Source organism: Homo sapiens, chromosome 10 (genome assembly GCF_000001405.40).
Source record: "Homo sapiens chromosome 10, GRCh38.p14 Primary Assembly".
NCBI classification, from domain to species: Eukaryota; Metazoa; Chordata; class Mammalia; order Primates; family Hominidae; genus Homo; species Homo sapiens.
Genome location: NC_000010.11, coordinates 2,398,543 through 2,686,900, shown reverse-complemented (window position 1 = coordinate 2,686,900; position 288,358 = coordinate 2,398,543). Strand labels below are relative to the sequence as shown.

Here is a 288,358-nt window from a genome sequence, read left to right as displayed (position 1 = left end):
GTCAAAGCAGCCAGAGAGCTGGATTTGGGCCACAGGAATTCATTTGCCAACCCTGTTCAAAACATCTGTTGGTATCATCAGAGATCGTGGTGGTGTCACAGATTTTTAATATTATTTCTAAAGGAATGATCCGATATATGGGATATTTTGAAATATGAATTAGTATCAAGATATTACAATAGAACGTATTGGGGTATAGAAAGGTGGAAGTGAATTTAGAATATTAGAAATTAAAACAGAGTCTGACAGAGGATAACAGAAGTGAGAAGGAAGAAAAGAGATCCTGTTATTCTAAACCTCTTAGTTTACAGAAGAGGAAATTAACCACCCCCTTCGGAATTCAGTGACAGAAACGTGATCAGACCTCTGACCGAAATTCCTGATTGGGATTTTTTCCATAACTTCATATGATTTCTATTTCCCATGTTGCATCTAGACACACAGAGTTGTGTCTGCTGTGGGGTCTTGGCATTAAGAAATGTGGGACGTGGAACTGAGAAAAATGTGTAAATCTTTGTAGTATTATTACTTCTTGTATTGTCCTCTTCCAAACTTTCTTTGACTAAGAGCTCATTGTGATCTACAGAACTTAGTAGGAGATGCGCTGGGGCGAGGTGCGGGGCTCACACCTGTCATCCCAGCACATTGGGAGGCAGAGGCAGATGGACTGTTTGAATTCAAGGCCAGCCTCAGCAACATGGCAAGACCTTGTCTCTACAAAAAAACACAAAAAAAATGGCTGGGCATGGTGGCTCATGCCTGTAATTCTAGCACTTTGGGAGGCCAAGGCAGGTGGATCACCTTAGGTCAGGAGTTCGAGACCAGCCTGGCCAACATGGTGAAACCCCGTCTCTACTAAAAATACAAAAATTAGCTGCGCATGGTGATGCAATCCTGTAGTCCCAGCTACTCGGGAGGCTGAGGCAGGAGAATCGCTTGAACCCAAGAGGTGGAGCTGCAGTGAGCCAAGATCATGCCATTGCACTCCAGCCTGGGCATGACAGAGTGAGATTCCATTTGAAAAAAAAAAAGAAAGAAATGAAAAAGAAAAAAACACACAAAAAATTAGCCAAGCATGGTAGCACACACCTGTACTCCCAGCTACTCAGGGAGGCTGAGGTGGCAGGATCACCTGAGCCTGGCAGGTGGAGGCTGCAGTGAGCCGTGATTGCGCCATTGCACTCCAGCCTGGGTGACACAGCAAGACCCTGTCTCAAGAAAAACAAACAAACAAACAACAACAACAACACCAAAAAGAACATGCATTGGTAGCTGCTCTATTTCTTCACTCATTCCATGATGCCAAAGCGGAAGACTCTGGGTGAGACACGGAGCTTTTGGAACGAGCATCCAGCTGGAGGATCTTGACAGAGTCCTGTGACTGAGTGACAGCTGGTGAGACAGTATTGATCCCTATCATCCACAAGGGTTTTGCCTCCTGTGGGCAGCTTGCTTGGGTGGTTGTCCTCATAGAGAGAGGGGCTTCTGAGACCAACTGACCACAGGGAACAGAAGGATGGGGAGGACCCGTCAATCTGCTCATTCACTGCTCACTTCTTCAGTAATTTTTTTTATCATATCTGCCTGTGTGAATAAAAGCTTCAATCTCAGTAATAAAAATCAAAGAGAAAGAGCTCAGCAGGGATTCCTACTAACTTCTCAGCAAGAAATCCAGAAACTGAAGACAACACGCGAGGACCCCCCAAGTTAAAGACACTGTAGGCTTTGTAGCTTCTCGGGTTTTCTATTTCTGTGCCATATTTATGTCCCGCATTCACTAATGCTAAAGTCTCGAAGTAGAAAGTGTCACATGTATTGTCTGTTTTCCAGAGTTAGATCAGGGAGCTAGGTCAGGGTAACATTGTTGCTGTTGCAGATGACACACCCTTATCTTTTGCAAATACATAATTATTTACACTTTAAAAGTGTTTTCTATCTATTGCACATTATTTATATTTGATTAAGAAATAATACTATCAGGTAAGCAAGGAATGGCTGCCCATGTAAAAAACAAATATATTGAGATTTAGAAAAGAATTCAGGTATGTGAATTGGTGGCTCATGGTCTGAATTAAACTCATGGATGTGATTGACTCAGACTGAAGACAGATGAGTGGCTGTTTTTTTCCTGTAGGCTTTCCTTTTATTTTTTAAGTTAATTAATATACTGAAAAAAGTCATAATATCCAGCATTTATAAGGGACTTAAACAAATTTAAAAGAGAAAAACAAGCAACCCCATTAAAAAAGTGGGCAAAGGACATGAAAAAACATTTTTCAAAACAAGACATACATGCAGCCAACAAACATATTAAGTAAAAAAGCTCAATATCACTGATCATTGGAGAAATGCAAATCAAAACCACAATGAGATACCATCTCACACTAGTCAGACTGGCTATTAATAAAAGGTCATAAAATAACAGATAGTGGCAAGGTTACAGAGAAAAGGGAACATTTTATACATTATTGGTGGGGGTGTAAATTAATTGAATCATTGTGGAAAACAGTATGGTGATTCCTCAAAGAGCTAAAAGGTGAACTACCATTGGACCCAGCAATCCAATTACTGGCTATATATCCAGAGAAATATAAATCATTCTATTATAAATACACATGCACATGAATGTTCATTGTAGTACCATTCACAAGAGCAAAGACATGAAATCAACCTAAATGCCCATTAATGACAGATTGGATAAAAAAAATGCGGTACATACACACCATGGAATACTATGCAGCCATAAAAAGAATGAGATCCTGTCTTTTGTGGGAACACGGATGGAGCTAGAGGCCATCATCCTTAGCAGACTAATTCAGAAACAGAAAACCAATTACCACATGCTTTCACTTATAAGTGGGAGCTAAATCATGAGAACTCATGAACACAAAAAGGAAACAGCAGACATTGGGTTCTACTTGAGGGTGGAAGAAGGGAGAGGAGCAGAAAAGATAACTTTTTCACTTTTTAACTGTTCTTCCAATTCCTACTTATGGGTGACCAGCATTATAAGGATTTACCATAGACTACATTCAGACAAATGTGTATGGGCTAAATCTACGTGGATATGTATGTTTCCTGATTCGCAATATATCTTGTAAATCATTTCTATGAGTGCATATGGCACTATCACATTTTTTTCATATGAAGTTACTATGATATTTTGTTTAACCAACAACTTGTTTCTCTTCCTCTCTTAAAGCAGAGTAAGGTGGCTCTGGGTAAGTCTACTTAGGTAAGTTAACTTAGGTAAGTTAAAACCTAAACATCACTTTGTAGTCTTGGATTTGCAGTCTTTAAGTCTGAGCTGTATTTTCATACTTTAAATTTGAATTCCCGTGTCTTCCACACGTGGTTCCCCAGTGCCTGCCACTCTCCAGTGGATTACACCAGAACGGCATCTTCTCTAACCTCATCTCAAAGGAATGTGCAACCTCTGGTTGAGTTTCACACCAACAGTAAATAGTGCAGAAGTTATTCCAAACTCGATCTTTAACTCTAAATTGCTCTTTTTCTAATGAATGCTACCATTGATTCTATCCCCCAAGGGGGAAAAGAAACCAAGTCTATGTTTTCATGTGGCTAAGTGAAGACTACCCTTAATTCCAAATTGAAATCATTGGTTCCTGATGTAAAAACTGTGTATCCTTCCTACATAACTGTCCGTCCTAAATTTTGTATGTATTCACTCATTACGATCTTAGATACACATTTTTTACCTTTGATCAGGTGATCAACATTATTGTCATACACAGTACTAGCAGTTTGTAAAAGGCAGACTCGCAATCGCCTAATGTTTCTTCTCTGCAGCAGATATTCATAAAGAACTTCTACATGGTTAATTACTGACACTGAGGGAAAAGAGTTTTATGATTTTCACCATAAGTAAGATCTCAAGTTGGAGGGGGTGTGTACAGTTCATTACAGAAGCTAGCTAGGTATGTCTAGATTAAAGTATAATGTTGCATACGTATTTCATATCATATCCGTTAGCAGAGTGACCTCACGTCAATGATATGTAATACAATTTGAAAATATTACTTGTGTTTATATCTGTTCACAGTTAAAATGCTGAATGTTTTAAAAATTTCCAAGAATTTTATTGCCTTTGTGTGGCAATAAAATTACAAATTGATGCTATGAATCTTTGAACCACCAATCAAAATCTGAGCGTCTCAAATCAGTTACAGCTGGAATGGATGAGAAAAGTTGGCAACGTTTTTGTGATTCCTAGAAAACTCCTTTTGAAGAGAAACAGCATGCCGTTAGAAAATACTTGTCTTTTAACTGTGTCTACATTTCTCCTGTGTGTAAACTGAATAATTTATCAATTCTTTGGTGTTTTTCACATGTTTATTGAGATCCTCTCACATGGCCATTCCCGAGGGCCTTTTTACCTTGAATTCAACAATCAAATGCATTTAAAAATATACATACTGCATTTATATCCATACGATGTCATGTGCATTAGTTTTTAAATGTAAAATGCATAAAAGTAGAGAAGAACCTAAAAAATCTGTAATTCTACCCCTCAGAGATAACTATCAGCAATAAATTTTTATACATATATTTATATACTCTCCATATAAAGAGGGACTGGATTGTGTGATGGGGATAAATTCTCCTTGAAATCTCAGTGACTTCACACTGTGCTGGGTCAGTGCTTCTCCCTCCCAGAGTGTCCTGTGATTCCCGACAGTGCTGCTCTGCCGGAGGCAACCTGGGGACCCAGGCTGCTTCCTTCCTGACCTTCTGCCACCTCCACCTGCAGCCTCTGACAGCAGCAGTGGAATGGAAGAAGCAATGAGATTCTCGCTGTGTTCCTTCAGTTCCCAGCTTGCTGGCTGGCACTATCCCAGCTCTGTCTTTGTGCAAAAGGACTAGGGCCTGCTGGTGGGTACGTGGCTATTGAGTGAGCGCTCAATCTGCCACATACCAGAAATAATTGGTTTTTAACAAAACTGGCTTTGTGACCTACGTGGTTTTGATACATAAATGCACACATGTATTAACCCATTTGAAAACAGCATCCTATTCTAAGGTACAATTCCCTATTTCACTATTTGACTTACTCAGTTCCCCATTTCATTCTCCTGTTTTAATATAATAAAAAGTATTTTTTGATCTACTTAATAATTGTACATATTTATGGGGTGCATGTGACATTTTGATGAATGTACTCAATGTGTAATTATTAAATCAGGGTGTCTAGACATCCGTCACCTCAAATATTTATCTTTTCTTTGTGTTGTGAACATTTCAAGTCTTCTAGCTATTTTGAAATATGCAATAAGTTATTATTAGCTATTGTCACCTTACAGTGCTCTCAAACACTAGAACTTACTCCTTCTATCTGACTGCATGAATAAACAGCTTTTTGACGAACTTTTCTTTGTGTAAGCTGCTTTGCACACTTTTGAATGTTTTTCTTTGGAACATTTCCTAGAAGTGTAACTACTAGGTGAGTCAAACCTCATTGGATTCTCAACGAAAGCCTCTTGGTGGCATTTGGGGCATTTCCACCCATTGTCCTGAGGGCGTGGCTTATTCAAGTCCACTTGGACACTGTTCTCTGACAACTCTTCTGGGATTTTGGCATCATTTGGTTGAATCACTAACATTCCCTCAATTGCCAAGTTACATACATCTACATAAGATAATTGAGAAATTTATTGTTAGAGAAAGATGTTTTCTTTCTTTCATGGTTTCCATGGGGAGGAATTCCCTTAAACATCTCCCCTAGGAGTAAGAAAATTCTCTCTATTTGAACTTATCCTGCTGGCAAATTTGGAAAGAATCACTGCTTTGTTTTGTTTTGGTTCCTGGCTCAGTGACGCTGTTTCGCCTCTTGGACCTGGGCCTTCTTGGCTGCAAATCTCACCTCGAGCTGGGTTGGGAATGTCTCTGCAACTCTTCCTGCCCTGCCTTGCAGCTGCCTGTGTGGACGACACCAAACGGACATGCTTATCTGAGGGAGCACCAGAGAATCGGAGCACCTCCACCTCTCCTTGATGATCCTGTCTTGTCAGTTTCCCCAAGAAAGAGCATTCCTGTATCCACGCTGTGTGACGAGGGTGACTCGGCATGGAAAGGGGATGGAATGGAGGATTAGGAGTTAACACAGCAGTAAGATCACAGACTGGTCTCGCTGATCCCATAGGTTTGTAAGTACTGGGTCTGTGTGGATGAGGATTTTAAGGCAGGGTCTGAATTAGTGGGAAACTTTGACGATGAGTTATCACCTCCGAGTGATGGCTTGGGAAAGTGTGGCTGGTGTGTGAGGACTGCACCGGCTCTGGCCAGAGCTGCTCAAACCTTCACACCCCAAGTCAGGGTGGGGCTGCAGACCAACCCAAGAGCCGTGTCCCTGGTTCTCACCCTCACTGGATATTACAATCATCAGACAAATGGAAGTAGAGTCTCAGGGCACGGGCAGGGGCATCAGTGTTTTCACTGAATATTGCAATCATCAGACAAATGAAAGCGGAGTCTCAGGGTGGGGCCGGGGCATCAGTGTTTCCTGCACACCCCATTTACCTCCAGTGTGTGTCCAGCTCAAGATCTCAGGTTTGACTTGAAGGGGATCCAACAGGGAGGGGTGAGCCGGTGGGGCTGACCTTCCTGCTTCACTCCCCAGAGCTGTCCCCCCCTTGCTTCTCACCCTCTCTTTCCAACCAGCCTTCTTCACTGATTTGTGCAAGCCTGTGAAGACAGCTCCACTCTGCCCCATAATATCGTGATATGCCCTTGGGAGGCAAACTGCAGGCAAAATGCATCCCCAGCTCCCGGGTCTGAAGTCACGTCCCTGCCCCTCTCCAGCCTCAGAGCTGGGTGTAGGCTCCTGAACTGCACTTGGTTTTCGGCTCTGTGCCCAGTTCCTTAAGCCAGCGGCCTCTGCCTGGTATCGCAGACCCTGTGTTGGTGGATCCATCTGTCCAGTGAGCGGCCCGCCCAGCTCCCACCTCAAGGGATGACGGAGGACCCAAGGTGCGATGCGGGCCCCTTGCACCCCCTGGGCTCATGGCCCACCCTTCTCCCCTGGCTCTGTGCCCTGGGAGCCTATCTCTGTGGATGGGCCTCTGGCTCAAGGTGGGCCACGAGGGGGCTGCGGGACAGCAGAGGTCAGCAGGGTCAGGCCAGCGCCCTCCCACTAAGACTGTGGCTGTGCCAGTGCCCCCCAGCTGCATGTCTCCTTCCCTCAGGTCCTGGTAGCTGCCTTCTTCCCCTCCTCTCGTGGGCCTTGGGTCCTCATGGCCTTGGATATTTACTAGTCCTGGTTTTCTGCATCATCCATGTTTTCCTAAACTTGTCCAATCTTGGTAAATTTTCATTTTATTAACTATCCTTTGCTATTCAGTTCGAATGCTCTGTCTTTTCCTGCCAGGACCTCATCTGCTACACATGTGTAAAATCAATCCGTAAACTCAAAGTGGGAAGGGAAGACGAGGAGGTAGCGCGAATATGACCCAGTGCCCTGAAATCAACATGCACCTGATTAACTATGTGCTTGGACTGGAAGCTTCCAGCAGAAGAAAACATCTACACTTGGCTTTCTGTCTTTGATGTTTCAAAATTGCTTCTTGTCACTTGGAGGAAAAGTGGCAAGTGCTTTTCCTCCTACTGTAAGATGGGGCCCATTAAACATTTTTCATATAACAAAGTTATATAAAGTATATAAAGTAATTCAGAGAGAATATTAATATAGCTATACGTGGGAACTCTGTTTTACACTTATCTGGTATTTTGTTCTTTCATTGAAAAAGTTTATTGTGCACTCAAATTGTTAAGAATAATAAAACCTAAAACCTAAAAACTATTTATTTGGCCTGCTAGGTTCTTAGATGTGGGTAGAAGCCTCACTAGTCAGTGTTCCTCAACCCGTGTTAATATGAAAGAAAATCAAATGTATCTGAATTGTTTAAATATATAATGTGTATTGAAATATTTCCCTAGTATTTTTACATAATAGTTAAGAAAACTGCATCCAATTTAGAAAATAAAATAGTATTGCTATAATGGTATGATGGCATTTTTGGAAAACATGAAGAGAAAGTTGTGTTATTTTCAATCACTTATGTAACCTTTATGATCAAATTGAACTCAGGAATAATGGTCAGGCAGTATAATTGTTCTATGTTTTGAGTGTAGGTACCTATAATAGAAAAATAAATATAATCATCTCTCTAAGATTGTTGCAAAGACATAGGAGACACACTTTGTAAACTTCTGTAAGTGCTAGATCTTTTTATGTCTACTAATTTGAGTGGGCTTATGCAGTAAGCATTCAAGTAAGGACCAAAATAGCTTGGTAACAACAGACACAGTTTTAAACTCTCTGAATTATGAATTAGAGATCTATGGCAGAAGACACTATGAAATAAACTCAAGTAGCATACTCCCTTCAAAATCTGGAAGATGGTGGTCCTGAAATACATATGGTAGGAAGATTTTCTTTTGAGAAAATCCGCATATTATCAGGCAAATAGAATTGGATAACAGAATATATCAGTAAGCTCATTAAATCCTTTAGAAGTAGTTTATTATTTACGTCCTTAAACTAATAAAATATAACACAAAATACTATGAACACAGTGAGTAATAATTGGCAGAATTTAATTAGCTTCAGCTTACCTCCCACCATCCTCACCGTTCATGACACTGGACTATGTCTGTCTTGTCCCCACTGTGCACCTGATGCTCAGCAGGGCTCGTGACTCATTGCAAGTGGTTAATAAATGTGCATTTGGGCCAGGTGCCATGGTTCACGCCTCTAATCCCAGCACTTTGGGTGGCTGAGGGGAGTGGATCTCCTGAGGTCAGGAGTTCGAGACCAGCCTGGCCAACATGGCGAAACCCCATCTGTATTAAAAACAGAAAAAGTTAGCCCAGCGTGGTGGCAGGAACCTGTAATCCCAGTTACTCGGGAGGCTGAGGCCAGAGAATCACTTGAGCCAAGGAGGCGAAGGTTGCAGTGAGCTGAGATCATGCCACTGCATTGTAGCCTGAGGACAGAGAGAGACTCTGTCTCAAAAAAAAAAAAAGTGCATTGGATGGGTGGACCTGTGTATACATTTTCTTCCTCCAGGGAGGGAGACAGTACTCCATGAGGCTCTTGTGTTTCTGCATGTTTTGCAAAGGCACTGACTTCCCTTTGGTCTGGACTATCTTTTCGAGGATGACTGTTTAGTAAACAGCTTTGGAAAATGGTGATAGTGTCCACTTCTGGAGTAAAGCGAAGCTTACATACTGTGCAGCCAAATAAAGTTTCCATCTGGAGCAAAGGCCAGCCATGCTTACTGTTCATTTTAAAAGGTTGAGGGTCCCTAAACTTGGGGCTTCTCTACAGTGAGACAATCTGATGTGGGTACAAGTGTCCTTTGGTCCCCTTCTACTCTCCTTGTGGGAACCAGGCTCAGGGAACTAACATTAAAACCAACACTGATGCTCTGCCACGGTCTACTGTTGTGAACAACAAATTGTCCTTTATCTCTGACCCAGGACTCTCATTCCTGTCTTTTTGCCAGCATCCACGAAACTGTAGCAAGCTAATTTATTATCTTTCAAGTAGGGTACAATCTCAGACTCTTCTCAGTTCTTGTCATATCACAGTTGATGAAGGATGCTAGAAATTCTATTTTATGGCACGAAAAATATGCAAAATAGTGTGTCCTGTTCAAATATTCACTGTCTTCTAATTTTGTGATTACTGCTAGTCCTTGCTTCTCAAACCTTCTTAAGTTTCTGCCGTGGGAGCCTCAGCTCTCTCTTTCATGACAACTCGGGCTGAGGTCTACCATCTTGGTGTCATCTCTAGCCTATGACATCATTGCTTTCCTTTTTTCTTTTCTTCTTCTTCTTTTTTTTTTTTTTCAAAGACAGAGTCTCACTCTGTTGCCCAAGCTGGAGTGCAGGGATGTAGTCATAGCTCACTGCAGCCTTGAATTGGGCTCAAGTGGCTCTCCTGCCTCAGCCTTCCGAGTAGCCCACAGGCATGTGCCACCATGCCCAGCTAATTTTTAAATTGTTTGTAGAGTCTGGGTCTTCTTATGTTGCCCAGGCTAGTATCAAACTCCTGGGCTCAAGCGATCCTCATGCCTTGCTTGGCCTTATAAAGTGCTGGAATTACAGATGTAAGCCACCACACTCAGCTAGGTGAAGAACTTTAGCATTTATTTATAATATTTAAGAAAAAAAATTCAATGTCCTAATAAATGCACAAGTTCAGTGGACAGCTGACTCAGCAACTCTGTCATTTCAGAGTTCAGTTGGAGCATTGGTGTGGTCTATAGTATTTCACATTATTTTGGTTTAGGCTATGTGGCTAAGTGTAAGATTCAGAGAAATTTAAACTCATGAAGAATTTAGGATGGGATAAAGGTCAAGGGTCAAGCCTTTCCAGATACTCCAGCTTTAAATTAGATGCAGAATCAATGAGATTCTAACAAAAATCCCCTGAACACAATTACAAGTCAGATCTTACATTTTCCCCCCTTTAAAAAAAAATCTGGAAATTGCCTTTCTAGACAATTCAGTGAAGGAAATAGAGTGAAGTTATAGGGTCCTCTTGTTTCCATCATTCCCAGAAAACCAAGTCCTGATCTTATCAGACTGGGAGCTCCTCCAGGTGAGCAGAGAGAAATAGCAGCAGGCAAGGATCGGGAAGGATTTGGAATCTTCTCCAGACCTTGCCCCTGTGCGTTCAGGTGAAGGGAAGGCAGGAAATCTTAGGTGGCTGTAGTAGGCCATTCTTGTGTTGCTGTAAAGGAATATCTAAGACTGGGTAATTCATGAAGAAAAGAAGTTTAATTGCCTCATTTTTGCAGGTTGTACAGGAAGCATGGAGGCAGCATCTGCTCAGCTTCTGGGGATGCCACAGAGAGCATAAAATCATGACTGAAGGTGAAGTGGGAGCTGACATCCCACAAAGGGAGAGCCAGGAGTGGGAGACAGAGGGGGAGGTGCCACACACTTTCGAAGGACCAGATCTCACGAGAACTCACTGCTGTGAGGACAGCACCAAGCCAGGGGGATCCACCCCTATGACCAGAAGGCCACACACCAGGCCCCACCTCCAGCACTGAGGATGACAATTCAACATGAGATTTAGAAGAGACAATATACAAACTTTCTCAGTGGCTTTTAAAAATTAACAAAATTAAAATTTAAAATCCCGTGGAGTCTTTCCTTGTTTTTCTTGAATTTCTATATTCCCAGCTCTGATGCATGGAGTGCAAGAGAGTACACATTACAAAAAAGGCTTCTCTCTAAGATATCTTTATAAAAGTTTTAAGAGAGAAAAAGATAAGGATACACAGGACCCTCTGGTTACAGAAACAAGCACACACCAATCTTACACTGATTTGTACAAAGCTCACTCAGGTTGGAAGGTGAGATAAAAGGCACTCTTCACTTTTCGTCAGGGGAACTGAGGCCTGGTTCAAGCCCAGGACTTGGTTCCTTTCCTCCTGGTCACAGAAGAGGAGGTCTCAGGAGAAGGCAGTGGGTACCCTCCCATCTTTGGAGCTGTGGAGTGCAGACGCGTGGGCTGCGGAGACTTTAGCTTACATTTGTTGGCAAAGACTCGGGTCAAGACACAGAAATGCGCTTTGCCTCGTCTAATGCTTAGAAGGCTCTTCCACACGCTGCTGAGATTACACAGGGATTTCACACAAAACCTCTGGGGCTGCCTTGTCATTCACATTTTTTCTCTATAGCGTTTGTACCCAAAGTAACAGTTTCTTAAAAAAAGAGTATTAAGTGAAATAAAAATCTCCAAATCATACATACTAGAATTTTATGTAATTAGTCCTTGGGTGGAGAAATTAGGACTACACCTGGATCCAAGTAACATTTTATTTTTCTGTGTTACAGTGCTTTTGTGATAATTTCTATATTATATTTTCTAAAATTTTGTGTTTAATGGGAAACGGAATGACTAATACAATTGCTTGATTTACTTAAAATTATCTTCAACTAAAGTGCATATACCTGTAAGGCCTAGGTTCTTAGAAAACTCAATTACATCACTCATGATATAGTTACATATTTGAGAATGGGTCCAAATGTTATTTCCAATTTGCTGCTGAAAATATGAACAAAAGAAAATAAAGTAATATGTTTTCCCTAATGATATGAATACAAGTTATTGAAACAGAAAATTCATTTTAAGAAAGAATAAGAATCATTTTTCCCTTTTCTGCTAGATGCCACATATTTGGCTGAGGGCTATGTTGTGTAGTTTCACAAAGTTGCTGAAATCAGCAAAATAAAAAATTCTAATAATTAATTTTACATGCATGATTAAGGAAATTGAGTTCTACAAACCTATAGATTCTAAAAATTAATGAACTGCAGTAAAGGCATGCTTTGCAAGAATGAATCACTTAAAATGTAGAAAGGGTAAAACATAAACAGGCTTTTTGTAACAGGGTTGTTCTCTGAGAATTCCTAGAGGATTTTATGATGCTATTCAAAAATTCTATGGAAAAATAAGTGATACTTTTTAATCAAGATTTTCAATTATAATCTCTCATTTACATGTTAGCAGAAAACTTCTTATAATTGATTTTCATTATTCTTACCACAATTATTGAAAATAAAATAAATGTCTTATTTTCAAAATATTTACCTAATTTAAGTATAATCATATATAAACATGCACACGTTGACAATATATATCTTCATAGAAAATGTAATTTTTCTCTTCTTAATGATAAATTTTTAACCAAAGGTTAATTTACATATCTTCTTCTGTTGTTTTACCCTTGTATGTCTCTGGAGCAATAAAGGCAAATAAAGCACAAGTGGCTATCAGGATGTGAATACTTAATACAAAAAGTTTTGGATCCTACTGCTGATTTCAGAACTGAGTAAGAGCAACAAAACAAGTAATTTCCACCGGTTGCACGCATTTGCCATGTTCTTTGTTTTTACGCTTCCTTGATCCCTATCTCACGTGTGAAGCTCAGAATTGATTGCTGTGTCTTTGTCTTTGTGCCCTATGTTTTGTTGTAAATAACCAAAACCAACTCTAAATACTTTAGGCATAAAACGAAAGTATTGTCAAGGCCAGCTGGGGTCTTGCTACCGCTCATGGCTGAGCTGTTTTCATGCTCTTCTGGGCGCTCATCACCATGGATTTCAACTCCTCAGAAGGCATAGCAAGTCAGCCCTATGCCTTTATAACCCCTCACACTCGAGGTAACAGAACACACGTCTTAGCAGCTTATTCAGGCTATGAGCCCATGTTGTTACGCCAAGGTATAGGGAGAAGAAAGGCCCTCGCTATGGCGCCCTAGTAGGTGGACCATACTCCTCATCTACCTTAAGAGGTCTCCTCGACAGGAAGGAATGTGCACACTCGTGTGCTTGATGGTCAGTGCTACACAGATTCCACTTCTGCTTAACATTCAGCCATTCTTTTTTCCAAAGTTAAAGTTCAAAACAGCTGCTTACACCAGAACTAATACTGTCCTCTCTTATCCACTGAACACTCCTTTTTCCTGTCTACAAGGAGAGACAACTCAATGTGTTGTAAGTTGATGTGCACAGTATCAGGTCTCTAGGGACTAGCTATCTATCCTTGAGTACTGTCAGAATCTTTTTTTTAATATTATGAAACTCACAGACTAGATTATAAATGTAATTATCTCCCACATATGCTATATAAAATGGCAGGAAAGACGCAGAAATAAGTATGGCAAACTAGTTTAAGCACACGTGCACACACATGCACACACACACAATGATGCATGAAAGTAAATGAATTGAAATCTCAATTTTTATGACTCATCCTCAGATCATGAGAGTCTTTATAATATTTCTTTCCCAGTAAGAGTCAGTGTTCTCTTTGTTCTCAAGTAGCTATTTAGATTGTCAGGTTTCTTGATCCATCGAGGTGACACAAATTTATATTTCCAGGGGCTCTGAGAGTTGGGTGTTGCTCCTTGTACAAAGCCCTTGTGGGGTCTGTTAACTGTCCACACACTGGACATGGCCATCTAGGAGTACTTCCAGGGTGTTTCTTTGTCTCCAGTTTCCTTCTCCTGTCTTTCCTGTGCCATGGAACAAACACACTTACATTTGCCTTGAGCTGGCCACAAGTGCTCTGTGGTCCAGGCACAGGATGGGGCCACAGCCCTCCCGTCCCGTGTGTGTGCCTGACCACATGTGATGTTGCTGCTCCTCCCGTCAACAGGCAGAGTCTGTCTCTTCACCTTCACAGGTCTGGGCTGGCCTTAGGACTTGCTTTGATGGTTTGAGACTTTGGACTGTAAGCTTTAGGAGGCTCTGAACTTCTAGGCTTCCTCTCTTGCTGCCATGAAATAGCCGAGTGAACATGTCTGAGCTGGCTTTCGGCAGATGCCTGATCGAGCAGGACCCACGTGACCCAGCTGACAGCCAGCATCCCCATCAGACACCACAGTGAGGCTCTATGTGTCCACCCAGCTGTGGCGAACCACTGGACAACCATTGGCATGAGTTACTCCAGGCAAGTTGAGCAGAAGAACCACCCAGCTGACCCAACCTCAATTTCTGAGCTACTAAATTGTGAACAATTAAATCACCTGTTGTCCTGGGCCAGTTTTCATATGGCTACTTTACACAGGAGTGGGTAGATGGGACACCTCCTCCCCACTCTGGGCTACTTCAGGTGACAAGCTCACCCTTAGCATGCAAGCCTTCCTCCTTGCCTTGGCTTACGTTTAGCATTGAGAAGGGGTTGAGATGTCTCTAGTAGAAGATGCAGAAGAAAGCCTAGGGCTGTTCATCTCAGCTCTGCTGTGGATCCTCTTGGGAGTGCCTTCAAAGGACGAAGGATTTCCCTAGCGGCTCTATGCTGCCAGCTGCATTGGTAGTGTCCACATGTGCCTGCCTTGGTGGCCATCTCTGTGATGGGTGAATAGGTCAGCCAAAGTCTGAAGCTGCAGCTCAGCTAAGTCCTGAGGCTCTCACAGCAAGCTGCTGCCACCCTGGCCTGTATCGACAGGGAAGGGGACATCTTGGTCTGTACCTTTTCCCTCCTCTTATTTTACAAATTGTTCAGAACCCAGAGGAAGCCTGGTTTCACATATCGACTCTGCCCCAAGCTAGCCGCAGTGTGACAAGGGGTAGGAGTGATGCCACCAGCCTAGCCTCCACACTCTGTGGGCTTTTGGCACAAAGCTGTGGCCTCCTGCAGAGACTGCACCTGCACATGTCAAGGATGTGGCCCTGGGCAAACCACGGTCACTGCTGCAGCTTGGAGTACACAGGGGTGACCAAGAGTCTGCAGGTCGTCTCTATGCAGAGAAGATGATGGACATTCTTAGTATAAATCATTCTTGTGGCAGAAAACTAGGTGGGGAGGGATTTCCCTGGGACTTGGAAATAAGACGGGTGGGTTGGGAGGCTATGAGACTCGCATAGTTATTGCAAGCAGACAGCCCAGGTTCCTCCACAGGGGGTCCAGGGGGCAGGAGAGTTGTGAGCTGCTAGTTTGTTCACTCCCCACATCTGTAGTGTCTGCAGTAGCAGTGCTCCTAGAGCACAAATTCACAGAGCCTCTCGGAGATGACACAGGGAAAGAGGTGACCCCACTCACAGTCCTAGGAGAGGATTCATTCTAGCTGCAGCAAGCAGGCCATAGGCATGACATGGGGAGTGTTGTCTGTGTGCGGTTGTGAGCACTTGTGTGTAAAAAGAAATGCAAGTATTTTTTTAAAAAAGTATATCTTGGGGAGCCAGGCCTATAGACCATGGGTGAGGGAAAGGCGATCTCCTGTTCTCTCCTCTGTGACAATTGCTTGGTCCCCACAGCAGACAGAGATAGTGTGTGTGCAGGCAGAGGCGGGGCAGGGACGTGACGGCCAGATGTCAGGGCACATATGGTGGAGAACGCTGGACTTTTACAACCTGCCCATCTTATTTCCAAGTTCTTGGAAATACACACTCCCAGATTCTAGGCACGCTCAGGTTAACAATCCCCATGGGAAAAAGTGACTCTCTTGCAATAGGCAAGTGGGCATTAGGAGCTCTTTAACTTAATACCAAATTTTATCTGACCTCATTTTAAACATTTCAAATTTGTAAAATAGGAAATGTCAAGTATTCTTCTCTACCAACCAGGAAAGACTGACAGTGATGTGAGATCTGGAGTCCAGGAATATATAGGAACAGATGTGGGGAAAGTCTGTAATTACAGTGCTTAATCATCAAGAAAAAGGAACTTACCCTACGTCTGAAGAGGGCAAGCGGAGATTCTTCACAGCTTCTCCTTCTCGTGTGTGAAAAATTGAAAAGACAAAGTTAATAACAGCCTTCCTCAACCCACTGTGCGGTCCTTGTTCTGGATACTAAAATTGAAATTTCAGCAATTTCCCTTAGGTCTTTTTGAGAATTACCATCAATTGCATTCATATGCATTTCTACTCTGCAATGCTAATGCATTTATTTCCTTATTTGTTTTTAAACTGTGAAGAACGCATAATTTAAGCCTTGCAAAGTGCTTGACATGCATATATATTTTGTTCAGACCTTTATCCTATTTGTGACTGTGATTATATGGCTATCAAAGGTAAAAGAAACAGGCAGTGAGAATATAATTGAAGGCCTTAGAACGCTTCCATCAGCAAGTCAACAAGCGTTATTGAACAAGCAGAGTTATTCTGAATGCATTAAAGTGTAAGTGGATCAAAGTTGGAAATATTTTAGATAGGTTTGGTTTCTTTTTCTCTTATCTGAAGAGCTGAGATGTTTTCCCCCCCAAAAAAACGCCATTATGTCCTCACCCTGAAAATCACCTCATTTCCACTGGCTGCAAATCACAGGCTGGCTCAGTTTGCACTGCTGAGAGTGTGTTGCTTTCTTTCTTGAGTCCTGGACTAGTGACCATGGATGCCTTAATAGCAGCACTATTTTGCGCTGCAAGACAAACAGCTAATTGTGTCATAAGAGACCAGTTCCTGAATTGCAGCCTACTACATTTTTATAGGGAAGAAAATTGATGAAGTGACGATGGAAATTCTGAAAGATAACCAGATGTTACCTTTTTGCTATTGTGTTTCCTTCCTTCCTTCCTTCCTTCCTTCCCTTCTTCTTCTTCTTCTTCCTTGCTTCCTTCCTTCCCTTCTTCTTCTTCCTTGCTTCCTTCCTTCCTTCTCTTCCTCTTCCTCTTCTTCTTCTTCTCCTTCCTTCCTTCCTTCCTCTTTCTCTCTTGCTTGCTTGCTTTCTGCAGTAAAAACTTTTCCATGATTGACTTGACCATTATTTACCCTCTTAGTTGAAGAAAGAAAAGATTTTTGGATTTGTGGCAGTGAAGAGAAGGGGCAGCAAAAGATGAAAGTATTGGGGTGAATATCAACAAGATGAATTCTGCTTTTCTCAACCTCTTTTTCAGGTACATTTTCTCTCTGGACTTACCAAAATATGAGTAAAAGAACACGTAAACGTGAATGCAAGGGTCCTTGACCTTCTATGGATTAAGACTGATTCTCAAGTTTATTTTCTTATAGTTTATAAGGAGGTTCCATGGGTAGATATAACATTTTATTTCATTTGCTCTCTGTATAAAGCTCTGAGAAATATTAAGTATTTTCCTATAGAATTGATTCATTCTGTGACCCCTTTTAGTATCTTAGCATGTTCTTGAGTGGAAAATGGAGCCAGAAATGTGTGCAGTGTGGTCCTGTGTGGTAGAATGCTGAATGCTTTCAGAGACAAAAGGATAGACATTTCCTGGGCCTTGTCATTTACTGGCCTATCTAGCAGGCCATGGTGAGTAAAAAAATAACTCTCCTTGCCTGCTACTTATTAAGTAAGTGAAGGTTTCTGGGGCAGTCAATTTTTGGAGTGAAGAGAAAGTTTGAGAAAAAAAAGATTTAAATATATAAATACAAATAAATATGTATGTATATATACACACATATTTTTATATATCTGTGTGCATGTATATACATAGATTTAAATTTAGATTTAAATTTGTGATTAATTTTGAGCTTAAATATATATATATACACACACACACACACACTTATGTGTGTATTAAAAGGCTGCAGACTGTATAAATCTCTCTGTCTTTAAATGAGTTGTTCTTACATTATCCTTCATAAATGCTACACGTACTAAGTGCTAAGCACTAAGGGAATGGGAACTAAACAGACATGGTGCCTCCTTTCAGTGAATTTGCGATCTCACTGGGATTAGGAAAGGCGTTACGGGGAGACTCTCCGTAACAGAGGGAGAGCATTCTCACCAATGTCCCCGCCGAGTCTGTGCGAGGTGCTCTGTCTCGAGTACCATGTCCTCATTATATCCCTTACTGGAAAGGAGGAGCATTATCTCATGTTATGCACCACAGTTTCTTTAAAAACTTAACTGATGAAGGATTTCTGGGTCATTTTCAGTTTATGACTATATTAATAAAGCTACTATAAATGCACACGCTTTTGTCTGAAATAAAAGTTTTACTTCTCTGGCATAAATACCTAGGTTATATGACAGTTGCATATTTAGTTTTTAAGAATCTGCCAAATTGCTTTTCCAACTAGTTGTACTATCTTACATTTCCATCAGCAATGTGCAATTGATCCAGTTTCTCTGCAACCTCATTAGCATTTAGTGTTGTTGCTTTTTAAACATTTTACGTATTTTGATAAGATGTTTACATTTTCCCACTGGTTAATAATATCAAACAATTTCTCTTGTGCTTATTTGCAATTTGTATATTCCCTTCAGGAGTAAAATCTCTTTTTATATGTTTTTCCATTTTCTATTAGGGCTGTTCAGCTTTAATTCTTGAGTTTTGAGAGTTATTTAAATATCCTAGTTACTAGTCCTTTGTTGCAGACGGAGTTTGCAAACATTTATTTCCCACCGCGTAGATTTTCTTCTAATCTTATTAAGCGGGGACTTTGCAGAGCAAAGTTTTTAATCTTGGTGAACTCCAATTTAACATTATTTCCTTTTGTGCATCATGCTTCTGGTGTCAGGTCAAAAACTTCTTTGATTTCTCTCACCAGTTGTATGCAATTTTCAGCATATAAGTCCTGTACATGTTTTGTTAGGTTTACAGAGGTTGTTGCTTTTTTGAGTAATTTAAAAGGTATTATATTTTTAATTTTATTGTTTACATATTTATTGCTAATATATAGAAAGCTAACTGATTTTAGTGTGCCTGTGTTGTACTTTGCAGCCTTACTTAACTCACCTCTTAGTTCTAGGAATTTTGTTTTGTACATTCTTTGGGATTTTATATGTAGACAATTATGTCATCTCCAAATATAAACAGTTTCATTTCTTCTTTTTCAATTTATATACTGCTTATTTCTTTACTTGGCAGGCTTGACTTACTGCACTGTCTAGAACCTCTAATACTATGTAGAGTAAGAATATTGACATATGATCATCTTGTTCCAGATCTTGGGGGAAAGCATTCAGTCTTTCATTTTTAAGCAGTAGATTTTCTTATAGCTTCTCTATTATTGAGTTGAGAAAGTTACCATTTTTTTCACCTTTTGAGTTTTTAATCATAAAAAGTTGTCAAAATTTGTCAAATACTTTTTCTGCATTGATTAATATGATCATGTCATTTTCTTTTTTAGTGTGTTAATAGGGTGGATTACATTGATTTTTCAATATTGAGCCAGACCTACATCCCTGGAATCTGGACTATCACTATATACTATATACAGAGAGTACAGCCTGATCAAGTGAGTGATATGTGTATACATACACACACACACACACACACACACATATACACTATATAGAGAGAGTACACCCTGACCAAGTGAGTAATATGTATATACATACATACATACACACACACACATATATATACTATATATATAGAATACACCCTGGCCAAGTGAGTGATATGTATATACATATACACACACACACACACATATACTGTCAAATTCTATTTGCCAATATTTTGTTAAGAATTTTTGTTTTCCATGTTCATGGGAACTGTTAGCCTTTGGTTTTCTTTTCTACACTGTTTTTTTCTGGTTTTGTAATCAGAGCAATGCTTGCTTCCTAAAATGAATTGGGATGTGCTCCTGCTTGCATTTTCTGGAGGACTTTATATACAATTGGTGTTAATACTTTAAACATTTAGTATGTCTCCAGTGAAATTAACTGGGTCTGAAGATTTATTGTTTGGATTTTTTAAACTTTCCATTTCAATTTCTTTAGTAGTCATGTGCTATTCAAACGATCTATTTTAAACTGGTTGAGCTGTGGTAGTTCGTGTTTCAGGTAGTTCAGTACTGTGGGTAATTAGGTAGTTGTGGTAGTTTGAAAAATTTGTCCATTTAATATAATTTGTTACATCAACGTGTGTGGAATTGGTTATAGTGTTTCTAAAGTACAGTATCTTCGTAATGTCTACAGGGTCTGTGGCAATATTTTATTTATTTCCTGATATTAATAATTTGTGTCTTTTCTCTTTATTGTCAGTCTTGCTAGAGTTTGTCAGTTTTCTTAAACTTTTTAAAGAAATATGTCTTTGTTTATTTGATTTTCTGTACTGTTTTTCTCTTTTCAATTTTATTGGTTTCTGCTCTTATTATTTCTTTCTTCCTCCTTGCTTTGTGTTTATTTTGTGCTCCTTTTTCTAGGTTGAGTCGAGAGCTGAAAATATTAATTTGAGACTTTTCTTTTTTTCTAATACATGCATTTATCAATACAAATTACCCTCAGTATTGCATATCAAAATTTTTGATAGGTTTTAAATTCATTTTTTGTTCAATGCAATCTATATTTTGCTTTCTCTTTAGCTATGAGTTATTTAGAAATGTATCTTTTAATATAGAGAAGAATACACTTTTATCTACTTATATCATTATAGTTGAGATTACATTCTTGTAGACAATATATAATTGGATCATAGATCTAATTAACCCTGTCAATTTCTGTCTTTTACTTGATGTATTTAGGCCATTTATATTTAGTGTAAGTACTGACATAGTGGAACTTGAGTCTGTCATTTTGTGTGTTGTTTTATATTTGGTATTTTTTTTTCTCTGTTTTGTCACTTTTCTGTGAGTAATGAGAATTTTGTATAATTCCATTTTGATTTATCTATACCACTTTTAAGTGTCTCAATGTGTACAACTTTTTTAAGTGTTTGCTTTGTATATAGTGTATATTACATTACTTATTGCAGTATATTAATGTCATCATTTTGCCAGTCTGGAGGAAGTAAAACAGCCTTTTACTTTTCTTTACCCTCCTTCATTTATAATATAGTTGTCTTAAACATATTCTCTACATATTTAGGACTACATCAGACAGTACTGTAATTTTTTCTTCAATCATAAAACGTAATTTAGAAATCAAAAAAGTGAATGAAGGAAATCCTATTTTATTTATCTGCATTTTTGTTTGTCTTATTTTTTTCTCGATGGTTAAAGTTTCCTTGTTTGATTGTTTCCTTCCTGTTTACATAAGTTCGTTTAGTCATTCTTTTGGAGTAGGTCTGCTGGCAACTAATTTTCTTGGTTTGTATACATTGAAGAGTGCCCTGATTTCCACTTAATTTTTGAAGGTTATATTTTTAGTGGGATTCTAGATTGATATTTCTTTGCTCATCTGAAAAATATGGTGCTATTTCCTGCTGGCCTGCACAGTTTCTGTCACGGATACTTTGTAATTTTTGCCAGGTGATTCTAACATACCAAAGTATGCTCGTGCTTGTCTTTTTCATTCAGCTTAAATTCATCCTAGTTCTTGGCATGGAAAGTAATTTTTTATTGAAGGCTGAACATTTTTATTTGATGTCATGAGATTCTAGACGTATTTAATGCTTCTGACTTGACAGCTGCTTTTGGACACTATGCTGGCAAAGGAAGGGGAAGCACCGCTCATTACAGCCACGTGTAGTTGGATGTCTAGGTTCCCTACTCAGTGTCCATTGATACTGAGGCGGACGTCTTGTTACTGGGGGCAGGTGGGCACTCTAGCTCCCCATGTGATCTCACTGTCATCACAGTGGAAGTGACCTCATTATCCCTACACAGTGGTTAAAGTTCTGATTCTCCTCTGACATCACCCTAATGGATACTAGGCAGGAAATCCTATCACTGTCGGATGGAGGCAGAAAACTAGGTCCCCTGCTGTGGTGCTGGGGCTGATTAACAGCCAGCAGGAATGAAAGTCCTAGCTTCCACCTGATCTTCTCTGACATCACTCTAGCGGGGGTCTTGGGACACCTCATTACAGCCTTGTTCTTCTCTCAGTCTTTGCTGGTGGGGTGGTGACGGGACCACACATTTCTCCGTGGTGTTTGTCAGGAGTAGAACAATCATAGTCTAAAATGTTTCTGTCCTTGTAGGCTTCCCTTTTCCATATTTTTAGCGGCGGTGGGGGTGAGGTTTGTTCCACACCTATTGGTGTTTCTGAGTTGCCGGATTCTTCAATAAGTCTCAAATATATAAGATAAAAGAAAATCCCAGGAAATATGCCATTGTGTTTTGTCTTGGATCCTAATGTCCCTAGGTCAACTGTCTTCTTCTCTTCCCCTTTTAGAACCTTCTTATGCTCATTTTATATGCTCATTTTATATAGAATACTTGGGAGTTTTATTTGTACTTTGTGCAGGGAATATGCAAAAGTATGTCTTGTCTTATTGTGGACTGTTTTTTGCATTTCCCTGTTGTATTAGTCCACTTAGGCTGCCAAAAATAAAGACCATAGACTGGGTAGTTTAAAATATAAATTTATTTCTCTCAGTTCTGTGGTCTGGAAGTCCAAGAACAAGGCGTCAGCCCATTCCCTTCTTGGTGAGGGCCCTTTTCCTGGTGTGCAGATGGCCACCTTCTCCTTCTGTTCCTCACATGGCCTTTTTTCAATGTATATGTAGAGAAGGCTAGCTCTGGTGTCTCTCCCTCTTCTTATGTGGCCACTAATCCCATCATAATTCATAATTTTAAAAATTATAAGTTAAAAAATTAGCAGTATTTCATCTTTTCTCAAAGTTGCATAACCACATACATCAAATTCCAAAACAGCACCTTAAAGGAGAACCCAAATATAATAATTGAATGGTCCAATTTCAGGCTGACATACTGTACTGTGGGGAATGAGTACTGCAGACACCACGAACCTGCCTTGCAGTTGTCCATGTGTCTGCACAGGACAAGATATGGCCATTTTTCCCCCAAACTATTTATTTTCTCACTTCTTTATACATTCTTAATGTAATAAATGACTATTTCCCTGAAGGGCAAAAATGGATAATAGCTTCATTATTTGAACTTGGGACAGAGATATTTTCTTCAGTTGTATCTTGGAAGGGGTTGAAGAAGATAGGTGTACCATCTTTGTGACTTTGATATAATTTGAGTTTTTTGGAAATGCCTGTTCCATTGCATTTGCATACATTTAAAGCTGAGCACTTAATTAGAAGATTTAGACATCAAATCTATGACCAAATGAAAGCATTCTTGGAGGAAAGATACATGGTTACAATTTTAGGCCCTGAGAGTGCTTGTGTGCCAACTTACCTAGCTCAGAAATTCTGATGTATTTCTTCACTTGAATTTCATATACAATAAAAAAACACTTCTAGGTTATTTATCCACAAAATACCAAGTAAATTGTTAACTTTTCTCTTCAATTAGTATTATTAAAATACAAGTTGACTGTTTCATTAGACTCGATTCTGCCACTCCTTTTTAAATGGAAATTTCCACCAAAACCTCAATTGCAAATTGCATTTTTGAACTGTGTCTTAGTCTATTTATTCAGCAAATGTTTCTGTAAAGCTTTTATTCTTTGTTTCTTTGTCTTCTTTTTCCCCTTTTTTATTTCTTCCTTTTAAAAAATATTTCAGGAATATCCATTATTATAAAGGTAAAGTTTGTGTCAAATCTTTCTTCCAGGAGTTTAAAGGTTATTGTGGTATTAAATAAAAACACTAATAATTATAATAGAATATAAAAGGGAGAGAGACATCCTCTAGTTGGAGGCCCAGAATAGGTACAGCTGAATTAATGTTTCATGGATTATGTCATTCTGGTTGGTTAGGGTGCCTGTTTTGACTGGTGGTTACCTAACCATCATCTCCTGTTAAATATTTCAAACGTCAACTCAGGGAGGAGGAGACTTTTTAGTGTATAAGTAGAAAAGGTGCTTCAATTTTTCTTTAACTTTGTGAAAGGAAATTAAAAATGGAAATAAGATCAGAATAGTAGGTAGGGTCACGGTGTGTCTGTCAGTTGAAAAATGACAATGGGAAACTTGGACAATAATCTACAGGAAAAGACAAACTGTGAAAGTATTTGAATGAGAAAGTGACATAACCACAGCTATCACTCAAGATAGAGCTAAAATAAACTTTTTTAAAAAATGGAAAATTTAAACTAGAAAACACTGGTAAAATTCCTATGTTAATATATAAACACAAATGCATACGAGTGCTTCTTGAGGCTTTGGAAAATAGACAACTAAGGATTTTGTTTTCCTCTTCAGGTTTTCATGGGAATATTTATACTTAGTGTTCAACATGTTTCAATGTTAGCAAAGTAGATAAAGATTATTTAGGGTTCTTTTTCCCAGCTTTATTTTGGCATTATTGATAAATAAAAGTTGTATGTATTCAAGGAATGCAACATTTTGATTTGATATAAGTACATAGTATTCTTAATATCATATTATAATTAATGGGTAAACTGACTTAGAAATCCAACATGAGCATGAAACACTCCTAGACTGCAAAATATTAAAAAAGACTTCTAGGTTTATTACTATTGTTTTGCAAATTAGTCAACATCTCATGCAGGTTAAATAAAGAAGTAAGGCAAATTGAAGGAAGAGAGATACTATTTTTGTTTTGTTCCTTGAGTTGGTAATAGAAATGAATCTATGTGTTCACTAATATGATGACTTATAACCTGTCTTCTGTTGAACAATGTAATGTAGTTCTATTTTTCATAGGATTCTTGGTTTTCTAAATAAAGATCGTACTTAAAAATTTTGGATGATGTTTTATATGGTCATCTTATTTTTCTATTTCACTATACTGACAAAACATGAGGCATTAAAAAACAACCCACTTTAAAAATACAATGAAAAGCTGATTATATATGTAGGAAAGAAAAATCTTCTATATTAGCATGAACAAATATTTCTGGCAATAAAGTCACAAAAATTAAATCTTAAATATAATAATCTTCAATATAATAATATGATGTGTTCCGTCCACAGCAGGTTTTGTTTTGCTAAACTATTTCCTAATTGTTTGCTCCCAGGAATATATGACAGTTGACAAAGGAAGGATGAGAATTAAAAGTACATGCACAATCATAGTTGATCATTTTAAACCAAGCCTAAGAAAAACATTTCTTATATATATTCTGGATAAGTAAATGATAAAATCTAATGATACTGTGTTGATAAATAGAAAAGTTAATCTTTAAGTTAGCAATATAATAAAATCTTTTTCTATTTTTCTGTATCATATGTTTAATATTTGCCAGTCTTTTAGTTCTATTTCTTGTATAGAATAGTCTCCAGATATTTATCTATTACACCATGAGTACAGAGGACTAGTATCTTATTCACATGTTCACCAAGCCTATGATTGTCATTTTATAATATTCTGCAGAATTTACTTTGCTATGTAACATAATTACTATGCTTTGATGAAATGTAACTGACATCAGTAGAAATGATACACATCAGATGAAATGAACACCTGCTGGAGGCCATCTAGTAACATAATACTGAAGGTGACCCAATGCAATTACTCTGCCCACACGAAGATTTTTATTAGCTCCCATATTATTAGCAAAGGTGTAAATAATTATATGGTAAATATTGGCTCATCAGGGATAACAATGCACTAATAAAGTGCTTCAATGATTCATATTTCTTTTCAAAGTGCCCATATTATGGAAACAACTTCAGAAATTCTGAATTACAGTCCTCAATATGCCACTTAACAAGTTTGGAGAAATTTATATAATTTTTCAAAAGACTATTTTTTTCTTAAGAATAAAACTTTAAAAAAATCTGACTATCTCAGAGTGGATTCTTAATAAAACAGAGCTAGGAGTGAAAATTTACCATACTAATGCTCTAATGGGGAGTGCAAACCCAGAAAGCCAGAGGAGGGAACAAAGGAAGAGGGAGCAGAAAGTGGGGAGAGCAGATATAAGGGTGCATTCTCTGGCTGGCCAGGGCTTTGTGACAAGCACAGCTCAGTCTGAGCGGGGCATCTGCACAGGGTCGTATGAACTGTGGACTTCAGGAAGTCCATCTGGGGAGGTGAAGGGAAGTAATTTATTCGTGAGCCTCTTCTCTCCCCCATGCTCAAGTTGTTCTCTGCCCAGAGGGTTAATTTTCTCGCAAGTTCAAGCTGCACCACCCAGACTCTGCAGGCAGTCCCTAGGAAGCATGCAGCTCAGGTGTCCACACATACCAGTCCCCGGGAGCAGCAGGAGTCCCTGGCCCTCAGCACTAAGTGTGCGGGTCCCTTGGTCTGTGGAGTCACCTGTCCTTTTCTGCCTCCGACAGTGACTGTCGAGGTCGCAGGGTGCTGCAGGAGAGGAGTCTTAACCACGCAGTCTATCTCGGAGCATAACAGAGTCCGCTATCATCACTTTGCTATTCTCCCAAATCCTGCCTACATGTAGCATTTCTTCTTCTCTTCCAATGAATACTCTATTTAATTTTTAAAAAGCCCAAAATGTTGTTCTTGAAATTTTAGGAAATCTTATTAATTTTAAAATATGCCCCATCAGTTAATCTTCAGGACCTTCCAGGAGGGGTTTCGATGGCCGTTCCCTTCAGGGAAAGCCACTGCGAATGAATGGCTAGGGAGGACATTGTCAGTGCTAATGTCCATTAATAATGACATGCCTCAGGGAGAATTCTTTACAACAACCTGCAGTAGGCCCAGATGTCCACGTGTGGAGGGTGGAGAGCTTATGAGTGAAGGTCTCCAAGGGGCAGTGTGGGAGGGGTCGTTGTTTCCACACTTGCAGGAATATCTCCTTTCATTTCACTCTTCCGTGCAAAATACATGAATTTTATGTATTTCTCAGTGACTGTGCGAGTTTATTCCAAGGGTTGGTACTTAGTATTCATTGCTATTTCTGGGATGCCGCTGCTGTTAAAAGTATTTCTTCAACAGGAAGGAGAAGTCAAAGTGCATATGGGCACTTTTATTTTTTTCCACAAAAAAGATCTCCAATATCCAGGACACTGATTTGATATTAGGAAGTAAGATATTTTCAAGTATGAGTACAGGTAGTGTGGAAGGAAAAGAAACTCACCAGTGTGCCCAGAAATGCATAATACTCCTTAAGACTAAAGCATAATTTTTGTAGGACTAAATGTATGCATCATGGCAATCATTTTATCTTTGCTTTTTGTGAATTTTTATTTGTTAATTTTGCATGAGTTTTGTTTCGAGTTGGAGAGCTTTTTTCATATAAAATAATGAAAACAGAAAAAAGAGATGATTTTGCATATAATTAGTGAAGAGAGATTCAAAATGTGAAGAACTGGAAAGGCAGGAAAATTTCCTGGAAATATCTGAAAGGCTTTGCTCACTTCTCACATGAGATAATCATTTTATTTTAACAAGGGAGGCAGTTATTTTACAATAAAACACCTCTACGGCTGGAATTAAATTTGAAAAAGAGATTTTGAATATGCATCCCTAATGCATGTGGTGTCAGTTGTATAATCTCGAACACTTAGCATGTTCTTACTCAAATCAGTTTGGAACAAACTGAAAAAGACCAAAGAGAGGCAGGTGCAGAGCAGGCCATCACCCACGCCACAGGGGACGCGGGGGTGGAGGAAGTGACACCACCTGTCTCCTCTGTGGTTTGCTCCACACCTGAGAAAGAGGACAATGTGTCCACCCAGTCTTAGGTAGCACTAGAAATCTGTAGGTCTCCCCTGGTAAGGCTGTGCCTCCAACTTCACTAAAAGTGAAACAGAACAAAATACTCCCTGTCATTGTGGGGGGCAGAAAGCACAGAGCTAGGCTGTGCTTACTTCCTCCTCTCAAATCATGAATGGGTGAGTCCACCTTCCCTGTCCAGGAAGAAGTCAAAACAGAGAGGATCTGAGACATCATGCCAGACAATCTCCCTGTGTGTGTGGAATTCAGGTACGGGCTGCTCTGGTTGGAAACACAGGGTTGGGCAATGTTGATGTGTGTGTTTAGAGATTGAACAAAGAACCCCTAAATTCTTTGTTATTCATGCTTACCTAAATTAAATTAAGCATTTTATACCAGTAAGTCAAGTCACAAAACAAGCAATTTGTTTTATCAGCCTCGGAGTTCAATCTTTGGTCTCTTCTTTCCTCTAGCTGGATGTGGGTGTCAGACACATTCAGAAGATGCTGCCTCAGTTGGACTTAATCATAAAACAACGTTCTCCAAACTGCTTAATGTGAAAGCATTTATTGGACTTTGTGAGTCTTTTCAGATAACTAATTTAATCAATTCCCAATTAATCCAGAATAACAGGCTGAATATTCATTCACCTCTGTGGCCAAGGTCCTACTCTCCAGCAGTGATCATTGTTTAGATATTTAGAAGCCATGGCCAGTCACACCTTGCTCAGGCTGCTAAAGAAAGACAACCCCCAGAAGGCTGAGGCAGGTGGATCACCTGAGGTCAGGAGTTCGAGACCAGCCTAGCCAACATGGTGAAACCCCATCTCCAATAAAAATACAAAAATTAGCTGAGTGTGGTACCGCACGCCTGTAATGCCAGCTACTCAAGAGGCTGAGGCAGGAGGATTGCCTGATCCCAGGAGGCAGAGGTTGCGGTGAGCCGAGATTGTGCCACTGCAGTCCAACCTGGGCGACAGAGTGAGACTCTGTCTCAAAAAAGATGAAAGAAAGAAAGAAAGAAAGAAAGAAAGAAAGAAAGAAAGAAAGAAAGAAAGAAAGAAAGAGAGAAAGAAAGAGAGAGAAAGAGAAAGAAGAAAGAAAAAGAAAAAGGAAGAAAGATAGGAAGAAAGGAAGAAAGGAAGGAAGGAAGAAAGGAAGGAAGGAAGAAAGAAAGAAAGAAAGAAAGGAAAGAAAGAAAGAAAGAAAGAAAGAAAGAAAGAAAGAAAGAAAGAAAGAAAGAAAAGAAAGAAAGGAAAGAAAGAAAATAAGACAACCCCCTCTAGCGACACGTGAAAAAGGGCTTATTCCAAAACAGCAAATAAAGTTTAGTTTTCAGGATCCTCTGTGATTCACTTCTGTAATGTAAGAAGTAAAGCATGTTGTGTAGGGATCAGAAACAAGATTTTGTTTGTTGTTCGTTTGTTTTTTCTGCGTATTTGCAAATAATCTTTTTCCCTACCCCTCCATGGACTTGAAAGGTTGCATATATATATATATATATATATATATATATATACTTTTTTTTCCCTGATAATAGTTTTCTTTGAGAGTTTGACATTCAAGCATTGTTGTGCTCTTCCTCTTCCTAAGAAACACAGTTGCTATGGAAATGTTCCTTATGCCTGTTTATTTATGTACCACATGAATCTGCAGAAGAGACTCACTGAACCTCCATGAGGTCCTTGCACGCCATTCCCTCCACTGCCATTTGGGATCCAGGTCAAGTCCTCCTATCCTATGGCGAATCTGTTGCACAGGTTCTTACTGTTCAAATATTTTCGAACTAGACTTAGGTATTTCTTTCTGCTGCTGGGTGTGTCGTTTGGAATGATGAATGGAGACGTGTCAGATGGAGTTGACGTTGTTCTTTTTGTTGCAGCCTGGGTCCCTGCGGCAGGTGCTGTGCCCTGGAAGCCTTGCAAGCTGCTTCTCATCGCGGGAGCTCGGTATCACCCTTCGTATCTCGGTTCGTGTTTTTCTTTTCCACGTTTCTCAACCTTCCATCTGCAGTGGGATCCAGTGACTAAGAAAGCATGACTTGTATGTTTAGAAAGTGATGATTTGCTTTGTCTCGCATTATACAGGGCAGCTGTCCCGTTACATACAAGTGTTTTGACAAGAATAAAGTTGCAGTCACCATGAAAATCATCTCTTCAGACAGAAAGGGGAGGGGCCTCCTCACTATCTATGTGCAGTTTAAGAAAGAATCTGGCCGTTGGATTTATAACTATATAGAAATTGTTGAGGGACTTTGAAAGCACAGGAAATAGCCTATAATATAATCAGATAAATATGAAGTAAGTAGAAAATAATGCATACATACAAATTTAATCAGATAAATATGAGGTAAGTATGAAACGATACATGCATACAAATTTAATCACATAAATATGAAGTATGAAACAATGCATACATACAAATTTAATCAGGTAAATATGAGGTAAGTATGAAACGATGCATGCATACAAATTTAATCACATAAATATGAAGTATGAAACGATGTATACATACAAATTTAATCAGGTAAATATGAGGTAAGTATGAAACGATGCATACATACAAATTTAATCAGATAAATATGAAGTAAGTATGAAACGATGCATACATACAAATTTAATCAGGTAAATATGAAGTAAGTCTGAAATGATGCATACATACAAATTTGGGTACAACTTTCAGTGGAGTCATTCAAGAGTTCACATTATTCATTGCTATTATTTTAAAATTATCTTTTGCAATTTTTTTAGTTGCCTTCCAAAAACTCCGTTTTGAAAGAAGTCCATGCTTGCATGTGTATACAAAGTAGATGAGATATTCATGCCCACATTTGGCAAAGAAAGCATATTGACCTCAAATTCGTCAATGCCATTTTGATAGCAATGAAGATTCACATTTATCAGAAGCTGCACATGTGCCAGGCACCGCTCTAAGCAACCTGAGGGCATTAACATGTTTAGTTCTCACCACAGTCCCAGCCTCACGTTGCTTTTATTCCCATGTTACAGGTGAGGAAACTGAGGCTTGAGGAGTTTAGAGAACTTGACCAAGGAGATGTAGCCTGTCCTTGGACCCAAGGAGTGTAGTTTTTGAGTCTGTGATCATAAGCAATACAACATACTACCTCTCTCAACAATCAGGACACATGACATCGATCAACTGAGTTGAATTTTTTCATATTGTCCATAAATTTGTTCATAAACTGGGAAAGAAAGACAATATCAAAAGACGATATTTACAAGAATAAACTGTCTTACTCTATGCCCATAAGCAAATTTCTGTAAAATGTATGCTTCTTTATAGGAAACCTACAAATGGTGAACTTATCTCAAAATGTAATAGATCTGAAAAATTATAAACCATGGACTAATTTTTAAAATTTCAATAATTACTTCTATTTATGGCTTTGTACTTGAATTACTTTTTGTGTTAATAAAACAAATTATATTTTCCAATTTTTCTAAGGAATTGTACTTTTAATAGGATACAAACTGCAACTGATGATTGATAAAAGTATGGATTTCAAATTGTTTTGTGCAACTGGGTTAATACTGATGTTAGAATCTCTCAAAATATTACACAGAAAAATACAGCACGATTTAATTACACAAATAGATAAGAAATCACTAAGTAAGGTAAAAACTAACCAAATTCTGCAGTATATTCAAGATTATGTTTGCAAGCATGCTCCACGAAGTGTTATTTATAAAATAAAAATGCATAGTTAGAAAAAAAAGCAGGACTTTTGAAAAAGTGTGAATGTATCAAATAGTCCCATAAAAGAGGATATGATATCAGCTATCAAAATACTTCTGAACAATAGTTCTAAATTTCAGCAGCAAAGCTTTTTTTTCTCCAAAGTTATTCTAATATTCAATCTAACATGCAAAGTAAATAAGTGAGTTTTCTTCCGCCCTGTTCCTCCCCACAAGAGCCTCAGAGCACTAAAGAAGCAAAATGAGGAAACAAATGAATACTTCATAACATGGAAAACCATTATGTAACATTGCTAAATGGTTGAAGAAGGCTCCAAAAATATTAGCAGATGATGGTCTTATTTTGTGAAACAGAACATTTATTTATCCCGCTAATACTAAGTTTCAATTATATGCAGGAAATACACTTGCGATAATAATTTTTGTTTTCTTTTTCCCTTCTGTGCTTCCCATAACAATTTGTAACGAGTGTAGATACTTTTTCAACCAGAGGAATTGTGTTTTTAAAGAAGCATTTCAGAGCAAGACATTCAGATCCACATGTTACCTAGTGTGTCTCTCACTCCCTAAATCCCACTCTCACTCCACATTTCTTCTTTCAAGGCCATAATCCCAGGCTCACGTTGTTATCATCCCCATGTTCTGGTTGCTAAACGCAACACATACCCTTTCATGCTAGTTGTTACTGACCTAAGTGTGGCACTTGTGGAATTCTCTGCCTGTTCTTACTCTTTAAACATTGTTGACTAAGTCTACCCTTGGTCGTCTTCTCTTCCCATTCTTCCCAGAAACCCTTTCCATGCCTGTAACTTCACTTGCTGTTTCTGTAAATATTATTTCCAAATTAGCATCTTCAGCCCAAAGCTCTCCAGGGAGCCTAAGACACTTATACAGTAGGCTTGATCTATGTTCTTGAGTGTCCCACAGTCTCTTTAGATTAAGCGACTTCCACAATACAACATGTCTTCTCCATACAACTTGCTCTGTGCTTGTGTTTTCTCATACTTTTAAAAGAAACCACTATTCGCCTATTTTCTAAATCAGAACTTACCCAAAGCTAATGATGCTCTAAGCTGCATCCACTCTAACTTACATATCTTTTGAAGTCTTTGTTTTTCCATTTCTGTTAAAACTTAGTGAATAAAGGAGAAATGAGTGTAACCACAGAGAAAAAAATAAAAATAAAAGTACTATTGCTCAGAAAGTAAAATTCTAAAATGTTTGTTTACTATCATTTTCAAAACATAGTTTGTCCTTTTAACTTAATGCCTTTGTTGTATTTATTCGTACTCACGTCCTACAAAGTTGCCTTTGTCCTCCTTACTACCAAGAATGCTTCAGTTAAGGTAGGAACTTAACAAAAATGATGGACGTATGAGGCCATCTTGCACTGTTATAAATAAATGCCAGAGACTAGGTAATTTATACAGGAAATAGTTTTAAGTGGCTCACTGTTCTGCAGGCTTTACAGGAAGTGTGGCATTTGGCATCTGCTGGGCTTTGGGAGGCCCCAGAAAGCTTCCAATCATGGCAGAAGGTGAAGGGGGAACAGGTAGGTCACATGGACAGAGAAGGACCATGGGAGGTAGGGGAGAGGCACCACACACTTTTAAACAACCAGATCTTGAGAGAACTCACTCACTATTGCAAGGATAGTGCCACGCCATGACGGAAACTCCCTCATGACCCAAACACCCTCCACCAGGCCCCACTTCCAGCACTGGGGATTACAACTCAGCATGAGATTTTGATAGGGACAAATATCCAAACTATGTCAGATGTTTAGTGGATGAATAGATAAAGAAGAGATAGATGGAGAGAGATACTGGATTGCAGAACGTGATGATGCAACAAGATAAACATGAAATCAGAAAAGAAAAAAAAAGGCAATCACAAAAAAAAGAAAGGGCAGTGATTTCTCTAGAAATCACATTTCAAATGTACAGACAGTACTCCTGACTCTACTAACTGGTACCAAATATCTGTTCACTCTAATTTTTGGTGCAAGTGAATAAAGTGAAAAGAATATTCTCCCAGAAGTGTACTCATTATAAACAAAAGTCAGAGGAAATAATTGATTTATTTCACAGTCTAACACTTGTGCTGAATGAATCTTGTCAACTGCATTGTATTGCTGTGATTTTTAATCATGTTCCTATAGTTAATTTTATGGGCCATGTCTATAGAGCAAACTTTTTGACCTAGCTCATTGCTTTTTGGACGTGTGACCTCATCCATCTGGCTGAACTAGTCCACCAGCTGGGAGATGGCAGCCAAGACTCTATCCAGAGGCAGCGCAACTTTAAAAAGTTCTGAACAGTAGCACCATGGCAGCTGGGTTCCTAGGTGTCCCAGACTGGCTTGATGCTCTTCACTCATTAAGTAAATTTGAGTTCTTTAATCTAGACCTTCTGATCTTAGCAATGATGTTTGTATAAATGGGACATAGGTTTAGGGAGTGTATTTGTCTCCTTTTGTGTCTGTTGAAATTTCATTTAATTATTTCCACCTATGAAATACTAAAACAGCATCAACAGAACTGTGTTTTAGAAATACCAGAAAGAATGAGACGTGGCATCCATCCATCTCCTTGGTCAAGGTCTTCAGGCTGGGTACCATAATTTCTCTGTATCATGTGGCTTTTTAGAAACTGCTATGTCAGTTCACCAAGCCAAGCATTCTACCATCATTTCCTGTTCTTATTACTTATGGTGGTAACTCATAGAAATGCACCTTCTCTTCTTTACCATGGTGGCCGCAAACAGCCTCTTTGGCATAGCCGCCAAGCTCTCAAATGCTTTGCTCATTTAAATGAATGAGGTCAACGTGAAATCTCTGTTAAAAGAAGGGGAGGAGGCTTATTTAAAATATGATCTTAAAAATTACTTCTTTTATTCTTATCATTTTAAAAAAAATCATAGCTGACCTGGAAGAAACTAACAGACAGTGAAGAGAATGACTTATTATGGTTGAGTGTCTTTTTTCCCTGTATTTTGTGGCATTTATTTATTTTTCTCATCACATGGAGTAAGAGGTTCAAGTAATTATTTTGTTCACTTTCTTTGGAAAAGTTAAACTCAGGCAGGTTTCAGGCATAGACTGTGAAATACGGAGGAAAGGCAAACCTTCACTTTATGTCGTCCTGTGGTAAATGCTCAGGGGCCTGTTGGGGTTACTGTGCTGGGCATTTTCCTGTTACCTCCTGGCAAGTCTGCCATCAAAGTCATCTGGACAGCCAGACGAGAGGGCGGCCAGCAGTATGTGAAAAACCATGCTATTGAGAAAAGCACATTAAAACCACAATGTGATACCACCTTACTCCTGCAAGAATGGCCATAATAAAAAAATCAAACAGTAATAGATGTTGGTGTGGATGTGGTGAAGAGGGCACACTTCTACACTGCTGGTGGGAATGTAAACTCATACAACCACTATGGAAAACAGTGTGGAGATTTCTTAAAGAACTAAAAGTGGAACTACCATTTGATCCAGCAATCTCACTCCTGGGTATCTACTCAGAGGAAAAGAAGTCATTATACAAAAAAGATACCGGCATATGCATGTTTATGGCTGCATGATTCGCAGTTGCAAAAATGCAAAAATGTGGAACCAGCCCAAATGCCCATCGATCAACGAGTGGATAAAGAAACGGTGATATATATGATGGAATACTACTCAGCCATAAAAAGGAATGAATTAATGGCATTTGCAGCAACCTAGATAAGATTGGAGACTACTATTCTAGGTGAAGTAACTCAGGAATGGAAAACCAAACATTGTATGTTCTCACTCATAAGTGGGAGCTAAGCTGTAAGGATGCAAAGGCATAAGAATGACACAATGGACTTTGGGGACTCAGGGGGAAAGGGTGGGAAGGGGGTGAGGGATAAATGACTACAAATTGGATTCAGTCTATACTGCTCAGGAGATGAGTACACCAAAATTTTACAAATCTTCACTAAAGAATTTATGCATGTAACCAAACACCACCTGTTCCCCAAAAGCCAATGAAAATAAAAAATTTTAAAAACCCCTAATATTGTCAAAAAGACTGTTCTTCTTGGGAGACTTGGGGGACCCAAGCAGCTAACCCTCCCCTCCAAGAGCATGGTGGGTGTCTGCTGCTGTGTGCGGCCATCCTCATAAAGTCCCATATTTGTTGACCTTAAAGAAACTTTGAATCTTCTTACGATGGCGCTTTGTGCCTTTCTTTCAATCACACTGCTTTAAGATCTTGGGTGAAAAGTTAGGCCTTAAGGGACAAGAAACGGTTTATACAGATTTATTTTAAAATAATGTCTGCTATTGTTAAAACTGAACTGCACTTGGAAGTAAATTATTGTATCAAGAAGTGAATGGCTTAAATAAATGTTTTTACTGGAGTGACATGCGATTGAGAATGTTGTCATTTATAGGATATAGCTTCATAATTTGCTGCTTCATAGAAGAATGTCACTGTCTTGGAAAAAATCAAGATGGCAGGAAAGGGAAGTAAACAAATTTATGGAAAACAAAGATGATGTCAGGTTTGCAGAGGTTTCTAACTACAAGTAAATGTTGATGACTAACTGCAAATTTGATCATTGGGGGTTAAGATGGTTGTATTCCTGTCAATTTTTTAAACTGTCCTCTTTCATATTTTTTCCCTTCAAATACCTTGTGAGATTTTGCCCAACAATTGTGCTTATTTCAGAGCCAACGGCAGGTAATGAGATGCTGATTGGGGATTCTAGAATTCACTTGCCGATGATTATGTGTTATTTTAACAGGAGAATGACAATAATTTCCTGTAATGCCACTTGTTAAGGTAATTATGCTATAATTGCCTTATCAAGGTGTCATAGAGGAGAAGGGAGAAATTCCGGGATTTCACAGCTGCTGTCATGCTCCTTAAGTGTTAGCTTGAAGCTGCATTGTCAGTCATTGGGATAAATCCCTTTAATTGTTTAAAACCTGAATATTGTTGTCTTGGGTAGTTATGTGACCTCAAAACGAGATTTTTTCAAGAGTTGGTTTTTCTCATCTTCATATTACAGCTACATGGTAAATTAAATGCACAAATATAAACATATACTTAAACATGTTTCAATTGCAATAAAATCTAAAGAATTCATTTGCAGAAGATGTGGACTTAAGAATAAATATTAACAAATAGCATATAATATATGGCATGCATATCTAAAATGTGAGTCAAGAATGTATTTTCCATTTAACATCTCATTGAAGAGATGTCTTTCACGGAGAAGACAAACTAGCATTATTTTTGATTGACTTTATAGTGCTATAGTGAAGCTTATTTATTCATTTAAATAAGACTTTTATCTTTATTAAAATGATCAATAATGCAAACATTATTTCAGTGAATATGGGACCTTGTTCTAAAATATTCTAAATTCAGGAGATTGAAATATGCTTTCCCTGAACACATTACGCTTGCATTGTCTGAAGAGGTAGATGGTAAGGAAGGGAAACCCATGAAAAGGATGGTGGGTGAGGCAGCGGGAAGTGACAGGGATGAGGGCTCAGGCAGGGAAAACGCCCGAACCTGAATGCTGGGCGATGGAGGTTGGCATGTTCCATAGGGTGGCAGGTAAGTAAGGCAACTTTAGAGTTCAGACAGCAGTCGCCAAAGGAGTCAGCTCGGCTATGGCCTGGTGGAAAGGCTTAACTATGGCCTCGTGGAATGCCTTAACTTTTCACTGGTGCAGCGCACAGGAGGCAAAAGTGAGGGGCAACAAGAGGGAAATCGTGTCTGAGTGCTGAGAACAGAGACCGGAGCAGTAGTGGATGATTGCATAGAGGAGATGGGGCTCAGATACCTGTGGGTGTTGTGGGTCCTGGTGGGGGGAGTTGGCCTGTACTTTGAGTGGGATGGAAGCCCATCGGGAAGTCTGTGCAGACAGGATCAAGCCTAGGGTTTTATAGGATTCTTCTGACTGCGGCTTTGAGAGCAGACTCCAGCAGGGAGCAAAAGCAGCCGGCGGGAGGCCAGCTGGTTAGCGGAGAAAGCAAGGCATGGACTGCTGGGTTCATGATGGTGGCTTGGAGCAAGGAAGTGGCACAAGAAGAAGTGAGAAGTGATCCCATGAGATGTCCTGATACACTGAATATCCGGAAGGCTAGGGAAAGAAGGGGACAAGGTGAAGGCTCTTAGCGTATCTGCCTAGAAAAATAGAACTGCTGGTGTCTGAGAGGAGAGGAGAGATTGCAGTGATGTGTGTACTTCTGTGTTTTTGAAGTTTTGGAAAGAGATATTTTCAAGCTTGTGCGTACGAATAGAACTGATTTAACAAAGAGAAGAACAGTACAGGAAATGGAATCACTCAGAACAAAGTCCTTGAAGGCTGGAGGAAAGTGGCTGGATCTAGGACACTACCTCGTAATCTTAGAGAAGAAGGGAGTTTCTACCCCTTTTAGTACAAGTGAGTGAGGTGGTGGGCACAGAAGCAGGTGTGGGAGCACGGGACGTTTCCCTCCTTGTGCATTTTTGTGGGATAGTGTTTTGGAAACACACCGTACATATGTTTATTTTTAAATATATTTTAAATCCTGCATCCTCTTCTATCTTCCATCTACAGTAGAAAGGTAAACTTCATTGCCTTAAAGAGAACACAGAGGAACCTAATAAATATTAACCTCTTGATTTTTGAGCTCTAATTAGACATTTAAAAATACTAACGCTGAACAATCATTTGTAAGTCAAAGCGCTTTCAGTTTCTAGGGCTGGTCTTTGTTGAGAAGGAATTTTATGTCTTCAATTTTAAAGTAGCTTAGCTAAGAATATGAATAGTAATACCCAGGGAGAATGCTGAGTGTAGATGTAGCTATCCTCCACTGAGCTGAGGACACTCCAGGAAGAAGGAAGGTGTGTCCCCTCCCAAAGCATGAGGAGTCCAACAACAGGCAGGAGGGAGACGCAGGAGTGCAACGTGAATTCAGGTGATGTCTGAGCATCTGAGAAGGGCTCCAGCATCACAGCACCTTGGGGTGAAGCCATGTGGGAGAGGGTGGTAGGGAAGATTGGCGCAAAAGTAACTGCAGTTCCACAATTACTTTTGCACCAACCTGTAGAAAGGCCTGGCAGTTTCAAGGTCAGTGAATAGAGACTCCTCTTGCCTCTTGTCTTAGCTTTAGCTTAAGGGAAAGCAGATTAGAAAAACCCAGACTCATTCCTGCCTCCTGGGAAGTAGAGGATGGATGAATATCCAGAACGTCTGGAAGACTGCACTGGGGTTTGGGCCCACAGAAATCCTCCCATCCCTGTGTAGCTTAGGAAGAATGGCCAACTGTGGCAAGTGAGAATGTCTGAAACCCAGTAGAAATCCAGCGGCTGCAACAGGAAGGTTTGAGTTTATGAACCAAGCACAAAAATGGGGTGGGTGAGAGTCACCCTCACCTTTGCAGAGGTGAATGAGGACAGAAGGGGACATGGGACACATGAATTCCTCCCTGGTAAAGTATAATTTTCTAAAAGATAAACTCATTGCTCTCATGCAAACAAACAATGAACACATTTCAAAAGTTTTGTTCAAATCCCTAATTAATAAGGGATGAATAAGGTTAACATAGGTTTAAAAGAGAATTTGAGAGATGGAAAGATAGATGAATAGATGGATGGAGGGATAGAGAGCAGATAGATAAATAGATGAACATATGCATGGATAGATGGTTGAGTGGCTGGATAGACATGGGGAACAGACAGATAGACAGATGAGCAGATGCATGGATGGATGGTTGAATGGATGGATGGATAGATGAATGGATGGATAGATGGATACATGGATACATGGATGGATGAACAGAAACAGATAGATAGACAGATAGATGATAGATGAACAGATTCATAGATGAGCAGACGGATGATGGACAGACAGCCAGATACATAGATGAACAGATGCATGGCTGAATGGATGGATATATATGTAGATGATAGATAAATGAGAGGTAGACGTATGGACAGATGAAAGGATGACAGATGGGTGGATGGATAAAGAGATGATAGATCACTGACAGATGGACAGATGGATGAATGGTTGAATAAGCAGATGGATGGATAGATTATAGACAGATGAATGCATACATGCACACATACATACACTTTGAATCCATACTAACAATGCTGACAATGAATGAGAATTGCACTCATTGAAGTTTCTAAGACTTCATTTGAGAATTAAAAACAATTTTACAAACATTGCAGTTTTTGTTTTCTTTCCACATCTCTTTTGTTTTAAAAACAATGTTAAAACAGCAGTTTCGTATCAGAAATGAAGACTGATGAGTTTTTTCTCAGTTTCCATCCACAAAAACATTTGCCAGCCTCCTGCAAGGTGAATTCTAACTGCAGCCCAGGTGGTGCTCAAGCCACTCTAACTACCAGTGAGGACCAGTGAGTGAAACTGACAAGGTCAGGAGAAGGAAAAGATACACAGACTATACTTTTGCAAGACACTTTCTTCCTTGTTTTCACTAAATTGTTTGAACACTGTCAAGACTCAATATCTCCTTCTAAATGGAAACAGTAACATGTCTCTCAATTCCAGCAGCTCTTCTCCGAGATCAATCCCCAAATCTTCTCATTGCCCCAAGTTTTTGAGACTTCTCTCTTTTTCTTTTCTCTTCTTCTTGACTTGGGGGTCCTCCTGAGACGCTCCTCTCAGACTCTGGCTTCTACCTGACATTTAGAAACAGTCCTGCTCAAGTGAGGGTTTTCTAAACCAGGGGCGACCAGCACCCCCACCCCCATCTTCTGTGATAGCTGTACAGCCTGACGAGCACAAAGCCACTGGGAGAGACTCACCGTAGGTTTTGGAGTCTTAGCCAGGAACTGCGTGTCTGTAGTGCCAGCTACTTGGGAGGCCAAGTGGCAGGATTTCTTAAGCCAAATTTGAGACTAGGCAACTCCATATCTTAAAAAAAAAAAAAAAGTCTGGACACCAGAGCCACCATCTGAGCTGAAGTTCCACTCCGTCACCTGACAACCGCGTGACCTATTGCCTATGGCTTAATAACTCTCCACCTTAGTTTGCTTACCTGTAAAGGTGGGAAAAGTAGTGTTTTCCTCCTAGGTTGATGGAGATGAAAATCTGTGACCACCCTCTGTGAAATACACATAATAATGCCAGAATAAGGAGTGTGAAGGAGTCTGGATGCTGCTTCCTGTGGCTCAGAGAAACCTTAAGGAAAGAGAGGGGAGGGAGTGAAGGGGAGAGGAAAAGGGGAAACAGAGCAGGAGGGGAAGACAGCTCCTAACCTCTTCAGTCACAGACTTCTTTGCTCCCCACCAATAGGGAAAAGATGCTAGTTTTAAGAGGGACATTCTTGCTCTTAATAACATCTTATTGTCCCTTTCATCTTATCTTTTGCTAAATTTCAAGCTACATATCAGAAGGAATTAGAGTGAAATGGTTAATGAATTTCACTTCATTCTTGAAGCAGAATCAATTGATGGTTCTATTTATTTCTATTTAACAATCTAGTACAGTCTGGTTTTATAGAGTGAAAAATTATAGAGATAACTCATTTATCTTGAAAATTAATATTCTGATACTCTCTTTTTGGTTTAATTTATGCTTTATATGTTATATATGAGTTCAATAAAAAACAAAGGAAAAATATATTTGACTTTAAAATATCCTGACTTAAATATATTAAGGAATATGCTAGTAATGGAATCTACAGTTCCTACAGATCAAATAGTAATGATGCCATGGTGGGAAGATCTAATTAAAAGAAGCTGCTAGTCAAACTGACCATTTTCTCTTTTTTCTTAACTCCTGTGCTAAATTTATGTCTTGTTTTCCCTTACTGATATATAGTTTGCTTCTTCTTGACTTTTTCTTTAAAAATATAAAATGCTTAAACATTTAGGATCCTGTGGACCTTATAAAAGCAAATAATAGGAGCTAAGATATCACTAAAACTAAAATCAAGTAGAGTAGCTGTCAATAAGCATAAAAGCGAGCCATAATCTTTGTTCCCCTGAGATAACCGAAATGCAACACATTATGATAAAATCTCCCTAGGATATAAAATTTTTTGATGGCAGCTGTAAAAAGTTAGACTTTTGCCATAGAGTGGAATAGGGCCAGAACGTTTTCTTGCCATTCCTCTGGCTTTGGTTAGGAATTTTGTTTTTTAAAAGTAGTTTTCTGTCTATATATGAAATTGATGCTTAACTGTAAAGAATGAATCAGGAAGGAGTAACACAAATCAGGTGTCATTATGCCTTTTTTTTTTTTTTCCTGGTTAATCTTGCTTTAAATTATCCACTGAACCTGTCTCTTCGTACTCAGGCTGCTTTAGTTGGAAATGAATACTTCAGTTTCTTTCACCAAATGAGCAAAATACTCTCTTTAGTTCATTTTATTTTGAGGTGTTATGATGTCAAACAACAGAAATGAAGAGAAGAGAAACAAGGTACTGAAAAAGGTGTTTTATAATTCATTTGGATATTTTCAGTAGTTCTATATACAATTAGAGATTGCTGATGCAATGGTTATTAAGAAACAAAGTGCCTGGTTGTCACACAATTTCCCAATGAATGAGGGAAAATTAATTTGTCAGCACTATGTTGAGTTACAAAAGTTTAGCGGAATATCCACATTTAATTCACATCATTTTAAAAGGTGTTTCTTTGTCATTTACATATAGCATTAACAATGTTTTAGGTATCACCTTCTAGAGCCGGAGATCATTTTTCCTTGCTAAGATTTGACTGAGTAGGGATATTTATTTCGACACTAACACCTATGCTTTAGATTTAGTGAGTTTGAATGTTTCATCATTTTATTTTGATTTTTTGTTTAATTATTAGACGCAATACAATTGAAATAATAGGGAGAAAATTATAAAATATCTGTTTTAAAACCTAGCATCTTATTACCTGATTCTGAAAAGCATTTTTAGTGTATTTTTTGTCCTTTAAAACAATGTATAAATGTATGATATCTTACAGCTGTATCTTGGGGAAAGTTCATCTTTTTTCATGGGAAAGGGAACGATTACATGAGTAGATTAAGCGACTTTTCCCAAATGCAAATATCTTAGAAATAATAATTTGTGATGGGATTCTCATTTATATTATCTGGATTTGTTTGGTGGGCACTTTATAACTACATAGTAACGTTCCTAGTAACTGTTAATGGGACAATGGTTTCCAAATGTGCATATTTTGTTGACTCAGTGATGCCCTTGATCAAATGACATATCATCATTTTATATCACATTTAAAAAGAGAAAATACTGGTAGTTAAACTATCACCTAGAATTTCTAATGTAACCGACCAGAAAAAAAGCTTTTAGGTATTTACTTAAAAAAATAATTGGGTAATTTTTGGATTCACCTTTATCAATTGGTTGAGAATGCACAATATTTTACTGTTTGTCCTTAAGGCTAACAATTTTAGTTACTAAAAAATTGTCCAGAAATATTGCATTATATCCTAGGTATTAATAATGCATTATAGAAACTGTTAGATCTGCTCTTATCCTCTGATGACTATTAATTTTTCTTTTATTTTAGTAGGCAGTGTGATTTACTAGTCTCCAAGTGTATACTTTAAAATCTCAACTCATTTTAGCCACAGCTGGGCTACTTGACTTAAACTTTAGATATGAATATTCCAGGATAGCTAGTGATTTGTACAGTTTGGTACATAGATATATGTACCCTTTGTACGTAGATATATGTGTGTGTGTGTGTGTGTGTGTGTGAGCACATATATATTACTGTAATAAATGCATTTATATATTCCTGTTATATAAAAGAATAGGTAAACTTTACATTGGGAAAACCTATTTGAATTGTGAACATGTGACAAAACACTTTTATCTAGAATGTTTAAAAAGATCCGGCCGGGCACGGTGGCTGACACCTGTAATCCCAGCACTTTGGGAGGCCGAGGCGGGCGGATCACGAGGTCAGGAGATCGAGACCATCCTGGCTAACATGGTGAAACCCCATCTCTACTAAAAATACAGAAAGTCAGCTGGGCTTGGTGGGGGGCGCCCGTAGTCCCAGCTACTCGGGAGGCTGAGGCAGAAGAATATTGTGAACCCGGGAGGCGGAGCTTGCAGTGAGCAGAGATTGCTCCACTGTACTCCAGCCTGGGAGACAGAGCCAGACTCTGTCTCAAAAAAAAATATATATATATATATATATCCTACCACTCAAACATAAAAAAGACAAATAGCCTATGAAAAGAATGGGCAAACATTGAACAGAGTCTCCACAAATTAAGAAGTACCAATGAACAATGAGCAGTACTTCATAAAAAGGATGCTCAACATAATTTATTACTAAGAAAATAAAAACTTCCACAATTACTTGTCTGTAGGAATGGCTAAAATTTAAAGACAAATGGATAAACATTCAAGTGGCTAAAATAAAAATGTTGGCAAAAGTTTAGAGCAACCACATTCTTGATTCTTGGCAAAAAGTAAAATGAATATCTGCCATCTTCCTGTTGCCTTTATGCCTTATGCCTTTTTTTTTTAACCTCTATTCCTTTATTCTTGCCTTATTTTGTGTTAAACACTTTTTTTTGGTATAACATTTTAATTCTCTTGTGGGTTTTTTTCGCTTTTTTTGTTTTTATTCTAGTAGTTTCCCTGAACATTACAATTAACATCTTGATTTCTAATATTCTGAACTATCTGATTTTTACTTAATTTCAGTAATCAACAAAAACTTTACTTCTAACAGCTCCATTCTATTCTCCCCTTATTTTTCTATTATTGTCATGCAAATCATGTTGTTATACATTAAGTGTCCAACAACACAGGTGCACAATTTTTATTTTTACACGTTTCTTTTTAAATAAGATAGAAAAAATAGTTACAAACAAATCTACATTTATACCGTCTTTGATATTAACCTATGTGGTTACTTTACCAGTGCTTTTAATTTATTCATGTAGATTTGAGTTATTGCTGAATGTCCTTTCCTTTTAGTATGAAGGACCCTAGTTAATGTAAGAAATAACTTAATTTTCCTTATTGTTATTATTTGGGAATGTCTTAATTTCTTTTCTTTCATGGAGAAACAGTATTCTAGATAAAATTTTTGTTTAGCAGTCTTTTTGTTTTAGCAGCTTGCGTATGTCATCCCACCACCTTCTGACTGTCATAATTTCCAATGAAAAATAAGCTATTAACTTTATTGAGACTCCTTTGTGTGTAATAATTCACTTCTCTTTTTCTTCCTTCTAGATTATGTCTTATCATTGGCTTTCAACAGTTTCTCTATGGTGTGTGTTCAGGTGGGTATCACACTGAGTTTATCTTACTCAGTTGTTGAGCTGCTTGTACATGTAGATACTGTTTTGTTTTGTTTTTTTTTCTCTAATCAAATTTGGGGTTTGTGGCTATTGTTTCTTCAAGTATTTCTTTATCCTCCTCTTTTTCCTCTCATTCCGGAACTCTCATTATTCATAAGTTGTTTCATCTGATGGAGTTTCATGGGTGGATGAAGCTCTGCTTATTTTTCTTTATTATTTTTTCTTTCTGTTTTTCAGACTGAATAATCTCAACAGACTTGTCTGAAGTTCACTAATTTTTTTTTTTTTTTTTTTTTCTGAGACAGAGTTTCACTCTTGTTGTTCAGCCTGGAGTGCAATGGCATGATCTCAGCTCACTGCAACCTCTATCTCCCAAGTTCAGGTGATTCTCCTGCCTCAGCCTCCCAAGTAGCTGGGATTACAGGCAGGTACCACCACGCCCAGCTAATTTTTGCATTTTTAGTAGAGACAGGGTTTCACCATGTTCGTCAGGCTGGTCTCAAACTCCTGACCTCAGGTGATCCACCCGCCCCGTCCTCCCAAAGTGCTGGGATTACAGGCATGAGCCACCTCGCCTGGCTGAAGTTTACTAATTTTTTTGTAACCTCAAATTTTCTGTTGAGCTCCTCTAGACAATTGTTTATTTCACGTATTGTCTCCAGCATTTCTATCTGGTTCTTTTTGTGTGACTTCTATGTCTTTGCTGATGTTCTCTGTTTGGTGAGATTGTTCATATACTTTTCTGTAGTTATTTAAATGTGGTTTCATTTAGTTCTCTAAGCATATTTAAAACAGCTCATTTAAATTATTTGCTTAGTGAGTCTAATGTCTCGGGTTTCTCACGGAGAATTTCAACTGACTGCTTCTTTCCTGGTGTGTGAGCTGTACTGTCTTGTTTTTTTTCACATGCATCATCATTTTGTTGTTGCTGCTGTTGAAAACATATATATTAAATAATGTAGTGCGGCAACTCTAGAAACAAGTTCCCTCTTAGGGTGTCTTGTTGCTGTTTGCTCAGTGACTATCCTCAGCCAACTCGGTAGCATCTGGTCTCTTTGTTGTCTGTTGTTAATAATGTCTCTGCTCAGTTGGCTTAGGGAGAAGTCCATGATTTAATAAAGATTTCCTTAAATTTCCAAGAACGATACATCTCCCAGGATTCTCTGACTGTGTGTGTCTCATCACCCCATCCAGACTCAACATGTGTGGTTTTGACTCTGTCTTTGCCTTTACTTTCTGCTTGCACAGATCCTTAAATTCAACCAGAGCTGAGAGTTTAGGCCTTCCACAGGTCTTCGCTGGGCATGTATACAGCATTAAGTATGCATGTGGACTTCTAGATTCTCAGAAATGTATTGGAACTTTTGAAACCTCCCTGTGAACCTCTCACTCCACAGCTTTTCTTTTTAAGCTTTTTGGTCAGCTTTTTTTCTGTTTTCCCAAAGGTTTCTGTTTTCCTGTGGTTTACCACCTCAGGAAGATGCTACGTTCAACAATTGCTAAAAATGTCCAACAAACATCCCATATCTATGTGCACTGAGTAAGGTCTGAGTCGGGTCAAATAAAGATAAGTCCTGCAAACAGGGGTGTATCAGTCTGTTCTCATGCTGCTATAAAGAATTGTCTGAGACTGGGGAGTTTATAAATAAAAGAGGTTTAATTGACTCACAGTTTTGCAGGGCTGGGAGGCCTCAAGAAACTTACAATCATGGCAGAAGAGGAAGAAAACATGTCATTTTTCACTAGGGTGGCAGAAAGGCGGAGTGCTGAGCAAAAGGGGAAAAGCCCCGATAAAACCACCAGATCTCGTTGAGAACTCACTCACTATCATGAGAACAGCATGGAGGCAACTCCTCCATGATTCCATTACCTCCCACTGGCTCCTTCTCACGACTTGTGGGTATTATGAGAACTACAGTTCGAGATGAGATTTGGGTGGGGACACAGCCACACCATATCAAGGGGTTTTCAAGAAACTGTGAGAACAAGTCAAATTAAAACAACTTCCTGAGAATTTGATGGAAAGCGACAAACACATTATGCTTTCTCCAGGGGCCACTAGCCTGCTGGCTTTTATGTGGATTGTGAGGCTGTTGGTTTTCAAGGCTACTGCAAAGCTGGGGGAGAGGAGGATGGTTTAAGAAAAATTAAAATGCCACAACTCTCACTGTTCTTACTGACATTCTGCCATTTTGTTTTTGTTTTTGAATCAATACTCCACAGATTAAACTCTATAGTGAATCTTGAAAGTTCTAAAGCAGTTGATTTTGATGGTGTTCTCATTCTTTTGTTGAGGAGTGGCTTTCTGATGTCCTTACTCTGCATTCCCACTGACATCACACTTACATACTTATTTTGTTAAATAAAAATGTATCTCTGCCAAAATAATGCTACCGTAATGTCCACATCAGCTTTGTTCAGGATAGTCAAAATCTAGAAAGAGTATTTGAACAGGACAATTGATGCACTTCCTGTGGAATGGTCATGCAGTAAACCAGTGTCCATCCATAGGATGGACAACATGGTTAAATCTCAAAAAGAATTGTTTTCAATTTAGTATCAACACATGGCTGTTGCCTGGTTGCCTGATGAATGCTTCTATTTTCTCTTTTGTTTGCCGTATATTTGTTGAAAGAATTACTGACAGAATAAAAGAATTAGAGCTCTGTGTATTGAACTACTATTGAGCTTCCCAAGTGTATAAACCAGAGATTCCTTCAAATCTATTCTTGATTCTATCAGCACCTCCAACCTGTCCTTTTGAATAGTAGACTTGAATGATGAATGGCAGGGGCATGTTTTAGCATACATGTTTTTAAAAATTAAGAAAGATATATAGTCATTGGTTAAAGTTAAGAACTAAAGTTAAAAAATACTTTTAACAACTTTTGATTAAAATTGGCAGCAAAGAGGATGAGGATGCCTAGTGGAAGAGTGAATCTGGGAAGACTGAATCCAGACTGCACATACTGAGAACTTTTATACATAGGAGCCTGTAATCAGTACCCTGAGCACTAATAATTTTCAAAAACCCTTGGAATATCATGTAAGGTATCTATTTCATCTCACTTGTTCAAGTGAATATAATTTAAAAATATAATTTTACATGATAATTTTTCTTTCTGAATAAGCAGCAATTATAAGGCTTACTGAAGTAATGACAGCTAGCAAATTTTGTGACTGTGGAAAACAGACCAGATATTCAAGTTTTTTCAACCATATTTTATGTATATTTAGTTTCTTAATACAATATTTTTAGATGAAAAATTCACCTTTTATGCTTGGCAAATCAGACAGCTTAACCAAATTATTCTTAGACACGTTATTTCAGATGTTGTCTAAGGATGACCATGGCAGCATGATAGAAATAACAGTATGATAATTTGCAGTTTGAATATGCTCAACTTCTGCATGGATCCTGCAGTTTGAGGGGACTTACCATGAGCTCTGTTCATCAAAGAAGCCACTGGAGGTGGATACTTCACAGTTGGGGACTCTAGTCTGCCTGCCCTATTTTCTGTTTTTCAAGCAAATTAATATAATATTATACCAGAAAAGGTGTTTACTACAGCCTTAGTCTGAGCTTCTATAACAAATTACCATAAACTGGGTGGCTTACACAACAAACAGTTATTTCTCATAGTTCTAGAGGCTGAGAAATCCAAGTTCAAGGAGCGGGCAGGTCTGGCGTCTGGGGAGGGCACTCGACCTGGATACCTGGAGTGAAGCATAGGCATCTTCTTGCTTGTGTCCTCACACAGTGGAGAGAGAAAGAGGAATAGCCCATCTTTTTATCTCTTCTTAGAAGTGCACTAATCCATCTTATGAGCTCCAACCTCATGATTTAACTGCCTCCCAAAGACTGCATCTGCTGGTACCCTTCCGTTGGAGGTTAGGATTTCAACATGGATTTTGGGAAGATGCAAACATTCAGTCCATAACAGCTACTTAATCATTTGCCTTCAGTGTCCTATAGCAGAAGTAATGGGTTTCATTTTCATGTTCATAAATGCAGAATCAACTAGTGTGTCTCTATGCTCTGTTTGCTCACCATCTCCACATAAACAGGTGCAATATTTCAAACCACCTGCACTCCCTTCAAACCTTTTCCTGCATCACTTTTTACAGATGATCTTACTTCCTATTTTATATAAAATGGACATGCAAAGCATCACATCTACAAGCCATCCACCTTGCCCATGCTTATTGTTCATCTTATCTTATCCAGTCTGCCTCCCCTCTGACTGTCCTTTTCCTCTCCTTCTGAAGGAACTCACCCTAAGAGTTCCACTCTATTCGAGAGCTCCACCCAGGTTACTCACCTCAGTGAACTCCCAGAACCATGCACCATCTTTGGTGTCTCCTCCTCCCTGAATCACTGATCCCTTCCAGCTGACTCACATAGACACTCGACTCTCTTCACTTCCCTCATCTTCCCACCGTCACTGTTGCTCCCTGCGGCTGCTGTAAGAGCCTCCTGGCTGGGATCTTCACACGGTCTATGGCTGTCCTGCCTATTCCCCCATGGAAATCCACAAGGATAATTGTAAAATGCAAATCCAATCATGTAACCTGCTCTTTGCCTATTGTGTCCCATCCTTAAAACACTTTTTTTTTTCGAGACAGAGATTTACTCTGCAGCCCAGGCTTGAGTGTAGTGGTGTAATATAGGCTCACTGGAGCCTCAACCTCCCTGGCTTAGCCTGTCCTCCCATATCAGCCTCCTGAGTGGCTGGAACTACAGGTGCTCATCACCAAACCAAGCTAACTTTTGTATTTTGTGTACAGATGGGGTTTTGCCATGTTTCCCAGGCTGGTCTCAAATGCTTGGGCTCAAGCAATCCTCCTATCTCAGCCTCCCAAAGTGTTGGAATTACAGATATGAGCCACCGTAAAACACCTTAATGGCTTCTTGTCTGCAGGGTGGTTGCAAAATTCTAAGTAGAACCTAAAGCCTTAGATTGTCCCATAGCTACCCACACCTCCATTCTCACCTAAGCAGCCTCCTTATCAGCCGTTCAGAATGCGGGTCTCTTCCCTGACTCCAACCTAGCACCTCCTTTTGCCAGAGCACATTTGCTCTCAAGACCAGGCTCTTTCCCCACTCATCTTCTGGCTCACAGTTCAAGTCTTCTGTGGCCATCCTCATGAATCATTCTCTCTTCACCCAGCCATGTGTGCTCAATGCACGAAGTGTCTATCTTAGTCTGTTTTCTGCTGCCGTAATAGAGTAGCACAGACAGGGTAATTTAAAAAAGAAAATTGATTTATTTGTCTCACAGTTGTGGAAGCTAGAAAGTCCAAGATCAAGGGACTCTACCTGGTGAGGGACTTCTTACGCATCTTCTCATGGCAGGAGGCATCACATGGTGAGGGTGCAACCTAGATAAGGAAAGGGAGTCTGGACTGCCCTTTCCTAATACGCATTCATCCCAGAGATTAGACATTCACTTAATCACCTCTTAAAGGTCCCACCTCTCAATACCATCACAATGGCAATTACATTTCAATATGAGTTTTGGAGGGGACATTTAAACCATATCATCATCCTTCCAACTCACAACAATTGAAATTTTACTTATTTTTGCATGAAAATATAATACATATCCGTCTCAGATGTTAGGTGGTTAAGCTACCTAAGGAGAGAGGAGAGATCTTCTCTTTCTGTTTACCTTTATGTCCCCAGAACCTGGTATGCTGTCTAGCATAATTGACACTCAAATAAATCAATACATTGTGCAATGCTTAGTAAAGTTTATCTCTGGGGATATGTATATGTCTCCAAAATATGTATGTATATGTCTCTAAAATAATATTTATGTATTCAATCAACAAATATTTATTATCTGTTATATGCCAGGTCCTATTCTTGGTGGTAGGTAAATAGCAAGAGGAAAAATTCTTTTAAAAATCTCTTGTTATAGGGGGAGAGATAGTTATTTAACAGAAAATTATTTAGTTTTCCAAAAAATAATGTGTACATTGAGAAGCATGATTCTGGTTAGAGGTGTGGAGAGAGGGTGCAGGTGAAAGTGAAATTTTACACAAGTGGTCAGAGGAGGGCTCTGTGAAAAGGTGACCTTTAAATAAAAACTTGTGAGAGACAAGAGAATGAGCTGCAGGGAAGACCATCCTTGCTGAGAGAATGGTGCCCTGCACAAGCCCTGAGGCTGGGGGAGTGGGAGGACCCAGGAACTGAGCCCTAGAAGAGCCAGGGCATACAAAGTCCTGCAGGTGCCAAGCAGGAGGACCTAGTCAGCCACGTTGGAGCATGAGAGCCAGCGAGGGGGAACCTTCAGGAGTATTTTGCACTATTCCTCAACTGCCCCCTTACTGGAGTCTCTTCTGCTATTCCTAGCGTCTACATAGAGCCTACTATGCAGGCTACGTAAATGCTTTTTTACAGATAGACAATCAGTGATGTTCAATCATTGGTTATGACTTTGATAGCAATACCTCTCTGATCAGAAAGCATCAACCTGTCTTTTAAAAAATTAAACTTTTATGATGACATCTCATCTGATGAGAAGAACTTACATATATAAATATGCATAGATATATGCATATACTTACATATATATTCATATATATATACCTTTCTTTTTCTCTGTAGCTGGCTCCTATTCCTAGAAAGTTTGTGATACTTTCCCTCCAAAGATACTCAGAGGTAGTCTCTTAATTAAATTTTTCTTTGCCTGAATTCTACCCCAGTAGGAGGTGATTTTTTGCAAGTGAATGTCCTTGAGCAAAACATCATATAATAACTCTGTGTGCATTTCTGTATGGATTTAAAGGATAATCAACTTGTATGATAATTTTTAGTTAGTGAGACCATTTTCTACCCATGCAAGACTAGGTTTAGCTCCACCACCCTAAGATGGCCTCAAACTGAAAGTTTTCTTTATATTGACCATTTCTCTGAGGAAGATGATGTAGAAGTGGACAGATGAGGCCTGAAATTCACTCATTACTTAGATGTTTTCAGATGAAGAATTTATCCAATGTGGAACCTGTGATAGGGATTGCTATTAAATGGGACAATATTACTTTTGTTTAAAATATAAATGAGCTGAACCATACATGTCTCATATACATCTGCACATTTTTCTAGTCCTTGGACATTATGAAGAACAACTTGTAATATTTGTGTATTCAATGAAAAAGCGTAATTTGAAAAGGTCAGGGCAGCATCAGGAGAGACCAAGGAGATTTCTGTCTTGGATCTGCCTTTCATTAATCGTGTGATCTTATGAAAATTATTTAATCTTCCTACGCCTCCATTTTATGTTTTATAAATAAAAGACTGGTGAATATTAGAAGATACTGCTAAAAATGCTGCCATTCTTCCACTTTTAGCACTTTAGCCCAGATGATGTAGCTAGTTTGGGCCATTTTATCTGCCATGTGGAAACATCATTATTCGAGAATAAAGTGCCCCAGCCCACATAGAAGTGGCAGTCACTTCCGGGTTTGGAACTGTCTGGAGACTCCGTGGCTCTCAGCAGCCTTTCTGTAGGATGTGCCTTCTAAGGCAAACAAGTTGCGTATACCCAGGGTCTACTATAACACTCTCATAAGCAGGGGAGAAGGTTATTATTAGTGCAGCGTCTCCCGTTACCTTCCAAGTTAATCCCATGAATTTCTCTGAGGCTAAAGGGCAGCAGCTTAGACACTGGAAAGAAGAATCTGTGTGACTTCGGGATCGAAACTCAGCATTTCTTTGGGACTCAGGGCTTGTAGAGTTGGTGTGCTTTGCATGCAGGGCATCAAGGAGGATTTTTGGTTGGGTGGCTTCAGCTCCCTTTGGTCACAGTGTCATGACATCTTGTCAACCTCGGTGGCTTTACTGGTTGCTAAGAGCTTATGCGCAGCGTGTGGATGCTGTTGCTGTCTCTGCCTTCATGCGGCTTTGAGAAGTGGAGCCACGGCAGTCAGAGCGCGGCTCCGTCGAGCCAACTTGAGGACCTTCTGGAATTGTGTGTGTGTGTGTGTGTGTGCGTGCAAAACACCACCCAGCGACTCCACACTAAATGAGAGGGAGCTGACTGGAAATGGACCTGCGGCTGGGAATGAGAACCCGAGGAATACTGCTGAGTATTGTTTGTGTGACTTTGTTTCATCTGGAGTCAAGGGTAACATGGGAAACACGAATTATCTAGCATTAAGCAGCGCTGAGCTCAGAAACAGAGACTCAGAAACAGACGCAGTGCATAGTGGGTGGTTGATAGTAAGAGTGGGTAAGAGATAGTAAGAGTGCAAACACTGCTGCTTGCACTTGGCAAGTGATAAGGTTGTCAGAGCAAGCATGTGGTTAACAAGATTGCTGCTAAAGAAAGCTGGAGGGACCCTTCCACCATTGAGGTGCTCATGGTTATTTCCCAGAGTAAGGACTTCTACAGAGCCATATGACTGCACTACGCTATATTACACCCCTAAAGACAACTCGTGAATGTAGGATCCAGCCATTGAAGGATGTCTTCTACTAAAGTGTCATTTTATTTATTGTTCTCCCTTTTCTCCTATATATTTACTCATTTTAATTGCATCTATGTATCCAGCGATTTATGAAACATCTAAGGTTTATTAAGCATTTTTTTTTGCATAGGGGAAAATAATATTAAAATAGCAGACTGCGGATGAAAATTTCCTTCACAAGAACTTGTATTTTTTAAGTAAAAAACTATATAGCAATTTATATTTCCCTTTTCTCTTGATTGCTAAGAACGTGATGCCAATTGAATATTGTGCAGAAACAATTTTATTACAAATTCCAGGTGCAGTTAATTTTTACTTCCTTCTCTTATTTCTGATTTTCCTTAACTTTTAATTTCAGGTTTTTTAAATGCAAGACTATATTTCAGAGTGGAGGATTTTTTGAAGGCAGGGAAGGTATGGATTTCAAATAAGTAAATCCCTTCCAATCATACCTAATAATTTTCCTGGAAGGAAATCAGTGACTTTGAACAATTTTGATCTGGTGCAAGTAACAATTTCACAAAGCCGGGAGAATGTCTTGGAAAATAGCTCTGATTCAAACAGGCAGTGTCAGAGACAATCAAACATGAAACCTGTTCTCTTGAAAGAATTGCTAAGTGTATTCTTTTGCTGTATTTGCGATTTCACCCAAATGCTGTCATCTCCATAAAACTTTATGACTTTGCTATGCCGTGATTGGTTGTACTCAATTTTGATTGCTAGAAATATGCTCTTCTGTGAAACAGCAGATAGTTTTAATTGCTTGGATTTTAATATCTTTTGAAGTGCATACTAGCACTTATGTTCAAAGGTTTCTATCAAATAAATGCATTCGAAAGATTTTACTGGGTGTGTATTTACCCACCAATCTAAAACTCAGTGACAACTATTTAGTGTACAAAGCTTAAAAATTGAAGTACACAGTAGCAATCTGGTTGTTCAGATTTGCTACCATGAGGAATAGCTTTTATTGTTATCATTCCACTTTCAATTTTTTTATTATTTTAATTACTATCCAAATAACTGATGGAGCCAAGACAGGGAGTGGCATACAGAAAAGGGAAATGAATGTAATCTCACTCTTCTATTGTCTTTTTAGTATTACTTGCATTTTGCTCTAAAAACCATAAATAGCTTTATTTCTGCTTAATGGAGTAATTTATATAGTACCTAGTATCTTCATTGACAGCACATTTTATCCAGTAGCAAATGTGCGGCATTTACTGAATCAATTACTTGACTTATGAAGAGGAGCATGGGGCTTCAATGCGCTCCATTCTTCTCAATAACAAAGGAGAAAACACATTAAAAACTAGCATTGATGGGTTGTTGTGAGATTCGGTCAATGTGCTCTCCCAGAGTTGAAATTAAAAGGCAGTTAGGAGAAAATTGTTTTCTCTGGTCATCAGTCACAATGTGAAAGGCCTTTTTCACAATGATTAATTAAAAGCCAAAAAGAGTGAACGAGAGGAGTGAACTTTAATAAAGTATCTGGCTGGTTCCCAGTACCATCTTGAGTTAATAGACGGTGGTTTGCCTTGACTAAGTGTTATGGCTCCAGTCCATAATTTCATCTTGAAAATGGGCAAGGGAGTGAATCTTCCTCTTCGTAATTGAGTATTGATTTGAAAATAAATGGCAGTGAAACTCCCACTGAACTGTCAGGATATATTCTGGACAGCACTGACAATAAATGATTTCTGGTTCTTGTGAAAGTTATGGATCAGCTTGATACTTAAACACACAGAGGACCAGGGCAATCTGTCTTCCGTTTTATCAGGCGTCTGAGGGTCAATAGATGCTGCAACAGGGAATATGGCATTCACGTCCCCGGGGCCCGGCTCAGACTCCATTATGAACCTCTTTTGTAAAACGTTTCCTTGAATTTGGAAAGCAATTTTAAAACAGCAGGTTCAGACATTTGCCTCCTCTTCCAAATAATAGCTTCCTTCTAAATACTGCACTTACGGAATACTTTTCAATGCATTTTCAATGGAAGGGAGTTAAAATGTCATTATAAATGTTTCAACGGGTTTGATAGATTTCCTTTACAAGTGGTAAGTAGCAAAAATTGAGTGTGATCTAACCAGGCACAAAAATTACAAAGGACACTTTTCAACCTGTAGTTTAGGCTCATTCAGAGTGTTTATGGATTGCCCAACCTCATCAATGGGAGACTATAGTCAGTAGAAAAAAATATCCAAGGAGATTTAGGAGGTGTAATGTGGATTTAAAACAACAGTGTTCTTTTACAAAATGTTGTTTTCCTGGTAAACCCCTGGGATAATAGATCAGTGTTCATTAGACATTTAAAAAGTCATTATCTTTGTTTTTCAAGAGAGTTAAAGCTTTTTAAATAAAAACCTCACATTTTTATTCATTTATCTGAGATTCGTGAATTGATATTTGACATGTTCACATTAGCAATTTTGTATTATGCTAAAATATGTACCAAACGCTATCATGGGAAACGATATCTTTCTATCTTCCTTTCTAACTCATCCCTGAGCTGCGCATATCTGAGAGTGTTCTGTTAACCACACAGGAAATCTGTCCAAGATATTTTGATCGTTTTCAAAAAATAAAATGCATTATTAGGTTATTTTTCTTATTTAAATGAAAAAGTTCTTATATTTGTTTGACTTTCGAAAATTTTTCTTGAGGAGTGATCATCTCTTGGGCCTTCTATAAAGGAGCAGTTGAGACTCATGGAAATGCAGCGTGCTGAGGCCCCTTATGCAAAGTATGTGGCTTCCATCCTCTTTCTTTCCATCAGTATATAGAATTTATCAGACAATAACGTTTTCTGGTTGGTACCGAAAAAACAGTCAAACAAATTTTATAAATTATATTGAAATCATGTGGGCAAGTTGTGCCTGGCCATTAAAGAGTTTCAATTTAGTTTCTTTACCTCTATACTCACAGCTGGAATTACGCAGAGCAAGTGAGAATAGCAGCAGTGCTCTCCACGGGCACATCACCTGATATGTTCCTACTGCACAGAGCTAGATTCTTCTAGAAAGTAGCAGAAGCTGCTAATAATTCTGAAATCTTTTCCTGTTGTATGAAGTACGTCGATTTTGAATGAAGCATTAAATCAAAAGGTTAGGGAGCAACTTTATATACCAGATGCACATCTGCAAAGCTATAGTTAGTCCATAAATTAAAAAATGACACTTTTATTATAAAAATGGAGTTCAATGTTTACAGGAGTGTTATGAGGAATATATGCCATGAGAAATAGTAATCCTATAGTTTACTGATTGCATTTTTGGATTGTCATGTTTACTTTTTTAATATTTCTGAAATATATACATATAATACAAGCCTCTTGGATGTGTATAAGAGAAAGTACTGAAAATGGTATGCTCTTTTATGGAGATTCACTATGAACTCTTTCTGTCTTTTCAGTTACAGCAGTAGTTAATGTCAAGCAGATGTAACTAGGACCACAAAAAATCAACAGTGTTGAACACTCAGAATGTGTGTGGAGACACACTAAGCTCTTTACTTACCTTTCATCTTCACAAAATATTGTCAGGTCCGTATTATTAGTCTCCACTCCGTCGAGGAGAAAGCCAGGGCGCTGTGTTAGGCTGCCAATATGCAGCGGACAAAAGATCCAAACCCAGACTGAAAGCCACAACCCAACTCTGGAGCCCGGGGCGGGCGGCCACGAGGTCAGGAGATTGAGACCATCCTGGCTAACATGGTGAAACCCCATCTCTACTGAAAATACAAAAAATTAGCCGGGCGTGGTGGCGGGCGCCTGTAGTCCCAGCTACTAGGGAGGCTGAGGCAGGAGAATGGAGTGAACCCAGGAGGCGGAGCTTGCAGTGAGCCGAGATCGCGTCACTGCACTCCAGCCTGGGCGACAGAGCGAGATTCTGTCTCAAAAAAAAAAAAAAAAAAAAAAATTCTACCCTGCAATTAGAAATGGTGTATTCCTAAGTTGTGAATAGGACATCATGGTTCTGTGCTCCATGATAAGGTGAGGACTTCTTGATAGTCCCACGTGAAATTCAGCTCCAATGAGAACAGCAGTAGCTGCATTCAAGAGATGCATGCCCTTAATGTCATCCTACTGTGAGACGCAGGTGTCTCTCAGGCTGTAAGTTTAGAAAACAAGTTTAGGTGAGCTTCTCCACTTCTCAGTGCGCTGATCATTTATTTGCTCTATGTAGAGACTCACGTGGGTGGGAAATTCACATATAAAGGATAAAATATCTCTTGGTCTACCCTCACGTGTTACATCTCCATATCTATCTTAGATTAGGGGAGATTGGCATTTACATTTCTTTAAATATATAGCTAAGGAAATTGCATCAGTATTCAACGTTCCATTAACCAAAATGACACATTTAAAATAAGTGAATAAAAGGATATGTAAGCAGGTAAAATGCATATCATAGTTAGGAACCTACTTATAACTTTGACATTTTATAACACAAAACATCATATAAACTAAAAAAAGTAGAAAAAATAAGTTATATTTTAAAATAGCTTATGATTGCTGAGCTAAACAAATTTTTTTTGAGCTGAGATCTTCATTTTTTGAGTACTACAGTGAAGCCCATGGAATAGCCGTCAACTCTGCCGGTTGCTAGCTCTCGTTTCCAAGTTGTCTGGTGGAAATTCTCTGTTGACGGCAGCAACTATCTTTCTGCACAGCACCTCTGATTGATGGGTGCTGGCTGCCTGGACATTGGTGGAGAGGCCTCTGAGATCACTTCTTTGCTTTGGAGGAAACTGCTATGTGAGATTAATAGTGTCTGCAAGTGGCATCGGAGAAAATAAACCTTGGCACCCTCGTCTTCTCCAGTTCTCAGGACCTTGGTTGTGATGGAGTCCACTTGAAGTGGGAGTCCAAACAGGGACCCCTGCTGTCCGCTCTCAGCCACCCCAGTTCATGCTGCTCTTTCTCAGCGCATCAGCCCAGGTTCAACTGAATGAACCATTAAGCTCGTCAGGGAGAAATCGGAGGTTTCCGTTTAGGTCTTCCACTCCCTTGATGTTTGTTACACGAAGCTCAGATACAGTAGAAGCGGAATGCCGAATCTATCTAGTACTTAATTAGAGTCTTTTAAATATTTGACTTTAAGCTCTCATAGTTTCAGACACGCAAGTCTTCAAAGTCAAGGCCCATGTTTTAATTCAAAATTTCTTCTATTTCTGGTTCCCTGCTTTTCTCATGTTGTTAGTTTTTAAAAGGCAAGAGTAGAAAGAGCGAAAAACCTCTCTAGTTTTCTATTTGCTTTTGGAAAAATAATGTGTTTACCAGGAAATAGGAGTGCCCACTAAGATCAGATCCTTCTCCCCTTCACAGTAAATGGACAGCTAGTTAGCTGCTAGTAGACAGGCATGCATCTAGTTAGCACCTAATAGAGAGGTATGCAGCTAGTTTGCTGCAAGTAGATAGGTATGCAGCTAGTTAGCTGCTAGTAGAAAGGTATGCAGCTTGTTAGCTGCTAGTTAGACAGTTATGCAGCTAGTTAGCTGCTAATAGGCATGTAGCTAGTTAGCTGCCAGTAGATAGGTATGCACATAACAATCAAGAGAGTCATTTCAAATGGGAGAATAGTATCTATTAATTTTTGTAAAACTCCAGCTAGTAAATGATTTCTAATATGTAGTCATCTTTACTAGTCATTAGTATTTTTAATAAGTGCATTTGATTGCACAGTTTTTGTGACTATAAGTGCGAAAAACGGTTCATCTGCTTAAAAATAATCAATCATTGACTGAATATCTTAGTAATATTCTCCAAATTCCTAAAATCAGGAAGTATATTTTTAGAGCTAATTTAAACTATTCTTCTGTCAAACTCAACACTTATCGTTTAATATTCACCACAGGAAAGCATCTCGTTCTGAAAACCTGTATAGGTTTTAAGAGCATTTAAGTTTTGTTTTTCCCCTTCTCAAGATAAATTGATCCATTAAAAACAAACTCAAAAAAAAAACACCCTCTGGTAGTTCTATTTTTAGACTAAAAATGTTTCAGGCAAAAGGGGTCTCATATTTAGACAAGGAAGATGGAGAAAGGAAGAGAGAAAAAGAGAGTGCAAGCATGCCACACTATGCATTTGAGATTTAACAACAAAATTCCAATGATACAAGGGACTAGTTTTACTTATTTTTTCTAACAGATATTCACTTCATATTTTTGTATTTTAATACAAGTTCTCTAAGGAAAAATACGCATGAAGTGTTGATTTCATAGGAAGCTGAGGAGGGTAAGGAAAACGGTGTTTTTATTTTTAACTAGACACTGATTCTGGTGTTTACACATGTACTCTGATAATGCATGAAGATGATGTGAGAAATACTCTCTTGAAACCCACTGACTGGTTCAACCCCATGTGGCATGCTCACATGGTTGAGGCTGGGGCCTTGGTGGCTGCTTGCTCGCTGAGTATGTGCACACTCCTCCAGAAGCCAACTTGCAATCTAGGCAAGTGTCTTTGACCAGAATAGTAACTTGCAAATTACTCAATCCTGCTGTGCTCACAGGAGGAAACTGAGGCCTTGGCTCACAAATTCCAAGAATTTTTTCTAGGCATCCTACCTCCAACTGGCCACTTCCTTACTGGGACTTTTCCACACTCATGCGTTTGCCCAGTCATGCATTTGAGGCTCTGGTTTTGATGCTGTTTATCCACAGGCTTCTTGGCAGGATGGTGGGACTCGGGCAGGGAGGCTGGGATCCTAGGTGCTGGGCTGAAGTCAGCAGGTGGCAGACAGTGTATAGGTCACCTGCAGGAAGCAGTTGCTGAGAAAAATAACGATGGTCAAAAATGATGATTGGAATTCATTATTAGGCTCTCACATTTGCATAGGCCTAAAAATTACCTGGGACGGTTTTCTAAAGGCCAATTTGTGGATTTAATTGTGTCGATGGGGGATAAAACTCAGAACTTTTTGTTTTAAACAACAATTCATTGGACTCTTGGTAGGAGGTGGGAGAAGAGAGCAACAGGGCTGCACATGCTAGGTCCTGGGGAGTCTTGGGAAATCCTCTCTGGCCAACAGCACACAGCAGCAGCCACCCCAGAGGGGAAACAAATGTGGGTCTCTCACCGGCAACAACCCTCCCAAACGTTCACATTTCAGGTGTGCACAGCACTTTGGGAACCTTATTTTTTCATCTTCCAAGATAATTTTATGGTCTATTTTAATAAACTTTCCAAGAATAGAAATGGTAAGGAGTGGAGACACTGAAGATCAAAACTTCCTGGCCCAAATCCTTCCAGCAGGGATGGCTCCGTGGAAGTCACAGTGGAACCTGCTTCCAGCAGGGTTGGCCCCATGGATAGCTCAGTGGAACCTGCTTCCAGGAGGGTTGGCCCCGTGGAAGTCGCAGCGGAACCTGCAGAAGGAGCAGGAAATGTAGCAGTTGGCATGAAGGTGACCTCAATGACGTTTCCTAGGAGCATGCACTTTTTAGTTATTGTAATCTTTGTTGCGAAGGGGATTGTCATTTTTACCCTCTTTACCATTCCTGTGCTTCTTACCGAGAGGAACTGTCACACTGTCGAAAAGAGAATTCCACCCAGGACTTACCCATTTGCTGTTGGACATTCCATGAATGAACAGAAGAGTGAATAGAAATTTTCTATTTATAGTTTTGGAAACTTTCTTAGATTTCAAAACTGCATTTAGAATAAGGATTGAAGTTTATTCCATTTATATATTTTGTTACTCTCCTGCTTTTATCAGCACTATACTAAATCCATAGGATACAACAGTGACTTAGCTAAAGTTTTACTTAAGAAAATCACCATCCAACTAGCTAGTTTAATAAATGTACAATTTTTAATACAATGTGGTAAATGCATTCATGGAATCTGGAGCGCAGCCATCACAATGGTCCAAGTCTTTCTCTGTGCATGGTTTTCCATGCTTCTTATAGAACCTGCGTGCATTAGGAAGCCTCCGTGTTTTCAATCCTATTTTAACTGAGAAAAGACTGAAAGTCAAAGTCGAAATTACCCCCCTTGGGAAATGCACAAATAAGTGATGAGTCTGGGATTCTCTCTGGCCTTCTGCCTCCAAATGCAATGTGCATCCCACTGGTAGTTAAGGAATTTGAAAGCGTCTGTTGCTTCATAGCAGTTTGGGGTCTGACCTTCTCTCTACCGGGGTGGAGTTTCTGGTTGGCAGCCTTTATTCAGACTATCTCTTTCCAAGCTGGCAGGACTATTTAGGGCATTAGTATTTATGCAAAGATAGAACAGAACTGCAATTACCTGTTCATCTCTTCCCCAGCATGATTGTCAGTCACAGCGAAGCCATGCTTTAAAAGCCTTGTCAATCAGGGTCCATCGCACGTGAAGCTCTGCCTTCCTGTCTCGTCAAGCGCTGAGCTTCACGCGTGTCTCTTAAACAAAATGCCTCATCCTGGACATTTCATTGCTCTGTCTCGACCTGCACTCTCAAACTATCTTTATTCCCTGTTTTAAAAGGAGGAAACGGTGTGATTTATCCATTTATTAGGCACATAGTCCTAATAGCTAGACACAGAACAGCGTTACTGAAATGGGGGTGGTGTCCATAATCATGTGCCCGTCCAGCAAGTCTAACTCGGACGAAAACAAGTACATTTTATTCCTCACCAGGTTTCTCAAAGAAGCTAAATTCCCTCCACCTCCACGTACGCCGGATTTCTCCTCTTGTGCAGCTGGTCTCAATGCCTCTGCCTCTTACGCTACCTTCTGCTTAGGAAAACGAAGCTTGTTCATTGCAGCCAGGGCTTCAGGTCAACGACTAAATTGTTCTTGCTTCGGCAGACACATGTTCATGTGCTGAATCGCATCAGTGAGATTAGCCCCATTTGTCCCTGTAATAGAGATACAGGTGGGACCAGGGAAAGGAGCCAGGAAAACGTGCTCAAATTCTCCATTTTCTGTCTAGAATGCACTGCAGTAAATTATCGAATTTTCATTTATTTGGCGACTTTTATGAGCAGAAGTGAGTTAACTTTTTTGCTTTGTTCCTGTTGGAGGGCATAAAGGAAGTCTGCAAAGCGGCTCGAGCAGCGGCCACTGCACCAGCCTGGAGTTCGGAGGGGACCCTGGAAGGCAGGGCCTGGGCCTTGACCGCGTGCAGCTCCAGGGACTGAGACCCCGCCTTTGTGAAATGAACACACACGGTACCCTCCTGTGCGCCCTGCAGGTCCAAATTTGGCGATCTCCCTCTCCAATACATACGGTAGAACTGAAAGGGTGTAAGCCTTGTGATAAAATAACCATGTTCAGAGAACTCTAAGGTTCTTACAGGAGCAGAACTATCATTATTGGTGACTCAACCCCTGTCACAGAAAAACAGCTATGGAGAAATGTTGAAGGGAAAAGATGAAACCCCAAAATTAAAGAAAATAGAAAGAAAATGGGGAGATACCCTGAGGCGAGAGACCCGCAGGGAGAGAGAGGATGCTGCTTGGCCGATGGGCAGCCCAGCAGGGCTGAGGAGCTTGGCCCCCACCCGGTCTGGGCCTGGGGAAACACGATTGCCCTCATCTCTGCAGACAGAGCCCTGCCCCGGTGCCCACAGGAGCCAAGTCAGCAATGCTTATGTGGAGCTCTCAAGACAGCAGGTAGCCACTGACCCCAGACAGCTGTTTCCCTCCCATTCCCCAGCAACCATGCTGGCCCTGTGGGGCCCCCGTCGGCTGGTTCCCAAGTGTAACAAGCCCCAGAGAGAACCTTCATCCCCACCCAGTCCAGAACCCACTGGGCTTCCCCACCGCAGGTGGTCAACGTGGCAGCAGTGGATGGGGCGGCCACCGCCCAGGTGCCCAGCCCAGATGCTGTGGAGTCCCTGCTTCCCTCTCCCTGTCATGTCCAGGGACATGTCCCATGGGGTCTGTCCTTGTCTGCATCCAACCCCTGCTGGCTCTCCCTTCACCCCAGAATCTCAGTCCCAGTCATTCTCCTGATCCCCATCCTTTTCTGGGTCACTCGACCCTTTTCCTGGACACCTGCACTTGCCTTCTGATGCCTGCCTGGCTCTTCTCGTCCCAAATATCAGCACCCCAAAGGTTCCCCTTTGTATCTTGCTTTATTTACCCTAGTGACATTTATGACTTCTTGTCCTTACTCTACATATGCATACAATTACCTCAAAATGTCTTTTCCACAATAAATGACAACAGGGCTGGAACTTGGTTAGTGTGGTTGCTGTGGGGGGCCTGGCTCAGGTATCCTTTGTAGAACCCAGCTGCAGGGAGGGGCTGCCTGACAGTCCAGCTCTGGGGAGGGGTTTACCTGACAGCCCAGGTGTGGGGAGAGTGTTATCTGACAACTTCAGTCTCTACCTTTCTGGACTTATCTCTGTATTCACATCAGGGCTCCGTTTCCATCAGACAGCCCCCAGTCCATGACTCAGCACCATGGGGTGCTTGTGCCTCCCATTCCCGCAGTCACCAGATCCCTCTTGGATGATTTAGCTGAAGGCCTCCTCTCAGAGGAGTCTTAGAGTGTGTCTTTGAGTCTCTTCCTACCTTGCACCACTTCTTCCTGCCCCTCCCTTTTCAGGTGGTGAGGCTTGACCCATGGTGGAAGGTGCTCCCTGACAGCCCATGTTACCCTAGTTCATCCCTTACAGGCATATTCCCCAATAGACTTCTTACACGTTGGTTTCACTCCTGTTTCTTAAAGGACCTGAGCTAACCCAGGAGTTACCAGGATTGGTCTGGGAAACATGCACTGTGATGAGACTTGGCTGGACCACTGACCACAGGCTGTGAAGCAGGTGCCATCATGGGCACACCCTCACAGCCAGCCTGGTTCATCTTTGCATGCCCCGTACCTGGAACAAACCAGGGCACAGTGACCACTCACAGCACGTTTATACAAAGAATGAAATAATGAACCAGCCTCAGTGAATTAAACCAAACCAAACTAGTTTAAAAGCCCCTCGAAGCCTAGGGAGCAAGAGGCAAAATCTCCAGGTGGTCTCTGTGTGTCCCCTCTGTCTTCAGAGTCGACATTTAAGGTCCACAAACGTGACAACCATGGATGTGAAAGTCATCTGAAACCTTTGCTATTTTTCATCCGAAAGATATTCTGACTGCATATGAATAAACATACTGATTTCTACCCACTATGCGCTAAACTTTCTAAGAAGGCTTGTAAAGTGAAAATGAGAAGTAGATTGCGTGGTTCACGCTTTGGGCATGATGACAGTCCTGGGAAGCACCACAGACTCCCAAACAGCTTCCAATATGAGACAGCCCACTATTAAACAATTTTGGAGTGATATGGTTATTTACTGCCTTAAGAAAGGAAATGGTTGTTACTCACAGGGAAGGCATTAGACAGGACGGATCTCAAAGTGGGGGTGTGAAGTGCAGGAGCAGTTTCTTCTCTGCATGGAAATGTGTAAATATATACACACACACACACACACACACACACACATAATTTTAGTCTATGCACAAAGTAAAAAAATAAAGGCTTACACTGAAAAGTAAAATGTAATTTGCCATAAATTCCTTACTCCATTCACTCTCCTCTAAGTAGCAATTGACTTGATTCTTAGTGTTCCTTCTGAAAGGATTTTTGAGTACGAGTCAACAGGATAGCTTTCGTTTTAACACAAATAGAATCAAATGGCATATGTACCTTTGTACATATTCTAACGAAACATTAGAACATTTCCTATCAGTACCTAGAGAACCATCTCATCCTGTTTGAAGGTTGATTGCATTTCATTGTATTGAAATTCATAATTTCATAATTTATGAAATACATATTTATTTTAATCAGTTTTAATCATAATATATTTTAATGGGTTTTATATTAATTGCCTATTTATGTAGGTATTTTAGAAGGTTTTTTCTGTTACCCAAAATTCTGGGATTTTCTCTCCTCTCTCTCTCTGAGTACGTGTGAGTGTGTGTGTTTGGGGGTGTATGTGTATCTATGTGCATTTGTGTGTGTGTGACTGTATGATGAGTGTGTGGGGGTGTTTGTGCGTGTGTGTGCAATTTTGAACCTTTATTTTGCTAGTGCCTGTGAAACTTGGAATTTCTTCTTGGAATTCAACCATACTATGATTGCTTGGATATTAATAAAGGAACATTTTAGGATACCAAGAGACAAAGACTGGTCCTTCCTGACAGTGCCGTTAATTAATTCCTAGATCTCTCTGTGGTGTAATCCACTCAGTGCCTGAGGATGAAGTTTTATTCATCACCCTGACTGTCTTGGGCCCGCAGCTACTGAGTGGCTGGTGAAACACATCCTAGTACACAGGGGTGGTTTATTTCGCAATGCCTCCACACTTTTTGTTTTCCTCAGGGTAGAAGTTGAGTACCCAAAAATATATACAATTGTGACCCTTTTGACTCAGGACAGAAGAGTATTACATGGCTGTCAAATGAGGGAATACATAAATTAGTTCCAGACACCACAAGATGGGCTTACCCTGAAATTATTTTACAAACCTAAAAGTAAATAGAGTTTCAATCAGAGAATGAGGTTTAACAGAATGTGCAGATACCAGCCAGCTCTGCAGAGGCCCCCCAGCCCTTTGTGTGGCCTGCCGAATACCAAAGGAACACAGCAGGATTTCATTATTCACTTTTAGTTCAAGAGGAAGGGGTGGTCAGGGGTTGATATTTAAGGAGCTTTTGTTGTTGTTGTTGTTTTGGCCTTCCTTCCTTCCTTCCTTCCTTCTTTTTTTTTTTTTTTGACAGAGTCTCACTCTGTCACCCAAGCTGGAGTGCAGTGGCGCTCACTGCAACCTCTCAGCTCACTGCAACCTCCACTTCTCGGGTTCAAGGGATTCTCCTGCCTCAGCCTCCTGAGTAGCTCGGATTATAGGCATGAGCCTCCATGCCCAGCTAATTTTTGTATTTTTAGTAGAGATGGGGTTTCACCATGTTGGCCAGGCTGGCCTCAAACTCCTGACCTCAGGTGATCCACCTGCCTCGACTTCCCAAAATGCTGGGATTACAGGCATGAGCTACCACACCCCGGCCCTGGTCTTTCTTAAACATATCGATAAAGTTAAATTATTAGCAATGGAATTGACGTGTCAAAGAAAATGTGTTTTAGATTTTGAAAGATATTTGCAAATTAACTTCCAAACAGTGGTAAGCAATTTGGGTACATTAAGCTTCTGGAAATAACAAGGAAGTATTGTTGAGAACAGGTCTCAGGGACAACGGTCCAGCCACTGCTGAGACCATGGCTCCCCTACTGCTCTTTAATGCTGAGCCAATGGTGGGCCTTAGAAGAGAGCTGTCCTACATATCCACGGTTTTGCTTTCTGTGGTTTTAGTTGCCTGCAATCAACTGGAATCCAAGAATATTAAACGAAAAATTTCAGAAACAAGCAATGCATAAGTTTTAAATTGAGCTCCATTCTGAGTAGTGTGATATAATCTGCTCCCATCCTGCTCTGTCCCACCCAGAACGTGAATCATTGCTTTTTGCAGCATATCATACTGCAGACACTCCCCGCCCATTAATCACTTAGCAGCTGCCATGATGATTAGATTGACTGTGCTGATATCGCAGCTGGTGTTCAAGTGACCCTTCTTTTACTTAATAGTGGCCCCATGTGCAAGAGTAGTGAGGCTGACAATTTGGAGATGCCAAAGAGGAGTTATTAAATGCTTCCTTTAAGTGAAAATGCAGAAGTTCTTAACTTGAGGAAAGAAAAGATATATATATGTATATACTGAGGTTGCTAGGATTTCCTGTAAGAACGAATCTTCTGTCCATGAAATTGTGTAGAAGGAAAAAGAAATTCAAGCCAGTTTTGTTGTTACACCTCAAAATGCACAATGTACAGGCACAGTGTGTGATAAATGCTTAGTTAATATAGAAAGGGCATTACATTTGTGGGTGGAAGACATGAACAGCAATGTATTTCAATTGATGGCAATCTGGGGTTTCAGGCGTCCCCTAGTGGTCCTGGAACATATTCCTGTGGATAAGGGGAGGGAGTGACTGTAGTTACCGGTGCAGACCTCAAATTTGTAATTACTGGATTCACTGAGGAGCTTTCCCCACACTCCTCTGAAGAGTGGCTGCTCATTGGTGCTTTCGGGGACCATGATCCTATGATCTTAGCAGTCACCCAAAACTTCCATTTTATGCCCGTGGAAATTGAAATTCCAATGAAAACTGAAATAACCAGAAAATATTATTTAGCATACCCCGTGATGATTGGTAACAATTAAAGTTTAAATAGAATGTCTCTTCCCCGTTTGATTATAAAATATTGTATCGGGACACATTAATTAAATATCATTCTGGACTATAATCTCTGCTTATTTCATCAGGGGGCTTATACAACATTGAAGAGAAAAATTATAAGATTATCCTTTACTATATTTCTTAAAAAGACAGTTTTTTAAAAAACTAAAAACAATTTTAAACGGAAACATTGTCGATGTGTTTCCTGACTCATGACAAACATTGTTATAAAACATCATCCTAGAGCCTCTGCCAAATTCTAGCACCTGAATTGAGACACTGTTTTTGACAAATGCATTGCTAATTACTTTTGGCACCACTCAGCTCTTAGAATGAATAGCTGCTATAGACAGTATTACCCTGAAACAGAGTGACACCAAACAGTTATTGTAAGAAGGGGCAGGTGGAACACCCAGCCGTCGCCTCCATTAGTCAGGACAACGATATGTGATTGCACCTCCTTGTCCTGTAGCTGCAATCCCATCACAGTTCAGTAGTTCAGTCCACATGCTCCACAATTATGCCACCATTCCCAAGCGTGCACACACACATACACCACACACACACATACACCACACACACACACACACACACATGCACTCAACCAATAGCAAATTACCACTACCTGGGTGGCTTAGGTGGCTTAAAACAACAGAAATTTATTCTCTCCCAGAGCTGCGGATGAGAAGTCCAAAATCACACCTTCTGGAAGCTCAGAGAGAGGGTCTGTTCCATATCTCTGTCCCAGCTCTCTCCGCTTCCTGGAATTCCTTAGCTTCATGGATTTGATCTCTGCGTCCATCTTCACATCACCCTCCTCTCTTCGTCTCTTTGTCTCTCTGTGTCTCCTTCTTTGTCTCTGCAAAGACTCTTATTTCAAGCACAGTCACATTCTGAGGTTTTTGGGGGCACCATTTGACCCACCACACTTACTGAGGACGGACCCCTTGCCTCCGCTCCAGGTTGCAGGAGCTGACTCTTCCGTAGCACACTTGAGTTTGTCACTGGCAAAGTCAAAAGCTGTTTATGAGGTCCTACGCAATTCTCTTCCTTTGCACGTATAAACATTTTCTCAGCATGGCCTCCCCATTCTCTCCCTGACACTGCCATCCAGTGAATTTTGTCATAATTTAAATTATCACTGCTTCCCAAATTGGAATGTATAAAAATTTAATTAAAGTTGTGTTTAAAGTGTTGTCTATTTCATATGGGAAAGACACATTGGACGATAATTTCAAAGAGTGTCATATTTTTATCACATTTTGCCAGCAAGGCACTAACCACCCTTTGTTCTGGACTATCTTTTCAAGGATGTCTGTGCAGTTAACACTGTTGGAAGATACAGATGTTGTCTTCCCGGGGAGCCAAGGGCAGCAATGCTCACTGCTCACAATAACATATTTGGGTTCCTAAGTCTCTGAGATTTTCTCCTGTCATGCAACCCACTGTGTACACGTTTCATCGAGGGCGTTCCACACCATTTTTCTGGGCAAGGAGAATAAACACACATGTGGGATGCCCAGGCACTGCCATCGTTGATACGGTCCTTTGGCTCTGACCCAGGAATCTTGTGTCTTCCGACAGCATCCTTGAAGTTGTGACAGGCTAGTTTGTTAGCTCCACATGGAGTAAAATATCATACCATTTACAGCTCTCAACAAGGTATGGTGTTTCTTCCTTACTTTCTTTCTTCTTCTTACTAGCAATTTGCAATGAGGTGAAGGGGGCAATGAAAAAAACATGTTAGAATCACTTAGACAAAATTATTAAAAAACCTATTTTCATCTCTGCTTGGAGGGCATACTTGTATCTGCTTGGTTAGAGTGAGCAGACTGGCCAGGATTATTCAATCAATCACTGATTCATACTTCTTTCCTTATAATACCTCTATACTCTCAGAACCTCTAACATTGTTTCTAGGCATAACTATATTTCAAGAAATGACATCTCCTTAGCACTAGAACTTCTACCTACCCAAACGTCCATCACAAGCTATATATCTTTTGAGCTCTGTGAACCAAACATGTGATCATCATGGCTTTTACCTCTTTTATTTTCCCCCCAAACAATGTATTTTGTGTTTCTCATTTGTTTAACTGGCATCATTGTTCTTTTGGTTATGGATAGAACTCTTACATTTATTAATATTTTGGGTCTAGCCATAAATTGAGTGAATGGAATTTATAATTATAATTTATATTCACACTCATAAATTGAGTGTGAATCCCACACTCCCATATCTAGGTGAAGAATTAAGGGATAGAGATGAAGTTGCTTATGTAAAGTTACATGAAAACTGCCAGGAGTATGTTACTTTCACTCAGTACTTTGACTCTTATTTTAATATTTTCTGCATTGCAACCCATTTATTTTTGCCATCAGATCCCAAAAGATGACAGATTGATTCTATATTAATGAATCCCCCTAAATTTGTCTCTTTCTCTTTGTTCACATATATATTCATGTATGTGTGTGTGTATATATATATATATATGTTTTACTAAGGAATGTCATTCATTATTTATAGTTTGCCTTTTATACTTTTATTATTAGAGTTTTTTGCAAGAAATTTTGAATACCAATTTTTGAGAAAATATTTGATTTGTGAAAGAGAGATCCCATTAACTCTGGCACAGTTCTATTTTCTGGCATAAAATGGAACTCCAGAAATTTCAGACTTGTTTTGCAATCCTCTGTCTGATTATGCTGATCTTTCTCCTTATGGATCTTACCTTTGTGGGCTCTGGGCTCACACAGCTTCTTTGAGAATGGATCATGGGGAGGTCTGGGCTCTGCACACACTTAGGCTTGAGATTGCCATAGCTCGGTGGAATGTCTGGGTGATCTCTGCAGATGCTTTCTGTACAAGACCTGCAGTCCACCTTGTTGCATGAAGAACAGGGCTGTCCAGGTGTCCCATAGCCACCCCTGCCCCACCAGCAGTGGTGGCCTCCAGGTGGCCCTAGAGGGATGCTCACTTGCGGTTCCTCACATGTGGACTGCAGATGTATTATTCACTTGACTAGGCAGCTTCCAAAGCATGTGCTTGGTCGTTTAATGACTACTTGTTTTATGAATTTTTATTAGCACTAGCTGCATTGTGATGGTGTCAATTGCCATACCTCTGTCTTGATCTTTCTTTCTATCTCCCTCTATATTTCTGTCTCCTACCTGGGATTTACTGCAGTGGCCTCTCTGGACTACATTGTAGATCAAGAACAGCTGCCAATATCTGTCTCTAACAGTGGGACCTAACTTAGAGAACCTAAACCAATATAACTTACAGTCCTTGTGTTAAGCAGTTCCAGTCTAACCATACATTCATGCTCTTGTAATAAACAACTCTGGGATGAAGGATTCTCCCGGACTTTGGGCTAAACACTTCGGTGATGAGGCAAATATACCTGGGTTATGGCTTCCAGGAAGTACTACTTCTAGAAGACAAGGCTGAGAAGCAACTAAAATAGCATCAGCACCTTAGTTACCAGAACTGACATCTTCCTCATCACCACTCACCCACAGTCCCTGCTTTGTTCTGCTCACCAACCCAGAGTTATTGTCATAAACTCTCTGAAACCTGAACCAGTTCTTGACCTTGGATAATCTACTTTTAAATCATCCAGCCTAGGCCTTAAATACCTATAAATATCTTGGTATTATTTTCCCTTTTCGAGATACTACTAAGACTCTGTTAAGACGTTCGTTTCCCTTATAGCAGTAAGTCTCATTCTTACTTTACATGATCCATGGTCTTTCGTGGTGTTCTTTCTGAGGGAGTCAACAGCAAGTGCCTTTCTGGGCTTTCTTACTTGGGGTCATCTTTCTTATCTTCACCACTGTGATTAATACTCTTGGCTTCAGCTTCTCCTTGAGGTCAGCATTTGTGTTTCCCCTGCCATGAAGATATTTTTGAATTATTCAACAGGCAAAAGGCCAAGCACAGAGATCTGTGCTGCACTGATGTAGTTCTATTCCTGTTGCCATATGCTATGGTCTGAAATGTGTGTGTCCCTCTAAATTTCTATGTTGACATCCTAACCCCAAAGTAGTGGTTTTCCAAGGTGGGGCCTTTGAGAGGTGAGAAGGTCCTGAGGGTGGAGCTTTCATGAATAAGATTAATACTGTAATAAAAGGGGCTCCAGAGAGTTGCCTCACCTCTTTCCCCACGTAAGGGTGAAGTGAGAACTTCCATCTGTGAACCAGGAAGTGAACCCTCACCTTACGCCAAATCTGCAGGCATCTTGATCTTGGACTTCCAGCCTCCAGAACCATAAGCTATAAATGTCTGTTGTTTAAGCCACCCAGTCCATGGTGTTTTGTTATGGCAACCCGGACAGACTGAGATACCCAGCACCAGCACCCCAGTAGACAGTTGCCGATGTATATAAATATATTCTAACTCTAATTTAGTTCTATAAACTATGAAGTATGCTTTGAAAACTTCTCGGATGCCACAGTTCCTTGGCATTGGTTTTAAGTGCTAATGTAAACTGAATATGATGTAATCTTTTCCATTTTAAAAATGAACCAAAAGCCCCAGAACAACACTCTCCTATGGAAACTTCTGCACCCATGGGAACGTTCTGTACCTGTGACCTTCAGAACAGCCTCCCATAGCTGCATGTGGTTAATGCACAATTGAAATGCAGCGAGCACAACTGAGGAGACACATTTTCACCTTTTATCCAATATCAATTCAATAAAATTTAAATTTAAACATCCACAGGTAGCTACTGGCTACTCTACTGGACAGTTCAGATCCTAAATGTTTATGAGAATGCATTGTCTTCTTCATTATTATTTAGAATATTACCCAATATAAGTCAGGCACTGTGGCTCATGCCTGTAATTCTAGCACTTTGGAAGGCTGAGGCGGGCAGATCACCAGAGTTCAGGAGTTTGAGACCAGCCTGGCCAACATGGTGAAACCCTGTCTCTACTAAAAATACTGTGAAAATGAAGGTGAGCAAATATATATTAATAGAATTTATTACATTAACCTTCTTATTTTCTCTTTCTGGTTCTTGGCATTTGTTTTAGTGGACTATGGATATCATCTGGTGTCATTTCCTTCTATTAGAAGACATCTGTGCTCCCACACACTATCTTTATGCTGTTAGTGTCAAATACATTGCATTTCTCTTTGTGATAGGCTCAGCAATACAATTATATGCATATTGTTTTATATAACTGATTTTCTATCAGTTAAGAGACAAAATGTGCTTATACAGTCTTTGAAATTACATAGCTACTTATACCAGTTCTCTTAGTTTTATTTTAAATGTGAATTCAAATGCCTATTTTGAATCACTTATTTTTAACCTAAAAAATTTTAAAATATTTATTGTAAGAATGGTCAACGAGCAACAAATTCTTTCAGTTTTTGCTTATCTTGGAATGCATTTATTTTACCTTATTTTTTAAATGGTAGTTTTGCTGGATATAGATTCTAGTTTTTTGTTTATTTGATTGTTTTTGTTTTTTGTTTCCACCACAGTGAATGCGTCATCCTACTGCCTTCTGGCCTTCATTGTTTCTAATGAGAAGACAATTCCTAATCTCCTTGGAGGTTTCTTGTTGTTTTATTTTCTTGCTGCTTTCAAATTTTTCTCTTTGTCTTTGCCTTTCAGCAGTTTTTAAATATTGTGGCTGGTTGTGATTTCTTTCATTTATTATACTTGGAGTTCACTGATCTTCTTGGATGTATAGATTAATGCTTTTCATCAGATTTGGGAAGTTTTCTAACATTACTTTTTCAAATAATCTCTCTGTCCTCCTTGCAGGAGCCCCATAATGTGTATATTGAACCACTTGGTCATGCCCCAAAAGTCCCTTAGGCTTCATTTCTTTCTCTTCATTCTTTTTTGTTTTTGCTTCTCTGACTTGCTAGTTGTAAGTGGCCTACCTTCAAGTGTGTTGGCTCTTTATTCTGCCTGTTCAAATCTGCTATGGATCCCTTCTAATAAATATTTCATTGCAATTATTCCATTTTGTAGCTCCAGTATTTTTGTTTCATACCTTTAAAAAATAATTTATGTCTCTTATTTGATATCCTCATTGTGTCTATTTATTGTCTTTCTGATATCTTTGATTTTTTTTTGTCTGTATTTTTCTTTAGCTCTTTGGTTATATTTAAGAGTTTTATTTTAAGTACTTTTTGAGTAAGACTGATATTTGAGTTTCCTGAGGGATGATTTCTGTCAACTTACTTTTTTTCTCTGAAAGCTGATTGTTTTTCCTGTTTTTTCTCTACGCTTTGGAATTTAGTGGTTGTTATTGTTGTTGGAGAATGGGCACGTGAAAAACAAAAGCCCTTTCTACATTTTGCACACTAACTTTGTCATTGGCCGGCACTTCTCCAATTAGCTGGATTTGCTCTGATCCTGGGGATCTGCTGAAGGAAAAAGCTTGAAGTCTTTTCAGGACTTTTTTGGAACATGTATCTTTCCTTGGCCTGTGTGTGTGGCTTTCTCAATTCTCCCGTACATGTGGCTGCTTTTGAATGTCTTTTTTTTCGTTAAAGAGTTTCACCCAGTGTTTCCTTAAGCCTTGAGTGTTCTGCTGTTTATATCCAGCAGTTATCTCTTGCCCCAGAAATGTTAATCTCATGGCAGCTTCCACAGTAGCACTCACTACTTTTCCTAACTAGGATTTGAGTTAGGCTATACCAAGATCCATTCTTCAGGTAGCCCCTAGACAGCTTAGACTGTGGGAAATAAGACTATTTTTCCACATCCCATAGACCAAGATGACTCTGCACCAGGTAGAGGGTGAGGCAAGAATAAGTAAAATGCTCCGACATTCTTCCTAGAATTTTGATGATGGCTTTTTCTTGATTAGGATTCACCTGGCTGCTCTAAACCCTAGGCTGCTTTCCAGAGCTCCTGTGTATTAGTTTGGTCATTCTCTTGTTGCTGTATTTTGATGTTTTCAAAGGGGAATAAGAGCTGGGACTTCACATCTACTACACTGTTGATGTTACTGTCAGGCAAAGGTAGTTTTGAGGACAGTATTTTTTTTTTACTAGTTCTTAATAGTTATATTAGTTATCTCTGATAAACTAGGCATCATATGCATACTTTATTGCTTTTATTTGCTGTAGTTATCCACTTAATTGTTTTACACCAAAATATTCTTTGTTTTTAAGACTACCCTTAGGCTGGAACTTCCCCAGATTTTTTCAAATCAAGTCAGTTGCTGTAGGGAGAACACTAGTGCTTCCTGTTCTTATGGATTGCCTCCCCTCTTCTGAGCCACTTTTGTGGGAGACGGGGAGCAGACTCTGGTTCCGTGGAGGGGAGTGGATTCTGGCTCTCTTCCCTTGTTTTCCTGGCATAGAAAATCTTTCCTGCAAGTGCTGGATCAAGGGCTATCAGGACCCCAGATTTTTGCCTGCTGTGCCTGGAGTACAGCCTCCACCCTCTACTGGGGGCTAGGTAGAGGAAGGGAACTGCCAGCCTCTCAGCCATGAGCACCAGTAATTTAGACTCTGAAACTCAGGGGTTGAGTAGGTGAGACATGCTGGTGGCATGCCCTTTTTGGTGGGATACTGTAGCCCTTAACTGGGATCTGAGCAAAAGAAGATCCTTATCTCATTGGTCCCAGCCACTGCGAGTGAAGCACTGCCCAGCTGAGTGAGGGAGGGACGGCTGGGGAGCAATCATGGCCCAAGTAGAATAGACTCCTGCTGTTCTTACTGAGTCTTCGTATATTTTCTCGAATAAATGCTTCCTCATTTACTACAATTCAAAAAACTTTATTTTTACTATTTTTAAAATAATTTTCACTAGTGATAATTGTTTCGCTGGAAACAGGTCCACAGGCTCCTCATGCCACCCTCCTATAAGCCAGAGTTCCTTTTATTCTAATAACACAAGTAAACCCTAAGTCTACGCAGTTTTCAGTGAGATCTTATAGAAATTATGATATAAGCAATCCTTTCTCTCAGATGGAAGGGTTACTATTTTCAGTGAAGAAGAGTCCTCAACACAATATGAAGCTCAGGGAAATGAGCTGAACTTATTTTTGCAGTTGGGAGAAATAAAAATGCATTAGTGTTGTGTTGCTGGCAACCACCATAAAGTGCCTATCTTAATATATCAGTGTTAACAATGACATAATGCACCCAAGGGAGGTACAGCAGCAAAGAAACAATTAACTTACCACTTAGTGCCTTCATTTTGCCTGCAGTGAAAGACTAATGAAATCAGAAGTGGCAGCCCTGCGCAGGCCTTGTTCTGCTCTCCCGGCTCATTATCAGCTCACAATGGCTGAGGATAACGGCAGAGCAGATTACTTCTGTAAAACAGGTATTAGAACAGCTCCGAGTACTCTGGAGCCATCTGCCAGCATTAACGTCTTTTCATTAGTTTGTATCAGATTTTCTCCAGTCTCTAAAATAGCTAGACTAGAGCCAGATCAGGTAGACTACAGCAAAACTTTGTCTGGGAGGAGCCACGTGTCTGTGCTCAGGACACAGTCCAGGGATTCCTCATCTTCAGCTCAGAGAAAGGTGAGGAATTCGGTTTAAGGTTCCTTCAAGGTTATTCCATTTTAGAGACGAGGGGACCATAACAAAAAGGGGCTGACATAAGTGTTTTCTTGTTGTTTTACTTACAATTGTCTTTTGTTAATTTCTTTGGTTAATTTCTTTTGTTGTCTGGGCCATTCCAGGAGCAATGTTATTTTTCCTTTCTGGTTTTATGAGAATTTATTTTAGTAAATAGTTCACAAACCCTATCATGACAGGTGAGTTCACTTTGTGTTGGGTTTGCTCTGATAACTAGTATTCCAAACTCATTGTTGTGTTTTGATATTCTATTCTTGTTTTTGTTTGGAGTGCTTGTTTTCCTTTGAATGCTTAAATCCTTCCCTTGCTGAAAGTTCTTTTTTTTTTTTAATCTAGCAAAACTATTTTTTTCTGATTCCTTTTTCTGTCAATTGCTCCTCTTTTATCTTGCATATTTTGTATCCGTGCCACCCAAGGTATCAGTGTGGAAAATTCACTCATGTCCTTTCTTTATCTGTGGGTTATATAGCGCATGCTGCCGCACGACTCTCTTTTTTCTGCTTAATCCTTTTGTTTCCAATTTTGTTTGTTCATGATTAAGTGGAAAGAAATATTTTTCCTTCTTTTGTTCTTTCATCTTTTTTTTTACTTCATTCACATAATACAGTTAGTGTTCATCACATTAGTCTAATTTGTCAACTTTGTCCTTGCTTTCAATGTGCCATATTGAGATAGCATAGAGTTTGGTTTTGTTTGTTGAGTTAATCTCTAATTTTTCTTCTGTTGGAAGCATTTATATCATTTAAGGTTTTTTGGTGTTTTCTTGCTGTTTGTATTGTTTTCCATTTGCTGCTAATGAGACAGATTGTGTTTGCTTTTCTTTCCTTTAGTGAATTTAAGGCATACAGGTAATTTTTTATATCATTTATTGATTTTTAAAATTATACGCTATATATTCTACTTTGAAGTGCAAGGAAACAGAGAAATTGAATCACAGAATTCTCTTCCCTTCTCTTCATCCCAACCAATCCCTAAGGGAATGAACGTGACATAAATTTTAGAACCAATAGAATCAAAGAATGGAGCACTGAGGGTTCAATGCCATTCATCTCCAAATTTCAAAACACAGGCAACAATCAAATAAGAGTGTGGAGCTGGCAGACATGGCTCACGACCTGCTGTGAGCTCACAGAGCCGAGGTCCTTAACCAAACAGGTTCCAACAATTACTGTGGTTCTCCTCATCGTATTCCTGTTTCTATTGGTCTAGTAGGAGGAGCTGCTGAGGAAAAGCAGGCAAAATTGATTTTAAAACACAAGTTGCTGACTAGGGACATACTCCTGAGTAGCGGCATGGGCCGTGGCTGTAGACATGTAACAGAACTTCAAAAGTCAGAAATATACTATTTTTAATTCGTCAAGTTCTGTAACATGGTTTTCTTTCTATGGGTATAATTTTGCCCTTTTTCACCTTAGAACTTGATTTAAATGTGTTGAATGCTCACACAGGGGAATACCTTTTTTGTTCGCCACAACTTCTTCACTCCTGACTGCTTTTATTCTTCACTTCGTTTGTCAGTGTGTCTTAAGTTTTTTGCTGGTCAAAGGAGCCTTGTTTATTGCTTTAATACTAAAATACATGGATGGGTTTAACTGCTCTACCTTTTAAGTATGTGTAGCTATTGGTTTAGTTTAGCAACAATTGCTGCTGTAGAGAACAGGGAGTCTCCCTGAAGTGTCTCTAGAAACGGGTTTTTGGCCGGGCTTGGTGGCTCACGCCTGTAATCCCAGGACTTTGTGAGGCCAAGGCGGGTTGATCACGAGGTCAGGAGATCGAGACCATCCTGGCTAACAGAATGAAACCCCGTCTCTACTAAAAATACAAAAAAATTAACCCAGCGTGGTGGTGGGCGCCTGTAGTCCCAGCTATTCGGGAGGCTGAGGTAGGAGAATGGCGTGAACCTGGGAGGCGGAGCTTGCACTGAGCTGAGATCGCGCCACTGCACTCCAGCCTGGGCGACAGAGCGAGACTCCATCTCAAAAAAAAAAAAAAAAAAAAAAAAAAGAAAGAAATGGGGTTAGAATGGACAACAGAATGTTATTCCTTGTAGGTGAGTATTTTTTTTCTTTACTTCCAGGAATTCTACATAAATCCATGTTTATTTATAAGTTCAGCTCATTCTGCCCCTCCCAGCTGAAGCTTGGGAATGGGAAGTTGACATCTGAGTGTGCAGCCTTGGGCTGTGTGGGGCTGATGCTACACGTGGCAGGGGGTAAGCTGTGGCTATGACATGTCACCACCTTCCCACTGGAAGGTTAGTTACAAATATCTGGATTTCCATTGGCATTGGATCTGCAAGTGCAAGAAACTCTTCAACCTCTGTAATTTGGTTTCTTGCAATTTCTATCTCATTATGAAAAACTAAAATAATACCATGGTATGATGTAGTCCAATGAAAATAAGAATTTCTGAGTTTGTCACATCCTACAGTAACCAGCTAATTCTCCTCTACTGTCTTTTCTAGTAATTATACAGGCATCTCAATTTTGACTAGATTGTAACCATATGAAGATTAAAACACACTTCTTATTTTCTTTCAGGCTGTCCCTGACAGCCTAATACCTGTCAGGGACTCAGAAAATATTTGTTTGAAAATGACAGGATAGTCCTGTTTTATAATTCTGAAAGTTTAAGTGACACGTTTTAGTACATCGTATGTTATCGTACAGTCATTATTGATCACTCACTATTTGGAGTAATTTGTCAATTAAGGTCAGTGGATAATCTTAATGTTTACAGTAAAAAGCATCTCCACATTTTCAGAGGTGAATCAGTGGAGGCTAAATCGGCTTCTAAGCAGATTTTCACCTTTGTGATGTCTCCATTAATAGGATCAGAAGAACGGAACTCAGAAACAAGCTGACCACCGAATTTACTGCTAGGAGCAAGGAGCTAGTGAGTGCCCTTTGCGGAGTTGATTAGGATCTTGATTACAGCAAATGCATGGTCTTTCAAGCATGAAGAGTAACTACACTATCTCATTATAAGTAGATGCTCCCCGAAGGCAGGGGAATCTCACATTTCTTTATGCTTTGCACTCATAGAATTTGAATTAGTGGTAGGCATTTGGTAAACATAATTTTTTTTTTGAGACGGAATCTCGCTCTATTGTCCAGGCTGGAGCAACTCTCGGCTCACTGTAACCTCCGTCTCCCATGTTCAAGTGATTCTCCTGCCTCAGCCTCCTGAGTAGCTGGGATTACAGGTGCATGCCACCATGCCAGGTTAATTTTTGTATTTTTAGTAGAGATGGGGTTTTGCCATGTTGACCAGGCTGGTCTTGACCTCCTGACCTCAGGTGATAAAAAAGTGTTTGGACTAACCTTCAAATAATAATTGAGAGTGTGATAAGTCTTTATAATAATTAGATTACTGTGTTGCTTATTTGAAATATTATTTTGTGTTTTGGAAGTTTGCCACTATACTTTTTGAATTTCTTGAAATTGACCCACTGCTGGGAAGTACCCGTTGAAGAAAAAGCATAAAAAAAAAGGTGTGCTGATTATCTCCTACCTTCTCTGGGATCTACGTTTTTAAATGTGTAAATAATTTTTAATCTCAATGTGCATTTCTCATCTGTTACTAATGTGTTAGTTCTGACTGAATAATAATATATTTACTTAATAACATTAAATTTCCTAAATATATTTTTCTTTGAAATAGATACATTATTTCAAATTTAATCATGACTCAAGTTTTAAAGTTTTGTCTTAAAGGAAACAATCAATATTCAATATTTTCTATTCAGTCCTTTAAATAAAATATCACCCTATATATATTAACTCCAACCTTTTCACTCTGCAGGCATGCATAACACCTCATTGTTTGTGGGGTCTCTGTAACACGTAGACCTATATGGATGTGTCTCCAGGAATTTATCTGCATAAAGAATGGAAGGCTCTTCTAGGAAAACACTCTTCAGAAAGCATGAGAAAGAGATTGCAATGTAGAATGGTTTGAAGATCATGAGCCAGTCTTCTGAGAGAATGGGCACTGGATTTGTGCGCATTGTGTCTTCCCTCAGATTCATCCTCAAACCCAGCTCTTGACAAATACTGGATCCTACATAGAGACAGGCTGTCTTCACAACATGAAAGGATGGCTTCATTAAAGGTCCTAGAGAGCCCTGTAAATGCAGAACAGTGGTGCTTTGAGACCCACTTGGCACCGTACAAAGTAGCTATGAGGGCAGAATTCTCCAGGCATTAGTGGGAAATGAGTGTAATTTTGTTTTGTATTGCTTTAAAGGAATACCTGAGGCTGGGTAATTTATAAAGAAAAGAGGTTTATTTGGCTCACAGTTCTGCAGGCTGTACAGGAAGCATGGCGCCAGCATCTGCTTCTGGTGAGGGCCTCAGGAAGCTTCCAACCATGGTGGAAGGAAGAGGGGAGCTGCATGTACAGAGATCATGTGGCCAGAGAGGAGCTGAGATGGTGGGGAAGGCACCAGGCTCTTTTTAATCAATGAGCTCTCAGGGGAACCAATAGAGCAAGAACTCTCTCATCACGGCCAGGATGGCACCAAGCCATTCAAGAGGGATCCACCCCCATAACCTGAACATCTCCCACTAGGCCCCAACTTCAACCTTGGGGACACAATTTCAACATGAGGTTTAGGGGACAAACATCCAAACTATAGCAGGTTCCAAAGCTTTTAAAGCTTCAGTGATCCCAGCAAGCCTTGGGTGGCTGAAGGCTTCAGTTCATGAGTGGCAGCCCTTCTGTGTTCTTGAGAAGAGGGCAGGCTCTGGTGTGGTCTCAGGGGCTGATAGAGGAAACTCACCTGGTTTCAAGGGGGTGGAGGCCTCAGGTGTAGACAACACATTGTGGGGCAGAGCCAGAGAGAAGTCACCTGCAGGGTGCTGCTTTGTTGGTGAGATGTCATGCTTGTAAGCATGAAGATAACACCTCCCACCTCCATAAAACCCAGATATTTTGGGGGAGAGCTTTGCCCCCAAATGGAAGTTGATTTTTGATTATTTTAATTTTAAAACTATACTGAATAATATGGTTTGGCTGTGTCCCCACCCAAATCTCATCTGGAATTGTAGTTCCTATAATCCCCACATGTTATGGGAGGGACTCAGTGGAAGGTAATTGAATCAGGGTGCAGTTATTTCCATGCTGTTCTGGTGGTAGTGAGTGAGTTCTCATGAGATTTGATGGTTTTATAAGGGGCCTCCCCCTCTTCAATCTGCACGTCTCCTTGCTGCTGCCATGTGAAGAAGGACATGTTTGCTTCCACTTCTACCATGACTGTAAGTTTCCAGAGGCCTCTCCAGTCCTCTGGAACTGTGAGTCAATTAAACCTCTTTCCATTATAAATTACCCAGTCTCAGGTATTTCTTTATTAGCAGCGTGAGAACAGACTAATACACTGAGAGATCTGTATGTTAATATTGTCACCTGTGCTGTCTATCAAATGTTCTAAAATTGCAGACCTTGTAGTCTATTCCAAGCCATGCCATCAGTCAGTGAGATATTTCAAGACAATTTTTCTTTGATGTAATACTTTGGAAGAAATTATTTAGTGCTCCCTCAATAAACAAACAAAAATAAATAAATAAATAAATAAATAAAAATCAGTAGAAACTATGAAAACACCAGGAAAATGAAGCCCCTGGATGACAGTTGTGCCTCTGACATGTGATGGACCAGAGGAGTGAGCCAGGTACCTACGGAGAAGCCGATGGAATTGACTCAATAAAACAGAAGTGGAAAAATATTGGTGATGTCATCAATCAAACAGTCCCTTTTCCAAGTTCAACAAATGCTACAGAAACTTTATGATTACAATATAAAGGAAAAAACATCTCAAGAGAAATTTAGTTTATGTGAACAGGGACTAAGTGGGCACGGTTTTGAGAAAATGATGGATTTTCAAATGCTGGGAACATTTACCCTGGAGTTTGCAGGGTTCTTGACAAAGAATTCATGGACAAAGGAGTAATGGTCCCAGCATGGAACTAGACCCTGCGCTGAACGATACTCATGTAATTACCATACTGTCATGCACTCTTACATTTTTAATCGTTTAGACTTAAAAGATAAAACTAAAATGTATTATATTTGTTATCAATAAAACAATGCAAAATTAATATGAAAATGTATATAAATAATGTGTTTGACAATATGGGGACAAAATCATAATTGGCAGAAAAAAAGGTAATCAAAAAAAACCAACTAAGCCAAATCAAATTGAGGAAAAAGGGCTCAAAAATAACATAACTGAATTTAATTCTTATATTTTATAGCAAGATATCTATCTATCTATTTATTATCTATCTATCTATCTATAGTGGTATGTGTTCATTATTTACTGTTGGGAGAAAATTCTGGAGAAACAGAGTCAGAAACACTTGAAGTGTTTGCCCCAGCACAACAGCAAAGGGAATGAGGTGCTGTTCTGTTGCCTTCATAGCATTTTTTCTATATTATTATATTTTTTAGCACGATAACAAAAATAAAACATGACAACCTGTTGGTACAATCTGTTCCATGTTTTTTTTTTTTTTTTTAATGATCTTGGCTGTCCAGAAACAACAATAAGGAGACAGTTCCTTCATCACCCCGACTTTCCAGGCAATGAGTGTAGACGTGGAACCATGAAGAGAAACCTCCCAGCACCTGGACTTGGGGTGCCCGCACCAAGATGGGGACCATGCACCCTGTCTGACTGACTCTGCTCCGAGTAGGTCAGGGCCTGGGGCACCTCACTTCACTTTTCTGAGCCTGATTTATTCTTATTATGAATAAAACTCAGAGTTTAATGAGATTTGTGGTTTCCAAAATATTTTTGCATGCAGAAACATTTCTTTAAAAGGAATTATGAAGCCTACAGGCTGTTTTTCACTGATGCTGCTACCCACCACAGTGATGAGCGCAAGCCTTACAATAAAAGTAATTGTTAAATTTAATTTAGCTCATGGTTTATGTAAATATTACATCTTTTTTTATGTACAGGTCATTTTCTTATTGAACATTATAATAAATAGTAAACAAAAGGTTTTACAGAAATTGCTAGTGTACCTGGGAAGCTTTGTTCAGATAGAGGGTTTTTTTTCCTTCCTATAAGTGATTCAACTGCTGAAAAAACTAGCTGCAAATTTATTGAAGACATGTTTTAAATAGCATCACATAAAAGGCATGATGGACATCAGACTTGGTAACTGTCATTAAAATTGTTGTTCATATATTTATTTTCTAAAGTGTGTATATTTTTATTAAAATGTAGATTATTAATTTCACCTGTGTAGGTCATATTCATCTGAATTATTAAGCTATATATAGTTTAATTCAGCTATGGACTGTTATACTGGATCTTACTAATAGCCAGTTAATAGGAGAACGTGAAAATTCCATTACAAAGAAGTTAATGAGAAAGTGAGAATTCTGCTACAGAGATAGCTCTGAATGTTTGGAAGCACTGAATAGCTGTAATGACTTTACTTTATTCTTCAAGTGTAGGAAATTATCTCTCATGCATTCCTTCTTTTTTCTTTAAACAACAAATAAAACCAGTTACTCTTCAAACATCTTCGTATTCCAGGAACCCTCTATTTACCGTACATAAAGAACTGCTTTAGGTGATTATCCTGTTACTGTGACTGTATGTTTTCAAATCAAGCTACATATAATTAATAATAAATTACACACCTACAGTAGGTATGTTTTCTCACATGATGCACAACTGGTTTAAAGCTATTTTAAATTCTATGTTATATATATAATATGTATATATAATATATATATATTACTATCTTCAAAACTAAGTTGATAATGTACCACTTTAATTTCCTTAATTTCTGGCCTGTCATCATTTTGGTTTGTCTACCATTATCCCAGGAGTTTGCCTCTGTCTTTCCTTCTTGGTTTTGCACAGACTTTTTTCCTTTGTTTGAGTCATGTCTAATTTCTACCTCTGGATGACCTATCTAAATGGCAATGACATTCCTTACATAGCTGGATAAGCCTTCTTCCTGTACAATGTCAATTCTTCAAATAATCAACAGTAATTCCAAGTTGTAGAAAGCTGGTAGCTTTACCAAAGTTTGTTACCTTATGGAAGGGCAACCTCTGAAACATGTGGGCAGCAGAGAGATGGAAATTGATCTTCACTGTCGTCTTGGGTGTGAGATAAGTGAGTGGGAGGGTAGGAGCTCCTGGTTCAGCAGATGATGGTTTCTTAATCACCGATTTTGAAAGGTTGGAGCTCTTTATAATTTCACACCCTTGTCTCACCTCCCAACACATATGCCATTTACTACTTTCTCTGCTACCATAGGTTCAATTTTTTTCACTCATATCTGAATACTGATTACTTTTCTTCTAATGAGTGGGAATATTTAAGCAAGAATATGATATTATGCCAATTAAATTTTACTTTATTCTGTTGAAACCACTCTCACATAGAAAGAAAGAAGGAAGAAAGAAAGAAAGAAAGAAAGAAAGAAAGAAAGAAAGAAAGAAAGAAAGAAAGAAAGAAAGGAAAGAAAGAGAAAGAGAGAGGGAGGGAGGGAAGGAAGGAAGGAGGGAAGGAAGGAAGGAAGGAGGAAGGGAAGGAGGAAAGGAAGGAAGGAAGGAAGCAGGGAAGGAAGGAAGGAGGGAAGGAAGGAAGGAAGGAGGGAAGGAAGGAAGGAGGGAAGGAAGGAAGGAGGGAAGGAAGGAAGGAAGGAGGGAAGGAAGGAAGGAAGGAAGGAAGGAAACACAATAGCAAAAAGGTAACATCTGGTTACCTAACTTTCAGAATTTCCATCGTCACCTCATCAATTTTCTTCCCTAACTGAAGTTAAATAATTCAAAATTTCCCTCACTTTTATATTTTAAAACATTTCGCTACTCTCTTTATTACTCTGTCATCTTTGAAGGCATCATGAAATAAATAATACTTCCCCCTGGCTTTTGAACCAACCAGCATGAACCTGTGATGGAGAGAAAGCTTTACCATGTTCTAAATGTATTCAAAAGGGTTTATCAAATACCTTCTGGATGGACCACACTTCATGTGACTGGCACAAGAGTTAAATATGTATTCTGAACTGGTGCTGCCTGGAATTTTAGTATTTTACTCTCCTTAAGTGTATTCTTGTGAAATTCTAAAAATTATCCAGGGTAGTCTATACACATTTTCAATCTTTAACATAATCTCGTAAATAGAAGATGCACATATAAGTAACAATAAATGCTAATGCTGGGCGCCGTGGCTCACGCCTGTAATCCCAGCACTTTGGGAGGCTGAGGCAGGTGGATTACCTGAGGTCAGGAGTTTGAAACCAGCCTGGCCAACATAGTGAAACCCCATCACTACGAAAAATACAAAAAAATTAGCTGGGCATGGTGGCGTGCATCTGTAACCCCAGCTACTCAGGAGGCTGAGGCAGGAGAATCGCTTGAACTCGGCAGGTGGAGGTTGCAGTGAGCCGAGATTGCACCATTGCACTCCAGTCTGGGTGACAGGGAAAGACTCTGTCTCTCAAAAATAAATAAATAACAATAAATAAATAAAATAAAATAAAATAAATGCTAATAAAAAGAGTAAATGATTTTCTTAGCCGAAGACAATGTCATCTTTTGGAAAAATGGCAAACTCTGAAAAGCAAAGAGGAGTGCACAGGACGAGGAGAAACTGTACACAAATATGGCATCATGTCTGGCTGTAGCCATGTGTAGAGATGATCAGAAGTCAGCACAGTGAAATTCTCTGGGGATTAGGTGGAGGCATCTCAAATGAGGTAAGTCCTAGGGGTCATTTTCGGTCAGTTATAACAGAGCAAAATGGGGCAGTACCCCAGAGAGAAAAATAGACGCCACCATTCCTAGATATCTTATCTTATTGCTGTATTTTTATATTGGGAGATGTCTTTCCATGTCATCTTTCTGCCAAAAATGCCTTAAACAGGTTTTATAGTATATCCGGATGTTGATAAGGCCGCCATAAAAATCACTCAGACTATCTCCAGCATGTTACACCCTCTCCCACCAGTTTGTTCTGATTGGAGATCAAAATCCATTGTCATTTGAAGTTGTGGTCTCTTCAAGGAAAATGTCCTATTTCTGTGGCTGCTTTCAATTTTTATTTCCCTTTTTTTGTTTTTGGTTTTCAGAAGTTTAATTATGATGTGTTTATCACGGGATCTGGGGGTTTATCCCCCCTGGGGTTCACTTAGCCTCTTGAATTGCAGGAGTATATGTTTCTCCAAATTGGAGATGGCTTCAGGCATTATTTTTTTCTAATACTTTTTAGTCTCCTTTTCTGTCAGAAATTCCCATTATATAAATGTTAGCTATCCTGTTACTTTTCTTTAAATTGACACAAAGGTCCTAGATACTGTTCATTTTTGTGGTCGTTGTTCTCCTTTCTCTGCCATGCAGCTTATTTGATAACTTATCTCAATGTGTCCTCAGAGTCGCTGATTCCATCTTTGTCGTCTCTGCTCTACTAGCGAGACCATCTAGTGAGGCAATTTTCTGCTTTTTAGGTTTTTTTGTTTGCTTTTTTCCTTTTAATTTTGGTTAATGTAACTTTCAGTTCTATATGATTTCATCGTGGGTTTTTCTGGTTATAATTTTTATGTTTTGCTGAGATTTTCTATCTTTTAGTGTATGTTAAGTAGACACATCTTCTGTTTTGGCAGGTGCTGCTCTCTGGAGGTGCAGGGGCAGGTCCTGTTGGGCGAGTGTGTGTAGCTTCCCACTGGGGCCCTGACACCTCCCTCCCATGGTGGGCCTTGACTCCTAGCATCTCCTTGCCAGGCATGAAACTCAGCCTCCCTCAGCCGGGTTGACTCCTTCCCAGGGAATGTGGGCAGAGACATGGTTGCCTCGAGTGGGTGGAGGCTCAGCCCCTCACTGTACCCTGCTGTGATCGGGGTGGTACAGTCAAGTGCAACCAGCCCTGCCTAGGGGTGTGGATGTTCGGAGTTCGCTGGACCCATCTGCAACCTGCTGCTATACCCACCTTGGTAGGGACTCAGAGCTCCCTGCCTTGCCCACCCCCCAGGTGTGACTGTGCTGCCACTACCTGCTGTAGCAAGCAGGGATGGCTGGGAGGCCCGCTCCCTGCTGGGCACCCTTGACACGGAGTCGGGTTGTTGCTCTGTTGCAGTCTGGCTGAAGCGGGCTGGGCATTGCCTTCCTTCGGGAGGTGGTCCTTTTCCCCGTGACCTGCCTGGGAGCAGGCTGTCCTTGAAGCTCTTTTGGTCCATGCCTGTTGAAAGTTCTGGGTGGAGGCTTCTGAAGCACCTTGTCCAGGATACGTGAGAAGCCCCCAGAAGCCCAGGGACCCATTGCAGCTGGTTCCTCAGCCCCAAGACCCCCGGGTGCCTCCTGCTTCCACCCTTCAGGGGCCCGCATGTGTGCTGTGCTGGTGCTTGTCCTGTGTGTATGGAGGGCCCAACAGGAGTGGGGCTGCTCCATCTTGGCTGCAAACCAAAGTCAGCTGATTTTACCTGTAGTCATGATTTACATGGAGATACCATAGTCAAAAAAAGTGTTTTCTCCTCAGATTTCCTATCAATACAATTAAAATGAAATAAAAATAAATGTCACACTAGAGAAAGGGATTTCTCTAGAGAAGGGCATTTCTCTAGTGGGAAATAGGGAAGCTGATCTAGGGAAGGCTGAAAGAAGATTCAAAGAAGATCTGATGTGCAACTGGGCTCCTTTTGACATGTAATTTTGTTTTTACACTATATTTTCAATGTCATACTTTTAAATCTGAAAATCTTATTCTGTGAAAATCATCTCTTCTTTTATTTCGACCTTTATTAAAATGAGGCAGCAATCTATTGCTTAAAAGATAGTTAAAGAGCATCAAATAACCCTAAATAACCCAATTTTTGTGCCTTCTCTGAGAACCTACGAGATAAGACAGCTCATGTAAATACTCAGCTATCAATTGTGTAGGCTCCCTGGGAAAGCCCCTGTCCCCATGCTGACCATGGTCTCTAGGAAGGTCCTGATTTTGGCTCCATGGAGCCAAGTCTTCATGGACCACTGTGGGCTGCCATGTCATGTTTTACCTAGAAGTCATGAAAATAGATCGACATACATAAAAATGTGGCTGGTGCTATTATTTCTCAGTGTAATCTGAGCTGCAGATCTCCAGTTCAGATTTGAAAGAGCAATTCCTCTTGTGATTATTCTGAATTCCTTTAAATCATTGTTCTCGAAGAACCAGTGATGGGTAGGAGGAACTTCAACGTGAAAACACACATAGAAGCTAAATTAGACAAACATTTGTATTTTAGAATTGAAGATGATTTACGTAGAATTGCAGCTTCAAATATAGATAATACAGAAATGGCTTCTAGATGCTATTTTCCGTTAAATAATGACAATTTCTTCCTACCTTTGAATGGGAAAAACATATATATGCTGATAATATTTAAAAAGACAATATGCTTTATCACCAATGAAATAAAGAGTATGCTTATATTAAAATAGTTCCTCTACCACACAAATATAGCATTTCCCAATAATTTATTTTATGCCACTAAAAACTATTTTTTTTAGATTAAAAGCATTCTACAATTCAAAATTGAAACTTACTGTTTGATACAATGCTTTTTTCATCAACTTTTAAAAATAGCTCTTAAAAAGCAACTTTGACATACGTTCTCAAGTCAATAAAGGAATTTTTTTCTTCTCCTTTTATTTGTGTTCAGAGATTATGTCCTGAATTAAACAATCTTAGTTAATTCGAATGCAAATAATCCCTATTTCATGTGTCTCTTTCAGCTGTTGTTACGTGTTTGGAATCTAGCTTCTCACACTAAAGAAGGCCTGTCGTAGTGTTCATTTTAGCTGTTCTTCATGCTCTGTTCAATCTTTTCCTGAGCAGGTTCATCCCAGGATACTGTGCAATTCAGTTCAGCAAGTATTTACTGAACAGAGATGCACCACTGTGAGGGGTACGGAACTGAGGACTGTCTTCAGAAACGCTAGGGGAATACTGGGGACATGCACACTAAATCTGACTTGATATTAGAGAGCTTTTGGAGAAAGTTTAAAATTGAGCTGGGCTTTGAAGGATGGCTGGAGTTGAGGTAAATGGAAGTGCAAATCAGTGTATTCAAGATAGAAGGTAATACAGGAGAAAGACAAAGTGTGGTAAATCCTGGATCAAAAATCATTTTCAGTGGAATAGAGATGAATAGCAAGTAGTCTCAAAATACAAGCTTGTGAGGTTGAGCCTGTGTACAGACGACTTCAAATAGAAGAATAATGACTCTGTAATTTATTTAATGGACACTGAAGAATTATGTAAGCTTTGTGAAAGATAGAAACAGATGTTATTTCAAAGTATCATCTGAGACATGTTTTAAATAAAACCACAGTGATTATTGGGCACTGACTCAGCTCTCACCCACACCAACAATAGAAAACCAGAAATGCTAGTCAAATTCAAGATCATGTCTTTCAAACTGTAAGTAGATAACTAGAAATCAGTAAAATGAAAAACAATAAGAAGTGACTATTTTAAGCATTTTACTTTTACAAAAGAAATATTTCAAAATCAATTTGTTAATTTCTGCCAAAAAAAATTCTTTTAGGATTTTTATTGGAATTGCCTTGGGTTTACGGATCAACTCAGGGAGAACTGAATTGTTAATAACGTGAATTTTCTCAATTAATGAATGGTTAATCTATTAATTTAGGTCTTTTAAAAGTACTTTCATAAATACTTTATGGTTTTCCAAATGCGAATCCACAAATATTTTCTTAGAAACGACCCTCAATATTTTATGTTTTTAAATTATTATAAGTGTTATTCTTTACATTTTAATTTCCACTGATTCTTTGCTAACATATAGGAGTACATTATTTCTAAACATTGGCCTTGTATCCAGTGATTATTTATATTCATCGAGATTTTTATATGGGTGATCATGTGTTCTGCAAATAAGAACAATTTTAAAACATTTTAAATCTATATTCCTATTTTTAATTTTAGTCTTATTACGTTGACTAAAAGCACCTGTACGATGTTGAATAGAAACCGTGAGAGCAGGAATGTGCGTTTTCTCCGTCTTTCAGGGGAAAGCATTCGGTCCTTCCCCGTTAGGGACGATGGTAGCTGCTGGTTTCTCATGGATGCAGGGCAAGGGGCCAGTTTGTCTTTCTGGTATGTGGATGTTCACTTTCTCCAGAAACATTTGTTGGAAAGTTTATCCCCTTCCTACAGATTCATCTTGGTCTTATTGTTGAAAATGAAGTAACCCTGTATGCATGACTTTAAAATGAGTATTGATTTCAGCTTGTCAAGGAAATTTATCATTTCTGAAATAGTGCTTGTCTATTCCAATAATTCATTTGCATGCCCCTTTTGAAAATAATTTCTATAACTATGTTGACAGTCCCCATATGTTTATGCAACACTGTTTCCATTGGATCTCTGACATATTAACCCTCGGTTTTACAGTTCTGATTTCATAGTTCTAGCATCTGGGCCATTCCTACATATGTGTCTCCTGATTGATTTTTATCTTAAAAATTAGCAGCTTTTATTCTTTCTGTGTGTGGGAAGATCGCTTGATATTTAATTGAATTCTGGACATTGTGTATGAAAGAACAGTAAAAACTGTGGAAAATAGCCTTTGGGCCTAGAAGAGCGAGCCCCGCTTCCTATCAGGCCTTTAGTGGGAGGCAGGGCTGTGCCAATCCAATGGGCATTGTATTAGTCCATTTTCACACTGCTGTTCAAGTTGCTGGGCCCAGAGGTTTCCTACCAAGCCCTCAGGTCAGAGTAAATACCTGAGACTGGGTAATTTATAAAGAAAAAGAAGTTGAATATACTCGCGGTTCCATGTGGCTGGGGAGGCCTCACAATCATGGCGGAAGGCAAAAGGAACTCCTTCTTTTTCTTTTTTGAGACTGAGTCTCGCTCTGTCACCCAGGCTGGAGTGCAGCGGTGCGATCTCAGCTGACTGCAACCTCCTCCTTCCAGATCCAAGCAATTATCATGCCTCAGCCTCCCGAGTAGCTGGGATTATAGGCGTGCACCACCACGCATGGCTAATCTTTTGTATTTTTAGTAGAGATGGGGTTTCACCATGTTGGCAAGGCTGATCTCGAATTCCTGACCTCATGCAATCTGTCTGCCTTGGCCTCCCAAAGTGCTGGGATTACAGGTGTGAGCCACCACACCTGGCCGAAAGTCACGTCTTACATGGCGACAGGCAAGAGGGAGAATGAGACCAAGTGAAAGGGGATTCCCCTTATAAAACCAGCAGATCTGGTGAGACTTAGTCACTACCACGAGAAGAGTATGCGGGAAACTGCCGCCATGATTCAATTATCTCCCACCGGGTCCCTCTCACAATATGTGGGAATTATAGGAGCTACAATTCATGATGAGATTTGGGTGGGGACACAGTCAAACCACATGAGGCATTGAGCGGGAGCGGGGTTGGGTTTTACTGTTGCAGGCACTTCATCCTTGCAGGGCAGTCCTGTTACTCCCCCTGTGTGTGAGTGGCTCTCACCTCGTGCTCATCCTTGAGCCTGGGATGTGGAAAGGTTATTCTCATGCTTCCTCTTCTGCCTTCAGCTCACTGTGGTGGCTGTGCTGCCCACCATGGGGTCTGTCTGCACCCACTCCTGAGCTGTGTGTGCACTGGCCCATGCAGGAGCTGTCCCTGCTCTCCTGACACAGCCTTGGCCGCAGGTGGCCTCAAGCTCCTGGGTCTCAGGGCAGAGCCTCCTCAGCATCTCTGTCCCTTGTCCCATCACAGCCAGACTTCCACTGTGTCTGAGGCTGGTTGTGGGCAGCCTTGTTCCTTTGGCTGGGCTCAGAGGATTCGTTTTGTGTGGTGGTTGTCAGGAAAGTGAGGAAAAGCTGGCTGGTGCCATGGTGGGCACTTGTTGGGATCCCATGAAGATGGCCTGTGCCCACGAGGAGCAGAGAGCAGCCACATCTGCCAGCCAGCCCAGAGGCTCCTGGCCGTAGCTGCCTTTACCATTCCCCAGGCTCTCAGCGAATTCTGCTCCATGGAAAGCTGTGGAGTGGTGCTGGTCTGAACCCACGGACAACGGGGAGGCCCAAGACCAGAGCGTGCTGAGGCTGGAGGTTCAGTCTTTCTTCTCCTCCAAGAGATCCGTCCTTCACTTCTGCTGCCCCCACATGGAACCTTTTCTGTTAAAGAAGCCAAAGTTTCCTCAAATATGACCATGGAGCATTTTGGATAAACATAAAGTGTGGCTGGAAAGTCAGAGTCCACAGGGCCCCTGAGCGTTGGCCCAAAGAGGTGGAAGAGGGCCACCCTCGGTGGCTCAGGCCTCTAATCCCAGCACTTTGGGAGGCCAAGGCAGGCAGATCACGAGGTCAGGAGATCGAGACCATCCTGGCTAACATGGTGAAACCCCGTCTCTACTAAAAATACAAAAAATTAGCCGGGCATGGTGATGGGCGCCTGTAATCCCAGCTACTCGGGAGGCTGAGGCAGGAGAATGGCGTGAACCAGGGAGGCGGAGCTTGCAGTGAGCAGAGATCGCGCCACTGCACTCCAGCCTGGGCTACAGAGCAAGACTCCGTCAAAAAAAAAAAAAAAAAAAAAAGGGGTGGAAGAGGTGCCCTGGCAGGAAAGTCACAGTGTAGGCATATGAGGCAGGAAATTCACATGGAAAATGCAAGGCACAGCACTGCCTATTGCTGTCCTCTGGTCATTTGTGTCTTTGCTGGCTGTGCTCCTGTGCTGAGACAATAGAACCCAGGATTGGGGAAGAAGGTGGATTTCTTGGAGGGAAGAGTTACCGTTCAGAGGTTGAGCCTTCACAATGGAGATCAGGAGTAAAAACAGAGTAAAAGATGTCATCTCTCTCTTTCTTCATCTGAAGAAGCTCAGGATATGTTTTTGCATGACAATGATTATTCTTCCACGATTTTGCAGAGTTCTCCTCCTGAACTCTGTCTATCTTTACCGGAGAATGAAACACTGTCGGTGAGTCTCTGTTGCCTGGAAATATCAGCCATGATCTGGGGAAATACTGGATATCCACATGTGTAATGACACGTTACTTCAAAACTGGAGATGAGGTCAGGATGCAGTTTTGTTAAAAACATAAGGTTACATGGACGCAGCAAAAAGTCCGGCAAGAAGCTAACAAATAGTGATGCTGTTGTTTGTACTTTCCGTACTTCGTGTATTTCCTACAGTGAATATGAATTACCTTTCTAATCAGAAAAACAAACAGCTGCAAAAGCAAGCTGACTGATCATCTCTGTGTTTTTACACCATGAGGTTTAAAGTGAGTTAATCTCATATTAGTCCTCATTGTTTATTAATGATGAATCACATTTATCTGATATCTCTTTCACAGGAACATGTTTGCATTTTTAAAAGGAATTTCTGCTGTCTCTCTTCTTAACCTAAGATCCTGGTTGAAATTTCAGTGTAAGAAGTGTTTGGCTCAATCGTCACATTTCTTTTTTTTTTTTTTTTTTTTTTACAGGACTTCTTTAAAGAACAGTAGTTATTATTCTCTCATTTGATGGTTATAGATTTGAAAGCACAAACAGCAGAAGCAGCATTGAAAATGAGATTTAGATTTTCCAACTTTTAGCTCCATCCTGCCAACTCTTAGGAGTGTCAGCCCTCATCAATTTTGTTATGATTTAAGAATCACAGAACAATCTAGCTGTCCCTTCCAACAAACATAATCCCCAAATGCCTGCAGTCTTTCTTTATCATTAGCTCTCCCCATTAAAGATGTAGACACTGTCAGTGTTTTCTGCTTAACACAGCCATCAACTGAGCAGGGAACTGAATGTGGCTGCCTTTATAAATCTGCCTGTCTAGATGTGGGCCTGGCTCTCATCCTTCTTCCTAAACTAGGAGCAATGCAGAGCTTGCTGCAACCTACAGAAGCAGGATCTGGAAGAAAGGGAGGGCAGACATATTAACTGCTGCCTACCTCTCTCCGTATCAGTGCTCTAGAGAAAACCCAAGCTGAACTTTAGCTCATTCTTAGGGCAGAATTCCCAGAATTACAGAAGCCGTGTGGAGAGGTAATTGAATATACTTAGATTTAGGTCTTAATTACCTTTTGGATGGGAGGTTATCTTTAGCATGGTATTTTGATAATACAGTTTGACCAATTATTTTCTGTGATCTCCCATCATGTTAAGGAAATACAGACTGTAATTTTGAGATAAGTGAGTCCTGTGGGTATAATGTTCTAAAAGTGTACCAGTGATGGCGGGTTTTAGTTATATTTTCACCGGTATTGAAGCACTCCCAGATGACTGGCTTTGAACAATGCCTTGCTCATCTTTTGCTTCTGTGTCTGTTGGATGTAAGAGACAGTCATGTGATGTGGGAGGATAGGGAAGGCTTTAGCACTTAACTGTATGAAAACTGTGCTTTAAAGCCTTTAGCACTTAAATTTATGGGAACTGTACTTGAAAACATTTTTTTAAGAAAAGAAAATTGAACTAATACCACCCATCTTTAGTTATACACACAGAGCATTAAGGTGGAAATAGAATGCATATAGAAGACATTCACAGGCTGGAAAAATACAAAAAAAATGCTCCTGCAAGCAAGCGTTAAAAGCCAAGGCTGCGCCCCGAAGTGCCCAGGTCTCCTGCCGCACTCCCCTCGGATGGTGAGAGTGTCCACCGTTACAGCTATGCGATGCATCAGACACCCAGTGTGTCCTTGCGAGGCTCAGCAGACCAGAAAGGAGGCCCACCCAGGCCTCAGAGAGTCCAGAACCATGTCTAGGACATTCTTTGGCCAGGCGAGAAACCTCTATCATGGGAACAATGCGGGAGAATTGTCACACTTCAGATGAAAGTAGAAACACAATCATGTTAGCCTGCTGACAGTTTCCAACACAGTGCTTCATGCGCTGGGCTGGTGAGGTCCAGGCCACATTCTCCTTTCCTCTGTCCCTGCAGTGCACCTTCCTACCTGACTCAGCACTCTCTGGTCACTGGGTTTGGCTGCTGGAGTCTATGATGCACCCTGTCAGGGTGGGAAGATCAAAGAGTCACGGTGTGAAGTCAGGTCCTGTGACCCAGCAGAGTGACAGTCTGGCACATACCCTTCCCTCAAGAAGTGAGTGGAGATTATATTAGTCCGTTCTCACACTGCTAAGACATACCTGAGACTGAGTCATATATAAAGAAGAGGTTTAATGGACTCAGTTCCACATGGCTGGGGAAGCCTCACAATCAAGGTGAAAGGTGAAGGAGGAGCAAAGGAAGGTCTTCCATGGCAGCAGGCAAGAGAGTGTGTGCAGGGGAACTGCCTTTTATAAAACCATCAGATCTCGTGAGACTCGCTCATTATCAAGAGAACAGCACAGTAAAGGCCCACCCCCATAATTCAATTACCTCCCACAGGGTTCCTCCCCCAACACATGGGGATTATGTGAGCTACAATTCAAGATGAGATTTGGGTGGGGACACAGCCAAACCAGATCAGAGGCGATGGCTTCTCACATGACCCTTGCTTCACCCTGAGCAGGGTCCCCTAAGGAGAAGTTGTGCCCTGATGGGGGCAGGTGCTCCACCTTCTGCAGGGGCGTACCTTGGCTTTCAGTGCTCCAGAAACGTCACCAGGGATTACATTTTATGGCACATTCAATGCACGGGTTTTGTGTAGTTTCATCTGTGATCTGATTCCCTTTCCTCTTTTAGTGATTTTGGGGAATGTTTACTGTCTCAGGTCCTCACCATGTTTGGGTTTCTTTGATAAGCGTAATGAAGCTTTACGTGTATGGGCCCTGAAATAACAAACTGTTGCCGAATCACGTTTCTTCCAGGATTGTTTCATTGGAAGGAGATTCTGTCACCTGTTCCATGATCTCCACGACTGGGTCTTGAGATGGGTGAGGTGAAGTAACTGGTGAGGGACAGCCTCCCATAAAAGGTGACTTTATGCTGAGTGTTGAAGGATGAGTAGAGGTTGGAAAGGTAAAGAAGGAAGCATCGGACATGGAAAATCCTCCAGTGAAAGGAAGAATATCTTGCAGTGAGTTCTGGAGGTGGGAGATGGTTCTGAAGTGGCATGTGAGTGTCAGATTCAGAAAGCTTTTCCCATCTCCTTAGGAATTGGCAGATGGTCCTGAAGAGGCATGCAAGGGTCAGATCCGGAAAGATTTTCCCACCTCCTTAGGAATTGGGAGATGGTTCTGAAGAGGTATACGAGGGTCAGATTCAGAAAGACTTGCCCGCCTCCTTAGGAATTGGGAGATGGTCCTGAAGAGGCATACGAGGGTCAGATCTGGAAAGATTTGCCTGCCTCATTAGGAATTGGGAGATGGTCCTGAAGAGGCATGCAAGGGTCAGATTCAGAAAGGTTTGCCTGCCTCCTTAGGAATTGGGAGATGGTCCTGAAGAGGCATACGAGGGTCAGATCCAGAAAGGTTTGCCCACCTCCTTAGGAATTTAGACTTCCACCTGAAGGCATGCATTCTGTATTGTAATTTGTTTCTTCAGTGTTCCTCTCTCCAACAAGATACAGAATTCCCTGAGAGGATGGGAGGTTTCTGCTTTATTTCTGTACTAATTGCAGGTAGTGGAGAGCTGGCACACATTAACTTGCCAGTTTTTCTGTTATTTAAACAAATATTTGTTGGATTCAAAGGGCTCAGCAATAAGATTATTAGTTCTTCATATAAACACTGTAAATATGGGGTGAACAAGAACTTGCAGGGGAATGGGTTTCCCCCAAACACTAATCTACAGTAGTTTTCAGAGATGTTGTAACAATCTAAAATTTGATGGGCAAACACTGAGATTTTAAGACAAAATCTATGTTAGGTTTTTGTGTTAGGTATTAAAATGTCTTTATTCATTGCTTTCACTTACTACCTATATAACTTATGTTACATTTCTGGAGAACATGAACCATAAAAGTTCTGATTGTTCTAAAATTTGCATTTTTCATTTGTTCATTTGCTCCAGGCACTATTGAGGTTCTATCAGCTCACTGCTTGACTATGATATGTGTGTACAAACTGAACATCTTCCTGGTGTGCAGCTGGAAAAACAACAGGCAGGGAATCCCCAAATGTAGTTTTCTTGTTGACTGATGTTAAAAAAATATGAGAGATAAACAAAAGTCAGAGTAAGCTGTATAAATCTGTTTTCATACCTTAGAATGTTCCATCTCAACCTAAAGAATCTTTAGAATTCCCATTCATCATACATTTATACCTTTTATAAAATATTTATTATATTTCATACAAGGCAAAATAACTTCAAGTTAAATTTATTTATTTGAAAAAAATTTATTACATACATCACAAAACCCCAGGTTACTTTAAAATCTAAATGGATAATGGAAATGAAACTGACTCAATATGGTTATTTTAACAGAACCATCTGTTCTTCTTTTACTATTTTTACCGTGTTTCCTCACTTAGAAATGTTTTCTGGGTTGGAAGAATGTTGTGCATCGGTTCATTTCACGATCTTGCTCCTGACTTCCATGCAATCACTGATGTGCTATTCCAGGTAAAGCGTATCCACCTCCACAAACACTGTCTGTGGGTGTAAAGCTTCTGGGCTTTGGTGATTATCAGACAATCCAATTTGGTCGTGAATCCACTGAGCTCACTGTTCATACAGAATGACTTTTCTTGCAAAATGAAAACTCTCCCAAAATTATGTTCATAAAAAAAATTTAGAATCCCCAGGACTTTCACTGGAAAGACCCCAAGAGATTATCTGTCAGTTGCCCCAATTAATCAAGGAATTCCCACAACAGCCTTAGGAAACCAGCTACTTCTAGACAATGACTTTGGGAGACACCCTGTTTATTTGTCAATAGTTTTAACTGTTCATCACAGGGTCTTAACTATTGACCAATGAATTTGATAATGTTACAAAAATGTGGTTTCTCCTTTAAAATTCACCAGAAGCAACAGAGAATATACTTGGCAGAACATAACTGTAGGAATTTAGTCCTTGGAATTAACTTTTTGCACAAGGTTATGCAAATAACTTCACAAAATGAAGCGTTTGCCTATGGGAAAAAGATGTCTTCATAGGAATTACTTGAAAGAAAAAGGGCTTCCAAGAGCAAGTTTTTCCATCTTCTTCCATTCTCCTCTTCCCTCCCCACAAATACACACACATCGCAGGGTGGGACCCAGATTTGAAATTATTTTCTCTTCTCTTGTTGTGTATTTACATATTGCCAACACTGTTCACACAAACAGTATGTAAAGAATTAAAAAGGACCAGGCGCAGTGGCTCACGCCTGTAATCCCAGCACTTTGGGAGGCTGAGGCAGGCGAATCACCTGAGGTCAGGAGTTTGAGACCAGCCTGGCCAACATGGTGAAACCTCATCTCTACTAAAAATATTAAAAAATTAGCCAGGCATGGTGGTGGGCTCCTGTAATCCCGGCTATTCCTGAGGCTGAGGCAGGAGAGTTGCTTGAACCAAGGAGACAGAGGTTGCAGCGAGCTGACACGGTGCCACTGCACTCCAGCCTGGGCGACAGAGTGAGACTGGCTCAAAACAACAACAACTACAACAACATCAGAAACAATACTTGCAGCTTATTGTCTGTGCTTTTCTTCAGTTTTTAATCAAGAGAGAAAGCTATTCATTTCTTCTAAGACTTCAAATCATGGCCATCATTCTCTACATTCTATGCAGAATATGAACACTGCAAGACTAAGAGTTTTAATATGAATTTGATATCCAAGAAAGCAGAAAATATAAAGTATTAAATAGAGGCAGGGAGATCAACAATTATAATATTCCAAATATACTGTGTGAATTTACACCAAGGTCTTGACTTAGGTCAAAATCTTTAAAGAAATTATGTATTTTAAGACATTTTATTTCAAATTAAGTTTTGAAAACACAAGGGAACATACAAGTGAAATTCTAAGAAATAATCAAGCATCACTTAAATATGACAATAATCCTGCTAGTATTGATTATGATGATCTCACCCACAGAGAGATTGCTGGGTTCTAGCTACTCCTCTATGGAGGAAATTTTGTGCTATAAAAAAATGAAGCTAACTATAAGTTACATAATCTTTTATTTACAAAGAGTTGTGGGTTTTTTTTGGCTTTGTAAAGTGTAGTTTGTTCAGGAAAGTAAATAACAAAGGTTTATCTTGTATTTTTAATGGTGAAGTGTCCATAATGTAGGGATGGTTCCAGGTATTTAAACCCTGATGGGTCTAAGGAGAATTAAATTATCCTTATGGATTACAGCCCAGAAAAATCATGCAAGGAGAAAAAACAGAAGAGGAGAAATAAACATGAGAATAGTCCTAGACAAAAGGAAAGAAGTGACCAGGCCTGGCACAGTGGCTGACGCCTGTAATCCCAGCACTTTGGGAGGCTGAGGTGGGTGGATCACTTGAGGTCAGGAGTTTGAGACCAGCCTGGCTAACATGGTGAAACCCTGTCTCTACTAAAAATAAAAAAATTAGCTGGGTGTGGTGGCATGCACCTGTAATCCCAGCTACTCAGGAGGCTGAGACAGGAGAATCACTTGAACCCAGGAGGCAGGTTGCAGTGAGCCGAGCTCATGCCACTGCACTCCAGCTTGGGCAAAAGAGCGGCACTCCATCTCAAAAAAAAATAAATAAATAAAAATAAAAATAAATAAAATAGAAGCGACCAAAGCTGGGGCTGTTCTTCAGGAAAACAATTTATCCAGAATAGTTTTTGTGTATTTTGGATGTCTCTTATTTTTCATTTAATAAAAGCTTATTTATCATATTAAATTGAGACAGTTTGGTTTTTATGATGAAGTGTTTACTAATGTGGGAAACATTTTCAACATGTGGGCTCCTCCATCATGGTCCACTTGAGTCTTCTGGAACATAATTTGGTACCCATAGGCCATCTATTCTTTTAAAAAAGCCATATAAACAAACTTTTCACTTTCTTTTAAACTTGCCATGAGAGTTTTTACTTAAGAACATGCTATTGTGTGGTTTAAAAAATCATTTTGTTCTGGTCAATTGTAATGGAATTTGTCTACAAAAATGTAGGCAAGTTGAAGTGGGATTGTTTCTGAAGGAAATTGCTGGATTTCTCTGCATCTATCATGAGCTTGATTCTCTTCTTTTATAGGAACCTTCATAGGAAAAAGCATATTTCACTACCCCCATCAGCTTTGCATTTCATGTGTGTGTCATAGTGTGACTGAGGTGACTGACTCCATAAATAGCATCAAGAGTACATAATGGAACGATTCTCTTCAATGCCAAAATTGTGTGGCTTGCAAAATTTCTAAGTCATTTTCTAGCTTGCTTATTGACCATCAAAGATAAAAGAACACTCAACTTAATGTTATTATGGATGTCTTTTACTTCATTTTATTTCTTCCACAGACTTTAAAGAATGTAGCCTTTTAAGTTTTGCATAGACGTGTATATACACACATATACACACATACATATACACATATAATATATGTAAAATCAATTTTAGATGGAAATCAGGATAGTTCAGACTTGGGACTTTAGCATCCCTGATAAACTTTTATAAAACAGAATCATATAGCCATTTCACGTCGACATAAGTAATGACAAGATAATTAGAATAGAAGTATCTAAAGGAGCTCCTTTTCTTTTGAATGGGAGAATTCTGAGTAGTAACTTACTAAAGCATTTGGCTAAGCATCTATATGTAGGTAGAAAAATCCATACATGGATATAGAATTATTAATAATACTGATTATAACTTATAAAAGCTGATACATATAGAGTATATATAATACGCCAAGCATTCCCAATGTCTCTTCAAAATGATCACCTAAGTCACACATCATTAAGTCCCCCTTAGAAATAAAGGTTGTGAGACTTAGGATGAGTAAGTCCAATGCTTTACTGTGTAGCTACTAAGTGGTATATCTGGGATTCCAACCATGGTGTGTTTAACTAGAAATCCCATATTCCTTTCTTGCTGATGAAGATAAGAAACCTTCTAGGTGGACTGTGGAAAAAGAGAAGCAATCTGAGATAGCAAGAATCTATTCCACAAAAGGGAATAGAACAAGGAGAGAAGGCACCACATTCCTAGTTTAATTCTCACTCCTTCTCAGGGGATGATATGACTCCTACCCCTAAATGTGCATGTTGGCCATTTCTTCTGCAATTTTCCACTTGTCTACGAATATTAATAAACTAATTTACAGTAGTTTTAGTAACCGATGAGTAATTTACTTGTTAGAATTTGTTTTTTAAAAGCCACAATAATGGTAATAGTAACAAAGAAAACAAGCATTGGCCCTTGGACGGGGAGACAGATGGTAGCAGCAGTTTCTCTGACTCTCTTCTACTTGTTATTTGACAACGAATAAACCTCCATAAGCATTCCACTGCTAGAATATATGGCTCCTGGTGTAGGGAGATGCACACAAAAGACTCAGAACTGTGTTTGGCATGGAGGAAGTGTTCAATCAAGGTTAGCTGGATGCAAACGTTTCCACATCAGACAAGCTAACCAATCATCCACTATTGGAGAAATATTGAATGCCTAGCATCAGGCAGTCCTCTTGATTTGGACATCGGAATTTTATGAATGCATCTCTGAGGTTGCATCATCTTTTGATTTTTTTACATGCTATGAGCTTACAATATGATTTATTGTTCGTATCAAAACTTCTAGAAAACTCTGGCACATAAATTGCTGTTTGACTGAGTCTTCCCTGACTCTACATGTGTAGTGTTTTTAGTTTCTGTCTAAATTATGGATTTCATTTTAGTTTTTCTATTGTCAGTTGAAATGCTTATTACACAAAGAACACATATGCCAATGCATTTTCCTTGAGAAAAACAGCAGACAATGTCCTATGTGCCCTCCATTCCCCATTGTGCCCCCACGTACACTGACATGGACTCCTGTTCCTTCTCATTGCTTCTTCTGGTTGGGTATTCTCTACCCATCTTGTACAGGGTATCACATAAAGATGACCTCCCAGAGAATTTATGGAAATTACCTCTTTAAAATTAAGAATCATACACTGGCTTGTGTGTTGTTTTGCTTTTTGGATTTGCTTTAACTAATAGACTAATTTTTAGAGATGTCTGAGATTTACAAAACAATTGAGCAGAAAATATCGAGTTCCCACCTACTCCTTAACCTCCCCACCTCATCTTCACACAGGTTCCCCTATTCATCACATCTTCAATGCAGTGCATTTGTTACCATTGATGAGCCAGTGTTGACACATTGTAGTAAAGTCCATATTGTACATTAGCGTTCACTTATGTGCTGTACACTCTATAGGTTTTGACAAGTATGTACTGACATGTTCTCAGTATTGTACAGAATAGTTTCACAATCCTAAAAATCCACTGTGCTCTGTTTATCCATTCTTTGCCCTTCCCCAACTTTCCTGACAACCTCTATTCTTTTTACTACCTCTATAGTTTTTCATTTTCCAGAATGTCATATTGTTGGAAATTGACTGTATGCCTTTTCAGATACACTTCTTCCACTTAGTAATGTACATGTATATATATTTATATATTTATTTAATATATAAATTTATATTATATATTTATTTAATATATAAATTTATATAATATATATTTATGTAATATATAAATTTATATAATATATATTTATGTAATATACAAATTTATAATATATATTTATTTAATATACAAATTTATATAATATATATTTATATATTTGTTTAATATACAAATGTATATATATATATTTATATATTTGTTTAATATACAAATGTATATATATATTTATATATTTGTTTAATATACAAATGTATATAATATATATTTATATATTTGTTTAATATACAAATGTATATAATATATATTTATATATTTGTTTAATATACAAATGTATATAATATATATTTATATATTTGTTTAATATACAAATTTATATAATATATATTTATGTATTTGTTTAATATACAAATGTATATAATATATATTTATGTATTTGTTTAATATACAAATGTATATAATATATATTTATGTATTTGTTTAATATACAAATGTATATAATATATATTTATGTATTTGTTTAATATACAAATGTATATAATATATATTTATGTATTTGTTTAATACACAAATGTATATAATATATATGTATGTATTTGTTTAATATACAAATGTATATAATATATATTTATGTATTTATTTAATATACAAATGTATATAATATATATTTATGTATTTATTTAATATACAAATGTATATAATATATATTTATATATGTATTTAATATACAAATGTATGTAATATATATTTATATATGTATTTAATATACAAATTTATATAATATATATTTATATATTTACTTAATATACAAATTTATATTATATATTTATATATTTACTTAATATACAAATTTATATAATATATATTTATATATTTACTGAATACACAAATTTATATAATATATATTTATATATTATTTAATATATAAATTTATATAATATATATCTATATATTTATTTAATATATAAATTTATTTAATATATATTTTATTTATATAAGGTATATTTAAGGTTCTTCCATGTCTTTTCATGGCTTGATAGCTTATTTCTTTTTTGCTGAATAATATTCCACTGTAATATTATTTTTAGTATTACAAAACCCTACAGTTTGTTTATCCATTCACCTACTGAATGGCATCTTGGTTGCTTCCAAATTTGAACAATTATTAATAAAGCTGTTGTAAACATTTGAATGCATGTTTTGGTGTACACATAAGTCTTCAGCTCCTTTGGGTAAGTAACAAGCACTGTGATTCCTGGTCTGACCAGGAATTCTAACATATCATGTCTCAGTCTTCTTTTGAGGTTTACTGTGTCTCTTCAACTTATGGTCGTGTGTGTGTGTTTGTCTTTTAGTATGCCTTAGAAATTTGTTAAAGCTGAGTAAACATTAAATGTGAAATGTGTCTCCCTCCTAACTCCTCACCTCCACTTCAGCAAGGCTCTCTAAAATAGTAGGAGAACATGACTGACAAAACGGCATGTCTCAGACATTATTTAAGAAGAAGTCTCTAGGGATACCCAAAGGCAACGGAGGAGCCATAAACAAGGATATCATAGGGAATTTTAGCCTCTAACACATACAGCTATGGCAAGAAGTAAGCACAGCCTCACCCCTAGTCAGATTAACACAAAACCTTGTGCTAAAGGCCTGTTTACCTCAGTTCTTGTTACCAAGTACAACTTATTCAGCTTTTAAAAATTTCTAAGGCATACTAAATACTAAATTTTCATGAAGGGAAATTATTTTATTAGAGTTTAGCAGACTGGAGATTTACTAAAGTCTTACTGATACCAAGAAGGGAAAACACATTTTCATGTTCTAAATAGATCTGCTGATCTATTTGTCTGTTCCAAACAAATACTACCCCCTTTAATTAAAAAAAATTTTTCTTATACTGTACTGTGATATCTGTTAGGATGAATCTCAACTATTTGTTATATTTGTTGTATATTATGGTGTCTGTGCACATTTATTCCTCTATATTAATTTTAGAAGCAGCTTGTCAAGTCCCTTAATGATAAGGGCTTGATTGGGAGTAAATGAGGAAATATTTTGGATTTTAAAAAATCAAGAAAATGGATATTTTACAAAATTGAATCTTCCATTGAAGGTGGCATGTATCTCCAGGTACTCAGCTTTGTTTTTAACCTTCCTAAACTTAGATTGTTTTCGGAATCTGGTATCCATGTTTCATGGCCAAAAACTAACAAATTTCTACTACCTTTGCTTCTTTAAATGTTCTAAGTCTTTTACAAAAATGTTCTTTCTTCATGAGACAATATTGCTATAAATATATATTTTCCAACAATCACTTATCAAATAATAAATAATTACTTACATGTTGTGATAATAAACTAGACTTTTATTCTTGTCATTACTTATTGAACCTCACACAGTGCTTCTTGCTACAGCCTTTCCTTTAGTAATATTCTCAGAGAAGGTCTGAGTTATTTAAGCATCTTTATCATTTTGCTCTCAATTTAAGTGATAATTATTTTCAGTATGGGAAATGAATCCCAAATTTCTCCCCATACAGATATCTTTTATGCTTTTAATCAGCATACTTAAAATTATTAAGATAATACAGTATTCAAAATATTTAACATACTTCTTATAACTCTCATATTTGATCTAAAAACCAATCTTACAATAATGTTATCAAGGTTGTCTGAACGCAGAGCAGGCTTGGATCAAAGACTTCACTGTAGCCCTCCCCATGGAAACCTATACTCCACTTAAAAATGTTTTATTCACTGAAATTCTGGCCAACTGTGTTCTAACATAGAATACTTCGCTTAAATATAGGCACATTTTTCCCCAGTTGCCTATAAATGTACAATACATTTTTATACAGAAAACAAATTATGTACTCAATGTCTACAGAATTTTCTTGTACTTCAGTCTAGACATTCTACTAAAAAGTAAGGTGACTTTAGGATAGGGTGATTATTTTCCTGCGATACAGTAATGATTATTTGTTGCTTTTTCCCCATGCCTCTTAATATAGTTTCAGAAATATTCTGATCAAAGTTAATTTAAAGTTCTAAATGATCATTCTCATCATTTAGAGTTCATGTGGTCAACTCTACTTCTGCCCTTTGAAAATCAGAATATATATATTTTTGTTTTCCATTTTACACGATTTTAAATTGATCATTAAAATTATTTCTCTAGTATTATCTGTATCTTTTTAGTGTTATAAGAATATATTAAATCTACATTAATTTAAATTATTACTTTTTCTCTATCTCTTCATCTAAGCTGGAATTCAGTATCCCTTTAATAACGTAAGGTCTGGCCGGGCGCGGTGGCTCACCCCTGTGGTCCCAGCATCTTGGGAGGCCGAGGCGAGCGAATCACCTGAGGTTGGGAGTTTGAGACCAGCCTGACCATCATGGGGAAACCCCGTCTCTACTAAAAAATGCAAAAATTAGCCAAGTGTGGTGGCGGGTGCCTGTAATCCCAGCTACTTGGGAGGCTGAAGCAGGAGAATCACTTGAACCCTGGAGGCAGAGGTTGTGGTGAGCCAAGATCATACCACTGCACTCCAGCCTGGGCAACAAGAGCAAAACTCCGTCTCAAAAAAAAATTAATAAAAAACAATAATAATGTAAGGTCTACTGTGAAAAACCTAAAGAACATTCTTCTACATAAAGATGAGAGCAGGATAGTATTGATAATCATACGTTGTTTATTTTTACCAATATTTCATTTTTTTACAACAACCTCTTGGAATAACCATGAAAAAAAACCAGCTATCTATCTATCATCTATCTATCTATCTATCTATCTATCTATCTATCTATCTATCTATCATCTATCTATAAAGGTGAGGTAGAGAAGTTAACCAGCTTGATTCAGGTCATATAAAGCTTAGAGCATGACATCATGAACTCAAATCCATGTCACACCTACAATATTGTTTTATTGTTTGGGTAACTAAAAGAATATTGGTTGTAGAAAAAGATACATAAACTTCATATTCTATTAAGCAATTTTGCCCATTCAGTTAAGTTATATAAAACCCAATAAATGGAATCACTTTTTCCTGTCTTTTTCTTTTTATTGTCTCTTTAAAAGCTTTAGTTCCTTTTTAAAAATCACACTTGGGTCATTATCAATGCTTTTTGCAAGCATCAGCTCTTTCTGGGTTTTAATTTGATGTAATTCATTAGTCTTTCTGACACACCTTACAGGTTTGCACCACTCTCTGAAACTGCCCTTGATTGAGTAACCTCCTTGTTCACTTTTCTGACTTATTCTTCTAAAACCTGAGCTCTCCAGTGATTTGGGAGATTTACCCTCATTGGTGACTTGAAGTTTCTTCTTCTTATCTTCTTTGCTAGAATAACTTCTTGTTAAACAATCAGAACTCATTGTGTTTCCTCTCTTCTTCCTGAATCCTATTGGCTTTTATACATTTTAGGAGCAGAATTGAACTAAAGAATAAAAACATGTATTTTTCATGGGAAATTTTCTCTTGGTCCTTTTATTGACTTTGAAAATGGAAAGAAAAGAATGAGAAAGAAAAGAAAAGAATAGCAAAGTAAAGAAAAAATTCTTTTTAAAAAGCCCATAGTTAATGATTATGAATCTACTATAAATTTCTTATTAAGTTCTCTTTAAGCTCTACTGTAGATACATGATCCCATTTTGGTTTTTCATATTTGAGTCAATAGACCATAACTTTAAATGTGTAATTTTCCCCAGAGTAGTGGAAAGCTCAATTCCATATTACCAGTATTATTTTGCAATCAGACTTCTAGATTTAAGTTGTACCGGGGTGAAATTATGATGTAAGATTTAGCAAGCAGAAGTGAAGTGCAGGGCACCAACTTTTGTTCCAAATGGAAGGAAGTTTGGAGGTCTAAGTACAATTATTATATTCTGTCTGGATTAATTTCCTATGTCTAGTTACCAGCTTTTAAAATAGAAAGATCACCGTGATTGTAGCAGTAGTTTAATTACCAGGGACCGTGGTACAGCAAACACATCATGTTTCATGCCTACATCTCAGTAATTCCAAATGCAGTGAGCTTGGGATGAATGAATGAAGTGATCAGTGTTCTCTCCTTCTCATCCTGCAGTTATCCTGCCCATTCCTAAGCATCTAATTTCCAATATTCAATTCCTTTGTGTTTAAAATCTTAGTTTCTACGATCTGCCCTGAACACTGGCATTCAATGAGTTTTCAAACTCAGCACTGATTACTACTTATTTCTAGAAACTCTGTTTTGTTATTTTGAAATTCATCGTTTTCCCAAATGTTCTGTTCTTTTCTTAGGAATTCTTTTTATATTGACATACACAGTCATTTTTAAGAGGTATTTTGTTGTATTACCACCTAAAAGAGTTGTATGTATTTTATAGGTAGCATGCTCTTTCATTTCTGCTGCTGTTTTCTCTGGCTTACCTTCTGGGTGTGCTGAGATGGAGAGCAGCGGAGTGGACAGTGACACGCGTCTCTACCGCACCTAATCCTGTTGAATCTCTCCCGCACCTAATCCTGTTGAGTCTCTCCATCAGTGGCACGTCCTTGTGGCCCTCAGGAGGTCACGGGTGAGTTCTGCAGGCCCACTCAGGAGCCTCTCACTGCACAATTCCGTAACTGGTGGGTCTGCTGGGGGCGCCATGGCTCCCAGTTCCTCTCAGCTCCAGCCTCCCCTCTGTGGTTGGAAGCTCACTCACTACAGGCTCCTTCGTTACATGCTGGTTCCAGCAACGTGGTTCAGGTCTCCTGGTTCATGGGAAATCTCTGCTTGGTCATGTGGAAACAGCCCAGGTCACTCCGTGACTGTCCCATGGACATCTTGCTCCAGCTCTGGAGCCTGTCTGCTCACACCGGCACCAGGGGCGAGTCAGCGAAACTGAGAGGCCAGCAGATGTTGACAATGGCAGGAGACCCTGGACTTCTCATTGTGCAGACGTGGTGACTTTTCTGGAATTCCACTTGCGTGTTTTTTTGTTTTGTTTTGTTTTTGAGGCGGAGTCTCGCTATTTTGCCCAGGCCGGACTGCAGTGGCGCGATCTCGGCTCACTGCAAGCTCCGCCTCCCGGGTTCGGCCATTTTCCTTCCTCAGCCTCCCGAGGAGCTGGGACTACAGGCTCCCGCCACCACGCCCGGCTAATTGTTTGTATTTTCAGTAGAGACGGGGTTTCACCGTGTTCGCCAGGATGGTCTCGATCTCCTGACCTCGTGATCCACCCACCTCGGCCTCCCAAAGGGCTGGGATTACAGGCGTGAGCCACCGCGCCCGTGTTTTGAGGAGGAAGGTCAGAGCAAGGCGCCTCCCCGGACAGAAGAAGTGCGAGACGCAGCCCCTCCCGCAGCAGGTGTGCAGCTCTGCCCGGGTTCTCCTTCCCTCTGCTCCGCTGCGCACAGCGGCTGTGGTGGGAGGACGCCCAGGCCACTCTCATGAAACGCTTTAGCACTGTTTAGAATTGTCGTTACAGGATGACTTTTACCCTCTGTTTTGCACTTTATAGTTGTTTTCATAGGGTTCCTCTTCACCGAGTTAGGTGTTTTTTCCATGTAAATCCCATGGGAATTTAGGTAATTTACCTATTTAGAATTTAGAATTTACCTATATGCAAATCAAAGGGCGGGTTATGAGAACCCAGGCAGGTTTTGCATTTTGCATCTGTTTTGTTAGGTGCATTGCCCACTGCTAATTTTTTATATTAATAGGAGTCTTGCCTCACAACGATACATATTTAGAATTCTCCCCTTGAGGGAAGTTCAAGACTGTGATTTTCTTAAAAGCAGTTTACTATTTTTTTATTTATTTTCTCTCAGAGCCTAGGCAGTCAGACACACTTTCTTGTTGGACTCCTGTACTGATATGGAGATGCGTTTTTCCCTGTCACCATTTTGCTGAAAGTATAGCCTTCTATAGTCCTGGGTTAATACAGGTACTGCAGGACAGCCCAGCCCTCAGATTGAGGCTTAGTCCTGAGTGTTCTTGGCTTAGCCCCAAAAAGAATTAAAAGGCGAGGCAATGGTGTTCAACAGGAGCTTTGACTGATGCGGCTGTGCTCAGCCTCAGCGGAGGTCCCACTCCTGGCAGAGCAGGGCTGCCCCACAGGCAGTTTGTCCAGAGAGCAGCTCAGAGGTGGGTCTGCACTCATATTTATGCCCACTTTTACCTATACTCAAATCAAAGGGCGGGCTATGAGAAATGTCTAGGACCCTAGTAGCAGAGTTGTGTCCATGGAAGCGGGTGATAACTTTCCGGTGTTGCCATGGCAATGGTAAACTGACATGGCACCCTGGTGGTGTGTTTTACAGAAAGCTGCTTCATCTGGGACCTGTTCTAGCTAGTCCTCAATTTGGTCCAGTGTCCCAGCCCCACCTCCAGAGTCAAGTCCTGCCTCCTACCTCATAGGGTCTTGGGCTTCAGTTCCAATCCCACCACCACATCTTCAGGAATATCAATATATATGGAGTGGCTCTTCTGTGCCAAGCATAGTTCTCCCTCTGGCCCCAGGGCTCTGTTCTTGTCCCTCAGACAATAAAACACCAGCCCTTGAATTTATATTCCCAGCCATCTACCCTGTCCATCCAGGTAACTTTCCCTCTCAGAGCATCTGCAGCATTTCACCTTTACTTATGAAACATTAGGGATTTCTTCCTTTGTCTTTTGTGTTCATCTGAACATTAAAAATGTTTTATCTGGGGGTATTTAAAAGCTACAGGAAGATTTCAGGTAACTTAGCCTGGCATTTTATGATCCAGAAATCATTATTTCTTTGCAATTACATTCTCATAAGCATATTTTAAATGAAAGATGGGCATCCATGATGTAATTAGCAAATGTTAATGTGATAAATTCTTATTAATTTTGATTTCTAAATTCCGATATAGAGTTAACTCAGAAATTCAAACTCGGAGGTTATTGCTGTTTTTCCATGTGTGAATAAAGATTTTACTCTGAGAATTAATGATATAAACAAGACTATATTAATACACTTACCTAAATAAAGAAAACAACTGTTTGTAGAAGCACTTAGAAAGCTCTATTTATGTAAAAATAGTGGTGTGTTAATTACTTATCATTCTTATCTCTTTATTAAAGCTTGTCTAAAAATTAGGAATTAGGAAAACCTTTTATTTTATCATGTCTTAATTTCATATATGATAATATTACAGATCTTTGAAAAATTATCTAACTCACATGTTCAATGATTCTATTCTCTTCTTCAATTAATCTGAATTTATAGGTTATTATTCTAAGAAAATTAAAATACAAACTCTTAATTATACATATACAGACAAATATATCTATGTATATAAATATATTTTTTACATAAGAAAGATTTTTTTCTCCATCCTAAATTGTATTTAAAAAGAAATATTTTGAATCACAAGCTATGTTCTCCCTAAGGGGCCCTTCCTCCTCCTGACTCTCTCTCTCTCTACCTCCCATCCTTTGTCACCCGTTATCTCCCTAAATTCAGTTGGGAACATTTCAGAAAGCTATTAACTAACTTTTTAAACTTTGATATTATGTAATATTGATTGAGTTAAATAAGATTTATGCAGAACTTTCTATAGGATTTTAGATTCCTGACCCCAGCATTAATTTGAAGTTCCTTATCATTGAAAGAGCCTCGGTATTGATATGGAAATAGGAACGCCGAGTTCCGATGTCTTCTGCCTCCTGCTGTCCTTCTTTCAAAAGCCTGACCATGGCCGCAGTTCTGCTTTGCAAGCAAAGATAAAGTTTGTCCAAGGTCACACGGAAGCATGTGGCCTGGTTTGCACCTTAGCAGTTACAGCTCACTGATTCATTGATAAGGTGAAATATATTATTAGTAAAATAAGAACCAAGACTACCTCTCCCACTCCCACAAACAAAGTATATGATTAGTGTAATATTTTTTAATTTGTTGCAAAAGAGAATTTTAATTTTAGTAGTACCAGTTAATATTTCAATACCTCCATTTTGTGGATGAGAAAAAAAGTTTTGTGAAGTAGAATGATCTCATCAATTTATAGTGATAGAATTCATGGAACTGAGGTCACTGCACTGCTAAATGAATGTTCAATCTTGTTATTCTGGCTCAATGAGTGAATATGTTCAGACATTCACTCCATTCAAGATATGAAAAAAAAAACATACACAAGCATCTCTCTCCTGAAATATTTAAATTCTAGCTAGAATATACTTACATAAAATAACTAATGATATACACCTGTATTTGTTGGAATCTTTGGTGCAAGTATGATTATGGAAGTTTTCAGCAAGAAGATGGGAGTTTTGATATGCTTACATTAACAAGTGATGGGGAAAGGGAAATGGAGCTAGAAATTCAGGAGCTGGAAAACTGAAGTATTAAAAGATGTATCAGCTACTGCACCACAGTGAAGAGCCAGGCTTTAACATTGTTGCAGATTCCAGACACTCAGACTTATGTCCTAGAACATAGAGAGAATTGGCAGCTCATCACTGCAATCCTATTTACTGTTTCTTTATACCGAATGCTTTGCTGCAGTTTTCTGGAATCCAAGCTCTTTCTAATGACAAATTTATACAAATGCTACTGTTGTTAGACACACTGAATAAAAAGAAATGTTTCTAAAATTCTAACCACCACCACCACCACACACACACACACACACAGATAATAATTGAATTGCTGGTTCAGGAAGGCAGATTGAACTATGTTTAAACATAAACCTAACACAAGGAAAAGAAGGTAAGCATCAAACATATGTAGGATGTAAACCAATTTCTGTAGATGAAGATGTTGGTAAAGGATTCTAGACTGAAGCCACGCCTCTCAAAGTATTCATGGAGAAAGAGTACTTTTGTTTTGTTTCAATGTATGTTTTATTTCATTTTTGCTTTACAGTCTCTTGCAGATCAATACTTTTGTACAATATAATAAAATGGAAATAGTGGAAAAATAAAATGACATAAAAACTCAGGAACAGCATTTTTACTATTACATCCAATAGACATAAAATTACTCTGTGAAATTGCTATAGAAAATTCTCAGTTGTTTCCCTGAATATCCGGTCTCATCCCATCCTAGAGCAATAACTCACGGTTTGTGAACCTGTGGACCTTATTTGAGCATCACCGGTTGCAAGTATGTGGAGGAGGAGAAGATGCAAAAAGAGAAATTGTTTACTTGCAGAGACACAGAGCGCCTGGGACTCAGGAATGCCAGGGAAGACAGGGTGTGTGGCTCACAGTGCTCCCAAATGGATAAAACTATAGAAGCCCACCATCCTTTCCTTCCTCGCTTTCAAAATGCCCCCTACACAACCTACGGTTCATCACAGTGACCTGGCAAGCCAAGAAAAAAATGACTTACGATCCCTGCACATTTTCTAGGAAGGCAGGGAGGCTGCTGATACACAGTTCTAAGGGTTCCTTCCAAAATCATTAGCACACCTACTATTTATTATAAGCACATAGCAGCTGGGCATGGGGAGACTCCAACATCCAGAGAAGCTGAGATTTTTTTTCTGTTATTGTTGATTATTCTGGTTGGAGATTTATTAATTTTGTTGATCTTTTCAAAGAATCAGCTTTTGTTTTCATTGATTTTCAATATTATACTTTTTTTCCGTCTTATTTCTGCTCTAATTTGTATATTTGTTTTCTTCTGCTTAATTCAGAGTTGCAGTTCTCTTCTTTCTCTAGTTCCATAGAGTGGATGTTTAGTTTCTTGATTTTAGGCCTTTCTTCTCTTCAAATGTGTGCATTTAATTTCATAAATTTTCCTCTAAGCAGTGCTTTAACTGTATTCCACTAATTTCGATATGTAGTAATTTCATTTTTATGTAGACTGGATATTTCTAGAATTTACCTTGAGATTTTTCATGACCCAAGTATTACTTAGTAGCGTGTTGTTTAGTTTCCTAATATTTAAATATTTTATGTCTATATTTCTGTTACTGATCTCTAGGTTAATTTTATTATGATTTGAGCATATACTTTGTAAGCTTTATATTATTTTAAATTTGTTTAGTTGAGTGCTGTGACTCATAACGTGGTCTATCTATCTTGGTATATGTTCCATGTGAGCTTGGAAGGATGTGTATTATGTTTTGGTGGATGAAATATTCTATAAATGTCAATTAGATAAAGTTAATTTAAGTGAGGTTATTGGTGATAGATTCCTTCAGGTTTTGTTTTTCTGCGAAAAAAAATCATGTTTTATTTTTCAAGGGTAATTTCAATGGACATAAAATTCTAGTTTGAAGGTTTTATTTTCTTTCAATACTTAACTATTTAAACATCTCACATCACTGTATTTTTGTTTGCATGATATCTGATGAAAAGTCCACTATAGTTCTTATCAAAGTTTGTTCTCCATATATGAAACACTTACCAGTTCAGGAATGTACACTGTAGGTGCTGTTCTAAAGCAAAACTATATTATCACTATTCCCTTTAGGATATGAATATTTTATTTGGAAACCATCATGAGATGGCAAGAAAATTGATAAAATTGGTAAGGATATGTCTTCAAATACAGACATAAGTGGAAATCAAATTGACTCAAGACTCTATCTGTCACACGTAATGAAATGTTACAAATGTTGAGAATGTCAAAACCCTCACATGTGAGGCTAGATCAGCTGACCAGGCTGATTTTGCCTTGTCAGATCCTGAGCAGGGAACCCAGTTGAGCCCCTGGGTATCTGAACTCTGAGGCTTAGTAAGTGGCTGCTGCTTTAAGTGGTAAGTGTGTGGTGATGTGTGATGCAGCAATGGACGCAAACACAGTTTGTTGAAACCACATTCCTCCTACTGTTTCCAGTTGTATCAAGGCAAGCTATACCTGGGACAATACACTTCATGCTAACTCACAATTTTGACAAATTGATCTTCTTATATATCAGTATTGGAACATTTTTAATATAATCATGGTAATTTAATTTCATCCAAAATATTAATAGCGTAAAATATCTATTTTTCTGAATTTATAGTTTTGTGATTAAATAATGATTAATTCATATTTTGGGAATTTTGATTTTATAAGTCAGACAGAAGATGGGCAGAATTTGGTCTTCCTACTGACTACCTGTAAAACTTAGTATTTGATAACTAAATTTAATTTGATATTTTAAAATTAAACAACATGATAAAAAGATTAAATAGTTTAATAGGAAACACAGCTTTCTGAAGGTCCTAAATTTATAAGAATAATGTCTTCATGGCACAATTCTTATGCTAATTAAATATGACAATATATCTGCCAAAACATAATGCAAAATATATTTATAATAATACTATTAAAACATACATTTTATGTTGCAATAAACATGAGAGTTTAAGTTGTAATAAATTCAAGAGTCTAAATTGTAATACTTTCAAAAGTAATAACAGTTTTGTTTTTAAGCATTCTATAGTTAAGAGTATTGGCTAATCCAACCTGAAACTCCCTTATTGAATAAACATTGTCAAGCTCATTAGATAATATGCAAAGCAGAACTCAGACTGTTAGATTATGCATTTGATGTCCCTTTAATGTAAATTGGATGGTCACATGCAACTACTTTCATCTATACTGTATGTCAAATATGGTATTCCCTTGAGGTCACATCAGTCAAATAAGTCAAATCATATACCTCAATTAAAATATTTTTTTCAACTTTCATATTATTTTGTGACACTTAATGTTCAATTACAAGGCCTGGCATGGTGGCTCACGCCTGTAATCCCAGCACTTTGGGAGGCCAAGGTGGGTGGATCACAAGGTCAGGAGATCGAGACCATCCTGGTTAACACAGTGAAACCCTGTCTCTACTAAAAATACAAAAAATTAGCCAGGCGTGGTGGTGGGTGCCTGTAGTCCCAGCTACTCGGGAGGCTGAGGCAGGAGAATGGCTTGAACCTGGGAGGTGGAGCTTGCAGTGAGCCGAGATTATGCCACTGCACTCCTGCCTGGGTGAGAATGAGACTCCGTCAAAAAAAAAAAAATATATATATATATATATGTATATATATCTGTATATATATGTGTATATATGTATATATGTGTATATATGTATATATGTATATATGTGTATATATGTATATATGTGTATACATATGTATATATATGTGTATATATATATTCAATTACAAATTTTAAATTATTTATTTTTATAATGTGGAGCCATTTTATACTCCATAATATCTGGAAGTTCCTTGTCAAATGATTTTAAGTGGTGTTGGGAATAATCTAAATTTGAAGCAAAGGCAGTATGTATATAAACATCTATAAAACACTCTGGACCTCCACAGCGCATGCTCTCACACACTCAGAGTAATGAGTTTGGGAATTCTTGCTGTAATATATCAGTGGTGAGATCAGGCTCCTTTCTGCACTGTGACACTGGAAGGTCTATAATAACTATTGAATAAAATACAGAGCTGGTTATTTGGTGTTAATAGGATTCTACTTTTGGGAAACATGCTGGGAGATTTAGAATACGCTACAAAGAAAGGCAGATTGATACAAATTGGATTTAGCTACTAGTTACATATGAATTTATGGGAACAATAAAGCAGGGTTAAGTTATTTTTGACAGGTTTAGAGGATTGAAACAAGGAAGAGCCAAGGCAAAGGCTTATAAAACACTAACTTAGCGGCCCAGGAATCACAAACAGCAGCAGAAAAATGGGAACTTACTAAAGAAAATGGCGGTCTCTTGGGGTATTGCATTTTTCTAAAAGACATCTGAATAAGGAGTTTCGCAAACTGGCATTCCAGGAAAATTAACATTTTACATGAAAGAAACTCTACACACATTTTTACATGAAGGAAACTGTATTTGTTTCACTGTCGTTTTTATTCTTGCTTAATTCACTGACTACATAATTATATTTGATAATCAGTTTTAAAAAGATGCACATATGATTTTGGCATCATCTGAGCAAAACTACATCTTTTAATCTAAATTCTTATGGAAATTGAAGAATTAAGAACTACTAAAAAAGGAAACACATTAACTAAGGGTCTACTCTGCTCTTATCAGTTTGCATAACTTGTCTTAGGGAAACAAGCAAAACTCACATATCATCCTTAGTTTACGGATGCAGAAACTCAAGCTCAGAGAATGAGTGACTCACATAATTACTTATTTTCAGAAAGAGAATTCAAATCCGGTTTGGTCGGCTCACAAATTTCCTGGCTTTTCCACTAGAATGAACAACAAAAAAAAACTTTTTGTGACTTAATTTTGTAAGTTGTTTTCACAAAAATAAAATTAGGAATATAAAGTCATCGTTAAGAAAGTCAATCATTTTTAATTACCACAGACAAAGCCTCGTAAAGGATTCCAGCCTTAGCAGAGAGGCTGACCATCCCATCCTGCTGAAGAGGGCAGGGCATAAGATTACTTTTATGAATGTATCCCCTTGCTTTCATTTGTTTTTTTTTTTTTTTTTTTCTAGATCAAATTTTCTAGCACTGGCAACACAGTCCGGCCTTATAGTTGGCAATTTCTTTGTGACGCCAAGTTCTGGAGTCAAAAATCACTGAACATATAATGCCATCAGACAGAATAAACTAGAGTCACTGCCCAGACTACCTCTAATTCCAGAAAATTCATTTAAAATGTTCTATTGATTGAGTTTATTTTCTAGAGTACACAATTTGCATAAATAACATGCCCGCCCTCTAAGTAGTTTCATCATTCCTTATGGATTAGGAATCAGGAATCAGGATGGAAGTAAATTTCCCAAAGTTCAAACCGTTACTCGGTAATGTTGGGGATTATAGCCAAATGTGTCTCTCTTTTTTTTTTTTTTTTTTTTTAGACTGAGTCTCACTCTGTCGCCCAGGCAGGAGTGCAGCGCTGCGCTATCTCGGCTTACTGCTGGCACGCGATCTCGGCTTATTGCAAACTCAGTCTCCTGCTCAGTCTCCTGGGTTCACACCATTCTCCTGCCTCAGCCTCCCGAGTAGCTGGGACTACAGGTGCCCACCACCACGCCGAGGTAATTTTTTTTTTTTTTTTGTATTTTTAGTAGAGATGGGGTTTCACTGTGTTAGCCAGGATGGTCTCGATCTCCTGACCTCATGATCCACCCACCTCGGCCTCCCAAAGTGCTGGGATTAAAGGCATGAGCCATTGCGCCCGGCCAAATGTGTCTCATTTTCAAAGGGATTTTCCAGTGCTCCGTGCTGTTTCCTAAAGGTCACTCTAAACATTAATCGGTTGTTTTATGTTGGAGCTCTTCAAGTAAATATCGAGAGCCTCTGTATATTCAAACCCATTTCCTGGCACTTTTCCAATGGCCAGTAGGTACCTTAGGCTGCGTGAGAGGATTAATCAATGCTCATCTTCAAACGCTTCAAAACAGCTTGGTGATCTCAAAAAATACAGAACTCTGATAGCTAAATGCATGCTCTATTATTCAATAACTGACAGCCATAGCCACATCTCTGCTTATTTTTTAAAAGCAAGTTGCATGAAAAAGACATTGTTTGAATTCATACAGCACCAAACATTTTAATATTTTGTTTTCCACTTTTTATTATTATTATTATTATACTTTAAGTTTTAGGGTACATGCGCACAATGTGCAGGTTTGTTACATATGTATACATGTACTATGATGGTGTGCTGCACCCATTAACTCCTCATTTAGCATTAGGTAGCATGCATTAAAAAAATGATATTCTCATTTTATGAAAACTGCAAGTAATGGAAATAGCCCATGATATGAAAAGACTACAAACATAAGATCCCACCATATAAATTTTAGATAACAAAAGTTTTTCTGGAAAAGAAATTTGAATAGAATTGTGCCACATCAACTGCATGTGTTAATAATTGGTAAAATCAATATAAAAATAATGTGTATATTGGGAGAATAATTCTTCATTGCTAAGTTTGAATCAAAAATATTCTGACCTGGCCAGGGATGCTGAGACCTGTTTGTAGCTATTTTTTATAATACACCAGAGAAATAGATATTTGCGATTGCTAGCGGTTGCTGGGGAAGAAAGATACCTTTTAGCTCAATGGTGTGAAATTGAATTCTCCATCCACTTCTTTCGCTGTACTAGGGCTATTGGAGTTTGGAAGTGTCTTCCCTATCCAGTGTGTAAATTAAAATAATGCCTTTATTTTTAAGCCACATCACGGTTAATATACATGGTATTTTCTTCCACAGTTAAGGCATTTAGAATCTCCTCTTCCTCTCCCCATTTATTCAAGACGTTGAGCAGCTTAGAAGGTTGACTTCCATGACAGATTCCACAGAGACACTGCCACTGGAGCGCTTCCTTCCAGAGCATTGAGACCACCCAGGGTCTGCTTGTAGCTTGTTTGGCTTAGGATGGCACACTGCACTGGAAGTCACAGCTGTTTTCCTTATGAAACTCTGTGATAGATGATGCGAACGACCCCAATTTCTCACCCTCGCTCCCACTTGCACATTCTTGCTCAGGCCAAGATTTGTGACATTGTATCCAAGGAGCTGTCAGGAGAGATAAAGGAAGTGGAGGCCTTGAAACGCACTGGAGAAATCCTCCTGTCTCTGTTGACCTTTCCCGTGATTCCAAGAATATATTTGGGTTATCAAGGTGGATGACAGAGTCAATTTCTCCACTCTCCCAGCTCTGGCCCTTCTAGACTGGCTCCCAGGCAGCCCCTGACATGCAAAGGTGCAGATGGGTGCACAGAACAACCCGCAACTCACTGCAGGGGCGTCGGTCTCCAGCCAGACCAGCCCCTCACTGGCCCACTCAGCCACCCACAGGCTGTGAGCTCAGACCACCATTCACTTTAGTATGCCTCTGACGCTTTTTGACGGTTGTTGTGAAGAATTACTGTGTGAAGAACCGATGCTCGGTACACTTTGCAGTTTTATTACCACATACGTGACCAATATATTTTTTTCTAACTGTGAATAGTAATCAATTGAATGCTTATAAACACTTTCTGCAAAAGTTAAGAGCTGGGATTAAAATGCTTTAGAAGTAGCATAGTTAATAAAGTGTTGCTTTTTGAAGTGCTCTGTGTGTGTGCACATGTATAAGTGTGTCATTTGCATTGCTAGTTAAGATGAGCTTCTCTTGGTGGGTCACGGTCAAAAAGCTGGAAACAACCAGCTGAACCAGCGGGACTCTATGGATGGACTCTGTTGACCGTGTTGCAGGCAGGTGCTTTTTGGGGTGACAGGATAACATGGGGAGATGGAGAGGCAGGGAAACAAATGAATTGAGGGCCCCTGGAGCTGCAATCACAGGCTCTGCCATGCTGGGTCAGTGGGACCATCTCTGAGTCAGTGGGACCATCTCTGAGCGCAAAGGACAGCAAAACCTTCAGGAATAATGATTCTATAAATTCAAAGCTACATAGTTTATAGGTTTTTCTAATCAGAAAAGACATCTAGGAAATTGGAATGAAAGTGCTCATAAAATGACCTTACTTTTTTTGACAAGTAAATCTAAGGTCGGTCTATTGATAGAAAATAATTAAAAGGCCAATGACACCCAAGAGTGAAATCTGAGTAAGTGTCCCATGTTTTCAGGATATGCATTCAGAATTAGTTTTGATTCCAGAACACAAGACATATGTCCAGGTAACTGAGGAGGGGCAGGCGGCTATGAGTAATTGGCCTAAGCTACTTCATAGACTCTAAATGAAACGTCAGATACAGAACAGTCAGCTTCTACATTACACGTAGATCAGAAATCTGCACGTTGGCGATCACGCTCTGGCAGTTCTTCAACCCAGTAGCCTGAGCTGGGCTATTTCTTACCCATCCTGTGGTCTCTGGTCTCTCACTGCCCATCCTGCTCCAGAGCATGACTGTCAATGGGACATTTTGTCCCTGGTCAGCAGTGTCAAGATCTGAGGAAAGGAAAAGGAGCCAGTGACCGCTATCATATAATTAAATACATTAAACCAAATAAATAGAGCTCAAATCATAATGAAAAGAAAATTCATAGGAGAGGCAAAAGTTGCTTGAAATGTTTGACAAGGCGGTACAATGATCATAACTTACATTAACGTAGTGCTTGAAAGTTTACAGAACCCTTGCGTGTAAAGTAAATAGATGTAAGTGCACAACTGAGTGGAATAACGTGGTGCATGACACTTCTTCTATGTGTGATTTTGTTGCTCTCATTTTACAAGTGAGGCAAATACAGCTGAGATAATTTTATTGCGTTGTGTGATAACTAAGAAGCTGGGATTCCAAATGAGAGTCTCTTTAGTTGCCAATACAGTTGCCACTACAGTGAAAGTCTCTATATGCCTCATACATACTAAATGGTTGTCCTTTTCAAAGACATTGGAACTGATTGATAAACTCTCAGTTCTAGGCATTTCTTTTCTGTAAGGCTAACAAAAAAAAAACACAGGCAAAATATGGCCATTTATGTCTCGACATACGCTGTGAATGGTCTTGTCAAAAAGGAAAGAAAATATTTATGAAAGGTGATTCTTAATAATTGGAAAATGTTAGGTGCATATACATTTAAAACACCCATATGATTTCTATTCATAAAAATGACTAAAACAATTAACTCTGATTAGGTTATAAGCTTTGAGACTTGGCCTTTGAAGCCTGTTGAAAGCTTTCATTTATGCAAAGACTCATTTATCCTATGTTTCCAAATTCAGACTCACTAACATTACCCTGATATATCAATAATCTTTTCCTTCATGAGGCTGTGTAACAAACAGCCAGGAATCTTCAGTGCTAAACAACATCAAGCATGAATTGTGCTTGCGTCTGGGGACAGCGGCTGGGGGAGCCCTGCTGAATGTGTGGAGTTCCCTCACCGGCCAGAGTGTCAGCTGGCTGTTGGCCCATTGAGGAGGGCATTCCCTAGGAGACCATGTGGATGCTCGCACCTGTCATTCTCCAAGGCTGGGCATTTTCCCGTAGTGATGGCAGGACAGGGTGCGAGAGAGAGCAAGTGAAACACCAAGGCCCCCAGCCAAGGCTTGGACCGGCTCACTGCTATTTATATCACATTCATCATCCAACGACAGACAGGGTGAGCCAGTTTCAAAGAACTGGAAAACAGAATCCACATCCTCAGAGGAAATGTGGGGTTATCTGGCATTGTGGTTCCACGTTAGGGTAAGGAATGAGGTCTTCAGTGTCGTCGTCCACTCCTGTGATATCGGAATGGGAAGAGCATTCTGCTCGCACTGTGGCCCATGTAGACCCAAAGGTGGGGCCCTACATTTCCTTTAAGCATAACATTTTAAAAAAAGGAAATAAATTGTGAGGGTTAAACACGATTCAATTCCCAGATTTCATAGTTAAAATGGTACACTTAGTCTATTTTCTGATTATGAAAACTATACATATTCATTATAAAATATTTGGGAAAATGTTTAGTTTCTAAAGATCCTAAAGGGTATGGTTAGGAATATAAACAAAAGATACACTAAAAAATGTTCTATGCATGATTAAAGAGTAATCTAAGAATTTTAAGTTGTACATTAAAGTTAATATTTAGAAGAGATAGATTATTTGCCTAAATTCTGACAAATATTCCTTAAAATATACAAATATGCAATCTGACAACTCATTTGCCATAAGAAGTCTGAATGTACATATATGCTATGGTTAAAACTTCTATGGGGAAATCAGATCATGGAATTATGTGGGAAGTTAAAAGTGTTTCCTACAATCAACCATTCTGCTACAAGTGTAGTCCGTTCTTTGATGGAGATCACAATCATATAATTTAGTAACACAGTTGGCAGTGCCGAGTTTCATAATTTACTTATGAAAAGGAATAGTGCCTACAAAAAGGAACCAGAAAAATAACCTGATACTATTCTTGGCATAGCTTTTTCAATAGGTAGAAACATTTTTAGAAAGGTGGCATGAGATTAGTACATTCATAATATAGAACAAGCTACAGAACATCATGAAGATTTTGGGCTTTGTTGTTGCCATTTTTTTTTTCAATTTCGATAAGGCTACATTTGACGCCGTATCATGATGATTACAATACTGGCTCTGATAATACCTGGTGATTTTAAAGGATTTTTTTAAGCCCATTTTGAGCCTTCCTGTTTATTGTTTCTTCTTCATTGGAGGAAGATATTAAATATGTGAAACACATCTGCAAATGGTACTTGAAAAATGAAATGAAATGCCTTTGTGCTTCTTGCAGCCCATTCTACAATTTATTTTAACTTCACAGTTAAAAAGTGTATATTTTTTATTTTCTACCTATCTAGTTATAGCCTAATTGAAAAAAAAAGATGAAAACCTGATTGTTTACTAAGTTTACAGAAAATGTAAATGAACTGATTTCTTTGGACAGAAAAAGAAACACATTCAGTAGACAAACTTTAGGTGAATGGAAATTAGTCCTGATCTATTTTGACATAGCTCTTTATTTTTCATGTGTAACGCAGCTTGCCTTCATGGGCAGGAAGGTGGATGGGGAAGCCGCACGTGCCTGGCGTAGTGTAGATCTAATAGCGGTCGTGTTACGAAGATTAAATGAGTTAATGTTTGGAAACCTGTTGGGACAGAGCTGGCAAACGGTGAATGTGTTGCATGCATCAACTGTGATGATGCATTCCAGTGTAAATAAAGGATTGAAGATGATTTTTAATACATATATTAAGACTCTGGTTTTCAGGTTAATATTTTATCAGTTATATTCTTTACCGTGGGGTTTTATTCCTACAAAATGATGTTGGCCTTTTTATAATTTTGGGGCCCTTGGGGTTGAATTAAGATCCTTCATTGGTAGCTGGAATAGACTAGTTGCTTCAATGTTGCTATTTCTCAAGCTTCCCTAGCTATGTTGTTGGCCACGTGACCTTGTGGTCCCTCAAATTAAACCGTCACAGTCTCCTCTTTGTTCTAGAATTTGGCCCCGTAAAATGGCTTGCTTTGGCCGAGACCACCCAGCAGAGTGGAGATGTCCCCATTCCAGATCTGGGCCTCTGGAGGCTGTGCATTTGCCTTAGGATCTGTAATTGGCTGGCGACGGTTGCCCACACCTGCAATCCCAGCACTTTGGGAGGCCAAGTTGGGCAGATCACTTGGGTAGATCAGTCTCCTCTGCCATTTCCCAGTAGCCTGAGAAGGCCTTCTGGAGCAGAAGAGATGAGAAGAATGGAAAAGGACTTGGCTGCCCATCTTTAAGGTCAGTCTAGGTCAAAAGCCAGCCCAACCTAGACATGTAAGTGAGCCCAGCCCAGACCAGGAGGACCACTCAACCTTGCCAGTCACTGACCCTCCAACTCATGCACTAAGTAAAGGCTTATTGTTTAAGACCACTGAATCTTGGGATGGTTTGCAGTGAAGCATCATCAAGGCAAATGTGGAGCTAAAAACAGTAGCACAATAAAGAGTAAATATATTTATAACAACCAGTGGTCCTGATGTAAAATGTTATTAGCATTGTTTAGTTAAGGACTTAGAAATGAGAACATACTAGTATATAAGAAGCATGCATAGTGCTTTATGCAGATAAGTTAAAAAACAGACAAGTCTAGACAGGTGTTATAAGCATTCAGGAAGTCAAACCTGACTTTCTCTGTGTGATTAGGTAAGAAGATTTAACAAACGATTAAGCAGGAAGATGTGCATGGGTAGGAATTTATGAAGCACATTAAATTGCTTTATTCTCTTTTGATATTTTAGAGCATCATATTCTCAGGAGAAGTGCTACAAGTTCCCTTTTAGGAATGCATATGAGATCTGCTTTGTCAAGATTCAAGGATGAAAAGAGAAGAAGAAAAAAGTATCATAGTCGATTTTTCTAAAATTTTTCATAGTTCATTTATTCATTCCAAGATAGGAAAAAAAGAAAAATGAAAAAGAGCAAAAGACTAATGACTTCTTAGCCCCGCATTTTCCACTTGATTGATAAACCAAATTTTCTATTTGAGTTAATTCTGCAAAATGTTAACTCAATAATACTGCAGCCTGATTTAGATAAGACTAGTCATTCAAGGAAAGTCCAGCCAACTGACCATTTCTTCTAGTGAATCTCCCATTATTTGGATTCTAATCTTTTAGAAACCCCATTCTGAAGTAGAATTTATGCTTCTCGATGAACCAGCCAGTCAGTGAGATTCACTTTTGTTTTTTAGGCTAGGGAAGAATTTCTTACCTATAAGTGCCACTTGCTGACAGGCAACATTAATTAAGATAAGCATGAATTAAAGGCAATTAAATGTTGTCTGACCAGCTGTATTACAGAACAAGCCAGTGAAGTATTTTATTTATTTAGTAGAAATTCAGAATCCATATCATTTCCTTCTGCTCATGTAACTGTAAATCTTAGAGAGGAGGGTAGAATGATCTTCCTGTCCTGATACTGTCTGCAGATGAGCTCCATGTAGCCTGCATAGCCCTAATCATAATACGAGCCTTTGACACCAATGAAAGGTGGAGGACCCAGGAACCTCCCCTTGTGTAAGTTTTCAACACCAAGTGGTAGCAAACTCACTTTTTCCAATTGTAAATTAAGTAAGCATCTTTTAATTAAAGTTTCACACCTTACGCTAAGGGAATTGTTGTATTTTATTAATGTTTCTGAAGTTACAACCCTTCATTGAGAAACTCAGATGTGAGTACGTCAGATAAATCCTATTTCACATGGGAAACATAAAAAAGGATAACACTCTGGCCCCGGCAAGAATCAAGAAAACTAATTTTTAAAATGATACAATTACAGGATTTGTTTTTGCTTTTGAGATGGAGTGTCTGTCATCCAGGTTGGAGTGCAGTGATGCGATCTTGGCTCACTGCAACCTCTGTCTCCCAGGTTCAAGTGATTCTCCACCCTCAACCTCTTGAGTAGCTGGGACTACAGGTGTGTGTGTACCACAACACCAGCTAATTTTTTATATTTTTAGTAGAGATGGGGTTTCACCATGTTGGCCAGGCTGGTCTTGAACTCCTGACCTCAAGTGATCTGCCCAACTTGGCCTCCCAAAGTGCTGGGATTACAGGCGTGAGCAACCGTCCCCAGCCAACTACAGGATTTTTATAATTGATATCCTGATACAAAATGACCTATTAATCTGCTATTTATGGTGTTGGTATTAAGGTTCATGGTTGAAGAAAGGAAGTCTGAAAATGCTAAAAATCAATGAGGAGTTGGCTGATAGTTCATTACCCGATTTCTTCTTTCCTAAGTGGCAGCTATAGCAACAATGCCCAACTCCTGGGCCTTCCTTTTCCTATCTTTTTTGCTATACCACTCATGTATTGGTCAAAGTGGTTTATTACAATACCATGTTCATCTAAGCGTGGGGCACTAGGACGTTTGTCCACCTGCACATTTATGATTTGGCCAAGGGTTTTCCAGCACTTTTCTATATTATAGTATTAAGAGCAAATGTTTTACTTAGATTCGGGATTAATTGTTTGAACACAAAAGGATTCATAGGCAAGGCTATGAGCTTTCCCTTTCATCACATTATTTGCCATGGTTTCTGATTGTCCCACTTTACTGATACCAAAGTTAAATCAGTGTGCTCAGCCTCATATTCCTAGTGGAAAGTTTCACATCAAAGTTTTGATTAATGGTGATGCTCAAATAAGGTCCACAGGTTCACAAAGTTTTGATTAATGGTTTTAGCAGCTGTTTTTGATAGTTTCTTTTAAAAAAGATTTCATCGGGGATTGTAAAATTGTGATGTTCTAATACTGTTGGTCCTTCTATAATTAATTGGAATTTGTCTATAATGAAGGATTTCTTTCCCATCAACTATTTGAATGCACTAAAGTAATAGCTCAGAGAAGGCCGGATACCTACTAGCTTTTCTCTCTATTTGTCAACTGTAAGAATAACGATTCAGTACCCTTGGGTCCACCACAACATCTTATACCTCATATAAACTAAAAATGCATGTGCAAAATTATATTAAATTTTTATTTTTTGCTAAATTGTTTGCTAAGCCTCTTAAGCATTTTTTGAATTTCTTCTATCTTCTTCCTACTTAATGATTTCATTTTCACATGAATGAGTATATTCAAGATTTTTCTATGTGATTATATTTTATAAAGAACCAGACTTTTCTGTTATTTTCTTACAACTTTAACTTTACATTTTCTAATATATTAATTATTTGTTTTTAAAATTTTATTTTCCTTTTTTCTTATGCAACTTTTACATAAACTTTTTAATTTTAGAACAATTTTTAAGAAAAAAAAACCCAGTAGATTCCTATATACCCCACGTTCTCTTTTCTTGCATTAGTACGATAATTCTTTACATCAGTATGGTACTTTTGATATAAATAATAAATCAATACTGACATGTTATTGTTAACTAAAGTGCATACTGCATTGAGATTACTTTGTTGCACACCTAAGGGCCTTTTTCTACTCCAGGATCCTGTCTATAACTGTGATGCTGTCTTAGGCTCACCTTGTCTGAGACAGATTCTCAAACTTGTCTTTGGTGACTGTGTCATATTTGCGGAGTACCGTCCAGGTGTTTAATACACTCTCCCTCACCTGGTGTTCGTCTGCTGTTTTTCTTATACTAGATTGGGGTTGGAGAGAAAAACTAGAGGGTTAAAATACCATTTTTTTAACTCATATCAACAGTACAGACTATAAATATTGTGTTTTGCTTCACTTGTTTTTCTGTTGCTGTTCTTTGTTTTGAGAACTTCCTTATTTTCTGGCACTACAAGATGCTCTGGAATTATCTTATATTTTTTCTGCTTCAGTCCTAGAATCTACCATTTCTTGAAAGTGTGCTGGTTCATTTTGTTGGAGAATGGTCTTAGAAACCAAGATGGGTGTTAAGTGTGTTTGCTGCTACTGGGGTATTGTTGCCACTGGGTGCTTTGGTTTTTATTTAACATATTTTTGAACTTAAGAAATATGAGGTGAAGGCTTAGATTGTTTTTATTGCATAAAAATATTTGAAGCTAGAACATATTTCAATGAGTTTCCTATTGCTGTGTAACAAATTAGCGTAACCTTACATCTTAAAACAGCATAAACTTTATTGTCTTACCGTTTTAGAGCTCAGAAGTCCTAAATAGGTATCACTGGGATGAAATCAGAGTATCAGCAAGGCTGTGTTCCTCCTGCAGGTGATAGGCAAGAATCTGTTGACATGCATTTTCCAGCTTCTGTTAGGTTGGTGCAAAAGTAATTGAGCTTCTTGATGCATTAAAATGGCAAGAAGTGCAATCGCTTTTGTACCAATCTGATAGAAGTCACCTGTATTCGTGGACTTGCAGCCTCTTTTCCAATCTTCAAAGCCAGCCATGTCTGTTCAAGTCCTTCTCAAGATCCCATCTCTCTGGTTCTGTCTTTTGGTTTTCTCTTCCACTTTAAGGACCCTGTTCCTGACATTAGGCCCACCTGGATGATACAGAACTATTTCCCCTTCTTACTGTCAGAGGCTTAACAAACAGTTTCATCTGCAACCCGGATTTCCGTTTGCCACGTTTCCTAACCTAGGAGTAGGTTTTAAGAATTCTTTCGATAAACATATTTTAGGTAGCCATAACATGCCTGCCATAACTATGTTGGGTATATATTGATATATAGAGATTTTTTTCATTGTTTTTCAAATACTTTGATATTATTTTTCTGATTTCTTTGACCAAACAATTATTTTGGATCTTTTTAAAAACTTGCTTGTATTTGTAGAAAACTCTCTTATTAAAGAGCTGCAATTAATTTCCAGATTTATTAAAATATGATCAGCAAAAATTGATTTTTCAGTTTGTGAACATTTGGATTGATTTTATTAGAGCCTAGTACAGAATGAATTATTGGTGGTTGCCTAAACATACTTTCTACCTAGGAACAACTTTTAATAGCTTTAAAAATATTTTTATTGTTTATTCGTATTACTCCTGTTTTGCCTGCGTGATGATTATTTGTGTGGATATCCAGGGAACTCACATGAAGCTTAGGATAAGCTCAAAATAACTGTGCCAGAAGAAAGATAAGGCAGGCATCAGTGAGCAACTCTGCTGCTACGCTAAATCCCTGATTTTAGGTTTGTGGATTGCGACAAAATGCAGTTATGTTATTATTATATTAACAAGCTCATAAAAGTTTTGGTGTTACCTTTAAATAATATGCCTTGTATGATGAATTTGATACTGAATAGAGAAATAACTGACTTGAGGGGCAAATGCATCTCATTCGGGATTGAGAGAGCTGCTGTATGCCTATGTGCTTATTTTCAGTGGCATAACATCAGCAGTATTTTCCTTAAACGTGCCTACTCCTACCAAAGCTCAGAGACAGAATAATACAAGAAATGTTGTTTCTAAAAATTGGCATTAATATTTATGATAAATAATTAGTCAAAGTTAGTACTTTTTTTTTTTTTTTTGAGATGGAGTCTTGCTCTGTCGCCCAGGCTGGAGTGCAGTGGCATGCTTTTGGTTCACTGTAACCTCCACCTGCCGGGTTCAAGCAATTCTCCCACCTCAGCCTCCTAAGAAGCTGAGACTACAGGTGCACACCACCACATCCAGCTAATTTTTATATTTTTAGTAGAAACGGGGTTTCACCATGTTGACCAGGCTGATCTCAAACTCCTGACCTCAGGTGATCCTCCTGCCTTGCCCACCCAAAGTGCTGGGATTATGGACGTGAGCCACCACTCCCAGACCAGTACATTTTTATAAATGTACTTAAAGGAAAAATCTCTTTTGATTCTAATTTTATTTCACAGACATTGATATTAGAGGTTATTTTATTATTTTGTTGGCATTCCTGTCTTTTGGGACATATTTCTATTTTTGGAAATAAAAAAGGAATACAGTTAATGGAGTTACAGCTTCAAGTTAATAAAGTTTCCGGAGAACTGAAATATACTCATATTTATAATTTACACAGATAATATGTGACTAAAATACTAAAGCACATATGCTAAATGTTTTTTTCTATGTCGTTGATTGCCTTTTAAAAAGTTAGGACTGTTTACCTTAATTACCTTGGCATTTTTTTGTTAACTAAATACACACAGAAATAAAAAATAGGGCCAAAGGAAGAAACAGAATAAGAGAGAAGGAAAGAGGCTTAGTTCAGACATCTTATTTCACTGAAAGCAGTTGCTGCTGTTTCATATGATAATATCCATCAACTTCTATAACATTTTTTTGCCAAAAAGTCTTGATGAAAGTTGAGTTTACTTTCATCTTAGGGTATAAAGTCTGTGTGGCATATTTGTTTTTTAAAAAACTACTGAAAAGTATCCCTGTTTTTTTTTTTTTTAACTAATATTAGAGGCTAAATACTCATGTTATTATTCTCACTCAAACCTTAGCACAGACCCCCACACGTGTGCACACACACCCCACTGTTAATGATTTCTGGCCATGTTCTTTCACTTCCCTGTATACATAACCAATAAACAGAATGCAAAGTGCACCTTTTTGTTAAATTATGAGCCTGGGCTAATTTGATTGAAAAATGGTCAATTTCCTATATAACTTAATTTTGTTTAAGTAAGGATATTATTTCATAAAAATCAGTGACTAGTAAGGCTTAAACTCTGGAAAGGGTTAAAATATTCAGGGAAAAAAATAATTGACATTTTATTTGAAGAGAAAAAATTAAACAGTTTACATTAATATGCTCATGTGTTTTTAGTGAATCAACATTCAAATATTAAAACAAGAACTCTCAAAATTTCTCATAATACACATTCATTGCTATCACTCTAACAAAACATTTGGCAGATGGATGAATATATAATTTCATGATTTTTTTCAAATTAAACATTATTGGGCAACTAATCATCTCTAACTTCAGCATAATTTTAAATTATTGCTATTTATTGAAGAGTTCTGAATTTTCTCTTATTTTATATATAGCTTCATATAGTGAAAAATAAGTTCAACCTGTTGAAAAGAAAGAAATAAAATTGTCTTTGCTCACAGATGAAATGACTAAGTAGAAAATCCGAAAGAATTGACAAAAATCTTCTGAAACTAAATAAGCAATTATAACAAGGTTGCAGGATACAAGGTTAAAGTACAAGTCAATCCTTTTTATCAGCAATGAACAAGTGAAATTTGAAATAAAAAAAGCACTAATACTTAATTAACACCCCTCCAAAATGAAATATTTATGTATAAATCTATCAAAATATGTACAAGATCTATGTTAGGAAAACTACAAAACTCAGATGAAATATATTAAAGAAGAACTAAATAAATGGAACGATATTCCATGTTCATGGATAGGATGACTCAATGTTGTCAAGATGTCAGTTTTTCCCAACTTAATATATAGATTCATCACAATCCCAAACAAAATCTCAGCAAGTTATTTTGTAGATATTACCAAACTCATTCTAAATATTACAGAGAGAGTGGTAAAAGACCCAGAATAGCCAGGACATCACTGAAAGAGAACAAAGTTGAAAGCTAACACTATCTGACTTCAAGGCTTACTAAAAGGCTCTGATAATCAAGACAGTGTGGCATTGGTAAATAACAGAAAAAGAGATAATTAAAACAGAATATAGTGCAGAAACAAGTAGAAACTCAACCAACCAAATAAATAAAACAATGAAATTCAAGACATTGGTGTCTGGCAAGGAAGGACAGTAATTCTTGAGATACTAGAAATAAACTAGCTGGCCCAGGAAGAGCACAACATCTCCCAGCCAGGAGAGAAATGACCTGGGAATCCAGAGAAGCCACAGAACCCAGAGTTTGCAGGGCAATGTACTGAGGAGGAGAGTTCTGCAGAGAGAGAATGACTTACATCTAAAGGGGACCCACTTTGAGCTGAGTGCCAATCATACACGCATATGAGAAGATACCAGACTCCAGAGAAAGAACTTGGGAGGCTAAGGCAGACTTGTTCACTCTCAACGACATGTTTAGCCTCTTACACCCTAATCTCCTAAAAAATACTTAATAAAATCACAGGTAAGAAATGATGCCTAACTCATTTAGCCAAGATTTTAAGATGAATTAATCATTACTTAAGAAATTTGATATTTGAAATTAGCATTATGTTGATACATGGCATTAAAAAAGCTCTGATTGGCCTTTAATTTACATCAAAAGTTAGCTTTTCTTTTGCAATATGTTAGTGTAAATTTAATAAGAAGTCACCAAACATGACTTTTACCTCAGTGAATTAATAAACATATATAATTTCTTTCTTTGAGGATGATATTTTGTGCAGTGTTACTGGTACTTATGAAATCATGAAATACTTCTCTAAGTTTTTCATTTTATTTGCAACATCATAATTATCCATTTCTATTAATCTATACATTTGTGAGGGAAGAAAGGCAAAAACTTCTATAGAATATTATTTTCCTCAAGCTTCAAACAAAATTCCTATAAGAAAAAATAATAAAAGACATTACATCCAACACAGTATTAGTGTACTTAAGAGGCAGGCCTGCCAATAAACATTAGCTGGTTAAATAAACACACTAAACAGCCACAATTTTGTCATTACAAAGATATATCGAACAGCATTGCCCTTTAGGGGTTATAGAGAATAGAACTGAACTACTAAAAATGGAAATTTATTCTTCAACATATTGCTGCTTAAATGGGGAGTATTTTGATGTCTCTAAGGCTTTTCTGGATAATTGTATCAGTTTATGACTCTAATAATTCAAGGCCACAGAATAGCTTTAGAGTAAGTTAGAGTATGTCATCTTTCCTATGATTACCACATCTTTATGTCATGCAGGTTGTTGTCCCTTGATCTAATAAAAATCATGTCACATTATTTAGTAGCGTTTTCTATTATTTGGTGGCATCTGCTAACAAATACATAATAAAGTAATGTACAAATAAAGTTCAATAATAAAGTCACCATAAATTGTTATGCAATTTTCTTTACTGACATTTTTTTAATACAAGCATATTGATAAAGGATTTCTTGGCACTTCTCTGGTCTCTTGTGTATTAAATGGCTAGCACGTGTTTAATTAAATGTGCCCAGGGCTATGAAAGCAAGATTGCTATAACAGCAACACATTCATGACAAAATCAAAAGATGGCAGCATTCACACCAGAGGCGGCAATACTGAGCCCTGTTAATTTTCTTTATCCTTAGGTTGAAACATTTATTTAGGTCAAGAGAAGCATATGATTTTATGTATATCATTTAATAATTTAAAAAATTGATTATAACTTAAATTTCTTTTATACCTATGTCTTTATTCAAATGACTTTCCGTTTTGGAGCTTCTCTGAATGTCATAGAGATTCTGTGGTGAAGATTATTTTGTTTAGCAAGCATGTCTGATATTCTTTTATGTTTTTAAAATCGTAATGGAAATACACTATGTCTAATTTGATCTTCCTATTATTTAGTTACAAATAATACTATTTGTAGCATTAATTATCATGCCTTCAATGACTGCATTACTAATTATACCCAATGACTTGTAGGTTTTGTAGCTATGAGAACTTAAAATTCTATGTGCAGATTCTAGGAAAAATAATTTTAAGAAGACTGGAGAAGTACTAGTCTCCGTTTAACCAGACATAACTTTTAAAAAACTTAAAATACATTTCATGCTTTTAGCTGATTTTTGAATGTGAGAGTTAATTCTCTTTGATATCCGTAAAGTTTAAGAACTCCTAGTTCACAGGAAGATCTAGAAAATTATTCTTGAGCAAAGACAGACGATGTCAGCATCATATACACAGAACATTCCCTTCAGAGCAAAATGAGGGGGCTGTTACTTATCTATAATTGTCATAGAGATATGCAAAATATTAATAAAACTTCTCATATGTAATTAGCTCAATCCCTATCCATCTGGCTTCTCCTCGTTTCTCTCTCAGCCCAGCACGACCATAGCATTCAAATAAGCAAATCCTGTTGCTGCCCCATTTCTCTGGATGAAATGGCTTCAATGAAGCCTGGCATGGAGGCCCTTCTGAAATGACAAGTGGCTCCACAGGGCTGATCAGCTTGAGGGCAGCATGCCGTGGGAGGCGGTCAGTGCATCCAGCCTCAATGGCATTGGACTCCACTAATGGTCTCTAAGGTCCTCTCAGGAAGAGCACACATTCCTGACTATTCAGACCTAGGTCATGGGAATGAGCCATCAGGCCAAATCATTCCCACTGGGCTCACTTCCCTCTCCATACGAGCCACTGCCTCACCATCCACTCTTCATATATGAGTGGGAACCACTGTGGGCCTGTCCAGGTGTTCACAGGTGGCCCAGGTACAATGCAGGGAGCCCCAGACAGGGATGCATTGGCAAGGATTGGCAAGGAGCCCAGGCAGAAACTGTGAGAACAGAAATCTGGGCAAATCCACATAGACAGCAGCATCTGAATCAGTGCCAGAAAAGTGGACATACATTTCTTCCCAGCTCAGCAGGCATCCTGCTGTCCATGATCATGGTATATGATCCGAATTCTTCAACACCGCCAATCCAGTGAGTGTGGAATGCAATTTCTATCTGATCTCCCTTTGCACACACCCCATTGCTGCCTACATGGTGCCTTTAACAGGATAATAGATAGCTGGGCTTCTTCGTTTCCTGTAAAAATTTGGTCATCATTTTTTGTCCATTTGTCAGTGAACTCTTTTGCATGTCATCTTTCAGTCTGTCATTTGTCTTTTCATTTTTGATGGCATTTATTTGTTAATAAATAGTAGTTCATTTATTCTTTAATTAACAAATGTTATTGACTACTTGCTACGTCCCCTCACTATACTAAGTGTCTACCACTTAGTAAATGCATTACACTAAACAGTCAAAAGCCTATGCTCTTAAAGAACTTACATTCTTTTGAGTCTATACCAACAATAAAAAGACAGAGAAGTGGCCAGATATGGTGGCTCACACCTGTAATCCCAGCACTTTGGGAGGCCGAGGCAGGCGGATCACCTGAGGTCAGGAGTTTGAGACCAGCCTGGCCAATATGGCGAAACCCCATCTCTACTGAAAAAAAATACAAAAAAATTAGCCAAGCATGGTGGTAAGCACCTGTAATCCCAGCTACTCAAGAGGCTGAGGCAGGAGAATCGCTGGTGTTTGTCAAGGAGTGGTCAAATTCTGGATATGTTTCCAAGGTAAAGACCACAGCTTTTGCTGAAAGAGATTGGATGCACTACTATATAAGATCAATAAAAAAAATCAAAGATGAGGCTGGATTTGGGTCCCAATTTATTTTTTGTAATTGAGAATTTAACATTCTGAAGTTCTATGCAGAGAGATGTCTTAATCTATGGCTTATTTTAATGGCTGTATCTCACTGATGATGGCTTTGTGTGCGTGTGCTTGTTGACTCTCCAGCTCTTATTTGTTTCTTTTCCATCTGTGCTAATCCAGCACATCTAAATTGAAGAGTCTCCTTCAGAGATAATGTGCGATTCCTAATGTGGGAAGCCAAGGGTGGTCATGAATTGAGACCATGGCCGTCCATGTGCTGAATGCCTACATGTGCCCGTCCCAGCACCCTCTCCATTCTCTCACCAGGGGAATTGCTATGGCAACCTGCTTTTTGCCTTTGTCACCTAGCAACACCTCATCCCGGCTTCCTGACTGCACTCTTGGATTCTGTGCCCAAGGTGTCTTCGACACTAAGGTTTGGGGCTCATCCATGTTCAACTTGAAAGGGTGTGGGATGTAACATCTCATGATCAAACCTTGACCCTTGGGAGCTAGGATCCACCGGATGAATTCATTTCTCTTCCATCCTTTGGGCAGAAGATTTTGATCCACCATTTATCAGCACCTTAATGGGCCCTAGATGATTAGCATTCAGTTCCTGATCGTGGTGGCCATTTCAATAACATTATTTACCTAATATTTCCTGTTTCTGGAATTTTTTCTTAAATTATACCATTTGAATGAAAACCTTTGTTTTACCCCTGCTTTCTGGAAGGTACTTCAGCTAAAAGATTTCACCTCCAGTTTCCTAGACATAATGTGGGAATGTCAGACTCAGCTCTTCCATGCATGCTCAAAGACCTAGTCTATTGATCATGTTGATTACGTTGGCATTGGCCTTCAGTGCAGTGCCACCTGTTGGGTTTGGTTGCTATTTTGTGGCCTCCACTCTTGTTTTGATCATTAGCTTCTTTATTCATTTTTGTAGGTAGAAATTTTCAGAGATTACATTTCTTGTGAGTTTACCAATATATTGATAAAGTATGTTTTATTGATAATCAATTAGTGTTATGGTGGGAATATCTTCTAAATTATCTAGTCTACCATACTAGTTGTATGTCTTTAGTGAGCGATTAAATCTTTGTGCTTTAATTTACTCAACTGTAAAATAAAGGCATTAATTACATTCACTTCCTGGTACTAGTTTGAGAATTAATTGTGTTTGTATATGTAAAGCCCTTAAACGGTGATTGACATATAGTAAGAAATAAATAAGTATGAGCTATCCTTGTTGTCATTCTTATTATTGTTAAGCATTGATGGAATGAATGATGGGTATGGAGTAGACTTCATATTTGCAGTGATCAAAGATTTTCAGTGGAAGTGTTGTTAAGAAGTTTAATAGCAGCAGGAAGAAAAGGGAATGATAAAAAATGTGTTAAAAGATACAAGTAAAGTCATGCAAAATGCTGCTCCTTTAAATATATGTAAAGATAGTTATAGTAACTGAATGAATTTAAGTAAGACAAACAAAGAATTAAAACAAAAAAATAGAAGGTGCATTTGAAAGCAAACTATTATTTAGAGGTTCTTGGCAGTTTTTGGAAACATTTGATCTGGTATACATTAGGCTATCAAATAATCTCTTAAAAAACTTTTAAGTTCAGAGGTACATGTGCAGATTTATTACATAGGTAAACATGGGTCATGGGGGTTCGTAGTACAGATTATTTCATCACCCAGGTATTAAGCCTAAGAAGTTATTTTTCCTAAACTTCTCCCTCCTTCCACCTTGCACTCTCCAATAGGCCACAGTGTGTGTGAAGCTGTGCTAAACACTAGCTCTGAACATTTCCAGGAAGAAATTTCCCAGGGGAAGATGTCTAAGCTTTCCTTTGGTAAGGATGGTGACAGCAGCTCCTGGAGGGCAAGAGTCTTTTTTTTGTCCACGGTATAACTCCAACACTAGGAGCAGTGCTGGGCCCAGAGCAGGTGTGCACGGGTGATGTTGAATCAATGAGTAAACTAAAGAGGAAATGCCATGACTTTGTGAGTGCCCTGAAATTTATGTATTGGTTTACTTGAACCAATGAGTACTGTGCTAATCCACCAGTGTATTGATATTCGGTCTCTTAAGGAACTCCCCAACACTGTCTCTCACTCTCTCTGTTTCTCTCTCTGACTTTCTCTCTGCCCCACTCTCTGCCCCCTCTTTATCTTTGTTCCTCTCTCTCTCTTCCTCTCTCTTTCTCTCTCTCCCTGTCTCTTCATTTCTCTCTTTCTCTCTCCCTGTTTTTCTCTCTCTCTGCCTCTCTTTCTTTCTCTCTCTTTCTCTGTCTCTGTCTTTCTTTCCCTTTCTCTGTTTCTGTCTCTGTCTCTCTGTCTTCCTCTGGGTTTGTGAGCCATTCATTACCACACAGCAGACATTGCTCCTCCGATCTCATTCTGTCTGGTCACTTCAGAAAGTTTCAGCACAATTCTGAGCCATCTGATCAAAGGACAGGGGGCTAGTCGATCAAATTACTTCTAATTTTATTCAGTCTTGCTTCTTACGCATCGAGAGGCACTTTAGACAGAAATCTGAGTTATCACTGGATATTTAATTTCCTCCTGCCTACTGGTTGTGAATTATAGTGTTTGGTTTATTTCAGATCAAATGGGAAACCTTGTTCCACTGATTGAATTCAAGATTTTTACATTTTCATTTAACATAAAACTCTGATCAAGTATTAAGTTAGTAAAAATGTATGTCAGGTGCTTTTTTTAATTGTGCAGTCAAAATAATTTTCCTGATGATTTCATTTGCAACAACTTATTTGCTATTCCGCAGACTCTCCCTGTGTTTGGGCATGACAGGAATAGAGACGGCTGTAAGTCACAGAAGAGCCAGGAAAGTCGTCTTCAACCTTAGCATTTTCCACACAGAGGGCAAGTCCATAATCAAAATCCCCTGCCGCCCTAATGGATTCATTCTTATCAAATTTGCAGATAAACTTTATGACCACAACTTTCTGCTTATCTCTTCCATTGTAATTCTTTGTGCTATATTTATGAGTGACATTTGAATAGCTAAGGATTTTCTTTGAAATTATTTTTCCATTAAGATCAGCAATCACTTGCAAACTGAATTCATTAAAACTTATTTTGAAAAGATAGTGGTTATATTAATGCAAAAATACTGACAAGAGTGGAGTGTGATTGAACCTGAGTGCTTCTAGATTCCTTTGGAGAATTTTCAATAAAATTTATTTCAGTTAGTTTCAGATTCAAATTCAAACCTGAATTGAAATGCTAATCACTAATTTTACTTCTTCGGGGTTAAAGTAATTACATGAAAAATACAGACAATCAACATGAAAGATGATTTATGCGTTTGAGAAGGGCATAAAAGTGTATGCAATTTTGTTTTCTTGACCCTGTATTTCACAGATTTAATTTTTTATATGAATAATAAAATTATGTAGGTATTTTGTTAAAATATGCCAATACTCTTTTTATTTATTTTACTTTCTCTTTATTATTTCTGCTTAAGAAAGCAACACAAGCTTGAAGCTGGAATTACAAGAGATTATATTTTGTTAAAATGCTCATCTATTTTGTTATTTATTTGTTAGGACATGCAGATTGATTTCCTAGTGTTAATAATAAAACTTGGTGGACTATTTTATTAGCATATTCACTTTTTTATGTACAGAATTTGGTATAATTTTAACTCATTGCTTTAAATAAGAGGAACACTTTATGTTTTTAAATGTGTCCTTAAAAGAGTAAATAAATATATGATTGCTTCTAAATGTATTTCTATGTGAACCCTACATGTTCTAAAATTTGAAACTTACTTATCTCTTTGTAAGTAGTCATTTTTCAGAGGTAGTCAAGTTTGCTAAAATAGCTCCAGGTCTCTAGAGCATATGGCTAAATTCTATCATACAATCCATAGAGAAATGCCTTGCTTTGGCAATGGATTTTTCAGTTCCAGAAAACCCAAAATCTCTGTTCAATAGATGCAATTTATGAAATGTCATGGATGGGGTCATATGAGCAGTGGCATAAGCAAAGAATTCCTTTCACATGATCAGGAGGCTGAAAGGTTAATGCCTGACAGATATCACATGGAAGAAAGCTATTACAAAGTGCTTTTCAATCAATGAGATGTTATTATGAGCCATAGATCCAATTTCTTTTGATCAATGGGTGTTTTTACTACATTTACTAAGAGATATTCTATGGAATTCTTATAGGATATTCTTCCCCAGGCTAAAGGTCATGCTTCCCTTTTTATTCAGATTCTATCATAATGTCTAGTTTTACTCCTATTAAAATATACTTTTTACTTTTCACAATTTTTTTATCTAAAGATTTATTGAACACTATGCTTTAAGAAATTATTTGAATACCAACTATGTGCTAGGAAGTGAACTAGGGTGGGGTATTAAAATTCCAAACTCTCGAAGACGTTACAGAATTATGGAGAAACAAACATTCTCATCCAGCGTCATTCTATACCACACTTTGATTATCTTTTCTCTGGAAGTGAGTAATTCATTCTTCTGGGACAAGGGTGGGTGCAATCTACAGGAAGCCAGGAGGGTGGAGGGCCAGGAATACCTCAAGAGAAGGCAAACTTTGCCAGATTTTGTCAGGTTTAAAAACGGCCAAAACATCCCACACAGGGCACCCCTATGAATGATAGAAAAGCATACATTTTATTTATCTTGGTTTCCCAGGTCTGCAAGATTGATATCCTTTATGGTCTTCTGATAATGCATCATTGACTCTCCTTTGCCTAAGCTTCAAATACATAAAATAATCTTGAAGTTATTAATTTACTCTTCAAACTGTTATTAAGCTATCACTTTGGACAGGATGTTATTATGAGTATTGGGGATACATCAATAATTTTAGCTTGGTCTTCACCTTGAAGGCTTTTAAGATCCATGAGGCAAACAGACAATGACAGTTAGTTACATACAAAGGGATAAGTTGAACCTCCGCTTTGTCTTTATTGAAATACATAAAATGTATGTGAATGCACATCATACTATAATTCAATAAGGATATTTAAATATAATAATAAAGCAGATCATGTGCTTATAGGTAAAATAAGAGGAACATAGCTCAGGATACACTCTCCACACCATACAGACACACAGAGCCATAAAGGCCACTGATATAAACACACGGGTGATTTTACCATCAAGAAATTCTTTGTTAATTCCTTTTATTTTTATTTATTTATTTATTTATTTATTTATTTATTTATTTTGAGACAGAGTCTCTCTCTGTCACCCAGGCTGGAGTGCAGTGGTGTGATCTCGGCTCACTGCAGCCTCTGCCTCCCAGGTTCACATGATTCTTGTTTCTCAGCCTCCCAAGTAGCTGGGACTACAGGCATGAGCCAATATGCCCGGCTTATTTTTGTAATTTAGTAGAGACAGGTTTTCACCATGTTGGCCAGGCTAGTCTTAAACTTCTGACCTCAGGTGGTCCACCTGCCTCAGCCTCCCAAAGTACTGGGATTACAAGCGTGAGTCACCACCCCACGCCTGTTAATTCTTTTTAATGTAATGTATAATTATTATCCATGCCATTATTATCTTTAGTTTCTTGAAATGCATCAATGTCTTTGCAAAAATCAAACTCAGAGACACTCTGCAGCTCCAGCATTATTAGATTATGACACGTGGGTTTCAATATGGAAAACAATTAAAAGAAAAAATATAAAACTAATTGATTATAACATCTGATCATGTAACATGTAACAGCTATTGACCAAAAATCAACAGCAAACTGAGAAACAGCCCACTGCCAATAGCACAGGAAGATCCTAAAAATAATTGTATCCTAAAGTTACTAAAATGATTATCTTAAATACTCTCCACTAGCAGTGGACAGCTGAGGTCAAACTATCCCCGTCTTCCTTGGGTTTTTTTGCAGACATTCTGTGAGGGTTTGGCTTATGTGAAACTCTAATTCATGGAGTTACTGGCATCTCACGCCCATCTTCATGCATGCATTGTCTTTAAATCTCCTCCAACTGCTGTTGAAGATTCATTTTGAAGTAGTTGCCATTTCTCATCTCCAAAATGATGGTATCAAGAAGATTATGTTTTCTATAAAATTTAAATAGAGGAAATGCAAAGGACAATAGGTTTTGCGGGTCTGAAAAGGAAAAACAAGTCTGGCATATCAAACTGAATTAAAATATGAAGGCACAGAAGAAAAATAAGTGGGGTTTGCTGTATTCTATTGAAGAGTTATCAAAAAGGCATTATAAACATTTTCCCAAGATTATTCATTCATAAAGCAAAGCCAAGGCAACCTATCTATATAAGTTAGTTCTGACATTAGAATAATAAAATAGAATATGTGGCAGAAGTCAGATCACAGCGACTGTGCACACCATTCCAATAAGAATACATTTGAATAGGTTTTCTTATGTGGGCCAGGGGAAGCCCCTGAAAGGTTTGAAATAGAGGATTGAGGCTCTCTCCTCGCTCTCACTCACACACTCTCTCTCTCTCTCTGTCTTTTTCTCTCTCTGCCTCCTCCCCTTTCTGGCCAGTGAGCTCTATGGCAATCTAGGAATTGGTAATTAGGGCCTGAAATGAGGTGGGGGTGGCGCACATTAGCTTTCCTGTGCATCATCCTTAAGGCATACCTGGAAGATGAAAAGTGGAGGCCGGGCGCGGTGGCTCACGCCTGTAATCCCAGCACTTTCGGAGGTCGAGGCGGGCGGATCACGAGGTCAGGAGATCGAGACCATGCTGTCTAACACGGTGAAACCCCGTCTCTACTAAAAATACAAAAAATTAGCCCGGCGTGGTGGCGGGCACCTGTAGTCCCAGCTACTCCGGACGCTGAGGCAGGAGAATGGCGTGAACCTGGGAGGCGGAGCTTGCAGTGAGCCGAGATCGCGCCACTGCAGTCCAGCGTGGGTGAAAGAGGGAGACTCCGTCTCAAAAAAAAAATAAAAATAAAAAAATAAAAGTGGAAATAGTTGGTTTCCTTACTGAATAAGTGAGAATTGGTGTGGCTGGGAAAGTTTAGACAAGTCAATACCATCATCTGAACCCAAATTTGTCAAGTAATAAAATGCTAGAGTGAAATACGTACATTTTTAAGTCAGGAAGATATTTTGTCACCAGAACTAGGACTTGTGTTTTCCATTGAAGTAGCCGTGATTTTTTGGATTTCTGGGACAATTTAAAGGACCCCAGAGACAACTGAGCAGAAATCTGTAAGGAGATTTCATTGGATGGGTATTTTTCAGCATGCCATGTAAAATATTAATGAAAAATAACACAGAGATTTATCAGATATTGATAGTACAGTCTTAGCTGTTACTCCCCAAAAATGTTTTCCTCACAACACCACTGCAATCCATTTAACAAAAAAATAGATATACTGTCCAATATTTTCAAGAATCATTGTATCTGTGTTTCTGTGTGTGCGTGTGTGTGTGTGTGTGTGTGTGTGTGTGTGTGTGTTTTGACAGAGTCTGGCTCTGATGCCCAGGCTGGAGTGCAGTAGCACAGTCTCGGCTCACTGTAACCTCCACCTTCCAGGTTCAAGTGATTCTCCTGCCTCAGCCTCCAGAGTAGCTGGAATTACAGGCACTCACCACCATGCCCAGCTAATTTTTGTATTTTCAGTAGAGATGGGATTTCACCATGTTGGCCAGGCTGGTCTGGAACTCCTGAGGTCAAGCGATCTGCCCACCTTGGCCTTCCAAAGCACTGGCATTACAGGCTTGAACCACCACGCCTGACCTGTATCTCTTTGCTGGTCCCAAATTTTGCCCCATGATCAATAGTTAGACCACTGTACTTTGAGGATCCTGTATAATGAAATGCAACATGTCAGCTTATTGGAATCATGCAGTAATAGTGATCATGTTTGAAGAAAAATAATTGGCAAGTTTGCACATGTACTGAGATGGTTGCCTAGAGTAGCTCTTTCAACCAACTCATCGGAAGAGCTGGTGAGCTTCTGATTCTGTTTAGAATGTAAGCTGGAATGAGTGTTGTTCCCACACTAACCGCAAGAAAATAGTAGAATAACTTACAAAAACATAACGTTTTTCAACCATCAGAGAGCCAAGTTCTCAATGAAACCAAGCAGCCTGAATTCCAGGAAGAAACAAGACACTGAATGTGCACAGATCCCACACATGGTGGACCACAGGACACAGATATGCCACCACACAGGGAGGAAGAAGTCATAAAATGTACAACTAATCAGCAGAAGCCCAGCCTAGGCTGGGGTAAAGTATAAAACCCCTGGAAATTCAGACAAAAGCAAGTTTGCATTTATTTGTAAATTATCTCAAATGGACCTCACCAGGAACTCACAAGAGTGACTGGAGGCAGCACAGTGGATTGGAGAGGGTCTCCTAGAGGTGCAGGTGCAGAGAAGGCAGGAAAGGCATGAACACGGCCTGGATTCATCTCTCATTTGGAACAAAGATTTTAGGCTGCTGAGGGAAAGACTATGAATCCTGTAGCTCACCGAACACAGTGGACCATTGTTACTAAGGAAAAAATGAAAGTCAAAACCCTCCACCCACGGTGAAGGGACTGGAAGTCATCTCAACCTCAGCTTCCTATAGTAGTGCCCTCAGAGGTCGCCTGCTACATGGGGAACAGCAGGAACCACTCTCCTAAAAAAGCCCCACAGATAGAGGAACCGCGGTGCTGCCACGGTGAGAAGCCGCAAGAGCATTGGGAAAGTACCATTGAGGAGACCCAGAGGCGCAGCCAACTTAAAGGGACAGCTAGACTAGGGAGCTGGAGAGCACGCTGGACACCCGACTCCGGCCGAGCACACACCTGCTAGGCAGAGGTGCTCCACTGCGGGAGGAGGGCAGCAATGGAGAGGCCCCGTGTGGTGAAACAGCTTAAAGGAAAGGTCGGACAAAACATTCAAAAAATACAAACACAGCAAAGTCACCCAAGTAACCTCTCAGGGTGAGGTGACTGTATCATGCCCCAGTTTCATACTGAGTACATAGCACTATGAGAGAAAGTTGAAGTCTTTCGTGCTCTGGCAGTTAGCATAGAAATCAGACAATACGAACTAGGCTTAACTACCACCTGGGCTGACTTCAACCCACACCAGTGACCTGGTAGAAGGGGTATCATCATTCCCAAATGTGCATGCTATTTATTAATATTATGGATTTTGGTGTGCTGAGTATGATATCCAGAATGCAATAAAAAATTATAACATACACCTAACAAGGACAGAAAGGGGCAAAAATCAAGTAGGTGAGATTCAGAGCAGACTCAACTGCTACAACAATTTTATTGTAATTTTTAAAAGTAACCAAATGATTATGTTAAAGGCTTTAACGAAAATGGTGAATAATATGAATGTATAGTTGGAGGATGTTACTATATAAAGGGAAATGTAAGCATGAGTTGAATAGAAAGGTAGGTGAAGAGTATATGCTTTCACAGATGAAGAATCCCCTCAATGAACTCATCAGTAGAATGGACACAGCAAGGAGAAAATCAGTGAACTTGAAAATAGATCAATAAAAATTAGAGCAATTAAAACAAAATAATTAAAGAATGGTGTAAAAATACTAAGCCTCCAAGGTCTGTGATAAAATATAAAGTGAGCTAAAGTGCCTTTGGAATCTAAAAAGAGAGATAAAATGAAATATAAGAAATATTTGTGGAGTTAATAGCCAATAATTTTTCAAAAATAATGGAAGACATCAAACCACAAAACCAAGAGGTAAAGTCCAACCCAAATAAATACAATACAATACAACACACACACACACACAAACACACAAACACACATGCACACACAGAGAAAGACAGAGAGAGACAGAGAGAGAAATGATACTCAAACTGTTGAAAACGGAGAGTACAGATAAAATTTAAGAAGCAGCCAAAAAATCACATGTAGAATTGAGAGATAAGATTTACAAATATAAGAATTTAATATATAACAATTACAGCTTGCTTCTCATTAAAATTTATGCAACTGAAAAGAAAATGGCGTAACACCTCTGGAAGACTGAAAAGGAGATTCTCTAGATGGAATTCAACACCTCTGAATATGTTTTCAAATCCCATGGTGGAATAAAGGTGCTTCCAGATGAAGAAAATCTGACAGAATTCGCTGGAGCATGTCTGTGCCACAAGTAAATTAAAGAAAGTTTTTTAGGCTGAAGAATTATGATCCCTTAAAGAACCAGAAATAAAACAATGAAAGCAAATACACCAGAATTGATGTAAACAAAGAAAAATGTACAAGATACATGTTTCTCCAAATGTTATGGCTGTAGATCAAAGTCAGCCCACCAGCACCAGTGCCCCTAAACTCTCCACATCTCCAGACCACAGTTAAGTAACAGAATCCTCAAAGTCCCAGAGAGAACACTGGGTTTGTAATGAGAGTCCTGCGTATAAAGTCCTCCCCAGTGTAAAACCCCTGGCACAGTCTAACCCTGTTTGCTCAGATGTACTATGTAAAATCACCATCTCACCTGCTTGTTGTGAAGATCAAATGCTAGAATACTGAAAGCTTCACGTTGCTTTCTGAAGGTAATTGCCATTATAATTAAGTCAAGAAAAGCCCCATGAGCACTGCAGAGGACTCGTTGAAGAGCCGTGCCAGACATGGGTTATTGAACAACAACAAAAAAGAAATCAGAGTTTTACTTCTCAGAACAATGATACTTCTAGAGTTATCACAATAAAGAAAATCCAAAGTTAAATTCTGCTGATTCTTCTATGTTAGACAGCAAAGATGTAAAAATACATTTTAGAATTGAAATTCATGCAAGCTTAGAGGGTAAAAAGACCTAGGTTCAAATGTTATTCTCACAACCTACCAACTGTGTCTGTCGCTTTGGAAAATATTTGAGCACTAAGTCTGAGTTTGCATCCCCTCACCATGGGGTTAAGACAAGTGAAATACTCTGTACCTGACTAGACACCCCATACCACATCCTGACTGCTGACAGCAGGAGGTTGTGAATTTATCTACTACAAAAGCAGGCACCACATTGCTGAAGCACAGGAAATGCTTAATTATTGTCTATCAAAGGGACTGAGAGATTGCTGTTAAATATCGTTTAAAGTAGTTAAACTTAGCAGTAAGCTTTATTTCAGGAAAACGTGGCATCGTGTTCCTAAGTGATGCTAAATCCTGAAGGTCCCAAAAACCACAGTTAGAACTGGCCAGGTAATGAAGTCTGCCTATTTGGCAAAATAAATTCATAATCCATGGTAGAATTTCTGGAAGCTCTTTGTGTAATGAGGCATTGGTAGATAAGTCACTCTGTGTCTTGTTTTCTCTTTTGTTCAAGCTTTCCTGGAAATGCAGTTATTAGGTGATCTAGTGGTTTAGTCTCTCTCCTTACAATGGCTATTCTGATGCCTACCTGCTACAAGGTTGATATTTTTAGGATATTTGCAGAGAGGAAATCTTGACTCTTTTTTCAGTGGAGAGTGAGCTTGGAAGATGCCATTTCTCTGGTTGTAAAAGACTGCAGCGATTCTAAATACGTGCTGCGAAACTCAAATGAAAATCCCTCTGATAGAATCCGAAGAAAGTGTCGTTGCAGTTGGCAGCTTTACTCGTGTTTCTTTTAGAAATTTGTTCAGCAATTAAAAACAATTTTTAAGGCCGGAGTGGTGCCTCACGCCTGTAATCCCAGCACTTTGGGAGGCCGAGACGGGCGGATCATGAGGTCAGGAGATCGAGACCATCCTGGCTAACACGGTGAAACCCCGTCTCTACTAAAAATACAAAAAATTAGCCGGGCGTGGTAGCGGGTGCCTGTAGTCTCAGCTACTCGGAAGGCTGAGGCAAGAGAATGGCTAAACCCGGGAGGCGGAGCTTGCAGTAAGCCGAGATCGCACCACTGCACTCCAGCCTGGGGGACACAGCGAGACTCCGTCTCAAAAAACAAAAAACAAACAAAAAAAAAACCCACCAAATTTTAAAATGATAAAGCTCAGTTTCATTCCACTTAGTTTTTGTGTAACTTCTTTGGCCTCACTGTACAATCACGATGTTTTATTTACTGTTAATCCCTACTTTGTTAACAACTTACATACGTGTGTGTGCACACGGGTGTGTGTGTACATATTAAAAACCTAAGACCCAGATAAATTGTGATCATATATACACTTCCCTGATAATGTAGTCTCTATCGGAATTTTACTTGGACTGTCTTATGCTTATTAATAATCATGATTAGTCAACAGTCACTTTTACTTTGTGTCTGTAAAAAGTGGGTTCCCTTGTATCACCTACCTGGTGTCAGAGGACCAAAATTGTTGGGAGAGGTTTTGATCACTTCACCCAGTGTTGGGAGGGGCACCACTCCGGGGTTAGGAAGGACACCCCCTTCATCTTTGGAGTGAGTCAGTGCTTCTGCTGTTTCCCTCAAATGCTCCCAGGCCCGCTGTTCATTGGAAGGCCCTCCTAGAGAGCATCAGGAGCCATGGGGCACATCTCTCTGTGCCCAGAAGACCAGTGGTGCTTGCTTCTTTTGTGTCCCCTGTCTTCTGCAAATCTCTATAAGAAATGCCTTATAAAAATTGTCCTGATTTTTTTTTTTGATGGAGTTTCACTCTGTTGCCCAGGCTGGAGTGCAGTGGTGTTATCTCAGCTCACTACAACCTCCGCCTCCCGGGTTCCAGCAGTTCTCCTGCCTCAGCCTCCCAAGTAGCTGGGACTATAGGTGCATGCCACCACGCCCGGCTAATTTTTGCATTTGTTTTAGTAGAGATGGGGTTTCACCATATTGGCCAGGCTGGTCTCAAACTCCTGACCTCGTGATCCACCTGCCTCAGCCTCCCAAAGTGCTGAGATTACAGGCCTCAGCCACCGCGCCCGGCCCTGATTTTTACATTTGCTCAAGGAACAGTTGAAAAGATGCTGAAGTATTTGACCTTGGAAAACTGACAATACAAAAGTAAAGACAATCTGACCTTGGGATCACTGCAGTAATGAAAGCCCAAAGGTTCTGCTGATTTTAAATCAGGGCTTTGTGCCTCTGGCAACTCCTCTCAGTCATTTTAGTATTAGAGATTCTGCGAGTAAATCCACAGCTGGTTGCTGGGAGAAGGGCACTCTGTCTTCTGTTACTTAAACTCTTATCATGTTGGGAACTCGATTTGCCTCCAAATGTATTTTACTTCATGGGGGGCACCTAAGGAATACTTGCTGAGCTTCCCAGGGGTCCACCACAAACATTTCAGTCTCCTGAATAATTCACTGTGGTTAAAGTGCCCATGAAACAATCACAATGTTTGGAAATATATTTCCATTTTTAGCTGTGACATTTTCTTCTTTAGCTTTTCTCTTTCTGTTTTCTATAATTTTGTAGCTGTAAGATGAGAGACCATCTATAGTTTATTTGTAGTTTTTTATAGTTTTTCTTCATGATTGTGCAGATTTAAACTCTATTATTCTTTGATTTTAACCTTCCTTGGAAATCTTCTAAGCCTCTTCTTATGTGGCAGCCCTTCTTGCTGTTTTGATTTTTTCAATTATTTCTTTTCTTTTCTTTTCTTTCTTTTTTTTTTTTTTTTTTTTTTTTTTTTGAGACAGAGTCTCACTCTGTCGCCCAGGCTGGAGTGCAGTGGCGCAATCTCGGCTCACTGCAACCTCCGCCTCCCAGGTTCAAGCAATTCTCTGCCTCAGCCTCCCAAGTAGCTGGGATTACAGGTGCCTGCCACCATGCCTGGTTAATTTTTGTATTTTTTTTTTTTTTTGAGATGGAGTCTTGCTCTGTCGCCCAGGCTGGAGTGCAGTGGCATGATCTTGGCTCACTGCAAGCACCATCTCCCGGGTTCATGCCATTCTCCTGCCTCAGCCTCCCCAGCAGCTGGGACTACAGGTGCCCGCCACCATGCCCAGCTAATTTTTTTGTATTTTTTTTTAGTAGAGATGGTTTCACTGTGTTAGCCAGTATGGTCTCGATCTCCTGACCTTGTGATCAGCCCGCCTTGGCCTCTCAAAGTGCTGGGATTACAGGTGTGAGCCACCACGCCCAGCCTAATGTTTGTATTTTTAGAAGAGACATGGTTTCACCATCTTGGTCAGGCTGGTCTCAAACTCCTGACCTCAGGTGATCCACCCACCTCGGCCTCCCAAACTGTTGGGGTTACAGGTGTGAGCCACTGCGCCTGGCCAATTATTTCTCTTTTTAATCATCTCATGTTTTCTATGAATTGGCATAATCACATAGCCTTAAAAAGGCACGACCCCCAGGACAACCTCAACTATTTATTTAACTCCAATTATGTATCACGGTCCACATCAGTTGGGGATGCAGTGGTGAGAAAGAGAGAGAGGCTTTCTTCTTTGTGCAGATCATGTGGGTCAGAAATGCCTATTGTCCTGGAGACGCGGCAGGTGTCAAGGCTATTTGCTCATGTGAAATGTGGGATGCCTCGGAATTCAGGGGAACCTGTGGGATAAATAGGGACTGCTATGACCGCAGCGCCGTGATGGTACCAATGTGACCATCGTCTATCTCACCGCTACAGTGAGATAAACAAGGAAGAAGGGGAAACTGTGTCGTGTTCCCATTCTTCCAAGCACAGGAGCGATTGATTAGACATAGCTGAATGCCCTAGAATAAGCAGGGCTCATCTGCTCTAAAGAGGTTAACTTTAAGTCATGGCACTCCTAATCCGCTGCTTCTCCTCTTGACCCTGGATGAGAAGTCTCACGTGTCTACACACAATGCCTCGCCTGGTCCATTCTTTGTTGTCACTGCTTGGAGGGACCAGGGACTGGGAAGGATAGCTGCTCACTTCTCTGGCCCCCAAAGATGACAATCAGAGGCAGGGGGGCTCACTGCTGCCTATAGTCAGAGAGAGGAACAAAACAGGAGTCAGTCCTTCCTGCTCTCAGGAGCTGCGGGCTAGTGGAGAAGAGTGCCACAAAGAATTAAGGGAACTTCAAATCAATGCACCCTCCTGCTCTTCCGCCGGATTCCAAAGCCCACCTCCTCCACGAAGCCTGCTTTGATTTCTCTAATCACTCTATGCCACCTCTGAACCTTCTAATTCTTGCTTATATCACTTTTACAGAATTTACCATACTGTCTTATATTCTTGTGTTATGTCTTCTATTAGTCTAGAAACTCTGTTCTTATGTCTTCTATTCATCTAAAAACCCATGGAATATAGGAATCTGTATTACTCATTTTTTCATTTATTGCAATATCTACTTAATGTGCTTTTATAGTCAGGAACCTAATTATCTATGCAACTGTCTGTCTATCTAGCTATCTATCTGTGTGTATACCCATCTAAAGAAGACATTTCTCTACATATATTTATTGCAACTTGTCTTTTTTTTTTTTTTTTTTTTTTTTGAGATGGAGTCTTGCTCTGTCACCTGGGCTGGAGTGCAGTGGCATGATCTCAGGTGACTGCAACCTCCTCCTCCCAGGTTCAAGCGATTCTCCTGCCTCAGCCTCCTGACTATCCAGGACTACAGGCATGTGCCACCACACCTGGCTAATTTCTGTATTTTTAGTGGGGACAGGGTTTCACCACGTTGGCCAGGTTGGTTTTGAACCCGTGACCTCAGGCGATCTGCCCTGATCTTAGCACTTGGCCTCCCAAAGTGCTGGGATTACAGGCTGAACCACCGTGCCCAACCTATTTATTGCAACTTTCCTGATGATAGCTCTGTAATTTCCATTTTTAAGGCAAAGCTACACATCAGACTGTTACCAGCAGGAAACTTCCTAATCTTTTTTTCAAATGCTGACAAATCACCATTTTCAACTTTAAGGAAATATTTACATTTAAGGAATATTTACATTTAAGGAATGTTTACATTCCTTATTAAGGAATATTTACATTTAAGAAATGTTTACATTCCTTATTAAGGAATATTTACATTTAAGGAATGTTTACATTCCTTATTAAGGAATATTTACATTTAAGAAATGTTTACATTCCTTATTAAGGAATATTTACATTTAAGGAATGTTTACATTCCTTATTAAGGAATATTTACATTTAAGGAAATATTTTTCCTTAAATGTAGAGCTGTTATGATTTACTGATATAATTTTATTTAAAAATTATTTTAAACTATTAATAGATGCAAATGAATATTCATGATGTAGGCAGTGTATAAAGGACACACAGAGGCTCTGTACCCACTGTGTGGCTTAAGGGATACAGAACTGGAAAAATGGAATTTCCTTTGTAGGCTTTTCCTTCTGCACCTGCTACCGTCTCTTCCCTGAATGGGAGCCCCAATTCCCACTCTTGTGTTGGTTGTTCTCTGGTTTTCTCCTCTAGTTTTACTATGCACATCTATTTTCCTAAGCAATTCAGTGTGTAGCTACTCATATTCTTCATATCATGTAATGAAATCACATTGTGTAGGATCTTTGGGAATGTTTTTGTTTGCTCTTTTTCCAATCAACTGTCTATTGTTTTATTTTCTTCTTGATCTACTTATAGAAAAATTTGTGTTAAATATTTCATGATGTTAGACTTGTCTATTTTTATTAACAGTAGGTTGAGCCATATGTAATTACTGTTCCTGGAGGTCAAAAGCATTGGATATCTCCAGTTTCATACAGTTAAGCATAATTATCTTGTCAATTCTAGGTATTTCTGTTCCAAGGCTGTGTTAAAAGCCCAGGAGTCAATAACTGTTAGGTTTTCTGAAGAACTCAAACTCTTACCATGTGAGAGCTCTTTTAACCCTAGCCAAGGTTCTGCCTTGAAGTCTCTTTTTGAGATATTAAAAAGGCCACAAAATGCCCTTGGCCCTTTCAGCAGAGGTGTTACTCCAGACCCTGACCTCCTGCCTTCCCTTCTTGGATTTCAGTCACCTCTGGTGACAACACATACGTTGGCCTGCCCTCTACTCCTAAGGACCTGGATTCACCTTCACTGTTTTATTTCTAGTTACATCACAGGTTCAGCATCTCGCACGACTCTTTTCTTTTCTTTTTTTGAGATGGAGTCTCTCTCTGCCACCCTGGCCAGAATGCAGTGGCATGATCTCAGCTCACAACAACCTCTGCCTCCCCGGTTCAAGCAATTCTCCTGCCTCAGCCTCATGAGTAGCTGGGATTACAGGTGTGCGCCACCACAACTGGCTAATTTTTATATTTTTAGTAGAGACAAGGTTTCACCGTGTTGCCCAGGCTGGTCTCGAACTCCTGACCTCAGGTGAGCCACCTGCCTCGGTATCCCAAAGTGCTGGGATTACAGGCATGAGCCACTGCATCGGCCCAGTGGCTTTCTGCTCTCCTTTTGGATTTATTTATTAAATCTTCTTAACTATTTCTCCTATACTAATTTGGAAAGTAGCCGCTTTAGTTCTTATTTTATTCGTGTTCATCTGCATATTTTGGTTTGAAATTTGATGCAAGGAAATTAAGAACGCTTCTACTCCATGACATCTTCCCAACCTGGAAAAAATTCACAGGGGGTGTGTTTTTCATCCTAAAGGAGCTTCTCGACCTTGAAGAACACATTGGCAATGTCTGTTTAAGTTCCCAAAACTGTGGTCTCTGCCAGACATGCCTCTTGCACCTCACACTCAGCTACTGTGATGTCGCTTTTGCTATGTCGGAAATGGAGTTTAGAAGTTCCTTTCATTAGGGGATAGTGACGGCAAAAACAGTTTTTTTGTTTGTTTCATTGATTTCCTGAGAAGCCTTGATTTTTGCCCTCACTCCTGAAACACATTTTCTCACGGCACACGGTCCCAGGCTGACATTTATTATTCCACCAATGTATTGAAGACGCTCACTGGTTCAGGACTTCCATTATTGTCATTGAAAAACCAACTTCAGCACAAATTTATTTCATTTGTAGGTCATCTATCTATCTAGCCGCTTTTATGACGTGTTGCTTTGCGTTGGTTATGGTATTCTTTCGTTTCTCTATGATGCTGTGGATTTTTTTTTTTTTTTTTTGTATATTTAAGTTGGGGTCTTTTTGTAATTCCTGACTTTGAAAAGCAATTTCTTTTACCAATTTACACACACACACACACACACACACACACACACACACACTGCAACACACACACAGGTATTAGTGCTTTATGTTTTGTTTATTTTGTCTTTCTTTTCTTTTTATGACTCCAATTCTATGCATGATAATTTCTTTCAAATGAGAATTTTTGCAATTAATTTCTCAATGTTTTCCCAATGTCATCCCTCTATGTTGAATTTTGGATGTTTTTGTAATTTGCTTCCAGTTTAAATATTCTCTCTTCAAATACCTCTAATCTGTGGTTAGATTCATGTAATAATATTTTAATATTAATTTTTTAAAATTTATATATATTTTATTTGATACTTTACTTTTTTCAAATCTACCTGATGTTTTTTGATGGACTCATAGCCTTTGCTGATATTTAAGACTTTCTTTTCGTTAAACATTTTAGCATCCATTTTATATTCTGCCAGTGTTATAATATTTGGAGGCTTTTCAGTTTTGATTCTGTTTTTTATTGTTCCTTCTGGCTCTTGCTCCTAGTATGCTGTTTTTGTTTGGTTACCTTGACTATTAACTATGAACTTGCACTGTTTATGGAAGTTTTTCTCTGAGAAGTGATTGAGGTTAAATGTGGAATCTTGTAGGGAAAATCACAGTTGATTCTGCAATTTCACTGTGCATACTGCCAATTGGGTTTTCTGAATTAAATTTCCAGGTGAGTTTTCATTTTACCCACCCAGGTATGGAGTAGGCAAGTGGCAGACCCATGTGCAGCTCCACTGTGCGTGCAAGCTCTCGGCATGAGAGAGCAACCTCTCCACCCAGTGATAAAATTGATTTACACACATTTCTTTCCTCTTTTCCCAGAGAGTGGTAAGTATTAGTTCACCATGACCCTTACATGTGTTTCCCTGGGTTCCAGTTTATTATAAGGTGTCCTATCCGATGTATCATTTTTAGGGGCTGGTAGACTTAATCTCTTGTCTCTAGCTTCCTTCAAAGCTCTGAAAAAGGTTAAATTCACTTGTGTTTGGAAAATATCTTCAGGGTAAAAGACAAGTCAGAGCTTTGTTCATCTCTTTTCCTCCTGTTCTTACTCAGTGTTGACCTCTGCAGAATCTTCTTGGTATTAAAAAAATTATTGGTGCAATAAAAATAATATTAAAGTGTATTTTATTAATATTCTGTCCATTTAGTTTCCAATTGGAGGGTCAGTTTCCATACTGAGTTGGCTATGCAGCTGGAAACAGAATTCCTGCATTGCCACTGCAGCTGGTCGTAGAGAAGGCTGCAAGTCACCTGCCCCATCCCTGTCACGCTGAGGAGTTATTTGCCAAGCTGCTGTGACTGTAGCCAGAAGAAGCTCAGCTTTCAGCCACCTTCAGGGATTGCTTGGCTGAAGAAAGTCAGCTGCTCCTAGACAGACTCCATGAACTGCTTGTGGATGCAGGGGTAACCTAGGCCGTCCAGCCTCTGCATCTTGCAGGCTCTCCGGAAGCACTGGTGGAGAAGGCATCAGAGGCCAACTTTTCTCCTGCAACGTTGCTCCCTTCCAGCTTCTTCCCTTCCAGAATGGCTATGCCCAGAGCACACCCTGGGGAGCACAGTGCAGGCCAATCTCCATATCAGAGAAGCTGCACACAGGGCTGCAGCTTTGTGAGACCCTCCACCACATTGAAAAACTCAAAAAACTTGATGGCATCCATTAACACCTCATTTTCTAGCTAAATAATAATAATAAAAAAGATATCTGCCTACTCTTTCCTCCTGTTCACAGCCAGAAAGTTTCTTCTTTATCTCACCCTTGGCTTAATTTACACCAACAATTTCTAATTTGTGCAAAAATACTCATATTCTCACTCCATATTGGCTAAGGTATATTTTAAAATCTTCGTTGCTTTATTTGCATGAATTTGTTTTTATAGAAGGCTTTTTTAGAAGGACACAACTTCTAAAATATGGTGTCACTCACTTCAGAGTCAGAGTGGTAAGCTGTTTCATCTCCAACCAATTTCGCTCATAAAAGAGATTGTCCCAGCCGAGCATGGTGGCTCATACCTATAATCCCAGCACTTTGAGATGCTGAGGTGGGCTGTGGTCTCACTTGAGACTAGGAGCTCAAGATCAACCTGGCCAACATGGTGAAACTCTGTCTCTACTAAAAATATAAAAATTAGCTGGGCATTGTGGTGTGTACCTGTAATCCCAGCTACTCCAGAGGCTTAGGTGGAAGGATGGCTTGAACCCCAGAGGTGGAGGTTTCAGTGAGCTGATATCACACCACTGCACTCCAGCCTGGGTGACAGAGCAAGACTCCATGTCAAAAAAAAAAAAGAGTGATTGTCTGTGCTCACAATGCAATTCTCCACAAGACTGGGGCAGGAGGCTGTGGCCATCTGGGTCCCACTGCTGCCCCCACCCTCCCCCAGAAGCTGGTTACCCCGTCTAGCAAAATGGCAGCCTCCTTGCAATTGCAAAGACATCAACACATCCGCTAATACTTCAGCACAATCAGCAGCAGTTTTGCAAATAATCGAGCAGTATTTATTAATCCTGCACATGCCTCGCACTACTCTTGAGACACCTTTGTAGTATCATCATTAATCAGGATAATCAAATTTCTCTTTCATCTTCATTCTGTGATTACTAAGCCATTTTGTCAGGCACACACAATTCATTCATTATTATGAAAAAATTTATTTCTTATAAACTTCAAACAACATCTTCCTTATCTTCAATAGCACATAGTCTATTAGGAAACAGATACCATTTTCCACACTGAATAAGTATAATTCAGAAGGACATTTCTAAATAATACCTCATCTGGTTTTATGTTCAGTCTATCCTATTTCAATGCTTCATTTGACTGGAATCTACAAAGTGATATAATTCATCTTTAAAGTTAGGATAATTTTCCTCTTCTCCTTTGGAAAGTTCTTTTGATGGATATATTCTTGTCTGAAAGTCACTTGGCACTTTTGAAAAATTCAGTGTTGGTTAAGTCTTAGTTAACATTACATATGCATATTTTTCTTATTAAGAAATTAGTGATAATGAGTGTGAACGATTAGACTAAAGGGAAAAACTGCTTCTGATAAGGAGATCCCTTTCACCTTATTTAAATTTTAGTTATAAAGTTAATTTTACAGTTTTAATATTTTATTGTGAAGCACTTATTTTTTTTGTTTAATATGGTTTAGTGCCTCGTAATTTGCGGACCTTGGATGAGAATCACCCTGAGGAATTTTTTTTTTTTGAGACGGAGTCTCACTCTGTCCCCCAGGCTGGAGTGCAGTAGCACGATCTCGGCTCACTGCAAGCTCCGCCTCCTGGGTTCACGCAATTCTCCTGCCTCAGCCTCCCGAGTAGCTAGGACTACAGGCCCCTGCCACCACGACCGGCTAATTATTTGTAGTTTTAGTAGAGACAGTGTTTCACCGTGTTAGCCAGGGTGGAGCCCTCATAATGGGATTAGTGCTCTTATAAAGAGACTCCCGAAAGGAATTTGCCCTCTTTCCCCTACGTGAGGAGTCAGTAAGAAGTGAGCAGGCTGGCCCGGGCATGGTGGCTCACACCTGTAATCCCAGCACTTTTGGAGGCTGAGGTGGGTGGATTGCCTGAGGTCAGGAATTCGAGACCAGTCTGGCCAACATGGTGAAACCCCATCTCTATTAAAAATACAAAAAAAAAAAAAAAAAAAAAATTAGATGGGCGTGGTGACATACACCTGCAATCCCAGCCTACTTGGGAGGCGGAGGCAGGGAAATTACTTGAACCAGGGAGGTGGAGGTTGCAGTGAGCCGAGATCACACCGCTGCAGTCCAGCCTGGGTGACAGAGCAAGACTCTGTCTCAAAAAAAAAAAAAGAAGTGGTCTCTGTGTTAGGTATTTGGAATAAGAGGCAGCAGTTAAGGCTGCCTGTTGTAACTCACCCTGATTGAGTTCAGGTCTCGGTTCTGTTTCTCTCTGGTGGAGTGACTGCAAACAGGTTACTTATCCTAAGCATCTTGTTTGGTATTTCCAAATCGGAGTTAATACCTGCATCACCTTCACTCAGTGGTTGGGAGAGTTAAATGGTTATGGATCAATATGAGCTGTCCTTGCAGCAGTGGCCAGCATATAGTATGCTCAGTAAATGTTAGCTATTATTACCATCAAATGTAAACGTATCCGTTTCACAGATGCCTGTATGAATGAGGAAAGAAATGAAAGATAAGAGGTTGCTGCCACTGAGAGAAAACAGAACAGAAGAGACAGATGCAGAAGAGATAGTAAAGTGGCCTGCAATTTTGTAGAAGCCCTTGGTCGAAATATATTTGTGGCATTATGAAGTGAGTCTTTTTATAGCACCAGTTTTCCAGTAATTTGCATAACATTAACTATAATTATCACCGCTATTACTATTACAATGACTATTATTGTTTGGCTCTCTTCTATACTAAATGAGTATCTGTTCTGGGAGGGCCTGACAGTTCCGATTACTGAGTTAACAGCTGGACCAGTGTTTGAAATTCTAGCATATACAAAAATAACAAGGTGTTATTTTAATGTATACTGCTTGGAGCTAATAGGTGGATGCTGTGGGGAGTCCAGTTTTCTTTGCTACGTCAAGGAACTTATCACGCATATTGTGAAAGGAAAAGCCGTGACAGGCACTGTCCAAAAGCACTTCTGTAGGAGAAATGCCTGCACCTGTCCGTCCCCCAGCAACAGGTGGTGACCAAACCCGTGAAATGTGGCTGGTGGGGCTGAAAACCTGGGTTTTTAATTGTATTTAATTTTAATTAATTCCACTCAGATTTAAATGGCCACAAGTTGCCTGTGGATGCAGGATTTGCCAGCACAGCTATGGTGCATGAAATCTGCTGTAGGAAGTCGATGCTCAAACGGTTTCCACGGAGCAAGTGAAGCTGAATGAGGGGCACAGAGGTGGGTTGTCATGCGAGGAAACTCCCGCTGGGAGGGGTCAGCTGGGAACAACCAAATGTCATCTTGGTGAATCCAGGCTTCCTTCTTACGGATGTCCTCTGAAAATATCGCCTTTCTCTGTCACATTTATAGGAGTATTTGGCTTGTATTTATTTACTTTGATGGAACGGATTTTAAAATGCCAGTTACAAGAAATGAGACACCGTTATCGACAATTTGCTAGAACTCAATTTTTTTTTTCTTTTAAGAGATGGAGTCTCGTGCCCAGGCTGGAGTACAGCGGCTTGATCTTGGCTCACTGCAACCTGCGCCTCCCGGATTCAAGTAATTCTCCTGCCTCAGCCTCCCAAGTAGCTGGGCTTATAGCTGCGCTGCCACATGGAGCTAATTTCTGTTTTTCTATTTTAGTAGAGACTGGGTTTCACCATGTTGCCCAGGCTGGTCTCGAACTTCTGAGCTCAGGCAATCTGCCTGACTTGGCCTCCCAAAGTGCTAGGATGACAGGTGTGAGCCACGTGCCCGGCCATGATTGTATGTTGTTTGTTTTAAAGACCTGACATGTAATTGCAATTTGAGGGATTCAAAACACCTGAGAAATCCAACTTAGTCACTAGTTTAGTCTCTTCAAAGCGCTGTTGTTCTTCTGCAAATATTGTCAATAAGTAATACTATACTAAGGTGTGGCTTAGCCATCCATTTTAATCAGGCCTCCTTTTACATATCGGAGGATGTTTCTGCCCTGATTACTTCATTTCCTAACTCTTGTGCCTCTGGAAAAACACACGTCTGCAGTTTCCTCACCAGAACAGGTTTGTTCGGATGTTTAGATGGTTGTGTTGGCTTTGGACTTTTTATTAAAGTCTCATGAATTTCTTCCTCATGCCAAGATGAGCAACAAAGGTGGAAGTCTTTTTAACAAATTGAAAGACAGATGAACGAGAACGACATGGGAGGAAATGTTCCTCCACGTGACTGGGGTGGAGGGGGCTAGAGAGGGCATGGGGTACCTCCCACTGGAAGTATACTTGGGATTTGAACACATGTTCCAAGAGCAGTGGGGAACTCATGGCATCTGTCCAGCATGGGGCGTCATCCTTACATTTCACTGGAGGCTGTTGAGCTTGAATTGACAGTGGGTCCTGCCTGCCCTGTGTGGGGCTTCTCCTCATAGTGTCAAAACATGAAGACCCTTGATCCACTGAAGCCGCCTTTCGCGCCATGGGGGGATGAAAGAAGGAGTGTCAGGAACTCCGGAGGGTGCTGTGGAAATGCTGGAACCTGGACACTGAACTACACTAAAAGGAAATGAAGACAGGAAAAATCTGAGCTTCAAAGCTGGCAGCTTGTAAACCACAGAGCAAGGATTTGAATACTTGGGTAAGACAGGTCTACACACTGCCTTCCGTGGCTCAGCCTCCTGAGAGGCTATTCTAGAATTCATGGCCTCCTGCAAGCACCATTAGGAGTGACTTTTGCACCCACACCAGCATTTTTTTTTTTTTTGGCCTGAAAGCACCATCCTGTCAAACTCTAGAAGTGTATTGTAAACAGTAGATTGCAGGCAGGAGCCGCTTTCTTCAGTGGAAAAACCCAGGCTTGCTTCTTCATCTTCCACTATATTCCTCTCAATCAAACTTCTGCAGCCTCCCCTGCCTTTCTTGTGCCCTTGAAATAACCTGCCATGGCATGAGCAGCACCTGGTTCCTTTAGGAAATTGATTATTCTTTGATTTCACACTCTCTTAGCTTCCTCTCTAGTTAGTGTGATACTGGTTGAATATTCCTGCCTTCCTGGCTTTTTTGTTTCATAATTCTCATTTGCACCGAGTTACAATAGTGAGACATCGTTCAGTAATATCTGGAAGTCTTTTGCAACAAGCTCCTTTTGATAATAGAATGCAAGGAAAATGGCAACTAAAATGTCCTTATTTAAAGTGGGTATTTTCTACTTTTGGTATTTGGTACAAGAATTTGATGCCAGAATGAGAACAATAAAATTACATGGAAAATTGTTATTATGAATCATTGAATATTTAATGAGTTAAGGAAATAAAACTGTCAAACACCAGAGCTGGGATGAGAAGCTGTGAAGGGAAATTGATAAAACCGGAAACCTGAAACGCTGCAATTCTGCTGAACGCCGCAGCAGCAGGCACAGCCCCTGAGTTTCCGCGGGTTCTCACCCTTACAAGAGAATGCCGCAGTGCATTCGGTTTGGTGACTTTGTTGGAAACAGCTTCACTAAAGAGAGGAATAAGACCTTCCCTCTTAAGGTTTTTGTTGGTTCTTCTTGTGAACTTGGGTTTGGTGTTCAAGCTTAATAGCAGGCAATTAATTTTTTATTAATTTTTATTGCATCCTTTGCTACAATCAAAGCTATGTGAAGGGCACTGACATGATCCACCGCATCTGACGGCATCTTCTCCTCCTTTCAGAGCCGAATGCCCTGCATCTTGCAGAAAGTATATTCTAAATTCTTCATTTCTGATAATCCAATGTCCTTTCCTATATTCGGCTGTGTAACTAGTGTTGAAGGGACTTCAGTTCTCTCAGAATTTCAGCCTAAGTCACCAAAGTTGAAGACAATATGTATCATTAATTTGTATCATTACCCTGGGAGTCTAAAGAGAGTGAAATGCTTTCCACTAAGAATTGGCCCTCATCTGTCTCCTGCCCAGGTCAAATGATGACCGGGATCCCAGGAGCTGGAGCAGCTGTCTTTGTCAGTTCAAGTGCTGTAAGAGAATACCGTAGATGGGGGTTACAAATCTAAGTGTAGCTGTCTGAGCTCAGGATGCTGGACGTCCGAGATCAAGGTGCCAGTGGGTTCCATGTCTGATTAGGGCCTACGTCTGGGTTTTCCACCTTCTCACCTGGACGTCCGAGATGAAGCTGCTGGTGGTTCCGTGTCTGATCTTCTCACTTGGAGGGGAGCAGGGAGGAAGTGTACTCTCTCCCGGTGTCCCTGCTTAGAAGGACACTGAGCCTATCACAGGGCGCCACCCCATGACCTCGTCACTTCCCAAAGGCCCTACCTCCTCATGCCATCCCATTAGGGGTTGGGGTTCCAACACATGGATTTGGGGGGACACAGACCTGCAGTCCATAGCATTCCTCATCCAGTAATGAGTTGCCAGCTGAGGCAGAGTGTGCTTCTTCCCTTCCCCTAGCATCGGAGCCAAGTGAGGGGTCACCCAGCCAAAGATTCCAGGAGCCAGGTAGAAGGAGAGCCCGGAGCTGCCTCCGTAGCTGAAGGCAGCTGAGTTGTAGAAGCCCTCAGGGGTGTGAGTCCTGGAGCCACGGACTTTCCATCCTTGCAGTAGGGCAGGAGGTGGGGGAGATCTTGTGGAAGTGGAGGTGGGGGCAACAGGGACAGGGGACAATAGGCGGGGTCCCCTGCTGCTCCTGGTGCTTTAGGATGCAGGAATCTGCGGGAACGTGGGTGCTGCAGCCCGCAGCAGGGCCGGCCTCGGCTCCACTCTCCCTCCCTGGGGAGCAAGGCGGCTGGTAGTGGCTTCCCAGCAAGTCATAGTAAGTAGTTGAGGGGCAGGTGCCCACGGGGTTCTTAAAAGCAATTTCCACTCAATGAGGCCTCCTGTGCTGAGGTCCCCGGGGTCTTGAGAAGAGCCTGCCTCATTCCCAGCACGTGAGCCTGAGCGTGGGTCTCAGATGGGGTGGGGCACCAGTCTGGTGGACTCTGATCTCCAGGAGGGCCCAGGATCTTCCTCTGTCAGGTACTTCACCACAGCGCAGCCCGGTCACCCGCTGTAGGAAGTGGTTCTCATTCCTGTCCCCGTGACTGTGGGTGGGGCTATAGCTATTTTAACAGGTAGAGAAGAGTGGGAGTGAGCTATGGGACCCTGGAGGCTAAGTCATGAAGGCAGTACAGTATTCACTCTTTCTGCCAGGCCGCTCTTACTTGGAGCTCAGATCCCCCATTCGCAGAAGGAGTCTGAGGACCTCCAGGATCCAGCTGTAAGGAAGCCCAGCTCCACGGAGAGGCCGCAGGAAGCATGGGGAACCATCCCCATCTTGAAGAGACTCTGAGCCTGGGAGTGATGAAGGCTCCAGGGACCCCAGCTCTGCATCAAAGTCACCCTCAGTCACCGAGTCTTCCCAGCCGAGGTCCGAGACAAAGAAGAGACCACTCTCACTGTGACTGTCCTGATGCCTCCCTTGCTGCGTGGACACCTGGACAACAACTCCTGCCTTCAGGTCATGAGGTCTGGGGGAGCTCCTTGCAGAGCTAGAGTCACCTTGTTAACGCCTTTACTCAATTTCTGCTGAACGCCCTCTTCTCCTCCCTGACTTGGTAGAATTAAAAGCAGCAACAGAAAACTGTAAATGTGGGAGTGAAATGGCAGAGCAAACCAGGAGCAGGCCTCCCCTTCCGCGGGTCTTCAACAGATTCAGAGCTGAACTGGGGATGAGAGAGTGAGGAGGAAATAGGAGATGCTTTGGCTGGCTTTGAGAGTGATATTTTAAATGATTTAAATTACTAAAGTAGGACTCACATTTTTACTGAAAGGTGATCAGAAAGCTGTAAGTTTTATCCCAGATGAACTCGGGGAACAGGAAGAGAAATTACTAAAGTAGGACTCACATTTTTACTGAAAGGTGATCAGAAAGCTGTAAATTTTATCCCAGATGAACTCAGGGAACAGGAAGAGAAGATACAAAAAGCCACTTTGCCAACAGGCTACTTTCTGAATGCATCCCACGGAACTCAAAGAACTGGATACACTTCAGGCTGTTTTAGTTTCCTAGTGTGTTAATTACTTTTATCAGTTAGGTTAGCCCAGGTTCTGATGCATTAACATACAAACCCCCACATCTTAGTGGGTTAAAGAACAAAGCTGTATGTTTCATCGCTACTGCAAATGCACGGCAAGCTAGCTGGGGGCTGTGTTTATTGGAGTTTCTCAAGAACCCAAGCTGTCAGCGCAGCTACCACCTTAGACACTGAAGGTCACTTTGCCAGAAGGAAATAGACCTCTGGAGAGCTTCACACCGGCAACTAAATGCTTCATGCTCAAAATGACATGCAATTATTTCTGCTCAAAATTTGTTAGGTAAGATTAATCACGTGGCACCTCTCAATCGCAAGAGATCACAGAGTGAAATTATGGCATGGCCAGGAAGGCCAAAATTTATAAATACTTGGTGAGCCACAGTGACCACCATAGCTATTCTAGGTTGGAGAGTTACAGCAAAAATAAAGAAAGCATATTTTATGGTGAGTCTGAGCAAAGTGATGAGGCTTAAATGAAAAAGAAGAATGACAATTGTTTTAAATGCTAAAATAAGAAAGTTGGAACCTGGAAGAATACTCAGGGAGTTGCAGTGATTCAGGAAAATCAAAAACACACTGAGGAAAATGAGTAAGTGTTGACATCAGTCCTGGGGGCAAAGCGAGGAGGGGGAGGAGGGGACAAAGGAGAGGGATAGACTTAAAACCTGTTACTGGTACAAAGTTGTCTATGATTATTGATACTTTGCATATCCACTGTTAGAATAATTTATTTTATTTAAAAAACATAGCTCAATGCATTGTAATGATAGTGGGAAAATACCAGTTGAATTCTTTTGCCACATTCTCCTAACGGTGAAAGAGTATGTGTCTATACAATGGAAGATCAGGTTTTGGGAGTGATATTTTCATTTAGAGCACAGTTAGCGTCTGCTTATGAAAATGGGACTGAATCTATGGTGTGTTAGTTGTGAGGAGTCAAATTCATTACTTTTCAAATATATATTTTTTTTAGCAAGATCACTTCTTCAAGAAAATCTAGCCCACAGAAAAGCAGAAGACTTGGCAAAGAACTCACGTGGATAAGGTGTGGATGTGAGTGTCACCCGGATAAGGTGTGGAGGTGGGTGTCACCCGGATAAGGTGTGGACGTGGGTGTCACCCGGATAAGGTGTGGACGTGGGTGTCACCCGGATAAGGTGTGGACGTGGGTGTCACCCGGATAAGGTGTGGACGTGGGTGTCACACGGATAAGGTGTGGATGTGGGTGTCACCCGGATAAGGTGTGGTGTGGGTGTCACCCGGAAAAGGTGTGGGTGTGGGTGTCACCTGGATAAGGTGTGGGTGTGGGTGTCACCTGGATAAGGTGTGGGTGTCACCTGGATAAGGTGTGGGTGTGGGTGTCACCTGGATAAGGTGTGGGTGTGGGTGTCACCTGGATAAGGTGTGGGTGTCACCTGGATAAGGTGTGGCTGTGGGTGTCGCCTGGATAAGGTGTGGGTGTCACCCGGATAAGGTGTGGGCGTGGGTGTCGCCCAGATAAGGTGTGGGTGTGGGTGTCGCCTGGATAAGGTGTGGGTGTCGCCTGGATAAGGTGTGGGTGTGGGTGTCGCCTGGATAAGGTGTGGGTGTGGGTGTCGCCTGGATAAGGTGTGGGTGTCGCCCGGATAAGGTGTGGGCGTGGGTGTCGCCCGGATAAGGTGTGGGCGTGGGTGTCGCCCGGATAAGGTGTGGGCGTGGGTGTCGCCCGGATAAGGTGTGGGCGTGGGTGTCGCCCGGATAAGGTGTGGGCGTGGGTGTCGCCCGGATAAGGTGTGGGCGTGGGTGTCGCCCGGATAAGGTGTGGGCGTGGGTGTCGCCCGGATAAGGTGTGGGCGTGGGTGTCGCCCGGATAAGGTGTGGGCGTGGGTGTCGCCCGGATAAGGTGTGGGCGTGGGTGTCGCCCGGATAAGGTGTGGGCGTGGGTGTCGCCGGGATAAGGTGTGGGCGTGGGTGTCGCCTGGATAAGGTGTGGGCGTGGGTGTCGCCTGGATAAGGTGTGGGCGTGGGTGTCGCCTGGATAAGGTGTGGACGTGGGTGTCGCCTGGATAAGGTGTGGGTGTGGGTGTCGCCTGGATAAGGTGTGGGTGTGGGTGTCGCCTGGATAAGGTGTGGGTGTGGGTGTCGCCTGGATAAGGTGTGGGTGTGGGTGTCGCCTGGATCAGGTGTGGGTGTGGGTGTCGCCTGGATCAGGTGTGGACGTGGGTGTCGCCTGGATCAGGTGTGGACGTGGGTGTCGCCTGGATCAGGTGTGGACGTGGGTGTCGCGTGGATCAGGTGTGGACGTGGGTGTCGCCTGGATCAGGTGTGGACGTGGGTGTCGCCTGGATCAGGTGTGGACGTGGGTGTCGCGTGGATCAGGTGTGGGTGTGGGTGTCGCCCGGATAAGGTGTGGGTGTGGGTGTCGCCCGGATAAGGTGTGGACGTGGGTGTCGCCTGGATAAGGTGTGGACGTGGGTGTCGCCTGGATAAGGTGTGGGTGTGGGTGTCGCCTGGATAAGGTGTGGGTGTCGCCTGGATAAGGTGTGGACGTGGGTGTCGCCTGGATAAGGTGTGGGTGTGGGTGTCGCCTGGATAAGGTGTGGGTGTGGGTGTCGCCTGGATAAGGTGTGGGTGTGGGTGTCGCCTGGATAAGGAGTGGACGTGGGTGTCGCCTGGATAAGGTGTGGACGTGGGTGTCGCCTGGATAAGGTGTGGGTGTGGGTGTCGCCTGGATAAGGTGTGGGTGTCGCCTGGATAAGGTGTGGGTGTCGCCTGGATAAGGTGTGGGTGTGGGTGTCACCTGGATAAGGTGTGGGTGTCACCCGGATAAGGTGTGGGCGTGGGTGTCGCCCGGATAAGGTGTGGGTGTCGCCCGGATAAGGTGTGGGTGTCGCCCGGATAAGGTGTGGGTGCAAGGTGTGGGTGTCACCCGGATAAGGTGTGGGCGTGGGTGTCGCCCGGATAAGGTGTGGGTGTCGCCCGGATAAGGTGTGGGTGTGGGTGTCGCCCGGATAAGGTGTGGGTGTGGGTGTCGCCCGGATAAGGTGTGGGTGTGGGTGTCGCCCGGATAAGGTGTGGGTGTGGGTGTCGCCCGGATAAGGTGTGGGTGTGGGTGTCGCCCGGATAAGGTGTGGGTGTGGGTGTCGCCTGGATAAGGTGTGGGTGTCACCCGGATAAGGTGTGGGTGTCACCCGGATAAGGTGTGGGCGTGGGTGTCGCCTGTATAAGGTGTGGGTGTGGGTGTCGCCTGGATAAGGTGTGGGTGTCACCTGGATAAGGTGTGGGTGTGGGTGTCGCCTGTATAAGGTGTGGTGTGGGTGTCACCTGGATAAGGTGTGGGTGTGGGTGTCGCCTGTATAAGGTGTGGGTGTGGGTGTCACCTGTATAAGGTGTGGGTGTGGGTGTCACCTGGATATGGTGTGGATGTGGGTGTCTCCTGTATAAGGTGTGGGTGTGGGTGTCACCTGGATAAGGTGTGGATGTGGGTGTCTCCTGGATAAGGTGTGGATGTGGGTGTCTCCTGGATAAGGTGTGGATGTGGGTATCACCTGTATAAGGTGTGGGTGTGGGTGTCACCTGGATAAGGTGTGGATGTGGGTGTTGGGGAGTACAGGTGGGGTTCTGCATCCCCCTTTAGTGCTAATTCTGCCTCCAGTTTCCCCTGCGCTTGGGCATCCCGGGCAGTTCCCTAGAGGTCAGGTTGAAAATTGCCAGACACCTTTTATACAGGGGAAAGCTGATGCCAAGAAATATTAAGTATTTTACTCAAGGCCAGACAGGTAATTAGTGGCTGATCTTGGACTACTGATTTCCAGCCCAGGGATTTTTTTCCCTAATCAAATATTAATAATAACTAGAGAATTGTTCTTTACTTTTCTATTATTATTATACTTAAGCAAAGATTTTTCCTTCAGCCCCTTTGACATAGTTAAATAACTAATGACTTAATTCCAGATGTAAAATCTTGGGGAGCATTCTTGGTGTCTCTAGCGGCTTCCTGACACTCACCAGCAATTCCTTCAGGCGGCTTTTGATGTTTTCTGGCTTCATTACCTCTTTGCTATCTGCTGATTTGATGAAAGGGCCATGGAGAGAGAATGACTTAGCAAGTTTTCTGACAGAGCTGGAGATTTCTTTTCTAATACCTTCCTAGTACATTCTGCTCCTCCGATTATGCCAGCTCCTTTATTCAGGCATCCGTCCTTGTCTCGCCCAATCAATGGAATTTCTCAATCAACGTTAGCAGGCTCACATCATTCGTTTCCATTGTGAGACTGTCTCCTGATTTCCATACTCATCTTCCCTCCATAGTGCTGAATGTTTCATGCATCGTCCACGGCTCTGTCCTGGGACACAGTCATGCAGTCCATTCTATTCTGCAGATCATTCTTCTGGAAACTTCTCAGAGCCTCACTTGCAGCTTTGTCCTCTGTTGAAATGAATTCTGCTTTTCTGATAACTTTGAAACACTTACAATAAGCAGTCATCATTGATCTTCCTCAAAATAAATTTTCTATATGGATTTTTTTGACGGTGCACTACTTAAGATGCAATTATTCAATTGACCGTACATGAATAGACTTTACCAATGGCACTAAAGAGTTTCTGAAGACACTATTCGAACTTTAGGAAGGTATAGTTGATGACCAAGACAGTCATATATTTTCCCTGATCTCAGCCCTGTGCCTTCTTTGATGAGCCCTTACATTCTCAGACATTGGGCAGCATTAAACCCTGAATGTAAGAATTATCTCAGGCCTATTCAAGTGGTTTAGTGGAGGTGAACTTATGATCCAGAACCTGATCATTTTGTCTAGGGACAACAGCCCCCATGGCCTAGGAGAACCAAGTTCTCTGTTTACGTGAACTGCTAGAAGCCACTTCTAAGTCAAGTGATGGCATGATGGTGCGATGAGGGTGATTTTAATGAGAAATTATATCTTGCTGATTCTTTCAGCAACCTTGGTATTTTAAAGGTCATTTGTATTTTCTTTTCTGGTAGAATTATCAGATCATTCCCACATGACCGGCAGGTAGATAAAACACTTCTGCCAACAATGCATACAATACATCAGGGTACATCTTCCTATACCTGTTGGCCATGTATATGTCTTCTTTAGAGAAATGTCTATTCAAGCCCTTTGCCTGTTTTCCACTCCAGTTTACTATTATTATCATTATTATGTTGCTATTGAGTTTTAGGAGACCCTTGTATGTTTGGATATTAGGTAACTGGATATTAAGCTCTTCAAAGCTGACAGAATGAGCGAGGTCCTCCCAGGCCCCACCGTTGCTAAGGAAACCTCTGCCCCTGGCAACCACCACGATCCAAGCGCCGGACAAGAGATCTAAGAGTGGGCGCCACTAATTTGCTTTCAGCCCTAGAGTGTGATCTGTGATGAGCTGCACTACATCCAACAAGTGTTTAAGCTCTGCCATAGCTGGTACGCATCTATCTGCACATGTAGGTTAAGCTGAAAAGCATACAGCATAGTTTAACTCATGCCCCAAATCTTAATTATTAACGTATTTAATATTCTAGTTAAAACTGAATTACCCAGAGCTGCGTCTCACTTCATGAACACGCACATGAAGTGATGAAAACATCCTTAATCATCAACTTCAATTTGTTTAGATTTGAATTTTTAAGGACTTTTTTTGGTAGCAGCACATTTCTTCTCCTCCCCCCCCCTTCTTCTTCTTCTTCTTCCTCCTCTTCCTCTTCCACATGAAAACTCAAGTAGAAGCTGGAGATGTAAGGTCACAACATCTGACACTGATTGGTTAAAAGCAGAGATTGGGCTCAGAGTCCTGCGGCCGACACCTCCTCACCATGTTCCACCCTTCTCTGCAGCAGTTCCTAAGGTACTCTGAGAACTTTTACGTGCCCAGGAAACCAGTTTCCAAAATCTTTGCTCTCGATCACAAACTGCTTAGGTGACTTAATGTGTGCCTGCAGTGAATCATGATTAAATCATGTGACTCTTGAAATAACGAAGCAGAAGAGAGCAATTCCAATCTCCCATTCTCTCATGTGGGCTACAAAATTTTGGGCTACATTAGTCTTAAAAAACATATATTTAGCGCCTGCTGTGTATGAGAAAGAGTGTCAGGGCTGTGGACACAATGTGAACAGGAGAGACACAGTCTCTGTTCTCAGAGGTCTTATAGTCCAGTGGAAGATTAGTGTGATATGAGGAAAATCAATTTAAAAATGTATTTTTTAAATGAGTGTTACGAAGGAATAAAATCAGGGGTAAAAATAAAACCATAGACTAAGAGGTTAGGAAAAGCCAGGACATGAAAGCTAAACAGAGACTTACAGGAAGAGAAAGAACTGGTGGGCCGTGGGGGGTGGGGAGGATGGGCCTGGGGTAAGGGGGCCTCTCAGAGGAGACCAAGCACTGGTGCCACTGAGAGGGAGGAGCCCTGCTGTGTTTGAGAAGCTGTGGGGGTGTCCTGATTGCGGCTGTGATTTGCATTTCCCTGATGATGAGTGATGTTGTGCAGCTTTTCTTATACCTGCTGGACATGTGTATGTCTTCTTTGGAGAAATGTCTGTTCAGGCCATTTGCCCATTTTCAAGTAAGATGATGATGATGATAATGATGATGATGATGATTCTGCTATTGAGTTTTAGGAGATCCTCATGTGTTTGGACATTGACCCCTTATCAGCTGTATGGTTTGCAAATATTTTCTGCCATTTTGTAGGTTAGCTTTTCACTCTATGAATTGTTTTCTCTGCTGTGCAGAAACTTAGTAGTTTGATGTAGTTTTACTTTGCTTTTGCATTTGCTTTTGTTGCCTGTGCTTTTGATATCATATTCAAGAAATTGTCAAGACCAATGTCATGACACTTTTCTCCTACTTTTTTCTAGGAATAATGGCTATCATCAGAAAACAAAAGATAACAAATGTCGATGAGGAGGATGCAGAAAAATCGGAATGTTGTGCACAAAATGACTCAGCCACTGTGAAAAACAGTAAGGCAGTGCCTCAAAAAATTAAAAATAGAACTATTATACGATTCAGCAATCTCACTTCATTTCTGGGAGTGTATCCAGAAGAACTGAAGTCAGGATCTTGAAGAAATATGTGTTCTTCTTTATTTATTGCAGCATAATCCATAATAGCCAAGATACGGAAACAACTTAAGTGTCCATTGATGGATGAAGAAAATGCAGTGTGTGTGTGTGTGTGTGTGTGTGTGTGTGTGTGTGTGTGTGTGTGTATGCAATGGAATATTATTCAGCTTTAAAAAAGAAGGGAATCCTGCCATGTGGGACAACATGGATGAACCTGCAAGATGTGACTCAGCAAGACATAGAAAGATAAATACTGCATAATCTCACTTATATGAGGTTTCTAAAGAAGTTAGATTCAGAGAGTAGCATGGTGCTTGGCAGTGACTGAGGGGAGGTGGACTGAGGCATTTCTATTCAAAGGTATAAAGTTTTAGGAATAGAAGATGTGTAAGTTCTAGAGATCTGCTGTGCACCATGCCCGCAGCTAATAATACTGTACACTTAAAGATCCGTTAATAGGGCAGACTTCAAGTTTAGTGTTCTTACCAGAATACAAGAAGCAGGATAAGGAAGGAGGCAGGGGCAGGGACAATGGAAAGAAGGAGGGGGATGGGAGGAGGAGGAGGAAGATGGGAGGAGGAGGAGGAAGAGAGGAGGAGGTAGGCAGTGTGTGTGGAGTTTCCTGAACAAAGAGTGCAGGATCGAAGATAAATTTAGAGAGACTGACAAGGATGGAGTCTCAGGCAGCTAGAATGGAAAGGTTTCAGGTATGGGAATGTTGCTGTTTAATGTATTCTTAAAAGATGTGCTCTGATTCTGCATGGTAAATAGATTACATGATGGGAACCATCAAAAATAAAAGTAGGGGAGCCAGAAGTGCATCGTTTTAACCAGCAGAGCAGTGGCCATCTGATGTGGCCTGTCTTAGGGAGGGATTCTACCTCTAGACTTGTAGACATGGTGCAGAGACAAGAGAACTTTGCTTTCTCCTCTCTGGAAAACTAAATATTAACGAACTTAAGTTGAATAAATAAAAAAAATTACTCTTTCAGAAAGCATATGGGAGGGAAGACACCTGTGACAAAGCCCTGTGACACCAGCCAGAGTATTATTTCAGGAAACATTGTTTGTCATACGATGGAGAAGGACATGGCCTCTTCGACGCAGAAGCAGAAAACCAAGGCGAGAGATGAGGAGGAGGAGGAACAACAAAAGGTTTGAAGAGAAAAAAATGTTGTAACAATTAATGTTAGCAGAAATCACATTGCAGTGTAAGAGAAAATAAATGATGTAACTTCTAATCTCATGCTTCATCCATAGAATTAATGTCACTATGACTGTTAAATGGCATTTGTTTTTGAGTTATTATTTTGATGATAGTATTTTTTCTTTGAGTTCTGTTAAAGAAAAAAATTATTTCAACACTTGTTAGAACAGTAAGGAAACCTTCATTCAAGACTGCCTGAAAAATCAATATAATAGTAAAATTAACATAAGGAGAAGTTGGTTCATTAAAATACATCATGAGGTTTTCCATGACTATTAAAGTTGAATTTTAGGATGGACTCTGGGTTTTCTAGTGACTGAAACAAAGAGGAAAATATTGTCCCAGAAAGGCTTCCATTTTCCATAGGATGAAAGTAAAGATTTTCTAAGCATGAAGGCCCCACTTACTATCTGTAATAATTAATATTACGGCTGCATATTCTTCTTTACATACATTTGTAAAATAAAAGCTAATTCAAGCTTAAAAGTAATGATGCTGATTTAATATCATTGAGTCTTTCTTGATTATTAGATAATAGGCTGCATCTATAGTTTCTCCTTCTATTAAGGGGTTCTATTTCTTATCAAATATAATATGATTTAGCTAAAAAAGGAAATAAAAATTCAACTTGGATCGATGTTACAAAATTTATATTTTAAATCATTTCTAATTATAACATATTATGAAGACAAAAAATTCATCCTCGTTCTTCTTTCTATCATAAGTCTATCACATAGCAAATCAGATGTGTTCATGTCTCTTTGTTTCAGCAACCCAGAAACTCAGAATCATTTGAAATGCCACTTCAATAGTCACAAAGGTTTTTAGGTGTATCTCTTTTTGCAACTGAGAAAAATGATTTTTCCTCTTTAGCTGCGTGATGTGATGGATTACACTGACTATTTTCAAATTTTAAACTAGGCTCACATGGCTAGTAAATGCTACTTTTTTAAGGTTTCTAATTATTTTTATGCATTGTTGGGTTCATTTTGCTAATATATTTCTGATTATTTGCATCTATGGTCAAGAGTGATGCCGGTGTGGATTTAGCTTTTCTTGCACTGTGTAACTGATTTTGACATCAGGATAATGCTTGCCTCATAGAATAAGTTAGAACGTGTTCCTTCTGTTTTCCCAAATTTCTGGAAGAAATTGTTCAGTACTGGAATTATTTCTATATTAAATCTTTGGTAGAATTCACCAGTAAAACCATCTGGGCCTGGTGTTTTCTTTTTTGGAAGATTATTAATTATTAATTCAATTCATTAATATATATTGGTCTATTCACATTGTCTGTTTCTCCTTGGGTGAGTTTTGGTTGATTGTCGTTCAAGGAATTGGCCTATTTTATGTAAGTTATCAAAATTGCAGGCAGAAAATTGTTTGTGGTCTACCTTTATTTTCCTTTTAAGGGCCATGAGATCAGTAGTGATGGCCCCATTTTCATTTTTGACGTTGGTAATTTACCATTGATAATTCTCCCTCTTTTCTTGTGAGTCTAGGTAGAGGTTTATTGATTTTAATGATCTTTTCAAACAACCAGTTTTTTGTTTTTTGTTTTTTGTTTTTTTTCTGAGACAGGATCTCGTTCTTTCACCCAGGCTGGAGTGCAGTGTCAAGATCACAGCTCAATGATGCCTCAAACTCTTGACCTCTAGTGATCCCCTGTCTCGGCCTCCCAAAGCACAGGGGTTGCAGGTTCGAGTCACCATGCCTGGCCTTCCAGCTTTTGTTTTCTTTGATTTTCTGTATTGTTTTTCTACTTTCAATTTTATTGGCTTCTGTTCTAATTTTTGTTACTTTTTCTTCCAAGTACCTTAGCTTTAAATTGGTCTTCTTTCCTTAGTTCCCTAAGGTTGAAGCTTAGGTTATTGATTTTAGATCTTTATTATTTTCTAATGCATACATTTCATACTAAACATTTTCTTCTGATCACTGCCACACATTTATGTAAGTTTTTCTTTAATAATTTAGATCACATATATTTTAATTTATCTTGAGACTTCTGCTTTGACCCATAGGAGTTATTCTGTTTAGTTTCTAAATATTTAGGAATTTTCCAGTTATCTCACTGTTATTGACTTCTACTTTAATTCCATTCTGGTCTGAAAATACATCTTACATGAGTTTTTTAAATTGTTTGTTTTATGTCCCAGAATATGGCTTATCTTGGTGAATATTCCAGGTGGTCCTGAGAAGAGTGTGTATTCTGCTGTGGTTGGATGAAGTCACCATAATGTCCCATTACTTGATGGTGCTGCTGAGTTCTCATCTGTGTCTTTCCTGAATTCCTGCCTGTGGGCTCTGTCCATCTCTGATAGAGGACTGCCGCAGTCTCCAGCTATTGTAGTGGATCCATCTATTTCTTGTTGTAGTTCTTTGAGATTTTGCCTCATGCATTTTGGTGCTCTGTGCTTAGGTGCCTACAATTTAAGGATTTTTATGTCTTTTTGAAAAGTTGACCCCTTTATTATTATGTAGTGCTGTGCTTTATCCATGTTCATTTTCCTTGCTCTGAAGTTGGCTCTGTGTGAAATTAACATAGTTCCTCCAGCTTTCTTTTGATTAGGGTTACGATGGTATATCTTTATCACTTTACTGTTAACTGATGTAATTCTTTATATTCCAGTGGAAGTCTTTTAGATAGCATATCATTTCGTCCTTTTTTAAATTCACTTTGACAATTTGTGTCTTTTAATCAAAATTCATTGTCTGAGTCAAGAGGTTTGGCTGTGCCCCCGTGTCATGCCCTGCTCACAGTGTGTGTATATTCATTACCTCATGGATTTTTTAATGCTACAAGATGTTTGGGCTAACCACCACACCTGCACCACACCTGCCACCTGCACACCTCCTTAAAATACCTGCACCACACCTGCCACCTCCAAGCCAACTCAAAACACCTGCACTACAGATGCCACCTCCATATCTGCTACCACCACAGCTCTTCAATACACCTGTACACCTGCCACCTCCACACCTCCTCAAAACACCTGCACCACACCTGCCACCTCCACGCCTCCTCAAAACACCTGTACCACATCTACCACCTCCACACCTGCTACCACCACAGCTCTTCAGTACACCTGTACCACACCAGCCACCTCCACACCTACAACCCCCACTCCTCCTCAATACACCTGCACCATACCTACTACTTTGTCTGCATATAAAAGGCAACTAATAATGTTCTGAGAGACATGAATAATCAAGGAACTCCCTCATGTCCCTTCTTACTTGTGTAGCTTCTTTGTATGACCCAACCATTTGTGCTGAAGAGAATGAGCTAGGATGAAAAGAAAAAAATGGTGAAACCCAAAGGTCTTCTAACAGGCAGAGGTGCCATGGCAAGATGTGTGGACATCACCCTTCCAGCTCCTTCCTTTCCTCCTCTGGCATTTTTCTGAGATAAATATTTGACTCTCTCTCTCAATGCATTGATCTGGGATTGAAAGTGAAGTTTATGTAACAGACAGCGTGATCTTCACTTCTGTTTCAGTTTTATGTTCAGCTATGTTTCTCTGGTTTAATTGTTGTAATATCCCAAATTAGAACAAAGGTTCTGGTTTAATTTTTATAATATTCCAAATTAGAACAAGAGGACAGAATCTCTATCTTGGAAAAAGCTGTGCTTATGTGTGTGTGAGCACATTTGCTTATGTCATTTTCTTCACAAAGCAGGCAGAAAAAGAGGAAGAATTACATAGATAAGTTATAAAACCCAGTGCTTGGTTTTTTTCTATGACAATAATTTTCTTGTCCTGTTATGTAAAAAAGAAACCCTTACTTTCCCAATGGTACTACTAGGTACTATGTACTAATTAAGGTTCATACATATTTAAACTATTCTCAGAGATTTTCTTCCAAAAATCAGTTAACTATGTTTGTAAAAGAGCTCCTAAATAGGAAAAAAATTTATTTCATTGGAACAGGTTAACCTGCATTCACAATACAAATCCAACATTTACTGCGTGCCTTTAACCAAGTTACTTAATTAATCTGAGCCTTATTTTTTAAATATTTAAAATAAGAAAAACATTTCTCATCTTGAACATTCTTGTATGAATTAGAGATAATAAATAGAAAAACTTTAGTGCTTATGGTAGCAAATGTTACGTACATAATCAATGATCGTTACTACCACTGATGCTAATAGCATTGATAAAATGCTTCAAATCAATATACTTAAAAGGCTATTGAATGGTGATTTAAAGAGAAGTCATCATATTTGATTGATGTTTAGAGTGCCCAAGAGACCTTCAATTTTGTTATTGTAATTGTTTTACTAATACCACCAAATTGATCTGACAATATTGACTATGGTATTAAAAAGATTTGATTTTAACATAAAATTGTTGTCTGTTCCTCATGATGTATGGCCAGAAGCTCGTGGGTGACTAAGAACATTCTTACTGGGTTTTAGTTTGTGTTTTGCATTTTTTGGTAAGTTTTCCTCTGCCTGAATTTCTCTCATTGACTTTTTTTTCTGTTTTAAAATATTATACATTTTCATCATGTAAATTTGAAAACTAATACAAATAATTTTAGATCAATAACCTTATTTTTGGAATATAATTCCTTTCAGTGTTGTAATATGTCCTGAGATTTATGTGCTTAGTTTCTCTGAGATTCACCTTGGCCTCTTCCTGTTTTCCTGGATGCATTCTCATCTCTGGGCAGCGTCATCATTACCCAGAGCTGCAGAGAACAAGCATCTTAGGGTTGACTCGGAAGAATATTTTTCCTAGCTTGATTTTTTAAATGATAGGTAGATAGAGAATACACACACACACACACACACACACACACACTATATATATATATATGTATATATGTATTAATATATATGAATGTATATATGTATCTTGATACAGTTTTACTCTGTGTCCCCACCCAAATCTCTCCTTGAACTGCAATCCCCATAATCCCCACATGTCAAGGGCAGGACCAGGTGGAGGTAATTGGATCATGGGGGGGTTTCCCCATTGCTGTTCTTGTAAGAGTGAGCTAGTCTCATGAGATCTGATGGTTTGATAAGCATTTGTCATTTCCCCTGCTTGTACTCACTCCTTCCTGCTGCCGTGTGAAGAAGGTGCTTGCCACTCCTTTGCCTTCCGCCATGATTGTAAGTTTCCTGAGGCCTCCCCAGCCATGCGGAACTGTGAGTCAATTAAACCTCTTTTCTTTATAAATTACCCAGTCTCAGGTATTTCTTCATAGCAGTGTGAGAAAGGGCTGATACATATCTCCTCTGGCTATTCCACAGGCATCTCAAAACTAATGTAGCATCTCTATCAGTGTGAGTTTTTAGATGAATTTCCTCAGAGGTTATTTCATTGAATATTACAGGGTTCCAGCTCCCCTTTTCTTAGCTTTTCTTGCAGAATATGAACTATTTAAAAGTTTAATTATGGGACATTTTGATTGAAACATTAAGTATGCAGATTAAAATGAGCTTATGTTTAAATCTCCATTCACCTTACCTGGCTGTTGCTACCATCACTCTCGTTAGATCCATTAGAGAAACAAAATGGATTTTTTGTGTGTATCTGTTTTAAGGTGTCACAATTTCTTTGCTGCCTTTGAATAGCGATGGGTGTATTCTGCCTTTTTTTTTTCTCCAAAACCCCAGGTACACACATTTTATCACAGCATAGTGCTCACTTCTACAGAGATAGGCTTGCACTCAAACATTCTAGCATCGAATACGGGCGTTTGCAGGGTAAGCCCTGGTTCTGTGCACTGTCAGCCAGTTTTCAGGAGACAGCAGATCACAATGGATAAAGTTACAGAAGAACTGTACCTCCTCTTCCAAATCCCAGCTCCCGGTTACAGAACCACTGTCGTGTCTCCCACGTGAGGGGAAGTGGTTTGAACGGTTGCTGGTGGCCTTCACTTGCGTGCTTGTCAGCCGCAACCTTTCCTCCACCCTGAGATGTTGGATTTTCCTTCCCTTTCTTCTGCTTCTCCAGTTCCCCGCAAGGACCTCTCTGCATAGTTGGACCTTCAAACACTTTTTAAGTACACGCCTCTGTTTCCGTTTTTACTTACACATGCCCAGAACTACACCTCTTTTCTCTTTCATATGTCCTCCTTCAGCTGCTCCTTACTGCTCACCGTGGTACACCGAGGGCCTGATGGAAGAGTCTGTGGTCATCTCGTATGGCTCAGCTGTTCTGTATCGCTCACCCTGGCACACCAAGGGCCTCATGGAAGGGTTCGCGGTCATCTCATATAGCTCAGCTTTCTCCCAACTCTGCACACGAAATCACTCACTAATTCATGTTAAATATCTCTTCAGAATGTTTTTACATAACTCTAATCAGTGTTCAGACCATGGTTCCAGTACATCGTATGTGGAATCTCTTAATAGCTCCCTTACTGATTTTCCAATCTTCTAGATCTATTTTCCCCTTATTATTTTCCTTCAAGTAAAAATCTTTCTAACGTTCAGTCTGCTTATATCCCGTCTGATATGGGGTAAATTCTGTCCCACCAAATTTATATGTTGAAGCCCTAACTCCCAATGTGGCTGTATTTGGAGATGAGGCCTTTAAGGAGGTGATGAAGGCTCAATGAGATATAAGGGTGGGGCCCTCGCTCGGCCTATAGAACTGGTGCCCTTATAAGAAGAGGCATTGGATCTCTCTCTCTCTCTCTCTCTCCCTGTCTCTTTGTACACACAGAGAAGAAACAGGTACAGCCAGGTGTGTGTGAGTGAAGATGACACAGTGAGTATGTGGCCCCCTGTAAGCCAGACAGCAAGACCTCACCAGGAACCAACTCTGATGACGCCTGGGTCCTGGAGTTCTAGCTTCCAGGACTGAGAAATATGCTTTTGAGTTTAAGTTGTGCATCTGTGGTATTCTGTACAGCAGTTTCCAAGTTCACTATGGGTCAGTGAGTCATCATTCCTGAGGTTGGCTCAGCATATTTTATAAGTGCCAGAAGGTCTCCAAACAGCAATTAAACAATTCTCTCCTACAGCTGAGGGAAGACTGCTGAAAATAAGGCTCAAGATATGGTTATAGGAGCCGTGGCTATATAAGGAAGCTCCATTGACAGCTGTACTGCTGTGAGTCTTCTATCTCATAGGGAATGAATAGAACCCTGACATAAGGGATGGATGATACCCTCAATCTCCCGGATTCCCCTGGACCCTCTGAGTCAGCAGATGTAGCCCAAACCTCTGACGCAGAGACACAGCCTTTCTTTCCCTGGAGACTCTGCAGTGGCTGCTTACGGGGTGGATTACAATCATCAGTCCAAGATTCACTCCACTCTCCCTTTTCATCTGAGCCAGCACACAGGACGAAGCCTCCGAATGAGACCCAAGTATTGTCCTGATGGGTGTCCAAAAGAAGTGTTATGTGGCTCTGTGCTTTCTAGTGGGAATTCAGTAGTGGCTAATGATTTACGGCACCAAGGATGATCCTTGGTACTTTCCACACAACAAACCCATTGGAAACCCTGCTAAGATTGCCAGAGGCCAAGACCGCGACCTGCTAACCTCTGATTTGGCAGCTTCGCATAAGAGCACAGTATGAAAATACTGGAAACATGTTTAGATAATAAAGACAATGCCAGAGTCAAGCCTAAGAGTTATCAGTGGGGTCCACAGTGACCGAAAAAGCAAACAAAACAAGTGACATGTGGAGATCTCTAGAAAAATGGCAGAATTAAAAGAAAATGTAATGTTCCCATTATCTAACTTCAGTAATTATCAATATTCACAAATCTTGTTTCTTCTTTTATAACACGTTCATTGTTTTTTATTTATTTAAATATGTTAAAGCAAACTTCAGCCATCATATCATTTCTTCCATAATTATTTAGTATTTCTAATAGATTAGTGCTTTTTAAAATAAGCATAACTACAATACTATCCTCACACTTAAAGTAAATAATTTTTTAATATTCTATATCAAAACAATTTTCATTTGGTTAGCATGTTTCTTAAATATCTTACTTCTATGAAGTTTATTTTTTACTTATGCTCTGAAAAAAATTTCCAGTTGTTCTACTTTTCATTGTAATCAACTAACGATCAGTGGTTTAAAGTGTTGTCAGTCTGACCCATCTATTACAGAGTTTCCATCTATCTTTTACCTAATTGTTTAAGCAACTCTGGATGATTGCAAATTTTATATATAAATAATAATATATTTTATTATCTGTATATTTGCAAATTTGTTGTAAGCTAATATATATAATATATATAACTATATGTATTTGTTATAAGCTAATTTATTATATATAACAAATTAGTTTATAACAAATTTGCAAGTACCCAAATTATTAGCTAATATATATTATATATAAACACAACATATATAACATTACATATAACATTATATATAACATTATATTGTTAAAGCAAACTTCAGCCATAATTATATTAGCTAAGCTAATATAATTACTTATTCTTTTATTTGCTGAGGTAATACTGTTCTGCAATCTCTGCTAATATGATTGCTTATTCTTTTATTTGCTGAGGTAACCCTGTTCTGCAATCTCCGCTAATATAATTGTTTATTCTTTTATTCTTTTATTTGCTGAGGTAACCCTGTTCTGCAATCTCAAGTTGGGCGCTTTGTAAGACATAAACAGACTTGCTAGTCTTGCTTTCAATGATGTTCTGCATGGGTGGGTCTTTTCTTAGTGCCCTGGAATTGTCAGTTTGCTTTCAAAATTGAGGATGAAACACACAGCATTGTAAAGACAAAATCTGGTGCCACCTATGCCCTTAAGCATAAAGAGTCAAACGAACTGGAGGTCCCACAATCAATGTATCTCCCTCGGCAAACACAGAATCAAGCTCTAGGGAAGAAGACAGTAGCAGAGGAGGGAGAAAGCCTGAGATGTCCCCGGGAGCATCCAAAATAAGAGTGAGAGGCTTTCCTCCCCTTCAGAGGGATGATGGAGGAGGGGGCCCTGTCCTAGCTGCTCACACTACAGCAGGCCCAAGGCAAGGGGACCTGGCATCTCACTCCCTGGCTTGGCAACCATCAGTGTGGAAACATCCAGGCTCCTTTTTACTGACCAATTCACAGGAAGTACTGCCACTTGGGTAAGGTGGTATCACAGGGCATGCTACCAGGCACAAAAGAGAGATTTACTTAACAATTTGGAGGGCAGTGATTAGAGAAAAATTTCAGAGCTACTTTGTGTAAAACATACCCAGTCAGGATAATTCGGCAAACCTTCCCACTAGAATGACCCATATCTAGATATGCTCAAGGGAGCTGGGGGCCCACGGCTCAGATTATCTGATGTTTGTGCCCCTCAAAAACAGAGTTCTTGTGGGAGAGCTTAGCTGGAGTAAGAATGACCTGTATGCTTCATATACATATATCTTCAAATTTCATATGAAGGCATTACAGGCTTCTTTTTTAGTTGATCACAGCACAGAAGAGAAGATTTGGTCTAATCTTTCAAGAAATAAGAATACAGAAAAAGAGGGATTAAGTTTGGCAGACATAAATGTTAACATCTTTGAAAAAAGTAACATGTCCCATAGAAAAATTTCAAATTTTGTATATTTTACAGTATATGTTCTCTACTGCAAAACAGCAGCATATATAGCATGAATGTTTATTTTTATGTATTTAGTTATTTATTTACCATGACAGGGTCTTGCTCTGTCACTCAGACGAAAGTACATTGGTACAATCCCAGCTCACTGCAGCCTCAACCTCCTGGGCTCAAGCAGTCCTCCCACCTCAGCCTCCTGAGTAGCTTGGACCACAGGCACGTGACCACACCTAACTAATTTATTGTTATTATTATTATTTTGTAGAAAAAGGGTTTCTCTACGTTGCCCAGGCTGGTTTTGAACTCCTGGCCTCAAGCAATCCTCCTGCCCCCAAAGTGTTGGATTTCAGGCATGAGCCACTGCACCTAGCTAGCATGTACATTTATTACCCTAAATGCTAAGGAACTATATAACAACTTCAAGCATTCTTGTTGAGCCATGAGAAATTCTATCTAAGAAGCCATCTGTTTTTAAGGCAGAGTGCTTAGAAATTATTCTAAAATAGTCAAGTTACATTTCCATCACAAGTAAGTACAGACTTATACTCATATCTTCTTAATGACTGAAATACTTGAGGTTCGTAGAGTAATTGCTCAGAAACTCCATTTCATTGTAGAGACAGCATAGATATTTAGGTTGATTTTTCTGTAAAGGATATAGGTATTTTTTGTCTGAATTTCTGATCAGGCTTACTTGATTATGATTTGGTGAGCTACCTACAACTTCAGGGAGAATTTGGATTGATTAATAATTAGGCTTTCCCTGTGTTACAGCCCAAGTCATTGGATAGGGAGCCCACCATCCCAGGTTTAGTATAAAATGCCTGGCTGGGAAGGACAGATTCTTACTTAATGGCCTGGGAGGAGCAATGATGACACGGTGTGGTTTTCATGGATGTCACAAATAGAAAAATTACTTCTCAGCTCTCCTATCAGTCAATTTTTTGGTTCTTTGTTTAGCATAAAATGAAAGGCCCACTGTTGGGGATGATGTGGTCCATTTAGAATATTTTTAGTATAATAAAGGGAAAATGTAGCTGCTTTTGGTAGTGAGTTATTTGTGATCTCTTCTCCTTAGTTCCCCTCTAGATATGAAATAAAATTAGAGTAATGGACATAATTAACTCTGAGTCTCATCTCAGAAGGATAATTTATTACCAGGTTAAAACCCCTTGAACCAGAACTCTAAGTGATTTGTGGTGATTATTACACAACACTTCCACAATTTTGCTGACCTAGTTTTCTTTTTAAAAAAGAAGGAGAGAAACTAAATTATGGAACAAAAATGAGCCTTACCTATTTCACTGATTGAACTGGTTTTGTCAGCCTATTTTTTTTAAAGCACCTTAAAATCATTGCATTCTTAACTCATCGGCTATGTCAAGGTAACTAAGATTTTAGTACCACTGGTCTTTGAGATGGTGTTCAGAATGCCATGACAAAGTAGGTCAACCAGTTGTATTATCTGCTCCACCAGGCCCCTGGTTCTGCAGTGCAACCTGAACCTTTTCTCAAGGAGGCTGTACTCAGGTCAAGAGATGAAAAGCCAGAAAACAAATTTAGAAATGATATGAAATTCAGAACAAAATGTCCACACCTTATAACACCTATAATAATAAAATTAAATTAAATTAAAATTATGATCGACCTATTAGTTTTCAAAGCATAGTGCTCAATATCCAAGCAAGGCTAAGGTGAGAACGCCTTAATAGCACGACAGCAAGTTGGGGTAACCAGATTGATTTCTGAGAAATTCAGTAACAGCATATTTTTAAATGGCAATATGGAACCAAGAATAAGGTCAATCCAAACCACATATGGAGAGAAATGGACAGACAGCTGGCATGAGTTCTATGCACCGTGAGTTCAATAAAAATGTGCACTATGAGGAGACTGTGGAAAAGCCTTATGAAGGCAGCATTCTAGCGTCATGGTTTATTTCTGTGCCTTGAAGCAGCCTGGAATGTGTTATAGGAAAAGTGGGGCTGGGCCCAAGATTTCAGTCTTCTGCGGGACCTCGTCCATTTACAATCGAGGACTGTCTTTTACTATTCTGTGTGTGCTGCTCCTGCCAATTTCTGTTCACGTCAGGGACAGGTGAGGGTACTCATTCTAATTTCCGTGATTGGAATTGTTTGTATTCTGTGTCAATTACTATTTGGAGAACTCTAGAATTAAAAGCTGCAAATTGAAGTCCCTCTTCCCCCTTTAACATAATTGACTCTAATTATATAACTAATTTGAATTTTATTGCAAAAGTTTTCAGTGTAACTATTCAGAAGAGAATGATTATCAGCAAAGACAGAGAGGGAGAATGATAATAAAAATTCATCAGGGCGTCTTTAAGAATATTTTTTTCAAGCTCCTTTTCTGCAAAAATAGGAAATAATTTAGCTAATCTAGCTTCTATTTCTTGCTCTTCACAGGATGTTAATGCTCTAACAGGAGTTGGAAGGGAAATAAGAGAACTGGATTTGCCGCATTCCTAAATGTGATTGTATTTCTATTTCTTCTCAGCTTTGCCCTATTTCAGAGGTGAAGACAATTCTTTGCTTAAATTACTTTCCGTTCAGATCAATAGCAAACTGATAAGCAGGTGCCCGAGAGGCCCTGGATAGAGGAATGACTGCTGACAAATCAGGATCTCCAGCTTAATGACCTGCTGGGTTAAATATACGGAGAATCTGATCTATTCTGGCATATGGGATCTTTAACACCAAAGTGAAAGCTTTACTTTGAACCACACGGGGAGCACACAGCCACGGAATATACCAATAAACCATTTGCATAATTATTTTGCTCAAACCTTTTGCAGGCAGAACCCTGCAGCCTCAGCGGCGTCCTCTTCTTGGATATGTGCGAGGGATGTGCTTCCCAGACAGGTGGTGCTTGAGGGCAGAGCGCTAATGTCCATGTCTCACCTGTGTACTGTTCAGTGTTCAGAGGGTCTACTGTTCAGAGGGTCCACCTGTGTACTGTTCAGAGGGTCCACTTGTGTACTGTTCAGAGGGTCTACTGTTTAAGGGTCCATCTGCGTGCTGTTCAGAGGGTCTGCCAACCTGTTTCCAGGGTGTGTCCTGTTCAGAGGTCTACTTTTCAGAGGGTCTGCCTGTGTCCTGTTCAGAGGGTCTGCCAACCTATCGCCAAGGTGTGTCCTGTTCAGAGGGTCTGCCAACCTGTCCCCAGGGTGTGTCCTGGTCAGAGGGTCTGCCAACCTGTCCCCAGGGTGTGTCCTGGTCAGAGGGTCTGCCAACCTGTCCCCAGGCTGTGTCCTGTTCAGAGTGTCTGCCAACCTGCCCCCAGGGAATCTTGCCTAGTGTTTTGCAATCCTCATGCTGAAAATGAATAACGAGCCCTTTTCTGTGCTTGCAGTGGAGTTATAGATTATTTTCTATATCCCTTAGCAGTGAATGCCTGAGCTACCATTCCTCTAAGGAATTGGTTTAATGCACACTACCAAAATGTGTTTTCCCATCCCTTGTATGATAGCTATTGTGTTATTTTCAACTGAAATACGTATTTTGCCTAAAATAAAGAATTGCTTTATTCTTATCTTATAAGCTCTGACATTTTCACTAGGAAAAGTTTTTTTTTTTTTTTTTTACTTAGTAATCTAATCTTTTCTTATCCCTGACATAGTCACGGAGAAATACGTAACCCATATTTATTTCTCAGATCATCCATATAAATATTCTGGGCAAATAAATATTTTGCGGCATGCATCAAGAAACATTTTCCCAGGCATATTTGGTTTTTATTTGTTTTCCCAAATGTATAAAAATATTTTAATGAAGTGATTCTAATCACCTTCATATAACCACTGACATACAGACCTTCAGATAGCATTTACCTATTGTTTATTTAGATATTTGTTTTCCAATGCTTTTTTAACAGGGTTTTATGTGTCTTGCTTATAGGTGACAACGACAGAAAACCAGGTCTAGCAAGCAGTTTATCATGATTGAGATCTTTTGTAGTTGAAAAAAAAACTAATAAAAAACAAAAAATTAGGAAGGCATTTTAGGTATCATGAAATTTTGAAACCCATCATTCTATCTTCACCTCTAAAGATTTTGTTGGTAGTTAGGCAAATTATATATGCGCGTGTTTATACATACACACACATCAGGCAAATGCATTAGTCTGACAGTATTCTTAAGCTTGTCTTTCTTTTTCTTCTTTTTGGCATTGAAAACCCAAGTTTCTCTAAAATTATTGAAGCAGGGTCTCTGAGTAAGGATCCTTTCCAAAATATATACTCATTTAAAAAAATTTCATTCTGTTTACATTAATAAAAGGCAAAAGTTTCAATTACTGAAAATATTTGAAAATTACCATTCTGAGGCAAGACCACTGTTTTTCTTTTAATACATAGGGTATGGTTAAGCAGAAAGAGCCCACGAAGCATTCAGCCCTCACCAAAACCCTTTGCACAACGTGGAAAGGGTCCAACCAGGACACTTGATTTCTAGTCGCAGATTCTTAGATTCCTTATTAGTAAAATACATATAATATTTTTTATTTTTCAGAAACATTGGCCAATTGAGGGTGGTGAAATACTATGTCATACCACATAGAAGGTGCTTCGTAATGGGCACTTCTTTTTCATTATTACTTCACCACTGATTAAGGACCACACGTATATAAGCCTTTCTCAGGACGTAACACAGGCAACACGGAAAGAGCTGGCTTGCGAGCTCCCTGCTTAACAGAAGGCTCAGTTGCCCAAGTGACGAAGGCATTGTGGGGCACGAACCAGGCTTTGGTGAATTTATCTCATTATACACCAGGAGTTATAATTTAAAAACCAGTGTCATATAAAGAAGAAAAAAGATATGGTGAGATACAATACCATTAACACTTCTTCAGAAACGGATTTTAAAGCAGAACTTCCATGACTGTGAAATCCAACCGGGTGCGCGACCACGAGGAAGGATGGCGAGGGAGGAAACCGCGCTTTGTTGTTGAGGTGAGCCGGGTGCGCGACCATAAGGAAGGATGGCGAGGGAGGAAACCGCGCTTTGTTCTTGAGGTGAGCCGGGTGCGCGACCACGAGGAAGGATGGCGAGGGAGGAAACCGCGCTTTGTTGGTGAGGTGAACCGCGTGCACGATCCCGAGGAAGTATTGCCAGGGAGGAAACCGCGCTTTGTTCTTGAGGTGAGCCGGGTGCGCGACCATGAGGAAGGATGGCGAGGGAGGAAACCGCGCTTTGTTGGTGAGGTGAAACGGGTGCACGATCCCGAGGAAGTATTGCCAGGGAGGAAACCGCGCTTTGCTGGTGAGGTGAGCTGGGTGCGCGATCACGAGGAAGGATCGCGAGGGAGGAAACCGCGCTTTGTTGGTGAGGTGAAACGGGTGCGCGACCATGAGGAAGTCTGGCGAGGGAGGAAACCGCGCTTTGTTGGTGACGTGAACCGCGTGCACGATCCCGAGGAAGAAGGGCGAGGGAGGAAACCGCGCTTTGTTGGTGAGGTGAACCGGGTGCGCGACCATGAGGAAGGATGGCGAGGGAGGAAACCGCGCTTTGTTGGTGACGTGAGCTTCACATTCAGCGACCCGTTAGAATTCGTTCTGATGAGCAGGATTCTTTCACAGCGTTACATGAAGAGTGGGGCGATTGTACTTTGTGTTTCCTTTAGTTCTAGAGAAGAGTGATTTTTTTTGTATTTGAAATAAGTAAAGATTATATTACGTTGAAATGAGCATAATGCAGAAAAGAAGGCACTGAATTTATACTTAAATCATGGTCTGGGGCCTAAAATGCTTGCTCAAATAACGTAGCTCCAGTGCGTTTGAGGGTGTATACGTTTGAGAGAGAGTGTGTGTGTGTTTGAGCCTGTGTGTTTTAGTGTGTGTGAGAGAGTGTTTGTGTTTGAGCCTGTGTATTTTACTGTGTGTTTGTGTGTGTGTGTGGGAGCCTGTGTGTTTTAGTGTGTGAGTGTGTTTGAGCTTGGGTGGGTATGTATATTTGGGCGTGTGTTTGAGCCTGTGTGTTTGAGTGTGCGTGTGTTTGAGCAGGTGTGTGTTTGTGTGTGTGTTTGTGCAGGTGTGTGTCTGAGCCTGTGTGTTTATTGTGTGTGTTTGAGCATGTGTGTGTTTGAGTGTGTGTGTTTGAGCGTGTGTGTGTTTGAGCAAATGTGTGTCTGAGCCTGTGTGTTTGTGTGTGTAAGCCTGTGTGCGTCTGAACGTGTGTACACTGGAGGTGGTTCCCTGAGTTTACGATCCCTCATTGGCTTATACTGTTAAACAGACAAGCAGCTACAGATTTTGTTTGTTCTTACCTTTCGTATTTATTCCAGGCAACTGTGTCTAGTTTTCCCTTTGTTGTTGGTTACCTTTGCTGGACTCTGCTGTGACACACCAGACGTGCTAGCTGAGGAAGTGGGGTCAGAAGCAATATTCCTGAACTTTGGGGTCACCTCTCACCCACTGTTCTTCCCGGTGCTACCATAGCGTTTGCTCCACAAACCCTGAAGTCACTGATGGACATCACGCATTCCACTTTCAAGGATTCCTATAAGCTTATGAAGAAGGACAAGGCAATATCACGGAATGTTGAAATACATATAGGTGATCTGACAAAATAGGGTCCTTTACAAGTTACCTTAGAGAAGGGAAAAATGTACAAGAGCATGTCACACATTTTTTTGGCTTAGCTCAGTCTGCAGAAAAATTTAAATTTCCTTTCCTATGACTTTTGTTCTAATCTATCCTTAGAGGAGAAATACACCTGAAAGCCAAGGGAAAGACCGCGGGTGTTGGAATCCACGTGACTTCCACGGTATTGAACGGAGCTGCCGGGCTAAGAACTTCCATTTCTTTTCTCAGGGAACTCCCATCTTATTTAAGGCACAGAATAAGGAGTTCCATTAACTTTAGACAGGTTGTTTTAAATCAAAAATTAAGAAAAAATGATTGAAAACAAAGCCCTAAACTGGAACACATGAATTTTAAAATATATTTAAATTGTGACCATTGTGTTTAAACTGTGGTAGGGCTTGATTTTCCAAATCTCAGAATAAAATTTCTTACCGAATTCCTTATGATGTCCTAAAAATAACCCATTAAAATCACATGTAGATCTGGTTGACCCTGGCATTGGTCTGTGAGTTTTTGAATTCAGAGTCAGAAAACCTGGGTTTGAGTCTTAGCTGTAAGGTTACTGACTATGCAAGCTTGGTTAATGCGTTTAACCCTCTGTTCATCTTTTTCGTCAACTGTGGATGAGGGATTACTACAGCAATTGAGTCACAATCTGATAAGATGTGTGAAGAGACTATGCGAGTGTCACGTGCTCTGCCCATCTCTCTTTCTTTTGCCCTGGACTGGTCCTTAGCCAGATGCTTGAATACATGTTAGATTTATTGGCTTGCTTTTCCATTGCCCCCCGTCCTTCCCATAAACAAGTATAATGCTGCCATTGCTACTCATCCCTGCACCTTGCACAAATCTCTCTCTACCCTTGCAATGTGGATTTCAGTACCAATGACAGTGAGTGGAATTTCTCAGGTTGTTTATCTTTCCTGTACTTCTTGATTGTTGCACTACATTAATTAGAAAATAGAGGGCGAAATGATGGTCCTGGACCTGGTATCACAGGCTTAGGTTGAAACAACAGAACAAACACTACTGTGAAGTCATCGAGTCCAAGCTCTTGTATTTAGGTAGGAGAATATTGACTCTATCATTAAGTCAGAGTTATTAAGTTAAATTGAATTAAAACCTTGTAAAATTCTTTAGGAACTCACTGCCTTCCTTTATCGGTGTTTTCACTATTTTCTGACTCAGGAGAAATATAAGTGAGTGACCATGGTCCCTGCTCATTTACAAACTTACAGAATTTTTTTTAAAGCACCAGGATGCAATAAAATCAATGTTTTGTGTACTGCTTAATTGTAACATCTAAATGAACATTTAATGTACTGTGTTCTCCTACTTATTAATCAAATCAGTATAGATTAGGTTATTTGTGTTTTTTGCAGTTAATGAAAATGTCAAAAGAACCTTCAAACGTGAATGAAAATCCTTCCACTTCCTGTGCTGTGGAGAATTCCACTTACCGCTCTGAAACCAGTGATTCTCAGAAGACCCTCTTTTATTCCTCTGACCTTTCAGATAGCCGGTGGCTGCCCTTTTAATTTATACTTTTCCAAGATACTGTTATTATTCTCCTTATTTTTTTTCTTACCAACTTCTGTCATTCCTGTTCGGTAAAGTGCCCTTGTGTGATTTAATGTCTGGCAGTGGCCTGTGGAAACCTTTCGAGTCAAACTATCATCTTTTCTTCCTTGGCAATCTCCTATTCTTCAGGTTTTAAGCAATGACTAGTTTTTACATTTTCAGCACCTTATATATTTAATAGTGGATTAAAAATCCTGATGTGACTTTTGCTTTTGTCATCATGCATCTGTGGTTAATGGGCCTAATTTGTTTCGTATTGCAGTAATCTTTATAAGGAGGTTAGAAAAATTGTGCGGAGAAAACAATTGTAAAACAATGAAGCAGGAAGCCCTCTCCCCACATCTTTCACAGTGTGAAAATGCTAAGAAATGTTAGAAGCAAATTAGCCCTTAAATTGTCTCCTCATCCAGTCCCTCCTACTATGTTATGGAGAGAGGACACATTTCCAGGACAAAAATGCTTCCGCTGAGGACTGTTTCTATACAAAAACTCACCACCTTCCACGCAGTGTCTTGTCTTATCACTTCTGAACAGACCTTGGTGTTTGAAAGCGTTTAGAAATTTGCTTAACTCGCCATTTCCTGACATAATGAGGAAATCAATGTGTCTTGCCTTTCAAAATGCGTGTGAGTTCAGAATAATTCAACAAGAGTATGCGATGATAAGCAGAAATGAGACTGCAAGAATGTGCTCATCAACTCAGAATCAGTGATAACTGACAGATAAAACAATGTTAATTGACTAAGGGAGACCCTACAACATTCTGTATCTAGAGGAACAAACTTTGGCATTTTGTTAAAGGTTGATTTGGCAATTTTGAGTGATATTCTAGGAAACACAGGTCTGCTTTGATGCCACTAAGACTTTGAGTAGGGACACCAATGACTTTCAGATAAACATATACCCCTTTCCCTGTTTCCATCATCTTCTACTTATTCGAATAGTTTAAGGAGGCAAGCTGTCTGCTGATAGGGTGCAAAAGAACAGACCTCTGTGACCTTCCAGGAACCTTAAATCATCTCTCTGCAGCAGGGAACCAAGGGGTCGGTGAGTGGAATTAACGCCAGGTGTGTGCTCGTGGCTCAGAGCCACTTCCCTTTGGGGCGAGTATATTCTCAGCATCCAAAAGAGTTCCCACCCTGGGCTGTTCTATGGATGAAAATCCATCTTGGATTTTCTAATCCTCAAAAACTTGTTTCAATGCACATATTTAAGATGAAATAAACACGATTGAAAAAATCAAATCCATTCCTTACTTTTAAAAACTTACTGGCCGGGTGTGGTGGCTCATGCCCGTAATTCTAGCACATTGGGAGGCCGAGGCGGGTGGATCACCTGAGGTCAAGGGATCGAGACCAGCCTGGCCAACATGGAGAAACCCCGTCTCTACTAAAAACACACACACAAAAAAATAGCTGGGCGTGGTGGCGCACGCCTGTAGTCCCAGCTACTTGGGAGGCTTAGGCAGGAGAACTGCTTGAGCCCAGGAGGCGGAGGTTGCAGTGAGCCGAGATGGTGCCACTGCACTCCAGCCTGGCGACAGAGCAAGACTCCATCTCAAAAAAAGAAAAAAAAAGTAATTGATATGTTTTCTCAGCCCCCGACCCCTGCACAATTCTCCTGTCAGCTTCCAGCCTTTCTCCAGGTCTCTCACACCTGCCACCTCTAAGCCCACAACTCCAACACAGCCTTCCTAAATACACTTCCTAATGTAGGACAGTCTTACATTTACCAAAAAGGTGAAAGGACAGAGAGTTTCCGTGAATCTCACATTCAGCTGTTTCTACTGTGAGTATCCTTCTTTGGTATAGCACATTTCTTACAATTACTGAATAGTGTTGTGTTCTACAAAGATGAATACATTGTTATTTATTATTAACAAAATATCTATGGTAGTCAGATTTTCTGAGTTATAGCTTCATCTTCCCTCTCTCTTCCACATTATAGTTAATCATCTTGGCTCTCTAGCATCCTCTTGGCTGTGGCAGTGTGTGTGTGTGTGTGTGTGTGTGTATATATATATATATATATATATATATATATATATACACACACACACACATTCTACAAAACACCTGACCAATGCTCCTAAAACTATTAAGGTCATGGAAGACAAGAAAAGTAAAAAAAAATCTAATATATATTATATATTATAATCTAGTCTAATATATATAACCCAATATATATTTGTTTTACTTTTTTTGTCTTCCATGACCTTAACAGTTTTGAGGAGGGTTGGTCAGGTGTTTTGTAGAATGTCCCCTCAGCTGGGAGTGTTCTGATGTTTTTAGACTAAGGTTAGATGTTTTGGGGAAGAATAGAGTCCAACATATTCATTAGTCTGACTGGTGTTGAGTTCTAGTTCTTGAATACTGTAGTCCCAAAGAATAATCTCCTAGTCCCAGAATTTTCGGGTACAGAAGCCAATAGATGGTCACCACATAAAAGGAAAGCCGCAGCCGGGCACACTGGCTACACCTCAAATCTCCGCACTTTGGGAGGCCAAGGTGGGTGGATCACCTGAGGTCAGGAGTTTGAGACCAGCCTGGCCAACATGGTGAAACCCCATCTCTACTAAAAGTACAAAAATCAGCCGGGCGTGGTGGTGGGCGCCTGTAATCCCAGCTACTAGGGAGGCTGAAACAGGAGAATTGCTTGAACTCGGGAGGCGGAGGTTGCAGTGAACCCAAATCGTGCCACTGCACTCCAGCCTGGGCAACAAGAGCAAAACTCCATCTCAAAAAAAAAAAAAAAGGAAAGCTGCATCTCAGCACATCCCACACTGACACTGAGGTGGGCAAAGGCCTGACAGAGGCATCCCAGTCAGACGCCCCCAGGCTTCCTACTCCTGGGTTCACGTTCTGTGTAGTCCCCTCTGCTGTGTGCAGCCTGAGGTTGTGAATATCATGGAATGTCACTGTCGTGAGTAGGCTACTACTCAGTTCATCAAAAGGGAGATTGTCCTGGTCTCACCAACCTCATCGGTGAGTCTCTGGATGGGACTGCACCCTTCCTGAAAAAGGAATTGGAAACAAGAGGGGTCACACGGAGGAGCCCATGTGGCATGGAGCTGGGTGTCCTCTGAGAGCTGACATGGGACCGTTGCTGAGCCAGCGAGAGGGCAGTGGCCTCGGCCCCACAGATGAAAGGCAGTGATTCTGCCGACAACCAGCTGAACGTGAATGCGACCACCTAGCTCCAGAAAGAAACAGGCTGGCTGACACCTTGACTGCAGCCAGGGGAGACAAGAGCACAGGGCCCAGCTCGATCATGGACAGAACTGTGGGAAAGTATATTGCATGTAGCCTAAGCTTCTACAATGGTGGTAATTGGTTACACAGCAATAGAAAACAAACACAGACATACAGAGGCATCCCAGTCACACTCCCCATTTAGAGGAAGCTCCACAGGAAAACTGAAGCAGGGAATTGGATACACACCATCTGTGTCCTTTTTCACAAGGTGGGGGTTTAACTGGCTAGATTTGAATCCAAGAAAGTAATAAAAAATGGGTGGGCTCGGGTTTGGTTCAGAAAAACGTCTGTCTTTGCTTCGTTTCCATGTATTTAAAAAATACGTGGGGTTTTGTCTACCCTATGTTGATGTTTTTGAGGCCAGAAATTATTGTCTTTCTTGGTAGTATAATAAAATGGAAGGAAAGCTTTCATTCAGATTTCAGTTTGGAGACCAGGTCAGCTGAACTTTGGGTCAGAGTTGCAGTTTGGCTCAGTTTCCTTGGGTATATTCAATTCCTCAACAGCAAAATTCATTAAAATTCCTAAAAAAATGGATTATCTTTTCCGTATCTGCGAAGTATCATGAGGGTTGTTTGGCTTTAAGGTGAGAGAAATGTGAGGAAAGCAGACGCCCTTCCTCTGAGTCACCTGGTAAAGGGGCCCCCACAGATCTGTGAAGAGAACATGGAAGCCACCGTCTTCAGCTCCCATCCCTGGCCACTGTCACAAAATAAGCCCGCTAAAGGGTGTAAGCGAAGGCATCCAGGGGAAGGCGTGGGGGAAGGGTAAATGAATATCAGCCTTCCTGGAGGGCACTGGATGGACCTCATGGAAGTCAGAACTGCACTGAGTCATCGGTAAAAAGATTGATGACTTCTTTAATGCAGTCACATGCTTGCCAAAGACTCAGAAAATTAAAGTTACTCATCCAGCACTTTGCTGATAAAGTAGTAATTTTATAATTTTAATTCACTGGGTAAGTTTTTCACTCAATGTTACTTCAGAAAGGTCATTTATATGATACCAAAGAAAAGTGTACTTTGCAAAAACCCTCTCAAAATAGAAGCATTTTTTACCGGAAGTGTCAGGGGTCATTTGAAAATGCACTCAGTAAATATACAAACATTTTGACAAAGAAAATACTTTTGCATTTTTTTTTGTGTAGATGTAACCTCTGTGGGCATTTCCAAGCTTGTAATTAGAAAGATTTGTCACAACATAAATTGCAGGATCTAACTATGGGTACTTCCATACTTAATTGTGACCTTATACATGTCCTGTTACTTATTCTAGGAAGTAAAAATAGAACATATATTCCAAAAATAACAAATAACAGGCAAAATTGCAGATACACTCTTGAAATCACTCAACTGTGAAAATGGTTGACAAGCCAATGAATATAGTTTAGAGACCCAAGAAACCAATTATAATAATTTTTCAGTAGCTTTTTGAACTATTTAGTATCTGTGAGCAACAAAACACAGCATATATCAATGAGAAAATTGAAATGTTTCTGCTTTAACACTTTAGTTGTTTGTATTTCTCACATTAAAACTGGAGGCAGAAATGCTTGTTTCTGACTTACATACAATTTTCAGTTTCCACAGTTATTGTAATAATCTCATATGAAAAGAAAAATATAGCATATAAGAACATTTATATTTTCATTAACAATATTATCAATATGAATAGACAGAGTCCTGTCTGTCTGATTGATTCAATGTGCCAATCTTCACCTCAAGAATAAGAACATAAACATTGCTGGTCCCCCTTTTTGGCTTGGGTGGTCTAAGACCTCCCTGAGACACACTGTGACACTTGGCATGGTTTTGACAAATTAGTTCATGGAAGAAACACCTTTCATGGAAAGTAAACAAGTGACAGCTAATGATAAATTTCTTTGGAGGTTTACACACACACACACACACACACACACACACACACACACGTACTTATGGAAAATAATTGCACCGTGGGTATGTTTGTCTTTCTAAGGTTACATCTATTTCCTGCTGCATGGTATCACACAGGAATTATTAACAGCAAGAGTTAACATTAGCCAGATATAAAAGCAACTGCCAGTCAGGGTGTCCATGGGCTGCCTCTGCCGTCCTCAATCTCACTGCCTCTGTCTTCACATGAGCCACTGGCACACGGGCAGACAGTGCACCCGGGGGACTCTCTTCCCTAACGCTGTCCCTAATGCTGTAGCAAGGAGGCCATGGAAAACTACCCTGTCAATACCAATGGAGTGATCTCCATACCCACACCTAGATCCAGAGCCGATCAACATCATCAGTGAGGATATTTCAATACCTTTAAGAACATGGGATGGCAACCAGGTCATTTCTTCATTTGTTCAACTTATGATTGTAGCATAGCTAGTACATTCTGAGCACTGCATAAGACATGGTTTTACATTTGAGTAAGAAAAAGCTCTTGCTGCACAGAACTTACTGACTCCCTGATCTCAGAGAAAACCTGACCTTGATTACAAAACAGGGTCTTTCTTTTTTTAATCTTTTGAAAAGTTCTCTACCCAGAAAAGTCCACTTTGCACTCATGGTAAATCTAATCCTTATGGGATTCCTCTATTATTTTTATAATCTGTCTGGTGCTTTTTCATTTTCCCTCTTGGTACTGCAAATATAGGAATCCTTAAGCATTCTAACTACATAGAAAATAAGGTTAAAAATAAAGGACCTCTTCAAGGAGAACTACAAACCACTGCTCAATGAAATAAAAGAGGATACAAACAAATGGAAGAACATTCCATGCTCATGGGTAGGAAGAATCAATATCGTGAAAATGGCCATACTGCCCAAGGTAATTTATAGATTCAATGCCATCCCCATCAAACTACCAATGACTTTCTTCACAGAATTGGAAAAAACTACTTTAAAGTTCATATGGAACCAAAAAAGAGCCCGCATCGCCAAGTCAATCCTAAGCCAAAAGAACAAAGCCGGAGGCATCACGCTACCTGACTTCAAACTATACTACAACGCTACAGTAACCAAAACAGCATACTACTGGTACCAAAACAGAGATATAGATCAATGGAACAGAACAGAGCCCTCAGAAATAATGCCACATATCTACAACCATCTGATCTCTGACAAACCTGAGAAAAACAAGCAATGGGGAAAGGATTCCCTATTTAATAAATGGTGCTGGGAAAACTGGCTAACCATATGCAGAAAGCTGAAACTGGATCCCTTCCTTACACCTTATACAAAAATTAATTCAAGATGGATTAAAGACTTACATGTTAGATCTAAAACCATAAAAACCCTAGAAGAAAACCTAGGCAATACCATTCAGGACATAGGCATGGGCAAGGACTTCATGTCTAAAACACCAAAAGCAATGGCAACAAAAGCCAAAATTGACAAATGGGATCTAATTAAACTAAAGAGCTTCTGCACAGCAAAAGAAACTACCATCAGAGTGAACAGACAACCTACAGAATGGGAGAAAATTTTCACAACCTACTCATCTGACAAAGGGCTAATATCCAGAATCTACAATGAACTCAAACAAATTTACAAGAAAAAAACAAACAACCCCATGAAAAAGTGGGCAAAGGATATGAACAGACACTTCTCAAAAGAAGACATTCATGCAGCCAAAAAACACATGAAAAAATGCTCATCATCACTGGCCATCAGAGAAATGCAAATCAAAACCACAATGAGATACCATCTCACACCAGTTAGAATGGCAATCATTAAAAAGTCAGGAAACAACAGGTGCTGGAGAGGATGTGGAGAAATAGGAACACTTTTACACTGTTGGTGGGACTGTAAACTAGTTCAACCATTGTGGAAGTCAGTGTGGCGATTCCTCAGGGATCCAGAACTAGAAATACCATTTGACCCAGCCATCCCATTACTGGGCATATACCTAAAGGATTATAAATCATGCAGCTATAAAGACACATGCACACATATGTTTATTGCGGCACTATTCACAATAGCAAAGACTTGGAACCAACCTAAATGTCCAACAACGATAGACTAGATTAAGAAAATGTGGCACATATACACCATGGAATACTATGCAGCCATAAAAAATGAAGAGTTCATGTCCTTTGTAGGGACATGGATGAAACTGGAAACCATCATTCTCAGCAAACTGTCACAAGGACAAAAAACCAAACACCACATGTTCTCACTCATAGATGGGAATTGAACAATGAGAACACATGGACACAGGAAGGGGAACATCACACTCCGGGGACTGCTGTGGGGTGGGGTGGCGGGGGAGGGATAGCATTAGGAGATATACCTAATGCTAAATGAGGAGTTAATGGGTGCAGCACACCAACATGGCACCTGTATACATATGTAACAAACCTGCACATTGTGCACATGTACCCTAAAACTTAAAAGTACAATAATAAAAAAAAAACTAAAACTAAAAATAAAAACACTGCAGTGAGCTATGATTGTGCTACTGCACTCCAGTCTGGACAACAACAGTGGAGTATGTCTCTAAAATAAATAAATACAAACAAAATGTTAGTAATAAAAAAATAAAAAAAAAATTTGTCACGGCGTTATTTTTAAAACTCTTCTGATGATCAAATTGCAAAGATAGCTTGCTTATACGTATAAAAATTCAAAATTAGGTTTCAATACACCTTACATAAAAATCAATTCCAAGTAATTTAAACTATCAAATATGAATGACAAACGTTAAAACTTTTAGAACATAGTATACAAGAACGTTGTTTATCTTAGGAGACTTAACACTGGTTCCTAAACAAGATACAGCACCCTTTCTTTTTGTCTTTGATAAATGACATTTTCTAATTTGATAGTTAAGCATCTCAATCTTGTCTTTATAATTTGTGCAGTTTACTGTCTGAATCTCAGAGGCCCCATGTCCTTTTTCTACATCTGTTTTTTGGGTTGTTTCGTTTTCCAGCTCATGCTTATGCTGCCTTGTTTTCCTGAGTGCGTGTGTGTGTGAGTGTGTGTACATGTGTGTGTTTGTGTATGCATGTGCGTGTGTGTGGGATTCCGTGTGTGAGTGCATGTGTGTATGTGAGTGGATGTGTGACTGTGTGTGCGCATGTGTGGTGGGTGTGAGTGTGTGAGTGCATGTGTATGAAAGTGTGTGTTTGCTTATGGCTATGCTGGTGAGTGGAGAGTATGCGTGTGAGTGCGTGTGTGTGTGAGTGGATGAGTCTGTGTGTGTGTGACAGTGTGTGTGAGTTCATGTGTGTATGTGAGTAGGTGTGTGATTCTGTGTGTGTGTGTTCGAGAGAGAGTTTATATTAAGTCCTTGTTCAATTGTGCTTTATCTTTGGGAACACTGGGATTGTTGGTTGAACCACATTTCTCTCAAGTATTTGCCTTTATGTGTGTGAAGTGCAAACCCAGGATCATTTTAAAACAAGTTCATATTTTGAGGTTTTCTTCATGGCACATTGGCTGTGTGTTTTCAGGTCTCAACTCTGCGTGCGACTGGACAGAGGAAGCCATGAAACATCAGGGCACAGCTGCTGGGGCTTCAGGTCTCCTGCTTCTGTCCACATGCAGACCCTGCGCCATGAGAAGGCGCTGCCCCAGATCCCTGCAGTCCTATCCTGGGGAAGCGTATCCACACGGGGAACCTTCTTGGGGAAACCTCATCTCTGTTCATTTCTTACCCCTGGGGTTTCCTACCTTTTCCCCTCTCATTTATGAACATCTCAGTTAAGTATTTACAACATATCATTTAAAATATATATTCAACCCAGAATTATAATCAGTTTACTGTGTTATTGTGCTTAGGAATTTTTTCCTCCACACTATGAGAAAGACTTTGATCATTATTTTTTCTTGTTTTCCTTTTACAATTATATTTTCCTTCTCTTTGCTTTTTTCTTTTCTTTTTTTTTTTTTTTTTTTTTTTAAGATGGAGTCTCACTCCTGTCGTCCAGGCTGGAGTTCAGTAGTGCAGTCTTGGCTCACTGCAATCTCTGCAGTGACTCTTGTGCCTCAGCCTCCCAAGTAGCTGGGATTACAGGCGCGTGCCACCACACCCGGCTAATTTTTTGTACTTTTAGTAGAGATGGGGTTTCACCATGTTGGCCAGGCTGGTCTCGAACTACTGACCTCAGGTGATTCACCCACCTCAGCCTCCCAAAGTGCTGGGATTACAGGCGCAGGCCACCGTGCCCGGCCCTCCTTCTCTTTGCTTTTAAATTGCCATTTATTCTCTGAGTTCTTTGAAAATTTCATTTTCTGCTTTCTTCACTCTTTGTACGTACAGAAATACAATTCAGAGTTGTTTTAAAAATGCAGTTCAATAAATATTTTCAAGGAGTGTGAGAGATGATGAATGTAGAAATGAGAGTGTGTCTGTTAACAGCAGTGTCATGTTTAGCTCTGCAAAAGAATAACTAAATACGATATGAGCAAACCTTTGTTTTTAATACCAAATTACTGATGTATAGATGGTAAAACTGGAATACATTTCCACAGTCTTTAGTCTGGAATTTTCTCTATTAAAATCTGTATCCATATTATTTGATAATCTACAAATTCATATTTTTTTTTGCAGCAGGAGCATAACTGTTTTCTATAAGGCATCGAGGTTTAAATGCTTGATGACGTAATGTCATGTTATTTGACAATTGTTAAAAAAAAAAAAGGCAGCTGTAAGCAGCTTGTGGTGTGAATGACAGAACAGGAGACTTGCTCAGAGTGTTTATGGCCATGGGGACCCCAGCAGTGAAGGGTGAAAGTGTGGTGGCCAGTGGGGTGTGGTGGCTCTGAACGGCGTCAAAAGGCAGGCATGCTTTGTTGGAAATCAGAGAGCACTGTGGCTAATGTGGCTGCAAATCTCATCTCCGAATTAGACACACAGTTCCTGCTGCTCACTGTGCACCTTCACGGGCAAAGCGGTTTTCTGCGACGTAGTTTGAGAGCATCTACCTTACGAGCTACTCAGGAGCAATACTGAAAATTCAATCATTGAGCAGTTTCATTGTATACATTTGGAGAAACAGCATTTTGGAAGAAAAATTAATTCTTTTCACTCTCAAGTTAAACTTAAGTAAGCTTACCTGGAAGTCTACTATTTGTGTTAGACTTTTGTTCTACACATAGAGACAGAGCTAAATATCTTGTATTGAGGTGAAACAGGAGCATTTGAAATATGGTTTCACGGTAAAAAAACATTCATATTTTTTTCCAGGACTCTGTAGTTATTGTGGTATCTACAGTTAATATGTCATCTGTAGTCTATTATTTACAGTTAATATGTTACCTGTAGGTAATATGTCATCTATGATGTACTAGATAACATAATATGGAAGACGGAGGTAATCATCACAGTCTTGGGATACGAAGCAAAGCCGTGGAATTACTGACATTGGCTAAGAATAGTTTTCTGACTTTCTGATGTTCTAACTCTCCACTTCTCACCACGTGGAAAGCATATGTATTTTTTAAATTGACAATTATCATTTTAATCTCCATGAGGGGTTTAAAACCTTTGCTTGCACTGAATCAGTGTGACTTTAAGCAAAAGTCCATTTATTAAATCTTTTATTAGGCTTTTCATTATGCATGCTTGTAAAGATCTTAATAGAGATGTTAAGTAATGAAATTTTGCAAGTTTCTAAAATCTTCATAAATCTCCATAAATTGACTCTTTATGAGAAACCTGCTTTCATTGTGTCTGATTTTTATTCATATGCAACCAAAATGTTAATATACTTTAATTAGAGTTAATATGATTTATCTCTTCTCTCATTATGTAAGTTAATTTTCTTCTAAAGAAGTCCTGTTTTCAAATTCTCTCCAGCAGAGTCGAATTAAAGTAATTATACTTTGGCTCAGGAAATTAGTCATGAAGTTTCATGAATGCTAAAATAAATTGGAGTTTTCACAGGGTAGATTAGCCATATGCTTTACAGAAGGAAAAAGGAGAGAGGAAATGATTTCTGTTACTCTATTTCCTACTGAGGATGTCATCTCTGGAGGGATGGAAGGTGATTAAGCACAAGTTCTGATATTGCAAAACCCAGGGCAGATAGAATGGTCATTGTTTTTACCGCCTCCCATCGACAAAACCAGCTTAGAATGTACACATTTAGGATCCAGCATGAATCTAGCACTGAGCAACCAACTGGTCTGAACTCAACATCTGTTTCCGTAAAGTTTTTGGCTTCATTTGAGTGATGAGCTATAAAAACGTTCTAAGATTTACCAGAAATATTTTATGATATTATGTCTATTGTTGCAAGTATGGAATTTAAGATGGTTTTTCCCTAAGTTTTCAAACGATGCCATTTCACCTTATCCTCCTTCCTATTCCACCTTTGCAATATTACAAAACTATGTTCCCCAAGTAGCTTTCTTTCATTGTCATCATAAAAATCAAAATTAAATTTACAGTGATATTACTGTGTGCCTCTCTCTCACACATAAAAGAAATTTGTACTAAAACACCTTATAGGCTCTAAAATTTGTCCACAAATAATGGATTTCTTTGGTTCTAAAATTAAGAATCAGTATATATATATTTTAATTGGACAACACTTTAATAGAAATATCCCTTGTTATTTAAAAAAAAGAAAAAGTATTTCTGGAAAGGACTTCTATTGTGGATACCGTTTCTATCCTGGGCACACAAAGACTGTGGGCAAACAGAAAGCATTCATAGAAAAATAAACTGATAACAACATAAAGAAAGTAGAAATCCTGAGAAACAGAGAGCAAAATTCACTTCAATACTATACTGCTAATAGTATCGTATCATAGGGAAGGCTATTTCCAGTATTTTCTTCATGTATATTAATTTGTGTGTAATTTTTAATTCCTGTATATAGATGATGATTTTAAATGACTTAATTATTTGTTATGCTTCCTACATAAATCATAGTCCCTTACAGCTTTCTGATGTGTAATCAGTGAAAAAATCGTGCTGTGAGATCGTCCCCTTGGTCTTTCCCATGGACTGTTTATTGTCTCTTGTGATAGAGAATTAAGCATATCTAGTATTAGGGATTGCTGTGTTCGTGAGCAGGTATTTGTGGGAGCTTCTTTTGGCTGAATGATGGATGCTTCTCATACATTGTGAATACTTAATGATTGATGATAAACTGAGTATTTCACATCATGCTATTTATCATGCAGATTTCCTTATTAATATTTCTTAATCTACAAATTCATGGATGAGAAATTCTGCCTAGTGCTAATCATGCCCCGTGATAGAATAAGTTATTAAACATCTCTAGAATGTAGCATGTTAAGTATATTCAGAAACACGCCGTTCATTTTCATCTCTGAGATTTCAACATTTGCCCCTGTTTTTTAGAACATTAATACCAAGAAGGTCATAAAACATTGTGCTAAAGATAGTGGGTTCTGGAGTCTGCATTAGGTTTGCGGTTTGGTTAACTACCTGCTGGCTTTGCAGCTGAGAGTATGTTACATCCAAATTGTATTTTTCATCTACCAAGTGGATATAATAATATCTATGTTGCAAGATTGCTCTGAGCATTGTAGATAAAGTGCCTGCTCTAGTGCCTTGGACAGGGCAGGATCTCAGGATGGTGAATGCGTTCTCATTCACTCTTTCATTAACGACGTAGGCAACATAACATGGTGATTCTGCTGTGGGTTTTCCAGTGAGAAGATCTCAATTCAAGTCCAGTTTCTGCCTCTTGACATCCATGGAAAGCACTCAGCAGCTTTGTCCTAGAAACATGGTGCAGGCCAAGAAGGTGAGCCAGAGATTTAACTTCAGGCTTTCTAGTAGCCACATGAAAACATGAAAAAAAATGGGTAAAGTGAATTTTATCAATTTTTTAAAATTTTCACATGATGTATACATCATAATTTAAAAATGTAACCCATATAAAATATAATAAACTGTTTTCCATTCTTTTCTTCATAGTCTTTAAAACCCAGGGTGGGTTAGGCACTTTCAGCACACTTTAACTTAGAGTTGGCTGCATTTCAGGGCTCAAACGCCACGTGTTGCTCCTGGCTACTGTGTTGAAGAGTGTAGACTTCCAAAAACACCTGGCATCTAGCAAATTTTTTTCTGAATATTATATTTCAGAATACGTTCGTATATAATAAATACTATAGTATCTACTTATAAAACCAAAGATGTTCATGACCAGCCTGGCCAGCATGGTGAAACCCTGTCTCTACTGAAAATACAAAAAATTAGCTGGGTGTGGTGGTGGGCAACTGTAATCCCAGCTACTCAGGAGGCTGAGGCACGAGAATCGCTTGAACCCAGGAGGCAGACGCTGCAGTAAGCCGAGACCACGCCGCTGCACTCCAGCCTGGGCAACAGAGTGAGACTCCGTCTCAAAAAAAACAAAAACAAACAAACAAACAAAAAAACAAAGACAACAAGGTGTATTAGATAATGCACTTAGCATAGCCTCTGGCATTCTGTTCATGTTCACTATGCTGTTATATACTGTTATTGCTTGTGAGAAACGCTGCAGGGCCCCTTGGTCACAAATAGGATGACGATCCAGTCCTGGCTCTGGAGGAGGCTGATGGTAAACACGGACCTTTGGGAGTTTATTTAGATGTTGCTGGAGTAAATGACTGCACATGTAGCAGCAGCTTCTCCGATTTGCTCTTTTGGATTCATTCTCTTTACTTCTCTATCATGTTGTGAAGCCAGGGAGGCTGAATCCCACAGATTGTGTGTCTGGGCTCATGGTCGGCTGGAGTCATGATGGCTGAGCCAGTGGGAGGACCAACAGAAGCCAGGCAGGCCTGGGAATTGAGGTGGCAGAGGCATCCCCACGCATCTTCTCTGTTTGGACACCATGTCTTGGGGTCACATGGCCAAAGCTCTCTCTGGGCAGTGACTTTTCTATGGTTCTACCTTATAGGCTGCAAGGAACCTCCTGCCCGCCCTGGGCTTCCATCCCTGAGAGTGGTGGCTGCGTCTCACCTTTGCCAGGCACTCATTCCTTGTTTCTCCCCCTAACCGTGCCCACCCCTCCACACAGTCCCTTCATCACAGCCTTTGCATTTGAGCCATTTAACCACTGATGGTGAACTTGGCTTCCTCCTCGCACTGTCATTGAATCAATAGCTAAGTCCACACCTTTTCCAAATTCCCAAACGCCAGGATTTGTATTTTTATTTTATTTTTTTATCTAGGAGGTTCCAAGCTTTGCATTTAACTTTTGACTACTCATTTTCACCTCACCCTTAGAAGACGAGCACATTGTCAATGGGTGTGGAATTGCGTAAATTCCCCATTTAGAATAAAGCAGGTGAAGCAGGTGTTCTGGAAGCGGCACAGGGAGCTCGGTCCTCTCAGAGTAAAATAAGGAGCATGGACTAACGTGCAGCTCACAGGTTCCACAAGTTCAGGAATTTTTGACTTCTACAGTTTGGGGGAGCGACTTACAGGTAAAACAGTCGACTTGGGAGACCTGGACTCACTTCCCAGTTTTCTCAGACGTGCTCCAAGGCTGTTCCCTGGAGATGTAACCCCCTTTTCTACACCTTTGTGCTTGAAATTCCAGGGCATGGTCCCTGAAATCCAGCATACACAATCACAGGCTCCTTGAACTCAAGACTTGGAAGCCTGCCCTGGAATGAGATCTTCACATAAATTCCACTCTTAGATCCCAGAAGTCTTTCAGTAACCAACCCTTTACCTATTCGTGTCTCCTTTTTTTTCTTTTAATATTTTCCCTTAATGAGTTATATAGTAACTTGAAAAGATAACTAACCGTATTATTATCCTGTGGCTGCTTTAACAAATTAGCACAAACTGGGGGGTTAAAACAGCAAAAATTTATCTCCTCATTTTCTGGGAGGCAGAAATCCGAAATCAAGACGTTGCTGGACAACGCTACTTCTGAAGGCTCTAGGCAGCATCACAGCCTGTCTCTGCTGGCTTCTGGGGTTTCTGAGGATCCTGGTGTTCTCTGGCTTGTAGATGTCTTGCTCTCGTCTCTGCCTCCATCCTCCATGGCCTCACTCCTGTGTGCTTGTCTTTTATCTTCTTTTTCTTTTTTTTTTAAGACGGAGTTTTGCTCTTGTTGCCCAGGCTGGAGTGCAATGGCACCATCTTGGCTCATGGCAACATTTGCCTCTGGGGTTCAAGTGATTCTCCTGCCTCAGCCTCCTGAGTAGCTGGGATTACACGCATGTGCCACCACGCCCGGCTATTTTGTATTTTTAGTAGAGACGGGGTTTCTCCGTGTTGATCAGGCTGATCTTGAACTCCTGACCTCAGGTGATCCACCTGCCTCGGCCTCCCAAAGTGCTGGTATTGCAGGCATGAGCTACCATGCCAGGCCATTGCCTTTTATCTTCTTAAAGGACACCAGCCCTTAGATTAAGCTTCATCTTACGCCAAGGACAAATATGCCTTAACTTAAATTAATCTGAAAAGACTCCGTTTCTGAATAAGGTCACGTTTACAAATTCTGGGTGAATATTTGAGGGACACTATTCAATGCAGCATAGTTACAAAATCATTTTTATCATAATATAGTTTCTTCTCAACTTTTTTGCTCTAAATTTTATGAAATTTGAAGCTTTCTGAGCTATTAACATATATGTTCAAATTATACAAAGTTTAGTGTGTCAGTTTTTCATTTTTGGTAATCTTGTATTCTTTTTGTCTGCATACTCAGTGTGTACTATGGTGTTTAATAGCATTTTAAATATCTGTATTTTTCTTCAGGAGAACACATCAAAGATGAGATTTTCCTTTTAGGTTTGTCAGTTAATATCTTCTCTTTCGCCATAGTTTATTTATAGTTCCTGGCTTATGTAAGTAATAGGTTCAGTATTTTATAATGACACATGAGAACAGCTTATGAAATAAGATATAAACCATGGAAATATAATGTGCGATTTTTCTGTGGTTCTTTTAATAAACTGAATCAGACAGCAATCTGCTTGAAGATACAACTCACAGTTGAGAAATAAAATTTTTAAAGGTGGTAAGTTCCAAGAGAAAGAATGTAAATAATAAGCTTACTCTCAGGTTGAACTTGGGAAAAAAATATAAGAAATCTAATGACAAGTTTGATAATAAGTGGAGTGAACAAAGTGGAGATTTGAGAGGACCTATTTCTACAAATTACCACTTCATTGAATTGGAAAAATATTTTAAATGATATTTAAAATTTAAAAATATAGTACTACATATTTCTAGATAATTAAATTATATGGTATTATATATAAGATTATATTTAGTATTATATCATACATATAAATTAATATATATAATGCTACATTTTATAATACTTAACTAATATATATATGAATGCATTATGAATAACAATATACTATTAATATTCTATATGATATAATATATGTATATAAATATGTAGGTATATTTATATAATATGTATTTATAGTACTACTACATATTACCATAATTTAACTAATACTATTACCAATACTAGTTATATTAGTATATTATAACTAATACTAATAGCTCAGTATTGTAATACTAATAGATGTGTTTATGTAGATATATTTATATATCTATATAAAAAACACAATGAATGTATTGGCTAGCATCACATGCTATGAAGAATAATGAATGAAGCAGAGAAATGTGATAGAGACCAACAGAAGAGATGCAGTGGCTTTTTCAACATAGTGGCCAAGTGATGACTCTGTCATGTTCAATATGGTGGCCAAGTGAAGCCTCTGTGTCATTTTCAATATGGTGGCCAAGTGAGGACTCTGTGTCATTTTCAATATGGTGGCCAAGTGAAGCCTCTGTGTCATTTTCAATATGGTGGCCAAGTGAAGCCTCTGTGTCATTTTCAATATGGTGGCCAAGTGAAGCCCCTGTGTCATTTTCAATCTGGTGGCCAAGCGAAGCCTCGTTGTGTAGGTGAGACCTGTCCTACAGCAGGAGGGATGAAGGAGAGATGTCTGAGGGAAGGCCTTCTCAGAAAAAGGAAACAATAGACAGCAGGGGAAGATGAGTGTTTAGTGACAGGGATGTTAGGTTGTGAGTGTGGCCAGGGCAGAGCCAAGAATGAGGACAGTCACCTGAGACAACGCAAAGCCCGGAATGGCCATTTGGCCCCTCACATGCAGGGCCTTCAGCCACTGGAAGGGCATTGGCTTTTAGGGAGTTAGGTGGGAAGCCACACAGGGTTTGAGCAGTGGTGTGGGTGACTCCTCTGCTCCTGTGCTGAGAATCCTGTGAGAAGCCAGCTGTGGAGGTGGGAGACCAGCAGGAAGGCTGCCATGAAAACATAGACGGAGAAGAATGAGATGTGCCTGAGTGTTGGGGCAATGGAAATTGTGAGAACTGGTCCCAGTCTGGGTAAGTTCTGATGGAAAAGTCAACACTATTTGGTGACAAGTTTTTTGAGGGATGCAAAAGAAATAGAATAGTGAGGAGGAATTCCTGTTGAGAATTAAGATAAGAGCATCAATGAAAATATAGTAAGTCAAGAGCTACACTCTTTCATGGAGACCAACAGATTGTACAAAAATGTGTGAAATGGGGTCACTTGCATAATGGGATGAAGTGGAAGTGACACAGGGACCCCCACAGATGGTGGGAGCAGGGGGAACAGAGAGTTTGATGATATAAGATAAGGAGCAGGAGACTGAAATTTCTGCTTCTGATCATGATGGAATAGTAGAGAGCCACCTTCTACCATAAACACACCTGCAAAACACATGAAATAACAGTGTTCAGACAGTGGAGCACAGACTGAGTGCTGGCCAGGGCGCGGGGAACGAGAACTCTCTTTAATTCTGCTGGAGTGGACAATTGAATAGGACCTTTGGAAAACTGTGGGTTCATTTGCTATAAATTTAAACATGTTCTTAACATACGGCACAGTCATCCCACTGTTAGATGGTTATTGAAGAGATGTGAAACTTATGTGCTCTCAAAAACCTGTGTACATGAATGTTTTTAGCAGCTTTATTGATAATGGCCAAATACTCGAAATAACCCAAATGTCTGTCACATCCACTGTGGCACATCCACACGGTGGAATCCTATTTGGCAATATAGAAGAATGAACTAGTGATCTGTGAAGCAGCATGGTTGGATCTTGAATGCATTTTGCTAAGTGAAAGAAAAACTAAAAAGTTGTATGTTTACAATCCATTTATGTGACATTAGGGAAAAGGCAGAATTATAAAAAAGAAAAGCAGACTACTTGAGGGAAGGCTTCACTACAAAGGAGCTGCACCAGGAAAATTTTGGGGAGATTAACGGAACTTTTCTACATAGTTCATTTTGTTTTTTTTAGAGACAGGGACTCACTGATGCCTAGGCTGGAATGCAGTGGTGCCATCATAGCTCACTGCAGCCTTGAACTTACTTATAGGCTCAAGTGATCCTCCTGCCTCAGCCTCCCAAGTCACTGGGACTACAGGCATTCACCACCACTCCTGGCTAATTAAAAAAAAAAAACTGTAGAGACAGGATCTCTCGCTATGTTTCCTAGGCTGACCTTGATCTTCTGGCTTCCAATGATCCTCCTGCCTTGGCCTCCTAAAATACTGGGATTACAGGTTGTGAGCCACTGTGCCCAGCTTCTACATTTTGATTGTGCTGTTTACATAAATTTTATACATTGTCTAAACTCATATGAATATATGCTACAAAGATTGAATTTTCCTGTGTGTAAATTTTAAAAATGCTAAGTGAAATGATCAATTTCCTGGAAAAATATTAATTCCTAAAATGGACTCAAGGAATGGTAGGCTTGGATAGAAAAATAACTATAGAAGAAATTTATGAATGCAAGTCAAAAACACACATCCAACTGAACAGATAAAAGGATATATGCCCAATTGATTATCGACAGAGGCATAAAGTAAATTCAATGAAAGAAAACCTTTCAGCACATGGGTGCTGGAGCATTAGACAAAAATAGGCAAAATAAAAAATAAAAGAAAAGAATCTTGAGCTAAGTTTCGCACCTTTTACAAAAATCAACTCAAAATGAGTCATGGATTTAAATGTAACACCTGCAGCTATAACACTTTTAGGGAAAAGCACACACACAGAAGAAAACTTTGGGCCCTCAGGCTATGCAAAGCTTGACACCAAAAGCATTATCTGTAAAAAAGAAGATTGATGATTTGGACCTCATCAAAATCAAAAGCTTTTTCCCTGAGAAAGATCTTGTGCAAAGGACAAAATGTCAAGCTATAGACTAGGGAAAATACTTGCAAAATACCCATCTGACAAAGACCTTGGACCTAAGATTTATGAAGAACTCTAAGAACTCAAAGGTAAAACAGAAACATTCCAACTAGAAAATGGACAAAAGATATGAACAGACATTTCACTGAAAAGCATACACAGGTGGAGAGTAAGCACACAGAAAAATAGAGAAACACAAATTAAAATAACAATCAGATATCACTAAAGACCTGACATAATGGCTAAAATTTAAAAAATGGTGATGATTTTAAATGCTGGAGAAGATACTGATACATTGAGTCACTCATGTATTGCTGGGAGGAATGTGGAATGGTGAAGTATGCAGAATATATTTTGGCAGTTTCTTCTAAAACTAAACACGTACTTAACATATGACCCAGAAATCACTCTCACACTAAATCCTGCACTTGAATGTTCATAGCAACTCTATGTATAAGAGCTAGAAAATGAAAACACCAGAAATGTCCTTCAGGGGACGGAGGGTTAAAACCAACTGTGGTACAAACATCTTGGGAGGATCTCAAGGAAGTTATGCTGAACAAAGAAAGCTGATCTCCAAATGTTGCATATCCTATGTTTCCATTTATATAATGTTTGAAACTAGAAAATTGTGGAGATGCAGACAGATTAGTGGATGTCTGGGTTAGCAATGGGGTGGAGGGGGTGTGACCACAACGGGAACCTCCTGGTGATGGAGCCGTTCTGTGTACTGATTGTGGAGGTGGTGGCATGAATCTGCTCGTGGAGTAGCACTGCATAAATCTACACACACACCAAACCAGTGTGTATAAAACTAATACAATCTGAGTAAGCGCCAAGGATTCTATCCATGTCAAGTTTCTGGTTCTGAGGCTGTATTATAGTTATGTATAATATCACCATTGTCTGTTGGGGAAAATTGAGTCAAAAAGACACGGAATTGGCCAGGTGCAGTGGCTCATGCCTGTAATCCTAGTACTTTTGGAGGCCAAGGCGGGTGAATCATGAGATCAGGATTTCGAGAGCAGCCTGGCCAACATGGTGAAACCCCGTGTCTACTAAAAATACAAAAATTAACCAGGCATGGCAGAGGGTGCCTGTAATCCCAGCTACTTAGGAGGCTGAGGCAGGATAATTGCTTGAAACCAGAAGGCGGAGGTTGCAGTGAGCCAAGATCAGGAGATTGCACTCCAGCTTGGGCAAAAGAGCAAAACTCCATCTCAAAAAAAAAAAAAAAAAAAAAAAAAAAAAAAAAGACACGGGATCTCCCTGTGCATTTTCTTTGCAATATTCTGTGAAATTGAATCTATAATTATTTCAAAATAAAAAATTAAAAGAAATCTACTTGTAAACAAGTACTAATGAATTTTTGTGGGAATACCATCAAACTGCTCATAATAGTCAACCTAAGTCTCATTTTAGAACTTAATTTAAATTCAGGCTCCTGGAATCTCTCTGAATCTGCTGTCCAATTCAGGGGTCCAATTGGGCTGTCCAATTCAGGAACCGTTCATTGCTCAATTAAACCCCTTTAAATTTAGTTTGGCTGAAGTTTTTCTTTTAACACTTCCTTCTTTGTTCCCTACCAATACATCAGGAACGAATGCCACCTGAAATTGAGAATGGCTGCTTGGAAACATGCAATGACTTCTCATCACAGCAAACGCCCATGTGCAATGTGATGTGAGAATGGCTGCTTGGAAACATGCAATGACTTCTCATCACAGCAAACGCCCATGTGCAATGTGATGTGAGCAGGCAGATCTTAGCTGTGTTATGGACGGCTGGGTGCCACAAACAGTGCTTCAAAAGCCAGCCGGGGCCACAGGCTGACAGTCAGACCCAGTAAACATGGAACACAAAGGCAGCCACCTGCCAGCCCCTTGGAAGGCATCCCTGGTATTTGTGTGTTATTCACTAGGGAAGGCGTCCTGGTGTGAGCTGAAGATGCAGAGCTGAGTGAACCCTCTGCCCTGCACCCCTGAGGCCACTGGGAGCAGGTGCAGAGGGCATGCCATCTGGAGAGACAGACATTGGATAATGAATTGGGGACAGCCAAATAGTTCCAGGTCATATTCAGTGAGAGGCCTGCTGGGCCCTGGGCCTCAGGTTTCCAAGATGTTGAGTCTGAATAGCCCAGAGGCCCATAATTCTCTCTCTCCTTCTGGCTTTGTCTCACCCATGGCCAAGCAAGCCCTGGAAATTACTTCATGGTGTACCAGGAGCCTGGACACCTCATGGCCTTTTCAACACCCCCAGAGACGTCTGGAAAAAATCTTGCTAGATTCCCGTGCAGTGATTTTTCACTCTGCCGACCACTTACCTCCTAAGATTATCGTCAGCGTGGTTTATCATTTATCTCTGCCATGTGGCTGTATGTTAACTGTGGAGAGAATGACCACAATGGTCAGGTTATTGCTAAACAAGATAAATTGTTATAAATTATAATTTTCCTTTAACACAGTTTTAACAGTGTGTTAACTAATAAGACACAATGGAAGGAAAAGAAAAGAGCAGTTGCCAAGGAAACAGTAGGTTTCTAAATGAGCATCGCAATGAATAGGCAGGTAAAATGCAAAACTGGCAATGAAATTAAGTTCTCTCCCTATTTCAAAACCGAGAGTACCATGTCCTGCAAAAAAAACGACGGGACCTATTTTCTTATCAGCCTCCGTCCCAGATGAAACAATGAGTCAGAGAAGATAGAATCTGTTCCTCCTGACTGAGCTTCGTAATTCCCAGTCATAACTTGGGCGGTGCCTGCGCAGTAAATTATATCGTTCACGATTATAAGTTTCACTCATGCTCTTGTGTTCCAACTTCGCACTGAGAAAAACACAGTGAAGCACAGACCTCAATCCAGGACCAGCCCCCCTCATCTTCTGTCCATCGGCCCACAGGGGAAAAACCTTACGGCCTGCAGAACTGGAGTGCTCTCCATCTGTGAGCCACCTGGCCTTCCTCAAGTTCCTAAAACCCCGAACACTGACATATTCAAAACTACCCTTGAGATGTGTTTTCATTAAATGAGGTCTTAAATGAGACATCTGAGAATTGCCCGGCTGACTTCCTGACATAGAACACAGGTTTTGCCTTCTTCCTTCTTTTGGTTTCTTTCAGGTTAAAAATAACAACATAACAATCAGCTTTCATTTGGTCACTTGAGGCCATGCCTTTATGGTGACTGATGGTCCAGGGAAGAGAGAGGGTGATGAACTGAAAGAAAAACGACACTAGGAAAAGGACAAACGAGAAGGAGAACAGAACAGAACAGAACAATGAGAAGGGCATGGGGTTTGTGGGAAGGGAACACGCAGGCAGCAGGGCCAGCAGGGAGAGCCAGGAAAGAAGACAGGCCTGAGCGCCACGTGAAGCCACGAAGAGGCAGATCTTGTGAGTCTCTGGTGCTCCAGGAATGTTCCTTACTAATGCTGGGAAACTTACAGCAAGCCAGCAAATTAGGAAATAAAAGTGTCATAGTATAAATTAAAAAAAAAAGAAGAAAAAAAAAGCTCAGGTAATTAATTCTCTTGCCTGAGTGCAGAGAGTTCCAGTGTGGAGACAGGAGTCTGGGTCTAATCCAGGACCCATTCCTTTCTTACTGGGCCACTGCCCTTCTTCTTCCTGACCCCTTGGGAAGTCAGTGACCCTCCAACACCCACAGGCTGCTCCCCCACAGACTGATCCTCCCACCCCAATCTCCACTGCTTTCCACCCTCATGAACCATCTGCCTAGTTCTGTTTAACCCTAACTCTAACCCTGCTGGAGTATTAGTTGGAGCCTCAGTTGCTACAGAAGAGTCTGGCCCAATGTCTCCAAAAACCTCTTTCTGCGTCTTCCTGTACCCTAACTCGACCAGATGCCTTTGCTCTACCCACACAGGGCTCCTGGGTTCCCAAATCTACAATGTCATGGCTTGGCCCCTTTTCTACTCACAGTTACAGAGTTGATGGTGGAGTTCAAACTCTATTCCCACAGCACTCATATCGAGTGTCTGGGCAGCAGGGGCTGTATCTTTTACAAATATTTTTAAACATAATCCACACAGATCCCAAAGTACAGGAAGCTTTCTCAATGGTCCATGCTGATTTTGATACAGTAAATGAAACTCTCAATGAGCTTAAGGGACGTAGGGTCCAGAATGCTGGGCCTGGATCTGGGTTTCTGTGTTTTGATGAATGGTTTAATAAGATCATGGACTGTGTAAAATCAAACAAGCAAAACCCCCAAGCTTCGGTCACTCCAGGAATTAAGAACATGACACGTTGTTAGCTATGTGAAAACAAGGAAACAAAAAAACCGAAGCCGGACACTCAGTGAAGTCACTTTGGGAATAAAGAACATTCAACATCACGGGGTGCTGGGTTTAGCAGCAAAGGTTGAAAGGTCAGCTACAATGATGGACTTTCAGTGGGTGGAAAATTACTTATTTTGACCTCATTACTCAGTTATGAAGTAGAAAACGATACCACGTCCCCCCGAGGGCACTCCTTCTGGCTGTATGATCCAGGTCAGAAGTGGATCAAGTTTGACTTTTCATCTCCCCTTTCCAGACCACTCGATAACACTCCCGATCACCCATACAGTAGACTCAGGGGAAAGAGTGAAGCTACAAAAATATATTTGCTAGTTGTCTTGTTGAATTGCTGCATGAAGTCATGGATCTGCCTGAGGTGGTATAGGAAGATACGGATGATGCAAAGAGGGCCCAGAAATAAACCCTGGGATACAATAATATTTACAGGGGAACCAGCAAAGCAGGTGGGAGGGGGAAGTCATTGGTGTAGGAAAACACTGGGTTGTGCCATACCCTGGCAGCCAGGTGAGCGAAGAGCAGGTCTGAAACACTCAGCTCAGTGGAGATGCACACCCTGGCAGCCAGGTGAGGGAAGAGCAGGTATGACACGCTGAGCAGTGGAGAGGCCAAATAACATGAAGACCAAAGGCGGATCGTTCTCTTTGGAAGGTGATATGGTTCGGCTGTGTCCCCACCCAAATCTCACCTTGAATTGTAATAATCCCCATGTGTCGTGAGAGGGACCTGATGGGAGGTCATTGAATCACGGGAGCGGGTTTTTCCCATGCTGTTCTCGTGATGGTGAGTGTCACGAGGTTTGATGGTTTTATAAACGGGAGTTCCCTTGCACAAGCTCTCTTGCCTGCCACCCTGTAAGAGGTGACTTTGCTCTTCCTTGGTCTTCCACCATGATTGTGAGGCTTCCCTAGCCATGTGGCACTATGAGTCCATTAAACAGCTTTCCTTTAGAAATTATCCAGTCTAGGGTATGTCTTTATTAATAGCATGAGAGCGGACTAATACAGAAGGATAAAAACTATTGATGACTCCAAACACAGTGGATTCATAGAATTATGAGTTCAAAAATCTGATTAAGGTGAGGTCAAAGGAAATGGTGGGTGAAGAAGTAGGTATAGTGGCTAGAGCAACTAGATAATTCTTCTTTATAGTTATAATATAAAAACTATAATCACAGGGGAAATGAGATGTGATGGTTTTTTGCTTGTGGCAACAGTATATATAGAATAATGGGTTCTGTCTCTTTCTGTATTCAGTCCCACCTCTCTCTCTCTCTCACACACACACACACACACACACACATACACACACACACACCCCTCACCTGAATAATCTAACATGTGCAGACCCTGAGCCCTCATAACCACCCTGGAAGAGATTTGAAAAATCTTTGAGAGATTTGGACATATTTGAACCTCTTGCTGGCATAAAGTGAAAGCTTTACCAAACAAATCAAGCAGAATCAGTTAGAAAATAACTTATGACCCAAAGAAGCAGTGAAAATAACACAAATGCAAACACATGTATGCATATATACATACAGGACACAACTCAAATGGGTACAATTTAAATACACTTTCTTGTATCTCAGAATGGTTTTTGCTCCTGGCTTCCTTAATAATGATACTGTGATTGAATCAGTATCTTTGATGTTCACTACTACTTCTTTCCTTTTTTAATGTTTAATACTTTAACAGTGTTCTATGAAGTTCTCTGGTTCTATCTTTCTCTGATGTCACTTTTATCCTTTGTCATTTTTATTTCATTCATTGTATTTCACTCATCTTCTCTTCTACTCTAGAAGGCCCAGGAAATAAGTTTCCATATTTGATTCAAATTTGTACCATCAATACTTAGTATAGTAATGATCATTTATTTAGTAGATACATTTTTAAATATTCTTTCTCTTTCTTGAAAATATTAAAGAAGCAAAACTTTTTTTAAAAGAACCTGTTACATAGACATTTACTAATTCAAATTCACTGAATTTAGCTAGCCAGATTTTACTGTTTTGATGTATCTAAAGTGGTCTTGATAATTAAATATTCTGTGCTATCCTATTCTTAATATCAAATCTATTGATAAAATTATGATACAATGCTTGTCTCAGTGGATCATAGTAGAAGACTCATTTTTGATTAAAAATATTATTAATCACATTCTTCATTCCAAAACTAATTGTCTATAGAAAGGAATATGCACATCTTATGTATTTTGTGGTTTTGTTTCATTCTGATTTCTTTATTTTTAAATAAATTTTATTTTGCATAATTTAAGGTATAAAATGTGATGTTATGAGGAACATAAAGATATTAAAGTGGTTACTATTGTGAAGCAAATTAACATATTCATCATCTCACTTATTTACCCTTTGTGTGGTCCATGTGGCAAAGCAGCTACAATTTATTCATTTAGCACAAATTCTGAATAAATACAACAAAGTTCTTACTGAGAACCTTGCTAACTTAACTTAGTGAATTTGAATTAGTAAATATCTAACTAACGGATTATTAGATATTTTAACTAACAGATTATTTTAAAAAGTGTTTTACTTTTTTTTTAATGTTTCTAAGAAAGAGAAAAATGTTTATAAATGTGCCTACTACGAAAATGATGTTTACTATACTAAGTCTTGATGGTGAAATAGATTTGGTTTTACGTCTGAGGCTAGAAAAAAACTTTGTTTACTTCCTAAAAGGAAGGGTGCCTTCTTTTTCTGTAAGGTGACAGTGGTTTTCTTTTTGCTTCATTTGTGAGAAACCCAGAGACAAATTTAAAGCCTTATCATACCAAGTACATCCAGTTTATAGTTGGCTTATGTATAATTGCTCCAAAATACAAACCTTTGGTTTTAAGGCACTTTGAATTGATTCTGAAAAGGGGCAGGTCTGTATAAGTATAAGTAAAACATGTGTTTAGATTGGACAGTTTCCCATATCTTATGAGATGATTTTCTTGGCTGACAAATGGAAGGCAGATCAAATAACATCCCAAGCAATTTATGGTCTGACATTAAAAGGATGCAGTTGTTTTACAAGTGTGGATATGCATATGGAATTAGGAATAACATATTAATTTTTCAGCATTTTCCAAATCCCAAATTCTCTTTATAAAGCGGGAGGAGAGGGTGCTTTGTTTTCTCAGTTAAAAAGATGTGAATGTGAGCACTGATGCTCATAATGAATTTCTAAATTTATTTCCAGACCTATCAGAACAATAGGACAGAAAGTTTTAGAATTGCCTGTAATCGTTTGAGTTGGCAGAAGCCGGAGGAACATAATGATATAGCACAGCCATCGTCTGCCTTTCCAGCTACGTGGGCAGAATTGGGGAGAGGTTTTATTGAGTAAAATGCAAGTCTGTGGTAATTTAGAGGGAGACTTTCTGATGGAATGGGATGCTTTAATCCCGAAATTTTTATGACAGGTTCTGGAAGGAGCTCATTCAGCACTACAGGAGACACCACCCAGGTGTGTCTGCCCTCAGAAGCCACTGTATTGTGAATGGCGACCAATTTTTTTAAAAAGCACATCAATGTTCCTGATCCTGAGTTATTAGAGTCTGATTATTAATGTATTTAAATAAATCTTATGGCCAGGTCTACATGGGCATGAAAGGCAAACAGTTTCAAGGAATGATTTGAGGCTCTTGTACTTATAAAATTATCTTTACCTCCCTGCTTGAGGAGGTTTCTTTACCCTCAATGCTTAGTGTTTACAGCAGAATATCAACTCCTTACTATTAGGGACTGTTCTGCTTGGGCCACTCAACAGCTCCTCCCCAGCATCAGGAGAGGGCTCAGTTCATAGGAGACATCCACTTCTTATTTGTTGAGCAAGTTGCTTTCTGTTTTCTGGAAGCTCCTAGTTCAAATACAAACCTGCCATGTAGGAGGGATAAATATCAAACATAATAATTTATTAACACCTTGGTACCCCCAGGATTGAAGGAAATGTGCCCAAGAGAGAGTGTGGCTTCAGGGGCAGCAGTGACTGTGCTTTGTCTGAGAAAGATTAACAGAGGAACATGAAAAGAATGCTTATCTCTCCACGTGACATACAGCTGGATCTGGCCTTAATAATCAGTCTCCTGTATTTCAAGAATCATCTCTTCCTTCTGCCTCAACCTGCTTCTCAAAGTTGTCTAGTTCATTTGCAAATCAAGTGTAATGTTCTCCCATCAACTCTAACTCAGGGCATCACTTTCTAAATATGTAGAGAACAAAGGCCATTGGCCATGGCAGCCACACCTGAAAACCCTCTCATCTGAACACAGCTGTCTCAATATGCTTTCAACACGACTGTGACAGTGACACACACAGCTCCTTCTTTGGAGTCACTTTGGCCACCACACACACAGATGTATTGTTACTTAGCATAGTTCTTGGGATTGTCAGCTCGACTCCTAGGAGAAATGTCTCTTCGAAAAGAGACTTAGTGCTGCCTCCTGTCACCAGGGAACACGTGCACTTATCTGCTCTAAGAACAACACAGAAAGATCATACACAAAATTCACTGATGTTGGACAGATGAAAGGCTAGAATGCTCAGCATCCAGCTTTGGGGATAACAAGGGCAGATGCAGGTGGCTCTGAAGCAACATGCGGCCTTCCCAGGGCAAGACGGAGGGAGGCTGAGGCTGAGGGCACACTGGTACTGCATTGCACAGCAGCAGCAGAGTGGAACAGTTTAGACTCCAGGCTGCAACGCGAGACATGCCTGGTGCAGGGGCCACCTCCTTTATCCATCATCTGAAGGATCATGATAGTGACTTAGCATCTTAGAGCTTCAGGTACCTTATGTGTCAAATGGTGAGATAATGTTTACCTTGGAATATCCTTCTTCATAGAATTAAAGCACGTAAAACAGTTAACATTAGTCACTGAAGAAGTGGATAATATTACTTAAAAGTTGGAAAGCTACAGTGAATTGGTGCTGAGGTCATAAGCCTGGGTTCACATGTGAGTCTGCTGTGAATTAAGCCGAGGAATTTCAGTGTGTTCTGCTGTGAGTTAAGCCAAGGAATTTCAATGTGTTACTCAACTCCTCTTCCTTATGTCTTTTCAATTTCCTCAATGGCAAAATGGACAATAATCATATTCTGTATTTGAACATGTTAGGTAAGAAAAAGTTTTGCAAAATAGATATAAATGAGGACATATCTATATCTACATCTATATTTCTATCCATATGTCTCATCTCCATATCTCTTGCCATGTATTCATTGCCTGTAACGTGGATATTCCCCAATGAATGGTAGCCCTTAATACAAGTGTCTTTCCAAAGATTTTTCTGAATTGTAATTTTTATTTGAACATGATATTTCTTGTATGTAATGATTTCCTTTTAACCCAATCATCACATATAAGAACATTTAATTCTGAATCTCTCATGTGTGAATTCTATAGTTATAAAATGATAGTATTATGACAAGAAAAGGATAGAAACTCTTTACACTTCTTTTGCTCATTCAGAGCATTTAACCAGCTCAAATAATATCAAACTTTATTTCAATTTCATCTGTGTCTATATGTGCTGGAAGACTGGTCCACAACTAACCTATTCCATTCATTTCAGCCATCTTCATAACTGATACTGATCTCCATAGTTAATTGGGTCTAATCAATGGCTGAGAAAATTTGATTTCTCAGCTCTTGGCTTGGCAGGAGGTACCTGCTGGAGGTAGAGAGAATGGCAGCTTGGAATTAGTCCAGCAGAACAGAGATGATCTACTTGCTCCAGCAGAGAAAAGAAAATAAAAACAGAACCTCATAAGAAAAAAACAAATTCAAAAAAATAAAAACACTAACACTCTTGCTTTTATAGAAAATAAAATAGCAGCAGGAGGGGAAAAAGAGGAAATACAAACAAGTTATCAAGAGGAAAGGCAGCATTGCTGTGATAAATATATGATTACAACAGACGAATTATGTGGGGTTGATGCTCCTTACAAAACAGGTCTTCGATGGTAAAAAGCAAAACCAAAACAAAAGGTAAAAAACAAGCAAGATTTTTTCCTTTTCTTTTTTTTATTTCACCAACAGAATAACAGAGTCCCAGGGGCAGTGAGGGAGCCAGGGATGAAGAGGTGAGTGGAAGTTGCATTATGTATGCATCTCTCCATGTGTGAAATATCCTTTTGACCAAGACTTTTCAGGAAGCTTCCTTGATTCCTGTAATTTGTAACACGTTGCTTAGTCGAGTTCCCCATGACGAACGTAAACCTAAGACACTAGCTCAGTGCAAATAACACATTCAAGAATGAGATCCAGGGAGCAAGGGGAACAGGCTAGGAAGGAGACTCAGGTAATGAGGGAGGGCTAGGACAGGGATGCTCCCCTAAGGGGCTATGTGTGACTACGTGCTCACTTCCATAGATGACCTGGCAGGTGCCTCAGGATGGTGCATGCATGAAAGAAGGGTAAACTATTTATCCAATGCCTCCCATCCCCCATTGGTCAAAGCTCCTTGGCTGAGCCAGAATTTCAGGTCTAAATATAAAATAATCCCCACAGGTGAACCACTCCTCAGGGTCATGATAGAGGCCCCAGGGTAGGGGCCGGTGGACTCAAGGTGAATGCTGCCTGGTTATCTATGTGTGAACAGCTCAGCATCCCCACAGAATTTGATAACTCAACCTTTGATGGAAAAAAAAGTGAGATTGACGAGATTTGAGAAAGCCATGGTGTTACCTACTAGTGCATTACTTTGTTCTCATCAGATAAAATCTATATATACGTAATTTAAGAACTTTGAGAGTTCTGACAATGACTGATCTCTGTACTAAAGCACAAACTTCAACATGTGTTTAAATCTAATTAAAATAAGAGTAAGTTGAATTAACTTAAATGGCCAAAATGTCTGCTTTTAAGCCACTATATCGTAATTTCTCCCTATGTTGCATGGTTTTCTGTTCTTATTCTAACTGTACTCATTTTTGTGTGGTTATGCAGTCTTCTCAGTAGAATGTGAGTTTATTGAGAGCAGAACTGTAGTGTTTGTGACAAGCACATTGTATGTGCAGCCAGGAGCAGTTCATGATGGCAGTTCACTCTTCGGTGTATTTTTGTGCTTTTCATGGTCGTGTGGATGCGTCATAAGAAATAGACTCTGGGCTGGGCATGGTGGCTCATGCCCGTAATCCCAGCACTCTGGGAGGCCGAGGCGGCCAGATCACTTGAGGTCAGGAGTTCAAGACCTGCCTGGACAACATGATGAAAACCCGTGTCTACTAAAAATACAAAAACCTAGTTGGGCGTGGGGGCAGGTGCCTGTAATCCCAGCTACACGGGAGGCCGAGGCATGAGAATCACTGGAACCTGGGAGGCGGAAGTTGCTGTGAGGCAAGATCATGCCACTGTACTCCAGCCTGGGCGACAGAGCGAGACTCTATCTCAAAAAAAAAAAAAAAAGAAGCAGACTCTGAAGCAGTGATTTACTTGGAGGACATGTGCCAGGGAGTATTCTAAGGAACAAACCTGAAAAGGAGGGAGGAAAGCAGATCCAAGTGAAAGAACAAGTTGAATGTGATGAAGTCGGCTGGCATGGACCTCTCGAGTTGTCCCAAGACCACAGGACAAGGTACCCATTGGATACAGCTGCCTTTGTGGTGGGGGCATAAGCAGGGCAAACAGCTCAGCTCAGAGAAATTCTTGGAGAACAACACAGGAGAGCATTGAGGAGTCAATGATCTTAACATGATCTTAACAGTAGGGGTGGTCACTTCCTCACTGGGAAGGGTCAGGACCGACCCCCATCAACATTCACTCCTTTTGGGTTTCACAGTCTCCTTTAAAGGATTCTCACTAGGAGATGGAACCTGGACTTTAGATAGTGTTAAGAGGGTTGGAGGAAACAGTAGGATCTATGGGAGCCGGGAAACTCATTTCATACATAAAAAAATAAGGATAAAAAGGATTGATTTTTGCTATTAAAAGTAATGGCAAAAACCACGATTAACTTTTGCAGCAAACTAATAAAACAGTGAGGCGGGAACCACGATGTCTTACTGTTTCTACCTTAAGGCTGGTTCGTAGAAGAAGAATTGGATCTGTTCTATCTCTCTCAATAAGGTGAAAGGACAGATGTAAAAATGTTATATTCCTATATCCTATGAGAATGAGTTTTTAGATAAAATACCAAATTAGTGACCTATTAAAAAATTTGAATGTACACTATTAAAATTGAAAACTTATACTCTGTGGAAGGCATTGTTAAGAGAATGATAAGACAAGCTTTAGAGTTGGATGAAATATTTGCAAAACATTTATGTGATAGATTTGTATGTAAAAATGTAAAATGTACAAAGACTTAAAACCCAACAGTTAAAAAAATTCTAATATAAAAATGAGCAAAAAATCTGAACACCTCACCAAAGATAGAAAGATAGAGAGGTGGCAAATAAGCATATGAAAAGATGTTCAACATAATGTGTTATTTAGGAAATGCAAATTAAACAGCAATAGTTCACCACACACCTATTGGAATGCCTAAATTGCAAAGACTGACAATACGATTGCTGGAGAGGATTTGGAGCAACATAAATTCTCATTAATTTCTGGTGGAAGGAAAAAAATGGTATATTCAGTTTGGAAAACTTTGGAAAATTTGTACAAAGCTTACTTTTACTATTGGTGCAACATATGAACACCAATCATCTTCCGAGGTTTCAGCCAACTGATTTGAAGAAGTATGTCTACACAAAAGCCTGCACGCAAATACTTGTTGCATCATTATTTATAATCATCAAAAACTAGTGTCAAACAAGATGTCCTTCAATAGGATAATAACTAAACAAACTGTGAAGTGGATAATTAAGTAGTGGTGTAAGAGGAACTACTACACAGGAATAAAAATAAACTGTCAAGCTATACAGAGATATGAATACTCTTTAATGCAAATTTCTGAGTGAAAGTCACTAGTCTGAAATAGCACCATCTCTTTCTGAGCCCCTTGATAGGACATTTTGGAAAATAATACCATAAGGATGGTAAAAAGGTCATTGGACGTCAGGTTTCTGTGGGATGATGAGTGAACAGGGAAAGCATGCAGGATACTCTCAGGGTGGTCAAACTGCTCTCTGATACTGCAACGGTAGAGGTATGACAGAATGCACTTGTCAAAACTCAGATCTTTAGAGCACAAAGAGAAAACCTTAAGTATGCATTTTTAAATGGATATTTAGGCGGTTGAGAGATCTCAGGATAAAAAACAGAATGTGACAAAAATATATAACTGCATCATCAACAAAGGAGACCATCTTGCTAAGGAAGGTCGCATGGAAATGTTGAGCTGAATGATTTGGAGATGAGTGGGATGCAAGACTAAAGGCTAAAGGAATTGTACATTAAAAAAAAGATCTTTTAATTGATAGTTTTTACCTACAGGAAACAAGTTGACAAATTCTGAAACCACTCTACATGTTCACTGGAATTGAACAATTAAATAAATGAATGGTGGATGACAGGGGCCACTTTTCCCACTATTAGAGTGAGGAGATTACAGATAAGCGAGGAGAGGAAGCTAGAGTGACCCAGGTTGAAACAGATTAGACTTGGAGACATTACTACAAATGCATGTTTATCTTACTACAGATACAAATGATTATATCCAGAAATATTTATAGATAAGTCTATTTACACACGTCTTCTTTTTCTCTGTCTGCCAAGAGAATCTAGAAGTAATGATTTCCCAGTAGCAATGAGCACACTAAGTCTTAAAATATGGTTTCTAATTCCATTCTGCATAACACAACTTATTGGCAAAATGGCTGATTCTAGGACCAGGGTAGGAAATGTACAAGACAAGTCTAGAGCATCTGGTAATATCAGAAAGTAGAAAAGTGCTACACATGCACACACACATACACACACACACACAGTGATGGGGTGTGTCAAAGGGTCACAAGAGTTAACCAAGAATATCTCAATGGGCAAAGCTTGAACAACTTGAACAACAAAATATATGCATTAGTATGATTGAATTTTAATGCAAAATATAAAATTAATATATATAAATCCACACATATAAATAAGAAGAATAAGTAAATAAATGGAGAAGAGACAAATCTTCTTTGCAGAAGAATTCCACATATTATTTGATACCCCACTGTCAAGGAGGTGAAGTATAATTACCTGTGGCTGTGGACAGTGGCTTCTTCCCAAAGAGCTCAGTATTGAAAGGGGGAAAAATGAATAACCCTGCAGGGGAAAAGCTTGACAAACAGGACCTCTGCCAGGTAATCAAGTTCAACATCAACAGTGACTTCATGGTGGTGTCACAGGAGGAGTGCCTTATCTCTGCCATCTCCCTACAAAACACACATAATCTGATTGTGAGAAAAATATCAGCTACATTCTGCAAAATCTAGCCACAACTGCTCATAATTATCATTGCCTTTCAAAACAAGGAAAGACTGAGAAACCATTGTAGCCAATCAGAGACTAGGAGCCATGACAATTAAATGGAATGTGATATTCTTGGGATTATGGAACAGAAAAGAGATATTATGTAGAAATCTGAGAAAATCTGAATAATGTGCAGAATTCAGTTAATGAGGCTGTATCGATACTGGTTCATTAATTGCGGGAAATATGTCATGCTAATACACTCTACCAGTAAGGGAAAATGGGTGTAGATTACATGGATGCTTTCTCTTCACAATAGTTCCATAACTAAAACAACTATTCTAAAATAAAACTGTATTTAAAGAAACAAAAATGTTATAGAGCATCATGATTTCATTTAATATAACATATGTGAGTTATATTTTTAATGTGATGAGCAGTTTTAAATAGTACCAACCTAGAAAATGAACTGGTGTAAATCTAAGATAGCTTCAACTCACAAATGACTTGGTAATTCCAAATTAAGAATTAGAAATAATAATCCTACTGAATAGGTAAATTAAATATTTTTTAAAAAATTTAAGATAAAGAGGCAGATGTGTTTGGTAAAATATGATAGACTTCCTCTGTGAGGCTTGACTTGAACTTTAAGTACTCTTTCTTTGATAGGTAAGATTAATTTCCAGGATAGAGGAAAAGCACCACCCAAGATGTGGGAACAGAAGTTAATATGGTGTCCTGAGAAGACAGCAGTTTTGATTGAGGCTAAGTTTACTTGTTTCTGTATAAGTAATACATACATCTGAGTTATGAGAGGAGGGTTGGTAAGCAGACTTTGACAGGCACCATGAGTAAAAATTTTCCTGTAGTACAATGAGTCATTCAAAGGGAAACAGAGAGATGGAAAATTAATGAGAGCAATTTTAGAATAAGGACATTCATTACAGGACCATGTGTATGCTTTGAATTAGAATGGGAGACAACGGGAGAACAAAAGGATCCAAAAGGTATTCTTTTGCTTTTTAATTGTTCCCAAGCTTTCACCTCCAAATAGCACATGGTACAGCAGCCTCTAAGTGACACAACCTGAGTCATCTAAAATGCAGTCTTAGAAAGTGAGATGATGAAGCTGTTCAGCTGTTTGGCCATTAGTAAACCTCACATTCATTACAATATTACAACCACAATAGCTGGTGAATTATGCAAAATCAAAGTTACTCACCATCATTTCAGGAGTAAAAGGCTTTCTTCCATTTAAGCATTTGGTGATAATATAAATTTTAAAGACAATTGTTGTGAAAGAATTACGTAAAAGATAACAATCGAAAGCCATCAAAATATGCTTTAAAGTATAAGGAAAGTTTTGAAAAATGAAAAAGTAGGTGAGATTGACAGTAAAAAAAAGAAAAAGCAGCTGTGAGACGACCGCAACAGCTTGCCTATCTGTGTCCTAATTCTGCCTATCTTTCTTTTACCAGGTCAGCAGATATTTTTGTATCAATTACAAGCCTGTGTGTTTTTTTTATAAAGCAATTATCTTCTATCGTATGCAACAAGCGCAAGAGATAATAAAACATATGATAAACATATAGAGTTCATAAAAGCAGAGCAAACAGAGAGCAACAAAAATTATGAGAATGTGAATTAGTCTCATAATACAGAAGAGCTGTAATAAAAGATGTCTGCCATTTGTTTGATGTTTGCTTTATTTCACATTCATAATCAGCTGAGACTCAGATTTGTTAGTACTTTCTGGTTATTTTATCAGACTCAGAGCTAAGTTCTGTGAATAAAAAGATCTTAATCCTAGAGTGTTACCAATACAGGGGCAAGCTGCTCACCATATTGCAGCTGCATGAGGCTGTGATTTCAGTTGGGACAATCCAGAACTTGGCTGGATTTTTTTTAATTCTTGGAGAACTATGTGAGCATAGAGAGCTTTGAACATCTGAGGCACATTCTTTGGGAACTAGAAGGCTGTGTGTTTGTGCAAGTTTGTGTATGTGCCGAGGAAAGACCTAGGGAGGAGAAGGACTCAGGCACTCTTCTCTGGCTCACCGTGAGGCTCTGGCCAAGCAGTTATGAAAGCAAAGTCTGTCTTGTAATCCTTCTGATGCTTGAGGTATACCTTGCCACACAGATCCTCTTGGCCAAAGGTAGAAGACAAACAGTGGAGATGTTTAAGAAAATGTTCTGATCAATCTTTGGAGGACTACTTAATTATACTAACCCAGGTGAACCCTAGGAAGCCAGACTTAAAAATAAAAATGGACAACTTAAAAAAAACAAACATTTGGCCAGAAACATTAATGGCACACTCTTGGGAACATAAAAGCTACAAAATTATTTCAGAAAAGTAAATAAACACAAAATCATCAACAAGAAACACAAAATCAAAAGGCAAACAAAACTCCTAACAATAAAACAAATTTTGGGGAGGAATATGAAGAGTTGTTACAATACAGTCTTAAAAAAGTCCAATTTTCAGCAAAGCCTTCTATCTGTTTAAAAGACAATTGCATAAAGTAATAATCATACTACAGTGTTGTTGGAGATATATTGTATAAATATGTAATTTGGATGACAAAAAGAACACAAAAGCAAAGGATGAGAACAGAGGTATATTAAAGAACAGTTTTTGAAAACCATTGAAATTAATATAATGTTAATCAGAACTAGACTGTGTTAAGTTAAAATGCTGATTGGAAACCTGGGTGAAATACAGTAAAAGAAACTATGAGGAAATAAAAAGGAGCACTAGAAAATATATATTTAGTACAAAAGAATTCTCTGTAATCAAGGAGTAAAAGAACAATGCAACAACAACAAAGTCACTAAGAAAAATAAAAAATAGGACAATGGCAGATACAAATTCTATCATGTCAGTAGTTATATTAAATGTGAATGAATTAATTATGCAAATAAATGGCAGAAAATGGAAAAAAGAGTAAAATTTTAATCCAACTATATACAGTCTATAAAAGATACAGTATAAATTCAAAGAGAGAAATAGGTTAAAAATAAAAGGATGGAAGTGATAACACAATAAACCTTGTAACCAAAAGATAGCTCTGGCAGTTAATCCTAATATTTGGCAAAACGGATTTTAAGACAAAAATTTTAGATGTGATAAAGAAGGATATCATGTATCTTTCAGGATCAATGCATCAGAAAATTATAACAATTATGAACAGTATTTACTTAACAAAGGTACTCCGAAATATATGAAACAAAATGGAAAGAATTTTAGGAACCAATACAAAATTTAACAATAATAGAGACTTAAAAACTCAATAATGAATAAAATAACTGGGCAGAAAATTAATAAGAATGTAGAAGATTTGAACATTAAAAACCAGTTCTGTCTAAGAGACATTTCCATGACACTCTACCACGAAAGGCAGAATTTTCATTCTTTTGCAGTACACAAGAAACATTCTCCTGAATAAATATACAATATGTCATAAAACAGGACTTCATAAATTTAAAGGAATGAGTATCACACAAAGTATGTTTGCTGATCACAGAGAAACAAAATCAGACATAAACTACAGAAGGAAATTTGCAAAACCCACAACTATGTAAAAAATAAACCACAGACTCCTAAATAAGCAAGAGATCATAGAAGTCACCAGATAAATTATGAAATACTTCAAAGTGCATAAAAACAAAAGCATGACATATGCAAACCTACGTTAAGCAGCTAAAGCAGTGTTTAAATGAAAATGTAGAGCTGTAAACAGCTACATTAAAAAAAACAGATTTCATGCCAATAACCTAATGAACATCTGACACATATTATTTGGGAAGTAGAAGGTTGTATGCATGTGCAAGTTTGTGTACGTTCCAGGGAAAAGAAGGACCCAGACGCTCATCTAGTTACCTTAAGAAACTAGAAAACAAGAGCATTCTAAATGAAAAGCAAGCAGAAAGAAGGAAATAATAGTGATTACAGCTGACTAAATGAAATAGGAAATAGGAAAAAAAAAAAAGTTAACAAAACCAAAAGGGTATTTTGAAGGATTTTTTTAACGGACAAAATGTAATTATACTGACAAGAAAAAAAGACTCATATTTCCATAACCAAGAATGGAAAAGGGAACATCACTACAGACATTACAGAAATTTTAAAAAATATATAAGGGAATATTATGAAAAGCTCTCTTTCAAAAAGCTAGGTATATTCTCAGGAAGAACAAATTTCCAGAAAGACCCAAACTATTGAAACTGGCTCAAGAAGAAACAGAAAATCTGAAAAAATCATAACAAGTGAAAAGATGGAATTAGTAAATAAAATCATTTTACACATACACAAATCTAAGTTCCAAATGGTCTGTGGTAAATTCTACCAAACATACAATAAAGAATTAACACTATTCCTTCTCAATTTTTCCAAATAATAGGAGAGTTGACAGGACTTTTCAACTTATTTTCTGATGCCAGTATTACTTTATGACAAAAACCCAGCTACAGCCATCATGAGAACGTAATACTGCAGAACAATGTCTCTTAGGATCAATAGATACAAAAGTCCTCAAACTGAATCCAACAACATACAATTATAAAAGATTGTATACCATGACCAAGTACGATATACCTCAGGAGTGAAAAGTTGGTTTGAATTACAAAAAAATCAATAAATACATTAGGCAATGCTGCTACAGTAAAGAAGTAAATCGCAGGATTATCTCAATTCATGAAGAAAAATCATTTGGAATGATTCACCACTCATTCATGATGTAAACATTCAGCAAACTAGAAATAGAAGGAAACATTTCAACCTTATAAAGGATATGTTCAAAAAACCCACAGCTTACATCACACATAGTAGATAATGATGGATTATTTTTTTTCTTAAGACAATTAAAAAAGACAAGATTTCCAGTCTCCCTATTTCAATTCAACATTGTGTAGGAAGTTCTAGGCAGGGAGATTAAGCAAGAAAATAAATAAAGTCATCTACATTGAAAAAATAGCAGTAAAACTCTCCTTGCATATGACATGAACTTGTACAATGAAGATTCTCAGGAATCCCATAAAAACCATTAGAACTAATAAAAGAGTTCAGCAATGTAGCAAGAAACATCAATATACAAATATCAATGGTATTTCTATACACTAGCAATGAATAATACAAAAATACAATTAAGAAAATGACTTCATTTAAAATAGCATTAGAAGAATAAAGTACTTAGAAATAAATTCAATGAAAGAAGTATAAGGCTTGTATACTGAAAGCTCAACAACATTGTTCAAAGAATGTAAGAAACTTCTAAGTAAACAAAATGGCATATCATGCACATGAATAGAAAGACAATACATGGAACTGAAATTGATGTGCAGATTGAACAAAATCTCTATCAAAATTCTGGTTACCTATTTTGCAGAAATTGACAAATTGATATTAAAAAGTATATAGAAATGCAAGGAACATTGAACAGCCAAAACATTCTTGAAGAAAAAGAACAAAATTGGGTGACTTGTAATTTTCTATATCAAAACTTACTACAAAGACACAATAATTGCAACAGTGTTATACTAGCTAAGGATAGAAATATAGAAGATCAATGAATAGAATTGAGAATCCATGAATGAATCCTTATATTGAAGGCCAATTAATTTTTGACCAGGGTACCAAGACGATTCACTGGTTAAAGTTAATCTTTCCAACCAGTGGTGTTGGGAGAACTGAACATTGTATGCAAAAGAATGACTGTGTACCCCTACCTCACACTACATACACAAATGAACTTGAAATGGACCACATAGCTAAATATAGGAGCTGAAACTATAAAACTCCTAGAAGAGAGCATATAGAGCAAATCTTTCTGATCTTGGATCAAGTAAATTTAAAAGATATACCAAAACCACAAAATAACAAAAAAACTCATCGATAAATTAGATGTTACCAAAAAAATGAAAATTTCCACTCTTTTTCTGTACTTCCTTTTATTACACATAGACTTAACCAGCTGGAGCCTCATTATGAACAATATCTTTTTCTTTCAACTGATAAAGTTTTTAAATATTTGAATACAGATAGGGTAGTATGTTTAGACATTGTTTATTCTATCAACTATTGATTTGAAATGATATTTTAAATAGAAATAATGTAAGCAAAAAATACTATCTTGGTTATTCAGAATCACTCTGAATAACTTACTGAGCTGCCTGAGGAATTGGAGGAGCACCCAAAGTTTGGGGAGAATAGATGTGGCATAGAAGCTCAAGGATGTGTGGATCCTACTCAAGCTCCTTTCCACGTTACAAGCTGAGTTGAATAGGACATTTTAGCTACCCACCCCAAGGAAGAGTTTCTTATTTGTATAATATGTAATAGTGAAGTTAAACCCAAACATGCAATATTGTTTAGTACAATACCTGGCATAGACTATTTGCTCAAAATTTATTAGCCATTAGTATTAATATATCTAAGTTGCTATTTATCAAGAGGGAAACATTTGTTGACTTAGTACTATGCAGACTCTTTATATTCATGGTTTTTATTAAATCTTAATTTAAAAGTGATTCACTTCTGTCCAATCTTACTGTCCCTCTCCCAGTCCGATTTATTTTCACTTCTTATCTGAAGCACTTCCACGCTTCTAGCTGGTCTCCTAGGATCTATCCTAGTATATTCTCCACATAACTGTCAAAATCTTTCCATAGAAATTTTAAATCATTTTTGTGCTTAAATTCCTTCACAAATTTCCTGCTTCTTTCTCTTGGGAAAAAATTCATAACCTCTTCAACCCTGCCTTAATTTCTCCTTGTTTCCCAGGTATCATCCCTCTGCGGAGGCCACTCTGGCTCTGCTTCCATGCAGTTAATGGAGGAGTTTCAGAGTGCATGCCCCCTCCTCAGGGTGCCTCTCCTCCCACGGCATCCACATGCCAGTGGGCTGTTTGTTTCTTGCTCCCGAATTACCACATGGGCCCCTGTCAGCATGCTCTCTGTACAGTGGGTTGTAATTACTTCTTTAAAGTATGTCTTTCCTGCTAGTCTCCAAGCTCCCATGAAAACAAAGAATAGTTATGGTGGCATTGCCCAGCCAATCCCCAGTAATCAGCCCAGTCTGGCACTTGTGAAATGGATGAACACAGTTTTCAAGGCTAGGTGCATTTTATTTCAAAATGCCCAATGCTCTTCCTGTGCATGCTTCCCGCCGTTAGCATTGCACAGGCAAAAAATGGTTCACTTCAGATAGAGAGTATAGAGCATTTTCCTTTTTATTTCAAAAGATGGTATCATGAAATACATAAAGAAATTGCACATTTCTATGCAGAGATCTAAAGCAGCATCTGTAACAAATTATAATGAGAAAATCAGACGATTTCAAGAGGGAGTGATAGAGGAAATACGTTCAACTCTATTTCCAATTTTTTGCAGCTAAGGAAAATGACATTTTAACAAATATATTTGCTCTCCTTCCCTCGGCAGCTTTGTGTGATTCCAGTTGAAGTCGGATGAAATGTGTGGGCTACCTGTTGGTACAGGTGGAAGGTTGCCTTCTGTTTTTCTTTTGTGATTGGTTCTTCCTTTCACACCTCCTGATCATTTGGCAGTTGACTTCCCATTTGAAAGGGCTTCCTCTGCAGGGTTCCCGATTGCTTAGCAGCTCATGGCTTGTGAGTATGTCTCTGTATCTTCCCTGATCCTGCAGGTGCATTAGCAAGACAGCTGTGGCACTCTCACCTGGACTTCGGTGTATAACAAAGCTCTCTTGCGCTGCTGCTCTACCCACACGGGAGCTAAGGCGCCAAATTTTTATCTTTTTCTTACCTAAACATACTTCTCCTGGCAATTACTTTTCTCTTCCTTCTGCAACAGGGAGAGAAACTCTCTCCCTGTTTTATTTTACTTTTTTAAAAAAACAAATTTTGCACTGTTTTTGTGTGTTTGTTGGAACGTTAGAGGAAAGTAAGTTGGAAAGAAACAGTTGGGAATAAGAAGCAAATATTGAAGATGAAGGCGAGAAATACGTTTCAATTACTTTTGGCGACATTTTGCTAATTCAGACATGTGACATTTAAACTTAGTGAAATTACACATCGAATTTTTGAGGTACAAAACAGTATGGTGGTTAAGAGAATGAATGCTGTTGTGGTGCGGGAGCTCCTATCTGTGCTCTGTGATTTACCACCTGTGTGACCCTGGGCCTGTTGCTCAATTTCTCTGGAACTTCTGTTGTCCTTTTACTCTCTGTTCACCTGCTTCCCTGAGTTTCTGACTCTTTTCTTCCAAGAAACTGTTGGTTTGAAGTGAATTTTTTAAAAAGGCTATAGGGAGCTGACAGTAAGTACAGCAATACTTGATCTCTGAAAGTGCTCTAGCAAAATGATGTGAAACTTGTGAACTCACGTCATGGGTAAGAAAGCCTGTTTGTCTTGGACCCCAGAGAGAGCTACCAGGAGTGGAGGCATGGTGTTTAGAACACATGTTTAACCTTCACTAAGAATCTGAAGTCACAGCTTAACAACATAATTATTTAACATTGGATTAATTATTTAACTTCTTTTCTAAAATGAGGATAATGATATAGTTATTACAAAAAAGTAATAGAAAGACTGTCAATATAATACTTATGTAATAAGAGACATTTCTTTCTCTCTTAATTGTATATAAAGTTGACTCTTGAACAACATGGGTTTGAACTTTGAGGGTCCACTTATACTTTTTTTTCCAATGGAAATTATCCTGAGTGTGCCTGCCTCTCCTCTTCCCCCTCTACCTCTTCCACCTCTGCCACCTCTGAAACAGCAAAACCAGCCTCTCCTTTTCCTCCTCTGCTTGCTCCACGTGAAGACAAGAATGAAGACTTTCATGAGGTTTCACTACCAGTTAATGAATAGCAAATATATTTTCTCTTATGATTTTCTTAATTACCTTTTCTTTTCTCTAGCTTACCGTATTGTAAGAATACTGCATATGAGACATTTAATATACAACACATGTTAGTCAACTGTTTATGTTAGCAGTAACATGAACAGTAGCTGTTTGTAGTTCGGTTTTGGGGACTCCAGTGTTATATTCAGACTTTTGACTGTGCAGGGGATTGGCGCAGCGCCCCTAATGCCCACGCTGTTCGAGGGTCAACTGTACTTATTTCGAATTTCAAGTCTCACTCATAATCCAAGGCCCTTCTTATCCACATATTCTTCTCAGGCTATTTCAACCACAGTTACCTCACCCATCTGTAAAGTCAAAGAAGTTCTCACCTGTATAAGACATTTGAAAGTAAATGGATTTGCCATGTGTGAGCTTGGAAAAGTTACTTCACTTTACTAAGCATCAGTTTTCTTAACTGCAAAGTAGGTCTGATAATAGTGTGATTCTGTTAGGACTGTTTTGAGGATTAAATGGGGTAAGAAGTGTAGGGCACTTGGCACTGTGCCTGGAAGGAGCCCTAGAAATGGTGAATCATATCGCTGCTATTATCAATTGCACTGACTTTCCATATTTCATATTCTCTTCTTTTGTCTAACTCTTACAACTTCAGTCTCTGTTTCATACAGGTCAGTATTATTTTCCAGCTACATTGTGGAGTTCTTCAGAAGAGTCTGGTTTTCACAATTAATTAATTAGTTAATGTAATGAAAGGACAGAAGGCAAAGGACAATATCTGGACAGAGATTCAGGTAGGGAGAAAGATACCAGTGCTGTGCCGGGGCCAGCTCTAGCCTGGCACCTGAATGTGAACACAGTTGTAAAATTCCAAGATTTCAAGTCAATTGATACCAAGTTGGTAACTTTAGCTCTCGCATGGTGAGGGTCCTTATCCCATGAAAAATAGACACTAGCTACGAACCTGGCTTCCACCACCCCATACTGTAAAACACTTCCCAGATACAATATTGAGCATGCATGCATTGACAGAATGGCAGTGGAGACTATACTAAAAGTATAGTCTCCGTAGGAAATATAAATCTATTCTTTTCTTAATTATCGTAATATTTAAATTGAATATATAGGCAGGGTACAGCGGCTCACACCTGTAATCCCAGCACTTTGAGAGGCTGAGGCCGGCAGATCACCTGAGGTCAGGAGTTCGAGACTAGCTTGGGCAACATGGCGAAACCCCATCTCTACTAGAAATACAAAAACTAGCTGGTCATGGTGGCGGGTGCCTGTAATCCCAGCTACACGGGAGGTTGAGGCAGGAGAATCGCTTGAACCTGGGAGGCGGGGGTTTCAGTGAGCTTAGATTATGCCATTGCACTCCAGCCTAGGCCACAAGAGTGGAACCCCATCTCAAAAACAAAAAATTGAATATATATTGATTGTATATATAGATGTATATATAGGGAATTTATAGTCACAGTACCTTTTAATATGTGCTGCATGATAACCAAATAATTCCTTCTGAACAGAGTGACTAGTAGAGATATAAAAGATAAAAATAAGTACATTGTAATAGTTGCATACAAAATTGAATATATCATTCTGAAAAATCCCAATTGTTTTTAACCTTTAGTTCACGCAATCTTATCAATTACTTTTTTGAATGGCTTGCTAAAGCTACAAGGAAGTAAATCCACTTTATATGGTTTCCAAGACATCCTTTTACACGGCTTCACACTGAAGATATTAGTCTTATAAAAAATAGTTCGGTTACAATAAAGGAAGGTAAATTTGAGGAGTTCTTTCAAGTCTTAAGCCTGCTGTCATGAATTACAATGACAAATGAATCTATTAGAGATGTGCCCCAGATTCTGTGATTAAATAAAACAAACAAAACAAGAAACATTTCCTCCATCCTCAATGTGGGGGACGTATTTTCCCAATATTCCCCCTCTGCCATATTCCCTTTTTCTCTGCATGGAACTCCCATACCACCCCGCACGAGACTTTAAGATGTTCTTATTCAAAACCTGCTTTTTTTTTTTTTTCCGGGTTGTGATAGTTGGTTGAACCCTGTGCTTTGAGTGTGTAGTAGAGATAGAGGTGAGATCAACAGAAAGGAGTCATCGCCCTTCTTATCTTGTTTGGGGCAGCAATGCAGTGGAAGGATGTACCTGAAGGGAGGGATGTGGACTGCCTTCATCGTCATCACTCATGGACTCAGCACGCTGCTGCTGTCCGCAGGAGAAAGGGCTCTCCATCAGGGCTTGGAGGAGCAGATGCTACTCCCAAAAGAGTCGGTTCTTAGTGCAAAATGACTTTCACTGCAGGCAGCCCCTAAATTATGTTGAATTATCCTGGGTTCTGCCTATTTTGCATGCACCCTCCTTAGGTCTACACTTGTAAGAAGGAATGAATGCGGTTTCAAATTTCCTGATGATGGCAGTATTAGAGATATTGAAATCAGTTGGGTATTCATTCAATTGTTGTGAAATAGTTTACATTTTGCTGACAATAGTAATCAAAAAAAGAGTCTATTCCAAGTTTTTATTGGTAAATATAAGGTTGATGCAAAACCAATTGCGATTTCTGACATTAAAAGTAATGGCAAAAACCGCAATCACTTTTGCATCAACCTAATAGATTTCTTGCAATAAAGATCATCTTTCCAGAAAAATAATGTTATATTTTGTTGTGGTTGATATTACATGTGAACTTGACCAGACCCTGGGGTACTAAGATATGTGGTTTCATATTATTCTGGATGTTTCTATGAAAATGTCTTTGGATGAGGTTAACATTTAAGTCAGTGGACTTTGAGTAGGTAGATAGCCCTCCCCAATGTGGGTGGGCCACATCCAATCAACTGAAGGCCCGAGTAGAACAAAGACTGACCTCCCCCAAGCAAGAGTGAATTTTGCCAGCATACAACATCGACTCTTTGCTGGGTCTCTGGGCTTCTGGCCTTCAGAATGAAACTGCACTTTCTCCTTCCCTGGGTCTATCACCTGCCAGTTCACACCAGAGATTTGGACTTTCCAGCCTCCATAGTCACATGAGCCAATTCCTTATATATGTAGGTATTATAATACTATGTATTATAATTCTTTCTCTCTCTCACTTCATATATATGTGTGTGTGTGCCTGTGTGTGTATCTATCTCTATATATGTCTCTCACTTTTCTCTCTTTCTATATATGTATATATAGAAGATATATATGTCTTCTACTTTTTTCTATTACTCTGGAGAACCCTAACAAATATAATAATAAGTATAAAATGAAACAAAACAAAATGAAAATAGTTGTGTTCTTCAGGGAGGATAAGGTTAGAGAAAGCCAAAGACTTTGGCACTGAGACTCCTGAACTGGATGTTGGTTGTTCTTCCAGTAGAAGGGATGGTCAGATAGTTAGAGATTTGGGAGAAAAATAGTGATCAATAAAAAAATACAATTTACATGTATAAATTTAAACAAATATCAACAGTATATAGCAAGAGTTTAAATGTTTTCAGTTTCAAAGTGTATGAGAGAATTAGATATCTAACAACTGTAGCATATATTATGGAAGGGAAATAATTTAAATGTTTTGTTTGAAGGGTCTTGCTCTGGAAAAAAAGAGAAAAGTAACAATTAATATAAAATAAATATAGGTTAAGATGTGTGATGCAATTTCTAGGGCAACCATCGAAAAGCAATAAATGTTTGTATATTTTTACATTTATGTAATAAAAAATTATAAAACTAAATCAATTTAAATACATGAAAGAAAAGAGAAAAATGGAAAGGGTAAAGAATAGAAAAAGTGTTGTAATACAGTAAATTTAATCTTAGAGATATCAGTCATTGCATTAAAAGCAAATGCAGTAGTAAACATGTGTGTATGTATTTTAGAGATAGATAGGTTCTCACTCTGTTGCCCAGAGGGCTGGACTGCAGTGGTGCAATCATGGATCATAGCAGCCTTGAACTCTTAGGCTCAAGCAATCCTCCCACCTCAACCTTCCAAGTAGCTGGGACTATAGGCATGCACCACCATGCCTGGCTAATTTTTTCTCTTCTCATTTTTTTTGTAGATACAGGGTCTCACTGTGTTGCCCAGTCTGATCTTGAACTCCTAGGTATAAGCAATCCTTCCACTTCAGCCTCCCTAAGTGCTGGGATCCGAGGCTACAGCACGAACCACCTTGACTCACTTAGTAAACATTTAGATAAAAGGGTGTGAGTGGCGGGACCTGATTTCCCCCTGTTTGAGTGGAGTTTCCAGATGAGCAAGAGGAAAAGTCTAGAAGGCTCCATGTTATGGGTTAGGGTTTGTAAGATCAGAATAGAAATTTCAGCTTAATATTGTTAATATTAATATTGTTACAGACAGTTTTACATAGAACTAATTATAGGTATGTACATAGTCACAGGTTAGTGCACACATATTTTTTCTTACTATGTCAGGTGAAAGGGCTCAAAGTCAAGGACACCTCAGTTGCAAGGAGCTCACTCAGTGTCCAGATCTTGGTTCTGATGCTGCTCTTCAAAAAAAATACCTAGATATCCCAGGAAGAGGGCAAGAAACATATCAGGTGACCCTAGAGCGTCTTGTAGTACCAGAAAAAAAGAATCTGGTATTCTAAATAATTTATATAGACATTTTATTCTAAAAAGCTGAGACGTAACATCCTATTCCTTAAATGTGGACTATATAAAGCAATCTATTTCTAAAGAAGGCTGTACAGAAATTGTGAAACAAATAATCTTTACAGCAGAAAAACCTGAAATGCTATCTCAGCCAGGTAGTCCAGGCAGACATTGGAAGTGCTAAGTTATGTTGATAGCACATATTATATGTGATGCGATGTGATAAAATGACACTAATCCTCTCTAGTCTTCCTGTGAGAACATATAACCTCAATTTAATAATGAGAAACATATGTGACAAATCTCAGTTGAGGAATGTTCTAGAACCATGATCGGAACTCCTCAAAACTGTAAAGGTTTTGAGGAAACAAGGAAAGTCTAAGAAACTATCACAACCACGAGGAGATTGAGAGACAGGACAATGGAATATAATGGGGCCTGCCATATAGGATCTTGAACAGAAAATACATACGTGCAAAAACTAAATAAATCTGAATAAAGCCTGGACATTAGTTAATAATGTATCAAGACTGATTTTTTAATTGTATCAGTGTATCATACTGAGATAAGACGTTAAAAACAGAAATGCTTAGGATGGGGTACACAAGAACTTTCTGTACTGTCTTCTTAATTCTTCTGTAAATCTAAGCTTTTCTAAAAAATAAAGTTTATTTTAAAAAATGGACACGATCCTTCAATTATAACTCAAAATGGCTATTCTGGATGTTTAAAAAATTTCAAAACCCAATAATAGACTGTTAAAAAGAAGCATATTTAGAAATATTAAGATGCAAGAAAATCAAAAGAAAAGGGCAAAAACACTGATCTCCAGAGAGCTGATATTAAAATCTACCAATAGAGGAGATAAAACATTATCTGTATTAAAAAGACATGCATTATAAAAATAAAAATTACAACTCATCAGGAAAATAGAATAATTCTAAATGATTATGTACCACATTACTTATTCTGATAACATATTAAGCAAAATGTTTTATAATCTCAAAAAATTATATTTACAATTAGAGTGAGAAATATTACATACCTGTCTAAATAATTGATAGAAAAAGGCAAGAAAAAAATCTTAGCAAGGATATAGAACATTTGCAAAATATGTTTAGTACATAAAACCTTACTTTAGATATATACATTGCTCTTAAAAACTACAGAATACACACAGTTAAACTCGTGGAAGCCGAGCATAGAAAGGAAATAAAAAAGAGTCATCACTACAAATCCTACAGACTTTTAAAAGAAAACAAAGAATATCATGAGCAAGATTTTGCCATTACTTTTCAATATGTAGATCAAATAGACAAATTCTTAGAAAATTAAATAACTACTAAATTATGCAAGTAGAAATAAGAAATATCAGTAATTTTGTTTCCAACAAATAGACATTATATTTTTAAAAATATTTTCCCCCCAAAACTCCATGTTTAGCTTGATTCACCAGGAAATTCAAACAAATATTTTAAAGAAATAAAACAAATATACCATAAACTTAAAAAAATAGAGAAATGATCAGCTTTGTATCAAAACACAAAAGAATATATAGAAGTTATCAATTTCACTAATAATTATAGATGCAAAAATTCTGAACAAAATATTTGCAAACTAAATTCAGCAATATGCAAAAAGTACAATACATAACAACCAACTTAAATTTGTTTCAAAAAATCAAGTTTGCCTAACATTTAAAAATCGATCAATATAGTACATTATACTGACATTTTAAAGAGAGGAAATATTCTTGAATAGTATGTGTTTGAAATTCAAGAAACAGGTGTAATTTTATTTAGAAATGCATTATTTTATCTTAAAGCTACCAAGGAGAATGAGGAGATTTTTATAAAATCACAAATTGCGTTAATGTTAAGGAGACTGTAGAAAATGCCAGTGGAAAAGCCCACAAAGGTTGTGGCCTCCTACCTCTGTGGTGTTTGCACCACAGAGTTGTTGTTATGCGGGTATTTGTTTAAATAAAATGTATTAAGCTGTGCATTTGGTGTGGAGCGGCTTTCAATGAGTGCATCATAAAGTATAAAATAAAAAGAAGTCAATGAGAATAACCTTCAACAGAAAACTACAATAGGAAAAGCCACAGAGTGATCAAGTGGACCCAAAAATCATAGGTTTTCTCACAGAAATCTTAAAGGAATATAAATTGGTTAGTCATTTAAGAAAGCAACTTGCCAGCAGGTATCAAGAGCGTAAAAATTATTATTTGATTTAGATCCAGCAATCATGTACTTGTGATAAGAATTATATATTAGAATTATGGAAATAATTATAAGATTTACTTTCACAACGTATATCTGGTTAGTTTAAACATCCAGCATAGAGTGCATAAGCATGTCATGGCATAACCACCAATAAAATTATCTTTATTTGAGATGTAATTCTACATTTCAGTTAAGATGTAGAATTTGGGCCAATAGCTTGATATTTCGCATTTTCACAATTTTGGAAACAGAGAAACATAAATAATTTAAAGAGTGGTTTGAATGATTTTACTTATGTATTGCTTGAATATACATGCAGTGTGTGCATTTCTACTAGGCATTGAGAGAAGAGTCCTATATTTTCCTAGTACTATATTTCCAGGTTTAACACTGAATTTTGGCTGTATCTAAGTAATAGATAATAAAATAATCGTAGACAACATTCTCTTAGGAAACAGTCATGAAACTGGCTCTTAGTGATCATTTGGCTCAGGATACGCACACACATGGATATTCTCCACTGAGGGCCTCACTGTAGTAGACGGGAGGGTCACCCCTGTTCAGCAAATCATCAGAATGAGAAATGGAGAGGGATGGTGGGTGGGACTAACCATTTGAAATAACTTCTGGAATGTGTCTTTTAGGAGTTTGGTTTCAGTACAACAAATGCCTTACTTCTAATGCCTTATCTACATGCTTCCAAAACAAAATTATAGATCTTATTTTAGATTGCAAGAAAAGGGTCACAATGACCTGAGTTCTGAATTATAAATATCATTTTATTAAAAATACACATTAAAAAAATCTGAAAGCACAGAATGGCCAGTGGATGGTACTAATTTAGACGGGAATAAAGTGAGCAGGATTTTAACTGATGCAGAAGGGAAGGACTCAGAGCCCACTGTTAATATTATATAAGAAGGAATATCCCAGATAAAAGGTAATCAGTTTTTGCTTGCCTTTTAACAGTATTCTTTCTACTTGACTATATAGCATTCACTTTTTTTTCCTCGGGAAACATGACTATGTGTGAGTGATACTGTGTACCTGTGTATTGACATGTGTGTGTGTGGGCTGTGTGTGTGTGTGTGTGTGTGTGTGTGTGTGTGTATGCAGGCACTGTTATTGCTTTCATAGAAACTGATTCTGAAAGAAATTTCAGAAGGGAAGAGACAAGTTCTTGGCTTGTTGTAGACTGGAGGTGCAATCTAAAAGAATTCAGGGGGAAAAAACCTGGAGCCATGGGGTATGTTCTTGACTGTGAAAGCATATTTCATTTATATCCCCAGTCCACTAGCGCAGTTTAACCATGTGATGGACTTGACCCCTGACACACACATGTTCAATTACTTTGGACATTAAGAACTTAAAAACAAGTTCAGACTGACACTGTTAGACACAACATTCTCCCACACCTGATCCCAAGGTTCAAAATGCTGTATGTCCTGATTTATTTTGTTTGTTTGTTTTGTGAGTTATCTTTATAGTGATAGTCATGGTGTTATTTCAAATCTTCATTAAAATATTATAAATGGTGAAACAAATAGTGACCTCAGCCTTCACCTTCTGACAGGTGTTCACGGATAATGAAGCTGATGTGAGAGCCCTGGAGAGAAACATCAGTCAAAGGCATGCAGGTTGTGAATACAAACCTCACTTGTTTCCAGACAGATTCTTCATCATAATGATTAGGACAATGACAGTACAAACATTCTCATCCTACAAAAATAAGTAATCACAACCACACCTTATCCAATATCTGTACAGCAATTGTGCCATACACATTAAATTCAGATTTTTATAATGTAATTTAATCTGTATTTCAAGCCACAATCTTGCTGAAGTTCATAATGTTTTGTTCCAACCATTCTTGTAATCCCCTCTGGTGACATGCCATGGTGCCAGCATCTTAGTTGTTCCCATGGCACTAGTAGGTGGAGGCATCGAGACTGCTGTGTCCTCTCTTCTTGCAGGGAATCCCATCCAGCGTCCCTCTACTCTCCTCTGCAGCTTCCATGGTTGGAATGCTGAGCCATTGCTAGGACGATGAGGCTACAGGAAAGTGAAATGCACCTGCTGCGATCTGATCCAACTGACCACTCCTGCTGCTCCTCCCTTGCACCTCAGGCATCTCCTTCCAATCTGGAGGAAACACTTTTACCTCCACTTTTCTTTTACAGTCCTCCAAACTCTGTTCCTTCTAGGGAGCACAAGTACAGAAATAGAAACCTGGACTCCCATCATCCTGCTTCACAAACTTACAATGTTAAAGAAAGAAAAAAAAAAAGACCAAGTACATTACCTGGTAGAATTGGAGAGATGGGCACGAAAGAGCTGTAAATACAGTTAGAAAACACACTAGCATTTACAAATGTGTATGAGAAACAATGAGGAGGATTTTCAGAGACTATCATAACCATTTATTTTTCTAATATGTGATAAGTAAACGCACAGAAAATCAATTTAATATTTGGGGCTTTTATTTCTCATTTTTTAGATTGCCAGAAAGACTGTCCAGTGTTATAAAGTTTGTGTCAATATTCTGGAATTGGCAATTTTGTCATTTATATGGGAGAAATAGCTAAAGGTGTAGTATAAAGTATTTGCTCGTAGGTAATGGAATGTTACCTTTACCCAAAGATATAAAAAATAAACGGTAGAACAAAAACTCAGAGTGAAATGTGTCCTTTTCTTCTTTCGGTGTCATGCATTAGCATCCTCATTTATCTTCATGGTACTCATGCAATGTAAAAGGCCATAATTTATAGCACTTGACCTACTGGATTTCCTGGGGGCATAATGCCATTGAGTTGGCTTAATAAACCTCTACTTTTTGCTTTCATTGACTCTGTAAGGAAATAAAAATAGAATGGGAGAGAAATAACATTAATTGTAAGTACCAAAAAAAAAAATGGTGCCATTGTACAAGGTTTAAAGTGTTCGAGTGAAAGAATAAACTATTGGGAATTAGAAGCCAGTCTTCCTGAGAGTTTTTCTCAAAATGGAAGACTCAACTGAAAATTGTGTGTCTATTTTCTCTGTGCATAAATCTTTTAAATCATAACCACCCTCAAATCTTAAATAAGCCCCTATACTCTAAGTATCGTGTAAAAATTAGGTAAAATATTTATGACACAGAACAGTGTTTTCCCAACAGTGCAAACTTGATTAATGGAGAAAATGTATTTTAAAATTAGCATATTCTCTATCTTGTTTTGTCTATGTGCAATTTTCAAAACTGGAAGAATAGAATCCTCAGAGGAATTTATAATGAACACATGTTAAAGATTTATGGGGCAGCTATCGAGGGGCCCAGCAGGAAGAAAAGCTTGTTCCGAGAAGAACACGAGACACGGCTATGCCCGCAGTCAGTTACCAAACGAGAGTGATGAAATAGGCTTGCTAAATTAGATGAAAGAAAACTCGTTCACACACTGCACAGCAATAGCACCAGAACTTCGGGGATCACGCTCTCTACTGCACAAGAATTATTTCCAAGTCTATACAAAATGGACAACTCTTTCGTTTTCTAAAAATTAACAGCAGACTTTACACAGTCAGGGCTTTAAACAACTATGGATGATAAACAGAAGAAGGTTACATGCCCAAGAAAGACAGATGGTTTTTAGACAGGCTTAGAGAACAATATTTCAGCCTACTGTGCCATGAAAAAAAAAATGAAAAAGAAAAACAAAAAAACAAAACAACACGGTCTTTGTTTCTTTGGACTTACTCAAATTTTATATTCTTTTTGGAGGACTTTTACAATTATGGAAGAAATAAGTTTTCCTCGTGTATTTTTTAAACTTAAAATGGTCCCCATGGTCTGATTCGTACAAATGTACTAATAAGGAGAACTATGAGCCATCTGCCTTGAACCCCAAATGTCCTTGGAAATCCAGAAATGAATTGCAGGCGAGGGCGTGGGGAGGGTGACGGGTGGGCACTACCACACGGCGGGCTTCACGCAGCTTCTCCAGGGACCTGGTCGCAGAGGTGTCTTTTTCTTGGGATCAAGGTCTAGTCAAACAGAACAGGCGACTTGCCATATTTTCCCCAAAGGAGATGAAGTTCTGTCTTGCAGAAAGGCACATGTCATATTGTACGTGAAAAGGGAAGCTGGAGAGTGTCACCTGTGAACGTTGGATTTCTTAGTTTGCTCCCTCCTCTTCTATGCCTTTCTCTAGCTGCCACATCTGTTATCCTTGCATACTATTGTGGAGAAGAACATGCCTGCTTCTTCCCTGTGGGACATAGAATGGTATTAACTGGGACTATACAACAATTTCATCGCAATTTCATAGGGCGTGGTGAAAGGAAGGGAGTTGGTAGTTTTTTATTTAAATTAAATTAAATTTATTTATTTGTTTTAGAGACAGAGACTCATTCTGCCACCCAGGCTGGAGTGAGTGCAGTGTTGGGATCTTAGATCACAGCTCACTGCAACCTCCATCTTCTGGGCTCAAGCAATCCTCCCACCTCCAGCCTCCCAAGTAGCTGGGACTACAAACACAAGCCATCACACCCTGCTCTTTATATTTTTAATTGTGTGTGTGTGTGTGTGTGTGTGTGTGTGTGTGTGTGTGTGTGTGTGTGTGGAGACAGAGTCTCACGATGTTGCCCAGGCTGGTCTTGAACTCCTGGCCTCAAGCGATGCTCCTGCCTCGGCCTCCAAAGAGCTGTGGATGACAGGTGTGAGCTGCCGTACCTGGCGGGTGATTGCTGACCTCCCTGGCAAGGTCTTCTTGTTGCTTGGCTGCTGTTGAAGTGGAAGTCTCACTGTTATGCACAGAGGCAGCTCACAGGTGAAGGAGTTGACTCTGTATAGTGTTGTTGTGCCTTTAGTGAATAAAACAGAATTTCTGCTAAACCCAAAATCTCATTCCAGTTTCTTTTCAGTTAACTAAAACTTATACAAGGGAAAGCAGTCTTTCATGCAAAAGCGAGCAATAACGCTTTTAATTCAAAAGCACCTGAGAGACATGACCCATTCCTTTAAGCCCACGTTGAGTATCAATGACTTATCTATAAACCCTTAGAGAACACTTGGAGGGAGAAGAAAGTAATCACTAAGGACAATGGGCAGCCTGGCGTGATGGAGATGAGGCTGTAACTAGGGGAGAGAAATTCTGCTTTAAATGAGTCAATTCCAGGTAACGTCACGTTGGAGCTAGTATCTCCTTTCTTCACCTAAACTTTGGTAAAGGTGGAGGCAGATATGAATTATCTCACTGAGGTAGAAGTAACAAGATTTGGTGAATTAAGAGGTGTAAAAAAAGGGGTTAAAGATTCCAGCCGAGTGCCTTGGCTCACGCCTGTAATTCCAGAACTTTGGGAGGCTGAGGGGTGTGGAACGCCTGAGGTCAGGGGTTTAAGACCAGCCTGGCAAACATGGTGAAACCCTGTCACTACTAAAAATATAAAAATTATCTGGGCGTGGTGGCATATGCCTGTAATCTCAGCTACTCAGGAGGCTGAGGCAGGAGAATCGCTTGAGCAAAATCAGCTCTCTCTGTCCACCTCTTTCTCTCTTCCTGCCACACTGTGACCCCTCTGCTCTCTCTATTTTGCTGAACTTCAAATGTATTCACTTTTTAAATAACTTATTTTAATGAAAAATCTTAAAGAGGTCAGAAGTTTGAAAGATTAGATTTCATCTTGATTTACTTATAATATTTTGAGTATAGAATTTCACATAATTTTCTTAGTGCTCTAGGTTAAGTAAACACAGTACCTGTGTTTAACTAACACAGGCCACTTATATCAACATTCCACCACTTAATGTGACATATAGAAATCTTATGTTCATTTACATCCCTTTACGTCCCCATGTTTTAAATATAATTGCCGTATGTATTTCCTCTCCATATTTACATATTGATTGTCACATCACATAATGTTAGAATTTGTGCTTCTACCATCAGATATGATTTGAGAAACTTACGTGAAGGATACAGTTTATTATATTGGCCTCGATTTTTGATCATTCTAGTGCTCTCTGTTGTCGTTGCTAACAAGATTCCAGGTTTTCTCCAGTTATTTCCTTTCTGTGTGGAGAAGCTCCTTTAGCCATTCTTCAAGGGTGAGCTCGTTGGTAACAATTCCTCTTCGTTTTCCTTGTTGGAGAACATCTGCATTTCCCCTTCATTTCCTGAAGTGTGTTTTCACTGGATAGAGAATTTATTTGACAGGTCTTTCATTTCAGTGCTTGAAGTACCTTGTGGCGCATCCTTTGAGCCTTCAGGGTCTCAGATGAGAGGTCGGCTGTCAATCTAACGGGACTTCTATCAGCAATGTGTCGTTCCTTTTCTTTCTGGATGTTATCAATTTTTTTCTTTGCTTTTAGTTTTAGGAGTTTTATTATGAATGTGTCATAGCATGGGTATCTTGTTGGGGTTTTATTCAGCTCCTTGAATCTGTTGGTTTATATCTTTTGCTAAATTGTGGGGGGATTTCCAACAATTATTCTCTGAAATGTTATATTAAGTTTCACTTGCCTTCTCTTCTCCCTCTGGGACTCTGGTGATAGGAAGGCCAGCTCTTTTGTTATTGTCCCACAAATCCCTATAGCTGTTCATGTTTTAAATGTCTATTTTCAGGCCAGGCATGGTGGCTCGTGCCCGTAATCCCAGCACTTTGGGAGGCTGAGGCGGGCTGATCACTTGAGGCCAGGAATTTGAGACCAGCCTGGCCAACATGATGAAACCCCATCTCTACCAAAAATACAAAAATTAGCCGGGCGTGGTGGTGTGTACCTGGAATCCCAGCTACTCGGGAGACTGAGGCAGGAGAATCACTGGAACCTGGGAGGTGGAGTAGCAAGTGTGTCTCAAGGAACTTATTTTGTTGTCCTACAGGAACAAAACACTTCTACCTCAATAGCAACCCACACAGCCTGACCTCTTTTCCCTTGGTCTCATCCATCCAGAAATGCTAAGTATCTCTTTTGTAAGTCTCCACTTAAGATGCGGATGATTTTTGTTGTTGTTGTTGTTGTTGTTTTTACACAAGGCTTTGCTTGTTCTGTCACCCAGGCTGGAGTGCAGTGGCATGATCACAGCTCACTGCAGCCTCAACCTCCTGGGCTCAAGCAATCCTCCCACTTCAGCCTCCAAAGTAGCTGGGACCATAGTAGTGCACCACCACACCAGCTAAATTTTTTATTTTCTGTAGAGATGGGATCTCACATTGTTGCCCAGGCTGGTCTCAAATTCCTAGCTTCAACGATCCTTCTGCCTTGGCCTCCCAAAGTGGATCTTTACAAAGTTAGTGGGATTTGATTCTTTTCAAACATTGTGTTTCTGTTTCCGTATTTGTCTACCTTACTCAAATGACCTGTTACTTGGAAAATGTGCAAAAATAGAAAGCAAATGTCAAAATAATTTTTAAAATAGGTGACTAACAAAGTGTTCTTGTCTAAAGTACTTTTCTTATTATTCACCTTCAGTGAGTAAAACTCAACAAAAAGTCGAAGACAGCTATTAAATTGAACATGACACCTGCCAGATTTTACTATCATTTTTTTCAGAGTGGGCTGTTACATAGTTGATAACTGGATGAGTAGGTTTTGACGATGGAATGAATTCACATAGAGGCATTACAATGAGGAAACCTGGATAATTACTTTCTAAAACAATAAAAAAAGTTTTATAATTGGAGGGATAATCTGGATGGAAGACTAGGGCACTAGAAATGAACTTCAGCTACATCACGTGACGGCCAATAGCCCTGTACCTGTGATGGTCCTCCAGTCCTCTGTCCGCCGCAGCAAAATGTGACGAGGCCAGTTTTCTCCAAGGATCCCATCCACCACTGTCTCTTCTTAACAGAGAAGGGACTTAAAGCCCCACTGAAAGTTTCTTAGTTTAATTTACTGCCATTGACAGAGTTAAGGGCAGAGTTGAATTATGTGCTAGTCTAGGGAGGTGAATATTAAAGGTGAGTCGACAGCTCTTTTGTCAAGGATTAATGAGTGGCTTTGTAAATTAATAGCAGCAAACGGGATACAAGGGTGCCTGTAAGGAACCTCAGTTGTAGAGGATGGGGGATGCATGAGAGAGAGGTTATAGAAACATGTGTGTTACAAAAAAGGCTTACAGGGTTGTAATTGGGGAGCTACCGTATCTAAATACATCAGAATTCCTTAAGTTAGAAGTCATAATAACACAGTTATGCAGATTTAGAAGATGAATAGTTGACAAAACAACCAGAAAATATAGAATTTTGGATACAGCAACCAAATTCTGCCATCATATTCTATTATTGTCATTTTTCTACTAAATAGAATGAAATATATATTGGGAAGAGAAACATATTTTTAAATTATTTTTATTAATTGAGGTAGTAATGTTTTAAAGGTGAACACTAATAGAGATTAACTGAAATTGCTACATTTAATTAATTTCAAAACCTAATTTGTATAAGAAGATAATTATTTTTGACATAAGAATTTGTAAGAAAAATACCAAAAAGTTTGTAATTAAACACAATCCGGGCCTTAAAAAGTGACACATAAAAAGGGTTTTTACCCCTTTGCTTTGTGCCAATGAGTGCATTGTGTTCAGGTCAAGGTTATTTCATGGTTAATAAGGTCTTGGTGCGGGTTGGATTACTTCTAAACTTCTGTTGTAACACAGGTGCCTTTGTGTAAGAAATGTACTTACAAATGGATGCAGAGAAGGAGCAAAAGCCAGAGATTAGAATGCCAGCATTGGGAACAAAATCCCATGTGGGAAAATTGAAGAAACTCAGAATATTTGACAGGAAGCTCTGTACAACAGAGGACAAGGATGACACTGGTGTCCCAGTGGGATTCACTAACTGATGTTACATATGTGGAAGAACAAAGGGAAAAATAAGTAACGCAGGGGAAAATGTAGACGTAAACCTCCTCAAAGGAAGAAGTAGCAGTGAAAGACTTTTAACAATGGAACGTCTTCTTTGTTAAATGGCAGAGTCTGAAGAGGATGGCATATATTTCTGTTCCAGCAGGTTCCTGCTAACTCTATGATTCTAAGAAACAGTTCTTCCAAAAATTTGATCATGGCTGTATTCTGCACGATATTTTCCAAGATAAAGCAAAGAGGTTTTCATTTTGGAAATATTCATGAGTTTTCCCTAAGTCAAGAGTTTTTTGTTGTTGTTCTTTTGTTTTTCTTCATCATTTGCAAAAGTGCCTCGACATACAGATGTTTGAAGTCAGGAAACTTTGGAGGACGTCGGCGCATAAATGGGAACTGCTTGGTGTCCCATGGAGCTGCCAGTGGTGCATGCCTGAAAGCCATCTTGCTGCAGGGACCACATGGGGACCACCAAATCTGTCAGACAGCAAGCCAGGCAGTGCTCACAGCTCCACTTCCTCCTCTATGACAACGGCAGATGACTTGGCTCTTCGTGGAATTGCACAATGAATAAACTTCCCGACCAAGTGATAGTCGCTGATGTGAATCCTACCCATGGGGAAAATATCTCAGTGTTGTTTATTTCTGTCAATGGGAAAATGACATTTGTTACAAAACAACTAAAAATGTGTCTTGGAGCATTCAAGCACTATTCACTGCTAAGATTCGGTGGAAACCTGAATCACATACATTTATGAGACTATAAACAAAGGGTGGTATGAGAAACGCGTCCTTTGACCTTGCATAGTTCAGGGCTCAAATGATGTAGCTGCCCTGGCCTAGGTGAATTACACTTTCATCTGTGTCTGCTTCCCTGTCTTTACCGTGGGGGTAAGCCTGACTCACCACCGGTGCACTACAGAACGTAAATCATACAGTGTGCGTGAAGAGGACATCCAATCAAGGGTCCACTCGTTTCCCCCACCCCCCAACTCCTTTCCATGACTGACAGTTCACCAAAGGCTTCACACCCATGAACTGGAAATGGTGAGGAAGTTCTCAGGCAGGAAATGCCAGGGGGTGTTATTTCCCGGCAATCCTGAAAACCATCAACTGTTTTTAGATACATGATTGTTAATTAAGACCCCTGAGAGGCTTGTTCCAAGACTTCGATGCTGGGTTCATACTGAAAGTACAGTATTCCTTTCATGCCTTCCCGAAGGGAAGGGGATTAAAGTAAGTTTAAAAAGCCATTGTCCTGGGTCCTAGATAAGGTTTGTTCCCTACTGAAGAGATCTGGACAAAGAAGTCAGTGTTCTCTTCTTATTCTTGCACACGTAGAAAGAAAGATTGATGTGCACAGGCAAACACATAGGCACATGCAAACAAGGCACACACACCCCCTCAGGAAGAGTCTTGAAGCTAAATATACTATTTTGTCTCCTGGGTTCATATTCAATGAATCTTCATGCTAATAACATATAATCAAATCTCTGGAAAGGTTTAAAAGCAAAAGAAATATAAACAAAGCTTTTACTTACCCTTAATTTGATTCCTGGTTGGCCAGCAGTGCTTTATAGTCTATGGTTATTATCCACATGTATTTCCATTTAAACCATGCCAGCTGAGGCCACTTCTCATCTGAGAATCGTAGCCGCAGTCCCAGAGGAAAATAAAAGCATGTCACTTTAAATTTTATGGCAGGGCCAAAGAAATGTCAGATTCCTGCCTCAGCTGTATAACGACACACATTATATTTGACCCGAACACATCCCATCAATTCATGTTCATGAGAAAATTACACTTTGGATTTACTTGATTCCTGTTCTTTATCCAATTTCTTACATAAAAAGTCAATTTGATGTTCTCTTCAGTGGCCACTGTATACATATCACATTCAACATCAGCATGTGAATATCATGAAAGTTTTATAATATTTTTGGAAATGCTGACTAAAATGTTCCCCTTGTTCTTCCTATACTACTCAATAATTGCAATCGAATTAATTTTAATTAGTTGTACTGAGTCTCTTCTAAGATGCATTGCATTTCTGTGCTGATAAATTTTAAATCAGATTACTAGTCTTTTTTTCTTTATAATTTTTTTTTCAAATCTGAGCACTCATCTGCTGTGTATTTCTTTCTATCGCACTGTCTTCCCAAGGACATTAAGTATATTCTTTACTGTATGTTTCTGTAAATAAGTGGGATATTTTAACTTGTAACTATCTCTGTAGAATGAGTCACAATTTTCCAAATTCTTGTTACATATGTAACATCAGTAACATACGTAACATCATAACATCGATCAGGTTCTGATGAGTTGATTTTACTTTTCCTTGATTTTCATGTATGGCCTCTGGAAGATGTTTTGTCTCACAGACTCAAAAAAAGGAAGAAAAGGATGCATTTATTTGCGTTCTTATTTTGCATGTAGTTGGATTAAAATGTATACTTTTAGAGGAAATTCCTTTTATATAAGATACATAATTGTCAAACTCATATAATCGGAGAGCAGAATAGTGGTTGCCAGGGGCTAATAGGAGGGGGAATGAGGGGTTGCTAATCAATGGGTATAAGCTTCAGCCATGCAAGATGGATACGTTCTAGAGACCTGCTGCTGTACAACACAGTCTACGGTCAAAAATACTGTGCTACACCCTCAGAAATCTAAGAAGGCAGAAGCCATGTCAAGTGTTCTTGTAACAATACAAAAACTTTTTCTTTTAAAGCATAACCAAATCCTGCAGGTAGATGTGCTCTTGAGTGAACTCACGGTGGTGTCCCTATAGTGAAATGGGTACTTGAAGAGACGTCTGCTGTGGGCAGGAGAGGCAGGAATGCTGGAGAATATATTCTTGGGGTGAGACCCTCAGGATGACAAAAAGTCTCCAAGCAAGAAGGTGGTCATGTGTCGGCCTCCGTAGTGGAAGGAGCAACAGGTGCACCAGCATGGGCTTCTGCCGCGACAGCCCTGCGGAGAAAGGCGTGGTGCACTTGATGGAGACGGGAGGTGGGTTCATGGGAGTTTCTCTTTCGTTCACTTTACTTTTTCTAGGGAGTGTCTTCCCCAGCCATCCTCACATCCACTGTTCCCAACCACCATCCACTTACCAAAACGTACACATTCTATGTAGCATTTTCTCAAAAGATTATTATTATTATTGAGATGGAGTCTCGTTCTGTCTCCCAGGCTGGAGTGCAGTAACGCGATCTTGGCTCACTGCACTTCTGCCTCCCGGGTTCAAGGGATTTTCCTGCCTCAGTCTCCAGAGTAACTGTGATTACAGGCACCTGCCAGCATGCCCGGCTAGTTTTTTTGTACTTTTAGTAGAGACGGGGTTTCACCATGTTGGCCAGGCTGGTCTCAAACTCCTAACCTCAGGCGATCCGCCTGCCCGGCCTCCCAAAATGCTGGGATTACAGGCATGAGCCACCGCGCCCAGATATTTTAAATTATACATAATTTCATTCATGTTAGCTAGTTAATACAATAGGACCAAAATCTATATATTAACAGGGATTTGGATGAATTAAATGTGAAATAAAAATCATAGTTATTATAGGGGATTCCCATATATATTTTATGTGCATATATGCATCTATTTGATTACTATCTATATTGTGTGTCTGCACAAATATATATTTTATATTATCTTATATAATATATATTTACATATCTATATAATCACACATGATATATATAATTTCTATGTAATTATACATTATATATTATATTATATAATATAGAAGTATATGTTATAATATATTATATAATATAAAAGTATATATTATAATATATACTTCTAGACTATGTCCTAAACTCTCATTTTATATTAGATATGTCTTATATATAAAATATATATTACTTTTTGTATACATAATATACAATTAGAGTCTGGAGCATTTATTTCATCTATATAGACTTGTCATGTTAAGTTCCCAGAAGCAGATTTAGTCCTGAGAATATTTTAGAAACTTATGGCCTTGTTAGCCATTGAGATAATTCAAGTAGAAGATGGTACCACTGTACAATATAACAGTGGATAGCACTTACATAATTGATAGAATTATTAAGAAAAATAAGAAAATACATGATTTAAGAAAATATAGTAATGGCTAAAAGAGGAGCAACTGTGTATAATTACAGTCATTATTCATAAAATAGACAAATAATATTTTATTTGTATTTTCAGAAACGATTCATATGTATATTGGGTGATAGCTTTTGTGACTACTTATGTATGTTCTCAGATGAAAGCCTTTTACATCATTCTTTATATCATTTATAGTGTTTTATTTCAAAACACACACATGAGGCCTGGAAGTAAGATATTTTGGAACTGAAATCTGATGATTCAAAGTTCTGTAAGCCAATGTACAATTGGTAATCCAAAAATTTATCTACTAATTTTAAAAGTTGAGCATCGTATCTTTTCTTTAGTTCTGTTAAAATATGATTACAGTTTGAGCCAGAGCACACCTTAGAGATCATCTAATCTGGTTTTATATTCCCATGATGAACCTGAGGCTGGGATCCGTTGAATGACATGCAAGCTTCCCTCCAGACAAACGTGAAGCTGGGGTATCATCTTCTGGACATCCTGCTCTCTGTTTCTTACCTGATTGTGTGCTGGGGAACTGGAAATTATTCACTTTGGCCAAAATGCAGAGTACTATTTTCAGGAACTGGAAGAAGTAAGAAATTGTGAGAGCTGAGGGACAATAGATCAAGTCTTACATGCCAGGTTGCTGAGCTAAGTCCACCCTGGACGTTCAGATCCGGATGCTTAAATATGAGGTCGGGCAGGAGGAATCCCTGACAAGGTCAGAACCACTGTCTCTGGAAACTGGATAATGCTCACCCGTTTACTGAGATGAGTGGCTTCGAGAAAGATGTGAGCCTAGTTTCCATGCACTGAATTGGAGGAGCCCACGGGACAGGGGCGATGACCACTAGTCAGTTAGACACGTGTCTGGGGATTAGGAACAGATCCAGACTGGAGAGTAAACGCAGGAGTGTGGAGTGCACAGATGACAATTTTACTCATAAAAGGGGCAGAAGTAGCCCACAGAGGGTTCATTTAATCTTCTGTGAAGAAAGTGAGTACTGGGGCTAGAATCTGAGTTACAGCAGAGCAAGGACAACAAAGAACAAGAGCCTTCCTCCACCCACTACCTGGAAAAGCAAAAGCAAGGGCATTTTCAGAACAATTCTAAGCTCATCCTGGATAGAAAGTGACATACAACCCTCATATTAACCAAAGCCCCGTCTCCTGGGGAGCAATCCCTTATCGCTAATGGAGAAGAGAATCTCGGCTCTCAATTGGCACTGAACAACTTGAGAAGGCTCAACGTTTGAGGCAGTTTCTGGGACAAATCACATGGAAACATGAAATTCCAACTGCTGCTGATGGTCCGTTTGAAGTTTTGGATGGGTCAAGGGGAGAATTCAAAAGTTCCAGGAGCTTAATAGCTGAAAATGTCAGACAATATTAAGGAGATATAGAGCCTAAAAGTAAGTCAGAGGCACATACGCTATGAGGGCTGTGAAGCAGGAGTCATTTAGAGGAATACGCAGCCGGGGGCTCAGTCAAGATTGCAGGTGGAAAATGGTAAACAATGGCTGAAGAATATGAAAAGCTGGAAATGGTAGGGCTGAAATTGTTACACCTGGCAAGCAGTGTTTTGTTTTGTTTTATTTTGCGTTGTTTCTATTGTTTCCTATCTAACGGGTTTCTTTTTTTTTTTCTTTCTTTCTTTTTTTTTTTTTTTTTGAGACAGAGTCTTGCTGTGTCTCCCAGGCTGCAGTGCAGTGGTGTGATCTCGGCTCACTGCAAGCTTCTCCTCCCAGGTTCAAGCAATTCACCTGCCTCAGCCTCCTGAATAGCTGGGATTACAGGCACGCAGCACCACACCCGGCTAATTTTTGTATTTTTAGTAGAGATGGGTTTTTGCCATGTTGGTCAGGCTGGCCTCGAACTCCTGACCTCATGACCCGCCTGCCTCAGCCTCCAAAAGTGCTGGGATTACAGGCATGAGCCATTGAGTCCGGCCTTCTAATGGGTTTCTAAAGTAGCTTGCATTCCATGCTTCTCTAGGAGGCTGTCTCCTTTCTGCAGTGACATCCCAAGGCGGAACCCACTCTGCTGAAAATAAGAACATTTCCAGGACAGCTTCTAGGCTCAGGAACCTACAGGCAAGCTCCTGGTTCACATCGTGTTAGCAAGGAGTTTGTTGTTTATAAAACATGCCCATATGCGTTGTATGGTATAATCAGCGCCACAAGGCATCATATTTCCCAATCAGGCAGCCTAATGTAAGTAACGGAGGTGGCTGTTACCCGGTTATCCCACTAAGAAGTAAAGTGATCTTGGACTCCTAACTCCTAATTAAGGCAGTTGTTTTTTTTCACCACATAATGTGATATAAAATACCATAAATATGATATTAAATATCTTTGCACATACTCAGCCTTCGAAAACTTCAAAAGGTTAAAATTTAGACTTAATTGCAGTTTTATAAAAAATGATTTTTAATTTAACCTAACAGGAATCTAACTTCATAGTCACCTTGTACAATAAATGATGAAGGCAGCTGTTCTTTGGTAGAACAATGATTCTTTACCGCTTCCCTAAAGAGGCATGCATCAGTCAGGATTCAACCATGGTAGCAGATCCAGTAGGGGATCTATATTAAGAAGTTCAGGCAGGGTGCAGTGACTCATGCCTGTATTCCCAGCACTTTGGAAGGCTGAGGCGGGTGGATCACTTGAGGTCAGGAGTTCGAGACCACCCTGGCCTACATGGTGAAACCCCGTCTGTACTAAAAATACAAAAAAATTAGCCAGGCTGGTGGCAGGTGCCTGTAATTCCAGCTACTTGGGAGGCTGAGGCAGGAGAATTGCTTGAAACCGGGAGGTGGAGGTTGCAGTGAGCCGAGATTGCCGAGATTGCACCACTGCTCTCCAGCCAGGGCGACAGAGTGAGACTTCATCTCAAAAAAAAAAAAAAAAAAAAAAAAGATTTATTGCCAGAAATTGGCGTATGTGATTGTGGGGGTGAACAAGCAAGTCCTGAGTCCCTAGGGAGACCCAGTGGGGAGGGGAAGCCATGATGAGCAAGTTGGTTGCTTTCCTTGAAAGGGCAGCTCAGCAGGTCTCTGCGGGCCTTTCCGTTGATGGACACCACTCAAGCAAGACACAGAAATATTGACAAGAAGGTGTTGGGAAACAAGGAGAATATTTAAGATGACTCTTTCTCATGGCACCCATTTTCTTCTTCAGATGGTTGCTCAGCATAGCTGGTCACCATTCTCTCCCCAGCCCCCTCTTTGTCTCAGTATCTCATATTACTCAGGGTCTATGTTCTCTACAAAGGCAAATCACACAGGACAGCTGTCTGCTGCTATCCATGGGCTCAGCATTCGTTTCTAACTTTTATTCTGTTACTATGTGTTATGTGCTCATATACAAAATATATATGTAAAAATACACTATATATACACGCATATACATACTGCACGTACACATATACAGGTATACATATATGCATGTACACACACATATACATAACCATAGATATGTATCTATAAAATTTTTCTACAATTGCATTTCTCTGAATGAAGCTGTAAATTAACCCCTTTTCTTTCTTAACCTACACATTTACCCATGTGTTAAAGTCTGGTTACGAGGGCTGTAAGTTGACTCTTCCCCAACCAATAAGTACCTAAAATTTGTCCCGTTTGTTGAACTCAAATCAGTTTTATTATCTTCACTGCTACTGTTGTAAGTTTTGCTCCTTTTGGATACGGTGGATGCCAAACATCAGTTTGTACTCATGTGACAGTGACAAGTTGGGGTTCCCTCTGGGATATAACACATGATTCTTTGTTTTTACACAGATGACTGAATATTTTAATGGCAGTTGCAAATACAGATCTGGGGCACAGCTCATAAAAACAACACACGCACACACACACACACACACACACACACACACGCACGCAAGAATCATTTTCAGAATCCCTGTAGGTTTGAAAAAAATAAAATGATGAAGAACTTTCTATTTCAGAGCCCTTTTATAAAATGATGATTTTATTTGTTAATGTGCTGTATTCATTTCCAGATGGAACCTGGTGTTAATCACAGATGCACACCTCATTTGTAGATCTGTGTCTGTGCTCTACCGTGCGTATGCATGGTCCATACTGGGTACCACTCCCACAAAACTGATACTTCAAGGAAGAAAAGGGGCATGGATTTATCTTTAAAGATAAAAAGTTCAACTCTTTCAAGAAAAGCATTCTAAGATCTGGATCAAATATTTGATTTTTCACTAAACTACAAAATGAAAACCATTTTTAACAAATGCTGTACTTAGAGCCAACTGAACAAGGACTTTAGGAGGACTTTGTATTATTGTCTAAAGTCCAATTTGAAATCACTTAACTTGTCACCTTAGGTGCATTATCTATTGATTGGGCATCAATATTTAATTTTCTGTTTCTGAAGAAATTGCAACATCATATACCATCTTCAGTACATTTTAAAAAGCCAACTTCTAGTGTCTATATTTAGAATACAATTTGTAAGATTTTGCTCTTTTATAGAAAGTACTTTTTTCAAAGATACATATTTCTGTTGAGTGGCATTTTGAAACTATATATTGGTTTACATTCTCTTTGGATCTTCATTTTAACTTCCATGTTAATAAAAGAACAAAAGACTATTTATTTTGCCCTTCTCAAACGTGACAACACATTTGTGTGTCTGTGTGTTTGTCTTGTTCCACATCAGCTAGGGAGCCGCTGTCGTTCTGATGGCTGCTGGGGTGTGATGTGGCCTCACATGGCCAGTGTGATGGGGTAAGATGGGGTCAAATCTTGCTGCTATGGAGTCCTGGTTCCTGGTTGCATCACATACAGACCTGTCAGTCTATGTCAAGACAAGGCTTCATGTTTATCTGCATCAGTAGGCTTCAGGCGAGACAGATTCTTGTTTTTCTTGGTCATGATTTGGGGCCCCATGGTATTCGTAAAGAAGAAAAATATGTAGAAGTGAGTTTCGTAGGAGCCAAACCACCAGGTAACAAATAATCCCCTCAGTGTTTTCAAGCTACTGTGTGAAATTACATAAATTACGGTGTGAAGGTTTGTCAGTCCTCTTTCTCTCCCTCCCTTCCTTCCCTCCATCTTTCCTTCCCTCCCTCCCTCCCTTCCCTCCGTTTTTCCTTCCCTCCCTCTTTCCCTCCTTCCTTATTTTCTTTCTTCCTCTTTTTTCTTTTTCTTTCTCTCTCTCCTTCTCCCTTTCTCTCTCTCCTGCTTTCCCTTTCTCTCTCTTTCTTTCTTTTTCTTTCTTTCTTTCTTTCTTCTCTCCTTCCTTCCTCCCTCCCTCCCTCCCTCTCTGTCTCTCTCTCTCTCTCTCTTTCTTTCTTTTTTCTTTCTCTTTCTTTCTTTCTTTCTTTCTTTCTTCTTTCTTTCTTTCTCTTTCTCTCTTTCTTTCTTCTCTCTCTCTCTTTCTTTCTTTTTCTTTCTCTCTTTCTTTCTCCTACACATCTCTCAGAGGCTGTATTCCTCTACTTAAGCAACTGTATTATTTATATTTTTAGTGTCTTTTCCTGATGAATCAGTGGTAAGAAACATCTGTGAAAACAAAGATCTCTGACTTACAATTTAATAACATATCTTCTATGACTGAATTTAACAGTGTGCACAATTCTTTGGAAGTAGGCCACAGTGCACTGGCCTTTCTAATCACCATCCATGGCTACCCCAGACCCTGATGTGGAAACAGACTGGCAGTTACACAGCCTCTCATTATGCCCGACTCTCAAGGTCACTGTGGGAGGCTGTGTGATTGGGATTGAACATGTGCTCTCCAAGACCAGATGCCGAGCCTGACTCTGACATTTCTAGTCTTTGGCCACGTCCTGATGTCTCTCAGTTGGCTATCAGTAAAATGGAGGTACCAAGGACATTCCTTATGAGTTTAATTTGCACATCAAAAGTCTACATCAATGTATAAAATTGTTCCTTTTTCTTTTAAAGGAAATGATTTTGCCATGCCCTGTTATTTGTTTTAGGTTTTTTGAGGTATGTTCTGCATACAAGGACATGCGCCACTTTAAGGGTACACCTTGATGAGTGTTGACAAATAGATGCCCTTGTGTGACCACCATCATACTCAAGAGGTAGGATGTTTCCATTGGCCCACAAAGAGCACTTGTGTGTTTTTCCTGCAAACCACCACCAGCACAGGGCCCAGGGAAACACTGCCACACTTGCTGTCAGAATAGATTTCATGCCCTGTCTAAAGTTTCCCACCCACAGTACCATTTAGTGTGGTTGTTTTTGTGTCAGGGTCTGCTCGTTCAGAAAAATATTTTTGTGATCCATCGATGTTGCTGCAGGCTGCAATACCTCAGTCCTGTTTATTATTGATCGTTTTTCCATTGTAGGAAAACAACACAATTTTTTTACCCAGGACCGTGTTGACGGGCATTTGCTGTTCCCAGGTGCTGGCTATTATGAACAAAAATGCTATAAACACTCGAGTATATGTGTTTGCGTGAACTTATGTTTTCATTTCTTTGGGGCAGATACATAGAGGTGGGATTTCTGAGTTTTACTATATGTAAGCTTAGGTTTAACTTCATAATACAATGTCAAAAAGTTTTAAAGTGGCTGTATCATTTTGTAATCCCATCAGTAACCCAGGAGAGTTCCACTTGCCCCATACTCCCACCAACACTGGACATTGATAGTCTTCTTCATGTCCACCATTTCAGTGGGTGTGCAGTGGTTTCTCACCATGATTTTAATACAGATTCCTGACAATTAATGGAGCTGAGGAGCCTTCCAAGGCCTTATGGGCCATTCATATCTCTTCTTATTTGAAGGGTATGTTCACACAGTTTGTTCATTGTTAATAGTTTTGGATATCTACTTATTCTTGAGTTATGACTTCTTATATTTCCTAGAAACAAGTTTATTTTTTCTGATATGTGTCTTGCACATATTTTTTTCTAGTCTGTTAACTGCCTTCTTGTTTTCTTAACTATATCTTTTAAAGATTAGAAAACTTAAATTTTGATGAAGTCTCATTTATCAAGCCATCTTATAATTTATTTCATGCCTTATTCAAGAAATCTTTTCCTAACCCAAGACTGTAAAACTTTTTCCTAAGTTTTCTTCTAGCTCAATGTTGTCCAATGACAATACAATGTGAGCTATATATGCCATTTAAAATTTTTCAGTAGCCACATTAAATAAGTAAAAAGAAAGAGGAAAATTCATTTCAATAAAGTATTTTATTGAATCTAACACATCCAAAATAATATTATTCCAACATAGAATCAATATAAAGTTTACTAAAAAGCTATTCAACATTTTTAGTACTAAGCCTTTGATGTCTGGTGTGCATTTTACTCCTTTAGTATATCTTAAGTAGGACTTAGCTGTATTTTCAATGTATAATAATTACATGTGGCTAGCAATCACCATAATGAACAATATAGTCATATACATTTCATAGTTTCAACTTTCATACTGAGATTGTTAAGTTTTGAGTTAGTTTTCTTGTATGACATGAGATAAGGATAGAGGCTATTTCTCCCTCATACAAATATGTGTTTCTAATATTTTTCCCTCATACAAATATGTGTTTCTAATATCAGTTGCTAAACAATTATCCTTTTTCCATTGAATTAACTTGGCCTCTTTGTCAAAAAACAGTATATAATGGAAGTGTGGATCTATTTCTGGACCTTCCTCTCTCTTCAATGTTTATTAGTCTATCTCTCATCTATATACCTGTTTCCTCCCAATAATACATTAGCTTGATTACTGTAGGGTTATTATCAGTCTTGAATGAAATAACATTAGTATTCTACCTGTGCTATTAAAAATGATTTTGAATATTCTAGGTCATTCTGAATGTCCTCATATATTTAAAATGTATTTTTAAATTTAATTTATATTAAATTAAAATTGCATTTTAAATATTTATGTAAATTTATACAAGCAAAAACTAGTGAAGCTTCTATTGAAATTTTATTGAATTTTTAGATTAAATTGAACAGAATAGGCTTCTTAACTATTCTGAGTCATTTAGTTCATGAAAACATATGTATTTAATTCCCTCAATGATGTTTTGTGCTTTTCTGATCTTGCCCATATTTTGTTAAATTAGTACTAAGTGTCACTTGTTTCTGTTTTAACTGATATTTTAGATGGCACTCTTGAAACATTTCAGTTTTCAATTGCTCTTGCTGTGTATAGAAATACACAATTAATTTTGGCACATCGACCTTGTATTCCATGGCATTGCTAAGCTCACTTATTAGTTCTAATAACCTTTTTTAAGTACCTTGAGATTTCTACATACAGAGCCACATCATCTCTAATAAGAGACAGTTTTGCTTCTTCACTTCTGACTCATACCTTTTATATATCATCTTGCTTCATTATGTCAGCTACAGCCTTCAGTACAATCTCAAATAGAAATAGAACAGACTTCTCGTGTTCTTCCCCAGTCCTAGGCAGAAAGCATTCAAGTCTTTTACCCTCAGTTATGATGTTAGCTGTGGGATTTTCACAGATGGGCTATGTCAGGTTGAGGAGATTCTCTTGTATATCTAGTTTGCAAAGCATTTTTGCAATGAGTTGATTTTGTCAGATGCTTCGCGTGCAATTACCGAGTGCACTTTTAGGGAGTAGATGAAAACTGAAGCTCTTAGAGTAGATAACAATGTCCTTTGAGACATTGCAGCAAACCAAAATGAGCCACAGTCTGTCCCCTCTAGCTGTGGCTTCTGCATCAGATTTTTGGTAAGAGGCAAGGTTATTTCTAAAAAGAGAGGTTGACAAAGGCGCTGTTAATGTTAGCTGAGCACAGAAGGAGAGACTCAATAAGCAACAACTCAGAGTGGGGACAAAGCAGAGTCCAATTCGCCTGAGCTCATCATGGATGTGTATGTGTGAGTGAAAGGAGGAAAGGAGATGAAAGAAGGAAAGAACAGAAAGAGGACAGGGATGGGGAAGCGTGGAAGGAGAGATAGGAGGAAAGAGAATGCAGGGATAGTTAAAAACCTCATGGGAAGAATAAAGGTTCAAGACTTATCACATCTATCTGCACATGCCCTGAGAGTGAGCAAACAACCACGATGGGCAGCACATGCAGATCTAGCAGCCAGCACAGGAGCCAGTGATGAGGACAGCCAGTTAATCCGCTCAGATAAAGTAGAGGCATGAGGCCATGCACATCCTACCTTCTTTCATCATGAAAATGCAGAACATGTCCAACACTGGACGTGTGTCAGGCTCTGCACTGAACACTTCACACGTATCACCTCCTGCAAACCTCCAAGCAACCCTGTTAGGAAGGTTTTGTTATTCACTCATTTTTCAGGGACAGGCCATGAGCCATGTAGAGGATGAGTAGCATGCCCAGGGCTCCTGTCCAAGTGTAGCGGCCGAGTTCATGAGCAGGTGGTGGGGGCTACAGGGTCTGAGCTCCATCACTGGGCTTCAAGGATCCCCATGCTTTCCTCAGGAATCATAGTGCAGGCGGTGGGGCTACAGGGTCTGAGCTCCATCACTGGGCTTCAAGGGTTCCCATGCTTTCCTCAGGAATCATAGTTGGTCCCAGGGAGGACCTATGGGAGGGACGGCAGCAACAGCGGACACAGGCCTGCTTCAGGTGTCAAGGAAGTGACGCAGCAAATGAACTGTGCCAGAAATCAGAGCAAGATGAGACTTTTGAGCTGAAATTGGTAGTATAGGCTTCCAGAGAGCAGGGCATTTGGCGGTGCCTTGTAAGAACTGCTATACGATCCTGGCCCATCTTTTGCTAGCTTTTCCCACTTGACTTTTCACAAAACACTTGCCTTGGATACTTTCTTCTCCATCTTTAAGCCAAAAAAAAAGGATCTTTTATTGAAAAATAAAGAGAAGGGCTAACAGTGAAAAGCAAAAATCAGTCAAATATTAATTATTTTAAACTGATATAAATTATTCACAAAAGTAGCAAATTGTGACATGTTAATAGATTTTCTACCTAAAAATATAACTAAGCAATATTATTTAAAAAAAGAGAGATATAAAGGTTTAAAAAGAAAGACCTCAATGTTGTAAGATGAGTATGATATTATTTACCACCCAGTTAAAATATAGTTTTGAAAGATTTTATAGATAGAAAATACCATCACTTCTCTTGTTTGGAAGCGCATATATATATTCATAGAAATAATATTCAAATGATACACAATAAAATATCTACAGTGACTATTTTTGGTGTTAGGACTATAGATACATTTAATTTTCTTAATTTTATTTTTCAATTTATAGCCATAAAGTGTGCAAAATTACTGATTGATAAATTTAAATATATTTATGTATTTTCCTATATTTGCCTTCAAACATCCCTGTCTCGGCTACCTCGTGTCCAGAAATAGAGGAACACAAAGCATGAATGCAGTGTTTGTCACTGGTCATCAGTCTTCTTTGTAGACATTGGAAGAAAGCATGCGGTGTTTTTGTACACTTGAGTGTAAGTAGAGCAGGAGTGTTCATGCATGATTGATATAAAACAAGAGATTTAAATGCAGTGCTTGTCACTGGTCATCAGTCTTCTATGTAGATGTGGGAAGAAAGCATGTGGTGTGTTTGTACACTTGAGTGTATGTAGAGCAGAAGTGTTCATGCTTGATTGATATAAAACAAGAGATTTAACACAAACTCATGTTTTTATATCTTGCTTCTTGAGGTGCTTCTGTTTAATTTAATTTTATTCTGTCTTCGGGGGACGCTTGGAAGACACACTTGGAGAGGTGCTGGTCTTGCTCTTAATCAGCAGAGCACATGAGTGTAATTCCTAATTAATAGAAATTCTTTGTCCATGTATGACTATATGCTTGAATAATACACTTGCGGTGGATGTGCCACTCGTGAAAGATTGTCAAAATATCTGGAAATTTAAGAAACACCATCAAGCAATCCATGTTTCTAGACAGTGTTGCTCAGTCTTCTCACTAGACACAAATCCCTACACTTGGCCCCAGATGAACTACATGAGAGTTGTTCCCGTTCCTCTGGAGTTTGTTTTCAAACTTCTGTTGCAGTGTTTTCTTCTGGTGCATGTGATGGCCTTTTCCCTCTTTTGTGAATGAGGCAGTAGGGAAGAATGAATAGAATGTTCTTCCTCTATAATGAAAGGAAAAATATACTATTTTTTAAGGATCCATTATACTCTTCAGTCCTTGATTTAATGTTTTACTCGTACACGATTCTTGTATAGCGGAGGCCTCATATTTCTGAAACTGATTTGTGCATTCCGAAGTGTGTGTATTCACTTTCATCATATATTAGTCTGTTGTACTCCATCTCTCTGGACCATAATAATGTTCTGAAATTTACCTTTACTTAGAAACTGGAAGCTGACATTCACTATGTAATAGATTCCCAAATTGGCCCTTATTTTTCCTCTTTTCCAGCATTATCACTCTTTCTCATGAGGCTTTCAGAGGTATCCTAATCTGATCTTAAGCTGGACACTTAACTCATTTTGGCGAAGGGAATGTTAGCAAAGTGATGCAGGCTAGAGCTGGAGAAGTGTGAGTGTAATGATGTCTGACCTTGCTGGCCTTGCCCTGTCACTGCCACAAGAAGGACGTCCTGAGACTAGCCCACAGATCCCAGGAAGAGGATGAGAGAAGACAGTGGATTTGAGTTGTCAATGTCAATCCAATGGACCCATCAGACATTCAGCTGTCAACTTCCAGAGAGCACGGGCAAGCCTTGCAGGAATCAAACGTGCCACCCACCGCCCACAGCCAGAATGCCAGCTTGCACGCTTGTGACCTCCGCAGACATTTATGTGTCTTGTGTCAGAAGTTTTATGGTTGTTTCTCATGCAGTACTACTGTGGCAATTAATAGATCAGCAATCATGCTATCACACCGCAGTGCTTTCCTAACGAAAATCTAAGATTTTGACATTTGTTTTGGGACAAAGTGGTGGTTGGAAGTTAAAAGTGATTAAAAAAAAAACCTAATATAATGTTGGAAAATGGCAAGGAAAATGTTATAGACAGCTTAGAAAATAATAACCCTAGTTAAATACTTGAGAAGGTTTAGAAAACAAACTCAAAACATTACATATAGTCACTTAGAACATTTAAGTATATATATTTAAAATACACACACACACACACACACACACACACACACACACACCTCCTGGCTCTTTGGGTTTGTAGAGGAGAACCTGTAAGTATATGGATGAAAGTATCTCCTGTCTCTTAGTAGCTGCATATATGACTGAACATCGGGAGAGACATGAAATAAATAATGAAATAGCCGATTTTGAGGCATAATTCAAATAAACTATTACATAAATTTCAGAAATTCTGGGATTTCCGTGGGTTAGAAAGTAAATATGTTTTTCTTTCTCTTCCTCTCTAGCAAAGAAAATTGTGTCACATTAAAATGGCCTCAAGGTAAAAATAAAACCAACGATCTTTATCGTTAAGTCATCAGAAAAAAACAAACCAAGCTGATGCCTAGTAAGGTATTCCTAGCTGAATCTTAAAAAAAAAGAAAAAAGAGGTTCTACAAATTTAATTTTATTGTTCCATAGCAGCCTGACCTACCCACGGTAGGTCTTATTCATGTCTAGAAAGTAAAGCATTGACACAGATGCACACGCACACACACACATGCACACACACAAACACACACGCACATATACACACATGCACACACACATACACACACACAGAAGGCTTTTGGTGCAAGAAGGAAACTAAAATCTGAAACAAAAATTATACATGGCTTTTTAGTTTTTTGTTCATTTGACTGCTTATTTCTTAAATTGGTTGCTCTTGCAAAAGCTATAGAAAACAGCAGATTAAAATGACTAAAATATACGACAGTTTCTGGACCCAAAACTTTCCATGGTAGAAAGCTGTATAGAAGGTGCTTTTTCCAGTGTATTTACAGAAGAGTGAAGGAAGCTCTATCAGAAGGCAGAAACAATCCTTGCCCCCAGGTGAAAGAGGACTCGCAGCATTTACTCAACAGATTTCAGAATCACTATGGACCAGAAACGGCTGTTTATCATTGCTTTCCTTTTTCATGTGAAAGTGTTCATTGCAGGGAATCTGTCTCTCTCTCACTAGGTACATTTTGTGTTTCAGAGGCAAATCATTGTCTCTTTAGTTCACAGTTCTCAAGATGAAGAAGAGAGAAACATGAATGTAAAACAGGTCACAGGACCCTGGACAAAACGAAACTCAACATGGGAGGCGACGTGAGAAGATCCTAGTGATGGATTTAAGCATGTTTTTTAAAGTGGGAAGACAGTGAGAATTATGGGTAGAACATTGACTATCACAGATTGAAAAAAATCTGGTCCCCTTCCAAGAATGTTTGCCCTTTTCCCCAGAACATTGCAGTGATGTTCCACCTTCCGCCTGGCCTCAGTTCCAAGACTCACTTTGGCCAGGCCAATATGATGCAAGAAGATGCTGGGAAAGTGTTTGTGCAATTGTATTTGCTTTTTCTCTTCACAGCATTCATCACTATGAGAAAGACATACTTGAGCTACCCATTTGGTCCTAAGGAGGATGAAGCATGCTGTGTGACAGAGACAACCAGCAGACATTTGAGCCAGGACAGCCTTCTTTTAAAAAGTAACATGCCAGAGTTGGCTTCAATAGATTCTAGTCCTTAAGAAATGCAACCCTGAAAAATACATTCTAAGTCTAGACTGAAGTGTGTGCCCTGAGTATATGCACTTCTTAGCCTGTAAGTCAGGCTTCAGAATTAAATGCATTTTCAGAAAATCCAGCTCATTTTGTCTGATCTACTACTTTGGAGGAAGAAAAATTCTATGACAATTTTTTAAGGAGATCCTGCATTAGTACACTGTGATTTAATAATTTAACAGATCTGTGGCCCTATGCCTAATCATTGATGGAAAATGTCACCAAAAATAGATTATATGTGGGGGGAAATAGGGTCTGGTGTCTGATATGCTGGTATATACTTGTGAAAACCAATTTACCTGAGGAATAAATACGATATCATTTAATTTAAGTGGAACAGCAAATGCAGTCTAGCAATTTTTTTCTGACTACAGTTTCCATCTTCTAAAATCTAAAAATAAGAATTACATTTTCATCAGTAAAAGGCATTAGAATAGCAGAAGCTGGAATTTTCCATTTGTATGCATGCTAAGTAGTCACTTCATCCTAAAGCTATAAATGAAAATCTTTTATATGGTAAATTCGGAATAATTACAGAGCCACAATGTAGTAAATACTGCAGCCAACAATGTTCTATGAAAACAAAAACTTAATTTTCAGTTTTTATCACGTTGTTAATATTTGGCCTTTTATGAATAAGGTTTTAAATGTCTCCAGTGAATGGCACAGACTATGTTCCAGTTGCAGTTTTTTTTTTTTTCTGGTAAGATATAGTTCTTCTTTCAAAGTAGGAAATGTTCAGAAAGCATATTTGGCTTAATATGTGATAATTTTTCTTTTGATAACACAGTGAATAATTTTAGAAAAGAAGTTGCTTTTCTAAGCATTTATCAGCTGTCTCTCTCTGGAGAAGCCTTACATTTTTATGTTCTTATTTTGTCACATCTAACTGAAATTCTTTCAGATAGCTTTATCTAAAGGTCAGTTACCTGTGCCATCCAATTTAATTTTATCTACAAAGTTTTGAGAGTCTGGATTTGGATTATAGATAGGTAAAGATAAGCGTAATGTCATAGGCATGTACACACCTTGGCAGCCAGAATTGCAGCTTGCTAACCAACAAGGATTTGCAGTGAGCAGCTAGCAGCAGAAGTGGGTAATTGGGGGAAAATGCCCTCTGACAGTTAACCTCAAAACAACTTCTAATGGATTAGAGCAGAAAAAAATAGTCACTTAAAAACTATGAGTGGGCTGCTAGACGAGCTAGACTTATCAGGGTTCCAAATAAGAGAAAAACAAGTGAAAAGATGTGCACAAACACTCCCAGTGACATCAAAAAAGGGAGGCTTAAAAAGTAGATTTTTAATATTCTATCTTATTGACAATAAAATCTCTATCAGGGAATAGATGTTTAGGCTATTTAGCTTCAGTGATTGTATTAGTCCGTTTTCATGCTGCTAATAAAGACATACCCGAGACTGGCTAATTTATACAGAGAAAAAGGTTTATGGGACTTACAGCTCCATGTGGGTGGGGAGGCCTCACAATCATGGCAGAAGGCAAAAAGGAGATGGATGGCAGCAGGAAAAGAGAGAGAGCATTTACAGGAAAACTCCCACTTATAAAACCACCAGATCTCATGAGACTTATTCACTATCACGAGAACAGCATGGGAAAGACCTGCCCTTTGATTCAATTACCTCCCACCGGGTCCTTCCCCAAACACGTGGGAATTCAAGATGAGATTTGGGTGGGGACACAGCCAAACCATATCAGTGCCATTAAATAATAAAATTGGCTAACTAATCCCTTTAGTTCTGATTTCATGCTCAACAAACAATGTTTGATTTCCATCTGGTTTCCCCTGTAGGGATTCCCATACAAGAGAATATGTGGGCTTTGCAGGATAAGAATATCAGCCTTTGTGACAGTATTACTTTTGCTTCCAGGCAAATACTGGTCTTTTGCTTTTCCTGATCAGTCTGGTGAATGCATCTTCTGAATTAAATCTCCCAAATGCACTGGCACAACCAAATTATTTTATTTGTTTCCATGTACTTTTCCTCCAAGGTCTGGGCACCACGTCCCAGAAGATCTTGTGGAAATCCTACGTTCTCTCCACTGGCTTTAGGGAAGGATCCTTCCCTGCCTCTTCCAGCCTCTGGTGAGTCCCGTGGTTCCTGACCATTTAGGAGCATACTCCAATCTTCACGTCCATGGTTATATTTCCTTCTCTCTTTGTGTGCTCATGTCTTCTCCTCTTCTGACTTTTATGAGGATACTTGTACTTGTCACTGGATTTAGGGTCCACCCATGTAATCCAGGAGGATCTTACTCATCTCAAGGTCCTGAGCATCTGCAAAAACCCTTTTTCCAAAGAAGGTCACATTCACAAGGTCTGAGTATGAGAACATAGACATATCCTTGGGGAGCTATTACTCAACACACAACACGTATTAGTTTTATAATAACCATCTTTTGCCATTGAAATTAACTTCATTTATTCATATTTCCAGTAAAGAACTTTCAAAACCTCCCTCAACAGGCAATCGCTCCTTGGCAAATTCTTCATGCTTGATTTAGAATCATTTCTTTGATGTCGTCAAGCTTGGTTGCTTCATCCTGAAGCCTAATGGGAGAAGAAGGTAAAAATGTATAGGATTCAGTTTCAGTCCTCACTGAAATGCAGGTCACTCATTCATCAAGGAGACTTTCTATTACTGGAGGAACATTTTTATTTGGAATGTAATGGAAAAATCATTAATGCTCATTGCATCACTCATTATGCAAATCAATAATAAGCATTGTAATATCATTAATCCTACATTGAAAATGTCATCAATGTGTTTTTTAGGATGAAATTAGGAAATATATTCCACAGACCAAGTGTTTTTATATGCATATTTTATATTACAAGGCAGTGCTATCTTAACCCAAAGAATCCAACCTTTGTTCCTTGCCTTATTGGAATGTCAATTAATGTGAGCTTAAAGCAGCTATTTTAAAAGGACTGGGTTGAATAATGCATGTCTTTATGAGATAATAACAGTCCTTTCTCTACATGTTATTTTGAACCACTGTGTAGAATGTCTGGTCAATGATCATTTTCAAAGATAAACTGAACCTACAAGCTGGATCAATATGTTAAAGAGGCTAGAACTGTCATAAATTCTTTCTGGTCAGGATTTCACAAATGAGAATTTAAATTTCTCGGTGAAGAACCCAAGGAAGAGAGCTGATGGGGCAGGATTTCGTTTCTAAAGTCTCACATCTGAGTCACCATATTTGTGTATGGAAGAGGAGTTTTAAGATATGACCAGGACTGTCAATTTTTTTTAACCTTAACAGCGCACTTAGAGACAGAAACTCAGATAACAGGGCCTACTTGGGACTGAAAATAAGAATATGAAATAATTAATGTCGTGAAAGCCATGAAGATATACCTCACTTCTAAATGTTAAGTGCTTGAGTAATTCGTTTATTAGCAGAATCAGTAACATCTCTCTATAGAACTTATTTCAGCTCACAGGCATTTACACATTTTGACTGAGGAATACTTCAAAAACTGTATGAACTGCTTTCAGAGAAAAGGGTAAAAAATAACTAACAAATTACTAAAAGCAATTCTAGTGAAGGAAAATGTCTTTGGAAAGGCATGATACCTGGATTTCCATGTGCATCAAGAGACAGTCTTGAACATGTAGTGGATTAATTTGGAGGACATACTCAGCAGAGGCCATCAGCTGATTTCATGTTCTTTAGCAATAAAACCCAAAATATATTCAAAATGTATGAAGAGGATAACCCATCCTATAGAATAATGCTTACATTCGGGTACAATTCTCCTACTCTGAGCATAACAATATTCAGCCAAACTGTGGCTTCAAAGTGTTTGCATGATGTGTGGTTGGGCATGGGGAGTAGCAGGCCTGGGAGACACTGATAAATAACATCAAGAGAAATGCACACTGATCTGGGAAGAGTCTGGGTAAAGGACTCTGGGAACACTGAAGATACACATCAGGTAGCTCTCTATTCTCCCCATAGCTGAGGTTTCCATGACACTCTAAAAAAAAAAAAAAATAGAACAGAAGATGCCAGAGCCTGGGAAGGGGAGGGGAAGTGGAGGGATAGGGAGAGATGTGTTAAATGATACAAATTTCAGCTGGACGGGAGGAAGTTCTTGTTTCCGTACCACTGTAGGATGACTATAGTTAACAATAATATATGGTTTCAGATAGCCAGAAGGAGAATACTGAATGTTCCCAATACAAAGACATGATCAACTTTGAGACGATGGTGGGCTAATGACTCTGGTCTAATCACTATAGGTATGGAAACGTCACTGTGTACCCCATGAATATGAACAATTATTATTTGTCAATTAAAAAACAAAATTTTGAAAATAAATGACACAGTAAAATTTTCAATAACTTAGGATTTCTGACTTAAAGGCATTTTTAAAAAGTTATAAAACCTGCATATTTTCTTTGATTTCTATTGTTTTTGGTGCAGTTCACTTGTGATTCAGTTTTTCCATTTATTTTAAGCAGAAATACACTTTATTCCTTTGAATATGTTTTTCTAAACAATTTAAGAGATCAATTAGACTTTTAAACAGCTCTGTTGTTTCAATGTCATCTGCTCTAAAACACTTTTTTAAAGCCAGAATCAGAGCACTATTATTAATTACATTTTGCTAAGCACACTTTGGTCAAGGAAGCACTTTTCAGCTCTAAGTGTATTAAAGTCTGCAGTTAACATCATGTTGAAACACCGACTGGAAAACAAGGAATGACTTTTATTATTTGTGAAAAACATTACCCCATATACTAAGTGGTGTTCCATGATTAATTTCTTACTGTGTACATCTTGGAGATACTAGAAATCCCTTGACATGTACTCATAACGTAATTGCTATATTGATGTGGAAATGGGGAAGATTAATTGGAATATAAACTAATCTTTCTTGCTTTTAAATTGTTATAAGACTGTATCAAGTTTCTGTGAAACCCAGGCTGGAGTGCAGTGGCAGGATCTTGGCTCACTGCAGCCTCCGCCTCCCGAGTTCAAGCGATTCTCCTGCCTCAGCCTCCTCGGTAACTGGGACTGCAGGCACATGCCGCCATGCCTGGCTATGTTTTGTTCTATTTTTAGTAGATATGGGGTTTCACCAGGTTGGCCAGGATGGTCTCCATCTCTTGACCTCATGATCAGCCCGCCTCAGCCTCCCAAAGTGCTGGGATTACAGGCGTAAGCGACTGCGTGTGGCCCCCAATCCTATTTTTAAAAATTATTTAGTTATATATTTATCCTGGTAATATTTACGTTTGATTTGGCAGCAAGACAGAATTGGAAGGTGGCCTGCTTGTTGGAAATGCCAGCGCAGTTTTCTAGGGTTCAGGGTCAGGCTGCACATATGGTGAAGACGGAGCTGGGAATCGTGTGGGAAGTCACAGCTAATGCTGACCTCCCCTCTACACACTGCAGACAAAATGCAATAATGTTAGCATCTCAAAGAATGTGTCAGAAGCATAAGACATGGCAGGAGGCCCAGAAGGTGAACCTGTCAATAGACCCTCAGCAAAGGAGGAGCAGGTGAGGCTCCCATGGAGCTCACGAGCTTAGGGGCCGGAAGCCAGGAGCAGAGCTGGGCCCCACAGAGCTTCCGGCTCGAAAATCCATTTGGAATCTGCATCTATTGCGCTGTTCAGTACAATTATCCCTGATATGCTTATCTCCACTGTTTGGCATTTGCTATCCAGTAGTTTCCATAATTGGGATTTTTTTCTTTATAATTATTTTTTAAAATTTCATGTTACCAATTTTATCTCATCACTTTGGGATATTTAAAGCTTTCTTATATTTTCTTGATCTGTTTCTGTTTTTTTGTTTTCTCTGTGGTAAGTTGTACAATTTTATTTTATCTTTTACATTTTAGACACATAGGTTTCCTCATTGCTTTTCCCTGTAGACTCGTATTTCCAATTGTTGTCAGCTAGCAAGGACGGTAACACTAATTCCCAGAGAGAGGGCTACATTTTCAGCTATGGTTTATACGTTTCACCTAAAGCTAGCACCACCAAAGCCCCAGCCAGCCAGATTTGAGTCCCGTTTATACTTGACTATCCCAGAACAGAGCTGACAAATTTTGATTTGGCGATTTTGATTTTTTTTTTTTCGCCTCAAAGTGGAAACCCATGACAACAACCAACTGAGGATGCTGTGATGGAGAGAAAGGACCCTACTAAAAGCATTTTCTGCAACCACCCTTTACCCCTCGTGCCTGTTTCTTCTGCACTCCGGATGTGGCTTTACATTAGGATTTTGAAGCACCTGCAGCTTTTGTTGCGTTAAAATACCCCACACTCCCATATCTCAGTGGCTTAAGACAGCAACCTTTCCTTTAGCTCAAAATTTTGTCTGTCAGCCGGGAAGTTCACAGGGTTTTGGCCAGTTCGGCTGGAAACATCTGGGCTCCCTCATGCACCTGTGGATAGCTGGAGCATCCCCTGGCAACAGGATTATCTAGGTGACTGCACTCGCATATCTGGTGTTTGGAAGGCTGTCTTTTAGGGTGAAGAGATGATAGGGCCACACGTATATCATCACCCAGCAGGTTAGCCCAGGGCGCTTCCCAAGGCAGTAGTGGGGTTCTAAGAACAGTGATGGAAGGCTCCAGTGTGCTTTTGAAACCACGCTAGGTCATGTTTGTCTGGCTACTGTGACTCACTTCACCAACCTGGATGCAACAGGTGGAGAAGAGTTTCCACCTTTTTATGAGAGAATCCACAGTGTTACAGCCACTGCATGAATATGGAAGAGGAGGGTTTCCAGCCTTAAAATCCTCCCTAGAGGTACGTTTTCTCCTGTGGAATTGGTGCAAGTAGAGATCTTCCCCAATAAACCCGTTGAGTCTGTTTTAATTTGAACAATTTGAACAAGGAGTGATCTGAGGTTCTGAAACTTCAGCCTTATTTGCAGGGGTTGCAATCTGCAAGGCCACTGCCCAGATTCAATATTTCAGATGGGTCCATTTGGATCACATGAGGATATCACGCACGTGTGAAGTTGAGAGATTCACTTAGACATCAATTTTCTGGATGACGTGGCACCCATTCCTGCATGCCAACGCCTGGTTGCTGTTGAGTAGGCGCCTCTCCCTTTAGGACTCCCTAGTAGCCCCCATTGGAAGGCATTGCAATTCACCACTTCTAAGACAAGTTAAAGCCATGAGTATTGGGTCCCAGAAATTGTCAAGTGTGAATTTTACTACTTGATCACTTTAGCGATAGGAAATAATCAGCAAAGCAATGCAGCAAAGCAAATATATACATATTTGAGAAATGTCCACTTCTTGTATATAAAAAAATATAAAATGTATTCCTGGGAAATCAGGAGGCAATTAACTAGATAGTATTTAGCCAGTCATATAAAATCAGGGCTAACAGGAAATATTAATATTATTCATGGCATATTTTTATTCTCTTCCTCCACCATAAGAAAGTGTTCTTTTATCGTCCAACTGCAAAGCCGAACTATAAGAAAAGGAAATGTATCTGTTACACCATTTCCATACACAAATAATTTGTATAAATTAAGGGCAATTTTTTGCTTTCTCAGCATTTATATTTTAAAACGTAAATTAACATTTTGGGAAGTGGACATTTTTCAAAAATTTTTTTTATTTCTAAAATTGGAATGCAAAGTATTTTTTTAGTTAAAGTTTTCTTTTGCCTTTTTGTTTTGTTTTGTTTTGATTAATTGAATGAGCAAATATGGAGAGCAAGGGATTTGGGCCTCAATAGACGCCAAGGAGTCACATTATGCATAAGGCAAATTCTGAAAGAAAATTGAATATGATCCCTCCAAATCAATGAGGGTGGAGTCACAGGGAACAGCCACCTTGTCCCTTGGAAGCTTGCTGATGTGAGTTGGCTTCTATGCCACCCCAGTTGTGACTTGGATAACTGATGGCAACTGGCCATGCTATGGATGTTGAAAGCATAAGCCCACTTGGCTTAAGCTAGATCATTCACTGCTAAACCTTTTAACCCTTTACCAGTTTTCTCGGAGAATACTCACCAGGGCACTTGCAGCTGCAGCGTGTACCCTGAGATAACTTTGCCATGAAATACCTAGGTTTTATTATTATTTTTGCATCACGCTAGTATATTGACTTTGGAAACAGAAGACGTCATTCTGTTTATAGCATTCTTTTTTTAGTAGCGGTATTTCCGTTCACAAAGTACAGTCATTGTTGATCACTGAACATGTCAAATCCTAGAAAACTAGAAAACGTAGCATTCTTACGTGGATGTTAACATCCTTCTTGAACAGTCATTGCCTGAAGATTCATTTGATGAATTCGATTTTTCTGACATAGACAATTCTGATGGTTCTGATGTGAGTTCTGTTTAGAAATAACTCCAAGAACAGTTTTTATATTTTATTTTCACATTGAAAATCAGTCAGATTGGCTGCAGCCTCAGACCATGTTTATGTAAACTTTAATGAGTGCTGGCAGCCAACTGCACTTTTTTTTCCTAAACACCAAAAGGATTAAGAAACTTAAAATGAGATAAAACAATGAACAGATATAGCTGATTTGAATTTCACTAGTTGAATAAAAATACGTTTGTTAGGTTAGAGTTTGGTCATCAGATAGATTAGAAATAAAATACATTAACATTATTGAGATAATGTTCTTTTATTGTCCAACTGCAAAGTAGAAAACATAAATACATTGTGCATCTTGTAAAATGATTTAATTTCTCATTTTACAATATTCTGTTATTTGCACTGGACTACTTTTCTCTTTATATTGAAAATAAATCTCAACCTGACAAAATTCGATAAGTTCTTATGTCCCTAGACATTTGTGTTATTAAATTGGGAATTATGCCAATTCAATTCCCTAACTTATTGTTCCTCATCCCGCTTTCTTGCATTACCAGAGAAAAATATTTTGCTGGCAATCATAAAAATCCTAGATTTTTAACATCATGGAACAAAGCAGATAACAGATACAGTTAACTTTAGAATTCCATAGTGTGAATTAAAAATGAGGTTCTGAGGTTCGTAGTTCTTATATAGCCTCATTTCATAGAGATTTTAATCTGTTTGAAATATAATTATTTGACCTCAATATTTTAAAACAATTTCAACTTGCTCAACTGTTAGGTTTAACCGCATTTCATTTTTTATGGCTGGCTAAGAGTTGCATGTGAAGAAGAGAAAAATGAGAAGGAAGAGAAACAGGCTACAAACAGCCTCTCATTCTGTAGGTTTCCATATGCATACACGAGAAGTTTGTAATTTGGTGCACATAGTTTTGCAAATACATGGAAATTAACACAGACACCTAGCCATTTTGTCTAACTGCCTAACTAAGAAATATTGTCCATCCATGAGTTTTTTAAAAACAATAGCACAGACTGGAATATGGCGCCTTGATGTTCTTCTCTGCTGGAAACTGAGACTTACAAAGCCTTTCATTTTCATAAGCAGAGCCCCTCTATTTTGCAGCATTATGCAGCTGCCATGGTACCATCTGTAGCTCTTCGTGAGCTTGTGTGATGTGCTTCCTACTGCCATGTCTTGGACACACCTGGTCATGGCCTCATTCATTGAAGTTGAATTGAACAAATTGGCACAAATGTGGAAGAAGCTCAGCTGCCTACCATAGTCGGGGAAAATGAACTCTTGGGTCATGAATAGGATAAAGCCACATTTGGAAGATAATAACACAGATGGGAAGGAAGACTCCAGACAAAAGAATTATTTATTCCACGAAGAATTGACTTTAAGTCTCTTTGCTCAAAATAAGGATAGATTGCCTTAACGGGTAGGTAGTAAGGAGGCACAATCCACGCAGAGTCAAGGAGAAGGCATTGATGAGCAATATAGGTGGATAAGTCACGGACATCCGGGAGGAAGAGAAGCAGGTAGCATGGCCCCAAAGCCCCAACAGAATTTCAACTTCCAAGAACCCTGAGAAAATAAGAGCAATTTTTAGTGTAAGGAAGGGGTATTTTACATTACTAACACAGAGTAGGGAAAATATTCATTACAAACACAGGGAGTAAGGAAAATATTGTATAGCCACCGTTAAAAAATGGAAGACAATGGTAAGACCTCTGGAAGCAAGACAGAGTGGTTTGAGATATGGTTGTCAATACAAGAGAATCCAAAGCATGAGTTAGAATTCCTAGAGTTGTGGCTCCCCAGATCCCCTGGCAACCTCTTAAAACACACTTGGTTAAGTTTTAAAGTTCTAATGCCGGGACCTCACGCAGATGCGTGAAACCGAAGCATCATGAGATGTGGTCCAGATACCAGCATTTATTAAAAAGAGCCCCAGGTGATACGACTATCAGCGACTGTAGAAAATTACTGCTTTAGCATACTTTCCCGTTTCTGAGATTGGAACTGGTCCAATAAAATTGTGTATACTAAACATGCAAGAGTAAATCCACAAAGATTGATGGTGTGTACTTTACACAGGCAGCGGAATGCACAGGTGTCTTTGGAATTATGAATGTAGATGGGACAGGCTTTCCCTTGAGAACTTTTTAATTTCCTGTTAGTAAAAAAAAAAAAAAAGAAAAGAAAAGAAAAAGTGCAGCTCTCTGCCAGCGCTCATTTAATTTTACATAAACATGCTCTGAGGCTGAAGCATATCTGACTAATTTTCAGTGCGAAAACAAAATATAAAAACTGCACTTGGAGTTCTTTCTAAAGAGAACTGACATCAGAATCGTCTGAATGATCAGAATCATCCAGGTCGGAAAAACTGGATTCATCAAATGAATCTTCCGCCAACAACTGTTGGAGAACCATGTTAACATCACGCGTAGGAATGCTACGTTTTCCAGGGTTTGATATTTTCAATGATCGAGCATTACTATGTTTTGTAAATGGAAATACCACTACTAAAAATAGAATATAAGCCGGGCACGGTGACTCATGCCTGTAATCCCAGCACTTTGTGAGGCTGAGGTGGGCGGATCATCCGAGGTCGGGAGTTCAAGACCAAACTGACCAACATCGAGAAACCCCATCTCTACTAAAAATACAAAATTAACCGGGCGTGGTGGTGCATGCCTGTAATCCCAGATACACTGGAGGCTGAGGCAGGAGAATCGCTTGAACCTGGGAGGCGGAGGTTGCAGTGAGCCAAGATCACGCCATTGCACTCCAGCCTGGGTAACGAGAGAGATTCCGTCTCAAAAATAAATAAATAAATAAATAAAGAATGCTCTAAATAGAATGATTTATTTCCAAAATCGATATAGTAGAGCGATGCGAAAATAATAATAAAAGCGAGATATTTCGTGGCAGAGTTATCTCAGCGTAAGCTGCAGCCACAAGCGCAGCTGGCGAATATTCTCCAGGCCAAGGGGAAAAGCATTAACTCCGCTGAGAAGAATCGGCCCAAGAATTCCGTATCACAGAAGATGCTGTCTGAGCATTATCCTTCACCCTCAAGTCCTGGCATCAGCTGTCCAGGCCGTGGGTACTCCCTGTCCACTCGCCCACCCACAATGATGAGACTGCCGCGGTCCTGAAGTCCTAACGCAGAGCCGAGTGACATGGTCTGTCTGTGCTGCTGGTGTCGTGTTGCTTCCAAAGAGCCTTTGAAGATGGGATACAGGCCGGGCACAGTGGCTTACGCCTGTAATTCCAGCAGTTTGGGAGGCCGAGGCAGGTGGATCACCTGAGGTCAGGAGTTCAAGACCAGCCTGACCAACATGGTGAAAATGTTGTCTCTACAAAAATACAAAACTTAGCTGGGCGTGGTGACTGGTGCCTGTAATCCCAGCTACTCGGGAGGCTGAGGTTGCAGTGAGCCGAGATCAGCCATTGCACTCCAGCCTGGGCAACAAGAGCGAAATTCCGTCTCAAAAAATAAAAAAATAAATAAGTAAATAAATGTTTGAGTGAGCATGATGCTTTCAGATGTATTTACAATCATCTTCTCCATACCTCCCCTGCTGCCTGTTATCAGACACTCATAACTAACACACACTCACACACTCTCACAATCACACACACACACTCCCAGGTGCACATGTATATGCTCACACACTTATACACACTCACACAGTCACACGTGTGTGTGATCACACTCATGTGCACACCACACACAGTCTCACAGATGCACACACATGCATACTTGTGCATCCTTGCCACATACGCACAGACAGGTATAGGTGTGCACTCACACACTCTCCCACACATGTGCACACACGCACACACACTCTCTCACGTGCACACACACTTGCCCATGATCTTTGTCTCAGCTGAAGTTATTGACACACACCTGAGCTACAATCCCCAGAGAAATAACTTCCCATCTAGTGCAGCAGTTTTTCAAAGATTCATTTTGTATCACCCATACTATCGTCAATTATATCAATGACCCAAAATATTTTAAATTGTTTTATACACCTTAATTTTACAAATAATCTTGACCATGGCAAAACTATCTTCTGAATAATTCTAAAATTTGCTGTTATTCCAATATGCAGCTGTAGTATATTTTAAATTAATAGTTTGATGAGCCGTGGAGGCATGAATTGAAGCATATTTATTTACCAAATGTACATAAGATACAAGTAAACAAAGTTATTTTTCATTTTCTGTGGACCTCTGAGGAAATCTGATTTCTCAATTTGAGAAAAAGTATTAGCCTTATAAACTTTTAATCTCATATCACTTTCCCTTAATATATTTTAAAAATATATAAATTATTGAATTTAATATTTACCAATTCCCTTAACATATCATCACATTACACATTAAAAGATAATGTAGTTTCCTTACAGCTTTGTAATGTAAGATGCTATTTCAGTAACGTCAGTGTCTGAAATTTTAAATTATATTCAGTATATATTTAAACTTAAACATTTTCACAACAGAGTTAAATATGAAAAAACTATTTAAGAACATCTGTTTCAGATCTTGTTGGGAGAATCAGGAACTAAGACCAAGTATATACATCTTGAATCCAAAATCTATTTAAAATGTGGAGTAAGCTGGGCGCGGTGGGTCACGCCTGTAATCCCAGCACTTTGGGAGGCCGAGGCAGGTGGATCACCTGAAGTCAGGAGTTCGAGACCAGCCTGGCCAACATGGCGAAACCCTGTCTCTACAAAAATAGACAAATTAGCCACTAGGAGGCCAAGGTGGGCGGATCGTGAGGTCAGGAGATCAAGGCAATCCTGACTAACACAGTGAAACCCCGTCTCTACTAGAAATAAAAAAATTAGCCAGGCGTGGTGGCATGCGCCTGTAATCCCAGCTACATTTTGGGAGGCTGAGGCAGGAGAATCGCTTGAACCAGAGAGGCAGAGGTTGCAGTGAGCCGAGATGGCACCACTGCACTCCAGCCTGGGCGACAGAGCGAGACTTCATCTCAAAATAAATAAAATGTGGATTAAATCTAACTGAAGCCAGGAATGTGGAGGAATTATTCTTCCTCTTCGATCCTAGTTTGCTGAATATTTCACACAATATGTTTTCATCCAACTCTTCAGAATACAGAAACACATGTAAGATTCCTGGTCACATAAAAGTCTCTAGTTGTTGAACAAATTTATTTTATGGGGAGGATTCGTTACATTGATTAAGTTATTGTCATCAAAAAGAAAATTATCACCAGCAAGAATGGGATATTTCAAGGTAGTTCCACAGTGCTTCTGCGGGCAATGGCTGAGAACTCCTTGAATGGTGTGATGAAATTTGGAATCACGTTAGTTGAGACTAACAGTCTTAACTTGGTGCAAGGAGAATCTGAAGTAATACATTTGGAAGATTGAAAGTTGAAACTGGCATTTGGAGATAAAAAATTCAAAAGTATTAGAACAACATCATAAACTCTGATTTTTTTATGTAGATTCAGTTATCAAATATAAGGTGAAAATAAATATATTTATATCAAAATATTATGACATCTGGGTGACCTAAGAATTACAAAATATTGCAAATATATGATATCATTAGAATTTTGCCAAAAATTCTTAAATAATATTGAGGATTAATATACTTATTTATTGGACACATATATTTGTATTTGTAAATTAACAGATTATGTAACATGTATCTAAGCTATATTTCTCCCTGTTATTTTTTTAAGAGTTGAATTTTTTAAGAGTTGAATTCCAGGAATTCGGCATCTTAAATTTATCTGAGTTATTTTTATTGCATGGTATCTCGTTGACAATTGCTAGATTAAAATAACTTTTAAAAAACGTTCTTTTAATATTTGATGACAGTTGCAGCAGTTACTTTAAAGTGCACATGTGCTGACTTCATGGTTTCTATAATTTCTACGTCGGTTCCTAGTGGCTGGTGTTTTGTCCTGTTTGGGGCTTATATTTTCATTTTATAGTTTCCTAATTTTTTTTATTAAATGCTAGGCATTTATAAGATTTGTATATTTTCAATTTCAATGTATCTTCAAAATCAAGTTAACAGTTTTTTGAAATCTTAAATTTACAAGATTATATTTATGAATTAAATGTATGCCAAGTGTAAATGTCCAAATGTTTAACCAAACTGGAAAAACTAAATGTGCCCGGGGGTGACTAGGGCAAGGTACGGTGGGGCTGAGCATGAGAGCCTGTGGTTGGGGATTTCGACTCGGCATTGGTCAGTTTGCTAATGATAAGCACACTTACAGGCAGGTTGTTTGCTATATCTGGGAATTAACTAACTCTAGAAGGGGCAGTCCCTCCAGGATCAGAAGGGCCCCTGAAGTCCCGTTCATCTATGGAGTACTCTGACCATTAACATTTAAACTCATTTTTGATGTAGTCTGAATAATACCTACCACATCTGTTACTGTTTTCTATTTGTTAATCTTATTATTTCTTTTTTTTTTTTTTTTTTTTTTGCCTTCCACTCATTTTCTGCCTTCTCTGGTTTTATTTTATAGGATTGTATTTTTGTTTACTTTTAGTATATCAATTATGCTTTTTTCAAAAAATTATTTTTAGTGGTTGCCCTTGAATGTGCAGTATACATTTACAATAAGTCCAAGTGCTCTTTCAAATAACCCTGTGCCATTTCATGGGCTGTGCATGTGCCTTAGAACAGAACATTCCCAATTCCTCGTGCTCATCCTTTAACAGCGTTGCTCTCCTTGTTATTTAAAGTAACTGCTACCTGTTAGATCAACTAAGAAAAGACATATAAAAGATTTCAGTTTATCTTTGTTTATTCTCTCATGCTCTTCCTTTCTTTGTGTAGATTTGGGTTTCTGAACTATAACTTTTTCTTTGTTTCTGAAGAATGTTTTCTAACATCCCTCGCTCGACATGTCTATTGGTGATAAATTCCCTCAATTTTTGTTTGTCCTGATTTACAAATTTGAATTAGATAGTGTATAAGGTCAACTTACCCTCTGATAGCCTATGATTTTGCATTTGTTTTAACTTACATCAATGTCCAATGCGTCATCCATACACATTATACCATTTCACACAGGGACACAGGCTTCACCGTAGGTGACATTTCAAACAATAAGCATTCCTTTAGTCTTCTCATTAATGTAATGTCTTTAGTGATATGGATAAAAATCTTTATCTTGTCACTCTATAGCTTACAGAAAATGCTCTATGGTGAACTATATAGTAGATTTTTCATGTTCAAAAATACTTACACAATTATTTATTGGAAGGCATGAGCAATTTATGAAATCATCTTCACTAAAGTCCCTGGAGTTAAAATCTGCCCATGTAAGTTGTTCTTTCCTTTAACCCAACAGGACTTCTATCCTAGAGGTGCCCCACACCTAGGAGACACTAAAAATTACTCTCAACTGAAAGATTAAGTGAGTAATTAAAATTTTAAGAGGAGCCCAACATTCTCTTGAGCCTGGGACCATGAGAGCATTTCTCCCTAGAAATTCAGGACAGACAAACACACACACACACACACACACACAATTTATACTAAGTATAGCTGCCACAGGCCATGAACCTGGGGATTAAAACCCAGCATAGCAAATATATAAAAGATGAGGGGTCTCAGCTGGTATCTGGGTTATTTCATTCAGTGACCTTCTTGCTGTCTCTCATTCCTTTCTGTCTCTATGCATAACTTCCTGGGTTTATGCTATCAGAAATTACCTTGTTGAGTTCCTGTGATGTCATCCTACAGCAAGAATCCTATCAGAAATTTACTTTGGAAATGACTCTGGAAATGTAAGTTGAGGGCTATGGACTTTGGCTGTAGACCCTGAGAGACCAGTAGCCACCATGTCCTTTCTACGGGACATAAATTGCATCTCATCTCTGAAATACTCGGAGCTTTGTAAGTGCTAAGAGTGGAGCGTGTCTGAGTCACATGAACAGTCTCTCTGTGTGCCCTGCCCCAGGGCCTGAAATGGACCTCTCTAGACTGGTTGTGGATCTGAGCGTTCCCGTCTGCGCTGATCCAAATCCACACATCCAATGACGAAAAAGGAAAGTCTGCAATCCAGCTGCAGCTCCTCCCCCCATCTGCTCTCGCCAGTCTCCTCTGCTCATCCGAATCCAGAAATCCCCTTGAAGTCCATTCACGTTTCTCTCCATGAGGACGTACGTTGCCATCTTGCCTCCCTAAACTGCTGTGCCCTCCTGATACCATAAATATCTCACAGTCAATATAATATTCTGACAATTTATGTGTTTTAACTTACTCAGATAGAGTGGCGTTTTGCACAAGAGAATGTTTCTAAAATCCTCCTATGTGTTTAATGTGATGATGTTGTTTCCAATAAGATGCAATATAGATCTCAGTGGTGTTTCAGCAAATAATTCCTGACCGGGTAATCAGCATTTTTTGAGTCCTCACTCTGTGCTAGACACTGGCTAATGGCTTGAGAAGCAGAGTCTACTTGTGATCGCGGTTTTGCTGTTGAGTGAGAGGAAGCTCACCGAGGCCATGGGCTTATGCAGTGTTGCAGTGCAGCCAGTACCCCAATTGCCATTGACGCTGTGCCCCAGGCTTTCCACCACGCTGGCTGCAATGGGAGCCCTTTCTTCAGTGACCCTGGGGCAAGACGAGTCATTAGATAAACACCTGCTGTGTTTATCTCAAATATTCTTTAGGCTCTTTTGCCTGGACTGCCATATAGGAGCCCTGGCATTTCCTTGTTTATAAATAGTTTGAGACATGAACATTTATCACGATGTGGGCTAACCTCTTTCATCTTACATCAAAAGATGTCTGTTTCTGGGTTTAGTAAATACATCAACCCAGTGCCTGAGGACCCCCGGCTCGGCAGGTGCTGCAAATAGCACTTTCCTCCTGGGATTATGGCACTGTTAAAACACGCGATTTGAAAAATAGTGCTATGTTCAGAAAAAAAAGTCAGTTGCTTTTAAAAAGTATTTTAATGAAATACGTCATATGAACAAAAACCGTAAAACATACACACAGAGTTTAAGGAATTGTAATACACAAATGCCCATATTTGCTGAAGAACCTACGCCTTTTGTTCTAAAAAACATTTGTCTTAAGAAAAAAGAAAAGAATAAACAAACAAATAAGATTTAAACCCTTTTTAGCCCTTATCCTTAAGGGTTAGGTCTTCTAATTGTCATTGATCTAAATTAAGAACCTAAGGGGCCTGCTTCTTATGATGTTACTCCCAGACATAGCTGGTTAATTATGCAAAACCTTCTGAAACTAGGTAGTAGTGTTGGATGATTTTGCCCAACTGCAGCCTAAGGTAAGTGCTCTGAGGACATTTAAGGTAAGCCAGGCTAAGCTGTAATGTTCCATAGATTAAGTGTATTGAATGCGTTTCTTACTGACAATATTGCCAACTTAGGATGAATGTATTGGGACTTAACCCCTGCATAAGTCCAAGAACATCTGTATTTCAAACACTCCTAATTTTACTGTCCATAAACCTTCACTGATACCACATATTTACCTCACATCAGACTGGTATAATGCACCTGCGCTATCCTCCAGTACTTGTAACTCATAGCAAGGTACATAACCTTCCTGAGGTGTTAATCTGGGCCCAAGCATTGAGTCACTGGAGAGACAGTAAGTGCTGGTGGAAGAACGAATACAGAATGAGGAGTGGAAAGCCCTGAGCTTTAGACCCCGCTCAGTTGCAGATTGAGTGGGTTGCTTGAGCAGTTTGGGTAATCTCTCCAGAATCAGTCTCCTCCTGCTGTGAGATGTGGAGTATGACTTAGAATCTGAGAGTCCCAGATGTCCCCGCGCCTGCAGGGAATGATGTAGAATCTGAGAGTCCCGGATGTCTCTGCACCTGCAGGGAATGACATAGAATCTGAGAGTCCCCGCACCTGCAGGGAATGACGTAGAATCTGAGAGTCTTGGATGTTCCCGCACCTGTCCTCTTTCAGGAGCTTGCTTCCTTTCCACCTTTAGTTCTTGTCTATCTTGCAGCAGAAGCAACTCCTCTATAAACACCCTAATACCACCCACTGTACTTTGATGTTTGTGTTTGCTGTACATTGAAAGAAACTTCTCCTTTTTATTTTATTTTATTTTATTTGAGACAGGGCCTCACTCTGTCACCCAGGCTGGAGTGCACTGGATGCATCATGGCTCACTGCAGCCTCTACCACTGGGCTCAAGTGATCCTCCCACTTCAGCCTCCCACGTAGCTGGGATGACAGCTGCACGCCACCACACCCCGCTATTTTTAAAAATTTTTTGTATAAATGGATTCTTCCTATGTTGCCCAGGCTTGTCTCAAATGCATGAGCTCAAGGGGTCCTCCTGCCTCAGCTTCCCAAAGTTCTGGAATAACAGGCATGAGCCACACACTGGCCCCATGATTTATTTGTTTGTTTCTCTTCAATTGGTTAAAATAGACTATTAAACAAAGGTTTATGAGAAGCCTATCTAGAGCCGGGAGTGTTCCTTGATGTGTTCACTTTACTACTTCGTCTGTTCTTCTTAAAGATTCAAGGAATAGCGGTGTTGATGCACGGGATGGGGAAAGCACTGGTTCTCATCCTCCCATTCTCTCCACTTTGACCCGTTTTCAAGAATTTTTAGGCTGTGTCACCTGAAGACACTTGTAAGCCATAAAGTGCCATCCACAATGGCTCAGGACAGACCTTGTCACCATGCCCTCTTGCACTGTTGTCACTTGGTTCAATCAGAGCACCTGAGAAGGCTGTTCTAGCACAGACTCTCAGGAGCTGGGGTCGGCTTCTCCACACTTCTCCATAATCATTGTGAAAGTGCTGCCTCTATATCTCATTATTCAAGCCCAGGACATAGAAAACAAGAACCAGTTTTAGAAGACTAGGGAATTGTACCTCCCACCAATTCAAAGAGTTCCTCTATCAAATGACAAACCTACAAAATGCCTTGACACACACAACTTACTTGTAAACAAACATATTTTCCAACATCAGTTGTATTTTTGACAGATATTAAGACACTTCATACTCTCCAGAGATAATTCCTAGATAAACTGTGAAATATTAGCTCCATGCTACAAATTTATGCTACGCTATCATTTAGCATTTAATAATGTTGCATGTTTAGTAAAATTTTCATGTTATCTAACATCTCTTCACATGTGGTTTATATAATTCTAAGATGCTTGAAGAAAGAGAATATTTTATTTTATTCTTATATAGTAACACAATGCCCTCTTCCATAAAAAGTTATCATTTACTTGAAAATAATATGCTCATCATTCATACAAAATATTCAAATTCAGATTGAAATGTCAACCACATTAGACATTATGCTTCTTGCTCATATCTTAAGATGACAGCTCAGAAAATATCTCCAGATACAACTACAAGTTAAAGATTAAAAAGTGACCTAAATGGCAAAACAAAATAGACTTGTTTATCGAAAAAATTACTATAAATATTCCAGACAAATTTTTAAGATATTAATGTAAATGAGCTACTAATTGAACCTAGTGGTATTGTTATAAAATACACACCATTCGTAACGTAGATGGTGATTCTAAGGAGAACGCTTGTCTCTTTTTATATTAATCTCCAAATAAATCAATTTAGGACATAATTTAGAGAAAATGCTAGAAAACAGATGATGTATTTTCCATTTTTAAATTTGTAGTTAGAAAAGAAAGTATGAAGAACTGAACTAAAGATCTACTCAGAAAATACTATGGTACCGTTGCTAATAGTTGAGACACAACCTCTGGTGTGTTTTATTTTAATTTTTCTAGAACGTCTTAATTTCTTCTCTGCCTCTCCCCGTCGGTAATCTGTGAGTATATATTGTGTCCAAGGCACTGTGACAGGTGAACAGGAGCAAGGGGGATGGAGTGGTGAGGGCCTTTATTCTAGTTAGTAATGACGATAGTTATTTAAAAGAAATCCATTTCCATTAATCCAAAGGTTCTGTCTCTTTCTTTCTTTTTCTTTCTTGTTTTAATCCTTACTTTCATCTTTTTTTCCTTGTCTTTGAATTCATCTTTTATCACTTTTTTCCCCACAAACACTAATCTAGATGTAAAAGCAAGAAAAAATGCTTCACCTCCATCCAAAAAAAAGCTCTCTCTCACACAGGAAGATCAAAGGAAGAGAAGACCCCCAACGCCCTTGAGTATCATGCTTTCCGGATCATTCTGTGCAGGCTGAGGGTGATTGCTTTGCTGAGCACACATTTCGTGTGACATTTCACCACCATTAGGCAAACATTATTCTTTCTGTTGGTATTTGTTTAGCAAGCAGTATACTCAGAGCTGTATGATTTATATAAGTCTCCATCTCTTCCTGGTGGCTTAGGCTAAATTATTATCCAGACGTTCCAACTCAGACACACAATAAAGGAGAGTTTACTGAGCCTCGATGCTGTGCTTCCACCAAACAAAGCCGTATTCTTCCTCATTGTCTCCTGCACTGCACTCATGTTTCTAACAAAAACGTGGGCTGATCTGTCAGCTGAAACAGCTCTAGGCTTTTTGGTATTTCCAAATTTATTTTCAGAGAATGCATATATATATATATATATACACACACACACACATACATACACACACACACACGCACACACATACATACATATATATAAACATATATAATATATATAATATATAAACATATATATGTAATTTAGGGGCTGATGTGGGTAGAAATATTTAGATATTACTGCTTAAAAATAAACATATTGCTGCTTTCATTTACTTTAGACGAAGTGAGCATACTTAGGTGTTATCCTGGGTAGTGTACATTTTCGCCTGTTTTCCCGACATAACCAGCAACAGTGCCCCTCTCACTCACAACATAAGTGAGTTATATCGTCACCCTGACTTTAAAGGGTAGAATAGTGAGCTCTCACCTCTTATTACTTTGGGTAGCTGTAGGAGACCTTGAGTCTTCTAAATCAATGTTATAAAGAAGGGTTCAGAGATTAAATAGGTTTCTAGAAGACTGAATCACAGAGCTTTAAAACTTGGGGGACATAATTCTCAGAGCTGTTATTATGCTAGTGGTTGTGTGTGGAGTTGTCAGAGGAGTTTGTTCAAAGAAAGCTATTCTTTAGGGTCATTTTCCATTTTCTTGTCCATGGAGTGCTTTTAGCAGAAAATGCTTGATTGTCTAGTGTTTTTTATAATAGACACATCTAGAATTTTGTATTAATGGGGCATGTCTCCCTAGGAAATATTATGTAAGTTTGTAACTGTCTGAGTCTAGAACTAGAGATATTTCAGGCCAAAGGTGGCCTGGTTATCTGGGTGAGGGCATGGTGGCCTGGTTACCTGAGTGAGGGCGAGGTGGCCTGGTTATCTGGGTGAGGGCGAGGTGGGCCAGTTAGCTGGGTGAGGGCGAGGTGGCCTGGTTAGCTGGGCAAGGGCGAGGAGGGCCAGTTAGCTGGGTGAGGGAGAGTTGGCCTGGTTAGCTGGGTGAGGGTGAGGTTGACTGGTTAGCTGGGAGAGGGAGAGTTGGGCCGGTTAGCTGGGTGAGGGAGAGTTGGGCCGGTTAGCTGGGTGAGGGCAAGGTGGGCTGATAAGCTGGGTGAGGGCAAGGTGGGCTGGTTAGCTGGGTGAGGGCGAGGTGGGCTGGTTAGCTGGGTGAGGGCGAGGTGGGCTGGTTAGCTGGGTGAGGGCGAGGTGGGCTGGTTAGCTGGGTGAGGGAGAATTGGGCTGGTTGGCTGGGTGAGGGAGAGTTGGGCTGGTTAGTTGGGTGAGGGTGAGGTAGGTTGGTTATCTGGGTGAGGGTGAGGTGCCCTGGTTATCTGGGTGAGGGTGAGGTGACCTGGTTAGCTGGGTGAGAGCAAGGTGGTCTGGTTAGCTGGGTGAGAACACTTTTGTGGAGGTCAGCTACAGATCCCAGACATCAGCTTGCCTCTATAGTAAAGGTCATACTTGCTAAATCAGATTTGTGGAAATCTGACTTGACAATCTAATCTTCTGTGTTTCTCAGACCTGGAGCCATTAAGTTTAAATTTCAATGGAAGAAGCATATGATAGGAATGTTTTAAGTTAAAAACAATAAAATCGTTTCAAAAAGCTATAAATGTGTGAATGGATAAAAGGATGAGATACAGTCAGTGAGGAGGGAGAAGGAATTCACACACGGGGCTGAGAGAAGGTCTTTGGAGAAATGAAAAGTGAGTAGAAGGAAACGGCCACAGAAAAGCTCAGAAAAAAACCTTTCTGAGGGAGCAAAACAGCACTGAGGCATTTTCATGTGAAAAACAAAGAGAAAGTCACGTGGCTATGATGTGGTTAAGAAGACAGGAGTAGTAAAGACCTGCTCAGAGCTATAAATGGGTTCTTTACAATGTGGGGCTATGGTAAGCAGTTGTAATATTATTTAGGGTAGTATGGAGTGTCACAGATATTTTAGAGAGATTTTCACGGTTGGATTTACATCTTCAGTGATTATCCTGGACAACTGATTATAGCAAGTGGGAATGAGAGGCTACTTCAGAAGCTACTGAAAAACATTTTTACAAACACAATTACCTGAGGACCAGGCAGGCTGGTGTTGAGGGGAATCCACAGTTGGGAAGCAAAGAACACAGGGCGGTTTCCTAGCGGTTTTTTTTCTTTCTTACACCCAAGTTCGCCCCGGGTGGCTTTTGTCGTAGAGCAGCACGGTGAGGGTTTCTAACAGAAACCTGCTGCCTTCTGTCCATGGAGTCGGAGGAAGAGCCTGGAGAGTTTAGGATGTAAAAGGAAAGCAGCAAAGATGTGTAACAACACACTGGAAGCTGTGATGACTGACCTGAGCCTAAAGGCTGGAAAGTATCTGCTTAACAAGACAACAGAGTTCTCCAGAGGATGAGAGTCTGCAAACCACGACATTCACGGTACCCAGTGAAAAAAGCTCATTGATTGGAGACCTCAATTTCTCTCTGTGTGGGCCGCACACAAAGCTGTTGAGTGTCCTCACATGTGACTGGCTTCCTTCAGAATACATGATCCAAGAGGCCGCAGGATTCACTGCAATGCCTTCGTGTCCTAGCTCTAGAAGTCAGGCATGGTCACCTCCACCATATTATATTGTTCACACACAGCAGCCCTGGTTAAATGTTGGAGGGGCTCAAACACATGCGTCAATACCAGGAGATGAGGGTGACTGCAGGTCATCCTGGAGGTGGCTACCACAGTCAGTCCCCTGGCTCCCCAAACACATCCATCTGCCATGGCACCTAGAAGGTCACCTTCTCCCTTAACCCCTCTCCTTTGAAGACCTTCATTCCAGAGGAGTCCTGCCCTGTCCCTGGGAGTAAGGAACACATACAAAGAGGTCAAGAAGACCCAGAACAGGCAGTCCTTGCTGGGTTTCCCTTCACTTTGGTATTTGTTTATTTGTTTGGTTAGTTGTTTTGACACGGAGTCTCACTCTGTCGCCCAGGCTG

The 288,358-nt window shown here is 39.4% G+C and overlaps 1 protein-coding gene and 2 long non-coding RNA genes across 8 annotated transcripts, besides 5 other annotated features; 2 read left to right on the top strand and 1 right to left on the bottom strand.

Annotated features, from left to right (window-relative positions):
• Positions 13,667-14,166: an enhancer, noted in NCBI's record as "H3K27ac hESC enhancer chr10:2714927-2715426 (GRCh37/hg19 assembly coordinates)". NCBI's record gives its function as "activates a minimal SCP1, AML or CMV promoter by ChIP-STARR-seq in naive H9 embryonic stem cells {active_cell/tissue: H9 hESC(naive)}" and the evidence as "EXISTENCE:reporter gene assay evidence [ECO:0000049][PMID:30033119]".
• Positions 14,167-14,668: an enhancer, noted in NCBI's record as "H3K27ac hESC enhancer chr10:2714425-2714926 (GRCh37/hg19 assembly coordinates)". NCBI's record gives its function as "activates a minimal SCP1, AML or CMV promoter by ChIP-STARR-seq in naive H9 embryonic stem cells {active_cell/tissue: H9 hESC(naive)}" and the evidence as "EXISTENCE:reporter gene assay evidence [ECO:0000049][PMID:30033119]".
• LOC105376350 (uncharacterized) lies at positions 68,160-185,048 on the bottom strand. Of its 6 annotated transcripts, NR_188171.1 has the most exons (6): positions 184,912-185,048; positions 126,894-127,010; positions 120,281-120,372; positions 116,636-116,705; positions 71,255-71,412; positions 68,160-69,219 (listed from the first exon to the last, which is right to left on the bottom strand). It is a non-coding gene; the product is annotated as an uncharacterized LOC105376350 (long non-coding RNA). The 6 variants fall into 6 exon arrangements; NR_188172.1 differs by lacking the exon at positions 126,894-127,010 and having other exon boundaries at positions 116,580-116,705; NR_188173.1 differs by lacking the exons at positions 120,281-120,372; positions 126,894-127,010.
• Positions 110,884-111,483: an enhancer, noted in NCBI's record as "OCT4-NANOG hESC enhancer chr10:2617610-2618209 (GRCh37/hg19 assembly coordinates)". NCBI's record gives its function as "activates a minimal SCP1, AML or CMV promoter by ChIP-STARR-seq in primed H9 embryonic stem cells {active_cell/tissue: H9 hESC(primed)}" and the evidence as "EXISTENCE:reporter gene assay evidence [ECO:0000049][PMID:30033119]".
• LOC107983989 (uncharacterized) lies at positions 184,732-189,136 on the top strand. The gene is made up of 2 exons (XM_011519770.3): positions 184,732-185,343; positions 188,043-189,136. Exons 1-2 carry the CDS (start codon positions 184,954-184,956, stop codon positions 188,196-188,198), a joined length of 546 nt encoding a protein of 181 aa, XP_011518072.1. The 5' UTR covers positions 184,732-184,953; the 3' UTR covers positions 188,199-189,136.
• Positions 185,439-240,648, top strand: LINC02645 (long intergenic non-protein coding RNA 2645). The gene is made up of 3 exons (NR_136146.1): positions 185,439-185,527; positions 239,551-239,614; positions 239,951-240,648. It is a non-coding gene; the product is annotated as a long intergenic non-protein coding RNA 2645 (long non-coding RNA).
• Positions 208,951-209,636: an enhancer, noted in NCBI's record as "OCT4-NANOG-H3K27ac-H3K4me1 hESC enhancer chr10:2519457-2520142 (GRCh37/hg19 assembly coordinates)". NCBI's record gives its function as "activates a minimal SCP1, AML or CMV promoter by ChIP-STARR-seq in primed H9 embryonic stem cells {active_cell/tissue: H9 hESC(primed)}" and the evidence as "EXISTENCE:reporter gene assay evidence [ECO:0000049][PMID:30033119]".
• Positions 209,637-210,324: an enhancer, noted in NCBI's record as "OCT4-NANOG-H3K27ac-H3K4me1 hESC enhancer chr10:2518769-2519456 (GRCh37/hg19 assembly coordinates)". NCBI's record gives its function as "activates a minimal SCP1, AML or CMV promoter by ChIP-STARR-seq in primed H9 embryonic stem cells {active_cell/tissue: H9 hESC(primed)}" and the evidence as "EXISTENCE:reporter gene assay evidence [ECO:0000049][PMID:30033119]".
• Positions 240,649-288,358: the final 47,710 nt, after the last annotated feature.

Bases quoted from the DNA above. Each gene is read 5' to 3' on its own strand.
- LOC107983989 (XM_011519770.3), top strand. From the start codon at position 184,954: ATGACTGTGAAATCCAACCGGGTGCGCGACCACGAGGAAGGATGGCGA. The intron at 185,344-188,042 runs GTGAGCTGGGTG...TGTTTTTTGCAG, and splicing joins AACCGCGCTTTGCTGGTGAG to TTAATGAAAATGTCAAAAGA.